Source organism: Strix uralensis, chromosome 1 (assembly GCF_047716275.1).
Source record: "Strix uralensis isolate ZFMK-TIS-50842 chromosome 1, bStrUra1, whole genome shotgun sequence".
NCBI classification, from domain to species: Eukaryota; Metazoa; Chordata; class Aves; order Strigiformes; family Strigidae; genus Strix; species Strix uralensis.
The window spans coordinates 127,414,389-127,696,440 of NC_133972.1; the positions used below are offsets into that span (position 1 = coordinate 127,414,389).

At 38.3% G+C, this 282,052-nt stretch overlaps 2 protein-coding genes and 1 non-coding gene across 4 annotated transcripts in view; 1 reads left to right on the forward strand and 2 right to left on the reverse strand.

Annotated features, from left to right (window-relative positions):
• The window catches only part of CCDC178 (coiled-coil domain containing 178), a 177,753-nt gene extending 111,218 nt beyond the window's left edge, over positions 1-66,535 (reverse strand). The window contains 17 exon segments of the mRNA XM_074859055.1: positions 7,593-7,752; positions 11,223-11,363; positions 13,968-13,972; positions 15,227-15,340; positions 22,813-22,875; positions 28,123-28,149; positions 28,152-28,308; positions 40,837-40,973; positions 41,096-41,191; positions 44,209-44,362; positions 53,857-53,999; positions 55,978-56,198; positions 59,050-59,250; positions 60,595-60,689; positions 62,387-62,421; positions 64,450-64,571; positions 66,463-66,535. Of these exon segments, the coding sequence (XP_074715156.1) occupies positions 7,593-7,752; positions 11,223-11,363; positions 13,968-13,972; positions 15,227-15,340; positions 22,813-22,875; positions 28,123-28,149; positions 28,152-28,308; positions 40,837-40,973; positions 41,096-41,191; positions 44,209-44,362; positions 53,857-53,999; positions 55,978-56,198; positions 59,050-59,250; positions 60,595-60,689; positions 62,387-62,421; positions 64,450-64,571; positions 66,463-66,520 (1,929 nt within the window). The 5' untranslated portion in view covers positions 66,521-66,535.
• TRNAG-CCC (transfer RNA glycine (anticodon CCC)) lies at positions 32,050-32,120 on the reverse strand. The gene has a single exon. It is a non-coding gene; the product is annotated as a tRNA-Gly (tRNA).
• A 33,294-nt stretch (positions 66,536-99,829) lies between the features above and the next one.
• Positions 99,830-239,331, forward strand: ASXL3 (ASXL transcriptional regulator 3). Of its 2 annotated transcripts, XM_074880396.1 has the most exons (13): positions 99,830-100,148; positions 124,114-124,196; positions 124,544-124,546; positions 165,149-165,257; positions 166,613-166,724; positions 176,289-176,410; positions 188,890-189,007; positions 189,908-190,027; positions 194,566-194,729; positions 220,094-220,190; positions 220,658-220,763; positions 225,816-227,769; positions 230,446-239,331. In XM_074880396.1, the coding sequence occupies exons 1-13, from the start codon at positions 100,095-100,097 to the stop codon at positions 234,121-234,123; spliced, it is 6,720 nt and encodes a 2,239-aa protein (XP_074736497.1). In that variant the 5' UTR covers positions 99,830-100,094; the 3' UTR covers positions 234,124-239,331. The 2 variants fall into 2 exon arrangements, with proteins under 2 accessions (XP_074736497.1, XP_074736486.1); XM_074880385.1 differs by lacking the exons at positions 99,830-100,148; positions 124,114-124,196; positions 124,544-124,546 and having other exon boundaries at positions 165,155-165,257.
• The last annotated feature ends 42,721 nt before the right edge of the window (positions 239,332-282,052 follow it).

Sequence of the window (282,052 nt, forward strand, 5' to 3'; positions counted from 1 at the left end):
ATCCTGGTTACATTTATAGTACACTAAGTTCTGTATACGCGCACATCTGTACTCCAATAGGCTGCATACTATCTACACGCGCTGTTCAGGCGCCTCTACAAGCACTTGTATTGGTTAGTTGTATTTGCGTACCTACAACCTGAAACTTACAAACTTCTCTACATTGTACCTTATTTTATTCAGACTTGTGTGCTTTTGCTGACCATAGTCATTCCTTCTTTTGCTGACCATAACTATCCCTTTGTTTGCTGACTTTATCTTGTCCTTGCACAGTCCTGTCTGCATTAGCTTCCTTCTAATGCAGCCCAGGCCCCTACACTAAAGTAACTCTAGTTACACCAAAATCTTAAGCTCCAAATCAGGAGAAAATTCATTATTTTAACTGTAGAGCTAGAAAAAGAAACAGGAGTTGGCAAAGAAGTCTCACAGCCTAGCTCCATCATGTTAAGTAATAAATGTTACCTTCTCAATACTGCACTATACATACACATCATGAAGGGCATACATCAGATTTCATATAACAAACGAGAATTTTATATTTGCCATAAATTACTACATTCGTGTAACATTAAAGACTATCTCATGGCTTCCTTGCATTGACACATTCTATCAGCACAAACCAGTCACCTGAATGTCCTTAGAATTAACTAAGCCCAGAAAGAAAGACTGTGTTCCAAAAGTCCTCTAAGAGTACATGCTGATCCTTCTTCATGCAAGCACGAGGAAAAAATCGCATATGTAATTGTTGAGCACAAAAAGTATTCAAAAGACCAGTATCTTGCCCTCAAACTGGATGGAGGCTTAACTACCACAGCACTAGTTCTAAGGCACCAGTTAAATTGAAGCACAAAAACGAACCATACCTAAATATAAAAATCTCAACATTTGCTTTCACTGCATCGGAGACATGGCATGCCTTGTGGGTTGCTTAACAACAGATACTGTATTTTATCAGCAGAGACATCTAGATTGCAGGACAACAAAACCAGTCCAACATTTTTTAACTGATAAGAGTTTGTATACTTAATGTTGTGTACTGTTTTTTCAGTTACTTCAACTGAAAATTTAAAAAGTAGTTTTATGAACTTATGGCCATATATTTACAAATGTTTACTTCATCTTAAGAAAATAAAGTAGCACAGACACTTAAGACATTAGAAACCAAATACCATCTAGCACCTATTACCATATTTTGAAATGTGTGTCATTAGGGGGAAAAAGAATACATAAGAAAAGACGTGAAAAGCATTCTAGGACTGGAAACTGTATCTTAGCAAAATGTAAAGCCCCATGTCTGAAATTTCTCACTTAATTCTTCAGGCCCCAAGCCTACACACATCCTCCTAATATTCCATGCAATTGCACTTTCAGGCATTAATTAGGATTTTTCGATATGCATGTTTCAGACTTGCACTAGATTTTAGATAATGTAAAAAAAAAATGTGGGAAACTTTTTTTTAATTCACGCATGTATAATAGAAAATGCAGAAAATAATTTCTTCCAAATTAGAACAGCACCCTTGGCAAAAATCAAAGTATTTTTGAAATAGTATGAATGAAGAAATTATCAACAAAACTGGTTTGCGATCTTAGAAAGAGCCTTTGTGTTTGTAGAAAGAATAATTAATAAATGTTTCAATTTAAAAAAAATTAATTTTAGACCATTACAATAGTTCTCATTGATGCTGTTTAAAATACAGCGAGGGTTAATTTGCTTTTAATTATTATGCATATGGTTTGTTTTTCAATGAAGAAAAATAAAGCTATCCTTTAAAATTTCTATTAACCTTCCACTTTTACATCCCTTTGATTTTCACTCAGAGTATTATTACTGTCATGGCACCCAACCTCTAGCTATGCATATTCCTCAGAAGGGAAGGTATATGACTTCCCTATGAGCCAATAAAATCAGTGGGATGGTTATTTGGGTAATATTGCCAGCACTTCCCACAGGACAGCATGTAAGTTGATACGCTAATACTACCCAGGAGCATGGAGTAAGATTCAAGTCTATCTTGTAACATGGGAGTCCCACATACCAGTGTAGCACACTGTTGGAAGCCACTGAGTCAACTAATTAAAGACAATTTTATAGCCAGACTATTTGTTATCCTTACCCCGCACACACACGAAATAGCCTAAAGGGAGCAACGGATCTCTAGCTTTTAAAAAAATCCTCTTTTGTCATATATCTTCAAATGTAACTCTTGTGTTTACATGGATATGCTGTAACAAAGCTTTTCAGTAACATTAATATTGATTAACAGTATTTTGTGAAAGTAAGAGATGGAAACTGCTCTGAAGGTATTAGCGCAGCAAGACTGAAAAGAATGACTAGAAGAAAGATAACCTAAACAGATGAATAATAAATGATAAAAGACACCCAGTGGATTTTACCTAATACCATGATGATAAACAGCCCTCCTGAATCTCACTTTGTTTTGTCTTATTTCTTAATTCAGCTTCCAGCAGTATATTATCATATTTCTATAACAATCCCTTCTGAAATATGCCATTTTGTAGATTATTTAATTAGTAATACTCTCAATATCTGATGAAACAACATATCATGACTAGTTGTTAGAACTGGACATGGATTTTCTGATATATCATTCCCCAGATGGAAAATGCTTTTCTGTAAAAAAGAATGTACTCATAGGTACATGCTGATTTATTTTAAAATGAAAAGCATTTAAGTTAAGGTAAAAACATTCTGATCAATCATTTGCAGACTAAATATTTTTTAATAATAACTAATTCAAAACTTATTTTAGTATCTATAAAATTTAAACTAATTTTTTTTTAAGTATATTCTCCCTCTTTTAAACTTTCTGCATTGTGATAAGGAGACAATATTGTTATTCCATTAAAGGAATTTCCAAATGCTCTTTTATATATCTGAGAAATTCTCATTCAGTTTTAGATGAAACATTGTTGACCTTGGTGCAATTTTAAGGTACGATGCTAAAGAAGTATTGATTTATTACTATATTCTTTTCCAGTATCATGCAACAGTAAAATAAATTCATAGAAAATCTAGAAACATCATTGGGAGGTAAGGGTCTTTTAGCAGAAGACTAATGTTAATCATAATAAAATTAGGCAGTCATGATATTGCTACTATTTCAAAGCAAAAAGAAAGTCAAAGTATCAGTATATCTGTTAATGCTTTGGGAAACAGCATTTAATGTATTTATCAAAAGCACAAGTCTATATACAGATGTCTGAATTTAAAGATTTATATACCTGCACTTCAGAAATATATTATCATATGTGCAATAGAAAATACTAATGAGGACAAATTTTCACATTTCAAGAAAGCTTTGGTCATTCAAAATGTCTTGCTCAAACTTCAAAAACCACAGTAATCGTTTTTACAGTTACTTTAATTGAAAGTACAATAATCACATTAGCAGCAGAAAATAAGAGCAAGCAGGCTTGTTTTGAGGTTAAGAAAACAAGGCACAACATAATCATTCTGAACGTGATCCAACACTCATTATGAATTGTTATGTCAAGAATTCTTATCTGTGTGTTTAATACAGCACATATCAGCACTGAGCCAAATGGCAATATGATAGTTTGGGGACTGTACTGTCTCTGTAGAACATAAGGTAATGAGATGCTATGAGAGTAGTTACAAATATCACAGTGATAAAATATGACTACAAGGTATAACTTCACCATTATACATGTAAATTTCCCCACATTCAGTAGCATACATGTTAGTAAAACAAAAGTCACACCTTGTATTTAGCTGTGACATTTGTTACATTCATGTGTCACAGTCTTATCACTTGGCAGCCTTTCTCCTGTGAGAAGACAGAATCAGAAGGTCTGCAAATCAGTGACTCGGCTCTCCAGCCAAATTACATGATGTGTGTTCCTGCAAGAACCAGGCACACAGATTGTTCAGCTTTGCATCCTGATCAGTCCTGATCATTAATAGATAGTTTCTATCCCTCAGTACACCACAAGAGTAGCCCCACAAAATTTCTTCCTCTGTCTGGATCTGTGCTGAAGCCACTAGTTTCTTATGCAGATTCTCCCATATCAGGACCATTCTTCAACTCTATTTGCCTTCATGATGCTGACAAGTGTCGCTAGTTTTCTCACCACATTTCTCACCTAGTTTCTAGCCAGTTTATCTCTTGATAAGAGATTGTTTAATCTCCTTTACAGATTTAACAGTCCCATCTAGCCTCCAGGAAAGAAGGACCTCTTACTTGAATAAAGATGTCACTCTCTATCCCCTTTCTGTCAAGACATTCAAACGTTTTTTTCTTGGCAAAAAGTTTTTCCTTCCTCTTGTTCTCACTTACTGGCTTTTACTTAGCCTTACAAAATCTACAAGTCACCACAAAAAGGACATTTTATTGGACCTTTTCATAGATCTCAGGCTGGGATTTTCAATCTCACTGGTCTTTCCATTTATTACTGCATCATTCTCTTCTGCATAAGATGTAACAGCTCATACCTGTCCATCTTAAAAATGAGATAATGAGGATGCTTGGTAATTCTAACCTCCAAACTATACTGCTAGCTGTGCACCTCTAACTTTTTGTGTTGACATGTACATCTGCATTTCTCCTTAAGTAGCTTGAACAATGAATTAACTTTCTATTTTCAGAGTCAAGAGTTTGTTTTCCTGCTTAAATCTGGCCCTGAATCAACCAAAGCATCTAACAGCACTTCTCCTAAACTAAAAGATACAACTTATGTTGAGTTGCTTGAGGTTTTGTTTTCACCTTAGCTATGAATATGTGTGACATTACCATATATATTCAGAGCCTATATAGGAAACTTCCCCTTCTAGTTTTTGTACTTCATAACACTTGGAACAAAGTATTCTGTTTTTTTCAATATCAAGACAGGCAGTTCTCATTCAGTATAATATCTCACTAGAATTTCTAGAAACCCTAGATCAGAACCTCTTGAACTACTTCCTTTACTCCAGAAGCTAGGGCATTGCTTTTTTTATAATTTTCTCCCCATGGGGAGTTAATCCTGTGAGGACTACTTTTTCAGCCACTCATCTCTTACCTTAAAGATATGCTTAGTCTATTCCTACTGATTTATATATCAGTTAGGGATTGAATGGGTAAGACCCCAGCTTCAGACTCAGAGAAGCAGACTGTGAAAACTGGTCTAACACATATGCTCCATTACTACTTCAGTAAACCAGCTTTCATCTCCAGACCCTGGGTGACAAAGCCTCACAATCATGATACCACATTACCTGAAGTCAGGACTTTTACAGACATTGTTCAATTCAAAAATCAGAATTGAAATGCTTTTTCATTCAACTCCGATTAAAGGAGAAAATTTATCTTTACTATCCAATACCAAAGAAAGCTTGACAATTTGACTTTTTACTGTCAAGAAAAATTTCTGAAAGCTGTCCAAGTGATCTTTTCCAGATAACCACACTGGTCATCCTAAAAGCTATGGTGCAACTTCCGTAAATCACAGATAGCTTCCTCAAAGAGCCTGCCTGTAAATCCTAGTTCCAGTGCCCCCAAAAACTTTCTCCACTCCCTGGTACTAGGCCTTCTGCCCATTTCTGATGGGTAACAAACTGAATATCCTGCTGAAATTTTTTGATTGTCCATAAGGTACTGAAGGGATATTTGGCTTTGCTGGTGTTACTACCACCAGTTTAGTCTTTCCTGACTAGTCAGAAAGAAAGATTAAACGAACTTGATGTGAGGAAGCAGAGAAAGAGAGACCTTTCTGATGTAACATAAACATTTAGGACATATTCTATTTTTCACTTCTTAATATTTTAAAAAATTTTCAAATGGATCAGTGGGGTTTGGGACTTTATAAACATGAATAAATGCTTTTTTCTGTATTTTCCAGAAAAACAATGAAGAATGACATAAAAATGACTAGCCAATAACAAAGTAAATATTCAAAGGGTGACAGTGCATACCTCCATTCCAGCTGTAGACCTAGATGGAGGAGAGTTGTCATCACAGAGACCAGCAGTGTGTTCCAGTAAAAACTAAAACAGGCTCTCAAGCATGCAGCATATTACTACTTACATTTAACCACCAAAAGCTTGGCATAATCTCATAACTCAAACATTAATTTAATAACGAAATACTGTTAAGAACTCTGTACTTCAGGCAATACCCATAACTCAATGTGTAAAGGAGATGGGAGAAGAGATGAGACAGGATGAAACAGGACACATTAGGAAAAACAAATCTTGGTGTCCTGGAGGAGATAAAAAAGGTACCTCACGAAATTAACCTTACAGTTATTTTTGAAGTTAAGGTGATGATGAGCAAGTCAACACAGTTGACAACAAGTATTTCTGACCTCAGAATTAATTTAACACAAGGAGACAAATATGGTATTTTGAAAGGACTAGTACCTTGTAAAAAGTAATAAAGTAGCAATCTCTGTTTTTTAAAAACCATGTTCTTATTGATGCTATTTCCCTTTCTTACATACCCTGATCAGTACAGATTTTGTGAAAACAAAAACATTAACACATTGGAAATAGGAAGTAAAAGTGAATACCAAAGAGAATACTAAAGTAATTGAGTAGCTTACTTTAGATAAAGTAATCTAAACTATTCTAAACTATTCTAAGATGAGAAAAGTATATGATGGGCATAAAAGTAAAGAACACAAGATCAAAAGTAAGTATTTTAACTATTTTTAATACAGCTACAATTGCAAATATCTTAATCTGGGAATGTCTCCCCAAAGGAGAAACTTTTTAATGTTATCATTTTCATGTAAATACAAAGAAAAATATACATGAGGAATTAGGCAATTATCCATTTTCTTAGGAAAAAAAGTTTAAATATGAAAATAATACAGAACAGAACTTAGAGAATTGTACTCGCATCTGATTTCTCTGAAGATTTTGTGGTTATTACCACTGTGTATTTTATATTTCTATTGCAGTTAGCTCTGATACCTCAGCTACATCTACACAGACTCTAGCTCCCATCTACCTGGAATCAACCACAGCATCTAAGATCCAGATGATGATGGTCTTGTTAAGGAGTATCTCCTAATAGTTCAGAAACAGCTTTATCCAAAAGACTGAAATTTGACTGCTGCACTATCAAGAAGATTGTATGCACTGAGCACTATCCTTGTACTTCAGTGATTAAAAAGGAATGGAAACTTATTGATGCTGATCTTAGTCAAAATTATCTGAGATGTATTTGTTACTGAGCACTTGGTGAAAAGGAGAAAAAGATTTTCAAGGTAGCAGAAGTGATGCCCTGTCTTTTCTTTTTCAGAGGCATCCACAAATCAAAGCAAAAGAAAACGGAAGAGAAAGTATACAACAGCCCTAAGCATTAATGAAAAATTAAAAGTGCCAAAGCAAATGAACAATTTTATAATTTTCCTAGAATTACTTCTTTATTCACAGAAATAAAGAAGTCTACTACAGAAAAATAGCAATTTATTTAATTGGAAATACTTGCATATGGACAAGAAGATACTACTTATTTCAAACTTTTGATAAAACTGGTATCCTTTTTAGACCTAAAAAGAGCCAGAACTAACCAAATAATTGTTTCGCTTCTCACATAAAGAAGACCAGCTCTGATAATACTCACTTCCGAATCTTTCAGGTTTTTCTTTCTATTCTGTAGTAATTCTCCATATGATTTTTCTTCCTGTTTCAACCTTTTCTCATATTCTGCTAGCTCATCTTGGAGATGACTAAATACCATCTGAACACTTTGCTGCTTAAACATCACACCACTTAAATTTTTCCTTTGAAATAAAAAAAAAATTCAATGAAGTAATCAAGTTATTCTGCTATACTGTTTTTTAGTCTTTACTTACATGTTTAATGTTCAATTTTATAATAGATAAAATAGTGTCTTCTTGCAAATAATGATACCCTTTAAAAAACCAAAGAGCTATATGATGGAGCTTATCAAGAATGTTTAGACCACTTAAAGACACTCTGCCTATCAGTCCATATCCAACGAGTCTATTGAGATACATTCACAATTTTAAAAAACAGCTTGCATTTTTAAAACAACTTTCTAAAGAATGGACTGGTTCACTCCCACACATAAAGTATCAAAAAATTATATTCTGAGACACAGAATGAGCCCATGACCAGTGCCACATTGGGTAACATTATTTATTGGGACTGGAAGTGGGTGCTTTACACTATTTGTCTAATATTTTGTTTCTGTCTCTGTCCATATGATATATGTAAAGTTAAGCAATTTTCAGAGGTTTTCACTTTGTAATAACATTCTATCCTCTCAGGGTCTGTATTTCTGTTACTTTTAGACAGAAGCATATTTTAAAAAAAGAAAAAAAAAGTATTTCTAACTGATTTTCTACAGATAACCTAAACTAGAGCCTTGTAGATAATGTAACAGTTGGCTGCATCATAAAGGCTGTATCACAATGTGCACACAAAAAAGGAAATTGAAGATAAAAGTTTATTTTTTCTAACTTTAAGGTTTTGTTGTGTAAACTCAATGTTATTTCAACACTAAAATAAAATATTTTTAAATTTTAAAACAAATGAAACAGTCTGATAAAGGGAAAAATCTGTCATGTAAAGATTATGCTGACCACTCAGGAGCCATTTATGCTGTCAAGCTAGGAACAGCTGGGACCAATAATAAGCTGTTATCCTTATTGATTAGTTAATACATGACAGAACAGATGTATTTAGGAGTTTTGGAATTTAGTTCTAAATTCTGGGGTCACAAGATCCTCCTCATGGTCTCTTCTGAGACTCTCTGCAGAACAAGCTCTTTGCAGAAAATAAAGCATTTAAGGCCTTAAGGCCTCCTCTGAATCAGTGTCTACAAAAACCTCTCTAAAGAGGCTAAGGGATCCATCAGAAATTACCTAGAGTTCCTTTTCACTGAAACACCCTTCCAGCCTTCCTAATCTCCAGTACACCCCCTTAACTTCCTTCCTGCCCTTATTTCCTTCTTGCTGGTGGTAGGCACACCATATGTGAACTGATGCATATAAATTGTGTGGGCTCAAATACAAGCAAGGATGCTGCTCACACTAACCTTAAGTTCACAGTATTTGTTCATCATTCTTCTAATTTAATTAGCACCAAACTCCACTGGGATAAAAAAAACTGAGTGAATATATTTCATGTTCATTCTTAACTTCAGATATGAAGATATGATTTTTGTCTTCCAAGAGTGTGAAAACAATTTTTCAAAAGTCATTGGCATAAGATTGTTTCTAGATGGGATATCTGCGGCATATAATTTTCCCTTGGTTAACAAGTTAGGCTAAGTTTTGCAGTAGACTTCAGTTTTGTAGTCAATTTTATTGTGGAAAAAGTATTTATTTCAAATTTCTTTTATTTTGTTAACATCATGTCAATGTTTCTATTTCACTCTAGTAGCTATTATTTAGTCTTTTCATTGCATTAATGGCAAGCAATAATAAGTCAAGGAGGTGTTATTCAGAGAAAAATGCTAGGAAGTACCTATAAAAGGACAACAGTGAAGACTGAAAGCAGAAGTAGGGACTCTAGAATTAGCCCCATGACATGCCAAAAAAAATGGAAATAATAGCCAAGAATAAATGTAAAATCAGTTAATCCTTTATTCTCAGCTTTTTTATCAAGTCAGGCAGGTATCAGCACTCTTAGAAAAAGAAGGAAGACCCTTTCAAATATATCAAATATAGATGACTATATTTGGTAGTGAACTATACGCATAATGCAAAATATAACAGGAAATGGCTAGAGCAGTCTTTCTTAAAATAGATTGATGAAATGCCAAGTGATATGTCAGATTATTGGAAACATTAACAGAAGAAGGTAGATTAGCCTGAAAGAAACTTTTTTTCTGAATATTGTCACCATTAATCTTCACTAATGAGAAGCAGCAAGCAATGAAAAAACACCAACAACCCAACTCTTCTCCTCTGAACCTCAAGCACAGAGAAGCTGAATGCTCTGACAACCAGAAGGCATGAGCATGCTGCCTGTTTTCAGCAAGTCACATGATAAAGAAATTCCCATGTGCTGTACCTTCTGTGTTCAGAGAATGACAAAAAGAAATACTAGCCGTTGGGATCCATAATTTGGAAGTCGGGTTGCGGGGGTGGGGGTTTGGACTTCTTTTGACTTTACAGTTCTTTCTATTAGATGGGATCTCTAAAAGCATGTTCTCAAGAAAAATGCAAAGTTTTCATTACTATCTATTTTAGATCTAGAAGTTGGACAATTTGCAAGAAAGTTCCTCTTTGAAACAGATGGACTTCTTAGCTATATAGAAACAATTAATTGCTGGAATGAACTTTCGGTGCCACTTTGTGTTGATATTATCCCTTTCTTCTCTGAGTCTGAATACAACATGTCACTGATATGAAACTACTGACTACTGGCTAAAGAGCTGTGGAAAACAAGAACAGACTTTCAGTCATCAAAAGATGCCTTGTGTTCTTGAAGTTCACTAAGTTCCACTGCACATTGGGTCCCTCTGAATCATTCTGTTTGAATCAAGAGTTGGAAAAAAACATATCCAGTCCTACATATTCAGCTAACACTTTTACATTGGAAAAAAATATTTTTTTCCTCAGTCAAGAATTTTATGGAATAACCTCTCAGAGATCTTTCAACACTGACAGTACATAAGTGAATGAGATCACAGAAATGATGCAAGGATCACTTTTTCACTATTTAGACATCCTGTACAATTCAACAATCCAAGCTGTTTTCTCTTTGACATTGCACAGCAGGTTCACCTTTATCCTTGAAGAGTAAGCCTGCTGTGCAATCAGCATATACAGCCCTCCAAGGCTTGCGTGGCCTAGAAGGCAGCCTGCATTATCAGTTGGATAGAGCCCTCTGAGACTATTTTCAGGACTCATAAGTCACAGTAAGTGTAGGTCCACACTTAAACTGGAGAAAACACAGAATGCGTGGAAACCTCCATTAATTAAGGATGCAACTGACCATGAATATTACTAGATTTCCAAAAGTAATTCTGATGCCTGAAATTCAATTTGTTAGGTAGACAATTTATCATTAATAACTCCTACAGTTGCTTTAAAACTACAAGCAGTGATCAGACAAAAATACTCTCAAATTATTGATAAAAAATGCATTATATTTCCTAGAAATAATACTGTAAAATAATAAAGCTACCTTTAGTAATAGCAATAAAGTAAAATTACTAAATTACTTTAGTAAAAGTAATAAATTATCTTTTAAAATTCATCTAATAGGTAGGTCTTACCGCAAATCAGTGAAAGATTTTTCTGTATTTTCCATCTGTATTTGCTTTGTGTTCCATAATTCATTTAATTTTTTAAGTTCATTTTTAAAATTTTCCATAGTGTGAGAGTTTTCAGCAATTTGACTGGAAACAAATATTTTCCTGAGAATTAAAACAGATACATAGCATGCAAATTAGGCAGGGCTAGATTTCCAAATACTATTTTAAGCACATAATTATGGGCAACAATTCATGAAATTGTACACTCAAAGAAAAAGAACTTTCAGAAGTGGAAGTTGAAGCACTTAGTGCAAATGGAAGAACAGCAGTTCTGTAAGAGCATGACTTTGCACATCCAGTTATAGTTCTCCAACTTGTTGCACAATTCTTCTATATATATCCACAAATTTTATTATGGCACTTGTATATTTGCAGTTGCCTATTTTGTATACAGATGTATGCATGTTTGTAGGCCACAGTCTTCATAAAGTACGTATCCTCTTTTATTTTTGCTCTCATACATAAAAGTTTTGCAAATAAGCACTGGCTTGCACAGCAAAAGCTTTATTAATGATAGTGAAAAGTAACAAGTTTCACATATGATCTAAGTCTGGGCCTATTTATTTCAGTGTATGCAGAGTCAGCATCTTAACTGGCAGCTTTTATTGCTAGATCATCCAAATACTTACAAAATATAATACTGTTCTAGACAGATATCTAAAAATGACTTTTAGGTCGGTATTTTTAGTTGCCATTTTTCCAGGGGTATATGGCTTACTCATTATCTCTGAAAACTGGCATTTTTAATTTGGTTGCCTAAATTGGGAGTTATCCTCTTTTAGATGTCAAGTTTTTCATAACATAGTTGTCCTGTACTCCAGACAGTGAAGGATTAAAGCACAGAGAATGATTCCTGAGCTCCTGCCTACTTTCCTCAGCTACAACTACACTACTCAAAGAGATATTGACGTTAAGCTGCTGAAAACCTTTAAATTAAAATGTGTTTTCACTAAACTTTCTGTTCTACGGAAGAAAGATTAAATTGCAGTGTCTTTTTCATACCAAAAGTGACTGACAGTCACAGGATCCAAAAAATGTAAAGATTCATGACACAAGCAAACTCTACTTTCAAGAACAACAGTATCTAGTAAACAAAGATGCAGCTTCCCCACAATGAACAAGGTAAACATCTGTAGCAGTTCAATAGTAATAAACAGGTGGGAGTCTTCTATTTGGATGATACTTCTAAAGTGGTCTTGCTGCATTAGATTTTGTAAGCCATACTAATGGGCTGTAAGCAGCTATGTAAATGGGTTAAATTAAGAGGGAGGAAAATACCTTTTGATTATCCTTATGTATACACATATACACATATACACATATGATATAAGTGCACACATGCATAAATATCAAATTTCAAGACCTCACAATTCAGTAGGCAAAGAATGAATCATGGTATTTAAATAAAGATCAGTATTTTTAAAATTTCTTCTTTAGATACCGCCCCTTTTTTCTGAAGCAGTAGCCTGATGCATAGTCTAATGATATTTTTCCTTATGAAAGAAGTGCTTCTTAGAGGTATACCTAAAAGGTAGCTGTGAAAAAATGAGGAATCAAAGCTTTTGTAACAGATGTTAGCACAGATATGAAGGTGTGCAAAGTACCGCAAGAACATGACATTTTTAAGGCGTCTGAACTTTGTAAAAGTATAATATATATCCGTATAGGATTAGATGGAAATTTCAGGTTTCTTACAGAAACACAGAATCATTAGAAAGAAAATGAAGATACAGTAATTAACGCAAATCCCTATGCAGCTGAACTGCCCACAGAGAGTCTCAAATTACTAGTTTTAGGCTCAGTACAGGAGAACTTGGAGAAATAGCCCATGATATACAGGATGTCCTGGCCTCAAACTTTACAAATAATGAAATCCGAGATGATTAAGATATCAGGGCCAGATATAAATATGTACACAAAGAAGCCATGACATGTTTTTTGCCAAAGAGTCAGGTTCACATATGAGCTGTGTTAGAACAAAAATGCCAATCGGTAAGAATTTTGTCTCTTTTGCTTCCTGCACTTTCTTCAGGACTTTTTAACCAAGACAGATAAAACCTGAAAATGTTGGCTTCCAAGCATATGGAATACTAGCCATTGAGTCAGTGCAATCTGGTACCTATTATAGAAGAGAGGGAATTTGCAATCAGGTTTTAGAACAAACAAACAAAAATAGTGAGATATTCTACATTGTGTGATCCAAATATCGATATACTGAATATCCGCTCCTTATGGCCTGCTGTAGTGGATAACAGTCCAGTATCCTGCCTAAGTCAAATGAGTCCCTTGGCACTTGGTCATTCAGCTGTCCAATACATGAACAGTATTTTTCATTCTTCTTAGTTGCTGACCAAGACTACTGGTGTATTATGGGGTAGAATTCATATGCTCTTATCTAGGTATCTAGCATTTAGACATTTAAATGTCGGCAGACCAAACTAAGCCACTTCAAATTCAAGTGAGGTGCAGAAGCCTCCAGGATGTGATTCATCTTGTCCTAACACAGGTAAACTATGAAGGATTGGGTGAACTGCTTGATCAGTTCGAAGTTGGAGACTCTATACTACTCCTGTACTAAGAATACTATGGAGTCATAGCCGTTTCTTCCATAACATCATTTAAGCTCCACACTGGACAAGCTTTAAAACAAGGCAATGTCTTAATCATGGGAGAGCACTACAATCTCTGAATATAACTTTACATAACTTTTCCTTAAAAATCATACAATATAATTAACAGAATCATATAGTGTGAGCCTGCACAGCTAGAAATATGAGTTCTTGTTAAAAATAAGACAGCCACTTTTACAAAGCCCTCCTTTTACAAAGCTTCGATTGCTATGATTGAGGAACTGTATCAGGCTCTAAGAACACAACATTTAAGATATCCAAGTATTGTTACCAGTTCAGAGCTCTACAGATCTCATAAAATTGGTTTTGTACATTGTTTTATTCCACTTACCCAGAACACTCCTCTAATACTCCTCCAGAACACCAACTCAAATATTGCTCAACTAATGGATACTGCTATTTACAGTTACTAGGAAAGGCAGCATTAAAAATAATAATAAAAAAGTATAGGAAATACATGCACAGAAGAACATTGTAGAATTACTGATTATCTGTATGCTGACTCATCAGTCATTTCCACATGTTCTAAGATCTATTGGTAAACCTGCAGTCTGGTAGAGCACAATCTTTAACAGAAAGAGATGTATAAACTCTGTCTTCCCTGTCAAATTTAGAAACCTGTGTGAATAAATGAATTTCCCAATGTTTAATTTAAGATTCTGTCATATATAGGAAGTTTCAGAGTTTTTCAATAGAAATTACTGGATTCATGAAAGCTACCCTGAACAACATGAAAGCTTCCCTTTTTTTTTTAAATCTGTATGACTCATCTTTGATGCTGTAATATCTAACTTAAGTTTACACAATATGCAAGTGAAATAATAACAAACAGAATCTTAGAAAGAAAATGCTTGTTTCTTCTAATGCTTATAACCATGTTTATATAAAGCACAGTTTTCAATAATGAAATTCAATAATTCCCTTTGGTGGATTATACAGTTTAGTAACTGATACAGCAGATATAAGCCATCATTTACAAAAAGATGCCATCTGCTGAGCAAACATGCAATCAGCAGGCACTTCCTATTATACTAGAATCTTTTTCGTCCTTTATTGATTTTCTCCATTGAATTTCTAAAGCCCCTCAAGCAATCTGAGCCAGTGTAGCAAATGAAGAAAGCAAAGGACTTCTCAATGACCCCAATATCAATTCTGCTTTGTACTTTACGCTGTCTCAAGGCTATGGACCTCATAGGTTAGTTCAAGCAAGAGATAGAAAATAGTACATACACTGTATGTATGTATATAGTTCCAAGGCAACTGCGTAGAAATGACAGCCTAACCTTTGGGATTAAACATACTTCAGAAAAGCCATACAAGCATTAAATTATTCACCTGTATATCATTTAATTGTTCTTGCATAATACTTCTTTTTTGTTCCAGCTGTTCTTCAGTTCGCTTCTGCTGTTTATCTACCTCTTGTAATCTCTGATCGAAACAGGAGAGCTTCTGGAGAGTTCATGCATAAACAGATGTGTTAGTATTCAAGCTATTGTCCTACCTTCTGTAGAAAGCAGAAAATATATTAGTCATTATACTTTAACAGTTACAATTCTTAAGCTTATTTTTGTTTTCCTTTCCATACCCATTTTTTTGTCATGTAGGTTTATATGCTCTATGCTTTGAATGAAAAAATGCACATTTAAAATACAAAATATCTCTTCTATTTCATATAGTGTTTATCATCTTACTGCAAAAAAAAAAAAAAAAAGCAGCATACTCTGCTCCCCATGCTTCTTTACTTTCTTTCTGCCAAGGAAGTTACAAATGAAGTTCTGAAATCAAAGTATATATTTGGAATATCTTGCATGGAATTTGCATAAAGGGCAAAATAAATGTTAATTACATATTATCACTAACTCATGAAAAATACAGCTAAGGACACCTAAAAAGAGGAGGAAGGAGAAAGAAAATAGAATATTGGGATATATAATTTTTATATTTTTCATTAATCCACTCTGTTATTAATTAGCACCTCAAGAAAAACATTTCTTATCTATTGTATTAATTTCATTTGCATCACCACTGTGAGCACCAAATATTAAATAACAGAAATTATTATTAATACATGTAATAAGTAAAATATTACATTACTAAATATGCTTATATAACTTGTGTAATAGTTATTAAAAGTTTAAAATTCCATTTAGACTATATAACAAAGACTATTAAAATAGGTATTAATATTTCTGTTCTGAAACAGTAATTTAAACCTTTGATCAATGAGAAAGTTCTTCCTTGAAATTACCAATATCTTTTGCATATCATTCACATACAAATCTGCTTGTGCAAACTCTGTTTCCAAGCTCTTAAAACAGAAGCAAATACACAGCTATAGACCATGATGTATAACTTATACCACACCTCTCTAGGTTTCCAGGAAACTAATGATGTGATCTTTGTCACATTGTTTCTACTTAGTTTTAGTCGGGGAAGGGCTAACAACATTAGTCACTGCCATTAATGCGTTGTTTTGAAAATACTATTAGCTATTAGAGGAATCTTTTTTTTTTTTTTTTTTTTTTAATTTTTCAGTTTGACTTATTAAACCTGCACCAAAAATAAACTATCATCACATAATCCATTAACTGAACTCAAACTATTCAACATCCTCCATTTCTCCTCCAAAAATGGTGAAGTATTGCTACATACAGACTATGTCAAGAGCCCTTCAAATACAGTAACACTAAAAAACTGGAGAAGACAATCTCTCATGACAAGCTATTTACTAGTAGTTGGATAATAGAACTATGAATCTACAGACTGATTCTCCAACACAAAAATTCTCACTGAGGCACCTTTTTATCTGGGCTTTGAGCAAAAATTAAAAATCCTGTTCTAAACTGAATAGGCTCAAAAGATGTTGATCATGCCTGATTGTGAGAATGTTCCATAACAAGTATATGGCTTATTGAAAACTCCTTGCCTTAATTCTGGATGTAAACCATGAATAGCTAGGCTTGATTCCTATTGATTTGGAAACAAAAATGAAGACATTTTTCTTTTTCTTTTTGGGCAGTAAGGTCCAGTGAAAATGCCCTCCTCTTTCAGACACTTAAGAAATAATTACTTCTTTCACACTGATTACTGTATGTTCAATTCTGGTCCCTAAGACACTATTTCCCTTGTCAAAAAAAGGGAAGCTTCAAATACCTCCCCGAGATTGTAAAACTGCTTATTACAATGAACAATGCATGCCCACCTATTCATACAATGTGGGGCAGCTTACATTTGGAAGGACTTGTTTGCAAGGATTTGCACATATTTCATGGTGGAATACAGAAAAAAGGCTTCGAATAGTACGCAAAGCTTAATTTAACTGTAATGATAGGACAGCCCCCATTTCAGTGTTGCTGATTTGTACAATTACCAGTGTGAAAGCCAAACTGTTTCACTCATGACAGAAGGCTGAAAACAATTGAAATTTTTCCCATGTTTCCAGTCATTTTCAGAGCCCTTTCCCAAAAGAAGAAAAGGAATAAGCACCTGCTCAAAAAAAAGACATACAAAAAGGATAAAGCAAAGGTATGGAAATACTCTTATTTAAAAAAAAAAAAAATAAATCTGTGAATAAATTACATTCCAAACAGTTCTGCAAAAGAAAGACTGAATGCTTCTGTTTGAGGGTTTTGCTTCAATATAATGTACAGTCATTACATCTTGCACTAAACTACGGTTCTGATTTTTAATATTTCCACATCATTTCAGAACAATAAGGTCTGTTTCTACAGATGCTTGTTGAGGTGGCAGGGGACATACAACTACCAGCATTACTTAAGGAAATGATCGTCTACCTAGTGAAGGTCTCAAGTTTGCAGGACTACTAGTCAACTGATCCATGTACTATCAGGTATTTTTCAAAAGCATCCATCATTGTAATACCTTGTTTTCAAACAGTAGTTTATGTAGATAACATATTGTCCACTTGGCCCTCTGTTCTCTATTACCACTGTTGTAGCACTCCATATAAGCAAAGCTTTCGGAGACCTAAAAGATCACCAGATCTAAAAGAGGAAAGTCTAATTTTGAAAGAAATGTTTCTCAGTCATACAAGTTTAGTTAATATTCCTGTTACTCTTTTGAGCAGGTTGGGACAAAAGGTTATTTTTTGAAAAATTTCCCAAGGTTTTAACATCAGGGAAGGTTAACACCACTAGTATACCCTGCAAATATGGGGAATAGGCTACTAGTTCATCACTGGACAACTGGAGGAAAATGGCTCTTTGGCCATACTTTCACAATGATAGAGGGCCCAACCAAAACATGTCATACTATAACAGTAGGAATGTTCTACCAGAAGCAAAAGAAATGTTTGGAAGAGAAGAGTGTACTTAATTAAGTCAATTAAAGTAGGTTGAGGATCTGTTTTTAATACAAAAATCTTCTGTTTCTTTTTCTTATTATTCAAACCAGACCTTTCATGAGAGGAAGGAAAAACATTTTTATCAGTATCATCCATAAAACAGGGAAGTGAAGAAGGCCCCCAGCATCCCATGACTTATACACTAGTTGCTCTCTTCAGCTTGTAAGTAAGTTTTCTGATGGGAAACATAATCACCATAGGTATGTTCCTAGATTAAAAAAAAAAAAAATAGAGAAAAAACAAAGAAGGAAGACTCTGCAGAATGAAAAGGAACAAAATATTTGCAAAATAAATTAACACCCTTCAAGTTTGGGAAATAGAAGATTCAGCATACATCCACTCCAGACTTCTCCCCTCCACCCAAAGAAATAAAGAACAAGAAAAATAGAGAAATATTATGTACCAGCACCTGTGTTCTTCAGAATGTACAGGTCTTACATACACTTAAGTTTCTAATATTAAAAATTCACCATCACTTGAACTCATATAACTTAATAATGAGTTATCTCTCATTATATCTCTCAGTTATGATATTGAGAGAGATACATTTACACACACACACATATGTCTATATATATTTAAAGTGGAACACAGCTGGCAACATTTTGAATTCCTTTCAGCTGTAGAAGCAGAGTGAAATAAGTCAAGAAGTTTATGGGAAAGAGGGCAAGAAATCACCATACATGTGACTTGCTCTTCTCAAAGTATTATACTAGGTGGTAAATAAGTCCTTTTTCTAGTTCTAAGTCATAGTCTACAAACATAGTTATCCTTACTAGGAGTGTTTCAAGTAGGAAATGCAGCATAATGTCTGAATTCCTATAGAATGGCACAATATTAGGTAAAGTTATGGATAATGTACCAGGTGACAACATGGTTGGTAGGTGGAATGGACAAGCTTCCCAGAAAACAAACATTTCTGGATCTCTGTTGCTTTATACTCAGATGGCATTAGGAGATACCCTTTGGCTATCTTAGAACAGAGTCTCGCCTAAACTGCTATACACTTTAACAGTCAATAATTAATGACAGATTTTGCACTTTCAACATCCTTTGACATCATCATCAAGTTTTGTCCTGTTAGTAAGAAAAAACCTCTTGACAGCAAGGATATGAAGATTGTCTATCCCAGAGAAATGAGGCTTTGGAAGAAAAATAGAAAAAATAGTTTTAGTTGAGACAGAACTTTAAAACCTTAAAAGCAGTACAAGATGCATCTCAAGAACCTCTTTATCCTGAAAAAAACATGAACTACAATGAAAAAAGCAGTTCTGAGCACAAAATCTACTTCCCATTAGGAAAGTGTTCATTTCTGTCTGTAAAAGTAAAGAAGTGGGCTAAAAATGCCACTGAGGATCTTTGCCAAGGATCAAGAGAAAGAAAGGAGCTTTTTTATTTCAATGAATAATTGAAAAGGATCAGTACTGAACACGAAAAAGGGAGGAAGATGTTTGGAAATACAAAATCAAACCTGTCATGCTGTGGCAGTTCCCTTCAGCTTTCTCTGCAGAAAAGCATCAACCACAAATGCATGTGACGGAGACCTTGTGCTCTACCTGGGTTAGAAGAGGAACATTCAACACTTTCTGCTAATGTCTGGGACAAACAGTAACTGCAAGATCTCTCTTAGGGGTTGTCTTTCTAGAAATGGGAGATGTAGATACTAGATTTGGCTACTGAGTTCTTGCACAGTTCAAAGTCACAGGATGGAAGAGAACAAGCTTTATAATAAAAGCAAAATGGAGACTGTTACTGTTCAGCAGCAAATAAAAAATGTTCACACTTATCTCTCAAAAAAATTAAAAAAGGAACAGAAATCTCAGGACTTCCAGTCATTACAATAAATCCAACATTTGATTCTAAAGAAAAAAAGCCTTTGACACCTCTCGGAGTAAATCTCTTCTATCTGACTATTGCAAGAGGAGCCAAAGGGGGTTTCTGAGTCAAGGACTTGCAGTTAAAGTCTGCAATGCCTCCCTCCAGTTTTGGATATGTTCTTTCGATCCCACGTGATGTTGGATCAGAATCTAACACCAGGACACTCCCAGCACGTGAGTATGCATCTCAGGATGAGCAGGAAGGAGCAATGAAGCCAAACAATCCTGTATCTCATAATGGTGAGAGTGGGAGTGTTAATAGTAGAGATATTTTTCCCAGAGGTATTGCATGTCTTCTTTATAGGAAGGAAGAGATGAGTCTCAATGGCACTCACCAACTGTGAAAAGGCTCTCAGGATGGGTTATACACTGGTGTGCTAATGATGCATCACAGGAGATCTTCTCCAGTTATTAGAGGGAATTTGTATGAGAAGGAAGTGATTAATTGTACTGTTTATCTAGTATCTAGTTTTATCTAAGAAAAAGGCAACACTTTTACTTCTTGCAAGGGACCTGGTTCAGCCAGTGTTGTCTCAAGGTTGGCGCATTATTACTGTATCCTGTCTCCTCACAGGATGTGCCCAACAACAGCAGCTGGAAATCTATTACTTGCCTTTATCTTGTGGGCAGGCACCACTAACAGTAAGGTCAGTACCAACAGGCAGTTCAGCAGCTGGTGATTTTGCCAGGTGTATTGGGTTTGAGTGGCAAGGTTTTGGTAGCAGGGGACTAAAGGGGTGGCTTCTGTGAGAAGCTACTAGAAGCTTCCCCTATGTCCAACAGAGCCAATGCCAGCCAGCTCCAAGACAGACCTGTCTCTGGCCAAGGCCAAACCCATCAGTAACAGTGGTAGTGCTTCTGTGACAACATATTTAAGAAGGGGGAAAACAAACCTGTGCAACTGCAGCTAAAGAGAGGAGTGAGAATATGAGAGGAACAACTCTGCAGACACCAAGGTCAGTGAAGAAAGAGGGGGAGAAGGTGCTCCAGGTGCCAGAGCAGAGATTCCCCTGCAGCCCCTGGTGCAGACCATGGTGAGGCAGGCTGTGCCCCTGCACCCAGGGAGGTTAACAGTGGAGCAGAACCCACCTGCAGCCCGTGGAGGACCCCACACCAGAGCAGGTGGATGTGCCCGAAGGAGGCTGTGACCCTGTGGGAAGCCCGTGCTGGAGCAGGCTCCTGGCAGGACCTGTGGACCCGTGGGGAACCCATGCTGGAACAGTCTATTCCTGAAGGACTGCACCCTGTAGAAAGGACCCACGCTGGAGCAGTTTGTGAAGAACTGCAGCCTATGGGAAGGACTCACGTTGGAGAAGTTCATGGAGGACTATCTCCCTGTGGGAGGGACCCCATGCTGGAGCAGGGGAAGAGTGTGAGGAGTCCTCCCCATGAGGAGGAAGGAGTGGCAGAGACAACATGTGATGAACTGAACACAACCCCCATGCCCTGTCCCCCTGCACCGCTGGGAGCGGAGGAGGTAGAAAAATGAGGAGTAAACTTAAGCCTGGGAAGAAGAGAAGGGTGAGGGGAAGGTGTTTTAAGATTTGGTTTTATTTCTCATTACCCCACTCTGATTTGATTGATAATAAATTAAACTAATTTCCCAAAGTTGAGTCTGTTTTGCCCATGATAGTAATTGGTGAATGATCTCTCCCTGTCCTTATCTCAACCCAGCAGCCTTTCGTTATATTTTCTCTCCCCTGTCCAGCTGAGGAGGGGAGTGATAGAGCGGCTTTGGTGGGCACCTGGCATCCAGCCAGGGTCAACCTACCATACCAGGCCTTCTGTATCATAAATGTTTCTGTGTTACTGGATTGAAACTTTGAAGGAAACATGGATTTTCTTGCATCACAGTGAATGAAGGAGTGATGTCTGGAAAGTTGCTGCTCAGACAGAAGCCAGAGCTTGCTTCTGAGAACCCCACTTTAAGGCCTCCTATCTGGTGACACTGAATGGAGACATTAAGGACTTCTTCAGAAAATAGTCCTGGAGATTCCACTCAGTGTCTTGCTTGAGGCTTTAAGACCTGGTAGTTACTACAACAGTTTGAATATGATTATTATCCATGCTCTTGCAGAAGACAGCTGATGGAATCCATCCGCAAAAGGATGGATACAGATGGAATACCCCTTTTGGTGATGACAAACATGGGATTTCAGTGAGAGAAGCTGAAGAAATATCAGCACTTGCCTGAGGATGGTTGAAAAGCATCACTGAAGTCCTGAAGAGCTACAGTTGACAATTAAAAATGGGACACCAAAATGTGTTGTGTAAATTTAGAAATTCACATCAGGAGAAAATAAATGGTGTTAGGGCCACCCTATTTTACATATGCATGTGGCAATATAAGGCATGCTGCGGGTGTGATTGCAGTTTCTACAGAAACTGAAGAAAAATATTCAAATTATATCACTGCATATACAGATTATTACTAAAAGTTTTTTATCTTTTAAAGCAAACTGGAAATTATTGTGAATAACTGGAATACAAATAAAGTGTTTCATGTTTTCATGAGTATTTAAATTTTCCTAGTTGTTAAACAGCAGGCATCATTACTTAGCAAAACCCATTAGCCTTCTATGTGAGTTGGTCACAAGGTACTCAAAGTTAATTCGTGGTAGGAAGTAAAAAGAAGGTAGAAGAATTTAGATTTGAAGTAAAATGGTTACTGTCATATTTGCCTGAGTCACTTTACAAACTCCTTCCTGATCTTGAATTTCTTTTTTAAGATTCCACTCTGAATTCTTAGGGGAAAAAAAAAGCCATATACAACATAAGAAAACAAGTTAATAGACAACAGCAATGAAAATTTAACACTAACATCACAGTAAAGATGAGCATAGCTTTTAAATTTTTTCTCAAGTATCATAAAACTATATTAAAAACAGAAATTCCAACAGAGTCTCAGGCACAAGAGGTAAATAAATATAGACCATACTATAAGAAAATATTTTCTAGATTTAGTGTAATTTATTTTTGGTAGCTTAAAATAATTAAATACATGAAGAAGCTGAGCTGGCTTACCTAAATGAATATTGAGCATCAAATGTTCAAAATTTTAAAATCTCAGTGCCTTCTGTATTTTATATGATGAGACTTTTTTTGTAATTTCTAGTAAAAAACCTGGACATCTTTTAGCCCTTTCTTATATGACTATCGTACTCATGTCTAGGATAACAGTTATACAGCACATTATTATAGTTTGCACCTTGAAAACCTCTAATGTATGCCAGATTAGCAGACCATCATAACTATACCTCATTACAATCTAAGTCAAACCCTAATTAGGGCTTTCTGTTTCTTTTTTAAGCAAATTTAGGAAATGGAAAACTCATTGTTTAAGAAAAACTAGGCACAGCATGCCCAACAGCAAAGTAAAAAATTGACTCATCAAGTCTATTATTGAAATATATCTATTCAAGATGTTTTATTCACCTCCATATCTGCACTTTGGAACTGCATATGCCATCAGCACTTGGACAGGGAGGTTCCTGCATAAAGAAATGTCTGCCAGATGCCATGTACATAAGAAAATACAAAAACTGGTGCCAAACATCCCCATGTATTCTCAGACCCCAAATCCCCCAAATTATTAGGAACTTCAAGGAAATAGAAGTGATGGAGATCAGTGTTCATGTGGAAAATACATCCTGTAATCAATGAGTAAAGGTCTTTTTTTTCCAGATGAAAATTTATACATTTGCTCCAAGGGGTAACTCCAAGCAACAACTTGTGCCCATGGACCTCCGCCCCCCTCACACCTCCTTGTCCACATATGCATATAGTGTGTTTGAATCCAAATCCTGAGACTATTAGACAAAGTGTGGCATCTGGCCTACTCTCCAAAATGCAGCAACATTTTGAATGACTAATGATAACACTTGGTGATTGCATGAATATAATTTCACTCTATTCAGTAGCCCAAGGATACAGTTTAACTGGTGGTTACAGACAGACACTTTTTTCAGACACACCAGGGGGTGGTTGCTCTCACAGAGTATCAGCAGAGACCAGGCAGTCAACTATAGATTGCACCTTTATTTATATGATCATATTCAAAATTCACAACCATTCAGCTGTTGATTAGGTACAGAGGTATCTTAGCTTCTGTGCACTCCATTCCCACTAATTTTTACCTAGCAAATGTCTCTTGCAACTGGTCACCTTCCCTGTGTATATCTTCATGTGTATATGTATGCTTCAAATTATTACAAACACAATGCTTTTGCAAATTTGTGGTAATCAAGACTAAATATGGCTATGTTAACTTAAAGCTGCCGACAGAATAGTCATTCTGCGAAGTGGTAGGAATGGAGGCATTAACAAGGGCACTGAAGCAATCTAGTGGCGCTGTAAAGAAATCTTATTTCTGAAGGCAGGACCACTAGTAATGGCTTCATGTAGAAATTAAGTTCTGCCAACAAGTAAACCAGAATGCCTACAGAATGAAATTCCATCTCTAACCATAAAGGTATAGTTTTGAGATACATTTCTGACTGACTACATGCCCGGGATGTTAACACTAACTATGACTTGACAAGAGAGCTGAAGGAACAACAAAATGCAAAAAGTAACATGGTAGTCAAATTAAAAAATGAATTTTTATAAAAATTAGAGGAGTTTATTAAAAACTTTATGAGGAACAGCTAAAAGAGTGAAATACTTGTAAGCCAGAGGGAGATTAATTACAGATATCATATTGGAGGCTCAAAGCACATGCAAGCCAAGTTTTGACAGATGCTTTGGAAATATCAGAAAGAAAATCAACGCCACTAAACAGAAGGGAAGCTATTAGCAGCAAGACAAAAAGTTGAAATTATGTCTAAAAAAAAGGAAAACAGAAAAGATCCTGGACTTTGTCTATTTAAATCTAAAAATACCATCAGGCAAGCTAAGTAAGAGTTTTTGGAAAAACCTGCAAGGGACATAAAGCAAGTTCTTATCCAAACACATCTGATAGGAAGCCTGCTAGAGACAATGTAAGGCCAACAGATGATCAGAAGCACTTAAAGACAGCCAGACGCCACATGGCCTGCCATTTACCTCCCCCCTCCCCGGTGAAATAGGGGAGGGACAAAAAAAGAAGAGAATTCATAGGTTGAATAAAAAGAAAGAATTTATTAAATATAACAAGATAACAACAGTAACAATAGTGAGTCCAAAAAGAAATGGGTAAAATGTAGCAGTGGCTTACCGAGCGCAACGACCGCCCCTGCCCCCCTCTCCAGCAACACACACCCGGACCGGACCGAAAATCTGCACCTGCCCAAGAGAGCCCACCCACCTATGTCCCTGGGCATGACATCACATGGTATGAAATACTCCAATGAAAGTTAACTTCATCCTGGTCAAAACCAGGACACAGACTTACCATGAAGCACTCAGAAAACAGAATATGATGGGGAAAAAAGCCCAAATCCAAATAAAACCTCTAAAGTCCTAATAAGCAAACTCATAATATGAATTACTCTGAAAATAATAATTAGATGACACATGGAATATTTGATGCATAGGAGAAGAATCAGCATGACTGGGAAGCAATGCCTCAAAATTAATCAGTTTTCTGAAGGATTTAGGTATGTAGAGGAGAGGTATCTGGGTGATGTAGTCTACTTGGACTCCTAAATGGTATTTGATAAAGTATTATATGAATAACTCCTTAATTAATTTCCCATGAGTTAAGAATAAAAGTCCTCACATGAATATATAATGTATTCAAAGACAGAAGACCTACAATAGAAAAAAATCACCAGTTTTCACAGTGGCAGATACAGTGAGGTCTTGCAAGTACCCACACTGGATCCTGTGGTTTCCAATGTATTCAGAAACAATATGGAAAATGAAGGATTTCATGAGATGATTTAGTAAAAGCCGCTGGACTTCTTATTTGCAGAGGACAAAATTCAATGAAGGTTAATGTATGTTTATACATTAGGGCAAAGTCCTTATTCAATGCTGGACTCTGGGCTGGCTAGTAATCAAACAGGAACATGATAGTGACGAATATAATGCTTCACTGCATTTAGAAGAATAAATGTAATGTTAAGAACTACCAAAAAAGGAATAGAGAACAAAACAGAAGTCATCTTTATACCACTATATATGCCCATGCTGTGTCTACATATTGAATACTCCATGCTCTTTCCCCTAATAATAGAATTGGAAAACAGAACTGGATGATGGACATGGGACAGTTTCTATTCATTAAAGTTAATAGATTAGGAGAGTTCAGCTTGAAAAAGAGAAAGAATATGATAAAACCCTATAAAGTCATGTCTGACATATAGGAAGCAAATATGGAATGACTGACCAATATATCTTTGAAAATAAGAACCAGGGCATTATATGAAGAGAGTATATGCTCAGCAGAAAATAAAGAAACAAAGTAATTTTTCACACAACATATGATGAAACTGTTGGAAGTCCTTATCACAGAATGCTGTGGATGTCAAAAATCCAAAATACGACTGTAAAAATACATCAATTCTAAATTAATTTTAATAGTTAAAGGAAAAATATAAATTAAGACACACACAAAAAAATATGATGTAGGATGGCAAATAAGCAGGGGCTTTGACTGAATCCCTTCTAAAATCCTAATTAATTAGACTAATATTTAGCATCCCTTAAATACTTAAACCATAAGAAGAATCCTAATAGAATGCTCTGATCATACAGTTGAACATCCATTTGTGTAAATATTTCAGCACACAACACTGAGATTGTAGAGAAAATGGTGCTTGGCAAATTTGTATACAAACAAGACAGAAAAGTCATACAAATTTAATACTAAAACATATGGTTATTAAACCAGCATAATATACCAAAAACATAGGACAAAACTACATGGTGCAAATTCAGATATTGTCAGGAATATAAATTTGAACCAAGAAAAGACAACCCAGCACTATGAAAGGCCTTAACAAACACGAAACTGACTCACTCCTATTCATTGTGAAAACAGCTCTGAAGTTCTCTAGCTCATGTTTTATTATTTTTTACCTTGGGTCTATAAACTTTTTAACGGACTCTGTTTTAAACCACATCCAATAATTCCTCTTTTCAGAAGCAGAGGCTGGTACTTGGACATACCTTTACCTCTGGCAAGCATGTAGGTGAAAAGGAAGGCAGGAAGCATGTCAAGTGCCTAACATACCGATGCATATTATAATCAGGAAAATACTATTAATGTTTTTCATTTTACTACTTACAAGTTAGGAAATCCTAAAATTATTACAGAAAATAAAACTGAAAGTCTTTCCTTACAGGCAATCTATACTTTACATACAGCAGAAGATCTCTAGTGAAGGATAGGTAAAACACCAATTATATCTCCCTGGTATAAAAAACCCTTAAAAATTCCCCATATTATTTTCTTACCACATTTTTGAATGCTGAATCCTACGCCCTGCAATAACAGTGATCCTAAAAGCTGTATGCAGATGTATAGTATTATTCCTTAAGAATTATGTAAAGTGACAAAACAAAAGTCTTGCAGGTCTTGTAAGCCTTCATAGTCATGGCAAGTCTTATATATAAGGATGAATTAAAATTTCAGTTCTAGATAACTAATGATATCCAAATGATAATTAAATAATTATTCTAATGTATTTAATTTGCAATGGTTACATTTAGCATCAAATAAAACTGTACTGATTTACAAATTCTTCTAATCATTTAGTTACATAAAGAATGAGATTGTTATTTGTTAGTATTCATTTTAAATCACCTAGGAATAACAAAATCTTTGTATAGTTGAGCATATTTAATGTGTCAACTTTACTTTTTGACCTGCCATTATCTATGACCTAGTAACCAATTTATTTTCTCTTCCAGAGACTGTTATTTGCTATTTTTTAAGTGTTTCAAAATACACAGTTTTAAATTATTATTTTTTTAATATTAGGTTGCTTGCCCAATAATTCTCTGATACAAAGATCATTATTTTCAATTCTTCCACTCTAAAAAATTAATTTAGTTAAAAATTATACCTTGTAAGACATTTCTTCTGTAGTTTTGGGTTTTTTTTAAGTCCTCATACTTTCTTTTTTTTTTCACTGTAGGACAATTCAGCATCACACAGATCTTCATTTAGTCTTTCTATTTGCTGTTCAATCTGACACACACTTTTGCAGAGAGTTTCAACTTCTGACTGATATGCCTTCTTTTTTCTTGAACTGTTGAAATAAAACAGACCATCTTACATTTCATTTTACGAAGTATATTAATTCAAATAAAAGTAAAACCCATTACTGAATAAGTAAAACTAAAAAATTTTACAATCAAAAGTGGTATTTTATCATCCTGCTATTTGATGCTGAATACACCAGGATCTTCCTCAAAACTTTAAAGTCTCTTTATTCATGAGTATAAACCCTGATAGTTCATTGATAGCATACAATTATATGTATCCATTTTTTTTTTTCCTACATATCTGTACTGTTAACCCATATCATAGAATCACAGAATGGCTGAGGTTGGAAGGAACTTCTGGAGGTCATCTGGTCCAACTACCCTGCTCAAGCATGGCCACCTAGAAACAGTTGCCCTGGACCATGCCCAGATGGCTTTAGAATGTCTTCAAGGATGGAGATTCACAACCTGCACTGACAACCTGTGCCAGTGGTCAGTCATCCTCACAGCGAAAAAGTGCTTTCTGACATTAATACAGAACCTCCTGTGGTTTGGTTTTTGCCCATTGCCTCTGGTCCTGTCACTAGGCACCACTGAAAAGAACCTGGCTCCACCCTCTTTGCACCTTCCCTTCAGGTATTTATATACATTATCAAGAGCCTTCTCTTATACAGGCTGAACAGTCCCAGATCTCTCAGCCTTTCCTCAGGTGAGAAATGCTCCAGTCCCTTCATCATCTTCATGGCCCTTTGTTGGACTCTCTCCAGTAGCCCATGTCTCTCTTATACTGGGGAACCCAGAACTGGACACAGTGTACCAGGTGTGGCTTCACCAGTGATGAGGGGAAGAATCCTCCCTCAACCTGCTGACCACAGTCCTCCTAATGCAGTCCAGGATGCCATTGGCCTTCTTTGTGGCAAAGGCACATTGCTGGCTCATGTTCAACCTGGTGTGACCAGAACCCAAGGGCCTTTTCTGTCAAGCTGTTTTCCAGTTGGGTTGCCCCTGGCATATATTGGTGCCTGGTGTTCCTCCCTAGCTGCAGGACTTTGAACTCCTCCTTGTTGAACTTCATGAGGTTCCTTTTGGCCCATTTTTCCAGTATGTTGAGGTCCCTCTGGATGACAGCATGGCCCTCCAGTGTATCAGTCACCTCACCCAGTTTGGTGTCATCAGCAAACTTTCTGAGGGTACACTCTGCCCCATCATCCAGATCATTAATGAAGATAAACACGACGGGACCCAATACTGAGCCCTGGGTTACACCGCTAGTTACTGGCCTCCAACTTGACTTTCTGTCACTGAGCACCACCGTCTGGCCTTGGCCATTCAGCCAGTTTTCAATCCACCTCACTGCTCATCCAGCCAATACATCAACAGCTTGTCTATAAGGATCTTAATGGGAGACAGTGTTGGAAGCCTTACTGAAGTCCAGGTAGACAATATCAACTGCTCTCCCCTTCTCTACCAGGCCACTCACTTCACCATAGAAGGTTACCAACCTGGTCAAGCACAATGTCCCTTTGGTGAGTCCATGCTGACTACTCCTGATGACTTTCTTGTCCTTGTGAAATGTGCCTGGAAAATGGCACAGGATTAGCTGATCCAACACCTTCTCAGGGACTGAGGCGAGGTTGACTGGCCTGTAGCTCCATGGGTCCTCCTTCTTGCCTTTCTTGAACATAGGAGCGACATTTGCTTTCCTCCAGTCCTCAGGCACTTCTCCCAGTTGCTCAACAATTATTGAGAGTGGCCTCAAAATGACACCTGCCAGCTCCCTCAGCACTCGTGGGTGCATACCATCAGGGCCCATGGACTTATGTATGTTCAGTTTGCTTAAGTATTCCCTTAAGTATTCTTTCACAAGGAGGAAGGGCTTGCTCCAGCCTTTCCCCCAGTCTCTGGGACCTGGGATTCCTGAAGGCTGGTTCTTGCTAGTAAAGACCGAAGCAAAGAAGGCACTCAGTACTTCAGCCTTTTCCATATTCTGTGTCATCAGGTTCTCTGCCTCATTCAGCAATGGGCCCACATTTTCCATAGTCTTTTGTGATCTATGCACTTATAGAACCCCTTCTTGTTGCCTTTGATATGTCTTGCCAGATTCAATTCCATTTGGGCTTTGGCTTTCCTAACTGCATCTTTGCATGCTCAGAGAATGTCTCTGTATTCCTTCCAGGTTACCTGTCCTTGCTTCCACCTTCTGTATGCTTCCTTTTTGTGTCTGAGTTTTGTTGGGAACTCCTTGTTCATCCATGCAAGCCTCCTGGCATTTTTGCCTGACTTCCTACTCATTTGAATGGACTGCTCTTGAGCTTGAAGGAGGTGATCCTTGAATATTAAACAGCTTTCTTGGGCCCCTCTTCCCAACTATAATACAAAGCTATCAATTTTGGATGCAAAGAAAGTGGCAAGAACAGCCCTTTTATCTGAAAGTGTTAAAATTGGTCACAGAGTCTCAGTTCATCTATCTTATAATAAATGGCCATGTCTAGGGTACTTCATAGCAGTGCAGTGGTACAGGTTAGTTACAGAGCTGATGAATTCAAAATCCTAAGTATGTTGCTATTTGCAGAATTCTTAGGTCACATAAAACAATTTTAGTTTGTTTGCATACAAACAAACTTTTGGTAGAAGGGAACTGTTTAACAGAAGTGAACTTAAAATACCAGTCGATTAGACTGTTGGATTACACAGCAAAAACCAAACCGAATCAAATACAAAAAACCCACAGGTAAACATTGATATTGTTTTGACTGACAGAATACAACCTCTGTATCATTAGAACTTAATATTCTTAAATTGAATGTTTCTTTGTGGAAGAATGGGATCACTGAAAAATAAACTGAAAAACCTAAATGGTATTGTAAGAATCTTCACAGGATATACAGCATTGTTTCTGATACTTAATTTGCAAACCCACAAAAGGCTGGCATTCGTCATACATTTCCTTAGCTGAATCAGTGGCCAGAATATTTCTCTCAAAGAGCTTCTTTAATACAGGGTGTCATTTGCTTAGTTAGGAAGGAAACATCATTTACCTTACAAAACCCAAAGATGTCTAACTGCACAAGGACTAAACTTCGTGGATTATTTCATGCACACACACACACACACACTCTCTGCACATCCCACTTTCAGAGTATGTGAACTGCTGATTCCTAGATATAGTCTTACAGTCAGCAGTATCTTCTATATAGTTCTTGAAAAACCTGTAAGACAGTGCAAGTCCACAAGCAACTTAATTTCCCTCCCCAAAATTCAAGTAACATAGAAGCACAAAGCAAGAGAACAGAAAACATTGCCTATATGCATCTCGATGAACTATACCTAACATATACCATGTATGTAGTATGTATTACAATTGCCCTTTATTAAGAGATTGCCATAGGTAGACTCAACTTACTGTGATTCCCAAGCAATTGACCAATCTGATGGAGACAGGAACTCAGTCCCAATAGAACTGAAACTGCAATATGATCTCTCCAAAATGCAATATATCACCTAGATTCTTCAGCAGTGTCACACACCTGTAAAACCCTGTGTTTAGAGTCATGACTGACTGATTTACATAAATTCACATACAAGCATTTTTCAAAGATATTGCAGAAGGTGTAATAGCCCTACCAAAAAACTGAGCTCTGCATGAAAAATGTGGGACTACTTTCACCAATCTCAGACTGTCAGTGGTGTAACCACAGATATATGGGGTAGCTCATGGTAGTCTGATTATTTAGAAATTATAAGACTGCAGCTGCTGTACAGAACAGCAGATGAGGATTGTTTCCTGCACCAGCCGGGAATCGAACCCGGGTCGCAAGAATGGGAATCTTGCATGATACCACTACACCACTGGTGCTTCCCTGCAACCTCTAAATAATCAAATCACCCTGAGCTTCTCCAGGGTTCAAAGTGCTTCATAGTCAGTTATCAGTTTAGACAGTCCTTAAATGCAAAGGATTGCTAGCCCTTTTTTCAGTTGCTGAGAAAAAAATTCTTGCACAGGCCTAAAGGTTCTTGTTCCTGTGAATTAAAACACTGGAGATGACCAAGATCTACTACAAGCATGTTAAGAAAAATATAGCCAAGAGTACACATGTGAATGGCCCAAACCTTCCCTAGATGATAATGCTCAAAGATGATAACAAGCAACAGCAACAAAGATTTTTTGGCTGAAGGGAGGCAATATGAAAGCAGATGTACTCTGGTACTTCCAAGTCTAAGACCATTTAGTTAGGAGCCATCTCATTAGACAGTATTAATAGTTCTATTCTTTAGACTTCCACGGGTCTGGCTCTACCACATACACAGATTATACCTTCCTGCACACCAGTGAGGTTAGCAGTGAGATAGATAGAGACCTATAATACCAATGTGAGTAGTAACCAGGGCTGTGACATAACCATGACTTATGAGAGTTATAACTCTAAGTGCATTACCAGTTACAAACAAACTGATGAAGGAGGTCAAGAAAATAATGTTATGAAGAATCACTGGCAAATGAGGAATTTGTGAAGGTACAGTATGTGATGCCTTGAGCCCAAAGACCAAATACTTAGCTGGGATCAGAAGCAATTACAATACTCCACCCAGCCAAGAGAGGTTCAGGGATATTCTGACTACTGGATGCAACTTCAGTTGTAAATCTGTCCCTGAACAAATAATTTCCATACACTTTTGGTAATGGTTTCTGGTTAGTTATTAGAGAGTTTTGGAATCCTATAGTCTCTGATAATACTGATTTGAACTATTCAGACCACCATCACATCACTTTCAAACCAGAAAGTTTTCTACAGATGGTCTTGTGACCTGATTCTGAAGTAGGTCTCATTAATTATTGCATCAGAGATAGATGACTTAATTTTACAAATTCCAGATGTAGAAGACTTACAAATCACATACTTCATGACACATGCAGTTCTCCTACTTAAGCACTTTTAATATTTCCATATGCCCCATAACATCCTCATATGAACAATACTTATAGTAGACTATGTAGGAAAAAGAATTATCTACTGGAAATGAATTACCTGAAGAAAGTAACACATATTCTAAAATACTGGCAAAAGGTCACTGGGCAACTAACTACTCACTTTCCCTAGGGAAGTTTTGAAACAGCGAACACCGAAAACCCTAAAAAAAAAAAATACATCTGATTGTTTCTTAAAATGGGTATAAGCATAGTTAATCTTCTTTTTGGGAAGGTAGAGAGTAACTGGCTTCACAAATTTCTTCCAAAATATCTATGATTATAAAAAGACTTAAATATCAACATACCAAAGCCAAAAGAGCAATTCATCTGAACAGTGCAGAGTAAGCAGATCTGTGCTGAAGCTGGGAAGCAATGAAAGGAACCAAACAATTACTGTTCCACTCTGATTTCCTATACCTTTTATGTGGAGCAAAATTGTTTTGATGCATACAAGGGTACCCAAGACTCTGGAGGTTAAAACACTTTAAGCATGGATGCAAGAGGAACATAAATATTCCAAGCAGAAAAGCAAGTGGACTACAACTGAAAGAAGAACTACAGTTCTCCAGTGCACGTATTCCATATTCCACTCTATGTACAGGTGTTGAAAATTTTATCACAGCTTCTGAGGCTTACTCAGAACTCCGTCCTCACTTGAGAAACATGGTAAGTTTTTGATTTTTCTTTCCCTAATCTTTCATACATTCAATAACTATGCATAGCACATGGACCAGAGATTTTTTGATCTAATAGTAGTATCTGTAAGATAGACTCAGCCATTACATATCAGGTCAAATGAACTGTTTTTCCTGAGCTTCTTTCATCCAAGATGCTTAACATACTATGAAGGAAAGGCAACACAGATGGGGGTGAATGTTCATATGGACAACAAATTCCAAAGTATTCCAATAATTGGAACTCTTTTCCCCACCCAAATACTTGTTTGCATAAACATTGCATTTTAGATCCTTCTAAGCTCAATCACAAGTTACCTGGAGATACGTCTTGGAATACTTTGGGAAAAAATTACTTCAGGATCATTTTGCCAAAGTCAACGTTATTTCTGGATGCCTCTGCACAGCACTCCATCAGTGTGTGTGAAGCTGTCCTCATCAATTCCATCACCATAATTTGAAGTACACTTCTGATTATAAAAAGCAAGCCTGCTTCAGTGGTCTCATAAAAGATGCTGAGAGAGTATGATATCCATTTTAGAAAATGTGGGAGGTAGAAATGTCTCTCATATCAAGCAAAAACACAGGAACTTTTTGAAATCGCTAATTCTCCGTAAGAAGAGGTAAGGATTTTACATTTATTGACAGGAAGATGTGTATATGCTGGATTGAGAAAACTTGTAAACCAACTGCGTGGTTCATGTAATAAGGTAATTTGAGGAAAAAAACCCACAGTATAAAGGGGATCAGCAAACACAGTATGGATGTCTTGTTTCCCCCTCTGATTAAGTGAAACAGTACTCAAGAAGATTCAGTAGTGAACAAATCAAAAATTGATTAAAAGGTGTCCTCATCATAGTCATGAGCACTAAGTTTAAGTTCCTCTATTAAAGAGGATCCTTCGTAACAGAAAACACTTTCCCTAATTTCTTCAGATCTGTGTGATGGAAAAGCAGAAAAGATGTTTCAGTGGGCTGGGCATGGGAAGAAATTACCACAATGTGAAAATAAAGGAGCTGGCTAGCAACCAAAACACCTTCAAATCTAGTAAGAAAATGAATATTATAACAACATAAAAATCTTTTACCTTTCTCTTTAGTATGTGTTGCTAAATACATATTAACAAAGAAAACAATTACTAAAATATAGTAAGATCAAACTAGTGAGGAACGGAATAGTGAGAAAAAACCAGCCAACAGATGCTCCTCAAGTTCAACACAAGTGTAAAAAAGAGAGCCACCGTCTTGATAACAGCAAGATATTTGTAACAAAACTTTCAGACAGGTGGCGATAGTGAGATGTTAATGACCAGTCCAATCCTACTTTGAGGATAATTCTGAGCATCAGTTCAGAATAGGTACAGAACCCCCTGGACAGGTTTACTGCGTCTGGCTCAGATGGAGTTAACTTTCTTTATAGCAGCCTGCATGGTGCTGTGTTTTGGATTAGTGGCTAAAACACTGTTGGTAACACACCAGTGTTTTGGCTACTGGTGAACAGTGCTTACACTTTCTCTTTTTTTCCACTCTGCCCCCCTAGTAAGTAGGCTGGGGGTGGACAAGAAGTTGGGAAGGGACACAGCAAGGACAGCTGACCTGAATTGGCCAGAGGGATAATTCATACCATTTAATATCATGTTCAGCAATAAAATGGGGGTAGGGGAAGAAGGAGGTGGGGTTTTTTGACTTCCAAGGTGGCCATTGCTCAGAATCTGGCTGGGTATTCACCTGCTTGTGGGAGGTGGCAAGTGACTACTTTTGCATCCCTTGGGTGTTGTGGTTTCCCTCCCCCACCCTATTAAACTGTCTTTATCTTGACCCATGAGTTTTTTTGATTTTATTCTCCCTATTCCCTTCCTCACTGTGCAGGGGGTGGGGGCCAGGGTCAACCCACCAGTCTTTTCTGAGACACAATATGGGGGCTCAAGAGGGATGCAAGATAATGATGTATTTGATCAGTGTGTTAATGGGTAGGTCTTGATAATGGCTGCTTTCAGCTTTTGCTGTCTGCTGTGTTTTTTTCCTTTGCCTGAATTATGTATGTTAAAAGCCTTGAGCCTAGTCTGGCATTCAGCCCACACACTGCTGTCATTCCAGTACGCTGGGAACCATCTCTTGAAGACAATCAGCAGTAACACCTTCCCTCTCCTTAGACAACATGCTGACCAAGTCCCCCAGGGATCACCATATAGATGCTAGTCTTAGTGTGGACCCCCACTCAGCACAGTACACAGCAGCCCAGAACTCCTGGGCTCAAGTGATCTGGCAGTCTCCAGCTCCTGAGTAGCTCAGGTTGTCTTTGGAGCAAGACATCTGGTCATAACTGTGGCAACTCAAGGCAAAAGGGTTACTTCAGCGAGACACAGACCTTGAAAATGGCAAAAAACACCCCCCAGCTTGATGCAACTTGTTAGCATCTTCAGTAAAAAATAGAGAACATACAATGCTAGATGTCTCAATTCCAGGGACAGGTTGCTTCACAGGAAAGGAGTTTGCTGATATATACCACCAATATTGTTGTTATCTGTCATTATATGAATGTGGTCACCAAGGATATGAGTTTCAGAGCACTGATGATCAAACTTTGTTCTTTGGTAGACAATGCTTTTGAGTTACCACCTAGCAGAGCTACACCCTGTTAGCATCCTCTTGGATGCCAAAGACATACACAGATGCTCCAATGATTTTGTATCTTCTGACAATCTCATTACAAGGTTAATTTTCACATTTTCTCAAGTGGCACATTGAAACTGATCAACCTATGGATTTCATCTGCAGAGTCTAACAGAATATATCATATATACTGTCATCTGTTCTGAGTTCACATGACTCCAACATGGCCCAAATAACCCCCAGAATTTGCACAGGATATAGATGGGACAACTGACGGTTTATCAGCTATTCAGAGAACGAAAAAGAACTAGGAGAATTTGGACAAAGTGAGGAATAAGTCTTCTTTGAAAGTCTTAGCTATTTATCCAGATACAGATGGTACCTGTTACCCTTTGCAACAACCTTGGTGAAGGCCTTGAAGGTGTGGGAATGCCACGTGACAGAACTGTATTGGAAGTGGTCCCAACAGATTGAAAACACATGCATTATTGCATTATACAAATATTTTTTAAAATACATTAAATTAGTAGTACTGAAGTTTGAGAGATGAGAACCACTCCTACTCAAGGAATCCACAGTGAAAACTAGAGTCACCATCTGAACTGTCAGCTGCACATGAAGGTCTGGAACAGAGTACCTTTTTTACAGCTGCTATATTCTGAACTAAAGAGGAAAATGTTTTCACTTTGTTCAGATTGGAAACTGGTTGTAGTAAGAAAGTAAGTTTCTCTTAGCTAAAGCAGATTCTCATGAACAACGGCTGAGAGAAGGGAGTGTACCAAACAGACATAAAAATCTTTGCATTGTATCCAGGATCCAACTGTTAATAATAATGTTTTTCTGTGTATGACTGAAGTAGTCAGTTTGAAACAGACAGAAGAGAAAATTTACGATGTTTAGCTGCACTTACAAAAATGCTACTCTTGTTAAAGTGTATGAGACAATGAAACATACAGGTTGCTTATCTTTTTCTTGTTGAAATGCTACCTCATCCTCTGAAAAGGAAGATAGGTAGTTGCAGGTGAAACATTATCTCTGCTAAACAAAATGGAAATGCTCAAGAAAACACTCTGAGAATAAAGATCACTTGGGAATAAGTAAAGGAATGTCACATTTCATCTGTTTATTTTTTGCATTATGAGATGATGCCCACCAAATGGTTAAGTCTTCAAAAGAAGACTGCATATCTCATGGTACGAACCATATGTTTACAGATCAGCGGAAGAGTCAGTTAAACTTCCATAAGGACAGAAGAAAAATTGTATCTAAAATCATTCCCCAGGCTTCAGAAAAGTCATGCAGAAGACATTATTATTTAGACAGTAAAGTAGCCTTAACTCAATTGAGGAACTGTTATCTTCTCTTCAAAAGCATTAAGACATTTGAGACTCTTCTCTAAGCTACTACTGCAAGAACACTTTCCCTTCTTATTTAATATGACAGCCATTATAGAAGACAGGTTTGAGGGTGTTTAATGAAATTGGCACTTCATAGTGGGAACATAATACTTATGATTAAATCTCCATATCATAGGGTTATTGGGTAACTGATCTAAAATAAGAATCGTTTTAAAGAAAGGTGAGAGAACAAAATTAAAACTGTTTAGACAAGCCAACAAATATTCTCAGTTGACCACTGTATTAGAAATCCTACCAAAATATAACTAGGACAGAAATACTTTAAAGAAAAATACTAACAGTTGGACACAAACTTAGAAGTTCAGTCAATAAGATGAACTGGAGCAGCTGAACTTTGGTTTTTAGCCACCTTGTATAGGAAACGAGACTATGTGGACTGCACATACCCCTAAAATCCCTGATGATCATGAGATGTATTTCTTGCAGGTACTGCATGTTCTAAATAGGAAAGAGACACAACTAAGCTTTTTAGGAAGAATGTTAGAAAACAATTCTCTACCTTCTTGCAGCCTAATAGGAGGTGGACAGTCACTCACTTTTTAGTCTTGTTGAAGTACATGTCAGGACTCAGTTAGTATACAATTAATAAAAACAAGCACTTTGATTCTTAGACTAACATGAGACAATGTGTTGATTTTAAGAATCCCATTCTGATGGAATATAGCAATTAAATACAGTACAGCAATTCTTCCCTGATACAAAAGACCACACAGAAATCATAATGTACTCAGAAAGGAAAATGAAAAATAAAGCACAATTATATTGAGAAAGTTTGTGAGAGGCTTCAAAAGGCTCAGAGTATCAGACTAATGATCTGACATGCAAAATATTTCCAATATAAAGCAAGAAATTAGTGGCAGATCAAAGAAAGTAAAGATTTCTGAGCAGAACCACACATCTTGCCTCTCTCATAACACTTAATGGCAAGCTCCCCAAGAGAACTATAGTTAGTTATAGCCTTTGTTTAAAACACTCCTTATTCAGTCGAGAACTCCAAAAAGATAAAAGGGGATTTTCAAATAAAAAGCCCTACAAACAGCATTCTTCCTTTGAGTTTGCACTCTGTAACACATAAGAGGAATGCATGCAACTTCTAATTTTTAGGAGGGATTAGCAATTGCTTTCTCCCTTAAGAACTAATGTGTTTCAAGCTAGGTCAGTGGTCTTGAAAGTAGATTTGAGAAAGTATAGGGGCTCTGTAAAATAGCATTCCAGGAAATCCTTCTAAGAGTTAACTTAAATTATCATAAGAAAGCAATGTACAGAAATCTGGGATTGTATCAGGCTAAGAATCCTGTTTTTCCACTAGAGTACAATTTAACACTTAATTCTTCTGAATTAATATTTTTCTTTTAAAAAAATACTTAAATTGAATTCTATATTCAGCCTCCCCTCTTTGTTTCCTGGGACTAGACTAAATAGCAGTCTGAAAAGATATCTCCCTTTCAAAGGATGTCTTCAGACCATCCTTTGAAGACATAAATAAACTAAGATCTTGGAATCCTTCATTACTCTGACTTGTCATAACCATTCTCTGGGTCTTGAATCTGAACTTTCATATCCATTTCTGGAACTCCTGAACATGTGGAAGAACAATAATCAGGACACACTCACAACAATACTAATTATATATGAAATAGATTTCTCTTGTGAACTTGTCCTGTGTTTCTAGGATCCCTGTTACATTTTAGTGTATAAGATGGTCTCAAGTGATAATGCTTCCCAAATCTGTTTTCTGAGAACTCCCCTCTCTCTCCTGATGTTCTGCATTTGCCTGCACATGTTCTTACAAATCTGAGTTTTCTCTTTCAGCCTATCAGTTAATACATCCACCGTGGGCAAGATCTCTCTCCATTGTCTTACATGTATGATGAAATAGAAGTTATAATCCATCAAAAAAGATGACGATTAAATCAAAAATAATAATTTTTCAAAGCTACAGCACTAATTCTAAAATGTTCTACTAATCCCAATAAGTAATTCCATCAACATCAGAACTAATGAAGCCTGGTTTCTTACCCATTTGTGTCCCATCATTGATTTAGTTTGGTATGTAATGTGTGAGCTCCAACTTGGAGCATTATTAAGGAGTATGCACATACCTCCTCCTCTTTTTCATCTTTATATCTCCTCCCTTTTCCCACATCTCTTGTATGGAATTTTTGGGGTCTAGTAAGGAATGTTTTCATGTTGACAAGACATCTGTATTCAACTCACGTCATCAATTTCTGCAAAACTTGTAAGAACCTAATTATTTTCAAGAACATTTCTTTTCAGTTGACTTTACTGAATCCAAACAATAAAATCCAAAGTTATTGGGGGGATAAAGAGGGTACCCTGTCAGATGCATAAAACCAGAATTCACCTAGTGTCCAAAGGAAGAAAGAACCAAAAATTGAGTTTATTTACTATTGTATTGTAAATGCCCTGAGAATATTATGTAAAATATAGTTTAAAGTATAGCTATTTGGAATCAATAAACTGAGGCACGACAAAAGATGTGTGCATAATGTCTTACAAGAATTTTAAAAAACCCCAGTATTTCAGATTCTATGTTTATAACAATCGTATATGAAAAAATACAAATAAAATTAATACAAGTTTTTACCAAAATGTTTTGGGGACTGAGGTTTCTGTTGACATACAGAGAATTTCAGAATCTTCCTCATTTTGTTTTATTTTAATTGTCAAAGTATGTGTTTTGTCTTTTGCAGAACTTAGTTATTTTCCTTTCAAGTGAAGGCCAAAAAAGATGATAAATTTCAGCCTGAAGTGATTTTTAATTATCAAAGTGTTATATTTACAGACAGACTAAAAATAAAAGCAAGGTTTGCTTTTATAGGCATACTTTCAGTGAAAAAATAATGCTTGCTTCCTACATTCATATTGCAGGCATTACCTATTTCCAAATTTTTGCAAAAACTCTTCATTTTCTCCCTCAAGTTCTTCATCTTCATGTTTCAAAATGTCCAATGCTTCATTAGTACTGAGAAGCTTTTGCTTTATATTCTGTAGATTACTTTCTCTGGTGGATTTCTAATGAACATTAAAACATTAAGACACCTTTAGCATAAGTTAAAATTATTTCAGGACAACACAGAAAATGCAAGTATGCAAGCATTTCTACTTCATTTCTATAAAAACAATAAAAAACTTACTAATTCTTCCACAGCTGTAATCACTTCAGAAGAAGCATCTGATATTTTTACGCTCTCATCTCCTTGGGCAGCTATTTTATTATTCAAATCTTCTATCTAGAAAATATTTTGTAAAGTAAATAACACAAATACCTCCTATATTTCTTTGTAATATATAAGCAATATATTTTAAAAATAAATTTAGAAGGAAGAGTCTGAAACAGTAACTAGAGATATTTCGTGCTATATTACTCTTATGCACATTATCATTGAGATGTATCCTAGCAGAATCTTTAGACTTCACAGTATCAGTAAGCACACACTCACAGCCTGCTAATTCATACATGACATATGTGGTATAATTAAGCAGAATATCTTAAACTCCTCTCAACCTCAAGCTTTTCCTTAGTATCTCAACATACCTATTGACTTAATACAGATTCATACAGAGAGTCAACGATCGATCAGTCATTGGAGCTTAAGGAAAAATGAGGATGTTAGGGAAGCAAGTATCTACAGGATAAGGAAAACATCTAAAGTGGCTTTAGATGGATAAAGGGATGCTTCTTCACATTGAGCCTTTGTTTCCTTTGCCTCTGTTTCTTCTGCAGAGGCTGAAACAACATAGCTACCCTGGCAGAACTTATTTAAACAATCTCCATAGAGATATGGGTCTAACTGGAATATGACTAGACAACAAATGTGTCCAAGCAGGATCAGAGCTGATAAGGATGTTAGCATAAGGGTAAAGAATACATGCAGGAAGATCAGGACAGAATTAGGAAGCAGGTACTCTAAATAGCATGTAATTTCCTACTGCTACTTCAAGAATCTGATGAAGAGCAGATTTACATAAGATACTTTGTGCCTATGTCCCAGCAGCCAAGGAGGGAAACAATACAGGCTTTGTCTTGTTATCTTGTCCAGAATGTCACTGCTCTGTTGTACTTCTCTAGGATTCTGCTCATTGTCCTTGTATGGCTGTACCTTCCCAACTAGTTGGGGACTGAAGGTCCTAACCTGAATGGTTAGGGATCATAAAACATGATCTATGAGAAAAAACTGCAGAGAAGCACCTTTACTAACCTAGAAAAAGGAGATAAAAAACCAAATTGTGAAGTCTTTCAATATTTAAAATATTCTACAAAATATAGTTCAGGGGAAGTGTGAGAAAGGCAAAGAAATTGGTTACATCTACAGGGAAAAAACCCCAATGGATTAAGTATGAATAAAATGTCCCAGTTTTTAAATTGCTGGTACACGAGAAAAACATGATTCAGAATTTTTTTTCCTTCAGAGTTTTTAGAGCAAACATTTTGACAGGAATGACCTGAAATACTGCCACGCTGTGCAGGTAATTAATGATGACAGAAGAATAATGGAGGAATAGTTAAGTATGAGATTAATTTTATAAGAAGGGTTTCTTCTAATCTTTGAAGAGCAAAGCCCATGTAGATACAGAAAATGGATTTAATGCATACAGATACCTTTTGTAATGCAAATCTGGGTAACATGGAAAAAAGAAAACTCAGAGTTGTCCTTACAGTGTCAAAAGTTGTAACACTCCCAGTAGGTCATACATAAAATTTGAAGACAGCATGAAATAAAACAAGGAAAAAAAGCAGGAAAAAAAATGCAGAAAAATACTAGTTCACATCACTAAATCTGTCTTCAAACTTGTTGAAGTACGTTATAATTGTCATGTTATAATTTGGGTCAAATTCAAACCCCACTGAAGTCACTGAAAATAATCCCAATATTTTCCCGATTCCCAAAACAACTCAATTGTCCCAGTAACTTTTCTATGATGATCAGAAGAATTACTTTGGGCTTTCTGAAAATCTGTTATTATTTGTAAAGATTTATTCAGTTAGTTGGTTTAGTTATGTTTTTGAACAAAGTTGACAATAATGGAAGAGTTTTATGCTAAACCTAACTCTGGCTCACCATTAGCATAAACTAATCAAACCAAAGGTGGTCACCAAACAGAGCAGTTCCATGTTCCACCTTACCCCTATTGCGCATTTCTCTCTTTCCCTTGTGCTGGTCTTAATACCCAGTAGTACCTACTCGAGTATATCAGGTCAGGCAAGCCCAGATAGAAAAAAATCCAGAAAGACAAAAAAAAAAAAATTTTTTACTACTACATATTGGCTCTATTTGAAAGTAGTGGTTTTCTAATTATCAGCTGGTAGCAATTGCTGGTGCCAATAACAGGAAGAAAACTGTAATATAGTTGGAAAAAAATGGCAAGAACGTGCCCATTGGTTGCTGTCTAATATGACTGTATCTTTACTTTTGCAGGGGGGGTGCTTTGTTTTTTTTTAAGTCCTGAGCATGCTTGCTAGATTCAGCTTCTCAGAAACACTCCACCTAGATTCTGGATTCCACTGGATCCTTAGCAGGACCTAGCTATCTAGATGCACAAACCACAACAGTACTGGACATGTACAGAAGAATTAATTTCATACTTTATTTATACATATATACATACACATATATACACATACATATAAAAAAATAATAAGTTCTGTTGTGGGCATCTAAATCCTGGTTTAGGCATTTTCTACTGGTTCCACATATGGAGCTGTCAATTAATTGTTAACTCCTAGTCAGGCAGTGTGAGGAACTCCGTTTAGCTTTTAAACTGCCAAGTACAAGATTTCAAAATGAATGCTAGACAAATATAGCAGAAAACAGGGGAATTTTAAGTAAAATAGGGTATCACTCTGCATACTGTAAGAGTGCATCACGAGCCATTTCAGGTCAAAAGATCTACTAATGAAAGAGGAGGTTTATGCTGTCCCACTAAATGCATACTTTCTTCCAGATAATTTAAGAAGATAAGCAATATTAAGCAGATATACATCCAACAACTAAAAATATCCAGGTCACTTAAAGGAATGTAAGATTATTATGATATTTTTAATAAATAAAGCTGAAAAATAATACTACAACAGAAGAATGAACATGAGAGTTCTACAGAATTTACCATGTTTTATTTTTGTCAGTATTTGTATTTTTACGTTTACAGAGGACCTTAACTCTTAAACATACAAAATATTCACACATTCATGTACTTTTCAATAAAAGATACTCATTTACTTGCTTGTTTATAAATATTCAAGACTCACTTTGCTGTTCCAACATTTTGCATCTTCCTGGATTTCTGCTTTTTGCTTCACTAACTCCTCAAGGTGTTTTTCATCCTTTATAATCTTCTCCTCTGTTTCTTTTAACTTCATACAGTATTCGGTCCAAATAAATTCAGAATGCTTTAACTCATTCCTAATAGAAATACACACAAAGTGAATCCATCTATTTGGAAATATTCCAAGGTAGTCCCTCTCCATAAAGGAAAATGTAAAGCAGATCTGAATTAGTAAAGATTTATTTTGATTCTCTACTACGTTTCTTGAACAGGTATGCATGAGAGAATTTCAAAATATCTACCCTGGCAGGTTCATGCAATTTCAGCCAGATATCAAAACTACTCATGCTACCAGTTCACTTGCACTTAAACAGCCTGCCAACATTACAGCTTCTAATTTGACCTCTGAACAGGTATTGGTGTAGTTAAACACAAGACTTTGTTTCATACCTCATACATTAATTAAACAGAACAGGAGTCAACTTCTTTCTCTGCTAGTGGCTGAATCTACTTCAGAGCCATTTTCACTTAATCAATCCACTGCCCTGTCATTTTGTGGACAAATGTCATTGGTGAAGAAAATTTTTTACTGACATCAATTCCTCATGTTAAAAGGAACTTGCAGACAGTATGCAAGGTCAAAGGAGGGGATAAGGACTTTACTTTCACTCTGAATAGCAGATTTATCAGCATTATGTGAAGGAAAACTGTCCATAATTACAGAAAGAAATAATAATAACTACAACAGTCATCAGGAAAACACTCCCACAAGACACTATTAGGCCTCATTATAGGCCGTGCATAGGCCTTTTGTTACAGCCGTGTATGAGAATGGATTTGGTGAAAGGCAGAAGAAATAGAGGAACATCAGGTTAAAATTTTATAATGATTGCTGGTGCTTGTCCATTATTTTTATTATTGTTTCACCAGGCTGAAAAGAGGAGTTTTCTCCATGCTCCCCAGAGAACTATCCTGGTCAATAACACATTCTGAAGCATGCCTTAAATGGCAAAATAAATCCACTACAGCAGAACTAAGACCAACAGTAGTTGAGTTTTAGAGACATCTATTGCATTATAAACCAAAAACCCCTGAATGAGTGTTGCATACTTAAATGCAGTAAGACAACAGAAAATAATGAAGAGATTTCATCCCTAATTCAAGAGCCACTCCTACAAGATTATTTGATAGACATTCTTCATTTGTTTCCAAGATTTCATCTAGTGATGGAGTAAAGACTTATCTTGCAAAGTCGCATTCGAAATGTCACAGAATATATATAATGTGAGCGTGAAACCTAACACTTCAAACACCTCTACTTTCTTAGTTCCCACTACCCATGAAAGAAACACATAAATGATACTTGGAATTATTCTAATGACAGACATGTAAGAGGCATAGACTGTAATTTTCTTCTCATATTACCTATCAGCTACAACTTTCTGAGTATAATCTCATGGAAAAATACAGTACTACCAGCCACAGCAAGTATATGTAAAAATAACAGACTGTGCTGTGTGATGTACCCCAGCCTCAGTACTTTGAGTTTCATGCAATCTTCATTTTCTCACTGATGGTACTGAACATAAAGAAAAGAGTATCAACTGCAGAACAGTCTTTCAAGTCTGTGCCATCACAAATCTGTCTTTCTCACACCTATCAATACCACATGTTATTCCAGTCCTTCTCAGATGGCAGCTGAAGGGTCTACTTCCTCTGTAATGTAAGTATGACTTTAATTACCAGTCTAGCAAATGGCTGAGGAAAAAAAAAAAAAAGATACAGTAGGCAAAAAAATTTAATTTCTTCACTGAGGGATAGAAAAAACAGTCTTCTACTCATTTAATTCACATTCACACAAACAAACAGGTTACAAGGTGCACAACAGTCTACATCACTGTCACGTGGTATGAATAGGAAATTACTTAACTAGATGAAACAGAAAACATACATGGTATATTTCTATCAGTATAGATGATGAATTTCCGGTATTATTTAACTATTGCCATTATCGCTGGGATTTTACTTACATTATAACTTTTTTCAAAAGAACAAAGAGTTCCTGTAAAGCAATTTTAATGCACCTCAGAACAAAGGCTTGTTACAGGAAAACGCCACACTTTCTTGCACATGAAATAATCTCAAGAGCCTTGATTTCCACCAAGACTACCAAAACAAAACAGGAAAACTGCTCACACTGCCCTACAACTGCAAGCTGACAGCTGTGACACAATGACAGAATTCTAAAGGAAACTGAACAAAATCCTGCATAAAAGGCTGTTAAAAAGTGAAGTAGTCAGAAGGCAAGATGAAAAATTCTAATCCTAATGAAAAAATGCAGAAGTAAGATTAAACAATCAATTTTCATTGAAAGAATAGGTCAACGGCATGGTATCTCAAAATCCCATCTCTGTTACCTTGATATATTTACAAATGATCTGAAAGGGCAAGGAGTAGTGAAATTAAAAGTCTGCATATAATGTGATTACAATAGGCAAGGCCAAAAAGAACTAAGAAACTTAAGAAAAATTTCAAGACAAACTAAGTAACTGGTGAACAAAACAGCACGTACCATTTAGGGTCCAAACTCAAAAGAAGTATAAGGTCAAAGAAATTAAGTACACCTAAAAATTCTAAATTAACTATATCAAATCAAGAAAGACATGTACGTATTTCCACAAACACTTGGAAAGTCTACTCAACATTTAGCACAGTTAAAGAAGCTAAGAAGGTGTAAGATTAAGAAATAGGATGAAAAACATTAGAATAAAAAATGAGAGTAAGACGTCCCTGTTAAAATAATTGACATGGCTTCATTTGGAATACTGCTTGCATTACCTTCCGACCCATTTCAGAAAAGTATTTCACAGAAGTGAAAAGGAGTCAGAAGACATCCTGGAAAGGTCATAAAATATAGAAGTCTTCTGAAAGCACATTGAAAGTAATGGAAGTTGCTTTGGAAAACAGGAAGAAGTAACAAAGTAAAAATCCAATTTCACAGAGGATATATGCTAGTGAAGAAGGATCACAATACACAGCAATATTTATTATTTCATACATCTTACGGTTTAGACTCCCAAGCTACAGCAATTTGCCTACAAGAGGACAATAACAAATTGCTGCTGACCACACTTTGTAAATATGAATCGATAAGGAATGAAGTTTAATAGTAAGTATATGCTGGAATAGTATAAAAAAATAATTAAAGTAAAATCATATACTTTTAACATCATTTATTCTGGTATTACATGATAAAATCACCTCCAGCAATGGATCACTATCATCATTGCTAACAATTCTTGCCAGCATCTACTAATTCAGACAAGTTGACAGAACACTAAATAGGCCAGTGAAACACTTAACTGATTTGCAAAGTATCTGAATACATAGTAATAAATCACACTACATTTTTGGTAATACTTCTTACTCAGGACCTGATCTTTACCATAATTAAAATCAAAATGAGTTTTGCAATGAACTTAACCAGTTACAGAATCAGGGTCCATGCTGTCTGATTTCTCTCAGCTGGAACCCACAAAGGAGCTAATGAGCATTTGATCAGATCATCTCTATATACAAATTTAGGCTAGAATTAAAATTCCAAACATTGTGAAGACACTGTGAAGCTTGCATTCACAGCTCATATCCATCAAAAGTAAATATTACCTCCTACTCTTTACACACCTTTTCCATCACTTAGATACATGCAGTGACTTTAATTGGAGAATCACATAGTAATTTCCAGAAGTCACTCCAGCTTTGACAAGTATTGGTATTACAGAATTCTGGTCTCAGGTTTTGTATAATAAAATACTTGGGGTTTAGCTGTATTTCTGACTACAATTTTAATTTTCATATACTAATATTTTCTCCAGATTGCAAACTAGGCTCTGAAATGAAAAAACTTCAGCTTTAGTTAACTAAATACAAACATGTTGACTGTGACACTTTTTAATCTTAGAGGCAGTAAAATATAATTACCATAAATACCTCTAATGTAGTGTCAAAATTATGCTGAACTCAATAAAAACAAGACCAAGAAATTCACTGTAAAGGTCAGAATCAAAAAAGAAAAAAGTCAGACATGCTGACAAAAGAAAAAAATCAGACACTTATTCCTCTAGTATTGCTAAGCTATCCATCTTATAGGAAAATACATTTTTTTTTACCCTACACCAACTCAGTGAGACAAGGACAGTTTGGATCTTATTACAAGTTCACAGACACTTTATGAGTGCAAGACTGGAACTTCTTGAGCAGTAACATCGCTTGAGTAAATGCATGTTATCCAGGATGCCTTCTGCTCCCATAGTAAAGTATAAACGTATTACAGGAAAAGCTATGATCCTTCTTTAATTCTGCAGTTTACTGCAAAGAGATCCACAGTGATATGGTATCTTAAAGAAACAGGATTATTGCATCTAAATAACCTTCCTTTCCTCAAGAATATGTCAATAAGGTTTCTGGTCTAGCTGACTGGCAGGCACAGATCTCCCTGGATAGCAGACATCAAAAGCACCAGCCATATTAGCCAAAGTAATGATTTCCTGAGGCTGATATCTACCCCAAAATACACTGTAAGACTGTTCTGTTTTGCAGAAGTCAGTGCTACTTTGTGCTTAAAAACATGTAAGATTCTGAGGCAGGCAGTAAGTACTCCTTCTGTGGGACTGAAAAAGGTGTTTCAAGTTCCTGAGCACTAATCAGTTTCTGAAATAAAGTTGCAGAGATGTTAGAATCTAAAGAAACTGTAAATGATACAACCAACCCCCATTATTTTAATCAGGTGCAGCTCTTCACCATGGCCTACTGAGCACCATAAACGGTAAGCAAAACAATCACACGCATTAATTCCAATTACTTCTTGAACAAAGAAATGAAAAGAAAATCTAAAGCCAACAGAAAACAGCTACAGCAGCTATGACCTCTTCTTTATGTCCCTCTGAGAGTGGGTCCCTTCACAGAGGGGACCAAAATATCTCACTCCCAAATTCTACTGTGTGCCTTGTTTTATTCTATCACATATTATTAAAGCAGTTTACATACAGCTTAAAAAGTATAACCATTCTTCCTATTTGGTACATCAAATAAAAAGGTCACTCGCAGTACCCTAAGCTCTCACAACTACTCAGTTATTTGAGGATTTGGTTTTGGCCTTCATGGCAGACAAGCCTATAAAAGACATTTCACTGAAAGAATGCAGGAATTACAATGGGCTTGTGTGTAAGTATACTGGTTTTGGCTTGGATACAGTTAACTTTCTTCATAGTAGCTGGTATGGTGTTATGTTTTGGATTTGTGCTGAAAACACTGTTGATAATGCAGAGATGTCTACATTATTCTTGAGCAGTGCTTACACAGCATCAAGGCCTTTTCTGCTTCTCCCACTGCCCCAACAGCGAGCAGGCTGGGCATGCACAAGAAGCTGGGAAGGGGACACAGCTGAGACAGCTGACCCCAACTGACCAAAGGGATATGACCATATGACATCACTCTCAGCAATAAAAGATGCAGGGAGGAAGGAGGTTGTTCATTCAGAGTTACGGCATTTGTCTTCCCAAGTAACTGTTACATGTGACGGAGTCCTACTTTCCTGAAGATGGCTAAATACCTGTCTGTCAATGGGAAATACTGAATTAATTCCTTATTTTGCTGTGCCTGCATGTGCAGCTTTTGTTTTAACTGTCAAACTGTCCTTACCTTTACCCTTCTGATTTTCCACCCCATCCTGCTTGGGGGGAGTGAGAGAGTAGCTGTGTGGGGCTCAGCTGCCTACTGGGGTTAAAACATGACAATTCATAACTGCTTACTTTCTGTCTTTTTAGAAAGTCTGGCAGTATGCTGCTGGCCTGTAAACATGCAAAATCCCAAAGTTTATTTGTGCTAGTAACAATTTCTAGACTTTGATATTTTCTCGACAAAGACGGGTTGACATGTGGCATAAGATTCTTAAAAACGTACAGATGAGAACCATCTTTGGTAAACAGTCTTTCACTGAGAAGTGGTGAATAACAGTCCTTACATATATTACATCTGTGCTGGTGTGAAGAGTAGCTCTTGCAGTTCACAGTCATATTTGGAAGCATAGAGAAAGACTGTCACAGCATTCTAGAATCACCCAGCTATCTAGCAGACACAGATGGCCCATCTCTTTGAGGGACCTACTGCTACTGCCACAAACTTCCTGAATTCCACTATTAGTCCAATAAACATAATCCTCTTCTACAAATGATCAGGGAGTATTTTGTGTTCACAATACTTCCTGTGAGCTGAATGGATCAGTGTATGGGAACAGACAGCCTGCAGTAAGAATCACAGAATCACAGAATTGTCTAGGTTGGAAAAGACCTTGAAGATCATCCAGTTCAACCATCAACCCAACATTAATAGTTCCCAACTACACCATATCCCTCAGCGCTAAGTCGACCCTGCTCTTAAACACCTCCAGGGATGGGGACTCCACCACTGCCCTGGGCAGCCCATTCCAACACCTAACAACCCGTTCTGTAAAGAAATGCTTCCTAATATCCAGTCTAAACCTTCCCTGGCGCAACTTGAGGCCATTACCTCTTGTTCTATCACTTATTACTTGGTTAAAGTGACTCATCCCCAGCTCTCTGCAACCTCCTTTCAGGTAGTTGTAGAGGGCGATGAGGTCTCCCCTCAGCCTCTTCTTCTCCAGACTAAACAACCCCAGTTCCCTCAGCCATTCCTCGTACGACATGTGCTCCAGACCCTTCACCAGCTTCGTTGCCCTTCTTTGGACACGCTTGAGTAATTCAATGTCCTTTTTGTAGTGAGGGGCCCAAAACTGAACACAGTAATTGAGGTGCGGCCTCACCAGTGCCGAGTACAGGGGTAAGATCACTTCCCTGTCCCTGCTGGCCACGCTATTTCTGACACAAGCCAGGATGCCATTGGCCTTCTTGGCCACCTGGGCACACTGCTGGCTCATGTTCAGCCAGCTGTCAATCAACACCCCCAGGTCCCTCTCTGACTGGCAGCTCTCCAGCCACTCCTCCCCAAGCCTGTAGCGCTGCTGGGGGTTGTTGCGGCCCAAGTGCAGCACCCAGCACTTGGCCTTATTGAAGCTCCTACAGTTGGCCTTAGCCCATCGTTCCAGCCTGTCCAGGTCTCTCTGCAGAGCCTCCCTACCCTCGAGCAGATCAATACTCCCACCCAACTTGGTGTCATCTGCAAACTTACTGAGGGTGCACTTGATCCCCTCGTCTAGATCATCAATGAAGATGTTAAACAGGAGTGGCCCCAAAACCGAGCCCTGGGGGACACCACTCGTGACCGGCCGCCAACCGGATTTAACTCCGTTCACCACAACTCTTTGGGCCCGGCCATCCAGCCAGGTTTTTACCCAGCAAAGTGTGTGCCCATCCAAGCCGCGAGCAGCCAGTTTCACCAGGAGAATGCTGTGGGAAACGGTGTCAAAGGCCTTATTAAAGTCAAGGTAGACAACATCCACAGCCTTTCCCTCATCTGATAAGTGGGTCGCCCTGTTGGAGAAGGAGATCAGGTTTGTCAAGCAGGATCTGCCTTTCATAGACCCAAGCTGACTGGGCCTGATCATCTGGTTGTCCAGCACATGTTGTGTGATGGTACTCAGGATGAGCTGCTCCATCAGCTTCCCAGGCACCGAAGTCAAGCTGACAGGCCTGTAATTTCCCGGATCATCCTTCCAACCCTTCTTATAGATGGGTGTCACATTGGTCAATTTCCAATCTGTCGGGACCTCCCCAGTCAGCCAGGACTGCTGGTAAATGATGGAAAGCGGCTTGGCGAGCACCCCAGCCAGCTCCTTCACACCCTCTGGTGTATCCCATCCGGTCCCATAGACTTGTGTGTGTCTATGTGATGCAGTAGGTCACTGACTATCTCCTCCTGGAATGTGCGGGGATCGTTCTCCCAGTCTCTGTCCTCTGGTTGAGGAGGCTGGATTCCCTCAATACAGCTACTCTTGCTATTAAAGACTGAGGCAAAGAAGGCATTAAGCACCCCAGCCTTTTCCTCATCACTCACAGTGATAAGGACTTCAAAAGAACCACAGTGTCTTAATTTTGAAGACAGAACAACTGCAGAAGAGATATGGCACTAACTTGAAATGATACGTGGATCTTTGCATAAGACACCCTTCTAAAGCCCTCATTTATTTAAAAATTAAGAAATTCTGTAACCAGAAACTCCTCTTCAGGTCTGTAGTTACTCCTTTACTGCTCTTAGGCAAACTCATAAAGTCTATTCTTCTTATGAGAATGATCCTTGAAAAGAAACAGGGAATAGGAGTTAGATGGAACAGTCCCTGGTAATGGTTTTGCTGGATGGGAAATTAACATCTACTGAAATGAGGTTACCAAGGACATGAGTTTGCACATACATCTCAACCATTAGCATTAGTCTTGCTGCCTTGAATGAAGCATCAGTGAGCAAGACAAGTTTTCAGCTGCTACTGTACATCAGGCACTTTCTAACATCAATTCCCTGGAATACCAAAACAGTGCACACTGTCTTAACTCAGGTAGTGCATAGCACAACTTGAATTATGGAAATGGCATGTAAATTCCTAGTGAACCTAGGTAGTTCTGAATGAATAGGCTGGACCAAATCTGATGACTTACTACAAAACATATATACACTCCATAATTACCATGCACAGTTTTTTAAATACTTGATATTTGAAGAACAGTTGCTGTCACATGGCTGCAGTATGGAAACATCTGCTACTGTCAGAAAGGTTATCTAAAAAATTTACTGATGTCTTTCAATTATGCCTGTAAGCTTTCCTCATCTCAAGTGAAAAAGAGCCACTGTGACTCTTGCTACTTTGCCAAATAAAACCTGGCAACTAGCCATAGGCATATGCAGCAAAGTCAAGTGCAACCTCCTACCAAACATGAAAATACTTGGTATTCTTGTTCTTTAGCATAGTTATTCTGGGTGCTGACTCTGTCTGTATGTTCAGCAACAGAAAGGAGAGATTACTTGCAAGTGACTGGCCATTAGCAGTGTCCTACTGTTACTATAGCTCTACTTGATAATTCAAGGGTTAATAACCTGACAAGAGGTTACAGCGAGGGAACTGCAACATAAGTCATTGTCATACAGAAGCTACCTTGCAATCCAATAAAGTTATAGTAATTTTGTTGGTTTGCTAAAAAAAAGAAAGACAAGTTATTTTGATAAGTTAAAAACTAAGTGGTGTTTGCTAGAATTGTTCTGGCTAATATGTTAATTAAGTTATCATTATAACATAACTATGGTACTATGGTAAGTGCTGATGTCCACTGCAAGTAATTTGTGCAGTGAATAAGAATGATAGCAAAATGTTCTGTCAAAGGGATTAAAAATTCATAAATAAGTAATATAAGGTAAAAATGGCATGCTTAAGGAGTTGATTCATGGAACTTTCCATTTGGGTATATTTCTGGACATCATCCCTTCCTTATTCTGCTAATGTAAGCTAAGACAAACAAGGTCAACACTTCTTTTATGTATAATTCTATTCATTTTGATTTTTAAAAAACCAGAATTTAAAATTATTTCTAAAAGCAAATTTTATATAGTTTGATTGTCACTATTAAAATTAACAGAACATTATAACACCATATTGAATAGCTCTTACTTGTATTGACTCAATAGCATCTCGGCATATTTAATTTTCTTATACATTGATTTTATCTTCTTTTCAGATTCTTCACCAATTCTTGTCACTGTCTTTTGGATTTCCATGAGTTCACAACTAACATCATTATATCTTTTTGATGTCTAAGAAAATAAAACAGGTTTTCTGAAAGATGCTATATAAAAATTATTTCAAGATTTGTCTGATTATTTGCAGTTTAAAAATTGAAGTTTAAAGTTGAACTAGTACTTTGTGATGTCGTACAGCTTAACAAATTCTGCATGGTCTGCAATAGATACAATCATAGTGATAGACAACAGAATGGGTCATAAAGTTGCATAACATAAAAACATGTTAGCAAGAGGGCTTTCACTCTGTTACAAAACTTTGAAGTTACTGAGAAAAGGTGGCTACTTCCATGGGAAGATAGTGACCTCTGGAGCAGAAAGAAAGAAATAATGTTGAAATAAGTCACTGAGGTTTCACTCAGTAATCTGACAAAATCATTACTTAAACATCCCCTGAAGGATGTGCAAACTCGGCAGTCACCTATGTAAAAGAAGGGCATGACACAACGCAGACAATGAACACAATTTTCAATGGTATAAATAGTACATTTATATTTAGTGTATACATAAATAGTATAGTTCCTAAGAACTCTCAAATAGGGATATGCATGTATATGGTCTCTGCTTTTTAAATTATTACAAATATAAACAAATAACATCATGACATAAAATCTTTATTATAATCCAACACTTCACAGTTCAAACAAGTTCTCTGGATATTAAAAGTTAGAGATTCAAAATGAAATACTTTTTTTAACTGCAAAGAAAATTAAGTATCAGCTGGATTTTTAAGGCCATGGGAGGAAAAAATACCCTAAGTAACAAACAGCATATAAATTAGAGCACAATAAATCATAAATAATTTATTTGACAATTAGAAATTTTGTGGAAATGAAATATAAAATAAGCTACAGTAACACCAAATCTATCTTCTTATGATATGTAGCGTCACTTTTTGGAAAGAAGAAAAAACCCGTGGAAAAAAAAGTATTTATTTAAAATAGTCTTTAGAGAAAAATATTTTAAGTCTACTTCCTGAGTTGTATTTTAGTACACGTCACTATTTTAACTGCATACAACATATTCTAAGACATTAATAAGAAAAAAAGATACAAAATAAAAACTAAAATAACCAACTTGAATTTTAATTAGCCAGTATTTTGAACATATCTCATAACACTGGTAGCAATGTGAGCTATTTCATAGGTCAGAACTAATTCATAATTCTCATATTATTTGTGTAATAGGCAATTAACTTTTTAATTTTAAAAGTATTTTGACATGTTTGTTGCATCCTCAAAATATGAGTTCAAAATAAAACAAATTAAAATAAACAATATTTATTAAGAATTATCTACAAACAAAATACTATCTTTAGACTGTTAGTACCTTGAAAAAGAGATTAATCTCTAGATTTTTATTTAAAAGTTACTATAGAAAATATATAGAAAAAAATCTGTAATTGAAGTAACACAGTATCCTTCCCCTTTTAGACATTAAACTACCTACAACTTCACTACACTTTGAGTATTCAGCCTGACATTATCCACATTAGGCATTTATCAACAAATAATAAATTATTATCAATATTATTATCAATAAATACTATCAGCAAATAAATTGGGGAAAATACACATCAGCAATTATTTGTAATTAAATCTTACAAACATTTTTTTGGCAGCTTCTAACATCTCCACATTCTGGAAGAAATGCTGATGTCTGTGAGAAATCTGAGAAGAATCTATGCAAATATCAGATATGTGCTTTCTACCTTCCCCATGAAAAATCCCACATGAAATCAACCTACAAAGGTATAATTACATTTCATATATGATTAAGAGACATTTATTAAAGGCCAACAGCGTTATCCTCCCTGGATTCTGTCTGCACAGAGTGCCTATAGGTAGCGGTATAGGCACACAATTCGCAGTCTTTGTGTACAAAATTTAAAACGGACTTTGGTACTTCCAAAAGACTGCTGTCATCTAAAAGGTTATGTACCTATGTAGTGGAACGGTTCTAAAACAAACATCTTCATATTGTTTGCATTTACCTTTTCATAAGCCAGTAAGACATCCTTCACAGCTTTGCCCTCTAGATTCAGCTTTTCTTCCAGCAGAGGGCTGTGTTTCTTCATGAAGTCTATATCCTCCTGAATCTTTCTGTTGACTGTTCCTATGTTAAGTATTTGGCTTTGTACTTGTTGCAGCTGACGGCTTTTACAATCAAAATGCCATTGTAGTTCCAAGGTATCTTGAGTACACATTTCATATTCTGTTAAAAAGATAATTAGCATAACAAAATGTGAGTATCTGAGTGACACCATGAATACCTAGTGAGATCAGGAAATATGTTGTCATAATACTAAGTGTAAGATTTGCAAAATTTGCTGTAAACTACTTTGAACGCCAAAAGAGGACATTGGTGACAAAAGACATCACCAAATATTGCATTAGCAGTGGAATTGTTTTTAAAATCATACTTAATAATCCTAGTAGGTAATACAAGCAAATCTTCAAAGTGAGGGGTGGTTTTGTTTTTATGAAGGAAATTAAATCATTTAGCCTTAAGGCATATCTAGAGCAGGCTACTGTAACACAAGAACAACTCTACTGAGCTTCCTAGTCTCCAGCAACAGACACATGTGGATGTAGAGGAAGACAGGGCAAGTATAAATCCCACATCCTCTTAATATGCCAACTATTTTCAGTTCAGGGATACTGCCTGAACTAAATGTGGCTTCAGGAAAGCTAAACTAAAGATAAAAACTCAAAGCTAACAAACAAAACATTTTCATGTTGCCACACAGAAATATGTCACTCTTAATTCAGTTTGCTGCATTTACTTTTCTGACTTCGGCATAAATTTCTGATGGGTCTTTACAAGAAAATATGTGACTAGACCAGTGGTTGCTGAATGACAACATATGTTTTACTTTGCTGAGGAAAAAAAAAGCTTATGATATGGTATCCTGCAGCAGCTGATGTTCTATATGAAAAAAGTATTGGTATGAAACTAAGGAAAGTAAAGTAAGATTATGAGATAAGAAAAAAATCAGTAAATATCTCAAGAGCAGTAAACTTTGCCATAAATTTGAGAGAAGCACATTTTACTGAGAAAAAAAGGCTCTCTAGCTCTGAGAAGTAGCTGTGGAATTATTCAATGCAATCCCTTAACAGCCGATAAATTTTGCTGTGTTAACAAGACATAAATCACAAATTTACAAAATTATTATTTCATTGCTACTAAAAGTTAAAGAGACATTGTATGAATAAGTGGCTTTTCTACATCATACTAAGTGATACCTAACATTATGATGAAGAAAATGTGTTTTACACTGGATTTTTGCTGTGTTTCAGAGAAGGTAATTTCTGGAGATATGTCACTGTAATTACCTGGATGAGCTACAGCACATAGATGCAGCAGGAGCTAGCAATAATGGAAATCAAGGGAAGTCTGAAGAAATAACAGGATTCAGTCTACTCTGAACAGGTCATGCAAACTCTTAATTAAGAATCTCTTGGGTTTGCAATACTTAGATTAGGGATAATTATAACATCCCTGAGGATCTTTTCCCTTTATCCTCAATTCGATTTTAGCATAATTTTTGTCTTATAGATAATATTATAAAAAGTTATAATCCTGAAAATTACAAATCTACTCTAAGGACACAACGTCATACTGATGTAGCCCACTGATAAATCAAGGGAGAAGACTTGGTTAGTTTTCACAGCCAAACTTCATGCTGGTTTATTTCCCTTTTTTTTTTTTTTAATACTTTATCATTGCATATATTAACAGAATTGAAAATGTGTTAATTATATTCCAGTATTCCAAACTTTTGATATTTATAGAAAATGCTGAACAGTAAAAGCAACAGGAATGTATAGCAACACACAAAAAACTATTTACAGATCCATCACTGTCATCAAAAAGTAAAAAGTAACATCTCTGCAGCTCAAATCCCGAACTACTGTGCTGAAGAACGAAGATTATATTATCAACCTTCTCTTCTTGCAGTTCTTTACTTCTGTAAAATTTACCTTTCAGTTGCCACAGGATTTTCTCCTGAATGCAGTTTCTAACCTATCAATGAATCTTAAGTCTGATTCTTTATTCAATCTCCTCTGTTTTCAGGGCATCATAAATTGTCCTTCAGAGGCAACCGCTTTTAAGGAAAACAACCTCTGCAAAATCTTCCAAGTCAAGTGCTAGCCATTGGCTAAAATAAACAAACATATATATTTCTCATATATTGTTAGGAATGTGCACTATTTGACATTTTGCCTTCCTGGGGAGGGAGGGGGAAGAGAGAAAAACACCCAAACATTTGCAACTAAATGACTCCTGGCTTGCCTCCATTATACGCTAATTTTCACTCACTGTTTACCCATCAGTGAACACAGTTATGGAAGACTGTTGCACTGTCACCACTCTGTATTGTGAGGTATTTGTCAAAGATTTTAGGATGATGTGCACCAGAATATGCACTAGAGTGTCAGCTGTGAACTTACTGTTACAAATTACACAACTTTCCTATAAATTTATGTTCAGATGGTACCTGCTTCTGACCATGTGTCAGAAGACAAACAGCAAACAGCTGTTAAGTAGCTGCCTTTTTTTTTCTTTTTTCTTTAATTCTATTTTGTAGATGTCAGTTCATCACAAAAGGTCATAGTAAATGTCCTTAGAATCTGGGATTTCAAGGAGACCTATCAATGGTTACGTTAAACAATTCTTACTAAATATGTAAGTACTTTATCTATCGCATTTTAAATCTTTCTCAAAACAAATTTAGTTTTTTTATTTGTCGTTGAATCTATGGTTTAACTCAAATTCATTATTTTATAATTCTGTCTCAGCTTCTCAATCCTTGACCCAAACTGAGTATTTATTACCATCTTAAGAGTGTCTTGTCTACTCATGCTATTTCTCACACAATGCTGAACATCCCACGGGACTTTACATATTTTTTTTCTGGATATATATTCAAGCATACCAAATTCAGAATAGTAAATATTGTTCTCTTATTACAATAAATACAACTATAATCGTATCATAATTCTTATTCTTGGCAATGAACTGACTGAAAAATAACAAATATTTTTAGTTTCAATACCAATACCTTTTTGCACAGCTGCGGGGAGCTCCTGAAGCCTCCAAAGTGACATACAATCAATTTTCATGCCAAGCTTTTTCCTTCGCTGTTTCTCCAACTCCAAAGCTTTTTCTGCCTCCTCACGATCAGCCTCCAGACGCTTAATTAGCTCAGTAACTTCCAATAGCAAAGCTTCTGTTTCCTGCTTCAAGGTTAATGTCTTGCCATCTTTAAAAATATATTAAAATATTTTTTTATGAAAGCTTAATGACATGCTCTTTATTTGAGCTTCATTCTCAGCACAAAGTTGGCCTTTTCACATGTATCACAGTAAGCACAACTGGTTACATTTCTGTCTTTAAAAATAAACTATAATTATTTCTTATGAAGGTTTAAACATACACTCTTTATTCCAGCTTCCTTCTTAACATAAAGCTAGCCTCTTCACATGTGTCAATGTAAGCACAACTGGTTACAAACAAAACTTTCATGTTCAATAGCATTTTCCTCCAGCTTATTTCCAATGAAGAGTGGAACAAAAATGTATTAATATAGATGCTACAAAATTTTCATCTTTGCTTTGTTGCTTGGGTAAGTAATAGTCCAAATAATAGTACAAGTTCCTAATTATCTCAATTTTTTTAAGAATACTTATTTCACTTTATTTTCCTAAGTATCAATTACTTCATTAAAGTCTTTGGAGATCTAAGAATATTCAGTGTAATATCTCAACAGCACTGTTTTACTCATGATACACACAAATCATCAATTCATTCTGTGAAATGTGGCTATCAAAAATGCCTGTTATTTGTTTTGATAAAAGATTCTTTGAAGTCATCATCCATTGTCTTGATCTATGAAAAAATGGGAATTATATAAGCTGCAGAGTCCAAGAAATTTCCATTTTGATTCCACAGTCAATAATTCCCTAAGTTATTTTGATTAAAAACTGCATGCATTGGAAAGAAGTACAACTTCTTAAAATCTGGAGTGAAATTTTGGGTTCACTGCTATCAACAGAAATTTTATCATACAATTTACTGCAGACGGGATCGCCTCAGGCTAGTAGCACAAAGGTTGCAGATTGGCTTAAAAGAAAATTGCACATAATCTCTTTAATATTTAAAACTTAATTCAAAAATATATAATCTGAGTAAACATGCAAACTGTAAAAAACAGAACTCTGTGTTGGGAGTACATTATGAATAACCTGTAACAGCAATGCAGTTATTTGTTTTACAGAAATTAAATGAAAAACCCCCTAGAATTTCCAACAACCAACATAACTAGTTTAGCTGGTTCAAATCCAAGATGGGTTAAAATGAATCTAAATACAGAAATGTAAATTATCTTCTTGCAAACATGATGATTTAATAGTGCTTAATATAACATTTAAAAAGTATGTATCTTTCAGCTTGACAGATGATACACACAGATTTCAAAGGATACTCACATCATTTACATAAGACATAGAGCAGGCAACAAATAACTATTATTACAAATGCAAAGCATATACTAAATGAGGATAAGTAACTCTCACCACTCAGACTGAGTATTATGAAATATTTTTACCTTCAGGAGATACACCAGCTTCTTTAAAATCCAACTTAGTGGATAATGATAACCAGTTATCTTCAATAGATTCAGCACTGACCTGTTTTGTTATCCTGTAGACAAAAGCCACTGCCAATAAAAAATTTTAGACTGAATTTAAATTAGCATTGTTAGGTAAATATTACTTTCACTAAGTCAAAATTTCCTTTCTTAAATACTACACATTTAAATGCTAGCTAGTTAAATGGAATAATGGCAAGTCATACAGAAGAATTATTAATTGTACAACTCCCATATAAATGCTTTTCCTGTATTTTTTTTAGAGATACAAGAAACAGATTTCTTTACATCTTGTACTTAAAAAGATCTTCAATTTTTGTCCTCATACCCAAGGATTTGCCAAAGAGAAACTGTTGTAGAAAAGCTGTTACTCTTTCCAAGTTCTGAATATACAGGAGCAATACATGTGATGCTTTCCAGACTATTCTAAGCAGCAAAAGCATTTAGTGCTTCTTAAACACTAGTGCTTCCTGTTAAGCAAAACAGCCAGGACAACAAGCTCAGTGTACGAGATACATTCTTCTCTTCAAACTCCTCTTTTAATCTTTGTAACTAGAACTACATCATAAAGTAGCCTGCATCATGAATAATACAATTTAAACTCACACATTCAGACTTACCTTGTGTACTTTCTCAGTACTTGGCTTTGTATTGTATTGTATGATATTGTACCCTAGGCTTAGGAAAAGTCTGAGTTCTTTAGTGTATTTCAAAATACATGCAGTCAATATGTAAAATGTAAAAAAACCTGCATGAGTTTTACATTTTAAAATTACATTTTAAATTTATAACCTTTAACAAATCTGTATACATTCTAGATATCTCCAGTGCAAACATATCTAGAAAAAACAATTCTTAACTTGTTATTTTTAATTTAGGAATTATGTTCTGTTTTGATTTTAATAAGCATCCTCTCTTGCCTTCTAACTTTGAAGACACATAGTTGCAGGCACTATAGTGTGATCCAAGGAAATCTGTCACTCAAACACACAAAAGTTTTTTGAACTAAGCATAAATAAGTAAACAGCAAACTACACTGAAAACACAGAAGTCACGCATTTAATAAGAATCTTAAGAGTATGAAGTATAGGAAATCCAGGAAAGAAAAAAATGGAAAAAAACTTGGGTTTTTTCCCATCTTATTACAGCATGTGATGTAGAAATGGCCATTTCATTTAAACTTTTCTCCTATTCCCTTTTTTAATTGCTTGTCTCCCTGTGTCTAGCCAAACTGAGAGTAAATTTGATCCTCTATGCAAATTCAGAAAATTGTACACAGTATTTAGAGAACTTCACAAAGATCAGAGTAAGTATGCAGAAACATTCAGAATGCTTCTACATCATGTTCCAACCCAAAACTTAAAACAGTAAGAGCTTAAAAGAAGCACCCTTACTCATACTTAGATACCTGAGATAATTGGTGGACTTGGCACAATTTGAGAAGTATCAACAACTGTAACCAACAAAAATTCATCACTTAGGTGCGTCCTGAGACCTGAAATCATCTTGAATCTTTGAAAATTAAACACTGAGTAGGAAAGATATGAGAAATTCTGCATAAATACTTCTGGTCTTCTGAACTAGATCCTGCAGACACTAAGAATGCTTATTTTAGATGCATTCTACATTACAGAAGCAACTCTACAGTTCACAGAGCAGACTCTATAGCCAGACTAACACCTCATCAAGTAATTACCTGACATAAAAACAAATGCATTATTTTCTATGACTTTGTGTATACGATTCTTACCATGGTATTTTCTCATCCTTAAACACATAGTTGTACTGCAAAAGCAAAACATAAACTCCATTATACATCTCAGATGTTATACACTTTTTCTGTTTCCTAACAAAAAGCATAATACACCACTTAATTTTGCATCATAAGAGGATCTAGTTAGTGTACATACAGATGAATGCTTTTTAACATTTTAAAATAATTGCAAAGTTTTTGAATTCCTAAAAACTGTGCATCTCCAAATGGTAATAAAACCTAGGTTTTGTACATACATGTTATATATTACTCAATTTTGGAGAATGCTTTTTGAAAATCCCTTTTCACTCTTAACCTCTGTATTTTTAAATCCCAAAACATCAGTAGAGATTCTGTCTGAACTTCACACGCCTTTTCTTCATTAGGGCTATGTTTACAACAGTAAATTAAACACTGCCAGGGAAGTTTTCTGGGCCCAGCAACTTGATCACTTACACCATTAAACTGTTACTAAATCTTACAACCTGTGGTAATGGAAATTACCACATTCATAAACCATTCCCAAACTGTTTCCAAGCACAGTTCAGAAACTGGAAAGGGTCAGGGACCATTCCTCAAGGGCAGTGTGCATAACGTCTATGCTGTTCTGGAGGGTAAGAATTTAACAGTATGGATATGAGGTTTTCCATGTAAACAGGACACAGTGCTAGTAACACTGAATTTACTAGCTGAGGTGTAAATAAATTCATATATAGACAAGTAAAATCCAAACTCCCTGTATTTGTAGTATAGTTATTTCAGTATATATGCCTAATTTTGACTTTTAAGAGCATTAATGAAATTCTTGTACTATAGCAACCCCACCTTTTCTCCTCTTAACTCGTAGTTATAATGATGCTACCATCTAGAGGCCTCAGACTATTTTGAATCTCTGTATATTAAGTAACAAAAACTTAAAAGAGATGTGGAAAATATGCACAAGACTTACAGAAACAATTTAACATTAAAGCGAATAAAAATCTCGACATGTCTGTGCTTATCCATCTAATTCATGTATACTGATGACAAAATTCTGACATTCAAATAATTTCACTGTTCTCACATTAATATAAATAAAGGTGAATGAGGCAATATCAAATTTTCTATCAAAATAATGTCTATACTGTAAATCAAGATATGACTGTAGTTCATGCACCTTGGATTCTTCTAGTATCTATGCTGCAATCGCAGATATCTCCCTGCAAAGTATTTAACACCGTTTATGGAATACTAATCTAAGATAGTTTTCCTGATGTGCTGCTATGACAACATTATTGTCGGTATTGAAGATAAATTATTTAAATATAACTTGTCTGTGCAAGCAGCAATCAGATCTTCTTACTACAGTGTAGACATATGCAAAATTTATTAACATTTGGAAAACACTTCTCCAGTAAAAGTGAATTATTTAAATGATACTAATCATATTCTCAAAGAAGTTATTAGAAAGATTTTACCATACTGCATTCTTTCTTCACCTACATACCCATTTCTTAGCTTCCTTTTATTCTTGTTTTTATTCACACAAAATCTATATAGGCTAGGAAGACATCATGTACTGCTAGAGAAAGAACCATAACATTTTCAAATTCATGTCTCTCAATACGAGCATAAAGAAACTTTTTAATTAAGGAATTGTTAAGCACTGTTTAGTAAAAAAACATTGCTTATTATAAATGACAGAAAATGGCACACAGCTCAATTTGACTATCTACTCAAGATTAGTATAAAAAACTATTTTGCAGACAATTTATATCATTGAAGCAACCTGACTCTGTGCAACTGAATCACATATGAATTTACTAATCTTTATGATATACTGATATGACATTACGATATTGTGATATATTGATTTTAATAAGGTGGTTTGATTTGCCAAAACTGTTAAGTAGATGAAAACCACATCATGACTAGCAAATTAACCGCCTGGGCACTATTTTGGAGAGTACATATGACATGAAGTTAAATTCTTATAAAAATCAACATAGTAATACTATTTAAAAATATACTTGTTCCTATAAAGATAAAAAGCACTTGGTCATTTTCAACCACAAATGTACCTGTTGGAAGAATTTGCCCATCTTTAACTCTTGAATGTGATGAAAAGCTTTGTTAATACAGGGTAACGGAGTATTTACAAAAGCACAGCTATGTTGTCTTGTGGTGATCCACTTGCTCTTGTCTGGCGAAAGAAAGAAAGAGAATACAGATAGCTACTAAACTTCATATGCGGGCTGATAACAGATTTTCTCATACCTAATTTTCTTCCTGTAATTTGGAACTTGGTAAGCTTTGGTCTTGAAACCGACTAAAAGAATATAACAGCTATATCAATTACTATGCACACTTCTTGTACAAAGTGTTATTCCTACTTTAATAGAATCTCAAATACAAGGAGAGAGAGATTCAGAAATGCTTGAAGAATATGAAGGAATAATTTCAGAGATGAGACATGATAAAGGGAGATAGGGTCAAAATGCAATTTGCTCTAACTAATTTTACATAATTAATCCCAAATGAATAGAGTTTGATGATTTTATGCTAGTCCTCAGCAAGGATTTTGTCCAAAGAGAAAAATTAGTATCAGAACCCAAAAAGGCAAAGGTGGGAGCTAGTATAGAAACACCCAGAGCAAAATAGAGAAGGACACGGGGCCTTAGAGGCAAGCTTAGACTACTCTTATGTATACAAAACTTAGTTCCAGCAAATGTTTGCTTCAACCTTATGAATGGATGAAGTTCCAGAACAGTAATTCCCCTGCTGGGAATTTAAAGCTACATGACGTAAATGAACTGTTTTACGAGAACATGCCAATTTCACAATTATGTTTTCTTTAAACTCTGTTAGCCTTATAACCACATAAATAAATGATACTGTGGCACACTATTGAACTATTAACTATTTAATTAACACACAGAATGGGAATCTGACTGCAGAGGTCACTAATGAAAGGTGTCAGGAACCAGAACAAGACACTGAAATTTACCAGTAGAGCTATTAAAAAGTCTAAGAAGCTGTCCTACAAACATGAAACATTAACCTAATTATGTTCAGGGGGACACAATGCTTTAATGTGCCTTGGAGATATACCAAAAATAACAGTAACAGTAATAGGGATTAAATCATATACAGTCTGTGGATTTGGGGCTTTTTTAAAAAAAGGATAATCTCAGTGTCTTAATTAAAGTGTCAGCCTAAAACATTAAACATCTGTATGTTACATAAGGCTCTTTTAACTTCACTTTATCATAAACAGCCTTACAGAATCAAAAAGATGGTTTGCAAAATTTTGTTTGAAAAGACAGCCCACTAAAATGGATATCAAAACCTATTTCATAGGTTCTTGATCTGCCTACTTCTAAAGCCAGAAACCTTCACAGGATGTCTACACAGCACAGTCCTAACAAAGCATATATAACTGTGTCTTTCTTGTACTCTGAAGCACAACACAGAAGTTCAGATTTTGAGATGAATATTATTTTAATTTCACTTAGTTACTTCTACTGTTATTATTCTTACACTTTACTAAATTAAGATTAATGTTGTTGTAAAAATTATGTTTATTTTCTTTACAACACTAATGCAACTAACAATACAGCCATTTTAAAAAATGTGAAAATTTTGAACAGCTTTAATAAAAAAAGATTACTCATTTACTGCTTTGGTCTTCCTTGATAAATGCAAACATTTTTACATGCAGGTCTTCTAATCCCTTTGTAAAAGCAAGCTAGAAATATAACTCAGTGAGAAAATGGAATTATTTACCATTTTCTTAAAATCTAAAAATTAAATTTAAATGACAAGGGAAATGCAGCCAATTTTGTTTTCAGATAAAAAACTGAACGATCATTAGAGGGTGGAGTGACACCAGTAAGTCAATGACTGACACTCAAAGTCTACAAACACATCATTTGTATGAAGCTTTCTCAAGCAGTGTGACAAATAAGAACCAAGGAGCACTAGTGTTATATAATATTACAAATACAAAATATAAAATAATTTCTTATGTCTGAAATTTAAGCCCTTCATGAAACTATTTGAAAACTGTATAATAGAAGACATATCTGACATACCTTGGGATGGCTCATTACTGTCCTTAGAAGAACAGGAAAATGACGGTGTTCCAAACATATTGCTGGTAGCACTTTTCAGTCTAATGATCAGAAAAATAATAACACATATACATATATACACATTTTAAAAACTCTTATTTTCATCAGCAAACAAAATGTGTTCCAGTAGTGATGTATTTACAGTATTTTTAAAGGTTAGCAAATCCATTTTCACTTTTCCTACTAAGGGAAAAGCAACAACTATATCACACAGTGGATCCTATTTAGGTAATGAAATTACAGTTAAAAAGCAAATAAAAACCAAGACAACCAAATTTCAACCTATGTGACCTGTTTTTTTAAATTATACAGGTTATTTTGGATCCCATCACAACAGTGGTAGCAACACTAACTGGAAAAATGTGAAAAACAAAATGGATAACCTGAGATGAATTTTAATTAACAAACTGTGAATGGAAGGGAGGTCCATAAGCCTGTAGTCTCAAACATTGTCATCTCAATGGACAGAAGACATGTAAGAGAGGAAAATAATCTACTTATTTGCATACAAATTCATAACTCAGATTTACTACAGTAATCAAAACCAACATTATTTATTTATAATTTATATAATTCAGAAAAATAATACTGGCTAAAAACTTAGATAGTTCAGCCTCAGGACATCAAGCTGAGGTAATTTACCAAACTATTTTATCACCCTTAAAATTCACACATTTGATAAAGAACTGTATTGCCATACACAGATCCAGGTGGATACCTCCTGGACTGTGCAACTGACATATTAGAAGCCCACAGTAAAATGTGGTTTCCAACTATTATCAACCTATGAAAAATTACTAGTAGAAAAGCAAAAAAAAACCCAACACCTATATTACAGTCTTCATCAATGTAAAATACCAGAAACAAACATCACATAGATGATAGATTTTAGCATTCCATATTCTTGTAAGTAGTACTATTAAAAAATAGAGATATGTTTATTCCAAACTCTCTGAAATGGAAAATAGTTGCCTAAGAGTCCAACTGGATGGATGGTCAAAGAAAACAAAGAACGAGACTGGAATATGCTCTTCACATTCTCCACGCCTCAGTTTATTGATCCAATAAACTCAAACTGAAGTCTGTTCCAAAGAAATGTTAGAAGAATGTAAGTGTACCAAGCTTGGCAGAAGAAATGCTGCATCCACGGCTGATCTTCTACACGAACTTCTATGCACTGCAATGCAGACAGCATTATTGTTCTGTTACTGCAACAAACTAATTGACTTAGAAACTCTGAACAATACCAGCAAACTCTTTCAAACTAAAGCTATGGAAAAGATTTCTGTTAATTAAATAAAGTTCATAATACATATAATGAAGTTTCAAGTCACATTTTCAACTATGCAACTCTCCTTGGGAAATGTGTGAAAAATGTATTATATGAGCCATTCTTGCATGTTGTTTGTACATCAATACCTTTTTTTTTTCAAGTTTGGTGGCTTTTTCAATTTTATGAAACAATTATTTCCAATGGTAGGATTCAGTGTTGTTCAAAGAAATATGCCGATTTGGCAAGCAGGAATTTTTAACTGTATCTGTGACAGGATGTCAGCTTCTTGGACTCTGCAAAGTGAAATTCTACTCTCCTAACAGGCTCATCTTGACAGTCAGACCAGATGGACCACATTAGCTCCAACAAGGAGTACAAAAGAATCTGAAACTCTTAGTAAGTCAAATATGTATTGACAGACAGAATAGCTCTAGAGAAAGGAGGAAAGATGAGAAAAATACTACATACGAAAGGATGAAATCCAGAAGAAAAGCTTAAGAAACAGTCTCCATTTGTTGTTGCTTATATAGCCAGTAATACATCCAGAACAAGGTATGAACAGACTATCATCTGATATGCGAGCATGTGTTAAGGAAAAGGTGAGAACATCACTTGCCTGATAAGGAATCATATACACAACACAACGATGCATTCCACTGTACATAACAATACACTGAAAAAAAAATACATTGGACAAATCTGCATTTGATTAGAGAAGCATCATTTTAATATGAGGCTTGGAAAAAAAATTAGTCATCATGTAGTTCATTTAGTACCTGTTGAAAATCTTAGCCTCAATATATATAAACTATTTATGTTCATAGCTGTAGCTACCAAAATACAAATAAAAAAAAAATTTATATTGTCCTATGCAGAAAAAATAAGCCAGATCCAGTGAATTATCACTCACAATTTTGTAATATATATCTCTGATCTTCAGGAAGTGTTATTCTGCACAAACTGTTTTACAAAATTCAAACCAACTTCCTCACCCTGACAAAGATAACTACTGCATTAGTCATATTACTACAGTATACCTTTTAAAGTCATTGTATGGTATTCCATAAAGAAGGGGAAAAAAAAGCATTGTAAATTTTTCATCAGGTACATTTATATATATATTTATAAAAATATATGTACATTATATATATATCATTAAATATGACTAAAGCTAAAGTAAACACACAACATTTTAATTACTATCTTGTACTTTACCATAACAGAAAGAATTTGTCAGCTGCTAAAAATAAATTTCTAACATCTCAAATAGAAGGATGAGGAACTAACAAAATTTCTGTTAAAAGCAAAATCCTCCATAAATTTTTTTCAATTAAAGAGATCAGAATCTAGATGAACTTCTATCCACCTAACATAAGCTAGTACTACTATTTCTCATCATAAATTCCATTCCCCAGGAAGAGTCTTGGGATATTCACAAATATGCTTCATAAAAAGCTTATTCTATAAGAACCTTTTTCTCAGCAACTCCCTCTTCACAAAAACTGTAATTCACTATTAAGTAAACTAAGGCAAATTGAGATTATCTACCTCATAATTACAATAGATATGGTCAAATCACAGAAGAATTTTTTAAAAAATGTTCTCATTGATACCTGCTTCACTGTGACTTTGCCATTTCTGTTGGAATCTTTCCTCCTTCCCCAAAATACAGTCAGCATAAATAAAAATTATAAACTAATTCATAGTTAAAAGGAGCTAACATTCCATGAATAGTCTTCATTTTCTTCTATCATTTCCTGACCTCCAAGTGTTAACTTTCTGCAAATACAGCATTTTACAATTTGGTTTTAGGGTCCTAGAATTTCTTGCACAATCTCTGCCTGTCTTCAAATGATGCAGTGAATCCTTTTAACCACTGAAATGCAGTCCAGATTTACTTCAGAATACACAGAAAAAGGATTAATGTCCCTGAAATTACTCCCCCAAACCACAATTAGTGCAGATATTTCAAAATGGTACACTGTGTTGTTTAAATAGCAGTTTGCAGCATTAAAATCTGTTCTAGTGATAGTCAGGTCTCACACTTGAAGACAAAGCTTCAACGTAGAATTTTATAGGCTGGCTCATATAAACCACCAACTCTAATAAAAAGATTAGAATTATTATTAAAAGCAACAAAAGACAGGAAAAATTCCTTAGGTTCCTTGTTGTATTTTGTTCCTTTCAGAGGAACACGATCCCAAGAACTAGCCTATTATACCAGCCACTTTAAGCTTTAAGAAGGGAATTAAGATCAAATAATGTACTCTCACAAACTTCTAATTCTATCCAAAACTAAAAATATTGTAGCTGAGATCTTACTACTATCATATAAATACCTGAAATAGTTCTGTATCAGAATAAATTTAATTTTTTCCCAGTATTCCACTATTTTTGTGGTTCATTCCAGCTAGATAGTCTGCAACTCAGAAAAACTTAATCCCTATTCTTTTTCCACAGACCTTAGTGCAAATATGAACTCCAAACAAACAAGCAAAACCACAGACAATTAAAAAGGATGAAAAACAAGGACACTGGAAATCTGTAATAGGTAAAGGAATTAAAACAGGCACTCTGTGTCATAGTCATGAATGATACACTTTGTCTTTCTACATATATCCTTGAGTTCCACCTTTCTGCCATGAATCAGAACAGAGGAATTATACTTCTACCAAGTAGTACTGAGAAAATTAATACGTTAAGATTAGAGCTGCTCACATTCTGCTACATGGGTTCACATAAAACATAACTATCTCTGACTAAAGGTGCTACCTAATCTACTATTTCAGTGTCCTTCCTCACATATACCAAGGCCAGAAACAAAACAATAGAATTACTATTCTCTTCCTTATTCCTGGGAGGTCAAAGAGACCTGACAGTAGGAACAATCTCCCTGCTCAAGCAATAAAACTAATTCAATTGTTAGAAATGAGCATCTGAAATTCTATTACCACAAGAATCATCCAAATATGTTTTAAAGATGATTACTACCAATGTTCATGCTACTAAGCATGTTAGTTATTTGATCTGTCCCCTTACACATAATTAAAATATCATGTACTATAGCACAATTTTTGCAAAGATTATTAAATCTTAAACCTACCATCTTCCATTCTGTTGTATATGTCTAAATGAAATACAGTGAATATTGGTTACCATAGTAACAACAGAACTGAAGAAATTTAGTTTTGGCATAATTGCTGCATATGTTCATACAAATCACATCTCTTATTCTGAGCATTAGAAATGAAGACACTTTTGAACTCAATTTTTTAAAAATAGAGTAATGAAGAAACAAAAAATTAGATCAAGTATTTATAGACATAACACAACATATTCTTGTTTAATTCACTCATTCACTTTTCTTTTACAATTAGAGTATATTTTCTTGCATTCCATTAAACCATTTAGTTAAGTACTGTTTAAGTTATCTTTTTACTTATTGATAATTAAGCCAGTTCTGTTGTTGTCATTAAACTCAAAATACTATTTTAGAATAATAAATACATTATTAGTCAAACATCCAGAAAGGGCTAAAGAAACTTCAGCATAAATAAACACTCCCAACAGCCTGTGACAAACTTATTTTGTTTTTTTCTCTTGCAATGAGGTTCACACTGAATAAGGATAAATTTATTTGTTTCTTCAGTTTCAAGAAATAGTAGAAAAGGAAAAAGCGCTCTAGGCATGCTGACACTCAGTCTTACAACAGCATAATTTTCTCAGCAGCATTAAAAAACACGCATTCAGCAGGAACAAATTAACTCAATTCAACCAGCCTGTGAATTAGCTACAAACTCCTCTCCATTTCCTTATCAGCTCCCAGAATGAATCTTTGACGTCGCAAAAAAATCCCAACCCCAAAACAAACCCACAACCCCACAGGCCAGATGAACAAGTAGAACAGTGGGATTTCTATGTTTTTTGCTTCAGCACTAGAATTCTTTCATCCTTTACCTTCTCTAGCTTTGGTTGCACAATAATTTAGTTCTGATTCGGTTGTTTCAGAGCTCCCTTATACGTAGCAAGTTCATTACCATCAGCACCTTTCACTTTAATATTCAGAAATACAAACAAAAATAATTTCAGAAAGAGTTTGGTAATGCAGAATAGATAAACAGACAAATCAGTTAAAAACAACACAGAGAGATCATCTCTACTTGAAAGCTTTAAGTCTTGGAAACAAAGTATTTTCTTAAGCTGGCACATACATTGCACAAAAATCTGTAATCCACCAATACACTACAACAAAGAAAGGCAAAGTAGAAGTCCAAGAATTTGTTTAGCACACAGTATCATGCTTCTAGCTTGAAGTACCAACAATATAATTTTTGGTTTACCTTATATCCTCAGACCTTCCTGGCATGAATAGGTCAAGGTCTTAATGAACTTGCCGAACTGATCAGCCCAAATTTTGAAGGATATAACAGGTTCTCAAAAAAAATGAAGATAAAACAGGAATAATGGATGAACAAAAGATCACAGTATTATTTGACATAGTTGCTATCTATTAAGTAATGGTCTCAATGTTGCAAAGAACAGAGAAAAAAAAAAACACTAAAAACATTTTACAGCACCCCCATAACCATTAGGATCAGTAAAGTCTGGTTTTCCATGGATTTTTGTGCAACATTCCCTCACAGAAGCCCAGCTCCTCTCAGTGTCACTGAGCCTGACCAACCCAGCCTCCTTTGGTATTCCCTTCTGGGCATGTACATAGGACTGGCTTGGAGCTTGGCTGGCTAACCAAGAGATGAGTGTACCAGTCAGCTTACTGCTACCCTACAGAATATGTAAAGGGCTAATTTATAACTCCTTTCTATTTGGGTCGTTCTTCCCGTTACTTAGCTGCCCATTTTCATGAAACCTGAAGAACTTAACATCTTTGAGACTCCTACCCATCTGTCAAATCTGGTTGGAATAGACAAAAGCTACTGGAGGACAGGCACTGGCAGACCATATATAGTGACAGGGTACACTTTGTTTTCTTAGATGTATCAAAAAAAACCTTGGAGGCTGCCTAAAGTCACTGCCTCCATTTATTTCATAATCTTTCCATCAAACTATCTTGTAGGGACCTTAAACTTCACTGTTTTAGAAGTAACACAGATATAGGAGACAGAGAAAAAGACAACATCTTGTATATGCTAAAAAATAAAGAACAACATAGAAAAAAAGACAAAAACAAGTGAAAGAACAAAGTGTCAGGGTGCTGGTAAAGAAATGGTAAAGAAAAGCAGGTGCGATAGGGCAGTCAAGGAATGAAAGGTGCTTGCAAGGCAAAGCTAGAAAACATTACACAGTAGGGAAAGGGAGTTACTAAAAAAATACAAAGGTGGCAAAGTAAACGGGAGCTAAAGGGAAGGAAAAAAAAAAAAAAAGAGACTGACAAAGCCTAGCTGCCAAAACTGGATTGGGACAATATAAGTAAAAATGACAGAGGATCTGTAAAAGAAAAAAATAAATTGATTATTTAATTAAGCACTTAGAAAGTTCCATGATAGAGCAGAAGGGGTCCAGCTAGGTAGAAACCTTCTCTTTAGTAATGACACAAGTGTAGTAGAATGTGAAAACAGATTCCATTTGCAAAATAATGCCTCCATGGATTGAAAAATCCAAGGCAGTTTCAACTAAATCTAAGGCGTTTCTGATAGATGCTTGTCAAATCTGTTTTAAAATCCTTTAGTGACAGTTTCTACCAGATGTCTAGGCAAGCTTAAATCAAACTTAACCATCCTTGCCATTAGTTAGCCATCCTAATGTATAATATAATCTCCTTGTTGTATCTGTATGGACACAGAAGATAATAGATTGCCTTCATCTTGTAAACAACTTCTTAAACATTTGAGAACTGCTATCTCTTTCTTTCTCTACAGTAAACAGACCAAATTCTTCTAATTTTTTGCACACACACACCCCTGCCCTAGAGATTATACTTTCCAACTGTTTTTCCATTCTCCTCCTCCAAGTTCTCCCCAGCTGGTCCAGGTCTTTCCAGACATACATCCTAAAGAGGCCACAGCCTTCCAGCTGATGCCTCACCAGTACTAAGAAGAATGGAAGTATTATGCAATGCTTTTGGTTTCATATCCTGATACAACCCTTGCTTCTGTCACAACAGCATGATACTGGTTTTCATGTTTAGCACTTCAACCCACAGCTCTTTTGCTATCCTACCTAGCACTTTCTTCTCCTCCGTATACATTATTGCTGCTTATGTATAGTACTTTGTACTTGTTCTTACTGATTTACATCCTACCCTCTGACTTCTCAAGACCATTTCAAATTTCAAATGATCCTATCCACCAGAGTGCTTGCAGCTTCTCTCAGCAAGACATGGTCTCCAAATTGAGAAAGTATGATGTAGTAAGCCCTTGCTGTCTGTATTATTCAGAGAGTACCTCCACTGGTCTACAGTGCCATGCATAAGACATGGTTTGTGCTTAACATGCCAATATTATGCTCTTTCAAAGAAAAAAAAATGGAGAAAGAAACACTTTAAAATGCTGATACATCTCTATTTGATTTTCCATTTTAAGCTGTATTTTATTACTTTGTGTTTCAGAGGGACTTGAAGTTAAATAGTAATTTTAGCCATTATGTATATTATATAAATAGTTTAGTTGCAAAGATTAGAGAAACAAAATTAGTTGAAAATTTGGCAGGATCATACAATCTATTTAAAATAAAAAAGGGAACACAACACACTACTAAATAACATGAAATTGCATCTGTGTGTTTTCTAGTTTGAAGAGAAGATCTTGCCAAATTCCAAATCGAGTGCTGAGTAACTATAAACACATTCTTTTTCAGTTGGACTAAGATGTATTTTGTGGCACTGCTCAGATCTTAGCAGCTAATTAATTCCTGATGCTATATAGAAGTCTTGTTTAAAAAGAAAATTAATAGAAAAATATTTTTAAATTATACAGTCTCAGACTGCTTTTTTATAAGGATTCAACATTAAAGGAAAGACTAACTTATACAATTCAATATAGCTCCACTGAGAGTACATTCTTGTAGCTGTCCTGCAATATAACCTCAGAAGGTGACATCTCTGAGACAAAGCTCTGCATAACAGGAAAATTTAAAAAAAAAAAAAAAAACAAGAACAATTAAAAAAAAGACTAAAAAGGTAATGATAATTAAGGAATCAACAATATCCTCAAGATGACTGGAGCTGCTGCTTGCCCAAGCTAATTCTTTCTCACCATCTACCTTCCAAAGTGAGACATCCTACGCCGTAAAACTTTTTATCTAGGAAATATGACTGTTACCTTTACTTGGTGATTGTGCTCCATGATTCAGTAATTCAACTTAAATTTTCAAACAAACCTAAAAACACACAGTAAAATGAATTTTTTTTTTAAAAAAATATGAGATTTATTACATATTTGAGCAAAAAGAATGCAAGAAATGGGGTTTTTTGCTAGATTTACTCTGTCTCAATATTTCTTCTTCACCACAGAATTGTTCTCAAATACATAATAGTTCACACCATGTACACAGGCATATAAACACCCATTTTTTGCTAGAGGGAGAGTTTTAATTTCTTATACATATGCACAGACTGTCATAATCCCCAGTGTCTTTACTCTCCTTATTGGGAGTGATCCACTATGTCAGTACAAAGCCCTTTTAGATGCATGTAGTTAGCCTAATATTAGGAGAATTACTATAATTCATTATCTAACTCATCACCATTCATGGCACAAGTTTTCTGTATAGACAAGTCCTTTGAAGTTAATAGGAAGAGCCTGAGTGATCCAGATTTTCTCAGTATTCACTGTTTAGTTGTTCCTCTTTTACACTCTGAAGGCAACTGATTCAGAAAACCAGAAATGTTCTGTAAATTCTCTAATGTCCAACTTTGAGATACAGAATTCAAAATTGGTTAAAATTTTGCTTACATACTAGATAAACTCAATGCTGTGACTATTACAAAGGTCGTAACAGTATACAAAATCAGGAAGCCCACAGAAAGTTGGAATGGATAAGTAGACTTCTGTATTAGGAGATTTTTATCACTTTACAAATAATGAACATTTTTAATCATTCAATTTCCATTCCTACTCCAAACTCTCTTTTAACATCAACTGTAATGCTCCAGTAGGCATCTTGTAAATATCAGGGAAAACAAATTTACTGTCATTTAGGTTTATTTCACAAGAACTTCTATAGGATCTTAAAATATGCTAGCAAATATATCGGGCCACTATTACAGTATTAACTTTTGATGTTAGTGTGGATATCTTCCAAATGATAATTTCATCCAAAACTGCATCAAGTACTGAAAGAGGAATAGGAAATTTCTCTGTCTCATGTCCAAATCGAAATAACAGTTCTAACATCAGCCTTGAAAAGAGGACACTTTCCCTCATTCTGTCTTCATGTCAACAGTTTCAGACCTACCTGTCCTGTTATGCAAGGTATCAAACCTGAAACAATCATCTAGAGTGCAGTTAACTGCTACCATGTCCTCTTTTTAACTCTTTATGAAAGGGCATACAAAAGGCCACCTATAATGCAGACCATCATATCTACATCTTAATACCAGATCTTAAGGTCAGATGAACTCTAATCTCACATAGACTGTATGGTCTGAAAAGATGAGAGCATTTACAAAAATTTAGAGCCCCTCAGTAGGGAAGAAGGCTTAAGAGACACATGTATCAATTTTGTAGATAATAGCAGCACTATCTTGCTAGAGATAGCCACACTGCAACTCCATGAGGAATAATCTTAAAGGACTGCAAATCAAACACCTCCAAAACCTTAGTAAATCTCTGAAATCCCAAAAGCAGATTCAAAAAGGATCTCTTGTGTTAGCAAACATATTCAATTTTCCAATCAGGGCAATTTGAAAGAACACGACCAGTCCCAAAATGATCACATACTGGATTTTCATTTGGGATCATGACCAACCCCTCAACTTCCAATATACATCTCAGTATGATCAATAGAGAAAACCACCTACAGTGCTTTATCATTATTTTTTTTTACATATTTCCTCAATATATTCATCTAGGCTCCTGTGAGGGAGCATAACCAAACTTTACAACCCTATGAGCTGTTAAAACAAGTCCACTAAACCTCCTCCATCATTAATTCCCCCTTTCCTCGCTAATTATTTTCACAAAGAAATAACAAGACAGAAATTAGAGGTCAATCATCATCATTGTAGTAACAGCTACCTCTTCTTTCCACAAGGTCTTCAAAATTTCTTCAAAGTCTATTCTACCTTGGCATGGTGTTATTATGGAGTGAAACTAAGAGATTCCATGCTTCAAAAAACAACCCAAGAGCTTTTGGAAGGAATGCTGGAATAACTCCCATATCAAGTCCTTCCATGTTTTCTAGCCTTATGCATTTTGCTTTTTATTTAAAGAGGCGGAAAAAATAGGAGACAGAATGATTACTACACCCTCTGAGGGGAGAAAAAAATGTAATTTTTAACCAGTCTCCTCTTCAGTAATTCCACATCACATTCTTGAGCCTATGCAAAATGTTATGTATCTGAAACTTGAAAAAGAAGGCTTATTAAAACTCTTTTATGCATCAGAAAGATTACTGCGTTCTTTGAGTCAGTTAAGAATAACTCAGCAACAAGAGGGCAGAGCCTGTTTAGGCTTATATTTGAAAAATCGGATCTCCCAAAGATGCTTTAGCTGCTGCATCAAGCATTGCAAGAAGGGGATTCATTCTGGAAGCCCCAAGAAGCCATTCTGACTGAACCTCTTGCCAGACATAGATGCCCGAATGCTTCTGCAACGGGGGACGTGCCCTCCACTTCAGCGCTTTCCCAGGCTTCAGTCGGACACCCCCGAAGGTGCAACCTCCTGAAGACAAAGGCGGGTACTTTGGCCGATTCTGCCGCCACAAGGTAGTCAAGGCGGAAGAACTGAACGAGCCCCCCGCCACCCCGGCCCACGGCAGGGAGCCCAGCCCAGCCCGGCCACCAGCGACGCTCCGAGCCGGCGAGGAAGGCGCCGGCGCCGCCACCGCGGGGCGAGGGCCCCGCACCTCCTCCGCGGCGGCGGAGCCCACCACCACCGCGGCTCCTCGCTGCCTCCCGCGCCGGCCCGCGGCCCAGTCAGCGGCACCGGCCCAGCCCCTCGCTTGGAGGACGATAAAGTACAGCCTAAGGGTATCTGTCCTGCACGCCCCGCATCGAGCCCGGAGCCCCGCCCCGAGCGGGGGGCGGCGCGGCCCTGGCGGAGCTGCTGCCCCCCCGCCCCTACACGCCCGCCGGCGGCACCCCAGCTGGCTGGCGGCCCCAGCCCCGCCTCCCGGTACTCACGGCTCCGGCTGGGCGCCCGCCGCTGCCGCCGGGCGGGGTGAGGAAAAGGGGGGGGGGTAGGCAGCCCGCCCGCCCGCCGCCAGCGCGTCCTGCCCGGCGTCCCTTAGTCCGTTTCCCTGGTAACGGCGGCAGCGCGCGCGCGGAGCCATGGCCGACCGCGCGGGTCTAACGGGCGGCGGCGACCTCGGCAGGGCCGGGCCAGGCCGGGCCGTTCCCGATTCTTATACCGCGGCGGGGCGGGGGGGGGGAAGCGGGACGGAGAGATCCGCCGCCCGCTGCCCAGGCGGGGCGGTGGGCCGGGGGGTGTGAGAGGCGCGGCGGGGAGCCGCCGCCCGAGGGATTGGGGGGGTCGGTGGCTCACCCCAGCCTCGCACCGCTCTCATTTCGCCAGGGAGAAACAGGCCGCGGGGGTGCAGGGCTGCCCGCACGCTCGCCGTCGTTCTTTCCGTGCAGGGAATTCGGTCTTTCGGTATTTAAAGATTTACACAGACCGTGCTGTGAATCATCTCGCTTTTACATGTTTCCGGTTAAAACTTTGCCGCTGAGGTTGATGGTGCAATGAAAATTTATAACGGTCAACGGTCCAAAATTTGGGAACTACCATCTTGAAGAACAAAGCCAATCCTTGCCTGTTTAATTCTTTCCTACATAAATTATCAGCTACTAATCAACCCAGCCCAGACTGGTCCCCATGGTTCCTACCAGTCCTGATTATTAAAATCCACTCCTGGAAATTCTTGCACAATGGTATAATGATGTGAAAAGCCATTTCACTCAAATTTAAGTAGAGACTAGGGCTCATAGAGGGCTCAAATGGGACTTAATTAAATCTAGGTTTTCCTCATTAGAAGTATATGCGCAACCTTCTATACTTCTTATTTTAAAGGTAGAAGATTAAACTTAAGTTAGAGAAATGGGGAGAGGGTGCCTCACTCATATTTACTCCTAGATTGCCTTTTGTCTTTTTCTTACAACACCTTGTACCATGTAAGGAAAAAAAAGTCAGAGACATTTAGGAGACAATCCAAAAATCACTTTCCCCTGCGTTCTGTGTCCTTCTCATCACTTCTTTATGTTAGTTTTTACATGCATTCTAGTATGTTCAGCCTAAATGTTTTTAATGAGAAAAAGAGGGGTGATGAAGTGTTTACCTTACCTCACCTTACTTCCTCAATATAATCTTAATGAAGACAAGATGTAAATAGTTTTTATTTTAGTAAAACTGGACGAGGTAAAACCAATATGCGTTTCCCTCAAAGGAAGTTAATGGTATCCTGGGCTGCATTAGGAGCAGTGTTGCCAGCAGGTTGAGGGAGATGATCCTTCCCCTCTGCTCAGCACTGGCAAGGCCACACCTGGAGTACTGAGTCCAGTTCTGGGCTCCCCAGTACAAGAAAGACATGGGCATACTGGGGAGAGGGCCATGAAGATGATGAAGGGACTGGAGCATCTCTCCCTTGAGGAAAGGCTGAGAGAGCTGGGACTGTCCAGCCTGGAGAAGAGAAGGTGCAGGGGGGATCTGCTCGATGTGTATAAAAACTTGAAGGAAGGGTGCAAAGAGGATGGAGTCAGGCTCTTGTCAGTGGAGCCCAGTGACAGGACCAAAGGCAATGAGCAACAACCAAAACACAGGGGGTTCCCTCTGAACATGAGGAAGTACTTCTTTGCTGTGAGGGCGACTAGCACAGGTTGCCTGTGGAGGTTGTGCGGTCTCATCCTTGGAGATATTCAAAAGCTGTTTGGAAGCAGTCCTGGGCAAACGGCTCTAGGTTGAGCAGGTGGCACCAGTTGACCTCCAGAGGTCCCTTCCAACCTCAACCATTCTGTGATTCTGTGATTCATGCAATGGGGGAAATTAATACCATGGACACTCTGTGGAATTCAAAACTACCCTTATCTCTCTAATGATGTTGCATTGAGATAGTTATCTCAAAATATCCTTTTACAAAGGATAAATACCCTTTTACAGAGAACAACAAAATACTCTTCATTACTCAAGGAAGCTGTGGGGCAGCAGTTATCAGGAGAAGAAATACCATGTTCGTAGATATTTTAAGGTTTTGAAATCACAATCTTAACCTTGAGATAATTATCTTTACCAAGACTGAAGAAAGAAGATAGGTAAAAGTGATAGATATTGCATTTTTACTTTTCCAGGTTAAATCCTGGGCTTCAGACCCCCAAGCTGTTGCACATATTTCTCATATTTTGATTTATCACTACTTCCTTGGCAATAGAGAGTTTCTGCCTTCTAGGCTTTTCCAAGGAAAAAGGAAACCACTCTTGAGCAATAAAAGGAGCTTTTTTGAGTCACAAATGTATGACAAGTTTCATCATTACTGTGTTTGATCTTTTGGAGTAGTTATTGATCTTGGTAACTATTGTGAAACAAGAACATGTTGTCTAATCTTTTGATTGCTATCATAAAAGTACTGTGGTCATCCTTAGTTGTAGCTTTCTTAAACAAATTCAGGAAAAAATCGTTTAGATAACTGCCAGCTATCTGATACATTTCAAAAATTTAGATGGTGTTACTAAAAGCTAGGTTTTCCAAAAAGTTGAGTGTCTTTGTAGTTAGCTGCATAATTCATAAATGGGAATAAAGCTTCAAGACTGTATTAATACATTCATTAATCTCATAGAAAGCATTGCCTGGTGTCTTTTTTTTCTTAGAATAACATGAAGATTATTCTTACAGTTAAACACTTTAAAAGGATTTAAAAGTTGCTTAAAAGAATCAGGACTAAGTACATAATGTTTTACTCATGTATATGTATATTAAACATTTTCAAGTTTTACAATTATGGAATTACAGGCATATACAAGATGGGCAAAAAACCATGGAGATCGTCAACTGCTAGTTAGTGTGATACCAACTATTTCCAGTGAACATCTCTTTACACCTCTTTTATAACTTTTCACCCTTATTAAAGACTAATTAGGACCTTAACAGAACAAGAAAAATCCTGAAAATGTACTATATAGCACCATTTTGTGATTTTTTCACAGATTTATTTTACAATCCAGAGAATGTAAAATGACACAATAGAAAATACTGCAAAAAGGCACCATACTCTAAAATATGGATTATTTTAACTTCTGTAGGCTTCTTCCACTGTCCAAAACTGCTTTTTTTTTCTTTGTTATTGTCAGTAAAATACATGCTAGATCCATCCATAAAGGAAGGGCAGATGGTCTGCATGGTGTGTGTTGCAGAATAGGAAATTTTGAAAATGTGGCACCAATTGTGCCATTTCTTCCTTCCTACATACACTGCACCAGGGCATACAGAATCTATAAGAAGCCAAGTTCTTAGTACTGAATGCTGAATTGTGATACTGAAATTCAGGGTCCACTTCTTTAATCTTCCCTTCTGCAACGTGAGAAATTTGTACATGAATGACAAAAAATTACAAAAGCAAACACAGCATTATGTATCTTCTCCACTAACGGAGAATGGTTGGACTAGATGATCTTCAAGGTCTTTTCCAACCTAGATGATTCTATGATTCTGTGAGCAAATATTGGAGAGATGTTAAGCCACATCAGAAGAGGCACAGGGCCAGCATCCATAGCAGTATTTCTATACCTAACTGGTACCGACAAACTTAACCCAATGCTTTCATTTAGAATGAGGTGCCTAAAATCATCTACAACGCAAAACCTCAGCACCTGAATTTACCTGGAACAACCTCCCTTCTCCTGTGCTACCTCTCTGGGATGCATCTCAAAAAATGGAATGGAGTTGCCCAGTCTGATTTGTGTAAGTGGCTGAAACTGCCTTGAACCAAAATGTTGGTAACATACATCAGCTTTTATTCCCTTCTTTCTTCCTTCCTTTTCATACTTCAGCACTAATAAATTGTTAGATGCCCAAGTTGTGTCTTTAATTACGTATGTGCAAAGTGTAACTGGCTATAGCTTAACACAAATTTTGGCAATGTGTAAGCAGCAAGATAGTCCTACTCACTCACACTGCAATGCTAATAAGAAGCTGATACCCCCCCCCCCCCCCCAATTGCTCGTTACGCATTACAAATGTTTCAGCTGATTCAAGGAGAAAATGTACTTATTTAGCAGCACACCATTTCCATGAAGTACATTTTCAGAACAAACCCAGACCCTAAGGTTGTCTTTTAAAGAGGTTTTACGTTTTCAGCCTTTTTGCAAAATTGTAATAAACCAGTATTGCCTTATGTGGGAAAATAGAATCTGTGTCCCAGATTCGCTTCATAACATCTGCTTTCTACAAATTAAGTTGTGCAAAATTAATTCTATTTATCATAATGAGTTGTCCATTATGCAGCTTTGAGAAACTCCTAGTGTGGTGGAGGAAAGTTTAAGTTCTTCCTGTATCACGCTTATAGCTCATCATGTAATATGTAGGGTGGGAGAAAATGAAGTGTACTGCAGGATGTATTACTGCTGCCCCATCCCCAGCTTTTGCAATTACATTTCAGGGCAAAGTGTGAATAACACCCCAAAGCAGCTGTACCATTGGGAAGAGCACTTAACAGCAAGAGTGTTTTATAACATGGAAGGACACAACAGACAGATTTTTTGAAGGATTTTTGATTGATTCTTATAGACTATTCTATGAAATGTATTTGTCAATTTTATAATAGTGTGATGTAATTATTCAAATTACATTAACTGAAAAAGACTAGTCAAATGCAATCAAAACAAGCCACTTCAGATTATTACACTAGCAATGGAGAAGAGCTTCATATGAAAACTGGAGGGACAGGATTTTCCAGCAAGTTATAAATCTCACATTTTTTATTATGGTCTCAAAAATGCTCTGTTTAGCCCTGCTTAAGCAGGTGGGTTGGACCAGATGACCTCCAGAGGTCCCTTCCAACCTCAACTATTTTGTGATTCTGTGTGAAATGCTGAAGTATTTGAGTCAGATTTGGTGAGGCATAGTTTTAATCCCTCATGGGATTGCAAATGTGAGTTAGAGCTCCTCAAGGTAGAAAGAAACACTAGATACGGGTTTCTGGAATCTGGGCGGGCTGCTTCATTACTGGGTTACTGAACAGAAGCAGTTTGGTGTATGTGGATGTCTATATGCTTTTCTTTTCTTTCAAGTGCCTGAAAATAAAAATTGTGTTACAGAACAAACAGTATGTTTAATTTAGCATAAAACTTTTCTTTTTCCTAGTGTGAAAAGCCACAAATTTGGTTCTTTATGACTCATTCCCACCACTTATATTTTTCACTTTGGCTGGGAAGGCAAATATTCATTTATTCATGCAACCCTCTTTAGAACAGACTGCAGCTATGACAATGCTAGAAAGCCAAATATTATTCTTAGAAATGGTGTCTTGGCTGCCCAGACTAATACCCTTGCACATGACGGTTATCCCGGCCTCTCACAAAACTAACTGCAGGTGCTGAAATGCAGGTTCTGTGACCAACAGGAACTTTTTTACAGGGTTAGCTTGTCTATGTATATAAATGCCATGTCTGTTCCATTCTCTAACTGTAACAGGAACTCTGCATGATATTCATATACCTCTTTCTATCTAACCAGTTTTTGTTGATTCCTGTAAGTCTAAAAGAAAACTGTCACAAAAAGAACAGAGTTTCTCACTTGAGTCGAGTTAGTTTGTATTGAACTGATAAAGATCATATCTGGTATCAAAATACATGGTACAGGGAGACAGCCATTCTCTTCCAACCATTATGAGGTGGGAGATGCAAATTCTTGTGACAAAGTTGTTAATAACTCAGAAGCTGCTGACGTGAATTTAAATAGAAAAGTTCCCCACTCAGATCAGAGCAGGAAAACAAGATGAGGCATGTGAAGATAATGCACACAAACTCATGCTACAGGCATAATATACACAAAGTAATTTAAAATAGACCGTAGCAACCAAGGCATTAATAATAGATATGGAAATGCATCACTGTGTGGAAGGACATAATACTATTTGCAAAACTATGGTTGACTTTATATTCATTTGAAAGTAAGTTATGGATTGGAAGATTCTGAACCTAAGACCTAAAAATGACATAAAAATCAATTTTAGGAATATAAGCAAAAACAAAACATTGATTTAAACCGGCTGAGGACTTGGATCTTTGTTTCTTCACAAGAAATATATCTGTGTATAAGAAATATTAAAATATGGATCTGTGTTTCTACATAATCCAGAAATATGTACATTAGTACGATTGTCAGCACTCCTAACTAGAAATTACCCATTAGCAAAACCACTACCAGTTGCTATTCCATTGATTCAGTGTCATTACTTCCCTTTTTAAAATTCTTACTTTGCAACAGTGTAGTATCATGAATCTTTATCCAAAAAGGCATACAAAGCCCACCGAAGACAAAGACAAACCTTTCACAGGCTTTAGTCGAAACTAGTGAGTGAATTAATGTATACACACCTCCACACATAAAAAGAACACATATCCTTTAAACAAATCTTTAACCTAGAAGATTTTATTACAATTAATGCAGAAAAATATACATATTCTTTCCAGGTTTTTTCCCTAAGATCCCTTCCTTACCTAAGCACTCCTAGAAGATGATACTGAAACTGGACAGGCTCCTGAATATATCTTAGATTGCCACTGTATTTATATACAATATAATAATAGCAGCAGCAGAAAGCTTGGTGGTGTAAACTTGAGATGCTTTTTCATTTTTTTAAAATAGAATTTACAACTTAACAATGAGAAAAACAGCCAATCTAAATACCTTCCAAAGTGTACTCCTGGCAACAAAAAGTGTTTAATAACTTGGAAGCTGTCTAAAAGCTGAAGTCTTGCCAATAATTTCATCTTATCTCTCACATATGGCAAGTGCTAATATTTTTTATTATTTATTATATAGGGTAAATGAGACTTCAGAAAAATACTTGAAGATAGATAAAAAGAATAATTGTTTTAATAACAGTCTTCAGTTTTTTCAGACTGCAACTGATATATTCAAATACACATCTCCCCTGTCTGAACTGTCACTCAAAACTTGTGTCACAGAAGGTCTAAGGTCATAAAATTCCATAGTTCTGACTGGCTTTCAAGAAGAAAACAGATTAAACATCTTACACTTTAGTGACTTGTGAGGAAGCAATTGTGTTTTCTAACTATCGGCATGTTTCCTAGATGATGCAAAGACTTAAATCATGTGTACTGACAACAGCCTAGGTACTCACAGCAGTGATGCTCTTATGCCCTTAATTATACTTTACAATTTGAACTCTTATTAAAATAGCTCTCATAGGAAAAATTTGAAGGAATCCAGTAATGGAAGAGATTTTTTTCTGACTTTCGGAAATCTCTACAATGAATGTAATGCATTTTTAATCTAGTGAATACTTCATATAAGTTTAAAATGCATGTAATCTGATAATGTTTGTTTTAGTTGGAGAAAGTGGCATTCTTATTTCACATCATTATCGCCATGGATATTACTGAACAATAAAATCATGTTTTTCTATTTGCAGTATATTTTCATGATACAGTATCTGGTGAGACTGCAAAGCTAAATAATATATATGTAATAGATTTTGAGAAGGCCTTCTAAAGGTTTTCGTTACACTGTGAAGAAATAGCGGCAGAATTTTCTTTGATTTATTTTGACTGTTATGCTCATGAATGCTCACTATCTAAATTGCCTAGAAGTATATGTAATAAGGGACCGAAAGAGAAAGGAAAAAATGGATTCCCTTTTCATATTGGTCTGTGCAAGCATGTAGACTACTACCTTTCTGTCTTACTTTTAAAACTTGCTAAACTTGTTAAAAACATTCAGAAGTAAGAACAGATGTTTATTTTAAAGGTGAAAATGAAGATGTGACCTTGCTAAGGAAGAGCTTATTACATTTTAAATAAATGTTTCATTTACTTACACTAATTAAAAATGCACTTACTAGTTTGCACCTAGTAGTTTGGATATACCACTCCATAGCTTTTAGTATCCCCATGTTTCAAACAGAATTCCTTTTCTGGATAAAAAGGTTCCACAGCAATATCCTGCTAGGACCTTTCATTTAAAAAATACCGCAACAGATACTGATTAAATAAAAACTGTTACAGATTGAGTAAATCAGAACTAACTGATACAATATTAGGAGTTTTTAGAAAGTGCTAATATTACTTGGAACTTGACAATGGAAATATTTTTCCAAAAGCGCTGTAGTCGTCTAGCTAGAATTTTAATTCCATTAAGAGTCACTGTTTTATCATCTAGATTTTTACCTACTTTGTTGGAGCACAAGTGAGAGCCCAGAGTCATCCTGAAGATTCAGTCTACAGGAAGCACAACAGTCTTGGAAAGAGGTGCTTGGCTGATGAAGGAGTTATCTGAAATAAAATGTGAAAGCAGATGCAGCTGGAATCTGAAATTTTTATTTCAAATAAAATGTAAATTAGAGGGGGGGAAATGACATTCTAAATCAGAATCTACAAATGCAGTGTTCATATTTCCAGCAACATGGTATTTAAAAATATGTATCAAATTGAAACCTTTTCCTTTATTAAAGTCAGTTATTTCCTGTTGATGATGTAGACCTACTTTGCTTTGTCACCAAAATGATATTTTCAAAAACCAAAAATATTCCATTCCAAATTTATCTTTTCATTTCTCTGAATAGCTCTTCTGTAATGACTTCACATTCTACAAAAAAAAAAAAAATCTACACAAAGTAATGCTCTGTTGGTTATGTGAGCATTCAGAAAGAAATACATTACCTATCACACGTTCATTTGTGGGTCTCACAATTTATTAGTAATATTTGTTCTGCTGTTTTTTTCTAAAAAAGGCTAGTGTTCCCATAATAACACTGTCCCTGGTAATGTTTAGAGCTGTTATATATATGGAAATAATCTAAAACATTCACTGGTACAGGAAGTTTATATATTTATATATTTGATGCATGGAGCACAGATATATTTCTGTACTGCCTATATTTCTGTTACGTTTAAATAATGAACATCCTCCCAAATCAGAGTCTCTTCTATGGCTTTCTACAAGAAAAAGTTCTGACCAGAGAGAAAAAGAAATATAAACAATTCCTACAACATAATAATTATGTTAAATAATTAAAATAAAATTGGTCAAAATTTCCTATTCTGCCACTCTGGATTTAATAATAGTTCTATTTACAAAATGGTATGTAATTATGACAGTCTACCTCTGATTCTTTTATATATGTTTATTCTGGGCTGAGTTTTTGATACTAATTATTGTCTTAATTCTGTGAATAACCACATAACTGTGACAAGATACATTTTAGCAACAGTCAAGGTTTTTAAATGTTCTAATATTATTAGGATATTCTTGTTAATCACTGAAAGTAATCCAGTGTTCATTTATGATGAAAGAAAATTAGTAGCAGGCAAAAACAATTAAAAATGCCAATCTTTATCTGCATCTGATCTGCATTTTTTATGATACCATTATGAAATAGCAATTTCATAATTAATACTTAATTTTCATGAGGAATTAGTTTAAATAAATTATCAATGGTGTCCTAAAGAAAATTGTCAATTTAAACAAAAGGGAGTCTGTTAATTAAGTTTATTACTCTCAATGAACCCAATAGTGATGTTTAATTATATTTTCAGTTACTCAGCTCGGAGAACATGACAAATCTGTTTCTTTCTAATGAAATTTTTAAAACAAGCTGTTTTCACAAAGTGAATAGCCATGTCACTTCTGATGGAACTCTGCTTTTGGATGATAATGAATCACAACATGCATGTAGGTTTATAAAATGTTACATGTGTTGACAAGCATTAGTTGTGTTTTTACTTGTTAATATTGCTGCCCTCACAAATTCTAAGGCTCATGGAATGTTATCCATGAGCTGTGTACTATGGAAGCATGAATTTCAACAAGATGTGTAAAATCAACATTCCCAGGTTATATAGTGGGGGCTAGAAAAAATCCTGACCTCATGAAGTCAATGGCAGAATTCCCACTGGTTTTCTTCCCTTGAGTCTAATTCCCCATTTTTAAATTTGCATTAATGTCAATTGGAAGCTCTCTGTGTTGTTCTTTGAAATATTTTCTCTCTTTCAACATGAATGACACTTTTTTAAGATTAAAGCACTTGTAAAATACAATCGTAAGAATTATTAAAACCACTAAAGAGGAAATAAGTTTATACCTTTGTGTAGTTCTTTTAACTGAGAAAATTAAAATCTGAGAAAATTATGATAAGTAAGGCTAGATGTTTGAATAAAGTTTGTCTAAGCTATCGAAGAATTATTTCCATGTATGTACAGTGCTGCCTACCACCAACTTGCTGAAATAAAGCACTTCATACATGTATCATCTGAATTCTCTAGAAGCTTAAACAGATTTAGATAATGATTCAGTACAAATTATCATTCATGGTCCCATGGACCAAGAATAAAGGGTAGAATTGCAGAATTCCTTCATTACTAACCAAATGTCTACTGTAAAGGTCTCATGGACAAAGTGAGTTCTAAACAGCTGTGTTATATTTTTAATATATTTGTCTGGAATGAATTGTCTGTCTTTAAATATATTCATTCTGTCCAATATACATGAATTACAACAACATTGTCAAGATGTATTGGAGGAGGACAAATCAGAAATGTAGGGAATAGACATATCCCAAACATGGTCATAATTATTCCATAAATTACTAGAATGCATGTTAACAGCTCTATGAATAGTATTGACTTTCATCCCTGAGTTACAAAAATGTAATTCATTAGATGAATTATTTATTTGGAAGAAGAACACATCAGTTTCCAAATAAAATGTCAGGGAACTATTTGAAGTATAAATATCATAGGTGCATAAATACAAACTGTTCTGCATCTCAACCTTTTTACATTTTTAATCAACAAATTATGGAACACACTAAGACTGTTAAAATATGGAAGAAATATACCGTGTGGATTATTGAACTCTGGAAAGCTATTGAAATCTGGCCTTTAGGATAAAAGGTCAAAACCTATAAATTCCAGATGGAATAATATTCTGAAAGCTGAAATCCCCAGCTGTAGAAGATAGAACGCTACTGCCAGTGTTCAAAGAATACTGAGAATTTGAATTTTAAAAGAATAACAATCTGGAAAGAAATGGAACAAAGGCAGCTAAAAGAGTCAATAGATGACATTATACATGTAATTTTTTTTTATGCCTCCCTTTTTGATTACAAAAAAATTATTTAATCTGGCGAGTGACCTCTTTTTCCCTCTCACTGCTGATGAAAAAACCCCACCTCTTTGCATAGTAGAGGTGCATATATTCATTTGGGGACAAAGCAAACATCATGAACAGTGTTGTGTACTTCTCCCTGGAATCACATAAAAATAATGTAGACCTATTCATTACCTCTAGACTTTGAAATCAGCTTGTGTGGTCTTAATATTGGAAAGCAGAGGTATAGGAGTTATGTAAGTAAGGCAAACCATGTTGGCTTCAGTTTCTGGTAATGAAAGCATGACTAAATCTATGGCTGAATTTCTCTTCGGTATCTCATATTTTAACCAGTAAAGAGTAACTTTTTGAAGAGTAATTTTCTTCAAGTTAAACCTGACCAACCTCACCTGAATTTAAACCTTTTTACTATATTTAACAATGTTTGGTTTAGTGGTTTTCAGTCACAATATTGCAACAGCTGAGAAGATCTGAGTTTAAGGGACCCTTTGAAACTGAAAAGAGGTATGACAATTTACCTCACTGTTCTCAGTCTTGAACTCATCAGAAAATTGAATTATTAGAAAAATCCAGCCATACAATTAATATTTTTATTTAAAAATAAATAAAGAGAATTCTCCTTAGAAAAGATATATAACCACTAGTACAATAATTTATTATGTTTGCATCTGTGCTGAAAACTCCTTTGTACAGAATTGCCAAATTCAGTCAGTTTTGCAGTCTGATAAAATTATTGGTGGTTCATATCTTTGTGATGTTCCAGTTGTGCAAAATATCCAGAAAGCTGCTGTCATTGGCCAGCTGATAATTTTATCCCACTCAGTCTGACAGAGTGGACTACTCACATGCCACATTTCATTATTTGGCTTTCCATAGATATCTATATGGATAAAAGGGTGAGGTAATAATTTTACACTGGGAAAACTGTATTTTTCAAACATCATACAACTGTCATTTACCTTAATATATATAGAAATATATATAAATTCTTTCATATGGTAGCCTGAGAGACCAAACCAAGATCAGGTTTCCACTTTATTTCATGATGTATACATAGCAAGAGATTTTCAGTCCCTGTTCTGACAAGCTTTCAATTTGAATAAGCAAGGAAGACAAATGGAGGAAGAAATGAAATATTAATATCTCTAGTTAGAGACAGAGAACTGTGCTACAGAAAAAGCAACTGACTTCCAGGGATTCAAAGAGGGAGCAGAGCCAGGATCTGAGTGCACAGTTTCTGCGATAGTACAGCATTTGTACATTATCCTCCTTCTATGCCTTGTGGGATTTCACATATGATTTTTTTTTAAACCAAAACTGGTTTGCAATCTTGACTACAGGGACCACAGTTTTTCTTGTTCAGACCAGAATAACCATCCTCCATTTATTTTGGAACTTGAAACTCTTGTTCCAGTCTCTTCCCCACAGAGGAAATGCCAAAAGAAAAAATGCTTTAATAACATATGGATAACCACAAAAGTAGAGCTAGAGTAATTTTAAGTGAAACTTGATCTTATGAAAGAAAATCTGTATATTCCAGCTAGCTTATTCACTCTTTTTAAAAGTATAACTACATTAAAGTAAGTAAATAATACCTTCCTATTTTTCAGAAGTAGAGGAGTATGAGGTACCTTGCTAAATTCAATTACAAGTAGACCGTTTTCTTTCAGTACATCACTAAGTGTCAACAGGAGTCCCATCGTACTCTGCTTATTACCTTTAAGGTAGAGTTTTAGAATGGGCAGCACAACAGGCAGGCTCCATGGGACTTTACACATTTCCAGGCAAGGAAAATCTTGGGGAAAAGCTTTGGGGTTTGTGACTTTGGATTAAGGCATTTCTGCCCAAGTCTTATTCAGGCATCTTACCCTCTTTTTGGCCTGTAAGCGCAAGAAATGTTTCTTCCGATCACCCCATGGATACATGAAATGAATCCTTCATGTAAAAAAACCCTGGTTTTTGAAAGACTTAATTAGAGGAACAGTGTTGTATACTTCTTAGTAACCTTAGAGTACGCCTGATTTGGAAAACTGAAAATTAAAAATTTTTCTTTGAAATTGCAAGGACACATTTAATTATAGGCTGAATGGACCTGGGGCTGGATACAGCTGGAGTACTGATCAGCTGAAAAATAGCAGTAATCTCTGTCAGGTGGTAGATTAAAAACACATCTTTGTATTTTTGTTAAAGGATTCTATTGCATAACAGCTAACGTATACTGCCATGCAGCATGCCATGTAAATGATATATAGGTTGTGAGCTGGCCCCTTGCTCAATGGCAATCTCCATCTAAGAATTTAGCCAGCATATGTAGGGTTTTGTTTAAGAAGGTTTTCCAGTATGCCTTTTGCTGCTGAGCTGTAATACTCCAATTTATCTACCTGAAATATCATTATATCTGGATTGGTATAAGTGATGTTTTCATTCCCACAATGCTTATTAATATACAACATTGTTGTATGCTCTGAAAAACTGCTTATAATTCACTCCTTGTACCAGTCACCCTGTTTTTTCTAAATAACCAATTTAGATCTTTTAAATCAAATAAAGAAAGGCAATTTCTCCTTCTTCTATAAAAAGTCTTATTTTTGGTTACTTCTCTCACATGTATGTAAATGGCTGGCCTTCATAAAGGCAGGGTGGATGCTCTGCATGCAGCACATTATTCTTTGCAACCATTTTCAGTAATTATGCATAACTATTTTCTTTCCTTTTTCATAAATTCTAGCAAGATGAATGCAGAAAATTATAAGATTATTTTAATCGTCCCTTAAATGCAAATTGAGTAGACCAACCTCGTCAGCTATAAAAGCAGTTGATCAGAAGTGATATTCTCCTGCTAATAATATGTGTTAGATTCTTTCATTTTCCAAAATAACTTCCTTAAGGTTTTCCCCCTCATAATTGTTGAGTATAACCTAAAAGCCAGCTATTTGAAGTGATTGATCTAAAAAGCTCACAGTCCACAAACCTTTATTATGAATTGCACACTTACTTATAATCATCTGCCTTGTAACCTTTACTTCCAGTCCCTGCCCTAATCTCGGGCTCTGAAAAGGAGTCATCTGCCATGCAAATCCTTAAATTTTCCCAATTAGCCTTCCAGTAACTTGTCATAATTTAGTGAAAGTGTTTCCAATCCATAAACTTCATGATGGCCATATAAAAGCCAGTGTAGTTATGTAGGTAACTTGCAGCACTGGCAGTGAACCTCCATAGGTGCTAATTCTTCTAGAAGAACATACAAAATCATCTGAATGTGTGTTTAATTAATTTTTAAATGGTTATTTAAAATTAACTTTCTTAAGCAAGGATTAACGTTATAAACTTACATTTTTAAAAGGATGCTTTAAAAAAGTATCTGGGGATTAGAGATAAAAAATGGCTAGAGCATAGAAAATGGATGGCCCACAGGAAGAGAATTGACCTAGTGTAGGCATAAGTTTATCTGAGATATATAGTAGAGGGTAGCTGAGGATGAAAACAGAATGACTGAAGAAATCAAGCACCAAATACTCTGACATTAAAATTAACATTGTTCTGCCTAGTATGTTTTTAATTAAGACTCCCAGTTTCTTGTGTGATATTCATAGAATTTTTAAACTTATTATTTAACAGTTTAAAAAGAGTATATAACTCAAATGTGCATAATCTTAAAAATATATATATATTGTTGTTGGGATGCTTACAGACCAATGATTGGTGTGGTTACCACACTACAATCACACTCCCAAAGATCAGTCCCTGCCCCAGATTACAACACATACATTTTTACTCATAATAAGAAAATACTGTCATTTTAATAGCATTTCTATTTTTTTTATAATTCTCAGATTTAAATAGCTCATGTAAGTCATTATGTAAAATGGCACTGATGCTGCAAGTATTGGCGTGAATGGGGCCTCTTGCAGAGCCAAGGCCTTAATCAGCAGAGTTGCTCCAAGCATGCGCAGATTTCTCTGCTGACTTCAGGAGAGAAGATGGTTATTGTTCCTGCAGAGTCAGCACAGCTCAGCTAGAGAAATGTAATATAACACACCTAAACCAGTTGTTTATTGACTTGTGCCGAAGTATCATATGTGGTGTAGTATAACTGATGGTTGCTTCCATAGTCATAAAGGAGCAGCAAAAGAGGAAAGCCACCACCATATCTGCAGCAAGAGCCTAAACACACAAAGAGATTCCCGGGACTGAATTTGCTTTTTCGCATCAGTGCGTCTGAGAAATGCCCTCTGCCGTTTATCACCAATACTGCATCGACCGTATTCTTTTTAAGAAGTCTGTGGTGTTAATAAACTAACATTTTATCTCTGTGCTATTTTGTTGTTGTTGTCTAAAAGTTTCTGATGCATGCAGATAGTTATCTGCAGCTAGCAGAAGGCTGACCAGACTATCTTGTTCATTTGTCTTGTGATGCAGAGAAGGTAAGGGAAAGCAATCTATTATGCGCAAACAATTCAAAATATTTCTAAGTTGCCCTTGGCAAGCAGGTGCAAGCAGGTGTGTACTTATCACAAAGATAGCTTATAAGTATGTAGTCCCTTTCTCCCAACGAGCTTGAGAGACAACATAAACTCTGACTCCCCTTTTCAGAGGATTCCAGGATTTTGCACTTACAAAGCCAAATTTGAATTGCAGATCCGTAGTACAACAATGATCTTTATTACTTTTCATGCTGTTGGACTGCGTGTTTTGTATCTGATTGTGCTACTATGGTGGGTTAAGAGATCCTCACCCTAGCAACATTTAACTCAGTGTGTGTAGCTCTGCAGGCATTAGTTTAGGAAATGATTTATGTGATTACATGGTATGTTACTCCTTAAATTTGTAATTAGTCCATTGAGAAGGTCTTCCAAGCTTTTTTCCAGGTTAGCTGTGAAGTCTCTTTCAAAATTCTCCTTAACATTCTGGTTCTTCATCAGCTTTAAGGTAACTTGATGATGACCTTTTACATATATTCCCAGAAAAAAATGCACATTGTAAGAAGTTAAATGGTACTAACTCTTACAGCTTTCATTTTTGGCTGAGAACAGACAAGAAAGTGATTATAGCAGCAGATGTCACACAACGTAAATGCTCTGTTTGGTCATTTTATGATGTTGGCTATCACAGAAAGGTAGATGGATAGCTCGAGTAACTGCCCAAAGGGACTGTGATGCAGTTATTCATGGAGAAAAAGATGTTAGGGGTAGGCTCTAATGGCACTTGTCTTAATTCTGGTAAGTGATTTCAGTATTAAGCCTCAGTCCTTCATATCGAGTTCTGGCCACCAGTACTTATCCTGTAATTGTTGGTTTGTTGTGACAACTTGGGACTTACCATAAGCATGTTGTATAAATTTTGCTTGAAATTCCTCTGGGACACCTTCACATTCCTATAACTTCCCTATAACTTGAGGTGACATTTCATTACATATCTATCTTGCAGGTGAAGTTCATTCTGTAGGCTTAAACACAGTATTAGAATAGCATCCATGCATTTGGAATTCCCGAATCACCTTCTAGACAGAAAGATATGAAATTTTTGTGAAATCGGACACTACAAGCAAACAGCTTTAAATTTTTCTCCTGTAATTGCAGCAAACATATTTATAATCCATGCAGCAACTTCCATATAATCAACTAGATAAGCATCTAAAAAAGAGCAGATGAGATAAACTATCAGCTGCTGTGGTTTTGACTAAACTGTGTCATATAAAAATGAAAGTAATCTTGCTAGCCATCTGCAGACAGTTCCTGCTCCTCTGAGTCTTTCTGTTGTTAACAGAACTGCCAGGAGGTGTGATCTGTATGCAGTTGGAGTGTAATGCCTCAGAGGCAGGTTCCCTACTCTTCTGTAGTATATGCACAAAGAAATGTTTTCTTTCCAACACTTTTATGGCATCTTGTAAACTGTTCATGTTCAGACACAATGATCTTCTCATAGAAATTGTCCCCATGGATATGGGGAAAAGTGGCTCTATATTCGTAGCATGAAAAAGTGATGGCCAGCATGGCTGAGGCAAGTGCTGCCTGAAGGTAGTTTGACTGGAAGGTGACTGCTTAGTAAGCTCTACACGCTGGGGGTACCACTGCTCATCTGTTGGGAGAGCAAAGTGGACCTCAGGTTAGCTGCAATCAGGTTTATTAGATCAGCTGCAATGCCATAAAAAAGACCTGAGTGTTTATCTGGCTGCCGGAGGACTAGGAGGGAGTAAAGGAAATAGCCCTACGTTTATAGCATTTGGCCATTCCTGGTCTGAGACAAAAGTAATGACAATTGTGGTGAACACTGAAGCCAACAGTATAAACCCTGGCTATTCACAGTCAAAGCTTTCATTGTCTGAAAATTTGCTATGGTGTGAGATGTCTCGGGTAAATTCTAGATTTTACAATGTATTGTTCTTAATAGTTCTGCAAGCATCGCACAGTCAGGAATAGACAATGTACACCTTCATTTGAGACCTGGAAAAAATGGTTTTAATTTTTTTTTTTTTTTCTGGGAAGGGTGAACTCTTCTATATGTTCTATGACCGTTTGCAATCCCAATAGAGAGATGACGTGCTCAAGAAAAGACTACTCTGTGCATCTGATTTAATATTTAGCAAAATTCAGCTTCAGTCCTCCTGTATTGACATGTTGAAGTACAGCCTGTAGGGTTTTTTTCCATCAGATTCAGGAGTCTTTCCAAATACAGTAGCATCATCCAGATAATACTAGATTCTGAGCTTGTTATTAAGAATTATTAACATATTTGAAAAGCTCTGGATGTTGATTCAGGTCCATATGGCGTATGACTAAAAGAGAAAAGTTCCATTAAGTGTAATAAATGCTGTGAAACTCAAGCTGTCTCGATACTTGGCAATATGCATTCTTTAAACCAAGAGTAGAAAACATACTCTGCAACTATGACATCAGTATCTGCAAATGGTTAACTGTCAATCACAATGGCTTTGTCTGGCTTCCCTAAGTCCACACAGAAACAAGTATTCTGGTTTGCTTTTTTGTCACCACTGTGCTGAAACTAATTCAGAAAATGCAGTGTCTCCATTAGTATCATTCTGGGCTATTTTTTTAATTATCTTGTAACTCAGCATCTCTCATTCAATTGTAGAGAATATAATTTCCATTGTAAAAGTGGCACATTAGATTGAATTGTCATGCTGTGAATAAATCCTTCTACACACATATGGCATTTCCATGTAATAGCTGATACTGTTTCTTTTGTAAGAGCTGAAACTGGAATTTGTATTGCAGCAGTGTTTCACTGTATTGAAGCAATGCACATATCTATATATTTGCATATGTAGTGCAGTTCTCAGATTTATGCTTAACAGGAATATTGCTATACACAACAAAAAATTCAGCAGTCATTTTTCTATGCAGGAAACAAAACAATGTTCTTCAGGTAGCTCACTAGGTAATGTCAAGTGTCAAACTTCTACAGCTTTGCAGGTGAATGCATTCACTGAGTACTAAAGCTGAGAAACCAGTATCCAATGTTATTTTAGTAGCATATGACCATTCTGACACAAGAAAAAGTAACTGGACACAAATGCATCCATAATGAATAACTGCTTCCATCCGTGGTCAAAACAGTAACATCCGGCACTGTTAGTCACAGAAGTATTGCTTAGGTAGAAATTCATGGCATATTTTAATATAACATCTTTCTGCAGTATTTGCAGGTTATCCAATCTGGTTTACAATGTGCTGTGGAGACAGCAGTAGTATATTTACACACACACATACATATACACACATACACGTTACACATGCTGAGCTTTTAGCCATAGTTTCAGTGGCTGCAGTTTGAATGCAGTTCACCATTTCTCAATTTTCCTATTGCAAATTCAGTTAGAGAAGCAACAGTTATGATCTCTCATAGTGTCAAGTCCAATTCATGCAGTAAATACAATCTATAATCAATAGAAATGCTTTATTTCATAAGATGAACTTGACCTTTTTTTGCTGTGCTTCTAGACTTACACATGATTTTTAACTCCCTTAAAGCAGCAGTGTACTGTTCTATTGAGTCACTTGGTTTCTGTGTATGCTGGCAATCTTTATTGGATTCGGCTACAACATTGCAGAAAAAAATGTATTTCGTTTCAGGAAAAAAAAATTAATCATGAAAGCATAGAGAATGCACACCAGCTCTCTGCTCTGATACAACAAACAGCAGAAGTGGTTTTCTTTCTCCAGCAAAGTCAGTGCTGTTAACTCTAAGTATATGATTTCCAACCATTTACATGTGAACAACAGAAGGAACTTAGGAACACCTGGACCTTGTAGGAATGATGCAAATGAATTAAATGACAGCACAGACACTCATTTCTTCACCAGCTGAATAGAAAGGATGTAATACTAAAAAGATTATTCCAGGTCTCCATAGAAATACCAAATGAAAGTCTGATCCTGACTGCAATAGGCAATAGTAGAAACCAACCAAAAAATTCCACAAAGTCAGATTAGCTTTAGAGGCTTCCTGAATTTCTTTTACCTGACAAATGTCCTCCTCTGTCCAACACCAATGCTGCAACACCAGAGCTCTCCAGAGTAATGGAAGTTGAGTTCATGTTATGTACGTGAAGCAACTGGATCAGCAACTGGATCATCATCTACCTGTGAACAGATGGGGAACGAATGCAGAGCATTTCTTTCAGTCTTGAAACAGCCAATTATGATGGAAGCGACTGATAAATCTGCCTCTGCTTTTCTGTTTTGTTGTAGTTTCAATACTGAAAACAATGAGGGTATTTCAGAGGCAGTTTTAATGAAGTACTTAATTACTACAGGTTTTAGCATGGGGTATGAGATGTGAATGAAGCCTATAGGTGTAGAAAGTTACTAAAGATGAGGAAATGCAAAAGGAAGAAAAAGGAAGGATACAGACATAAAAGGCAGAAAACAAATCAAAGAAACAAAACATAGACAAAGAAGTGATCCTAATAACAAGGATTTCCTTTCTTACTGTTACTAAGATGACAAAGAAGGTATTCAGTAAATAACAAAGGAATATGTAGCTGTTTTGACAACTGGATGACTAAAAATTTTTATACAACCTAACTCTGTCAAACCTGAAACATTCCAGTTGCAACAACATTTTAAATTCTCAGGAACATTCTTGAGGCATACCCAAATCCCCTGCTCAGTGCTATATGGTCTGGAATCAAAAGTTAATTTAGAAGCAGCTGTTTTAATAGAATTTTGTTTCATTAATGTTTTTATTTTAAGTGGGAATGAATTATGAAATCTGGAAAGGTGTCATGGTGAAGAACTATCTTCCATGTATCATTTCCAATTAGACCATAAGGATGAGGAGCAAGAGCAGGATGCTGAACAGTGTGCACTATCTGAGCGTTCTTCAAGAGTGTTTTGGGAACGCTATCAGGCTGCCACTTCTGCTTCCTTCAGGGCTGCCCCAGTCCTTTTCTAGATAAAACAGCTTGAGCATTATGATAACTGGTAACTTCTTTTCCCCCCTAGTAAACCGTACATTTGTTGGAAAATGAGGTTTAATGTTACCAAAGACAAGAAGGGAAGACAGAACAGGGGTGTTCCTGGGAGAGGGATGAAGGGGGGAGCAGGGACTGAACAGATGGATAAACAAAAGGCTGAATAATTTCTAACTCGTTTCAGTCTGAACAACAAATGCCAAATATATTTCGATAGTATTCCAAATGTACTTTAATAGCTGGGGGAGACAAGGAAGCAGGGGAGAAAACCTGCATCACAACATCGTGCAACTCAGGAAGATGCACCAAGTCCTTTGCTTCGCATTTCGTGGGTATCTTACTCCTAGGTCATCCAAGAAAAGAAAACGTCCTTCGGCAGTTTTACGAGCACGGTACATCAGCTCCTTTGTTACACTGGAACAAGAAGATGTTCTTTCCTGTTCCGATAAGGGAGTTAAAACGCTACCGCGGGATCTCTCCGAGCTGGCACCTCTCCGGCCAGGGCTGGGTTTGCCAGATTTCGGCACGCGGGTGGAAGCGAAGCGAGGAAGGCACAGGCGGGAACGGCCGCGGCGACAGGCGCGACAGCCGCCCCCCGACACTCCCCTCAGCGCGGCCCGCCGCAGCTGGCCCGCCGCCGGCCCGGCCCGGCCCGGCCCCGCCGAGGCCGCGGGCTGCCCCAGCCGTAAGTAAGCGCCAGCGAGGAGGTCGCACGGCGGGGGAGGGCCGGGCCCTATTTTCGGCCGGGTTTACCGAACGCGCTTTCGGCGTGAAACGGGGAGAGCAGCCGCCCGCGGGCGACGAGGGGAAGCGAAGGGGCCCCAATCGCAACCGCGGCGCCAACAGTCACAACCGCTGCCGCCCCGGCAGCGCCCTCAGCGCCGCGTCCCCGGGGACGGGCCCCGCCCGCCGCCGTCCCGCGCTGCACCACGGGAGTTGTAGTCCGGCCCCGCCAGCCGCCCGCCGGCCGGCCGCCCCCCCCGCCCCCCGCCGCCGCCCCCAGCCCGGGGGGGAGCGCGGCGCCGCGGCCGGCTCTCGCGAGGCTTGGGGGCGGGAGCGCTCTCGGGCGGCCTCCTCGCGAGGGCGGCCGCCGTGGGGATGTTTGGTGCGGGCGCCATTCCCCCGCGTGACGTCATAGTGCATTGTTGTGAGCGTAGCGGAGCATCCCTCAAGCTGTCAGCTGTGCCGCCGCCGCTGCCGCCGCTGCGGGGAGCCGAGCCGGCCCGGCCCCCTCTCCCCTCCTCCTTCTCCTCCTCCTTCTCCTCCTCCTCCTCCTCCCCCTCCTCCTCCCCCGCCCCTCCCGCCCCGGGGGCTCCAGAGCTCGGTGTCACCGTATCATTGTCCGTGCGGAACCCCTCCGGGCCCCCCCGCCCCCCCCGGTCCGCCCTCCCCCCGCCCCCCCCCAGAACCACCTCAATGAGATGCAAACATGAAAGACAAGAGGAAGAAGAAGGACCGCACCTGGGCCGAGGCTGCCCGCCTGGTAGGTGCCGCGGCAGCATTGTGTGTGTGTGTGCGCGCGCGCGTGTGTGTGTGTGTGTGTGTGTGTGCGCGTGTGTGTGTGCGCGCGTGTGTGTGCGCGCGCGCCGCGCGCGTCCCGCCGCCGCCAGCCCCGCGCGCTGCCCGCCGCTTTGTTGCCGGCGGTTGGGGCCGTTGGGGCGAGCGTGCGTGTGAGGGGCCGGGGGGGAGGGAGAGAAAACGAGTGTGTGTGTGAGAGACTGAGGGAGAGCGTGTGTGAGGGACTCTGTGGGAGAGGGAGAATGGGGGGGGGAGAGTGTGTGTGTGAGTGTGAGGGAGCGTGAAGGAGTGCGGGTGTGAGGGAGTGCCTGTGAGTGAGTGCCTGTGCGGGAGTGTGTGTGAGCGAGTGTGCGAGTGAGAGGGAGGGTGCGAGCGTGTGAGAGGGTCGGAGGGAGGGAGTGTGCGAAGGGGCTGGTGCGTGTGCGAGTTAGTGTGTGAAGGGAGAGGCCGGGGTGCCCCAGCGTGAGGGGAGCTCGGGCGTGCCTCTGTGTGTGTGAGGGGGGGTGCTGGGGAGGGGGTGCCTCCCCCCCGTCGGGGCCGGGGCAGCCCGCTCCCAGCGTGGGTGAGCCCGGGCTGGCGGTACAGGCAGCCCTCTGCTCTCCTCCCGTCCCCGCCTGGAGAGGAGAAATAGCTACATCCCTTCCTCGGTGTATGTGTGAGGAAATGCCTATTCTTTTCTTCTTTTGCGTGTGTGTGTGTGTGTAAATACCCAGGGATTGTTTCTATCTCCGTAAGTTCATGCATCAGCTATCCCAAGAAAATTCCTCCTTTTAATTCTGGAGAAAAGTGAAATACACGGGAATTGCCTTTTCATCCCTTTAGTGTGGACGGGAGAACGGGTGAGGGGCGAGGACGTTGGAGATAACTCTGTCCTGGGATTTCCCTTCACCCTCTCTACCTCCCCCACCAAGCAGGGAGAATCCAGGGCAATCAAACCCACTTCTGGAAAGCCTCTGTGGCTCTGGAGACCTAGTCCATTCCCACTTCATTAAAAAACTGTCTCCCTTACCCTACTGTATCTGTTTTCATGATCCCGTATTTATTGTTTGCTAAGTGTAATAGAGCACATTGTTTATGTTGTTCTTCAGTTCTGGAGTATGTACAGGTTCTCTCCTTTCTAGGAATTTTACAACAAATAGTTAAGCACAATACAGCATGTATGGTTGTACACATTTGTATGTGTGTCTTCTGCAAAGTTGGATCTCGTTCGGCTTCAGTTGGGTGTGTAGAAAGATGATAAAGCTAGAAAGATAGGCTGCTGGTTATATTGCTTTTCATATCTACATCAACTTTATCTTTTATCCATCTCCGATACAGGCTTAATTGCTTAAGTAACATGCCTGTGCTAATGGTGCATCTGTTTCTAGTAATGGGTATTCATATCTTATTACTATTATTTGTTTAGTTGTGAAGCACATTTCTTGTAAAAATGTTTTTACCTTGTATGAATTCCTACATGGGAAGTTCAAGCCTGCCTCTCCTGCGTAAATAATTACAAGGTATTAGACAGACACTACCTATAGATGTCTCTGTAAGCTGTACCGAGCTGTTCTCATATGCTTGGTCAGTGCTAAATTCTGATACGGCTCATTGTACATCCTACAAGATTTTGTAATAATGCGGCTTTAGTGAAGACGTTCTGATACAGTGTCACTACTGTCCTCTCTTATTTCTCACGATTGTAACAAGTTGAACTGCAGTAAAGCACTCGCCTTTGCCAAAATAATTTTATCAGTGGGTGTTGCTAGAATACTTGTTTCTCCATGCATTAAACTGGCAGCATGTATTCAAAAGTCTATAAAATACATCAAATGCTATTGTAACTTTACTCTTTCAAGTTGCTGCTGCAGTTGCCACTGTAAGCTGTATTTTGTTTGACAAATGTGCATAAAGGAATTTTATTGTGTATTGAGTAAAATTGCTATTCCCATGTGGCCCTATATACAGAAAAGTTTAAAGCCTCTGGAGAACAAAGGCTGATCCAGTGCTGAGGAGAAGGGCTAAGACTTATTTTCATGATGTCGTATCACCTCATGCTCCCCCAGAAGGGTCATGATTTGCTAAAACTGAGTAAAAATGATACAACGCTGTATAAAAGTGGTGGAGATACACGAGGTCCATGGTGTGGTTTTGTCCAGCCTCCTGGGGTTGCCAAGTTATGGAGGACTTTTCCCAAGTCTGTTACGTGAATGATAGTGCTGCTCAGACCAACTACAGCCTTGCACGGGGCTTCACTTGTATAGTGACATATGTCTGCAAATCACAAAGATTGAAGCCAAAATTGCCACTCCTTACAGCATTTTATGTTAGGACCCTGATGGTTCATTATGACTTCGTTTTCTTGGGATACATCAATAATGTATTACTGCAAGGTTTGATTAAATCAATTTCTTTCCAACGACAAGTAAACAATGAAGTGATTGATACCTACTCACAAAAAACGACTCATGAGTTACCTAGATCAATACGTTGTAAAATTGTATGCTGCTGAATTATTTTTAGGAACAAGAGGTGGAATTAATATGTACAGCAAATGTATGGATATTTACGTGTTAAATTTTCTACAAAAGCCCTTACATTACAGCAATATTGGGCTTTCAAAGTGAAGTGCTGAGAAGTATGAAATGACAGAGGTAACGTTGCTGGCATTGCTTTTTCACTCTGTTGTGCACGTCCATATGTTACAATCTAGAATTTAAATGACATACTTGCATGCTAGTTTCCCAGGTACTTTAAGTTCACTCACTAGAGCTGCTGATTTTTCATTTTATTTTCTTTGTTTCATGGGAGGTGCCATACCTAATTTTCTATACCCCTTTCAAACTCCGTGCTAAAATCTATTTTTCTTTTATGTTTCAGTCGTACATACATAGCTATTATTAGCACCAGCCGGTAGCTTCCCAAACACAAATGTTTCTATACTTATAACATGCCTATGAAGTTAAGTATTTTGACCTCTGCTTTACCCATGCAGAGCTGAGGCATGGAAAGATTAAGTACCTTACTCAAAGCTGTGCAGGAAATCTGTGGGAGAGGCAGTTACGGTACCGACAGCGTCTCCGTAGTAGTTCTGTTTCATAGTCATAAAATCATCTTCCTTCTGTGGCCACACTTTTGCCTCATTCACTCTCTATTACTACTTCTCTCACAGTAATTATGAGAGAAATGGATATGGTCACGTCTCTATATTCAATCTATATTGAAACTCATAATGCACCATGTAATAGTTATGGATAAAAAAGAGTACAAAAACTGGACTCGAGCCTGAAATCATTACACAGCTCTCCATTTCCCACATTCACAATGAAAGAAGAAGTACTTTAGAAAAATATATTACATGACAGTCTTAAAATACATTGTAATGTGTAAGTCTAAGTGGTGAGGCTCCAAACTGACAGTTAGCATTGCATTTAGTGTTTTTTGGTATGTGATTAAAGGGTCTTTGAAAACTTAAGTTCCTGCAATGCAGTGTTTTTTCAAGATGTTCCCTTAATTTTTAAAAGATAAGGAGGAAAGGACTCCCATTATATTCAGCTCTCTCTGTAAGTACCACGTATGTGATACAGGCACTGAAACAGGAGCCACTGGCATGTCCTGGAATTGGAATTGGAACTCGCATTTTGTGGACAAAGTCTCCTGCTGAGAGTTGAATCTTTCTGTCTGCGACACACTGCTTTTTTCCTCATGCAAGTCTGCTTATCTTAGGGCAAGGCAGAGCCCAGCTTACAAGCATTCCTGAGAAATGAACGCATGTGCAGGATCAGTGGAATGGTGGCATACCACTAACAGTTCATGTTACAGAACCCATTTTGTAGAACATGCATTTTTATGGACAAAATTGCAACCTGTCTTTACAACCTGCCACAGGGCATATCTTTGATGTAGACCCGATATGTCAACTCACTTTGTACTGCGCTTTTGCAGCAGACTACGGCAATGCTTACGTACGACCTGGGCATTATCTCCATACCAGTTTTCTGCTTTTTGTGTCTGATAGACTAAGATAGAACACTTAAGACTGAGAACAAATGAAAATCTTAAAAGGAAGGAGGAGAAATGTCCTGTTTTTCCTCTGTCTTTCAGTTGATCCCCATTTGCTGAAACTATAGTGTTGTTTTCTGGTCATACATGGAACTCATAAAAAATGAATAGAAAAGTTAAACACTTGAGTAGTTTAAGCAATTTGTAGTGATTCCTTTCAGTTGAAAAAACTTGTATCCGTTTAGTTTCATCTGTTCTTAAACTCACAAGGACTCTCAAGCAGTTGCTGAAAGTCATGAAATAGTGAATTCTGCTTCTTAATGATTTCATGCCATAAGATATTACATAAAAAATACTGAAATGAAAAATACTGAGAACAAAACACGTCCAAGGATACTCTGCCACACAAGAACTGATAACAGTTTTAAGTAGGTAGCAGTGATCCAACTTTTATCATTTGACTGCTAGACACGATCCTTTGTTATTTGTGATATAGAAGGGTGAAAGAGGCCTGAACAAAATGAGTGGAAGTTGCTCGCTTCAGGAATGCAGAGCTCAGTGTATGTATGAAGCATAGATCATCTGCCTATGAAGGGTGATGGTTTATGGTGGTATTTTAAAAACGTTTTTTATGAGTAGCTTGCCCTTATTATTGCCCTCTTTTTTTTCCCCTACAAGTGGTGTTTTGAAACACAGTTCAGTTAAGCCTCTACCACTAGTTGACAATAAACCAGAAGAAAATCCCAAGAATGAGAACAGTAGTGCTTGTTCGGTCATTTGTGTGTTGGATCTCCTCTCCAGTATTTTTGCTCTTTCTTCTCCAATTTTTGTTCTGAAAGAAAGGTTTTCTTGTGTTACTGAAGACTGTGTGCTTTATGGTGCTATGGAAAGTCCTCATGGTTCAGGTGACCTGTGCGTATTGGGTGAGTAATACTCATACCTTAATTCTTGTATTTCTTGCACTGATCTCCTGACAGGATCTGGCTCTTAATTAAGAGTTGTTCTCTTGCTTCTGTAAACTTTAAGAAAATTATACTAATTAATTAAGGAAACCGATGCTGAAAAAAAGTCATGAAAAGCAACAAAAGCCCATTGGCATTGTTAGCTTGCACGTTACCGTTTAATGTGACTGGCTGTCCAAAAGCTGATTGTTGCTTCATCTGGTCTGCTAAGATAGTGTAGTTGAAACAGATCATGTAGTGGTATGGAAGTATTTTTGCATTACATCTTCATATTTGAAGACCACAAATGAAACAAAAAATCAGAAGAGTTAACTTCTCTGTAGCTAGACCATTGATGATAATCCCTTTGACTTTTATCTTGAGTCTTTTGTTACTATAAATAACATTTTAAAGCATTGTGTGAAAGGAGCTTTGGGTATGTTTAAAAATGGGAGATTTGACATAACTTTGTTTTATGGTATTAAGGATTTCTTTGTTGTTGGCTTAACAGAGACCTACTATTATTTCCATATTTGTTCTGAGTTAATTCTTTTTCAGACATGCAGAAACGTGGCTTGGGAAGTTCTGATGGCCTTTCCCTTTGATCCACAGTCAATGCTGCTTTGAAGAGCTATATTTTATTTTGGTTTGCTCTAGGGTTTCCTCCGGTTTGTTTTATTCAAAGTGATTTTTGCACTTGTTAGACAAGGTTGAACCTGCACTTATTTTTTTTTTTTTTTCCTTCTGTGGTTGTCTTTTAAGTGTCAGTATTTTATTTTGTTAGCATGAAATACAGAAATTAGTGTGCTTTAATATTTTTTTTTATTTTAAAAGGTGATCTACAAATAAAATATAAATTTAATCTATTTCAGCTCACCTTTTGCATTTTTCTAGGGCAGACTGAAAGCTTCTAACTCTTATCTTGAGACAGCCCTTTAACCCTCGGCATCACAGACCTTTAGGAAGGCAGGAACCCAACCCAGGAATGGGACCCGTTCTCAGTAATGTCACCTTACTTCTATCAAAGCAGGGTAACATAGGAGAAAACCCTTACAGGAACCTAAATGTGAACATTCCTCAACGATGTGAAGGCATTCTCAGTGCCGTAAGGTATATGTTTTAATGCTCACTGTTATAGTAAATGCTACCAGTGACACCTGGCTTACCTTTCTCTGTAGAAGAACCAGTATTTTCCTGTCATACTGCATGTTTTGGTTGAAATAACTGATCTGTTTTTAATTCTTCCGGCAGATAAGTTTCTCACAAATGAGATTTGGTCAGTTGCGTGTGGAACTGGTAGAATCCCAGTGAAATATTTTCCACTAACCACACCCAAGGCCCTACCCACCCTTCACAGCTAGGGTGCTTTCGATTTGCTAGCCCAGTTCACCAATTCCCTGCATCAAATCGTGTCACTGCAGCATCCTAGTTTGGACCAGGGTGCATGCTGTCTGCAAGGTGAAAAGCCAAACTCGCTGTACTTCCTGCTGGAGCCTTTCTTTCTTCTTTATACTGTGACCAGTGGATTACAGTCACTTGACGAGTCATTTGCTAAACTTGACCTCTTGGCTTTGGAGTAAAAGGGTTTTTTTAAATGTAAGCTTCAAAATGTTTTCCCTTTTCCTGGGTATGATGATGATAATCTTGGCATTCCCTGTAAATAGCAATAACTAAATAGTGGCCTCCTTTTCTGCTGGACTGGGAGAAGACCTGGGAGAAGATGTGATTAGTGGAAATGATTTCTTTACGATTCCATGGGTTCTGGTTAAAACTGACCAGATCCTCCTTTTGAGGAACTTACAGACTGAAGGAATCAAATGTCTTAGCCTTCACTCTGGAACAGTCAGCTTTCTATGCAAAGGTAGACAACAACCTGGAATAGAGCCAGCTCTGAGCAGCACATCCCAGTTCAGCCCATTTGCTCATCCTGTTAGTTCAGGTAGCAAATCTCCATGCTGCTCAAGGACAACAGATTGGCTGTAGGTGGCCCATTTAATCTCTTACCAACTTTGAGTGACAGTCACCCTCCCCAAAGAAACCCATATCGTTGATTTACTGGCCCTGTGAGGCTGCTCTGTCTTTGCAAAGTCTCGCTGCAGTTACTTTCGTGGGAGGAGGTGTACCTGCTGGGAGTGTAAAAAGGGTAGAGAGGTGCCTTCTTACCTGCAGCTAATCTTGGTTTGAAGGGATGACCTATGTCTTCCTGAATATCGTACCTTAAGCAGACCACTACCTAAATATATCCAGTTATGACTGTAGTACTTTAGCACAGATGTCATGATTATCAGGAGACATCTGGCAGTGCGTACCTTCCTCCTAGAGCCTTTTTGGTGTCAGTGCACTGATTGGGCTTGTGGACTGCACTTGGTGTTGGAGAGATCTAGAGCAGCACTATTCACTTTGGTCTAAGCAAGCTCTGGTGTTTTTGACATTGGAACAGGAAGCTAGGGGGATCTGGTGTATTCACCCTTGGAATGTTAAGAGTTCAGCTCTCATTAATGGCTTGAGCTCAGCAGGACAAAGTCTGTGTGGACCCTGGCATGTATCTTTCCTCAATACTGGAGGACCTTTTAGATGAGGTTTTTAACATACGGGATCCAGCTGTTACATTGCAGGTTCTGAGTCTGATGTGGCATCCTGTACTTCAGGTGTCTGAGGAGACTGTAGTGTAGCATTGAGTTTAGTTGCTGACAACCTTTGCCAAGATCAACAATCACAGTTCAGTCTGTTGTTCTGGAATCACCAGGGGCATTCACAGACCCATTAAGAGGCTTGGGCTGTAGTGCTCTGTAGAAGACATTCCAGGTCATGTCCTAGATTATTATTCATGGTTTTGGAGCATCAGAAAGTAATTTCTTTAGATGGCACACATTACATACTCTGTTTTAAAACTTGTTGTCCTGTATACATAGATTGGTCTAGCTGAGCCTGTAACGATGAGTGTCTCCTCACTGCTTTTAGAGGTTCAACTCTAGAGATCATTATCCTGTGGGTGACAGTCGCATCCTACAGCGCATAGTCTGATTTACAGATAACAACATTTTCTAAACATCTACAACTTCAAAAGTGTTCCTTGACAGACAAACGTCTTGAGCTAGTAGATTATTTAGTTTGGAGAACTTAATGTCGAATCTATTTTTCTTGTTGTGATCTTGATTAAGTATAGACAGGATTTAGTGAAGCAATCATTCTAGTCAGGGTTTATATTGCTTTATCCTGGTTAGCTTCCTGTATAACTTGGTGTCTAGAGAGGAAGAAGAGCCTTAACCAAAGTATACGTCAACCATTTGAAGGTCAAAGTTTTACTCCATTTCAGCTGATTCTTAGCAGCCTGGAGAACCTGCCTAACTGTGCTCTAGTTGGTGAGATGTCTTGTGAAATATCTACAGAGTCTAGTAAGTCACAATCTTCATGTCCCATATGATTTGTTCTAGCCTTTGCAGCTTGAACTTTCTTTATATAAGATGAGGCTCTACCACTATCATCGTATTGCCAAAGTACTTCATCCTTCATTAAGTGATAACTTTCTGTTTTGATTATTTTTCTTTTGGTTCTGTCAGTTTAACTGAACAAATTCCACATCCAGATGTTTCAGTACATCTATTGATGTCGATTTTTGGATAAATGTTAACCCTTTTTATGCCTCAGAATTCTCAGTTACCCCCCAGCTGCTGGGATATCTATTGGCATTGCTATATCAGAGAAGCATGTGACATTCCATGTCACTACGTCTATATACCAACAAGGGTAATGGCAGAAAATAGGCCCTTATTGGCCATAGCCAGCTGTCATTCTTCTGGACCAAGATTCTGGCACCTATCTCAAAATTATGACACTGTCTGATCACACTAGTTTCCTTCATGTCATTTGGCATTGCTGTCATTTAGAAATTCTACACAGGTAAGACCAATTAGAACCTCTTTGGAATTTGGGGTTTAGAGCAGGAAAAGCATCTTAATTAGAACATTACTTTGATAATTATAGAACCGATAATCATAGAAGATGAAGTTGGAAAAAGACCTCAAGGTTCTTGTCTGTTTAGACTTTAAAGTAAGTCACACACCCCAAAGTAGTTTTAGTTTTGTGAAATCAATAAAATCACTTGGTAACTTTCGTTACCCATAGGAACCTTTGCCAGAAGCTGGTCTTTTTGTGGAATTTCACATCCTACTTACAAAAATGGGAGAACTAAGAGAATAAAATGATTAGGAAAAGTTGTCCAATGGGCATGATTTAGAATTCAAACGCATCATTACCTCTTTTTTTCTGACAGTGACTAGACAGAAAACATCAATTTTCTTGTGCAGATTGAGAATTCTGTATCCATTTAATGGTGCTCATTCACATTCTCTGCTTTTTTGAGGCTTTTTTGGACTTAGTCTCTGGATTTTTTCAGCAGTTTGATGTAGAAATGCTGCAGCAAGTTTGTACTTAGAGCAGTAGTGCTTAATGCATTATAATCCACTTCATAATTTGTTTCATTCATAATGCAAGTTTTTGGGACATCTTGCAAGCACTCATCTTCTATTAAAAAAAAAGTAGAATAACTTAGTGGGGCTCACTGTCTAGCTGTCGAATTAACTCAGTAAATCACTGTTGAAGACATTTTCAAGTAAGTTACTACTGAAGATACATTAATACCTTTTTGTTACTGGTTTCAAGATGACCCATGACTCCACAAGTGTGTACCTTCCTGAAGATGTCAGGGACTACCAAGCATTTTCTTGGGTTGTTATTGTACTGAGGTGTCTGGGTTTGAAATTTTTTTTTTTTTTGACCAAGAAGAAGAAAAATCTGTGTAGCCAATTTTGCTACATTGGCAATCCTTGTCAAACAGGTTGTTTGTCTTCCTTTTTGTTCTGTTTGCAGGGTGCTGTGCTGTCAAGTTGTGTTGCATTATTAAACATCTCCTGTCGGTTAAGCACATGTCAGCAGAATGGCTGGACAGTTCAGCAAGTGCTTGGGTCCATCAGGCCAGATTGTGGAAAAGGGAAAGCAGTACTGTAGAGCCTGAGCTGTCTTTTATAAGGCTACTAATCTTTAAAAAGAATGGTGGAGATTCTTGTGATGATTTACTTCATCCTGCCCAGTACATCTGAGTAGCTGGAGACTTTGAATATAGATCACAGTACAACAGTGGCCTCCTGGGTAATAGCTGAAGTGCTTTTTGCCAGGTATCCCAGTAGGAAATATTCGATGGGAGGACAGAATAAGGATTGCATGTTTTGATGTGCTTCCTTGAATTCCTGACTTAGCAGCCTGAATCTTTTATATATATATATATCTTTATATATATATATATATATGTATACACCATGTCAAGTATTGGGTTCCAGCCCTGTGAGACTGACTAGGAGAATCATAGAAACAAGTCTACGTGCCTGGGACATTTTGTCTGCCCATAACGAGCCCCAGCATCCTTTGGGTAGACAGCAATAGCAAGAAATGGACGTTGCTCCCAGCTCTTGGGTTGGTCCAGTTGTGGTGGTGTTTCATCTTGCAATACAAGTTCTTCATGCTGAAATCCTGTTCCTCCAGTCAGTGTTCAGGGATCAGCTGACTCACTGCCAATTTCCCCTATCGCTTTTGGAACAAGAGCTACCCATCTGAGCAGAACTTGTCAATGATAGCCAATGCTATGTCTTTGTCTTGGGCTGATGCTCCTTGTTGTTAGAGTATTCACTAACAGACTTTTACTGATTTCTAGAGCATGGGATCAGCCCCCAAAGAGCAGATACTGAAAGAAAATGGGATTACTGCTTTAAGCTAGATTGAACATTGCAGTTACCTTATGAGGGATCTTTCCTGCTCTTTGTGATACAGTGTTCCAGTGATGGTGAGCCCCACTAAGTGTTTGTGATACTAAAACATGCTCTTTTTTAGAGTTGTAGAAGCACTTAAGAACTAGAGGGCCGTGGCTTCACAAGGTAAATTTGGAGATTTTTATCAGTCTGGCTGTGCAAGTTACTGCATGCTGTATACGTGCACTGCTGATGAGTGTTGCATTTACTAAGTACCTCCACAGGAACTTCTCAGTACCTGTGCTGTGATCAGCCCTGCACAGTAAATGTTTGATGTTCATTGTAATGATTGTGGATTGTTAATTTAGCCTCCAGGCCCACAGCAGCAGTGGCACTTGAGGAGGAGACTGCAGAACTCTTATATGGCTGTCTGGGGAGTTTTCCAGGGAAAGAGATCATAAATGTGGGAGAAGTGAACAGATGCTTGACTGGCTGAAGGGTGCAGGATACAGTGCAAGAGATAAGCAATAAGAAGAGTGGGCAGAGTGAAAGGCCTTGAGGAGAAAGTCAGTGTCTGAGCAATCATTTGAGCTACTATGTTTCATGGATTCCAAAAAGGTAGTCTTTCAACTGGTCTGTGAACTACAGATTGAAAACTTCAATAGAAGATGGGAAACTAGAAAAAATTTTGGGGTAATAGAGTCAAAGCAGTTGATCAAGAATGTTTTGTTTGGATTTTGGAAGTTAGATCGGAAAAACATTGTCTTATTATCTTTTAATCTGTTTAGAAAAAACAGCCAACCAACCAAAAAAAAGCTAAAATACCTTAATCTGGCAAATTAGTTTGGCCTAAATGGGATTTTTTTTTCTTTTTCTTCAGGGACCTGTTAGAATTTTTTTTAGACTAACGTCTAATGAAATAATTGTTGTGTTGCAAAAGAGAACACTTCTGTCTCCATTAATTTGTAGGGTTACCTACTTTGCATGGAGATAGACTGTTTGACACATTATCAAAACATTCTGATCTTACTATAATTCTCGAAATCTTTAACACTTCCATTAAATTAAAAAACAGCAAAAAAAGAGAAAATCTCAGTCTGTGTAGTCAATTTTAACTATCCTTAATGAGGACAGACACAGTTTCATACTGTAATTTTCATGCACTAACTCATTATATTAGTGTCTGAGCTGTAGGAGAATGTTTCAAGCTCTTTAAAGTTAGTGTTAAAGTAAAATAATGCTCCTGTCTTCATTCTGAGCCAGATCTACAAAAGTGGCTGCCTAGATAACTGAACTTGGTAGATAGGCATAGTGATTGGGAAATAATTTTGAAAGAGCTGCAAAGAGAATTAGAGGTTTAAAAAAATTAAAGAATCACTGCACCTGTTTGTTGTTATCAGCATTCCTAGAGCTGTTATGGCAAGAAGCTTCATGTGTTAGTTAAAGTGTTGTTAAATGTTGGAGTTAATTTTATAGAAAAATATGCGTATGGAGTAGGAGGGAAGGGATCTGGGGAAAGCATTCTGAGGACTAATGTTCTGAAAAAAATGAGGTTTTAAGTGCTACATACATACATAATAATAGGTATGAAGCTTATTACTTTTAGTACTTGCATACATTTTCTGGGATTAGTAGAAGAGAATGAAACTGGGTTATGTCTGTTGGCATGGCATGTGGTGAAGAGAGTGTGTGCCTGGGTGATACTGATGTAATCCTGGGAAGAAAAATGGTAGTGCTGCATTGGGAAGCAGTGAAGAACAAGATGGAGATGTTCTTGTAGCAATGAAAAGCAGAATAGTAAAGGTACCAGAGGGAGGGAAATAAATCTATGACTGACAATGAAAGAAAAGAAAAAAAAGTTTGGATTCTGGGATAAAATTGCATTTTATTTGTTTATTTATTTTGCTATCATTTCACTTAGATAACCAGCTAACAACAGTATTCCTTTGGCTGAAATTGTAAGTAATCCCTTTGAAATAATTGAAAAGACCTATTTGTCTTCTGAAATATTCTTTCATCCCTTTGGTAGTAAGATCTCCTGTTGGAATTTTCAGAATTGTTTTTGGATTATCTTGCTCAGGTTATTTCTAGAGCAGCAAAAAAATATACATCTCCTAGAATCTCCCATGTCCATGAGTCTGTTTGACATGATGCTTGAATATGAGACTGTGGTAGTTTCCTTGTGATCCTGGACACCTTGGTTTATTTTTGTTTTAACCTCAGAGGACATAGCATGTAAATCTCCTAAGTATAATTTTATGTCTTTGGATGAGATTGTCCGGTACAGGTAAAGGACAGTTGCATTCCTGGATTTGAACTGTAAGGCTAATCTCATTACTAATTCTCATTGTTCCAAAGGCACAGTATGAGTTCGGTAGTTACACTGCAAGCCCAAGTTGAGGCAGTGTAACTTATCCGTAAAGCAGTTTTCATTTTTCTGTTCACTTATTGCTACCTACTTTTGGAGGGAAACGGAAGATATAGCTAAAACATGTATTATTATCAACCTCTGAAACGTTAAATCTAAAATGATGTGCCCAAACCCCATAGACATTGAATTTATTTGCCAGTAGCATTTCCTAGGAGCTGACAATTTTTACTGCTGTATTTGCTGAGGACATGTGACTTCAGGAAAACTCACATCCTCATGTGTATGTATGTCGGTGCTCATAGAAAAAGAATAAATCCCACGACTGAATATACTGTATACCATCCATGTTTTACTGTCTCTTGGTTTGCTTTTCTTGGGTTGCAGTTACCGTCCTGATGGGTAACAGCTGAATCTGTTCAATGTATAGTGAGGGGTCTTAGGATAAGAAATATGCTGTGATACTAAGGACCCTTAAAAATAGAAGTTTGTCTTGCACAGAAAGCCTAGCTTATTGGGAAGTCTCTGTATTTATATTCCTTTATAAAATCCTGTGTGATTTTTCTCTGTTGAGCAATTACTTTGTTGTGATTCTGGAGTTCAGTGATGGTAGCTGCATGATGTGTATGGCTGATGGCCGTTTCTCACTGTAACCTGGTCAGTGCTTGTCCAGCTTGACTTGGAGGGGTCAGCCAGTCTTGTAGCTTGGAGTAATGCCTTTAAGCAGGGTCAGGAGTTTGGAACCTCCACAACAATTGCAGGTTATTCTGAACATTTTCAGGTTCTCCCCTGCCCCCCCGTGAGGGAAGACATGTTCTGTATTTTGCTTTGAGATCTGATTACAAACTTTGTTTAACAATCAGCCTTTTGTCTCCTTACGAACTCCAGTTTTGAAGTCACAGTTCACCTTTCTTCTTTATAGGCTGGAGGTCCTATTGAATTTGTTTACCTATGCCAAGGGATTGCTCCTATTGGTTTAAATCTCTAAGGGAAATCAGCTGGTAGACAGTTGTACTGATGAGGACCCATTGATTTTTCTCTCCTATCCACTTACCATCAATAAGAAGTGTCCTTAGCTTTCATGATACTTCCTCCCTGCCATAATGTTGCCCTGTTACCTAGTTGGTTTCACTGTCAGGGCTGGTCTTAGTTGCTGATCGCATTATATGTGGATATGATTAACAGCCTGATAAAAGTGTTTAAGTCAGTACTTGAGAAACCTAGATAAAGATAATGCTTTGTGGTGAGAGCTTTTTAATAATGTGTTCTATTTGATGTAAACCAATGGTAAAGGATTGCTGTTTTTAACAGTAAAAACTTCTATATCAAGGATTAAAGTTTACCTAGCTTGGCATGATTTAGCAGTATCCAGAAAAGGAGAATTTAAGAAAATACAGACAATCCATGTTCCATTTTTGAGGAAAAATAATTCTTCCCTCTTTAGTGGAACTTTTGCTTATGTTTTTTTTCACCACAGTATTGTCTGAAGTATTTTCTTTCATAAGAAGGAGTGGGGAGCATATAAACAAAATATTCTGTGTGTATTTCTCTGAAGTGATAGGCTTTTGAATGATTATTAACTTAAATTTAGGATGGCCAGATTATTTTACAAGGTCTCTGGGAAGAAGTTAGCATGTAACTTTTCTCAAAACATGAGGAAAGCTGCTCCTTCTATCCTGGTTTTGTTTATGTAGTTACATATGAATACAAACACAGATGCAGAGCCATCATATATTCTTTCTGATCTGCCTGTATTGTGACAAATGTTTCTTCGAAATAGTTGTTAAACAGTGTTTTTTTCAAACCTTTAAACAGATGCTACCAAATATCACTATAAACCACCAGTATGGACTTCACTTCTGCAGTAAATGGTGTATTTAACAGGACAAGTGTGGGCGGACTTAGGTGATGAGAGGGGGGAAAGGACTATATGGAAAGACTGGTAGGAAGGACTGAACAAATAAATGACACAAAATGGATATGAGTTAGTGAACTGCAAAATATTCTCCTATTTTTGAAAATCATAAATGAGTAATTGTCAACTGTGCCATCTGTAAGTAATGTGGGCTTCAAAACTTGTGGCAATTAAAACTGCCTAGCATCCCACTCCAACCCTGTATTTTATTCTGTGTAAAAGTCAGTACTGAAGACTAATCTCTTATGACATTAATCGTCTCATGAGGAGAGACGGAATAAATCACAGTAGCCCTTCCTCTCTTCACTCATGAAGATAAATGCCATAACATGATGGGTGATCTTTGTTATGACACTAACCATTATATATTTAACAGAGATAGCAAAATCCCACTGACAGCTAACAAAAGAATTCTCTCTTTACACATTCTATGAGAAGGCTGTATTTCTTTAGTTCAAAACCATGACTTATCATATCTGTTTTCAGAGCAATTTATGCAGGAGATCTGGATTGTGCCAGTGAAGTCTGTTCTGTACACAATGATGTCATGATTCAGACTAACAAAAACTGATGTGAAATAATTGTGCAAGCTTTGGAAGGAAAAAACTGCGTAATACCCAAGAACTCTTAAGACTCTACTCTTTTGTATTGGTTGTTCTGACAAGAAAGAATAACTCTCCTATTTAAAACAAACAAACAAGCAAGCAGCACCCCCACCGGCCTCACACCACTCCCCCAAAAAAACCCCAACTAACCAAAAAAAACCAACACCCCAAACAGACAAAACCAAAGCTTTAATCATTTTTCCTTCTGTGGAGATTTTGGTTTTCCATTTTGCCTTCAGTACCTGGTGGTTTTAAGGAACTGAAAGTGGCTTTCTGTTGTGTCTGTGATTGCAAGGGACTTTTAATTTTTCCAGCTTTATCACTTGCTGTACACCTCTTGGGAATTTCTTTCCAGGTTCCATGCATTAGATACATTTTTTGTAATTTTCTGCATCTCTGCTTGCTTATTAATTTGAAGGGAGTGATGCTGTGTATCATCCCGTGAGTGAGGAACAGAGCAAACAACTGAGTTGTGAAGTTTATGGACTTCCTTTGTGAGGTTAAGAGGATCAATGTGACCTATACCGGCTTTTCACCTGAGCATCAAAATGTGCTGTAAATTTCATGAGGTGGTATCATGCCATCTATCTGACAATTAAAATGGAATTATAATTTTTAAAGTTTTATTTTTATGCTTGCTGTCATTAACCATATTTTAGTAACATGGGTAGAAGTGCCTTTCGGTTGGTTAAATATATTCATGGTACATCAATTGAGTCGATGTCAGTTACAGCATGAAACTTGTCTTACCCTTTTAGTGGGTGAGTTTTACCTGGGTGAAATGCTTAAAATGCCCAGAACTAATATGTAAGAATATTTAGGTAGAGTGCATAATTAAAAATATTTTATTTGTATTCAGCTATCCTTTTTTCTTTTTCTCTTCCCCCTCCTGTTTTTTTTTGTTGTTTTTTTTTTTAATTTTTTTGCCTTCTGGAAGTCTTAGGTCTGTGTCTTTGGGACACTGTCTAACAAGATAAGCTCTGATAGTAAAGCAACGGCAAGAAAACCGGCATAACTGTCACCTCCTGTTAAATTTGGTACATTCAGAGAGTAGCCAGTAGGAATTTTATTTCTCACATTAAAAGTAACCCTTACACATTACATTTGCCTGAGGAAATTACACGATGAAGGCTTTTAAAACAGACATATACTCATTCTATCTGTTGATTTTTCTGGGAAGTTTTACTCTTTTTTTTAAATTTTACTATGCTGAAACATACAGCACACCTTTCAGTGTCTCAGAAAAAAATAATCTGTTTCAGCTTTCAGTAGAGAAAACAGCATACATAGAAGCAAATATGTTTGGGGTTTGGTGCTTCTTAGTATTTTTTTTCTTCTTCCCTTAGTAATGATGAATGTATTCACACTGGTGGTAGTTCTTTCCTCTGTTATCAGTAATATAAGGGCAGCTGACAGGGCACTCATATCCATTCCACTCCATTAGTTCCAGTCACCTAAGCATGGCCTCTCTTCATTTTATACAGGGGTAGGTGCCAAAGGGGAATTTTTATCCCTGCTGGAATTAGAGGCATTTCAGGATCATGGCCTGTGTGAACACTGAATGAGTGCAATTTCAGTAATGTTTTTGGGTGGCAGAGCTGTGTTTTGCTCCTGGCCCCTTTTCTGGAATAATGATTCGTAGTTGTAAACAGCTTTGACCCATCTTTTTCAGCTGGGTGCACTGAAATAGAAATTCAAACTTCTACTCTAAACTTAAATAGTCAGAGAATATGGTCTACAAGCTATGGGAAGTTCACATTTGTCTTGTCAGCACCTAAGAGCTACATCATGCTGCTAGCTAGCTATTCAGTACTGACTACCTACGCAGCACTTGTGTACCTGTGTGGGGGCTTTGGGGAACCCATGGCAATGAACTGCATCTGTAAGGATCTGCTAATGTTTGGGGAGGTAGAGGACATAGGAGTGTACTGGGGTAAGGACAAGGAAAGAAAGGTATTTCAGTTGGGATGCGGAAAGGTGGGAGATAAAGAAGTTAGGGGTATTGCAACACCTCAAAAGATGAGAGTATCACTTTGAGAGTAGAGAAAGGCTGGGCAGCGTGAGAGGCAACGGGATATTGTGATACAAAGCAAGAAGGGGCATGGCTTGCATGGCTAAGCAGAAGTCTGGAGGTTGGACTGCACTGTCAGAACTGAGCAGTCATTCTGAGAATCAGGATGCTCCATCGCTTGAACTGAAGTCATCACTAGTAATCCTGCTGCTAATAATGGAACCCATGCCGGGGTAGCAAGTTTGACATCCTGCTCACTAGGGTATGTATCTTTGATCTTGATCTTACAGAAATCTGATGGGATTTGGTGTGCTCACTGGCTTCATCCTGTTACAGTCACTGAGGTGTTTATGGATCTGTGCTGACAGAGCCTTTAAGTGAAAGTTCCTGGTTGCTCGGACAGGCTGATTGCTTTAGTAAAGAGAGAAATACATAGCTTTCCTTTTGTTTCAGTATGTCAGACCGGATCAATAAGTTATTATAAGCCAGTTGTTTAGGGTTGAAAACTTTACCCTACGTTTTCTGGTGTGATGTATGAGGCCACTAGCAATGGCAAGATGTCGTTGCTGCTAGAGCTTGTGCCTTTTAAAGGAATAACACAATTGTATGTTTAATTTTAGCTGAATTGTAATCCAATTTCTTTTGAGTTCAAAATGTCAATTGTACAGTTTATCTGGAATTTCCAAAACACTGTTGCTGTCTTTCTATAAGTTTAAAATATGACATTATAAATAAATTCTGAAAAGAACAATAAAAAGGGTCCAGACATCTCAGAACAGGCCTCAAACCAGCCAGTCAAAGCAATGGAATGAACAAACAATCATTCCACTCTTTCTTGCTCTTTCATTCAGTATTTTAGGAGATGATAGTGCCTTACGTATCTGGCAGGTTAGCAAAGCTAGGTGGATCAGACTGACCTGCAAACAAATTCTATAGTAGAAATTCTCTTGCAGGAAACACTCTCCCAGTTGTTCCCTCTAGTTCATGCTAAAGGAACTGTAAAGTGCTTTTGTCTAAAAGAGGGCTAGGGAAAACCGTTTTTGGGGTATACTTTAAACCTCTACAGGTCAGTAGCATTACCTCTGAACCTAAAAAAAGTGTGGACTAGCAACCATGCACATAACTGATGTTAAAACTTAATGTATTTCAGCAGGTTTAGGTATTTTTATGTGTTGCTTTCTTGTTCATGTTACATCTTTGTTCCGTTCCTTGCTTGGTTTTACTTTTCTTTCTTATCTGTACTGATGCACGGATTACAGAGACAGATTCATACTATGGAGCATACCATGAAAGACACATCTTATGTCTGCACCTTCTTCTACTCAGATTTTATAACTTAGTTATTGTAACTGCAGCTGCTCAAAGACAAAAGTCCTACCAGGAGAATTATTACTCCCATTTCAGCTTCTTTTAATATTTTAGTACTTGGAAACTACTCTTTACCTTTCCCTTAATCACCACCAGCAAGAACTCCATGAATATCTGTTTGAGAGCTTATGTTAAAATAGGCTGTAGTGCATCTTCCCTTCTTATTCTCATCGCTCTTTCCTCTTTTTCATGTATCATGTACCCTATCACCTCTTGATCTTGCTGCTTTCTCTTCTTCATCCATCTCTATGCACGTCCTTTCTTCCCCCACTCTGTACCCTACCCTACCCTACCCTCCTCTCCTAACCGTTTACCCATCTTTCTTCACACAAAGGGCTTTGAACTTTTACCAGGCTGCTGATAATTCCCCAATGACTAAAGCCATTAATCAAAAATGAATACAAAAGATTTGAGTGGGGCATTTCCCACAATAGAAGTCACTCCTCCTGTTAACCTCACACAAGCAGCTGGAAAAGACAATGCTGGATTTTTTCCAGGATGCTGTTCTTGTACCCTGTTTGGGACTACATCTTTCAATTCATTAATTTAGTAATGGGTGGCTAGAAAATATCATATATTTTCTGCTTAGGACAAGGAAAGTTATTTTTCTGTTCTTTTATTCACCCTGCTGTCTTTGGACAGTAAAGATTGCCTATTGTGCAGTTCAGCCTGATTTGTATTTTAGCTGTTGAGTGGGAGCACTGGCAATAACTGTACTATTCCTCTTTCTCCTCCCAAATTATTTAAATAATGTTCTAAAGAGAATTGCTTCAGTTTGTGAGTAGTGGCTCAGCCTATAGTGTGACCCAGTGGACGTGATATAATGATCCTGATTTTTGTCAGCTAGCTGACCTTCAGATCCCTGCAAGCAGCTTCCAGAAGTGGAAGAGGCTCTGTCCAGTTCCAGCTAACTGTACTCTTGACCACATGGTCAGCATCAACAAGCCCACTAGACTGATCTGCATGCTGCTTTTTGACCACAGCACAGTATCAGACCACACTTGGTTCTTGGTTAGAAGAATCATTTTCTGTCAGCATAATATAACTGATAGCTGCAGGAGTAGTTGCTGCTTTTCTGGCAAAGCTTCCCACTTTCTGCAGGAATGTTTATGGGTGGCAAGAAGGCTGACTTTCTAGATTGCCTTTCGTCATTCTGTCCCTCTGCTTGTGTTCCCTCTAGTGGCTGAAATGCAAACGATTGAACGGATCTGACTCATGTAGTCACAAGCAGCTGTGTATATAAATTAAACTAATAATTCCATCAATTACACAGAGGTTCTCTTCTGATTTTGTAGGTAAGCTGAGCATTCAGGATTTCTCTCTCATGCAAAGCTCTAGAGTCTTCTTGTTAACATTTCACTGGAACGTGTTTTTCCCCACCGTGGCAACTGATTTTTTTGAGCAGTTGTCAATGCATAGAAGATCGTAGATGCCATGGTGAGAAAAGAAATTTGATTTCTTCATCTCCTATATAACTGACACGGTTTTGCCACAATGAAACTGGGAATGTATGTGTTTGTGGCATCTGTGTAATTATTTAGTATCTCTGAATTTGTGGGTTGATATGTGTAGGTGATACAAACATAAGAATTTGTCAGACTGCTACCATTTGCTGAGAGGTTTGATTTCCACTGTGCTTGGTAGGATCTGAGTCGTCTTCTCTTTGAGTCATTAACCAGGGTTTGAATGAACACCAAGAATGTGTTCAGTGCAATGACTACTTCTGTTCTTTTCCAGATTGTCCTGATGGATATCAAATAACTTGTCCCAGTTATTTAGCGGCTGTCCCTTTTTAAGGCTGTGGTTGAATGGCAGGAATAAATAGAGCATATTTGATCCTCTGTGATAGAGGTTGCAGTCAGTGCAAACCATTCTTCTGCCATTGTCCTTCTTAACAAAATACATCGAAAGAGTCATATTCTTCATGACAGTACTTTGGCATGTTTTAATTTCAGCATTATTAGTCACTGCCCATATAACGATACGAGTGTTGGTGGATGGAGTGGGAGGAAGGAGAAAGATATTTAAAACAGATAAAGGCTTCCTCCCCTGATGTCTGTTACTTTATGCTACTGCTTTTTAGTATTTTAGTTGCCTTAAGGCACAGTTAGTAATTCACTTTGAATTTCTAATATTATTTTTAAAAGTCTTAGAAATGCAAGAGGGACTGTGGGCTTTTAGCAGTGTTTATGGTGAGATACAGAGGCAAGAGACACTAGTACAATTATCAGTTCACTATATTCGTTAGCTCACAGACTCTTAAATAATACTCTGATGCTCTTTTCCATAACTGGGGGAAGAAAATTAGATTATCATTAAAATGTTTTAACAAGTAATTATTTTTATTTTCTTACTGTGATAAATGTCTAGGTTAAAACACGGGGGGGGGGGGGGGGGGGGGGGGCGGGTGTGTGACAACATGGTGGGAGGGGCAGAAAAAACCATCCTTACTAAGGTTCTCTGCTAAATTAATCTTCGTTCTGATAAAGAAAACTTAATCAGGTACACAATAACAGGATTTTCAACTTGAGCAGTGTTAGAATTGGTGAATAAATGCTTTTCAGTTAGGGTATGAACAGTTCTTTAAATAACAGGCTTTAAAGGGTTTAAAGGGTTAGATGAACAGAATTAAATTCATGGGGTGTATGAACTGCAGCCCACGCTACATGTCCGGCGTAAAACAAGTCCGCACAATGGGCAATTGTTTGCTCCAGCACTTTCAGCCTGTCTAACATACTCTGCATTTCAGTTTGTCATTATACCCTGAATGTGTTCACTTCATACTGTGCTATTTGAAATCTGCCTTGTGGGTTTGATTAAACTTTCTGTAGTGGTGTTATGCATCCTGCTTGTTGGTTTCATTGTTGTTTGGTGAAGATGATCTTACGTATCCCTATGTCTGGCCATTGTTTCCACAACCAGTTCAGTGCAGCTTCCTCAGCACAAACTGCTCTCCCTTCTCCCATTGTCCAGAACAGGGTGATTTCTGATGTTTGCGTAGCTTTATTGTTTCCTTCCCATTATTGTCAAACTCACGTGGTAATACTTGGCACTTTTACTGACTTTATAGAGTAGGATGTGATGTCGTAGAGAAGGGGACAGGGCTACCCAAATTTTCTCAATTACAGGGAGGAGCTGCCCAGGTGTGCTGAGGGGCCTGTACTCAGGAAGAGAAACAGGGAATCCTCCACAGTGAGTAACCCCACTTTCAAGTGCACACAGTTTCCTTCATAGCCGTGTCCAGTACAGTGTAGTTTCCTCTTCTGTCCTTCCCAGTTTGCCCTCTGGAATGTTCCCAGTTCATTTCTCTTCTTTTCCCTTTATTTTGGTGTATTCTCATTTTACGTTGTTCTTTTTCTTTGTCTTCTTTCCGAAGGTTAAAGTTTCCATTTTTGTCTCTTCACACCATTAATCTTTTCTCATCCTAGTCTTAATCTTGATGCGCATTGTCATTTTTCCAATGTGTCATTGTGGTTCTGTCACTAATACATTGTTATCATTTTTCTTCCCTTGCTGTGCAATGGCCCTTTTCCCAGCCCTGTGCAGTCTCTTCCGTCCTTACTCATTGCCGTACTCTTTCCTACCCACTCTTCTTTCTCCTTTCAAATCACCTTTCGGTTTTCCTTTCCTGACGGGTCCCTTTTGAATCTTGCATATTGATGTACATGAGATAAGCTCAGTTCACCTCCCAGACCTTTCTAGTGCAGCCCTCACTTCTGCGTTTTCCTTTGTGGAACTGAAAGATAAAGGATACAAAGCTCATCTGTAATAAAGAACCGAAGAATTTGGTAAACTGTGTTTTGGCTGCGAAAGGGGAGAACAGGCAGTAAATCAGAACTGTAAAATGACAGGAGAGGGCTGAGGTGGTCAAGCTGTAGTGAATAGGGATGCTTTGGCTTTAGATGAGCTGCTTGAATTACAGCCCTGGCTAGCACCCTTCAGGTTGATGACTTGCATGATATGATGTGGTGGAATCTCTAGTTCCTAGTGGGCAGGTAGTAGCTACTTTGACAATTGCCATCATTTGGTAACTACTAAAGAGAAGCTCAGGATTGGAGGAATTTGGAGACCAAACGGATTTCTTACTTACCCAGGGTAGAAATGCAAGTTCTGTCTGAGATATGTTGGCAAGATGCTCTGGGAAGCTGGGTTGCTGTGGCCTGTGCTGCACCTTTTACTGCTGATTGAAAGGTTTCATTTTCCAGGGCTGTCAGTCTGGCACTTTACATAAGCAAAAGAGTGGCTGTTTGTTTAACAGCTTAAAACTGATGGGGACAAAAAGGAAGTGGAAAACCAGAAAAATCTGTACAAGATGGTTGTATCTGGAAAGAGGAGTGGGTTACTTGGGCTCAATTGGAAAAGGCAAAGGAGTGGAAAACTGAGCTGAACTGGAAAAATATACTGCACTCTGTCATGTAGCATTTTGTGTGCTGTGACTGTTCTGACTACTTCATTTTTCATCGTTTTTAGAAACAAAAAGCATTTTAAAATTTGAAACCTATCTGTGTCAATTCTCATAGTAGCTCCTGCTCTACAAATGGAAGGTTTTAGCCAATTTTGTTCCTGAGGTCATGACAAAACCTAAGTGTAGAATATTCAGATGACCTCAAATAGTTCTAAAGTAATAAAAATCAAAAAAGGAAGACTAGCTGTCTCTTTTTGTTTGATTTTGTTTTTTTTTTTTCCCCCTCCTGTCTGAAAGGAACTCTGTTGCTGTGTCATAAAATTAGTTGCATATTTCAACTCTTTTATTTGGAACCTGGTAAGAATTTTTCCCAGGCAGATGTAGCAGATGATTCACAAAGCAGCAAGTAAATCTTATTCTTGCTGCAGTTCCCTGGATTGTATCTGGCCTTCCAACAGACAGAGGACTCCAGTCTCAACGCTACCGTTCCCTGCCTTTCACAAATTAGTACATTAAAAACTGCATGATCGCATAACCTTTCAGATTCACAGGACAGCTGTGTCTTGTCACTTACACATTTATTATTTCTTTTCAGGCATTGGAAAAGTACCCCAACTCACCAATGACTGCAAAACAAATACTGGAAGTCATTCAGAAAGAAGGGTTAAAAGAAACAAGGTCAGTGTTTATATGTTCTGTATTTTTGCCATCTCTTTGAAAACCATCTAGGAAGGGTAGATAATCTTTACAAAACATAAAGTGCTGGTTAATGTGTGAATTGATTTCCAGTACCGATGTGGGAAATATAGCTGATGGGTTTTGTTTGTTTGTTCAAGGCTTTTAAAATGGTTAGTGACTGACTTAGCTTTGTACCTTCCAAAAGGAGTCTGGGGGCCAGCTCCAGTCCAATGGCCTTTCTTTAGAAAGACAGTGTCATCTGCTCAGACAGCCCGCTGCTACATCTCATTTTTGCTTAAGGGCCAAAGCTTGACAACTGGGTTGCCTCTACTACCATGTGCATGGAGAAAGTGTGAGATGGAACTAGACGCACTCCTTCTCTCACTTGGGTTTGTGGTCTGATACTTAAATCATGTTATGACATGGTAGTGTTGCCTGTGGTAACAGGGGTTGTGCCAATAAAGAATCGGGAATGGAAGGAGAGGGTGGTTTAAACACTGGGAGCTGGTCTGTATGGCTGCAGAGGTTGGATACTGAGTCGCTTAATAACAGCATACTCTGGTTATAGATTTCAATGTTAAGCTGTTAGGGGTTATCCTGAGCCTGTAGAAATCAGCGGTTGTCTTCCATTGACACGTAGTTGAGATAGGCATGAAGCTCCTTATTCCTCAAAGGTGACTGACTACTTGGTAGGTCTTCTAGTGACCTGCAGATGGAAACTTGGCCAGAAAATAAGCTAAGGAAAAACTGGTTGATTGGTCGGGGTCCCCTACAAGATGCAGTTTTGTCTTCTCCAAATGTTAGTGTGTCGTGGTTTGAGCCCAGAGGGCACTGAGCACCACACAGCCGCTTGCTTACTCCTTCTCCCTCTAGGATGGGGAGGAGAAAATAAAGAAAAAGGCTTGGGGATCTAGACAAGGACAGAGAGGGATGACTCACCAGTTATGGTCATAGACAAAAGGCAGACTCAAGTGGGGAAGAGAAGGAACATCAATTTAATTTTGAACACCACCAACACTTAATTCACCAATCAGAGTAGGACAGTGAGAAATACACCACATCTTAAAAAGACCTTCCTCCACCCCTCCTTTCTTCCCAGACTCAGCTTTGCTCCTGATTTCTATACCTCCTCCCCCCAGCAATGCAGGGTGATGGAGGATGGGGGTTGTGGTCAGTTCATCACCCGTTGTTTCTGCTGCTCCTTCCTCTTCAGACGGAGGACTCCTCACACTCTTCCCCTCCTCCAGTGTGGGGTCTCTCTCATGGGAGACAGTCCTCCACAAACTTCTCTGACATGAGTCCTTCCCACAGGGCTGCACCTCTTCCCAAACTGCTCCAGCGTGGTCCCTCCCACAGACTGCAGCTCTTCACGAACTGCTCCACCGTGGGTCCCTTCCACGGGCTGCAGTCTTCCCAGCAACAGACTACTCCAGAGCGGGCTTCCTTCAGAGTCCCAGCCTTCTTCAGATGCAGCCACCTGCTCTGGTGTGGTGACCTCCATGGGCTGCAGGGAGACAGCCTGCCCTCTCACCACAGGCTGCAGGGGAGTCTCTGTTCCAGCACACCTCCTCCCCGCCTCCTTTCTTCAACTGACCTCAGTGTTTACATAGATACTTCCCTCACAACCCCTCCTCCTCTCAGGGTCCCCTTCTTAAATACATTATCACAGAGGTGCAGCCACCATCTCTAATTGTCTTGGCCTTGGCCAGAGGCAGGTCCAGCTTGGAGCTGGGGGACCCTCTGTAGCCCCCTCTGTAGCACCCTCCCCTTCTACCAAAATGCCGCCACACACAAACCCAACACATAGTAAAAATTTTCTATTCTAATAAATTGTTTTAGTACTTGCTGCTGTGTCAAAGCAAAGGGAGATACCTGCTTTTATTTTAATTATGTTCTTTTAGTATGGAACCTAACATTTAGGATGGAGAACTTCAAAGCCCATGTAGAGGAGTAGTAATACATTGTGTCCGTTAACTTCTGAATGTATTCTGGTGAACCAGAAGTAACTATGGGGCATATTTTACTGAATTCACTGTTCCTAAGAAACAGAACACTGTGATCATTTGCACTGCATAACCATGCACTGCTTTGCTGGTAACCTCATAACATGCTTGTAACAGCTGTACTTTGGTAAAATTGCAAAAGATGGTATGCAAGAAGAAGTTGAATTTGCCACCTTTTACAGATATAAAATGCTTTACTTACTGTCAAGAAATTGCTTCAAGTATATTTGGCAGTGATGCCAAAGAAACAAGGAAATGAAAACTTTTGAAAATGAATGTCCAAACGTGTGTGTTATGCTGCAAGGATTTGCATAGAACAACAGCAAAAAAGCAAGAAACCCCACCTTTGAAAATCTGTTTTTATTAAGATACTGTTTCTCACAGCAGTGATTAGATTGCTTGCTGCTTCTTACACCTTTGAGGCAATTGCATGGGAGAGGCTCCCATGCCTCACAATAACATTTCTTTGTAATTTTAAAAACTCTTTTTCCTGTGAACAGTTCATGAATAAAATTTTGTGTGCAAAACCTTTGAGAGTGAGTGAAGGCAGCATTTTTATGATTTAACATTAGAAAATGTGGAAGCCCTTTTTAATTGCTGCAGAATGAATAATAAGAGAAGGATTCCTTTAAAGAGGTTCAAAGCTAGATCTTTCATTTCTTCAGTTACTAAGAAACTGAGAATTGCAGGGAAATAGGAAGGAAATTCAGATTCATTCTAATTTTTATTCATGGTATAGTATGTGCCGGTATAAGTGAATCTGTAGTCGACTGCAGGATGCCATATGTGGTCATGAGTATCTAGATAACTGAGAAGGATAAAATTCAATGTTCTTTTACACCTTAATTGAAACATTGCACTGCACTAGAGGCTAGGTATTCCTAAATTGATTAGCCTAAAAATTCTAAACTCTGCAGTTGTAAAATCAAAAATGTTGATTCTGTATTTATTTATTTTTTTAAAGCATTTGGATTCTTATGTAAAAGTTGTGCTTCTGCTGTATTTTAATATTGATTAGGCACAAACCTGCGAACTTATCTGAGTGCCTAACTCTTAATAGGAGCCATTAAGGTATTTGACTTCATGCACGTATTTGTTGATTGGGTCTCAGTGTGTAAGTATTGTTTTGTTTTCACGTTCTTGAATTTAGAGTCTCCCATTTACTTGATCCAGCTCTGCAATTTCTGTCAGTACCGTTCTGCCGGTATGGTACCTTTACTCTTACTAAAGATAATCTTTCCTGGTCTCTGCTGCAGCCAGCTAGGATGAGCAAGAGATGTAAATTTATGATATGCAGTCACCGGATCATAAGCAGTAGAATGACACTAGCATATTTTATTCTGTATTGATTTGTATATTCTTCAAGTCTGAGCTTGTACCAGCAATATGTTACTACTTTAATACACTTTACTTATTCCTTTATATTGCTTATCATTGTTGGCAGAACCTTGGCAATCCTAAATAAAGTTCTTCAAAAATTTTCCTCTACTGTTCCATTTATAGATGAACAAGATTAATTGGCTTAGTCATTTTTCAAATATATTGCAGCATTAATTAACCTAAAGCTTTTTGCTGTGGTAGTAAATCTGAATGAATAACATATGATTTTCAGCAATCTCATTGTCATTATGTGTAATCTTTAAAAAGACACTGTCAGACTATTGAGCCTCTTCTCTTCTTTGTTTGCAGTAAAGACATCAAGTTGCACATTTATTTTTTTATTACTTAATTAAATACAATAGAAGGAAAATTCCGAAGTTACAAAGCAGATATATGTTAGAAATTAAAATAATAACTTACTGACATGTCCTGTGAGAGGTTACACACCTACCCGGTTTCCTATATCTTGGGGGATGTACAGCTCAATTTTATTTTTAAATATCTTTCCTGTTATGATAGTTGGTTGTAAAATGATCAGCAGGCAGTTTTTCTGCTACCTATAAGGAGTAAAAACTTTCAGGGAAAACCTTTTTGGGATGTAGAAAATATATAGTTTTCTTCCAGGGGTGGGGAAGGAGGAGGGAGAAGTACTTATTTTACATTCATGCCTGCTCTGATAGTGAACAGTGTCAGGCCAACAGTCCCGGATACTAAAATCTCTTTAGAAAGGAGACAACAGCTCACTCCAGTGCACAGTGCTCTGGATTTTCCTTCCTAGCATCCACTGTCCCGTTCTTTTGAAAAAAATTCTCTGTCCTATTGTAAATTTCTAGACTTGCAACCTGCTGGTTATGCATCCTAGCATGAGATTTTGCTGATTTTGCTAGTGTGACATAGGCTACTAGTCAGAATATGATCCACTCTAGCTTCAGTGCTCCTTTTCCACTGTGCTGCTGCCTTGCTAGTTACTCTCCATCTTATATTTCTGCTGTTACTTATTTCTGTTAAGGTCTAGAATTCCCCTTGCTGAATTGTGTTCAGGTCTTCTGCAGACCGTTTCTCAAACTTATTAAGATTGCTTTAACATGTAGTGTTGTCTTGCAGCATGCATGTAGCCCTTCCAAGTTTAGTGTCATCTGCTTATTAGAACTTGTTTCCTTTTGCAACATTATATTTCTCTTTTCTTATAAAAGTCCCATGAGAAACAGTGTCCAAAGACTCATTAAGTTGGGCTATATGGTACCTACTGCTGCTTTTCTAACTACAGGGTCTGCTACTATGTCATAAAGAATATTGTGATAGATTTGAAGTAACTTGTTCTTGACAGGTCATGTATTACTCAACTTCTTATCTGCTACATACTTCCAAATAATTTTTATTCCATATTTTGGGGGAATTGAAATTCAGTTGCTGCATATCTACTTCCTTGCCCCTGCCTTTTTTTTGTTTTTTTTAAAGCTAGTCACTAGACGTTTTCCAGTCTTTTGGAATCACTACTGTCCTCTACAAATTCTCAAAATTTACTATTGATAATTCTGAGACTAGTCCAGTCAGCTCTAAATACCTTATGGTGAATTTCAACAGATTTAACTGATTTGAGAACATCTAATTTATTTAATTATCATCTAATAATTTTCCCGTGTTTGTTTCTGCTGTTAGTTTTAGTAGCTGTCTAATCATAGACACCTTTCTAATTAGGTGTCAACAAAGAAAAGGCACTAGCACTCCTGTGCTTTTGTTGTAAGTGCTTAGTGCCACCCCTTCAGGGAAGAGCAAGCCAGTTTCCTATCTGTTGGTGTGCTTACAGAAATGTCTTTGTTCATGGTGCATGGGTGAGTTTGCCAAAGTTTAATTTCCTGAAGCCCAATTTCTTCTTTTTGTGTTCTCCCTTATTTTCCTAAAAATGAAGAATCATTCCCGTCATGAACTCTCAATGTTTTCAGCTGCTTCTTCCCCACTGGTTCAAGCCAGACCTAGTACTGCCTTCCTTCCTAACTGCTTTTTACATCTTCTGTTCAAGCATTTTTGTTCCTAACAGTCCCAGGAATTTGCCAAATGCTTCTCTTTCTCTGTGTCTATCTTTTCCCCAGAGGTGCCTGTGTGGTCATAATGGGGATATTTAAATAGGTCGTGTTTTAAAAGTTTTTGCTGATTCTCACAGAAAAAACGCTTCTCTCTCTAATTCTCCTGGTTTCTTGCTATATTAAACTCTGACGCTCATACCATCCTTGGTTTTGCCCTCTTTTGTCATTACCCAGAAATTGCCTGTAGGACCACCAGGAATAACATACCTATTCCCTTCTGTTTGGGGCACTGCACCTTCATGAAGGATAGGACCAATTGAAGACTGCTTAAAATTATCAGGGAGATAAAAATAAGACAGAAGTTGGTATGAATTAGGTGTTTTGATTAAGGAAGAGAAGATTGAGTTTAGACATTGTAAGTCTTCCAATACATAAAAGATAGGAAAAAAGTAAGGGAATAAGTTACCCTACATGTCTGATATGGACAGAAAGAAATAAGGCCTTTAAATTGTAGCAAGAAAAGATTCCAATTAGTTACTACGAAGATTTTTTTTTTTCTAACAGGTATAAGTGATTTTTGTCATGAACTGTGCGGGAGATGTGAGAGATCCCTAGATCTCTCTAAAAAAAAAAATTTAGATACATGTCTGTCAGGAATTACGTAGATTTGGTCGATCCTGCCTTGAACTAGGGGAATGAACTAGCATATCACTTGATCCATATTTTTCTATGATTTTTTTTTAGATTAGTTTGCAGTACTTGGGCCATACATATTGTTTGAGTCCTAGGGGAGAATATCCAGCCAAATTCTTATAAATGTTTGATGCTAATAATCCTAGATTATGTTTTGGCTTTTTGTAGTTCCCTTTCTCCTTTGCTTGGTGAGGCTGGGAAATTGACTTGCCTGGTTAAGATTAAAGTCAAAGATCCTCAGTAGAAGTTAAAAGCCAATAAACTTTCAAACTGGGACAAGCAGTGTTTAATTTTTTGGAGTGCAACTTTAGCCCACAGCTATGCTAGCTATTTACTTTCCTCCATTAGACTCAGGACTGTGAACCCTGGAATGGCATAATTTCATTTTTCCTGTTCAGCTAGAGTAACTGACCTGTGTATTGTCAAGCAACTTTGATTATTCTGTTCAAATAATTCACAGAAGAGGTTAAAAAAAAAATCCCTTCATCTCATTCTGTTTTTCATTTATCCAGTAGGAATCTTAAGCTTCTTTCTCTTGATGTTTCTTCGTTGATCTTCATTTCAACTATGAGAATCACGGCATCAGTCCTAACTCCACCTCCTTTTTTTCTGCATATTTTGTCTTTTGCTATGCAAGATTAAGCTATCTATTGATTTATTGTTGTGACAGTAGTCTTTCAGAAGACTAGGAGGAGATGCTTGCCACTGGCACTAGCAGTAGTGCTGTTTCTTCTGCACTCCACAGTGTTGATAATATCTATCATGAATGATATCATAACATATTAAGTCTTGTGAGCCTAGGAAAGCAGCAAAGTATGACCCTAATAAATCTCAAGACACTTTTACTAGATTTACACTCTGTGTGCAGAAATACTAAACTAGTGGGTTAGCTAGAGTGAAACCCACTTTGAACTGCTGAGTGGAGTCATCAATGGCATAAAACACATGATCTGTGCAGAATCTGTCTTTAGCTCTGAAGTGAGATGGTACTCCTGAAAATATTACCGTCACTTCTGAATCCTTTGATCTTTTTGACAGTGTCTCTTTAAGCCTTTGCATACTTCATCCTTAGAGCTATTGACTTAAAAATAAAACCTGTTCTGAATGCTACTGTTTCTGTAAATAGGCTAAATGAGCTGGCAACTGTCTTCTGTTGTTTATCATTTTCAGGTTCTTTTTTTATTGTGTATGCATGTAGACAGAGAAATTTTTACTTCCTTTCTCTGTAATTCCAAGATGTCATTGTGATTCATAATTACTAAGTCATAGTTTTTATCTTCCACTTAGGGGGAGAAAAAAAAAGGCAAATGCCCTCCAATAACCAAAAGCTCTTAAAAATTTCACTGAAAGAACCACATTTTTTGTCTTAGGGCTCTGACTGTTAATGGAAAAGCACAGACAGTTAAGAGGCTTCTGTGGTTGCATATGTCTGATAGAATTTATTTGGGAGCCTCTTCAGCTGAAGGAGTGCAATGTTTTGTCTTCAAGGTAGTTATTCCCTGTAATGGACTGAAAGGAAGCCTTGATGGGAAGAGAGAGAGAAAGCTATTCACATTCTTTTGTCTGGCATTATTAGGTTGATTTCTGTGTTTCTACAGATGTGGCTTTTGGCTGTAGAGCAGTGAAAGAAACAAACTTTCGGCACAACCTGTCTTTCTGCATGAATTCACTTCAGACACCTCTTTGAAACACTGTTCTTCCCAGTGTAACAACAAACTGCCTAATTTGGTAGGCAGTTGTGATAGCAGCAATTAATCAGCTGAAAATCTCAGGCTTGTTCCTTCTTGCCTAGGCATTCCCAGCATTGTTATGCCACAGTGCCTTCTAACCTGGTAAAAACTGATGGGTTTCCTACGTTACTGCATTCCGGCACTGGAACTGTAACTTCTATATCACACCCATGTCACATCTGTGATAACTATTTCAGTTTTTGATAGTGCTGTAGCCCTAAAACAACTATGGTATTAACTAGAGCCTAAGAGCAAGGTTGTTAATTCTTGATTACATGTTGCTGCATTGTGATTACCCTACCGTTAGTTTAAACCTAGCATGCTTATGTCTGTACAATGGTAATCCTGTCTTTGTATTGATTTGGAAAACTGGTTTTGGGTGCTAATGAAACAGATGTAAAATAACAAAACCTCAAGTGTTTTCCCTCAGCTAACTGCAAAGACAACAGAATTTTTATTTATTAGTGCTTCTTCCATTGTGTATACCTATAAAAGATATATTTCAATATAAGGCATTTAACTACCTTGAATGTATTTTTCTTTTTCCCTGAACCACCATTATCTTCATTTTTGCTCCATGTTTCAGTTTTTAGAAATTATCTAGGGGTTTTTTTGGGTTTTGTTTTGTTTTAATGCTGCTCCTCTTCCTTTCACAGGACAATGGAGTCCCTGTCTAGGGACTTCAAGAAACAGTCCAGTAAAATCAGTCTGCACGTCAGCATTCTTTATAAAACTACCTATTTGTTTGGTTTTGGTTGTTTGGTGGTTGGTTTTTGGGTTTTTTTTTTTTGCATGATGCATGTAGTAACAGGTGCCCCAGCTGTTACAGGCAGGCTAAAAATCATTCTTGTGTCACAGATGCAAATTCCTGTGTTAGTTTTATTAAGGTGTGGATTTAATTTTGGACATGTTAGAGATGATAAATGGAACAATGTAAATAGTAAGAATCTTTTGAGTATGATACAGAATACTTTGGAGGATATTGTTCTTACTGTTAAGAATATTAATTGAGCATATGTAAAAAGAGAGTGGAGACAGAAGCAAAGTAGTATTTTTCCAAGCTAAATGAAGAGCTAAGACTATAGCCTGGTCCTCTGCTCCTCCACTCCTCATATCCTGTCCATTAAATTGGTGTTGCTAGTGCAGTAGCTCTACTAGTTTCCTTCTACATGCAGTCCCTTGTCCCAAGAGATTCTGCTACATGAATCTTCCCTCTTTCTCAAACTGGGTCACCAATCCCATGGTCTCCAATTACCCTAATCTGCTGTCATCCTATTTCCCTTCCCATATATGAGGACTCAAACTCCATTCATTTGGCCATTTTATATGCCTGAAATTTTCTTAAGTAATACATTATGAACATCCCAGATTTCAGTATTTATTTCATATTGTGGCTCAGGACCAACCAAGCTTTCTTCTTTAGTTTGGTTCCAGAGCCAGTTATGAGGAAATAAAAACACAATTCCATCATTTTATCATGTCTGGGACCTTCAACAGATGATTTACAACAGTTTAGAAAAGTTCGTATGGCTTCCCCTTTTGTACTTTGCCCCTGATTTGTCATCATGTTGAAGTCTGTTCCTGTATGCTCAGGTGAACTGAGATTTCAGAACAGTTGATTCTTTTTTAAAAGATTATTATATTACTGTTACTTTTCCATATACATTTTTGCTCATATAGTGTTCAGTACTTCAGTTTTCCATTTGGTACAATAGTTCTCTGTGTCTCAGTGCTAAAACATATATTTTAACCACCTTTCCACCTTTCATGGAAGTAATAGGAAATAGTGATGCTTGATTTTTTTTTTTTATTTTTTAAAAGATCTGCCATAAAGTTGTTTGCTTTAAATCTATTAGCAGCTCTGCAAAATGTGTCTGCAAAGATTAGGAAAACAGGAATCCAGTCTGTGTGACACACTTGCTTCCTTGGTACTATTAAAATATTTTTATTTTACTTGTGCAGTTGCTTAGGTTTCTTCTATGCCTGCCCGAGCCTAACCTGTATTTTCTCAAAAAACATAAGATATTGTAGTGTATAAAGCTTTTTTATTTGTTTGATGCTTTACTGGTAAGGGAGAGTGGCCCATATGATCATTAGGTATTCAAGTTATAATAATTCAGTGGAAATAGGAAAATTTTAAAAGTTAATTTGTTTAGCTGTAATAGGAAAAATTATGATTGTTTAATTTTGTGATGTGATAAATATGTTTCAACTTCTAAAGGTCTGTATCATTGAATGCATGCCCAAGTTCCCTTTATCACAGACAAATTTGCTGAAATTAAGACCCCCATAATATGTTAATGCCGTATTAAAGATATTCCTTTTTTAATGCAAGAGGAAATCCAAAAACTTAAATGTAACAAATGATGGATAGCAGTGCAGATGCTGATGATCTTATGAAATTACTAGTTATTTTCTGCAGTAATGACACCACTTCCTATTAAAGGACATTTTATTTTGAAGTAGGAGATGGACATCAGCTGTGACTAAATAAATTTGTCAACAGATTCAGTGTTGGCTTTTTTTGCATAGGGTAATAATTTCTTTATCAATATATTTTGATGTTTAATGTAAGAATTTAAGTTGTGTTTTCTTTTTCTTACGTTCAGTGTAGACTACTATTGAAAGAGACTGAAAAGTAATAGTGTAGTTCAGGCTGATGAGAAGAGAAACCTCTTGCATTATAAATTGGTGTTAAATTATGCATACTATTATCTTGAAGTGTATATTGTATGGTAACTGTGTTCCCAAATTTCTTCTAGAAAGTGTGACTTCTCTTTTAGCAATATTTAAGTAAGTATGCTACAGATCTTTTTTCTTTAATGTTTCTCTATTTCAAAGAGTAATTTATGTAAAAGTTTGTGTGTCTTTTTCAGAAAGAGAAATTAAATAAGGATATCCAGGAGCTCTAAACACTTTCAAAACAATCAGATACTCACAGAAGTTCTGTTAGGAAAGTTTCACCAGGTCTTTAATCCCAGCAGTGCAAGTTTTTTGGTTTGTTTGTTTGTTTGGGGTGGTTTTTTGTTTGTTTTGGTGGTTGGGTTTTTTTTGTGTGTGTATAGTATGTTTCTTACAGTGTAGTGCTTTAAGCCTGATTTCGTTTTTTAAATTATGAAAAAGACGAGACCTTCCACAGTCTACAGAATGTTTTCCAGTTCTTTTATCCACAGTCTGCCTGCAGTTCTATAAACTGAACCATGACTGTGTGGAAGGTAGGTAGATGTATATGTTCTTCGATTTTACTGCCTTTATCGGCTTGCTTTGCTAGCATCTTTTTAAGAGGAGCAAGGACATAAAAGAGCTTTAGTAATAGATGTCCATTGTTGTCCAGAGCCAAAACTTTCAAAAACATCTTTGGGAAACTGAGATTAGAAAGAATGTGTTCTCTTTATGTCATTGTTCTGAAATGGTGATCTGTCACATATTGACATTAAAGTACATGGGTAATAAACTAGTATTTTAAAATAAAAGTCAGAAATCAGAGTTGCAAGGGAGTTTAATATCAGTGTATGCTAGTGAGGGGCAAAATGGGAGAACTATTGCTGAGTGGTCAGCAACCTTGTTCAGCTCTCCTGTGCTTAGAAAAGGCAAGAATAATCTACTATATTTCCTTTAGGAAGTGTTTGAGCAAATGCAATTCAACGCATAAGCCTGTCAGGAGCAGCCATATATATCAAACTTTCAAACACAGAATGATATGGAGACTTTAGCTAGAAGGAGTCACCTTTTGAATGAACACTCTGGTAAAATATTCTTAGGAAAAGAGTTTAATCTGTTGAGGACTTAAAACCTGCAGTGAAAATTGAAGTCTGGCTGGGAACTTGAAGACATGCCTAGTTTAATGGATTTATGAGCTTTTGTTGCAACATCCAAGTAACTTAAGAAGCTGCTTTTTCTTGCAGGTGTAAAATGAATTATTCTAGGTTTCAACTTGCTAGTTACTGATTGAGATTTATTTGTTGGGGTTGGATTTTTTTGGCACTTCTGTTTTATTCTCTGTAGTTCTCTTTTGCATTGAAAAGTTAGTATTTGAATCTATTATTTATTACAGCTTTGAATTTCATTTATCCCACAGCTGACTTTTGTCTTTATTTCTAAGCACTCTGTCTTAAGGGACATACATAACATCCCACAAAATGGTATAATCTTTTTTACGCTATTTCTAGTATTCCATAGCAACTGGCAAAAAAAAAAAAAAAAAGCCTAAACTGAACACTATAACACAGGCAATTCATTACAGATTTTCTGCTTAGTATTCAGTAAATTGTCCTTATTTTCATCATTAGCATATTTTTCACAGAGCAGAAGCATAGCCATTTCTGGCAGACTGAGTTAAATGTCTTTTACTTGAAAGTGTAAGAAGAAAACATTGTCAGGCTTTCTATGAAAGCATCATTTTCTAGTAATAATTTATTTTCTGCAACAGTTTGCTGTGGATGTCTTTATGTTTGTATAAAGATATGGGTATATGTTTCAGTCTACCTGTAATTAAACCATTTCTTAACTGAATGGGAAAAAATAGAGAAAGAATTATTTTATCTTTTTTTCTTCTTCATATTGCATGAGCTGAAAAATTTACTAGTTCTCTTATAGTTATGCACTGGCATATTTCCATTAAAATTTTGGAGTATGTTTTCATAGAATCAAGACCAAAAAAGCCTCAGAATTTCACTGTCTGAGGACTATGAAAAAGATTAAGTATAACTGTTCAGAAAATTTGTTTCATATGTGAATTTCTTTTCTAAGGCTAGCTGATAGGAATTCCATTTTATTTATTTGGAGTCTCATAGGTAGTCATCTTAATTACTGTGAAATTAAACCACGTGCATGCTCTTCATTTCAAAACAGAATTTTAAAAATGACTAAATATCTTTTGCCTGCTTATGTACTATCATGTGAAGGAAAAATATGTTTTATGCAAGATCTGATTTTCTTTCAGCAGTATAGAAAGCTCCCATCTCCTCCTTGTAATCCCAATAAACTCTGCATTTGTCAGTGAGGCTGTTTTATGATAGCTGTACACTAGAACCAATAATTGTGTGGCTGGCAAATATTTACACTATCAAATGAGAACTGAGAAAGCATATTTATAAAATTAAAGTATATATAAAAGAACTTAAATACTCTATGTATGAAACTGTTTATGTGCTTGAGTGTGTAAATACACCTACAGACACAAATTCACCTTTGTACACATACACATGCACTTATATGCATACAAAGTTATAAATCACAAAATTATACTCAAATACATCCTTTGCTCAGTTATTCTAATAGCAAAGACTATGGGAAAGAGCTCCCAAAATTCCGAAGAACTGTTTTGCTGTTTACTCTCAATAGCTAAAAGACAGAACAAATTGATTTTTTTTCCCCCTCATTTCTTTTTGTTTTCATTTTATTTGTAATATGAGAAAAGGAAAATGGGATCTAGTACCTCTTTTGCTGGAAGGTAGTACTTATTAAAGAAAAAACAAGCAAAAATAGCTGAGTCACCCTATTTAGGATCTTATAGCATCCATAGCCTCTTATATGTTTCAGTAGGATTGCTTAAGATATGTTTATCTGCTATTTTTTTCCTAAACAAGCTTCACTTGCATGCTTTTATATTTAATTTACAAATAAAATAAAACAAGCACAGGATCTAGACAATTATTATTCTGTCTTGCAAATGACCGCCATTACTTGTTATTCTTCCTTTCTTTTTCTTATGTTACCAATACAGCTGGAGTTTTATAGGCTGCTAAATACTTTAGGTAGCCATTATTGCATATGGAATCCTTGTGTCAAAAATAACACGTCCCCTATAGTCATCACAAAGGAAAAAAACTATGACCTATGAAGGACAGCAAGGAGTTTTTTGAGAAGAAATCTTTAAGAATATATGGCAAGCAGGAAGCTGTTGTTTTGGTTTTGTTTTTTTTTTAAAGACTCCTTGTTTTCAGTCAGGGAATCTTTTCTTGGACAGTGAAAATTAGGCAGTTGCAAACTGTATGTATACTCTTAACTGTTGGTCCCCTTCATCCAAAACCAACACCACTAAACAAATCCAACCATTAACACTTCTCTGTTTGTAGTAATAGCTTAAGGATACTAATGTAAGCAATTGTATCAAAATACCATTCAGTCAGATGATGTACTGGACTGTATAACTAAAGTAGTAGTGATACAAGATTATTTGTGCCCAGGTTTACAATCCAGGAATTCATGACATGATTGGTACTGTCAATTGATTTAATATTATACTTACCATTTAATTATTTTTAAAAAACATTTAGTCACAGTGATTGGGCTAACAGAAGACAATTTCTGGTTAAGACTGAATTTTGTTTGTGATGCCACATTATGTTATGTTTCTTTGGCTCTTTCCTTTTATGTGTGTGTGTCTCAGCCCCTACATTCAAAGTGACTTTATTCATGACATCAGCAGAATCAAGCTTCCTTTCAGATGGAATGATGTGCCTATCAAGAATATCCAGTCTAAAACTTTTACTTTAGTTATCAATGCTTTGTTTTTACAAATTATTTGACAGTTACTATTGTTATAATTTTAAAACATTGTCTGTGACATTTTGAAATTAGATTGACTTTTAGCTATAAGTTAAATAGAAACTTAAGTCAGTTCCAGACTTAATGAGCTGTTGTAAGTCAAAAAATAATAAGGAGATCTACTAATAGTATGAATTGCAACAGCTGGATTAAGTTAAAACACAAAAATACAAGTATCTGTTCAATCCTTTGAGGGAAGGAAAGAAACTTTTGCTATGCTGTTTTGCCAAGTCAAACTCCCTTATGTACAGCAAGTATAACTTAAAACACTTCACATCCACCCAAATATTTTAATTTGACCCAATACAATAAATCACATGTTGCTATATTTTTAAAGGTACAGGATGTACTGTGACTGCCTGTTCTGTGTTTAATTTCAGGCCTTTCCTACAGGTAAGAGCTCTTAACAGAAATATTTTAAGGGCACAATTGACACGTATTAGTCATCAAAGTTGTAGTAGTTAGATTTATTTTAATGTCAGGTGTGAAAGTATCATCTTGCTTACAGAAATATTTTTGTAGGAATAAATATTGCTAGAAAACGGTAATTTACTTTTGGATCTAATCTTCATTTGTTTGTGATTACTCCCAGCTTCCTTATTTGTTATATCAATTTGATTTTTCTGCCTGTACTGGTGGTTGAATAAAACATTCTCAAGTGTTGAATTACTCTTCAAATACGAGAATATTGAGAGAAATCTTTTGTAAGGGAAGGAATTTTTCTTTTTATTCATTCTTTCTTTCATGATACCATAGGGTTTTGAAATATTTTTGTCACTTGAGTGTGAACTGAAGATTGTTCACACTCAATTGTGAAAAATTGTGTGAACAATCTTCAGTTCACACTCAGTTGTGAGAAATAGGTAGTTCTCATATGTTCTGACTTCCTTGTTCTCTTTTTGGGTTGGATACAATGTTTTGGATGCTAAAAATAAACATGATGCTTTTGCATAATTATCCCAGAATTTGACATTTAGTTTCAAAATTCTAAATTTCTTCAGTTAGAAGTCGTGCCCTAGTTGAAAATCGGGGAGAAGAAACAAAGTAAAAAAACCTGGAGATTTCTCGGAATTTTTGTGAGTGAGAAGGAATAAGATATGATACACTTTCTTTTGAGTAGAAATGGATGAAAACAAAATGAAATTTAGTGATTTCAGTTGCTCTTGTTTCATAAAAAGGTTTATTATTATTTTCTGCTTTAAAAGAAGTATGATTCTTTTATAAGAATAGGATATTATAGGGTGAGAAAGAGGGGATGGCAAGAAAGAATGAGAGAAGAGAATGAGGAGAGCAAGAAATAGAAGAACAAGAAAGAAGAGGAAGAGAGAGGGAAAGAAAGGAAGATGGAGAAGTAGAGAGAGAAGGGAGAGAGGAAAGAGAAATGAAAGAAATAAAAGAGAGACAGAAAAGAAAAGGTGTACATGACAAGGTGCTGGCAGTGGGGGGGCTGCAGGGGTGGCCTCTGCGAGGAGAGGCCGGGGGTGTCCCAGGCTGGACACAGCCGGTTCCAGCTGGCTCCAGCGGACCCATCGCAGGGCACCGCTGAGCCCAGCAGCCAAGATGGTGGTGCCTCTGTGGTAACATATCTAAGAAAGGGCAAAACCAGCACTCAGACAGAAGAGGAAGGTAAAAAAGAGAGTGTGAAACAGTAGTGTGAACACCAAGGTCAGAGAAGGAGGGGAGGAGGTGCTCCAAGTGCCAGAGCAGAGATTCCCCTGCCCCCTGGAGCAGATATCTGCACTGCAGCCTGTGGAGGACCCCATACTGGAACATTTGGATATTTCCTGAAGGAGCTATTGCCCATGGAGAGCCCAGGCTGGAGCAGACAAAAAGTGTGAGGAGGAAGTGGTGGCAGAAAGGAGCTGTTATGGACTGATTGTAACCCCCCCATCCCTCAGGGCCCCTCAGTGCAGGGGAGGTAGAGAAATCAGGAGTGAAGGAGGAAAGTTGAGCCTGGAAGTGGGGAGTTGTTGTTTTAATTTTTTTTGTCTTTGTTTCTCTCTACACAAATCTGTTTTAATTTGCGATAAATTAATTTTACTCAAGTCGGGGCTGATTTGCCTCTTACGGTAACTGGTAAGCAATCTTCCTGTCTTTATCTCAAACCATGAGCTTTTTCATGCCCTTTTCACCCTGTTTCCTGTTGAGGAGGGGGAGTGACTGGCTGGGTGGGCATTTGGATGCTGGCCAAGGTTAACCCACCCCAAGAGGAAAGAGAAAGCAGGGGAGAAGAGAGAGAGGAAGAAAAGAGGTAAGAGAAGAGAAAGAAAAGGAGAAGAAAAGAGAAGAAGAAAGATAAAAGAAGAAAAGAGAGGAGTGAAAAAGAAGAGAGAAAAAGGAAGAAAAGCAAGAAAGGAGAGATAAAAGAGGAAAGAATGAAAAGAGAAGAGAGGAAAGAAAAAGAAAAGATAAATATAGGGAAAGAAAGGAGAAGACTGAAAAGTGTCAGAAAAAAGCAGAAAGGAAAGAACGGAACGTGAGAGTAGGGAGAGGAGAAGGAGAGAAGAACAGAGTGAAGGAGAGAAGATAAAAAGGAATGAAGAGAGAAAAAGGGGAAAGAAAAAGACATGAAAGGCAGGAGAGAGAAGAGGAGAAGAAAAGAGAAAAAGAGGAAGATAAAAGAGAGAAAAGGAAAAAAAAAAGGAAAAGACAGAAGAAATGGAGACAAAGGAAAATGAGAGCAAGGAGAGTCCAAGCAAGTCCACTGTGGTTGAGAAATCCATAACTGAATGCTGTTAGCAGTGAAATCAAAATTTTTAACTGCCTGGAAAAGCTTGTATGTGGTACTGGTACATGGTAACTAAGACCCTGGAAATTACTTTCCATCAAGTAAAAACTGTAAAATCCTCATATTAAAATAACTCAGCTTTGGTGGTTTTAGCATTGCCATTCAATGAATAGATACATTCTTTCCAGGTAAAAATTTCCACAGAAATTGTAATAAGCATTAAAAACTGTCTTACTGATTTGGAAAATTGATTACTTAGGCACATGGATGGTATGGCTGAAATGGCACAATGTAACAAACTCCAGCAGGCCAGCATGTTGGCATGTGTCAATTTTTAAGAATGGGCAAAATTACTGAAACAATTTAATTAGGATAACTCAATAAGATTTTTGCTAGTGAGGGTAAAGGAAAGGAACTTAAAAGTGATTTCTTTTTAGCATAGCGATTGGCTTTAATGCTGTGCTTTTCTATCAGGGAGAAATATTATTTAATAATCTCATGTTACAGTCTAGTAGCTCAACATTGAGTAACATATTCAAGATTTAAAGATTTCTGAAGTGAAAGATCCATAATTCTCATAAAATATAAACAATCGTCTTAAACTGTACAGAAGTTAATAAACTTTGCTCAGCAGTACTTGTTGATTATTTCTTTTTAATGCTTAAATATTGCCACAATTTAAGCTTCTTCTCTATAATATGCTTACCTTTTAAAATTTAATTCTCATAGGTCACAGAATCACAGAATTGTCTAGGTTGGAAAAGGTCTTGAAGATCATCTAGTCCAACCATTAACCAAACACTGTCAGTTCTCAACTACACCATATCCCTCAGCGTTATGTCGACCCAACTCTTAAACACCTCCAGGGATGGGGACTCCACCACCTCCCTGGGAAGCCCATTCCAATGCCTAACAAACCTTCTGTAAAGAAATACTTCCTAATATCCAGTCTAAACCTTCCCTGGCACAACTTGAGGCCGTTACCTCTTGTTCTATCACTTATTACTTTAGTTGAAGAGACTCATCCCCATCTCTCTGCAACCTCCTTTCAGGTAGTTGTAGAGGGCGATGAGGTCTCCCCTCAGCCTCCTCTTCTCCAGACTAAACAACCCCAGTTCCCTCAGCCGCTCCTCGTACGACATGTGCTCCAGACCCTTCACCAGCTTCGTTGCCCTTCTTTGGACACGCTCGTGTAATTCAATGTCCTTTTTGTAGTGAGGGGCCCAAAACTGAACACAGTAATCGAGGTGTGGCCTCACCAGTGCCGAGTACCGGGGTAAGATCACTTCCCTGTCCCTGCTGGCCACGTTATTTCTGATACAAGCCAGGATGCCATTGGCCTTCTTGGCCACCTGGGCACACTGCTGGCTCATGTTCAGCCGGCTGTCAGTCAACACCCCCAGGTCCCTCTCTGACTGGCAGCTCTCCAGCCACTCCTCCCCAAGCCTGTAGCGCTGCTGGGGGTTGTTGCGGCCCAAGTGCAGCACCCAGCACTTGGCCTTATTGAAGCTCCTACAGTTGGCCTTAGCCCATCGCTCCAGCCTGTCCAGGTCTCTCTGCAGAGCCTCCCTACCCTCGAGCAGATCAACACTCCCACCCAACTTGGTGTCATCTCCAGATTTACTGAGGGTGCACTCAATCCCCTCATCTAGATCATCAATAAAGATGTTAAACAAGAGTGGCCCCAAAACCGAGCCCTGGGGGACACCACTCGTGACCGGCCGCCAACCGGATTTAACTCCATTAACCACAACTCTTTGGGCCCGGCCATCCAGCCAGTTTTTTACCCAGCAAAGTGTATGCCCATCCAAGCCATGAGCATGCAGTTTCTCCAGGAGAATGCTGTGGGAAACGGTGTCAAAGGCCTTACTAAAGTCAAGGTAGACAACATCCACAGCCTTTCCCTCATCTGATAAGTGGGTTGCCCTGTTGGAGAAGGAGATCAGGTTTGTCAAGCAGGATCTGCCTTTCATAGACCCATGCTGACTGGGCCTGATCATCTGGTTGTCCAGCACATGTTGTATGATGGTACTCAGGGTGAGCTGCTCCATCAGCTTCCCGGGCACCGACGTCAAGCTGACAGGCCTGTAATTTCCCAGATCATCCTTCCGACCCTTCTTATAGATGGGTGTCACACTGGCCAATTTCCAGTCTGTTGGGACCTCCCCAGTCAGCCAGGACTGCTGGTAAATGATGGAAAGCGGCTTGGCGAGCACCCCAGCCAGCTCCTTCAGCACCCTCGGGTGTATCCCATCCGGTCCCATAGACTTGTGTGTGTCTATGTGATGCAGTAGGTCACTGACTATCTCCTCCTGGTTTGTGGGGGAGTCGTTCTCCCAGTCTCTGTCTTCTAGCTGAGGAGGCTGGATTCCCTCAATACAACTAGTCTTGTTATTAAAGACTGAGGCGAAGAAGGCATTAAGGACCTCAGCCTTTTCCTCATCACTTGTTACCATGTTTCCTCCTGCGTCTAGCAGGGGATGGAGACTCTCCCTGGTCTTTCTTTTGCTGTTGACGTACTTATAGAAACATTTCTTGTTATCCTTGATTGCTGAAGCCAGATTTATTTCCAGCTGGGCTTTAGGCCTCCTGATTTCTGCCCTGCATAGCATCACAGCATCTTTGTAATCACTGTGAGTGGCTAGCCCCTTATTCCAAAGGCCATAAACTCTCCTTTTCTCCCTGAGTTGCAGCCAAAGCTCCCTGTTTAGCCAGGGTGGTCTTCTCTGTCTCCGGCTTCTCTTACAGCACCTGGGGACTGCCTGCTCCTGAGCCATTAAGACTTCCTTCTTAAAGAGTGTCCAGCCTTCCTGGACCCCTATACCCTTCAGGACCATCTCCCAAGGGATCCTGTCAAGCAGGTGCCCGAACAAGACAAAGTCAGCCCTTTGGAAGTCCAGGATGTCAGTTCTGCTACCCCCTCTCTTGGCCTCTCTAACAATAGAGAACTCTATTATTTCATGATCGCTGTGCCCTAGTCGTCCTTCAGCCGCCACATCATCCACCAGTCCTTCTCTGTTCACAAAGAGGAGATCCAGCAGGGCACCTTCTCTGGTTGGTTCACTCACCAGCTGTGTCAGGAAGTTATCTTCCACACATTCCAGGAATCTCCGGGACTGGTCCCGCTCTGTTGTGTTTATTTCCAGCAGATGTCTGGGAAGTTAAAGTCTCCCACAAGAACAAGGGCAAGCAATCGTGAGATTTCACCTAAATGCCTATAGAATATTTAATCCACCTCTCTATCCTGGGTGGGTGGCCTAAAGTAGACTCTTACTACAACATCTGCCCTGTTGGCCTTCCCCCTGATTCTAACACAAAGACACTCCACCCTGTCTTCACTACACTTGTACTCAAAGCAATCATAACATTCCCTAACATACAGTGCTACCCCACCGCCTCTCCTACCTTGTCTATCCCTCCTAAAGAGCTTGTAGCCATCAACAGGCGCACTCCAGTCATGGGAGACATCCCACCATGTTTCTGTGAGAGCCACTACATCATAATTTTCCTGTTTCATCATGGCTTCAAGCTCCTCCTGTTTGTTACCCATGCTGTGTGCATTGGTATACATGCACTTCAATTGGGCTGATGTTTTGCCCCCTTCCCCCTTCAAATCTAGTTTAAAGCTCTGTCAATGAGCCCAGCTAACTCCTGCCCCAAGATCCTTTTCACCCTCTGGGACAGGTGCTTCCCATCCAATGCCAAAAGGTCTGGCGTCCTGTATACCAACCCATGATTGAAAAATCCAAAGCCCAGACGGTAACACCAGTCTTGGAGCCACAAGTTCATCTGTTGAGTTCTCCAGTATTCTTCATCCATCCCCCCAACTGAAGGGATGGAGGAGAACACAATTTGTGCCCCTGACCCCTTAATCGGTGTCCCCAAGGACCTGAAATCTCTTTTCATTGCTTTAGGCCTTCTCCTGGTAATGTCATCGCTACCTACCTGAAAAACCAAGAGAGGGTAGTAGTCCTTGGGTCTCACTAGAGCGGGAAGTTTTGCCGTGAGTCCTTTACCTGGGCCCCAGGAAGGCACCAGATTTCCCTATGAAGCAGGTCCGGTCTGCATACTGGGCCTTCGACCCCCCTCAGAATGGAGTCACCCACTACAATGACTCTTCTGGGGTTCTTTTTAGAACTGGTTTTAATACCTGGTCCAGAACGACCCGGCCTTGGTGGACCTTGGTCTTCCTCCTTGTTTGTCTCATTTTCTTCCTCCTTCTCTTCTTCATTCAAAAGTTCCAGGTCCCCAAATCTATTGTGAAGGGACACCATGGACGGTGAGGGAGATCGGGAGAGGATTTTCCTGCCTCCTTGAGCAGGGACCTGTTTCCAGCCTCCCCCATCTCTTAGGTCCCCTCCTTCTGCCTGGTAGCAAGAGGATGAGGGATTGCCTGCATTGTTTGGAGCCTCCATTTGCTCCTGTTGCTTCACAGGTGCCAAGGTGCTACTCCACCAATCAATCTCCCTTTCACACTCCAATACTTCTTAATCTTGTGACCTCTTTGAATTCCTCCACCAGGCTGAGCAGGTCATCCAGCTGATCGCAGGGCACACAGGTGCTGTCAGTGCTGCCCTCCGACAGGATTGACGGGCCCAGGCACTCCCTGCAGCCCAGGACCTGGACCGCTGCATGTTTGCGTGGCAGCTCCGTCTGGGTTGCCACATTCTTTCTGGTGGTGGTTTTGATGCGAGTGGAGGCCATGGTTCAGTCTACTCGTGGAGGACGATAAGATGACAACTAGCTCAGATGTGTTTTCCCTCTTGTGTTTTCGTTACTGGGGAAAAGTGGAAGATGTCTATACATGAGCACCCATTCTAATGTTATAAATTTAGTTGCAATTGGTTTTAATGGCAACGACTGGAAAACTGCATTGAAATCACGTGAGAGATCAGGGACATGACATTAGGCTCGAATGGAAGAATGTGGGGGGGGGGTGGGGCTCCTTCAAGCTTGGTAATTCTGCTTTCCCTCAGCAGGGTGGTACCTCCGCCTCTCCCCTCCTCTGTGTCTTCTCAAGCCAGATGTAAGCAACTCAAGGGGTTACAGTTCAGGCGAACCAGCTGCATCTGGCACGTAGGTTTGGGAGCGGCTGAAGGGAGCATGTTGCGTTTCTGACAAAAGGTGAAATACAGGCCTTGCTCTGAGGAGTCTGAAATGGGAACCAGTTGTGTCAGTCTGAGGCCATCCTTCTCCAGTTACTGTAAACCAATATTGCAGCCGAAAGAATAATCCCGCACTCTCCAAGCTGCCTTTCCTGTTCTGGGCTACCCACCTCCCTGGGTGCTGGCACAAGCATTCATGTGGCTGTTTGGGGAAATAATCAAGATTTAAAGAGAAAAATAAAAAAGGAGGGGGGGCAGGGACAACATGTCATGGAGGCAGGAACACGTGGTCTGCCTTAGAGGGAAGCTGCTCAAGCAGCTGCTTTGAGTGGCAGAGCTGGCTGAAAGTGACATGAGTATTAATCTTTGTGCAAACCTTGTTTGTGAAAGCAAAAACTTCTCCATTGCCTTATATTTTGTTACACAGATGCACTATGGCTGGCATAAGTGCAAGGTGGTGTTGTGTCACTTGACACAGCTGCAGTAACAAAAGCCCCTGCTGTGCTTGATAAGAAAAGCTGGGGATTCTTCCAGTCAATCAGGGGAGGAGTGTGGCTGGAAGGTGTGACTACATCAGGATTACATTCCTGGTATAGCATAAAAATGGAGTAATCCTACTCAGGCTTCTTTACTAGACCCTGGCCCACAGTGGTTTTCTGACAGCACTTTGTTCTGCCTTCTTTTCCCTTTTTCACTGTGCAGCAGAGTTAATGAAGCCACTATCAGATGCTGCATGGGCTTCTGCTGTGGGTAGTGCAGCAGCTCAGAAGTCCTGTTGTTTTGCAGTATATTTTGTCACTCTGTTGCACATCTCCAGCAGAAGCAGCTAATCTGAGACTGAGCAGTTGCAGTGGTTTCCAGAGTTCCTCAGGAAGCTTCAGGGAAAATCTTCTGGGAGCTCCTGTCTCTGGGAACTTTGGTGGCTTGCTTCTGCAGGTCAGGGCCAGCCTAGGGAGGCATTTGCCTCTGTCAGCTCTTACAGACAGCTTTTTTTGGCCACTTGCTGGCTGTGGACTACCTATGTATTATTACATCTTCAGCTGATTGTTGATTGAGCATCTGTTTGAAGCTACTCCTGTATGTAGCTGTGTAACTGGTGGGCAAGAGTGCAGCTCCCAAAGCCCAGGAAACAGAAGGAACTAAGAGACCTAGCAGTTATCACAGCGGTTAGTACTAGGGGCACAATGGGGTGCAGAAAATTACCTCAGGACAATGTGGGACTGCTTAGAATTGTGCAGTGATGGTACTAATGCGCTGTAGGGCATGGTCACCAGCAACTGTTCCTGGCACATCAGAGGCCTTGGCCCAGAGAGAACTCCAGGTGTTGGGCTGCACTCCTGGGTCTAGGACTTGCACTGGGGAGAGCTGTGGCCTCCACTCATGGGAAGTGCACTCTGGTCAAGGGACTGAAATACCAGGTGAAGGAGCTCTGAGAGGAGATGAGTGGACTGCACAGCATGAGAGGGGACAAAGAGGAGATCAACAGGATCTTTGCAGAGGCAAGAACCCAAGCTCTGCAATGTGAAGTAGAGGCAGCTAGAGAATCTATTCAAACAAGCTGTGGCTAGAGACTCCTAAGATTGGGAAGTTGGGAATTTATGCCTTCTGACAGTAGAAGGCAGATTCTCTGCCTGCAGAGAAGGATAGGTGTAGTGCACTGGAAGGAGGTGAGCAAGATTGTCAGGGGAGACATGAGAGCCAGCTGAGGCTCAGCCAAAGTGTACATAAAGAAGGAAAGGGGGGTGACAGTTATTTGAGACCACAGGCTCAGCCTGTGTATGTGCTATAGCTGGAGGTGTACTTCTTGTTGGGTAGTTGAATCACAGATGTTGCAGATGGAATATTTGAGGCTTGTCCAGCCCTCAGACTTCACCCCTTGCTGTTCATCAATGTGACCACCATGATACTACTGGGGTGAGCCCAAGTATGTAAAAAAAAAGTCCTGGGGGCAAGTGTGAAGAGCACAGATGGTCAGCTGCTGTTTTCCTGAATCCTGCCAGTGAGGTGGAAATGCACAGGTGGCAGAGGGCATATCCCTCAAGTCAAAGTGTAGCTGCATGGCTGGTGTCACAGGCAAAGCCATGGTACCCTCTTTGAGGAATAAGGGCTGCTGAACAGGGAGAGGATCCATGAGATGGAGTGTGGCAAGAGCATCTTTGCTGACAGTCTCGGTAATCTTTTCTGGAGGACTTTGAAGGGAGGGTTACTGCAATTTGAAGAGAAGTAAAGGCATGGGGAACATTGAGGAAGTGTCTGGGGAACGACATGGTTGGAGAAACCTGTCACTTTCCTTATGCAGGCAGTGTGACTGGGATGTCCATTTCAAGTGTCTGTACACAAATGCACAGAGCATGGGAAATAAGCAGCAGGAATTGCAAGTCTGTGCGCACTTGCAGAGCTCCTTATGGTTGGTTACAAAGATGTGGTGGGATAGTTCACATAATGGAGTGCTGCCATGAATAGATGGATGGATACAGGCTGACAAAGAGGGGCAGTGCATGCAAAGGGGCAGGAGTGCACAGTGCTTTGCCTTGGAATAGGTACTGAGCCTATCGAGCATTTAAGAGAGAGATCAGAGGGCAGAACAACATGAGTAATGTTGTAGTAGGCATCTGTTGCAGACCATCTGGCCAAGAAATAGACTGAGGCATTTAAGTAGGGGGCCTTGCAATTACTGCAGGCCATAGTAGTCGTGGGGGATGGAAGGAAGCCAGGACATTCCTGAAAATCAATTTGATGCAGGTGATTGATGAACCAACTAGGGGACATGCTGTCCTGGATGTGTTACACATGAACAAGGAAGAACTGATTGAAGGTGTGAAGGTTGATGACTGTCTTGGCAGCGGTTGATCATCAGGCTGTGGACAAAAGGGCCCGGGAAAGCTGTTTTATCTTCCTTGGTGAATGAGAATGGCCTATTCCAATGCACAGAAAGTCAAACAAGTGTAGCAGAAAGCCAATATGAATGAGCAAGGGCAAATAGTGCCTGACCAGCCCCTCTTTGCCTTTTATGATCAGATGTCTGGCTCAGTGCATGAGAGCAGACCAGTGGATGTTGTTTACATTGACTTTAGCAAGACCTTTGGCGTCATTTCCCGTAGTATCTTCACAGTCAAACTGGTGAGATAGGAACTCAGTAAGTGGACAGTAAGGTGGATGGAAATTTGCCTGGACTGCAGGGTTAAAGTGTTTTGATAAAAGATGTTAACTCCAGTTGGTGACCCGTTGCTAAGTGGTGTTGCTCAGGCATTGATACTGAGGTTGTTAATGTTGAATGTTGCTATTAAACACCTGAACACCGGGACAGAGTGCGTATTCAGCAAGTTTGGAGATGATCCTCAACTAGAGGGAGCAGTTGGTGCACTGGAAGACTGGACTGGTGTTCAGAGGGATCAAGACAGCAGAGAATTGTCCTAATAGCAACCTCATGGAATTCAACAAAAGCAAGAGAAAACTCCTTTATCTGGAGACATAGTAACCCATGCAGCAGTACAGGTTGGGAGCTAACGGGCTAGAAATCAGCTTTCCAGAAAATTACCTGGGAGTCTTGATGGTTAACAAGCCAGTTGTTAGTCCAGCAATGTGCCCTTGCAGCAAAGAAGGCCAAGCCCATATTGGGCTATGTTGGCAGGAGCGTGGCCAGTGGGTCAAGTGAACTGATCCTTCCCCTCTGTTCAGCACTTGTGAGACCACATCTGGAGTACCATGTCCAGTTTTGGGCCCCCTAGTATGGGAAAGAGATGGGTATACCAGAGCAAGTCCACTGGAGGTTCATCAAGATGGCTGGAGGCTGGAGCATATGATGTATGAGGAGAGGCTGAGAGACCTGGGCTTGTTCACACAGGAGAAGAGAAGGCTCAGGGCGATCCCATGGCAGCCCACAGCTCACTAATGGGAGTGTGTAGGGAAAACAGAGCCAGGCTCTTCTTGGAGGTTTCACAGTGACAGCATGAGAAGCAAAGAATGAGAGACAAGAGACACAAATTGGTACATGGAAAATTCTGATTTGATACTAAGAAAAATATTTTCCCAGTGAGAGCAGTTAAGCGCAGGAGGAGGTTGTCCAGAGAGGCTGTGGTCTCCATTCTTGGAGATTGCACAAAAGTTGACTGGACAAAGCCCAGATCCAAGTGGCCCTGCTTTGAGCAGGAGGTTGGACTAGATGACTTCTGGAAGTTCCTTCCAATGTAGATTAGTCTACAATTATATGAGTGTGTGAACCTTGGTGGAGCTGAATGTTCTTAAAAATAGCTGTAACTTTTTTTGGGGGTGGGGGTGGTGCATTTTTTATTTTGCATTTGACTAACCAGTTATATCTCAGTAACACACACAAGATATTCTTAAAGTAGTACAGAGAAGGTTGTGGAGACTGGCCAATTAAAAAGCCAAATTAAACAAGAGAACTTGGGATAACTTCATAGAGGTCCCTTGTGTAGGATGATTAAATTTTAGAGGCCAAAAGGCATTTGGTGATAACTATGTCTTGTTCAGCATAGTCACTTTACTTTCCACCTTAATTTTTTTTTTTGAGGTATAAGCTTCACCCAACTTGAAGCCAAGAATATTTGGAAGGGTGGGGTGGTTTTTTTCATTTTATACATTGCACATTTTGTGGCAGTGTTTTTCTTGGGTTTAGTACATTTATGATTGTAGCACAGTCATTACTTCATTTTTCTAAACATATGTATTTAAAACCCACAAGGGCCTGTGAAATCTGATACTAAAATAAGACATCATGTATATCAAAACCATGGTTTCTTTAAGAAAGCCATTTTTTAACCTCTACTCCAGAGTTCCTTTCATGTGGCAGGAATTCTTTTTTTTCCTTTCTTTATAATTTTGTCCTTCATGGTGATCATTGGCATTAGAGTAGAAAATGAAAAATGTACTACTACGTTTTAATGAAATGAGTTAAAACTATTAAAAGGAAATATTTTATTAAAAGAGAAAACAAAAAAATGTATATTCTTGAATAGGAAGTAGCTGTCAGAGAGAACTGTATTTGACCAGTATAAGAATTTGTTACACAAAGAAATCAAGTAGTTTCTTTCAAGTGATGTTGAATGAGGAAGGTGTTCTCAGTCCAGAGGATACCTTATCTGTCGTGACCATCTCTGATGCATGCTGATTTCTTGTTCTTTTGGGATAATTTTCTTTCTGAAACATTTTTCTTCTAGGATGATTTCAAAATGTACTCTTTAATCTTTGCCTGTGTCTTTCAAAAACACATTCAGAATGCTCTTTTCTTAGCATTGCTTTTTTCTTTTTAGTATGTGTACTACATCTAATGAAATGGTAAGGATTCAAAGTACAGATGCATTTACTATATATCCTTTCTTTGAGATTTTTCTTCAGAAAGAAGAAAAACCTGGGGTTTCCCAGGTGTTAGGGAGTACAGAAAAGTGTAAACATTCTCTATAAAACTTGTATTCTCATTTCCTTTCTGGTTGAGGAATGCTTGTTGCCATATGTGAATATCATTTAAAGAGGTGTCATGGTGTTTCAAGCATACTTTTCAGAACACTCAAGATATTCAGGGAGACCTACTCAGACACATGGCTGACAAAGGGCGAGACTAATCACCAAAAATAATGGGTAGGGATATTTAAATTTCAGGAAAGCATGTTTGTATCTTTCTGTCTGCAGTGTATAATGGCATTGGCATGATATGTTTGTGTGCTTTTTATTTTTCCTTCTCAAATTTACTGCTATACTGCTACCATTTTGTTTTCAAATACATTATAAACCTAGAGTAAATTTGTATCTCCATTGGAGATGTTTTCTCCAAAAACATTTTTTTCGAAGAAAAAATATTTTCAGGGAGAAATCCATGGCAATAACTCTGTAAAATTCTATTCAGGAACACTTCCAAATTTTACACAAGTTCTGGAACTTTTATATGTAAAGGCTTTTTTGTGAGAGAAAATTATTTAAGAGAAAAAAAAAAAGAAAAAGCCTCACTGGCTTAAGAAGTACTGAGATTTGTGATGAACTTTCGCTCCCAGGGCTTTTCATTTTATTGTTTTAGATGAGTCATAGTAAAGTTCTGGTTTCACCACAGATGAACTCCATTTGTTTTTTTCTCTGGAACATGACTGTGGCTATTGTCACCAGGTTTGACACCGTCAGACGTTTTCCCAGGCTGCCAGCACCAGGACATACAATACATTTTGCTCTAGATACCAGAAAGATTCATTATCAGTGTTGCAGGGTACCAGAACTTCATATAACCTGGCCTCAGAGTGCTCTAAAGATAAGGGTGGAAATGCTGAACTTGATTGAAATGTCTATCAGAGGGCAGATCTGATGTGTTTTCAGTAGTCTTTACCTCTGAGGAAAAAAAGAAAGATCAGATATACCACAGAGCTGCAATACAGCCAAGAGGTGAAAAAACAAAAGGCTGTGCCATCATTTGCAAAAGTGAGCCAAATTCTCAGCTACTGAGAAGGAGTTGGAATAAAAATTTACGGGTAGTCACGCATGAGAGCTTTGCTTTACCCAGAAACCTAAGTATCATCTTAGTTTGTGTGGTCGGTTATTCACTTGTGATTGACTGTGGGTGAATGCAACCAGTCTGGCAAACTCTTAAACAGAGAAACAAACCAACCTTTTCTTACCAGCATCCCCTGTCTTTTTGTCATGTTCACCTTCAGCTGACAGTTTCATCACTTGTCCACCTTGGTTTTCACATGGTGAGGTATGGCTAGAGGTTTATTACGTTTGTGTTCTTTATTGTGTGTTCTGATGTCACGTAATCACTGCACACAATGGCTGTATGGAGATGTTCAAAAGGCCCAGAGGGAGATTAGTTCATGTAGGAGGATCCAAGAAGTGGTAAAAATAGGTCTTAAGGGTAGTGACATAATCTCCAGTATTGTTTATTATGTATATCCTTTCCCAGAAAACTTGAATAATCTTTGTGTGTCTCTCTGGGTGGCTGCTTGCCACTCTTTCAAGGAGAGACAGCGTTGTTTAATGCTTCAGGGGCGGTCTGATAAAAGATGACACCTGTTAGTTCTGTGAAAGCAGTTTCACTTCCAACTCCTTCCCTGATTCCAGGTTTGTTGAATTCAAAATGTAAAACCAGACTAGATGAGTTTGTAAATGAGATTTCCTGCTAAGGAATGGAAAAAATACCCTTTCATGATACCTGGTTTGAATTTAGTATTCATGTTGAATTCCTCTCCAGTATTGCTCCAGATTATTTCACATTTGGAGGACAATGAAAAGATTCGGTTTCTTGGTGATATGTCAGACACGTTAGTCAACTGTGATTCCAGCTGCTTGTGACTCCCTCCCGAGCTACAAAGGGCAAGGTTCCTGTTCATTGCTGTGTTCTTCTGCTTTAGATATTTGGGATTCACTACCTTGGTTAACTTCAGTGAAAGCTGATGGGTTCTGCTAGCTTGTGAGACACACACAAGGTATCTCTGACGGATATGTTATGTTTTAGCATGTCTGTACTGGCCCTTGGTTTTTCCATCATACTAACAATATTCTTGCCTCTATCTTCATCTGGTTTAGAAAAACAAGAAATTTATATAACGGTTGAATATGAAACAATGTCAGTTGCTGGGTCTTTTTCCCTAGCATCCTCTGGGATTTGTTGTGCAGTCTGAGAGACTACTGTCAAATCAGCTGCACTAGGCTGTTTTGTTGCCTGATAGCTGTGACCCTTCTGGCTTACTTGCTCTGCTCAAGATAGTAGCTGTGTTTGTGATATTTGAAGGCTGAAAGTCAGGTGTCACGTGTGAAGCATAAGTAGAACCAGAGATGCAAAAATTTTCTTTAGGGTGCTAGCCAAATTAGAACAAAACCAATGTTAATTTTGGCTAACATGGATAAAATTGGTTAAAAATAAACTTTAAAAATATATAATTGCTTTTAATCCTTTAAAATACATTTAAAGATCCAAATAGAAGAGCTTATATTAGAAATAAACCTTAAGTATAGTTTATTCAAACTGTAAATAGTATCCTACCTGTATGCACTTCATTCCTGGAAAAATTTAGCAAAACTGTTTTAAGGCTTAAGACTTTATTTATTATGACTTTATTTACTAAGTGGTTAAGACTTCAGAGCATACTTTTGACATCACACCAACTGTAGGTATCAACAGTATTTTCTGTAGTTCTCATTAGTAGTCCCTTCAAAATTAAGAAGCTGATTAGAAGTTCGAAAAGTAAAATGCTTTTTTCTTATTCCAATTTATGAATAGAAACTTTGTGTCAGAGGCTGGGATGTACCAGCTCTACAGTTTCATTAGTCTTTTTATAAAAATAATAGATGGTTCCCTAGCTACCTACTACCCACATACTAAAAGATAATGTGTTTATTGTTTAATAAATTATGTTAGATATGTAATATTTTGAAGTCTCCCTTTTTTCCTTTTATATCCAACACATCTAGTGTATTTTCATTCAGCATTTAAAAGCCTATCTTTTAATCAAATTCCAGTTTCTTTCCAAAAATGACTTAACAGAATTAAGTACATTTGTAATGATTTAGTAAATAAGATGTCATTGCTATTTTAACATCAGAAAATACAACTCATTTTTGTAAGTTAAGTTAGATAATTGCTGAATGCATTTATAGTCTCTCGATTAGGAAAAAGTAGTATTACATTAAAGCTCTATTTATTTGCTGATTGGGGTATTTTAATCATTTCAAGCAATGAATGAATTAACCTTGCAATAGGAAAATAAATGGAAAAAATTCAAAAGCAAGTTTTAGATTTATTGTTCAAATCAAGTTTTCTATTTGATAATTTAAATTGGTTTAGTTTGGATTAACATGTTTAGTCCATGATTTTACTGTCTATTGAAAGAAGGATGACTCTGAATGAAATTTTACGTGGAACATATAGTGTGCATTTAACGTTGGATGAGAAAGAAAATTTACTTCTTGTGGTCTTCCTGTGTGTACTGGGTTTGTGTGGCAAGGTTTTGGTAGCGTTTCTGTGAGGAGCTGCTAGAAGTTTCCCTCATGTCCAGTAGAGCTAATACCAGTCGGCTTCAAGACAGATGCTCCACTGGCCAAGGCTGAGCCCATCAGCCACAGTGGTAGTGCCTCTGTGAGAAGACATTTAAGAAAGAGAAAAAATACCCTGCAGAACTGCAGCTGAAGAGAGGAGTGAGAATATGTGAGAGGAACAACTCTGCAGACACCAAGGTCAGTGAGGAAGGAGGGGGAGAAGGTGCTTCAGGTGCCAGAGCAGAGATTCACCTGCAGCCTGGGGTAAAGACCATGGTGAGGCAGGCTGTGCCCCTGCACCCATGGAGGTTAATGGTGGAGCAGATCTCTACCTGCAGCCCATGGAGGACCCCACACTGGAGCAGGTGGGTGTGCTTGAAGGAGGCTGTGACCCTGTGGGAAGCCCGTGCTGGAGCAGGTTTGCTGGCAGGACTTGTGACCCCGTGGGGGACCCACACTGTAACAGTCTGTCCCTGAAGGACTACAGCCTGTGGGAGGGACCCCACACTGGAGCAGGGGAAGAGTGTGAGGAGTCCTCCCCCTGAGGAGAAAGGAGCAGCAGCAGAGACAATGTGTGATGAACTGACCAAAACTTCCATTCCCTGTCTCCCTGCACCACTCGGGTAGAGGAGGCAAAGAATTCAGGAGTAAAGTTAAACCTGGGAAAAAGGGAGGGGTGCAAGGAAGGTGTTTTAAGCTCACATTATCATAGAATGATTTGGGTTGGAAGGGACCTTAAAGAACATCTAGTTCCAACCCTCCTGCCAGGAGCAAGGACACCTTCCACTAAATCAGGTTGCTCAAAGCCCCATCCAGCCTGGCCTTGAACACTTCCAGGTAGGGGGCAGCCACAACTTTTCTGGGCAAACTGTTGCAGTGTCTCACCACCCTCACAGTAAAGAATTTCTTTCTTGTATCTAATCTAAATCTGACCCCTTTCAGTTTAAAAATGTTACCCCTCATCCTATCACTACACTCCCTGTTAAAGAGCCCCTCCCCATCTTTCCTGTAGGCCCCCTTCAAGTACTGGAAGGCCACTATAAGGTCTCCCCAGAACCTCCTCTTCTCTAGACTGAGCAACCCCATCTCTTTCAGCCTGTCTTTACAGGGGAGGTGCTCCAGCCCCCTGATCATCTTCTTAGCCCTCCTCTGGACCTGCTCGAGCAGGCCCATGTCCTTCTTACATTGGAAGCCCCAGAGCTGGCCACAGTACTCCAGGTGGGGTCTCACGAGAGCAGAGGGGGAAAATCCCCTCCCTTGACCTGCTGGCCACACTTCTCTTGATGCAGCCCAGGACATGGTTGGCTTTCTGGGCTGCAAGAGCACATTGCTGGCTCACAGTCAGTTTTCCGTCCACCAATACTCCCAAGTCCTTCTCCGCAGGGCTGCTCTCAATCCATTCATCACCCAGCTTGTATCTGTGCTTGGGATTGCCTCGACCCATGTGCAGGACCTTGCCCTTGGCCTTGTTGAACTTCATGAGGTTCACATGGTCCCACCTCTCAAGCCTGTCCAGGTCCCTCTGGATGGCATCCCTTCCCTCCAGCGTGTCGACTGCACCACACAGCTTGGTGTCATCAGCAAACTTGCTGAGGGTGCACTCAATTCTACTATCTGTGTCACCAGCAAAGATGTTAAACAGCACTGGTCCCAATACCAACCCCTGAGGAATGACACTCCTCACTGCTCTCCACTTGGACATTGAGTCATTGATCACAACTCTGAGTGCAACCATTCAGCCAATTCCTTATCTACCGAGTGGTCCATCCATCAAATTCATGTTTCTCCAATTTAGAGACAAGGATGTCATGTGGGACAGTGTCAAAAGCTTTGCACAAGTCTAGGTAGGTGACGTCAGTTGCTCCTCATCCACCAGCTCTGTAACCCTGTCCTAGACGACCACCAGATTTGTCAGGCACAATTTGCCCTTTGTGAAGCCATGTTGGCTGTCCCCAATCACCTCCTTATTTTCCATCTGCCTTGGCATAGTTTCCAGGAGGATCTGCTCCATGATCTTGCTGGGCACAGAGGTAAGACTGACTGGCCTACAGTTCCCTGGGTCTTCCTCTTTTCTCTTTTTTTAAAAATGGGGATTATGTTTCCCCTTTTCCAGTCAGTGGGAACTTCACCGGACTGCCACAACTTCTCAAATATGATGGATAGTGGCTTAGCTACTTCATCTGCCAGTTCCTTCAGGACCCATGGCTGCATCTCATCAGGTGCCATGAACTTGTGCACCTTCAGGTTCCTTAGATGGTCTCAAACCTGATCTTCTCCTGCAGTGGATGGTTCTTCATTCTCCCAGTCCCTGACTTCGCCTTCTGCATCTTGGGCAGTGTGGCTGGAGCCCTCGGCAGTGAAGACTGAGGCAAAAATATCACTGAGTACCTCAGCCTTCTCCATGTCCTGGGTAACCAGGTCACCCATTTCCTCCCAGAGAGGGCCCACATTCTCCCTAGTCTTCCTTATATCACCAACGTATCTATAGAAGCTTTTCTTGTTGCCTTTGACGTCCCTGGCCATATTTAATTCTGTCAGGGCTTTGGCCTTCCTAACCTGATCCCTGGCTGATTGGACAGTTTGTACTCCTCCCAGGCTACCTGCCCTTGTTTCCACCCTCAGTAGGCTTCCATTTTATGTCTGAGCTTATCCAGGAGCTCCTTGTTCATCCATGCATGCCTCCTGGCATTCTTACCTGACTTCCTCTTTGTTGGGATTCATCGCTCCTGAGCTTGGAGGAGATTATCCTTGAATATTAACCAGCTTTCTTGGACCCCTCTTGCCTCCAGGACTTTATCCTGTGGTACTCTACCAACCAGATCTCTGAAGAGGCTGAAGTCTGCTCTCCTGAAGTCCAGGGTAGCGAGGTTGCTGTGCACCCTCCTCACTGCCCTAAGGATCTTGAACTCCACCATTTCATGGTCACTGCAGCCAAGGCTGCCCTTGAGCTTCACATTCCTTGTTGTTGGTGAGAACAAGGTCCAGCATAGTAACTTTTCTCATTGGCTCCTCTATCACTTGGAGAAGGAAGTTATCTACGCATTCCAGGAAACTCCTGGCTTGCTTATGCCTGCTGTGTTGTCCCTCTATCAGATATCAGGGTGGTTGAAGTCCCCCATAAGGATCAGGGCTTGTGAACGTGAGGCTGCTCCTATCTGTCTATAAAGGGCCTCATCCGATCGGTCTTCCTGGTCAGGTGGCTTGTAGCAAACCTCCCCTATAACATCTCCTGTCCCTGCCCTCCCTTTAATCCTGACCCCTGAGCTCTCTGTCAGCTCCTCATCCATCCCCAGGCAGAGCTCCATGCACTCCAGATGGTCACTGACACAGAGGGTGACACCCCCTCCTCATCTCCCCTGCCTGTCCTTCCTAAAGAGGCTGTATCCTTCCATTCCAACCCTCCAGTCATAGGAGTCATCCCACCATGTCTCCGTGATGCCAATAAGATCGTAGCCCTGCAGGTGTGCACGTATCTAACTCCTCTGTTTATTGCCCATGCTATGTGTGTTTGCACAGAGGCATTTAAGTTGGGCCCTGATGAAGGTGACTTATGGCTGGAGTGGCTGGAATTCCTTTGTGCTGCTCCTCAGGTGCTCTCCTGCTGACCTGTGACCCCTCTCCAGGCTCTGGGCATCTATTGCTGGCACTGGCATCAAGCTGGTAGGAGTGGGATGGATTGAAGTTCCTCTTCACCGGCAACTTTAGTTTAAAGCCCTCTTCACCAGCTTGGCAAGCCTTTCTGTCATTATCCCACTCTGATTTTATTGGTAATAAATTAACTGATTTCCCCAAGAAGAGTCTGTTTTGCCCATGACAGTAATTGGTGAGTGGTGTCCTTATCTCAACCCACGAGACTTTCGTTATATTTTCTCTCCCCTGTCCAGCAAAGGAGGAGAGTGATAGAGTGGGTTTGGTGGGCACCTGGCATTCAACCAGGGTCAACCCATCACACTATGTAGGGATCTACAAAATAACCAGGTGTGGTGGTTTAGCCCCTGCCGGGGTCTGAGACCACACGGCCGCTACCCCTCCCCCACAAAGGGAGTGAAATACAAAGCCCCAAGACTGAAATAAGGAAAGGTTTAATACAATAATGCAATAGCAACACAACAAACAACAACAATAACAATAACAGTAATAGTGATAGCAATGAACAGAGCAAAATAGCTACCAAAACAGCAGTGAGAGGAGCAGATGTACAAAACCACACATGCACCGTGCTCCGGCACCAGGAGATGTGACCTGCCAGGATGTGACCTCCGCACCCGGCTAGAGCTCCCCCCCCACTGCTGGGGAAACTTAACCCTATCCTGGTTAAACCAGGACACCAGGGAAGACAGTGGAGACTTCACCATCATGTGATTCAATTTGTTCAGCCTAACTTGAAGCCTTTATTACTGAAAAGCTTGTAGATGGTTGGCAGGAAATCTTGCACTCTACAGCATTGTTTGCAGCCATTTATTGTACTTTGTAGTTCCCTCTGTGCCAGGGAAAGGATCCTGTGCCTGTACCATGTAAATATGGTAAAATGTCTGGGTGTTCTTCAGTCTTCTGTTCAGTGGACCTCTCCTGGTTTTTCCTCCTGAGCCTGGGATGGAACAGCTTGCCTCAGCCCCAGCGCTAAGGGCTGCTGCAGTGCTGCCAGCTCAGTCAAGCATGGCTGTGGGGGAAGGGCAGCTCTAGAGTGGTCAGTAGCAGTTTGCCTGTCTTCTTGATACATAGGACAGCTATCTTCTTGCCTTGGTGTTGCTGCTTAGGTCCTGGTGGTTTTGTGTGTCACTCAAGCTAGGATGCAGCTACAATCTGGTGAGTCAAGTTCGGACATTTTGCTGGCACATAATAGGCAGACCACAGGCACATGGCTCCTTGAAGATTGTGTGTTCTTTGGCTTCATCACACTGGGCATCCAGTACTGCATGCATTGCTCCATGAAACACTCAGCAAGCAGTGCACATCTAGACATCTAGTCAATTCTCCAGCATTTCTGGCTGCTGCATGTGTTGGAAAAAATATACTTAGGATATATGGTTAACCTCAGGTTTAAACAACATTTTGATTTATTAAAGAGATAAAGAATCCTAGAATACAGTGCTGGACGCATACTCAAGAGATCATTCAATACACGCACTAAGACTGGGACACATTCTGGTATATTTACTGGTGTGTGTTTGATCTTCTGATGAGGGTCATTTTACAGACTTTGCTGCTCTGTTCTAGTGTTGATTAAAACATCAACAGCTGCATTCACACTTTTAGACTATCTGTGAACTTTCATTTTCTTACCCCAGTGGCCATGAAGAACATTAATCTCCATTGACTTCAACAGCATTTTACATTTCTATGAAAAATTACAATTACAGCTTGTTTTACTTTTCTGTTTTTTGGATCACACAGGTGTGTTTTCTACAGTCTTCCCTCATAAGTTCTATTGACTTTGTCTGTTATCACTCTTGTGTACTCTGAAACTGGTGTAACTTAACATGCATTATAAACATATTTTATTCTGTGTGATTTCATATCAGCTCTAGAAATTAGTTCTGAAGCCTTTTGGTTTTACTTTGTTTCCAGAAGTCAGTAACAATTGTTCCTCCCTTGTGACTGTTTATGGATCTGTATAAAATGAGCAGATGATTTCAAACAAATAAATATTGATCACATTTACGATAGCTAAGTGCTCCTCTTACAGCAGTCGTTCGATTTGGGAGCAGATCAGGAACCCTTGTAATTCTGGGAGGGGGCTGTGCTGGGTGCAGCTGAGCAGCTGACATGCTGCCTGCTGCAGGACCCAGGGTGCCTTGTCTGCATAGTGTCAGGATACTTTCACTGTCTGCCACACTACATTGTCTGGAGAGGTTGGCTTTAGTCAATTTATTTTCCATATTTAAAACATTTTTTTTTTTTGCAAGCCCATCATCTTTTTCTCTTAACAAGCAGTCTAGCAAAGACCATTCGAATGACAAGTATAGCCATAGAAGTTTTCAGGGTTTCTCTGAGAAAACCGTGTGTTTGAGAAGTTTACAGTATAAAAATAAGTAGTGTTTTTACTGTTTTTTTTACAGATTTTTTTAGGGTTTTGGGGAGGGTGGCAGGGGAGAAGGTAACTGAAATCTGTACTTCCCCTACATGTTTTTGCGGTTTTGTGCGTAGAAACGGTGTAGTCCCGCATTTCAATTTAGGTAACAACGGCTGCATGACCAGTAGAGGGAGCCCATAATCACAGAATATTGGAGATACTTTTGACTAGGGGAGTTGGGGTGAGAAGCTTTTTTTGATAATGTACAGGAATTTTGTAATTATATTTGGAAGGGTGCACTGAATACTACCAACTTAAAGTGATTCTGGGAAAGAGCACTTATGAAACATTGAAATGCCTGATGTCTTTTAAATGATCAAATTGTATTAACAACTTTTATATTGGAAGGCTAATTAGTAATTTTTTTCTCTTTCCTATGTTGCTGGTTGTTGTAACTTCATATGATCTTTACAGAAAGTAAGTAACTTTCCATTTTTTAAATCTATTTGAAAGTGCATGGGTGTGGGTATACTGCTTGTATGTATGTATAGATGTATATGTATATAAAATAAACATACGAGCTGAAAATTATCAATCTTAAAGACATATTGCTACAGAGGATGACTCCCATGTATGAATGACTTTTAGAATGCCACAACTGTTTAAAGCAATCTTACCCAAAAGATGATAAATAGTATGGAAGTTCTGCATCTCAATGTAAATGGTAGACATATTCCTCGCATGTAGGCTATGGCAACGAAACTTGTAGCATATTGGTTTAAAATATGTTATGGCTCTAAAAATTCACAGATATCAAGTTACAAAGTAGAATATTATTGTATCCAATTTGATTTAACTGAATCAAAGTTGAACTGATTTGGAGTGTTTCAAGAACTTAGGTCAAACTGTGCCATTTTTGACATTCAAAAATTGACTTGATCTTATATTTGGCAGTCCTTGGCTGCTGCATTAATACATGCCAGCAGTTCTGAGCAGAACGAATATGTCCTCAGGCTGTAGGAGAATTTAGAAAGCATGCGATAAGTAGTATGGATCCCTCAGAAACTGCTCTATGATTCAGACATCAGTCTGCATCATAGGATCTTTGATTCCTGGCTTTTCTAACCGCAGTCCCATGCGTTGTGATGGCATGTACTGCATTTCCAGCATCCCTTGTGGGTAACGTTTGGGAATTTTAATATAGTGTTTTAAGGATGCCTGTGCTGACAGAAGAATAGGCAAGTCATTGGTTAACATGGGTCAAAATAGCAGTGATAAAGGGACACCATGGAATTTCAGTTTGAGCTGCTAGCTTGAAATAAATCCCACCCCACAATGTCCAGATTATTATTTCATTTGCAACTTAAGTATGTGTGGTTTGTTTTGTGCTCATTATAGACATATCCAAGTCCAGTTTTCAAGAAGGGTGGATATGGCCCTTTGGTTACATGCCAAATTATTTAGGAATTGCAGATATCTGTATGAAACAAGCATAACAGTAGTTAAAGTACTTTTTGGCTCAGTAGCTGATACAGATTTCTTTCTAAGTCAGAGAGTAGTTTCTATTGTCCACTTGCCAGTTGGCTAGACTTTGAAGATTAAGATATCTGCTGTGAGCACAGTAGTGGTCATGAGATATTGCCAGATCCTCTATTTTGGGTTCATTCATCTTGTATCATTTTAATTGGTTAATGATATCTAAAAATAAGTGTGGAGTCCAGAATATCTGCGTCAGAATAGAAGGATACAAATCATGCATACATGCACACACAGTTTTGTTTCTTGTTGATATATTGAATTTGTCTTCCACTGCAGAGTCAGCAAGTTCTTTCGATCTTGCAGAGTAAGTCTTAATCTGTGATAATGTTTCACTAAAAAGATCCAAGACTGTGAGAGTCGGAATTGCTTCACGTTATGTATGTTAACATATGGAAGAAATTATGTAACTAGAACTGCTCTATTAAACGCTTTGTGTCTTTGCTTGTCAAACATTAATACAATAAGGAAAATGGGTAAAGAGAAGTATCCTACTTATTCCAAATCTCTTTTAAGTAATTTTTAAACTCAATGAAATCTCTTAATGTTTTCCGTGCTACTGTTAGCAGTATTGTTATAATTCTACCATATTTAGTTTTGTATTCTGTTATAGTATTGTATCAAAACCAGATGTGGAATTAGTTTTATTTTCAGGGGAAAAAAAGAAACAACAAAAACTTGTCAGAATTTTCATATTGCATGACTATGTTTAGAAGACTCATAAAATAGATATCTGTTAAATATCTGATGTGGTTATCAACAAGCAGCATTTTTACCCATACTTTCTGATTTTAGATGTAGTAATGTGATACATTAGGTGACTAATAGTAAATTAATTATATTGGACAGGACTTCCTGCCCTGAGGGCACTTTATAGTTTAATTTTTACCGGAAGAGCAATTAAACACTCTCCATCTTGCCATTAAATTAATACATGTACAGTAAGGATGAATTTTGTTGTTAACAGAGCAATGGAAATCAACAGAAAGCATCATCATAGGAAATATGACAATTTCAGTCCAGTTTTATTTATAAAAAAAAAAATCAGTCATGCAGTTTTCAACAGATTGGATGTTGTGTTATAATATTGCACAATAAAGAACAGTAGTTTCTGATGGACTTTTGAAGCCCTGTTCCTGGTTTATAGTTGAGTATATAATTAATCCTGAAATACTTAGCAACACACTTAATTTAATGCACAGGCATTGTTCCACTTAACCAAGTGGAATATATTTATGTGGCTAAAGATAAGCGTGCGTGCAGGCTAGGGACCCCAGGGAAGAAGCACAGTTTCAGATTCAGTCCCTGAGTACACCGTGTACGTTAGTCAGTAAATGGGGACAAAGATGTGGTAGTACATCTCTAAATCTTGTATTTTAATTTTCAAATTAAAATGAAATAAAACAATTTATGACTACCTTCTTCCCCACCATTTCTTAGATCAACTTTTCAGAATAGTGTAGTGTAGCTGGGGTAGAAACATCTGCTTGCTTTTTCTGATGTAAACATGCATATATTACAAAGACATCTCTGTACAAGTACTCTTTTTTTCTTAATGTGTTGTGTTTCTTTTTAAATAGTCCCTTAACAGGCATTCCACAGTGGTATTATAATTACTACATTGAGTAGGTCAATCTCTTAATCTCTAAAGCAACTCTCAATTAGAAAAGATAGTGCTTCATAGAAGGTACAAACGTGCTTGTATTTATGTATAGTGATGCATACTGACCATGTTAAGCCAGAAGGCTTAACTATATATCACTTTTAATTTTAAATGTGTTCTTCCTGGGCTCTTTATTATTCTTTTGTTGCCTTTCATCCTATGGGATGCAGCTGCCCTTGAACTTGGTACTGTTTTGATCATTCATGTGCAGCAGCCACATTGTCTGTAACATTTTAGAAATGAGGCTTCATGGTGTTATTTGCAAAGTAATTTCACATAAATATTTGGACTTTGGTTCTCTTAGAATGTGGAGCTGGTTGGTGTATGAAGAAAAGCATAATTATAATTCACAGACTTTTTGCCTTGAGCCTAGAGGACAGATGCATATGATTAAGTTTGAAACTGGCCTGTTATTGTAATGTAGATGTTTTCAGGGTTGAGAGAATTAAAAAAAAAAAAAAAAAGCCAGGCAAGCATGAGTTTTAAAAAAAATAGACCGAGGGAATAGTTTTACAAGAGGCACTCAATCTTGGACTGCACAATTTTATTTTTCAGTGGAACCTCTCCATTAGCATGCCTGAATGCAATGCTTCATACTAACACTCGTGTAGGTGATGGAACATTCTTCAAAATCCCTGGGAAGTCAGGACTCTACGCTCTCAAAGTAAGTTTAAATTTTGTATATGGAAAGTACATAGCGCTATTAATCCATTTTATGAATGTCTCAATAGATATAAAGGTAAACAGATTAGATTCTTTGGAGAGGAAATGACCTGATAGTCCTAACTGCTTTCAGATGTCTTTTAAAAGGATTTATAATGAAAGTAAACATTGAATGTTTTATCCTAGAAAGCATATACATGTTCTTGAATTTGGCATATGGTATAAAAAACATGTAGCTTAGCTAAAATGCTGCTTTTTCAGAGTTGTTCACAGAAAGGCCTTTGTTTTATGAGCAGTGAGCTCAAGAGGATCACTGAGTTCTCATTAAGTAATTGTATTAATATTTGATTTTTGAGCAGGGCAAAATTATTTGCAAGACTAATATAAATCAGCCTTTAATTTACAGGTTGCATCATTGCTTTTCAGAAGGAATATAATTATAGTGATAGTTTTGCCTTTATGCTATTTCTATTCCTTTTCCTCTTTATTTTTCTTTTTTGGTATGTATATGATGGTTTCTGTGGGTGGAAATTTTTTTCATGCTGTACATGATCAAACTTAGAGGGGATTCACAATAGGAGTGGAGGAATGTGAGGCAGAGGTGAGAAACAAGAAAGTGAGATTATATGTTTGGCAGTCTAAATGTAGTCAATTAAAATTTTGGGCTGGAGGGAAGGATCTTTTGCAATTTATGACAGACTTATTTGATGTAAGGGTTTAAAAATATAAAACTATATAGATTTGCCTTGCTCCTGATAAGTAAAAATTCTGCATCTGCGATTGAATTAATAGTTTTCAGAAGCTCTATTTCCTAATTTACTAAAAAAAATTTCCTAATTTACTAAAACAAATGCTGTTGTTTTTCTTTAAATCGGGAGATATTCTTGGCAGAAATCCAAGTATTCACAATCACTCCCATGCTTGTGAGCTCCAGGTTGCTTCAGCTATTTGAATTCAGGAAACAGGCAAAGGCAGAAAAGAAACACTAAAGGATTTGTGTTTTGCTGCAGCGTTGTGGACACCCAACTGGAAAACTAGGATTTCTAACAACCAAACAAGTCTGTTTCTGTTAAAAAAAAAAAGGTGGAAGATCTTGCATTTTATTTGAGTTTTTTTAAAAAGAGTATGTTACGACTTCACAAAATAGCTTTTTGGCTTTTTCTTTGCAAGTTGTTTCATGAAGGTCTGTTTTTATGTCTTTCTGTGAAGTAACTCACAAGCATATTTTATTTTATTCTGTTTTTTGAAATGTAAGCATGAGAGTACACTGCAGTAATCTATTTTCGGAGATGCAGCCGGATCATGATTGATTTTTTTCTTGTTAATTTTAGTTTTCTTTTTCCTTTTTAACTGTAGAAAGAAGAATCAACATGCCCTACTGATGGAACATTGGATTTAGGATGTGAATCTGAGTTAGATGGCACTGAAATGGCTGAGACAAACAATAATAATGGAGAAGAAAATGGTGGTAGGTGTTTTAATTTTTATATTAGAGGGCATATTTTGGGAAAAGTATTGCTTAAGGTTTTCATGGTGTGATTTCTAAACAGTATAAGTAGTGCTTTGTACTCAGTGGAACTATTTTTGTCCTTATAAAGAAATCAGGACCACCAAGTACCTGTATTTGACTTAGATCTGTAAAACACCATGAGTAGTGCTGTTTGGTGTATTTTGAGTAGGTCATTTTTTGGCTTACAATTTTTTTGTTCTAGGCCCCACAACTAAAGAGTATTTTGCCTTACTGGGCTTCAGACTTGCAATTGTCAGATAGACATCTCACTGATTTCAGTGTGGGTGTGTGGGGTTGGTCCCTCAGTAGAGTTCTGGGCACAGGACAAAGGTTTGTATTTTTTTTGTTTCAGGCAGAGGTTTTCCTGGGTGCCATGTTGACATAAAGACATGTTGAAGTACCAAGTCCTATGCATTTTTTTTTCTCAGAAATAATGACAAACTGAAATATTGCAAGAACTTGAAAATGGCGACCTTAGAAATATTTTTTCTTTTTGAGAGGTAATAATTGCTCATAAAGAAAATGCAGTTCTTCAGTCACCTAAAATTACTTGCAAGTAATAGAAATTAATATTCTTCTTTTTAAAACTACACTCATGTAATGCTTATAAAGTGAATGCTTTATACAAAAATTGAGCTTCCCAGGACCTCTGAAATAAACCTTTCCTCGATCAGTTCTTCTCTTCTGCTGCCTTCTTACAGCCTTTCCCCCTGCTGGACTTTGGCCTACTGTTCTGGCTCACTTCATATATGGTGAGAGGGTGTCCTGTTTACAACTAGGGCATGAAAAGGCTCAGCTCATGTTGTTCTGCTACAGACTTCGTTTTTGATCTTGAGCAACTTACTTAGCTTCCATGCTGCACCTGTACAGGACTGATACTGCTATTTCAGTACTGCTTACTAGCAGCATTGAAAAAATCACAAAACGCTCAGTGATAGGAATAACAGAACTACCTAAAACAGGTTGTTGTGGATCTAGTGGTGAAGTTTTGAAGCTCAGTGGAAATCCAAAAGTCAAGAATTATTAAATGGCTCTGTTTTTTCATTTTCTTTGATTATGTGTATAAGTTAACAGACTCTGCATGTGCAGTGATTTTATGCTTATGTAGTATATACTGCATGTAAAAGTGAATGTACATATTTGTAGTTCTTCAACAATTCCTGTTGGATACTCAGACAATTTGTTGATGTACACTTTAAGTCGCAGGAAGAATACAATGGTTAAAACCAGTGTAAATACAGATAAGAAAGAAAAAGTTGATGTTACTTGTTATAAACAAATAAAAATCATGGCAAAAACCTGGCAATTATTTGGGAGTAGGTAGGATGTAAATAAGGATGCCAGAATGCCCGAAGTAGAAAATTGCTGGGTTTTGACTGGGAGGAGGTTGCATACTATTTTCAGAGTTTACAGTAATAAAAATAATTCTGGCACTTGTGGTGACATAAAAGAGCAGCTGCTAAAATTAAACATTTTAAAATATTTGGGGTAGAGCAGTAAATTACACCTAGATTGTTTTTAAAGCTGAGAACTTTTCCTCATGTTTCATCTTTAATAGATCTTGGAAAACTGCAATACATTTAACTTTTTGAAAACAAGACATTTACATTTTTTTGATGTCATGCAGTGGATATATTTAAAAAGAACAAATGGGATGGCAATAGTGTGTCTATATTGCATATAGAAAGGCTGGTGCTGGATGGGATCAATAAGAAATTGAAGACAGCATATCTTGTACCAGTCAGCTGATGCAGAACATAATTTTGTTAAACATGTTTGATAATAGCTTTTCTTGAGACTGTAAGTTTTGTTGTTAAAGGTGTCTATTGATATGTATGTAGAATTCTAGAAGTGAATTCGTTTATAGTACAGAACGCTTGGCTTAAAAACAGGACCATGCCTGAGAAATGCAGCCAGTTTTAAGTGGATTGAAAATTGCAAATTATTAGATCTGCAAAGGTGTAGGACTTACCATCCACAGGAGGTATTTTTGCTGTTCCCTTGAGGATATGATTGACCACTCGTCATTCAATATCTTTGTCAATACTTTCTGAAAAGTGTAAAATCCTTCTTCATTAAATTTATTGATAATAAATAAAAATGCTGAGACCTCTCTTGATTGCCTTGTAAATGATTGCAGTTGAATAGCGTGATTTTTTTTAGACATTAAAGTGCAGAAAAAAGGCCACATTTCCGCAGTGGAAACATATTCAATAAATCAGTAAATCTGAAATGCATTTAAGGATCACAATAGAAAATGAATTGAACATGAATGAGATGCTTTTGGTAATTAGTCCAATGCAATTCTGGTAGTACTGATTAAAGAATATAGGCACAGTGTTTCCTTTGGGTATAGCACTAGTTAAACGATTACTAGTGTATTGCATTCATTATAACTGTAAGAAAGAATTAAGAAAAACAGGAAGGGATTTAGAAAAGATACATAAGAACTCCTGAGTGAACAAATACCTCATTTGCTCTGGGAAATTTAATAGGGACAGTCTAGTTAGTTTACCAAAGATGAGGTGGTGACTTGATCGGTTCGTAAATATTTGAGAAAAAGTATTTCTATAGAAAATATTTAGTTTAGCAGACCAAATCTAACAAGGTGTTTATCAATTAAACTTTTCACACTAAAGCTGGGATTTTTTTTTCTTTCCAGTAAACTATTCTTTGGCATAAAAATCACATTTGATTCAGTACAAAAAAAGCTTTATGAAATTTTCTGACTTGTGTTTTAGAAAAGGTTGATAGATATATTGTCTCCTTTCAGACTTAGGATATATGATACATATGATGAGGATAGACATTGTTTGCACATTGTATTCTTAATTGCCCAATTGATTGCATTTTTATTTGCTCTTGTTTCCACTGTGGTAGAGTCCAGAAACCCCAGTTCTGACAGAGTGATCAGAAACTGTTTAGCAAGAATTTAAGAAGTGCTGCTTTAAAGTTAGCTGGAAGCAGAGGATGAAACCCTAAGCAACAGCCTCAGTCCATTTGTGGGCTTTTAGATGATGTCTTCAGCTTTTGGAGTAAAAAGTAGCAGCTGACACCCAAACAGAGAAGAATCACATTATTCCCCAGCAGGCACATTTTTTCCCAGTATATTGCAGGCTGCTGAACAATTTTATTAGCAAAATAATATAAAAATTCCTCACAGTTATAAACACATGACTTGGCGAAAGCTTTTACTCCACATTAGTATTGCTAAACTGGCAACTGAAATTGTCACACCTCTGGATTTTTCAGATGCTGTGGAGAAATCTTTCTTTTCCCACCTTCTCCAAAGGGATATGTTAAAGAAACTCTTTACACTACAGTTGATTTGGTTTGGAATGGGATTTCTATAGAAGCTCTCTAGCAGTTTCATATCTTTTTATAAATTCTATTTCCCTCAAATACAGGGGTAACATGTAAAAGATGCAGTCAGTAACAGAATTAAAACCCCAATTACTGATGCCTGGGAAAACAATGACTATAATATCCTTTTGCCCATCAATAAGATGTTCTGTTCTCAAAAAGCGTTTGTCCCTAGGGTTTCTGAAGCCAGGGCTAATCCATCAGCCACGGAGCGCAGTTGATTAAAAATTGTCTTCACACAAGCCAGTGGAATGCACAATGATGTAACTGTGGAGGAGGTAGCAATTCATACCGTAGCGTGACTACCCTCCCCAACTCAGCCCAAACATAAGTTCTGATGTTTGCCCAAATATGAGCAACACATGTCTCCTCTTGAGACACTTTGGTTTTCAGCACTTCCTAAAACTGTAAGTTCTTCAATTGTGAACATGAAACGGCAGTACAATTTCTTAGGCAGTGTTCTTAGAGATAGTAAACGAAATGACGGATGATAGAGGATCAAATTCGTGCTGAATCCTGAAATTCTGTCTTTGTAGCTACTGTGCTCTTGAACACCTTATGCTTTTTGGACTAGGAAGCCACTAGGATAATTCATGTAGCGAGGAATGAATACTCACTGTTGTTTGAAACCTGAGTCCACATTTAGATATTCAGTTCCTTTCGGGGAATGGGATTTCTGACAATTCAGGGAAACCTGTTATCCTTGGCATTTTGTCTCTTGGGAATAATATTGGATGATTCTGCTGAATATGTCCATTGCATATGACAACATCTGGATGTGGAATAGGCTCTTCTAAAAGCAGAAGGGTAGTAACAGAATAGCAGCTCGAACATACAGAGTTTTGGTTGACATATCAGAAAGAGACGGTTTTTCACTTTTTTTTTTGTTTTGGTGGGGTTTTTTTTCATCTCCCTGCAAGTAGCTATAAAATAAAACTATTGTACCCATGATCAAGTTTAACTTCTGTTTGTTTCATTGCCACTGGAGGGGAGTCATAAGAATGAGAGAAGGTACTGTGGAGCTTGAGGGAGAGGTCTTTCTCATCTGCTTTTTTTGCTGTACAGTAATGAGGCCTAAGAAATTGGTGGCTTAGTGATGACAGGCTGTGTATTTTTAGTGGAAAATGTTGACTTCCTTTGGAATAAGGATTCACAGTTTTCAAAGCTTTGTGAAATGTTTGGGCTCAAAAGCATGCCGAGAATATAATGTGATTCAGTGCAAGCTATCAAGCTGATGTGGTATATGATGTCTTGTTCCAAAAAATACTATTCAATATTATTTATCATTTCACAGTGCTAGTATTGTTTTTTAAAAAGAGTATTACAGTCACAGTAGTGCCCTTGATATATGCATCTGTTTTTGCTTGCTTTGGCGAACTTGTACAATTAACTAACTCCCAAACTGGTTTTCATTTTCAAGAGCTGATGGCAACAGTTGAGTTCTGAATTGTTCAGATTTTGCAAGTTGGGCTCTAGAGATCAGAGATGGAAGTGAATTACTTGATACATCTGTGTTGGCAAAGCATGACCATTTATGTCAATACAAGTATAGATCTGTGTCACCCAAAGAAAATATTGAATTTTATGGATATTTTAGAGAGAGATTTTGTGTATATGTTTTCCTAAGGGAGTTCTCTGTGAAGTTTCATATCTCAGGAGTGTGTGCATACATTTTATACTTGAGGTAGACTCTAGTCTTTAGCATATGGTAGCAATATTAATTTGTGTTTTATAATGTGGCCATTAGTAAACAATCCTTCTCATCTGCTGTGGTTTCTGTAACAAAGAAGGAAGTGAACTGCTGTCGATTTAACTGGTTTGATTTTAAATCAGTATGGTCTGTCTGAAATCAGAATTAATTGTGCTGTTTATTTTGGGAAAATAAGTCCCTTAAACCACTCCAGGAATTTTTCTGTCCATCTTAGTTTCATAAATCTGTTTATAATTTTTCCAGTAACTTTCAGTGGCAGTGAGACAAAATAATTTTAAGTTGTATTCCTATTAAAATTGTTTCTTTGAAGAAACATGTCTTCTAAAATGTTTTATGTAGGTGTCATATTTCTTGGGTAGGGAAGGTAAAAGGTAATAAAAAAATCACAGAGATAGCCTATAAAATTTGAAATTAAAAGATAGCATTGCTGATTTATATAAATGATAGCCTTTCATAATAATTACCAAAACTGGTCTTGGGAAAATGGAAGAGAGGAAGTTATTTTAAATGGAGGTTGTCAAAAACATTTTTAACACGCTCTTTTTGCTAAGTAATTCTAATTCTATCATTCATGTTAACACTCTCTGAACACGCGCTAAGGAGGTCTTATCTTCAGAAACCCAGCTGCTCTTCCAGCTCATAACCTAACAGTTTATGGCTTAATAGTTGCTTTTTGCTTTATTCCTTCACTCAGTCCTGGCCCTTGAAGAAGCCGATTTAAAGAATGGAGCCTAATTATTCTCCACTAAATGGAAATGCCTCCTGTAGGCTTAAAACTGCTCTTGTTCGCTTTTTCTACTGTTGCAATAATGGTGAATCCTCTTTATATGCTACCCAAATATTTTTCCTTCATCTGTCGCATTCTTTCAGGATTCTTTTTTTCCTCCCCAGCATCCAGTTTATTTTTAGCATTCTTTTCTGATAAAGCTTTTCGAGCGAACATGGATCTGATAATATTCATGCATCTTCAATGCTTATGGACAAAGTAGTTGCAGCTTTACAAAGTTGTATGTATGTACAAAGACCACTGGCTCTTCTTGGGTTTGTTTTTCTTTTACTGTGTTCTTTGGTTTCCATAGAAGAAATGCCTGTTCTGTTCTTAAGGCATTGGTTTTTTCACTAGAATCATCAATGTTCATTTCAAACATATCTTTCTGTCGTATTTTCCCCTTTTTTTACTTCTGACCCATTCAGTGAAAAGCAGTTGAACTTTAGCCATATAAATGAACAAATAAATAAGTACAATTTTCTGTGGTCACCGACATTGTAGTATAGTGAGATTTTGGCACAGATTGATTTAAATCACTAAGGAGCAGAACATGTTTTAAAGAATAAGCTTATTCATTGTCTCATATTTGTATTTAATTTCCTACAGAAAAGTCAATTCATATTGTTTTGTAAACAATATCTTGATTATCCTCTAAATAAAGCCTGTATACCAAGTTTAGTATTCTTTTTTACTAATAAAGTAAAAAGACTGTATAAGTAATTAAGCAATTATATAAATTAGCATAATGTATTTGGATTTGTAATGTTTCTGTCTTCTACTTTTGGAAAATAGACAATGACATCTCTTATTTACTAGATGCTTAGGTTTAAAGCCATGATTTGGATCAAGCTGGTTTTAAATGGAAATGGAAATTTAATTAAAACGTGGAAAACGATATTTAAAGTAGCTTCTTACTATTTTAAGCTACTAGATATATGAAGGAAAATATTTATAATGTACAAAATATATTTTCGAAAGGAAGTATCATTTGTTGATAATAAACGGAGTTGACTTTCTCCAGTCAACGTCATTTTAAATTTTTTAAGCAGCAGATTTCAGCCTCACATATCTATTTCTTTAATCATAGACTACAGGAAAAAGTTTGTTTTCCAAAGCTCTGAAGAAGCTAGATTTGGGTTGCACTAAACTGAACCAGCCTAAAGGGAGGTATTCCTTCTGTACCTGCAGAAGAGATTACAGCGCTGGAAAACTATTTATTGTTTCAGTGGATTTTGGTTCCAGTTGCTTCACCCGTTAGAACAATCCCTGTTCCTTGGTTTAACTTTGTTGTCAAAGCTTTAAAGAAACAGAAGCAAAAGAAACCAATCCACTGATAATATTTTTATGTAAAATTGAATTAATGATACAAATAAGAAGTATGGCCTCTAATAGACCCAGTCTCAATTTCAGTGTTTATTTTTAATGAAAAGTGAGTGAAAGCACAAAATATAGATCTATCTATATTTTTATTCCTGTGCTGTATCGTGCCTTTGACATTAACAGCTGTAGTGTTGAGCATCATCAGTTAGTGTTTCTAAACCTGTCCAGGATGAACTTTATCACCAAAATAGATAGGGGAGAGTCTTGGATGATGTCCTAGATCAGAGCAATGAAAACCAGAATTTCCCATGTGAACAAGAAGGTAATAGTAGTTGCAGTCATCCTGGAGAACAGGAATAGGTTTTTCATGACAGGTCTTATTGGATTCTCTCTTAGGAAGGGACAGTTAAGTATATAACAATTTCCATTCTTTAGACATTTTAAAATTTGTTGTTTTCCTCTCCTTAACTCTTGGGTTTGTATGCTCACACTATTTCTTATCTTTTCTTCAGTTCTTTGACTCTCAGACTTTGCCAGAAAACTAAAAAAATTCTCTTTGAAAGAAAAGACAAAAGCTGGGTAATTCAAAATGTCAGGTTTTCATTTTGGTGTAGGTGTTCTTTGTCTCAGGAGCTTAGCTATTGCAGTGATTTAGATTATATAAACCAGCTATTGTTTGTTCTCTGCTGACACTTTGCTGCTCCTTTAAGTTGTCTTTTTTCATAGTAAGCTTCGCTCATCATGTCGAGAAGATTGATCCAAACCAGGTGATGCTGTAAACTCAGAACCTGTTTTATGTTGCAGCTTCTTTGTATATTTTGACAAATCCTTCAGGTATAAGGGAAAAAAGTGACAAATACCAGTTATAAATCTTGTGACAAAATAGGATTTGTCTTATCTGCTAATGAAAATTTTTAATCTATTATGAAAATTATCTTGACGTAATACAAATGTCATAAAACTGTATTCTCTGTGAGGTAAGTATCAATTATTTTTTATTTCAGTGTGAAAACAAATGTTTAATGTCACATGCATCTTACAGTGGCCATTAATTATTGATAACTAAATTGTGTCTATTCTCTCCATTTTTCTTACAAACACAAAAAATCATTACAATATTTCTTCTGTGAAACTCTGCTAAAGGCAAGGGAGTTAGAATGCTACTTCAGGTGTGTGCTCATCCCACTGACGGATGGAGGAGAAAACCATAGGCAAACAGAAACGTCAGGCTAAAATTATCTCTTGCATGTGTCTGTGCAGCTGCTTTGAGTGTCTTCAAACTATTCTGGTAGGTGTGCAAAGTATGGGAAACCTTGGAAAACCGTATGCAGCTGCAGAGCATTATAAAGAAGGTATGTCAACATGCAAACCAGCTCTGAGCAGCACTGGAAGACAGACTTGAATTGAGGCAGCAGAGGAGAATGGAAAAAAAGCTGCTTGGTTTCTGGATCCACACTAATGCTGTTTTAGCTGGGCTGTCTTAGGATACTAGTGAGAGTAATAGTAGTGCAAGGCATTAAGAGCGGAAAGGTTTTTACAGCCCTTTTAGTCAAGCTTGCTGATTACCAAGACTAATAGGATCCTCAAGCTATTTTCACAGCTTTCCTATCTGTTTAATAAAGCTGTGGTTTTTTTAAATCATTAGTCATATTTCCTTTTATTTTTAACCAGGAGACTTTTTCTGTGTCTCACACAACATGTATTCAAGAAGCTGTTTAATGCAAGTACTGTGGTATTTGTTCATTAAAACATGTATTATTTAGAAGGCTGACAAGTAGCAGTGTGTATTACCTGAGAGACCAGAATTCCTCTTTGCAGGATATTCCAGTCTACCCGTTAAACAGGAAAGTGTGTGTTCTTAGCTTTACCAAGAAGTACTTATAAAATAGATGAGTCTGGCTCCTAAGAAGCCATTACAATCTGGCATGAAGTTACATATTTATAAATATTTCTAGAACACAGGGTCATCAGTGTCTCTTGTATAAATACACGTTTAGACACATAATAATCCATTAAAATTGTCTTGGTGAAGAAGATAATTTTTGTCTAGCTTCAGTGTGAAATACAGAAGTCAAACTATTTCAGTTACCTTTCAGGACCTGAAAGGTAAAATATGCAAGGCCTCCAGAGCTGCATAGAAAGGGTATGATGAGGTACAAATATTTGTGAAGCAATGCATTTATTTAGAATATGGCTGGATTTACAGCTCATCTGGACCTCAAAATTAGTTGAATTTCTTATAGTGAGCTTTTTGTTTTCCAGGCACTTGCCTTTCTGCTTTCTGTTCTCAGGACTTTCCAAGATACAGGGAAGATAACCCCCATAACAGTATTCTGATTTTTTTTTTCTTTTTATAAAGTTTGCCCAAAGCAGACATCTGAAGAAATGTCTTCCAATCGTGATTCGAGCCTTACTAATGCACCAGTGCAAAGCAAGCTAGTATCTTCCTTCCAGCAGCACACAAAGAAAGCACTTAAGCAGGTAAGCTTGTATTGACTGATAATCAATTGACTTCCCTTTAGCATGTATGTCAGTCTTATATGAATAAGATCTCAGCAGAATTTCAAGATGTTTCTGAGGATTTTTCGTGCTTTGTTTAGTGGTGTATTGCTGGGGTTTTTTTCTTCTCTTTTTACCAATGGTGCAGTCCTGCTATTTATTGTGAGTTTGATGGTTTTTAAGTGCTTTTCAAGTAAGCAGAATTGTTGATATTATCGCATCCCTGCTTTTCCTATGTAAGCATTTGTGTTGGAAATTTTATGTGAGGCTTAAAGTAAAAAAAAAAAAAAATTTTGAAAGAAGTTTTGCAGATAGGTGACAATCTGGGTATACTTGCTGTTCAGTTTTTCTTTATGGTCTGTTAAGTAATTTTTCTTTCATACAGTATTTGACACTACAGTGTATAGAAGTGGGGTGTTTTTTGTTTTTTGAATAACTTATGATTTGAATGATTTAGATTGCATGATAAGTAGTAAAGTTTGGCAAAAGTAGCTGATTATTGAAAGTCAGATATTAACTGAAAGCATAACAATGTAAAAATTATTTTTCAACAGTGCCAAATTAGTTCAGCTTACAGCCACGCAAATGAAAAAGAAAAGCTAAAAAATCATAATTCAAAAAAAATTATCATTTCCTCTCAATTTTGATTATGTAAATATGTTTTAGTCTTAAAAAAACTATTTAAAAATGAAATATAACATTTCTAAAGTGTTAGCATAATCAGATTATGTTGTTTTAATTTTTCTCATAACTGCTCTCTTAGTTATGGTTAACGGAGGTCTAGTATTTCATGGGGTAGTTTATTGCTGAGTTGTTGATTTAGGCTTAAGTTAAGCAATCCCTGTCCACATCTCCTCAAAACACTTAAGTATTTGTGCTTAGCTTTTTCATGCGGTTCGACTTTAAATCCACCAAAATTAATAGACCTCTATCATTCACATAAGGTTATCTTGTACTTAGAGGCTTTGAGGACTGGAAAGGATTGTTAGATTGGGTTCTCACATCTGTTTGGTCAGGAAAATTGAGCAGTGGGCACAAAGCATCTCACTAACTGTGTGGATAGTTTTGAAAAACACTTCTTGGAAACTCTTCTACACAGATCTTTTGCAATATATGAACTTTCTTAGGGATGGAGAGAGCGGGCAAAGGGAAAGGAGGGGGAAAAAAGAGCAAAGCCACAAATGTTTGAACTTGTATAACTGTTTAAACTCTACCGTTTGTCACTTTGCAGATGTATAGCATTGAGAATAATTTTTAAAAGGGCAAACTAATCAGAATAGCTTAATTAATATAAAAAGTCATAACATGGATGGAAATCTTTGAAAACGTTCCCTAAGGCAGTAGGCTTAGAACAACATCAGAAAATTAAGTAATCGATAAAAAGAAATTAGTTTTAGTTAAGTTGATGGTAATTAGATCCTGTACTTCAGAGTATGAGAGTATTATTACAGCTATCAGTAAAATGTTTTCTCTATGTACAGTATTAGACAAACGGACATTTGTATTCTGGAATAGTAGAGGATTTTTGCTTTGTTTTCTCTATAAAGTTTCAGGTGTTGGCTACTGCCATATACATGCTGCAGATTTGATTTAATTTGATACTGTAGCAGAGGTGAATAAACTTTAACAGTGATTTTATTTATAAAATTGCTGTTGAAAATGTATTCTTTCACTTTCCAATCTTTCTGTTGCTTTTATGGATACATAATACCTAAAATTTGTACAAAGAAGAACCTGTAGTACCTTTGAATACACAAGAAACTTTAGACAGTTGTATGTAGCGCGCCTCCAACTGATATTAACGTACTGGTTCCATGCTAAAGTAACGGAAGATGAGCCATCATCATGCTCTCAGCAAGTGCCTGTACTATATAAACATACATATACTGTATATATGTCATAATGTGGTCTTCCCTAGCTATTGTTTTTTTTCTATTACTGAACAGTCTTCACAGAATGAAAACCTACAAGATAGTATTTCAAACAGTTTCCTATTCAATCTATTTTAAAACAGTGGATTCTTCACATTAACTTGATCTTGTGTGTATGTGTTTTGTAATCCATTAAAATTAAAGGAAGAGGCAAATTGATAATGTGCAGTACTGCTTGAAGATCTGAGCTAGAATTAGAAGATTTTCTCCACTGTTTATCTATTTATTAACCACTCTAGTCATATGTAATTCTCTTGAAAGTATTATATGCTGGATTTACATATGATTTGATTTTTAATGAATTCTAGAGGTATATTCCTGGGTTTAGATTGCAAAGAGCAATCTCACATTTCCTTGTAACAGCCTGCATTTTAGGACGTTCTTGTGAATCAAATTAGTCACAACACTGCATTTCTTGAGTTATGCTAGAAGCTTGGAGGAAAGGGCAATTTTTCAGCCCTGGTTCTTGATCTTAATTTCTCTCAGGTAGCAGTGGATCTGGGGTACTTTGCAGGGGCTAAGGAGGTTTGCAGTTGCTGTGGACTCTCACAAGGTCTGTGTCACAGTTCAGACCTTATCTCCTCACCTTTCAAAGGCTGGGCTGCCATTTTGTTCTGGAAGCTTTCTAGCTTCACTCCCTTCCGTAGTGTCCTCATTGGGAGAAAGGTTTTGAGTGTTTTACCGCTGTGTTTCATGCTTCTCTTTCATTTTTGAGGGAGTTTCAGTTTTGCGTTTGTATAGTATCTGAGTGTAATGTCCAACAAAATAGTTCCCCTTCCTGAGGGTTTAGACAGGAGTCTGTGGTGTAGAGCTGCCTTTTATGCTTGGCTTTCTGATGGCAGATTTTATAGATTTGTTTCCCTTTTGCTGTTAGAAGTGCTCGGGTGTGTGTGCCCAGCTGTTGCTCATCTAGTACCTTTGAAACGAAGGTTTATGGCACGCTGTCACACGCTGATTTCCTATCAGTACTGATCAGTTCCATACTGATTTACCTCATTTTCACACTCAAGAGTTTTGGCATGCAGACCCATATAAAGACCTCTTCCTGGGAAAGTACTGAACTACATCTGCATCTGCTAGCAGTGGTACATGGTCACACTACTGTGTGAATTATTCTTGCTCTGGACAAGGCTAACTCAAGTACGGACATCAAGTCATGGCACAGTATCTACCATGCTCCTCTCTGGTTCAGTTTCTGTTCCATTGACTTGAGGTGATACTTTTCTGGGAAGTCTTCGCTATGTACAGATTTGTCTGTATCTGTCAAGATGTTCTTGGAACATTTCTCGGAAGAAACAATCATACCTGCAAACTGGCCTCACGTAGGTAACACTGAGCATGTGTGAATATCCAGGACTTTGAGGTGGTATTAGTGTCTGTTGGACTCTGATAGCCAAGTATAAGAGCACCTTGTCCATCAGTGTACCAGTTGTTTCCTGGGGCAGTACCAAGAGAGGATAAAGAACTTCAAGATGCACTATAATGATGTCTGGGATGATAGTAGACCTCCCAGACATTGAAGAAAATCCTGCCTCACTTTTGGCACTTTGGAATCAGCACCAAGAAGGGTACCCATAAATTTTCTGTTGGGAGAAGAGAAGGATACTCCATTCAGACTCAGGATCTGAATACAGACCCGGACATGTCTGAGACTGTGCTGGGCATCCAGATCTCTTTGTAGAGACAGAAACTCCAGAGACAGCAGCCAAGTGGGTTTGGGAGGAGAGAAGCTCAGGAAATAAGGGAATCTACACAAGGTATGTTACTACCGTGGTTTGTTTTGTTTTTCTTAACTTTGGGCTTTGTCTGCATGCTCGGTGGCTGGGTTCATGTATGTGCCACTATTTTATTCATAAAGTGAGTAGATGCGTTTTTTTATGGAGAAGGAAGGCACCCATCCCTACAATTTGTTCTTACAGTAGAAGTGGAAATTCCACACCCATTTTTTTCCAGTGGATGCTGTCAGGCCCCAAGCAGTAAGAGAGCTATGGGGAAGTTATGGTTTGGCTTATGTGTTGCTTCTGAATTACAGGATGTTAGACCTGTACAGCTCCAAATAACATTTCAGGCTGACTTTTCTAGCACAACTGTAATAATTATTAGAAACCAAGCTACAACCTGAAGCAATAAGAGACTAAATTTCAGAGCAGAATGGTGAACAGTGTAATTTAGCCCTGATTTACCCAAATTCACAGTACTAGTTTATCAAGATTTCTTTGTTTGTTTGTTTGTTTTTTAAGGACACTGGTGTCCAGGTGCCTAGGTTGGCACTGAAGGTAGAATCCTGATCTCCCTTGATGCTGGTGTGGATTTGCTTTCCTGTCTTCAGCTCAGGCACACTGCTTATCTTGCTTTGAGAGAAGAACAAGAGCAAACTCACCAGTATTGCTCCCTCCACACTCATTCTGTTAGGACTTCTTTCCTTGACTACAGCCAGATGCAGGTTATCTTGAAGCATTTTGCTGTCCATAGGAAGTAATCCAGTATGAGTCTGTCTGTGGTGTCTATCCTTTGACTCATTTGAGCAACTACTCACTCACACATTCTGATATAAGCCTGATATATTTGCCTGCCCTCCTCTCCCCCAAAGAAGCAGATGACAGAGGAGATCTTTATGATTATGTCCTTATCACTTAGAATTTGAGCACAGGGTGTCTTCCTGAAAGGCTCTGAAAATCCACTGTCAACTGAGAGGTATTTTTTGTACTGAATTCCTTGGTATAGTTTGCTGCAGTTTCTTAGTGTCTCTGTTAACCATTTTCCTATGTTTCTTTTCAGATGCTACAAATTTACCAAGGCCACAGCTGGAGAATTCTGGCTCCCTAGCTGAAGCATTTGATCAGATGTCTGGCAACATAAGTGATGATTCTTGACAAATTTTCCTGTCAACAAATGGAAAACAAGGAAAACGTGTTGCTTTTTGACTTCTAGAGAGACATGGGAAGGGACAGTGGAATTTACAAAATGCATTCAGGAAAATGGAAGTTCGAAGATGATAAACTAAACTGATTTTCTGATTGCCAAGACAAGTCTAGGGAAGAGGACAGAGAAACTATGGCAGGGAGACTGCATAATGGGGAAAAGAAGCTGGAAGAGCAAGAGTTCCAGCAGGAGCTCTTCAGGGAGTACATGCATTGCCCGAAGGCAGGCTGCACGGTATGTCCCTCTAAAGGTCCCTATGCATGGGCAGCATGTACCAGCTGCTCAACACAGTGCTTTGGTAAGATGCAAGACAGTGTTTATGAGACTTTCTTCTGGGTCATCCCTATGGTCCTCAACCCTTACCTGTGATGGAAAGAAAGGGACGGGAATCCACACAATCTCTCTATTTTTTTTGTACCTCTTTTTAATAACTAGCTCCCAGTTGCTGGGGCATTCTGCTTGTTTGTTTTTCCTCTGGGGTTGTTTGCATAGCATGCTTTTTGCAGCACTCCTGCATGTTTTGTGTTTTAATAAATGTGTTTTCCAGAATTTCTTACTCTGAGAAATGACTAAGAAGAGTTTTAAAGCAACATTAGAACAGTACCGTGTTGCAGTGTAGTTGCCTCTCTGCCTCACTGTGTCCCTCACTTAAAATATGTCCTGACATGAACATTACCTTTGGCTAAATCTACCACTGCTACGTAGTGGAATCTCCTTCCCAAATATAGGTCAAAAGCGCTCTCTTTGTTCTGTTCTGTAGATGCAGTCCCAGGTCTGAGACAAGCAAGCTGATGATAGTGGCTGAGTTCTAAGCATTGCACTTGTCTGATCATGTTTTTCTTGAAGTAACCTGGGGAACTGTCTAAGCTGAATTGGTCATTGCTACTGCGTTAATGACAAATATCATCACTGGAGATGAGAGTCCCAGTCAAGCTTTTCCAGGGATGTTACATGATTTTTCCGTATAGTGACAGTGGGTGTCTAAGTGAGTATCTTCTTCTGGGCCATATGAAAAGAACAGCTTTTGATTTGAATAGTTTGTAACATGAAATTGTACCCAGGTGAAAATGAAGCATGCCTTGATTTTGAAGTGCATCCTAGAAATGGTTGGCCTTTTCAGGGAAAGACAGGACTTGCAACAGCTCACAACTCTTCAGAGCTCTAGGAAGTCTCCTACAAAATGCTGACAAGCAATCATCTACAAATGCTGTTCCAGGAGCTGTTGGGTAGGTCCCCAGAAGGTTGTGTGCTCAGGGTGTGTGGGCATGTAGCAGAACCCAGGCTCAAACAGGATGTCTGGCAGAAAGTAACTGCTTACATTGGTGCAATATGAATTGGTGCACGTGTTTCTCCAAGAGGTAATATGACAGGATTTTTTATCTGGAGAATGGTAGTCTAGCCCTGAAGCCCCCACTGTATGCGTTGGATCCTGTGCAGAGTATGTTTGCAAATTTGACCTAATGGAAAATGTTGATTACTGTTGTAAAATTTTGTGTTGTCATTGCTATCTTTATTTTAGTTTTTAAACTGCTTTCTACAGTTTCCTTACCTGTATGTGCTTTGTTGTTCCAAGAAACTGATTTCCCCATAAAGCACTTTTCAGCTGATAGCTGATGTTTAATACTACACAAACAACTTTAAAAAACCTCTTTGGAAAAAAGTGTCACTGAGTCAATGCATATGCCATCGTCATTCCCATTCACATGCAAGTCAGAACAGACACTGAACACGTCACATGGTTTTTTGTCCTTCTCCTGTTTCTGTGGTTGGGAAGGCAACAAAAATGTTTACTTTGCAGTCTGTCATGATCTGCAGCAACCGTAGCTATGAATGCATTATTGTAATCCTATAGAAGATAATGCTGGCTTGCAGGTGTGCAGACACACACATAAATACACACATATGAATGTTCAAGCACTTTAGTTCAATGTTGGTTAATATACAGATAAATGTTCAGTTGTTAATGTATATTGTAGTTGTACAGAAAAACCCTTACCACTACTGGGACCTAAAGAACAAATATGCAGCAAGAAATTATTTTTGTTCCAAATACAGATGTAAGTGTCACAGGGAAAGAGGATGACATGGGACAAGGATAGATACTTATTCGAGAAGTTATTAGCAGAGTCTGAAAATAAACCCTAGGTCTCCAAACTTCCAGACTGGTGTTCGACCACTATTCTTCATCTCCAAATGATCAGTGTGTACATTTGCCACCAGTACTGTTATGTTTGGTGTACGAGTCTAGTTGGAAGTAAAATAATTTGCTCTATGCTTTGGAAATGGCACTTTATACTTTGTAGCTGTTTCCATAAGACGTCTTTATTATTGTTTTAATCTTACATTTGCATGCTTATAACTGAGTGCTTTTAATGTATGTTTAATAAAAAAAGTAGTGGCATCCTGAAAATAATAATGTATTTATTCTTCGTGATCTGTGGTGCTTACTGTTTTATTTTAACTGCTCTGTGTATCCATGAAACAGGTTGCCACTGAGAAATTTTAATTTAATAGAGACATGGAAATTAAAGGCTGTCTTAATTTTACTAAAAAAATGAGGGTGAGAAAGAGGACAAAGACTGAATTTTATGGTGGTGTTAAGCAATAAACTGTAAATCTGTTTCATCTTTGCCAATTTGGGATCCATGACCATGACCATGATGTAGAGTTGTTATTTATTTTATGCAATAGACTTTTCTCAGTGTATCATAGCTTGTGTTTTCCACATGGCAGAACGGAAGAATTCCATAGCTTTACATTTCTGATCCATAATGTGTGAAATTTCAAAGGTTATGTTTCATGATACGAGTTTCAGAATGTAGACTTGACATTTATGGAACAAATAGAAATGTGGGACAATGTTGCTTAATGCAACCGAGTGTTACATATCTTTGTTGTTAATAACTTAATTTTTAACATTCTCAGCATGTCATGCATTTAAGCTCAAATGAAAGTGGTTTTCTGCATTAATGGTTTATCTGTATGCTGCATTTTTTCATTCTGAGTTGAAAAGATGTGGGAAAGAAAAATAATAAAAAACTATCCTGAGCAGCAGTAAAATCATAGAGCTTGACATTTTGCTTCTGGTGCTCTTTTGGGGATGTATTTTTCCCCTCTCTCCAGTTACCTTTTAGTTTATATTGTTTCCTTTCACTCCTACTTCAGAGATGACTTTATTAGTTTTTACTGCAGAGAATCAACCATTTTGTCACATGGGTGAAGAAGTCTTTCCTGTGTTAAGGTCAACTAAATATGAAATTATTATTCTTAAGAACAGATAATGGCATTCATGAAACTTCCAATACACTGCTATACTCCAGTAGGGGCATAAACTCCCTGAAAAAGAGAAGGAGACTTGCTCTTGTCACCTCTTTATAAAAAAACTGCTTGGAATTAGAAGATCACTGTTAATTGCATGGTGTTTTTCTTTTGACATCTATCTTCAGAGTTTGTGTTTTCTTAATACTCATGTTTTTATGTTATTTTGAGTTCTTTGGATGAAAATGGATTGAGAGGTTACTTAAAGATTTTGGCAATAAAAATAATTTCATTACACAAATTAATTATGCCAAGCCCTGTATAATGACCATGGCAGTGTTATTCAACAGATGGTCACAGGTTCATTTTTATGAATGGGAATATTGGGAATGCTCCATACTCGTTATGTGCAAGAGATTCACAGATGTCCTTTGCAAATCTGCTTGTGAAAGGCTGGATGTAAGTACTATATTTTGGTGGTGATATTAAGAGAGCTTTTAATGTTTAACTTATATACCATATGAACTTTCATTTTCTTTCCTTTTCTATTTATGTGCTGTAAAGATAGGATGGTAGTAATGTTTTACAGAATACTTCAACAGTGATCAGTTCTAGGAATTCACAACTTGCAGCTTTTTTAACTCAAGCATTTAGCACAAAAGACTGAATACATCTGAAATGTAAGCATAGAGTCTCATTAAAGAAAAATATACTTTATGTAAGCTATCATATGTGCTGTATGTGTTTCTCTCTTACTTTCCATAGTAAAAATGACACCTTATCATTTGGTAGAATCATCGTCTCTTTCTTGCAGATCTATAGGAAGCCCAGCTAGGAGGTTATATATCTCTAAATATGGATGAGATGCAAAAGGCTGTGTCAGTAAAAGATGCCAATGTAGTTTGCGTTAGTTACTGTTTCTGTATCTACAGTGAGATCTGGAACCATTTTTTTTTTAAATATGTTATAAAATTTCTCATTTTTTTCAGTGCTAGTTACAAATTTGACTCATCTGCTTTGTGATTATTCCCTTCACTAGAAGAGCCAAAACTAGAGATTTATTTGGTCGTGGTGACTAGGAAAGCACTAAATTAGCTTGGTACACTAAAAGCTCAATATAGCAAAGCATTTGGTGTATGTTTCACTTTGAGTAATCCCATTGACTTCCCAGCTAAGTTGAATTAATCTTGGGATACAAGATTCTTGTCTTAGCCTACGGTAGTCTTGTATCCTAAAATTAATATCCCTCAGGCTAAGTGTAGAGAAGTTATATATTCGTCCTCAGCAGAGACTGCACAGATTGTCCTTGTTTTATACTTAACTCCTGTTTGGCTTTATTAGTAACTAGGCATCAGTCAGCAATTTCTCCTTCTGCTGGGTTGCTCCTAGTGTTGTCTTGCAAAGACTTGTCTATGCAAAATTTCAGACCCTGCAGCCTTAAATTCAAAGGAGAATTTAACACAAAATTGTTGTGATTACCTGGGAATAATGCGTCCCACTAAACAAGATGACTGAGCAAAATCTCAGCCACCTCTTTACCCTACAGGTCAAATGTTAGATTATTTACTTGATACTTTTGTACCCTCCTCCCCTGCTTCATATCTTTCCTTTAACAAATGAGAAGATAGAGAGGCACAGGGAAGATTATTCATTTATTCTCTGGGCACAGTGTAATTCATGGGCACTTTTTGTTAAAAGTTAGACATAGAATTTGATGTCTGCATGGTTTTAATTTTTTTTCCATTCTACAACCTGTCTCTCAGGTGTCCACATGTGAAGCTTTAGTGTCAGCTTGAGTCATCCCATACAGACTGATTTCCAAATTTAACTATGGGCCCTGCGTGGGGTTCGGTTCCTTGTGTTGTGAAACTGGAGGAGATGGGAGAGGGACTGACAGTGAAACAATGAATGTTAGGGAAAAAGAAACCTGAAAAGCAAATGTGTGTCAAAGAGAAATGGTGTCTTTAAAGTTTGTGCTTGATCGTCACATTTTGAGGTGCTTAGCCTGTAGCTCAGAAGTGGGCTGTGCCCCAAAGTAAGTAGTTCTGGTAGCAATGTTTGCAGGCTCCCAGCTGTGTTCACCCCTCTTGTGGCTCTGAGTGTCTGGAGAGTGCTGGGATGAGCCATGCTATCTTGCATTAGTGCTCTGTGAGCATGGGGTGGCCTGTGCTTCCTGGAAGTGCCAGATAAGTTGCATAAATTTGTGCTTAAGGTCCACAAGTGGCTTTCCTGTAACACAAAAGAAGGTAAGTGGTGCGCCTGATGCAGATTGGGTACTGCTGCCCTCACTCCAGCAGCGCATGTGTCACCTAAGGTGTATGAACGCTGACTACCTGTCATTGATAGAGGATACACTGCTGCTTACTTTCTCTCATTCGTGGGAGCTCAGTCTAAAGCATTGAAAATCAACTGTGAGGCTTTATAAAGAATCTGCCTTTGTCACAGTAGCTGTATAAATCATTAAAATGGTATTTCTGTATGGGTGCTGACAACAAGGCTGTGGTCCCTGGTAGAGGTGGAAATTGTCTTGAAAGGTCAGAAGGGAGGAGAACATGGGACATCGTTTGGGTTCTTACTCATTTGTCTAGGGAGGATGACACTGAGGATGGATATTTCTTCTCTTTGCTCTTCATCAGGCAAATCAAGCTGTGGGGCACAACAGTGCAAAGTTTGGGTTGTGCTTATATAGGTATGCTGTTAGTGCAGAAGTTTAGTGTCTTTTCAGTTAATTTTTAGTGGACTATATGTTACTGTCTCAGTGGTATTACTATTAAATAAGGATCACCTGGTTTGACAGTTTGTCAGGACTGTGCACTGAGGGTAATTTTTTGAATTTTGTGGAATTTTTGAGAAACTTTAACATTTTTGAATTTTCTGTCCACAAGTCTGGCTGTTCTTGCTCAATACCGGTATGAATTTTCTGTCTCAAAATGTGTGAAGTATAGGATGGTCTTCATGGCTTTCTGCTTGCTTCTTTGGTTCAGTGCAGATCTGACCAGGTTCCTCTCTTTGCTTGCTTTCAAGTGTTCTAATTTGCTTTTTATTGTACAGTGCTGATGTGTCTTTTAAGAAGTGTACTATAAAAGGGGTTAATCGAAGAAATAGCTTTTGTGTGGCTTGGTGTATTTTATGTTGTGTAGTGTGTTATTTAGGGGAATAGAGTGATATTGATTTTTTTTTCCAGAGATTTTTTTTTTATTTAGCTATGTGAACATTTGTGAAAGATATTACAGATTAATTGAAGTTACAGACTTAAACCTTGTAAGGCATCAGTCATTCATGCTCATAAACCTACAGGGATAATTTGTATCAAATATGTTCCTCATTGGTACAGTATTACTTTAATAAATCCCCCCCCAGGATCATAACACAAATCACAGTTATAAAGAGAGTGCACAGTGAGATTGGAGAAAAATAGACAGGAGGATAGGAGAGATCTGTATTAAGCCCAGCCCATTCTGCTTAATTCCAGAATTTTAATGCTCACAAATGTATTAATTGGCAAGTAGTAATATTTGTATGTTTTAAGATCTTTTGAATCAGATATCATTTTCCATATAAAACAGTCTGACAGGTATTTGCTATTTCTAATCTTTAAATGTTTTGTATTACATTATCAACCCTGTATTTGATCCATTTACGAAACACAAAGCACTCCCATTTGTAGAGATTTATTCTTGTATCATTTTTCCCCAGATTTGCCAGAACACCATCATGTTCGTGTTCTGAAGGTTAATGGCCAAAGTCAAGCAGACAGAAGCCAAGTGCTGCAAGGTTTCCAAGATTAGGACTGATTCCCTTCACAAAAATAAATGATTCCTGCCATGTTCAGTGATTTTGTGCAGCACTACTCACGGCTGAGTGAGTGCATCAATACTGTAGTCCTTACATGCTGTACATACTGATGACACTCTGTGTTAACTTGATTGACTGAGCAGTATACTGGAGAGGATGCACCTGCAAGAGATGTGCAGACATATATATTTTTATTCTGGTTTTGAAACATTTATTTTACATTTTTTTTACTAGGAAGTCTTAGTTTCACATTCCATGGGTTATTATGTTGTACTGTTAAGGTAGAGCAAACAGTTACGTGCTTCTTTGTTGTCAAAACTGTATTGGAAAATGATCTAAGGTGCATCTTCTTTCTCTTTATAACCAAAAACCTGATTTTATATTTTAAAGGAAGATGACATAAAGGGGACGAGGGTAAAGACAGGCAAGTCAGTAGCTATATAAATTATGCTTATTTTAAGAGATTTCAGTTTAATGGCAGAGAAATGTCTCATGTAATTCACTTATAAGCATTAGTTTTTATTACATTTTTATGTTTTGTTATCGCTTTTGTAGGCTTTAAGACAACAGCAGAAAAGAAGAAATGGAGTCTCAATGATGGTAAACAAGACTGTTCCTCGCGTTGTTTTGACACCATTAAAGGTGTCTGATGAGCAGTCGGATTCACCTTCAGGTAAATAGCTAAAGGACCGTTTGCAAGATCAGCTCTAGTCACAGAGCCTTCCTCTGTATCAGCTGAACTGATATTTCCACCTGGTGGCTTCATTTAACGTCTTTATTTCCTTATCAAATCTGGTGTCTCAAGGATGGAGATTTTCCTTTAATAGAGAACTGAAGACACACAGTAAAATGACAATTGGTAATAGCAGCAGCTTTAAAGGAATGCAAAGTAACATTTTGTTTGGCTCTGGAACTCTAATGGAGGACCACATGCTGGTATTCAATGCCATAAAAAGGGGAGGGAGGGGAAAAAAAAGGCAAGCTTCTCTGTGAATGTGAATTTGTGTCTCACTTCTGCATTGCAATACTCGGATCCTTTTGTTAGCTTTTTCTTCTTCTGGTACTATGCTTATCACTGCAGCATAACCTTGACCTTTAGTTCTGGTGGTTAAGTTTAATTTTAAGAAATTTCTATGTCTATGTTTAACACAAATTGACAATTGTATTTCCAGGCATATCTCTTCTACAAATGTTTCTTCACAAAGAAATGATCTTTTTTTGCCTTTAGATTGTTTTACAACCCCATAACTTGAGGTTAAAATATTTTTAAAGGTATCTCTTGGGCATTATAGGAAAACGTTATTTTTATTAGATCAGTGAACATTTTTATTGACTGCAGTGTTCAGTAAACTTTAGTTTTCAGCACTTAATTGATTTATTGAGCTTTTACTTCCATTTCCTCTGATGATGAGGAATCGTATTGTGACCAGAAAGGTGTATTGCCTTTCAGCAAGTAGATGTCAGTTGTTTTTAAATCCTATTTTCGTTTTGTTTACAGTGTAGGGGGTGGTGGGGGGATTGTTGGTGCAAGTGCATCAGTATCATGTTTGGGGGGTTTTATTTTTTTCCTAAGGATCTGAATCTAAAAATGGTGAAGCAGATGGTTCTGATAAAGAGATGAAACATGGGCAAAAGTCTCCAACTGGAAAACAAACAAGCCAGCACTTAAAGAGGTTAAAAAAATCTGGTTTAGGTGAGTAGGAGTAAAATAAATATCTTACTTGTTATTGTAATACTGCTATTTTTGTAAACTCTATGATCTCTTTAAAAGTTTTATTTTTCTGGTTTATCTGTCCCTTTTTCAAACTCAGCAGCTGACCCTTTCTCAAGAAGGCATCTTTCTTTCTGGCTACCTGAAAAATCCATGGACATTTTTTCCCCCCAGAATGCTTTTCTGTAGTTGCTTTTTAAAGTTTGACAGACCTAAGCAACGGCAGGCAGAGAGGTCATTTAGCAATTAGCTTCTGAATGCTGCATTATGACTTTTTGGGGAATGGGGGGGAGGTGTAACAAATATTCTTTCTTCCTGGTAAATTTGCTGGCAGTCTACTATGCATTCATTCCCAAAGATAATAGCATATTTGCTTACATACCTGTCCTATTAGACGTTAACCCTCCTTTCTTCATTTGCATTATTCCATGTCATATAGAGATTTGGCACATCATTTTTGGTTGATTCTCTTTCTTTGGTTGATTTGTTTCTTCAACTGGATCCTTAATTATTTTGAAGCTGCATCTCTTGAGGTGGTAGATACAGTTTCTGGTTTTATTTTCTGTGTTTTTTAGCAAGATTCATGGATGATGATCTGTAATTAATGAAGAATTTTCTCTGAAGAGATGCTAAGAGTAAATTCTCAGTAGCTCCATGTGATAGGCAGATTTTCCTGCTCTGCATGAAATATAATTGGAAATATTCCCTAAGGAGCAGAAAATGTAGTGTTCACTAAGACTCTTGTCTTGGCTAAAGTAAAGTAGAATAATTACATAACTGTTTCTTTACCTTTACAGAGGACTTTTTGCATTTAGCAGACTGCTGAATCATTTACAGAAGTATTTTGCAATGTGACCATACTGGAAAAGTTAGCAAACAAGGTTTTTGTGATGGTTGGATCATCCTAAGAATTATTAAATGCCTGTCTTTGTGGTGATAAGATTATTCTTCTTTTTTAATGATCCGGCCTAGTCCTATTGTTATATATAACGATTCTGTAAAATAGCTTGAAGGTAATTTACTTCCTAAATATCATAGGTTGGTTGTTCAATATGCTATTGCTAGTTCTGGCAAACTGTTACCTGCAAGCCTTATTGTATCATGGCCTCCCATGAAAGTGTACTTTGGTTTCATGTGATCTTTCTGCAGATTATTCGTCAGTTTCAGATGGATGGCTAGTTGTCTATGTTGATCAAAATGCATTATTCAAAACCAAAAATACTCCTTCAGTATTACAACTTTTGCTATGCAGATACATTCAATTTTAGATTATTTCCTGTAACTTTTCTCTACATTTAAGACTGAGATACATAATTTGATGTACACGTCCCTCCCCATCCCCAGATATTTCATCAACTGTTGGCCGATGATACCAAATGTAGAGGGAACTCATTAGATTTTTTGTGGATTTCAGAAAAAATCCTCTGGCCTTTTGGGATACCACACTTGAAATGCAGGGTACTTTGTGTAAGGTTTAAGGGTTTCTATTCTTGTACCTGCTGAAATGTTTCTCTAATGACATAATATTTCTTGGGATACTAATAGAAAGTTGTTGAGCACCTTTGAAAATAGGTCCGGTGTCCTATATAGTGCAAGATTCAGTTCCAGACATTGTTTGATTGTCTGAAACTCTGCTGATCTGCCCAACATTGACTGCATGTTTTGTTTGGTAGACTTTCTGAGCTCCCATTAAATATGACGACTTTTTCCCCTTTTAGTTAACTGATTCTGATGACTATGTGATTTCTATCCTTTTCCTATTTTGATTTTTATAGTTTGATGTAGAACCATGGTGCTCCTATCCTTTTCATAGTTAATTCTCTATGTTGGAGACTAATCTCTTCTTTTCCAAAGCTGTAAGCTTGAGTTTCTCTCTCATCTTCCCGGTTCTATTTCTGACCAGGGCAGTGATCCCCCAACCTCTGGTAGCAGCTATATAAGGATTCAAAATATACTTCTCTGTGCAAAACAATATAAAAAATGTTGGCGTATGTTTTGTCATAAACTCCTCTCAGAGTTATGATTAGCTATGTAGTGGTGTCATACTCTTCTCATACTCCACAAAGGTACTACTTTCCAAGCTACTCCCAGATACTTTGCTAAATCTGATTACAAACTTGAGACCTTCAGTAAAGGTCCTAAATTAGCCATAGGAAGGGTGCAGAAGAGAGAATATGTTGTTCTTCTGAACAGATTTTGGTTTTTTAAAGTATGTCTATGGTGGGCATCCACAGTGAGCTGCTGGCCTGTCGTCCTGGGAATAATATATATGTTTCTTCCACAAGCTCATAAAACCTCCGTAGTAGCCTGTAAGTGGTAGCAGGTCAAAAACCTGGTACCAAAAGCCTGACACAGGCACACAGAATTAGGTTTGGCTTTCTGATACTATCTTGGGCTTTTCACACTAGTAAAATATCTGCCACTGAAGGATGTTACTGACTTTGCAGTCATATGTCTTCTTTTAGTTTGGATCATCTCTATGGGTGTGTCTTTCCGTAGGATATGAAGCATTAGCTGGGGAAATGTTACTCCAATTTGGAGTCACTTAGAAGATGGGGATGTGTATTCTTATTGATTAAAGAAAAGAGTGTACATACAGGCATTAAAATTGGATCCATCATACTACTTGTGTTATGCTTGGGGACTGTGTTCTTTTTGCATTTATATTTAGTGGGTGGAACAGATGGTGAGGACAGTTTATTGTCATGCATTCATGAAAATGAGCCCTATTTCTATACAATTGTCCTTTAAAACAGGGCATTCATTGGTTTGTAATGGAGTCTTTGCTGTACTGAAATGCAGTATGTCGGAAATATGTGTTGGAAAAGGTTATCTTGTGCTGAGTGCAAAGTAATCCTTGTCTCATTCAGTTAGTATTGTCTGCTGGAAAGTAAAAGGAAAGTGCAAGAATGTTTGTGGGAGGCTATGGCTGAAGGGGAGCTTTTAGAACTTACAGATCTGCTGCATTTTCTTTCATTGTTATGTTTTGTGGGTGATGTTATAGCCTTTCAGGGGAGACCTCTATAGGCCTTCCAAGAAATCTAAACCATAATTGCATTATTTTTATTAATGTTACTGTTAAGTAGTTTGTAGCATTTGAGAACTTCCTTATAATCAGTATGCCTAAATTCCTCCATTTGTAAAATATATTTATTCTTCTTAACATGTCAGTTGTAATCCTTGCTGAGAGGTTCAATGTGAATGCCAAATGCCATCATTGCTCATAGCAGTGAAATATTCTTTTCAATTGCTTTTTTAGAGATTCTGCTAGAGTTTGTGTATGATTTAGTTAAGACCCCTTTTGTAGCATCTTTGAAATATTTGAAGATACAACAGACCAAAACTTGGAGGAGTTCCCTGGCAGGGGTTAGAAGCTTTTGAGTTTTTCCAGCCACCAGGAGTCCCTACTTCTTCCATGTTAAGACTGAGAGGAAGAAAGGATTGTAGCACTATTATATACCCTGAAGCAGGTAGTAGTAATTGCTCTTTAAGGAGCTGAAAAAAATAATCTTTTAAATATCCTAGAAACAATAACAAAATGAGACCAGACTACCTCCAGTGGTCATCTAATTCATTCATCCCTCATAGGGAAAAATCAGTTATATACCTGTCATTCCTGAGAGGTATTTGTCTAACATTTGTCTAAAGATTTCCACTGATGGAGGCTGTAATGCCTCCCTATGGATCTAATCCAGTGTCTCCTTGTCCTTGGTGGTTGAAAGCTCTCTTTTCCCAGTATCTTAACAGTATCTTAACAGAAATATTCTGTGCAAGAGTTTAAGCTTGTACATTTGCTGTGGACGGTAAGAAGACATTGTTCTTTACCCTGTGCATCAGCCATTTAAGTATTTCTTCTTCCCTCTGCTGAGTCTCTATCTAACTCATTCCCGGGTTTGTATTTTTCCTCACAGACCCTGTTTTCTAAACCTCCGATAATTCCTGCTGTTGCCTTCTGTGTGTTGATCATTTTAGATCATAGGTTCTAATGAAAATTCTGAAAAATGCATGTTTTCAGATACTAATTTAACACATTAAATATTCTTATCTCTATGATCACTGTCTCTTCACACAGAGTTTTTAGCAGGTGCTATGGGACAAGTTACGTAGGTCAGAGTGCACTGCAGATGCGGAGCATGGCGCGAGAGAAGCTTTCAGTAATGATTGATTCACATCAACCTCGTCAAGCAGCCTTTTGCTTGGAAATAGATGCTTATGTTGATGACATGACAGGAAAATTTTCTGCTGCTGCTGAGTTGAGTTGGTCTCCTGAGCTGGAAGTAAGAATATGTCAGCTGTGATGTTGACTGGAACATGGATCCTGTAAGAACTCAAGAGACAAATACAGGGAATAGAAAAGAAGCTGTTAAGACACCTAGAAGCGGCTGTGTTGCCCTTCTCAGAGTACCGTTTCTCTGGAGCTTGCTGTATTATACAATAAAAGCTAAAAACTTAAAAAGAAGGATTGTTCTTACTCTCTTCCTTTATTTATGTTTAAAGTTATTTCTGTTTATTTACTCCAGGACATTTGAAATGGACCAAAGCTGAGGATATTGACATAGAAACACCAGGATCTATTCTAGTGAACACTAACCTGAGGGCTTTAATAAATAAACACACCTTTGCTTCTTTACCTCAGCATTTTCAACAATACCTCCTGCTTTTGCTTCCAGAAGTAGACAGGCAGGTAAGTAGCATCATGAAATATTTCTTTCTTTAATGAGACTTTTTACAGTGTGTTTGCATAGGCTGATTTGATTGACTAGGAATTGTTCCAGGAAAGAATAAGAAGAAAATTTCCATACTTTCTTAGGTGAAACTGTTAGATGTAGAATGACTGTAAAGTTTATCTAAGTGTCAACCAGCTCCTGCTTCCTTTCTTTCTGAAAACTGCAGCTCCCTGATTTGTCTAAATGGAAACGGGCCAACACATCTTATGAACTTGCCAAATCTCTTAATTAGCTTTCTACCTATGGTGTTGAAGATAAACTTCTCATCTTCAAGACTTTATGTTGAGTCTCTTTTCATCTGTGATCTTCCTGGGCACTCTGCCAGCACTGTCCAGGTCAATATTAGTTCTGTCAGTTTCTTCTCCTCCTCACCTTTTACTCATGCCCACATATGTATCTGCTCAGCTCCAGTGCACTGAATCCATTCATTCACACCCTTTGTACGGAAGTTCTTGTTCAGAGCTCACAGCTGTAGGCTCATACGGGTTGTTAATTGGTTCCGTTGAGAAGAATGATTTGTGGAGTAACAGGGTGGAAATAAAAGTTCAATTCCATGTTGTTTTCTACAGTGTTTGGTCCTTCCTTGTTGGTCCATTTGTTGGTTGGATTTCAGGCTTCTTGGAGCAAGAAAAAAATCTTTCCAGCATGTCTAGCAGTTAAAATAGCAAAGAGGGCCCAAAACAATTTCATTTACACACTTGTCTCACTTCTGGATTTAAACAGCCTTACCAATTTCAATGGGGAATACTCATGTACTTAATTCAGACATATTAACTTTCCCAAATAGGTTATTATATTTTCTGCAGATGGTCAGTATCCCTCTTTTTATGTAATAACTAGAGAATGCAGGTCACTTAAATGACTCATTAAAACCTGCATCTTAAATCAGTATGTTAAATGCCATGGTTTCATTTCTTAAGCTGTTTGTAGTTAGTGTCTTCCACAGTAATACAGGGGAAGGCAGTGCAATATGAGACAGAAAGAGAAAGAAAAATTGTATTGATGTACATTTACTCAGCCTCTTGTCAAATTAGATGTGTATGTTGTGGACTAACATTATGCACTTTGATAATGGAATATTTTAAAAAGCACATTAAGACCAGAGCCATTGGAGAAACAATGTAAATGTATTTATTCTTAAGCTCCCACAAGGCAGTCAAAGTCAGTATTGACAAAGTTTAAGAGAACCTTTTTCTCTGCTGTAAAACAGATTTTAACTTTGTGCCCAGCAAATATTTTCCTGATAGTTTTGATTTTTTTTCTCTTTCCAGTTAATTTACCAGAAGAGATTTTAAAAAAAAACCTGCTAGGTAGAATCATGTTTTCTCTCCAACTATCAAAGATCCCAGTGTTCATGAATTACATTTCAAGTACAGGGGCCTTATTTAGAAGTTTCTTGCTTTAAAATTTATTTTTAAAAATGGAGCCTTTATTACTGACAAACCATTTACCTTCTTATCAGGATTCTTAGAGCACAGCTTTTGGCAAGAAAATCAAGAGAGTATTTGTTGAATTTAATCACACCTCACTAATTAAAAGCAGTGCATTTCTTTTTAATTTTTATTTGAGAAAGTGTTCACATAATACATACTTTGCAGGTGTTATTTCAAAGGCCCAACGCTATATAATTGGACACTGTTACTTCGCAAGTGAACTAGTCACAAAAAAGCAGTTGTCATGAGACCTTTACAGGAGTCCTTCTGTCGTCTTCTCACAGCATTCTGTAGGTTTGTGGAGCATACCATGTTTTAACACGCATTTGGAAGGCAGGAGTCTCCATTCATCTCTGGAAGATTAATGGAAATGTTTGTCCTTTCAGTGTGATAGTTTGAGGATTGTCTTCTGGTGGGGAGTGAGCCCCAGATTCTCACTTTGCAGAGGTCTTAGTAGAGAAAGAATTGCATCCCTTTTCTTGATATCCGAGAATATGTCCTTTTCTATGCCTAAAGAGTAGCATCTTAGATATGGACTGATGAAAGCAATTGAACTGATACTCTTTTCCTTCCTGTGGCAAGTGGAAAATGGCAGTGTAGTGCTCAAGGATCAAGTGAGAGGGAGAGAGAATTCCAGCCAGGGAGCTCTGATGAGAGTCTGGTGTTGGTCACTCCAACTGGACAAGGCAAGGCTATTCAGTCTTCCTCTTTTATTTCTGCTGTCTAAATCAAGTGGGGCGTCAGGCAAACAAAAGGGGTGTAAAACTATTCTTTGAGTTAGCTGCCTGTCTCTGAAGGTTCAGTTTTGTTGGTTTATATTGTCCTTTTCTTGTTTTGCCTGACAATTGCTACTCGTGCTCTTCTGGCTCTGAAGTGTTTCCTCCCTGTGTGCTGCTCCTCTGCAGTTTGCTGCTGTCTTCCCCAGAGAAAGCTGCATTTTTGTGTTGTCGTGTGGGTATAGTATGTGAAGTACTGTAATGAATGGCACTATAAAAATGTAATAGAGTTATGCTATTTGTGTATATATAGTGATCTGTGAAATAAATTACTAATGAAGTGCAGTCTCATTTAGGCTTTATTACTGCTCCACATAGAAAAACCCTATGATGAATGATCCTTTGTCATTTCTGTCATAAACACCATTTTTCTGGGCGGTATAACTCCTCCTCCTTAAATCGTACTGAGTTGAAACTTGTCATGCATGTGTCAGTTTGAATAAGCGTTTTTAGAAACCATTAGTTAAGGGAGTTGAGGTTTTCTTATAATTTGCATGCAAGTGTTTATTATAAATAAATTACTTCTCTCTCAACCCTGGTTAGTCTAATATGTTTTTAAAAAGTTCAGGGCCAAGTCAGGAGCTTCTTGGGGTGTGTTTTCTGATTTTTCTGTTGTTTTCAAGTTTGGTGGTTGCTATCAGGGAGCCATGGGAGCCCATGGAACACAAGGCCTTAGGATAGATGTCCCAGAATGGAAGAAGTTGAGAATAACTCCACTAATGTTGGTGCTGTCATTTTTCCTACTCCAGCTAGACTTTTGACAGAGTGGAAGTGTGGGATCATTGCAGGCTTTTTTCCTTAGGAAAAAATAAATTTTACCATCAGTTATTCACACTTGAAATTGATTTCAGCTTGTATATTAGTTTAAATTTTATTTTGATAGCAGTGAGGCCTGTGTAAATTTCTGTATTCAAAATGCCTATAAAAGAAATTGGAACAAGTTGTCATTTATGGTAGATATGTTTTATCAAGGATTTTATTGCTTTCATTTGGGTTTAGAGTGAAATAGTATGTGGACATTGTTCAAAGAAGCAGCTGTGACCCAGACTTGTCTGTTTAGCAGACTGCTCCAAAATGTTTCATCACTGGATACTTCGAAACTCATCTGAAATTTGAACATCCACATTTTTAGATCTTTGTTAATCTATATGGTCTCAAAGGCTCAGAAACATTAAAGCTCATCTGATACAGAAGCTTGTTGGGTGATCCCCCAGGAGACCTAGATGACTGAGCTGACAATAAAGAAAACATGTAGGTATAGAAACTATATGGAAAGCATCTGCACAAAAGATTTCAGTTGTCACAAATCCCAGCAAAGTATTTTTCTTTTCAGCTTTAATTAGAACATTCTACAGCTGAAGAACAATGCAATTTTCATCAAAGAAATACCTGCTTCTAATATTAATACATCAAGCTGATAATTACACATAACAGAAGCCTTCCTGACCACCTCTCAGCAAATATTCATCTTCAAAGCAGGAAGTTTCTCTCTGTATCTAGATTGCTATACTTCATCATTGCCTCTTTAAATATTAATTAAACAACGTATGTTGTACAAGGACGAGTAACAGGTCTGTATGACAGGTTGCTGAAAAGGAATGGCAGCTGGCAGTATCTTGTCTACACCGGCTTTCCTTGTTGCTGCTACTGGGGAGTCAAATTCCTCCTATTAACACTAGGGTGTGGGCAAAAGAATTGGAAATACACCCATGTGGTAAGCTTCCATGAAGAGAAGTGCTGTCTCGTCTGAATAGTAGTAGAAATCTGAAGTGATTTTACACATCCTTAGAGAGCTAAAAAAAATATTCTGTCCTGAATGCTCGTAAAAAATGTGTCTTTCCAGACTCTACAAATGCTTAACAACTTTCTGATCTTTGAGAATTTAACTCCCTGTCCTGTATTTTCTCTTAGGGTAATATTAGGTTCTTCTGAGCATCTTGTGGTTTGCATCTGCCCTGCCCTTTCACATAGGATGCGAATTTCCTCCTGCAAAAACATCCACAAAGGATCTCAAAGCCTCCTCAGATTTGCGTGTTGTTGCAGTGCCATTTTATCTGACCAAACCTACTCATGAAGAGCATCTAAAGCAATAGAGGATATCATAGTAAAAATTATATCTTGTCTTAGCTTTACTTGTTTTATGAAGGAAATTTAGCAATATTTTATTTTCTGAATCAATCTAGATTATAGATAGTCAAGGTAGTTACTTAAATTTAAAATCATAAACTTAAATATTCTTAAGGAAATACTTAAGCCATGCAGTACTGCAGAAGTGCCTGTGAATATTTCAGGTTTATAGTAAGCCAGCGTACTAGAAAGAAAAACATGACGTACAAATCAAAAGATTCTATAATGGGTCAAAACCCACCTTAAACTCTTTCTTTTAATTTCTAAATCAATGAATCTGAAAATAATAGCTGTCTCATGGGTCAGTGCCAGTATTGTTCTTATGTAATAACATTACAGCATCCTGTCATTTTAAGGTCAGTGCAGGTTCTGTGTTTCTGTCTTGGCCTACTCAATTTAGGTTGATGCTGGCACTTCCAGGTTGATTATATCAGCTTGCAAAGATTCCTTCTCACCTTGCATTGAAAAAAAGCACAGGTTGATGTCAGTGATTTTCTGTTTAAAATAGAAGTAATTTGGGGGAGGTTATCTACAGAATTCCATTTCAAAACCTCTTTGCTTTCATGTAGTATGAATCAGCTTAATATCTGTTCCTACCATTTGAGCAATGATAACAAAAGGTAACCATTGTTTTTGATGTGCACAAATTACTCTTACTCCCAAGCACATCAGTTTTGAGTTCTGCAGTGGAGAGTGGGTAATGAATAATACACGAAATTCTTATGCTTGTAAAAGACAAGGAGAGAGGTCTGGCATGTGCCATTCTGACACTTAAAGAATAAAGAATAAAATAAATACTATTTAGTATTTATCTTACTGTATATTAGTTTTATATTAAAAGAGAGTAAGCGAAGCTTTATTTCCACAGTTCCTTCCTTGTAGCAGTGTAACCATCTTCCTGTTTGCTTTCTTAACTTCATCAGTACTTGAGAATTATATTTGCTGTTGGACTTTTCCAGCATTTTCTTTATAAGACATCAAACTGCAAAAATTAGTCCTGTGTGTATTATTTGCTCCCACGTTTGTTTTACATTTCTCTCCATGGAATTATTCTGTAGTAGTACCTAAATGGTTACCTTACCTTACTTAGCTGCCTTTTCTGATAATACTGCAACCTTTTAGATGTCCTTTTCAATTCTGTATCATCAGTAGCTTTCAAATATTTATTGTTATGTTCCTGTAAATGTTTTGAGTTTTACACTAAAATAGTTTTAGGGTTATGACAAAAGCACTTAGTTCAGAGAACATTTGCAATAGAAGGTTAAATGTAACATATGTCTTCTGTACCTAAGCATATTTAAAAAGCTGTTAAATTGGCACCCCTGTGTGTGTAGTAATTGAAGGTCATTTTATGTCCCATTTCTCCCTTTAACTGACATTTTTTCTTTGGTTTTATTGGTTAATGTGGATAGCATGGTTTTGTTGGAATGTGCTTTATTTGTACAGCTTTATTAGGGTAGTTTTAATATAGGTATCTTATAGACTAGATGGATGAAGAAATTCCAAAGCATTTAAGCTACCTTTTCAATAAGATTCTGGGTCTCTGATTCCTGAGCTTGGCTAGCCAGGGGTGTTCAGAGAGGTTACTAACCCAGCTGGCCCCTCTGTCCTTGTGCTGCAAGTTAATACCTTTTTTACCAAATGCAGCTGTATGAATGGTGTGTCTGCACATTTCACAGTCATGTATTAACAACAAACATCAGTTTGACTTTACATGAGTGAAGGCTGAAGGATTTTACTTCAAAATCCCTGTTGGCTTTAGCTACAGGAATATTCTTTTAGCTTCCCTAGTGCAGTCCACTAAGGCTCACTGCAATTGCATTGCAGTCTGGCTGCTCTGATTGATGTGGTAATGGAATTCTTGTTTGCAGTAATCCTTACAGGTCAATATCGGTACTTCTACATGTGTGGATAGGAGGCTTTACATTTTTGATTAAGTGTCACGTTTTTGTATTTCTGCAGGCTTGGTCACTGTATTTCAGAAGTGTGAATCAGTGTTTTCCACCATGCTGCATCCATGTTGTGGAAGTTCTTGTTTCATTTCTAAAGCCCTAGCTTGTCACACCTAAAGCATGTCTCACCTTTATGAACAAGTTTTGCAGAGGTGTTAGCAGAACTATTGCAATTGCTTTTGTCTGTAGCAAAGCTCAACTCAGAACATCTAGTAGGACGCAGCAATGGTGCTGTGCCCACTGAAAGCTGAAAATACAAGAGCCACAACTCTCTGCATCATCCTTTTCCATAAGTCCTTCTGACATGTGAGGGACCCTGTGCTCATGGCTGTTCTGATGTAAGCTAGTGAAGCTTTTGTACCCCTCTCCTTCCCTCCAGACAAATTTTATAAAATACAGTGCACCATTTTAGTGCTTAAAAAAACAGGACCTTGTATGCAATAACAGTTCTGTTTACATTTGACAGAATTATTAGTACTTTAAAAAGAGAAAATAATTGATAAAACACCTCTCTTCTAGTGGGAAGGTACTTGCACAAGTGCCTTTTTAAATGACTGTGCTAGGAGCTGCGTTATGAGAGTATAACTTATATGTGAATGTCAGTGGTAACATATATGATCACAGGGGACCAGCATGCTTCAAATTATGTAGCTATTAAGGATGCATTGCACTACTGCAGTGTGTAGTGTTTCAACTGTTCCTTCCTTGCGAAGTGCTAATAATTAAGTGATATGAGTTGGTCTGCAGTGCCTCCAGTGTTGCCACTGTAGGGCTGCACTGGAATTAAATGGAGAACAGAATATTCCTTACAGTTCTGAATCTGAAGACAGCCAAGGACTTGAAACAGGATGTTGGATGCAGGTGCAGTGGAAAGAAGAGCAAGCAGAAGTGATCCATCCATGCTTCTGCCACAATCTCCCCCTCTCTCCCCATCTCTCCCCCTCTACTCCTCTCCCTTCTCCCCCCCCACCCCCGCCCTCTTCCTCTTCCCCCCTCCTCTCTCCCTACCCCCCCTTCCCCTCACTCCACCCCTCTCCCCCTACCTTTCTTAGTATATTTGTTTTGCTTAAATAAAAAAGGGAAAAAGAGGTTGAGGGGTTTTTTCCTAAGTATTTCATAGGATTGCTATTCTTTGTCTTTGAATTATTTAAACTCAAATTTCCTTTAGCTTGTTCTCTCTTGTCTTAAGGACATACAGCCATTTTTTTGCATAGAAAGGCAATGTTTTCTAATGCCTAGAGAAAAGGGATTGGATGCAGGGTTTTCATTTATGACACTCATCAAAAATGACTGACTAATTTTAGATGTTCATGTGTAACATCCCCCCAGTTTCTGCTTCCCAGGGTCAAAGGCATATTCTTTTATTTTTATCAAAAGCTAGATGAATAGACCCTGGCTATTTATATCTTTTCCTGCACCTTCCCCAACATATGAGCATTGCTGGATCATTTAATATTTTACTTTCTCAAAGTCTCCAAGCATCTTTTTTTAAACAAGTTTCATACATGCTGCCTTGATCACGATCTAATATATGGTTTTCTATTTTACCTTTTTTTTTTCCCCAGGCTTATTTGCCTCTTCTAATACCTTTATAAATAGTTACTGTTTGTTGCATGTCTTGACATGCTTGGGATTGGTACTTGTATGATGTATGTAATAGAAAAATAAATCTTAATTGTAATTTCTGTAATTTGAATGCAGTTAGAAGGTACTGTAGGCTGCGTATTCTGGTTTTCCTTATATTTTGCTTGGTTTTTGCTTCATTTTAAAACATGCTTTATCTTTTCATTTTGCCAGATTTATTAGTGTCCTTAAATTCATTTAATTTCTTGCATCTGAGCTCAACCAGATTGGATTCTATTGTCTTTTTTGACACTACAGTGTATTGGAATGAATATAGCTATCCCACTTGTCTTCTTGATTTAGACAAGGTCTAAATTAACAAGTCACATTTCATTTTGAAAACATATGTTTGTAATTCTTCAGTCTTACTCGGCATATTTCCCACTTTACTGAAGATGGAAAAAGTCTTTGTCTCTTTCTTTAAAAGACTCCTCTTCCTTTTCTCTTCTTGTCTGAAGCAATTATTCCTATAGCAGTAGATACTCTCTTTTTCATCCTTTGATGTTTTACTTCTAAGTTTAGTCTGGTTGTTTTTTAAAGGACTAAAGTAATATTCAGAATTGCTTTCACCATCTGCCTTCAGAATCTGTCTTTTTGTATTATATTTGAGGACAAACTGTTTATGTTACGTCGATGATCAGCTGAGAATGACAAGAGTTTTTCTTATAAGGACTGATAACTTCATAATCAGGACTGAATAAAACTTAGCCATATTCTGGGTCAGGTTATACTCTGCTGCAAAAAGGTGGGGCCGTGGAAGAGAGATTATACAGAGTGAACGTTAGCACTCAGGTTGTGTTAAATCAGAACTGCCGTGAGAGACATAGTATGAGCTGGTATCTTTCCATGTCACCTACCTAAAACATGAAGTCGGGGTGGCTGAGTTTGTTGTTCTGGGAGCAGCTCTTAAGTCAATCCATGTATTGCTGTCTACTGTATTCCTTTGTGTTGGATGTATCTGTATTGTGTACTTTGTGTACTTCTCCGTTTTACTTACAACTGTTTTGTGGTCACAACAGCAAAAAGGTCCTGGTAATTGCATCTTGTCAGAAGCAATTTTCTGATACTCCTGTTTAGCTACTTTAAACTCAGAACCTCTTCCATTGTTGGCTTTAAGTACATGGAAACTGTTTTAAGAAAGGATAGATTTTTCTTCAAAGTCATAGCACTGTATGTAAATGTGTGCATGTATTTTTGTGTTTGAGATGAGCCTCTAAGTGTTCCTTATCTTCAGGCAAAGAAACAGTTGCTATCCTTTTGCCTCTGTTTTTTGGCAAGCCCTGTCTGTTTTTTCAAATGTTCTGTAGCTTCCAACTGCGTTACTTCTTCCACATTCCTACCATCTGTGTCCTCAAGACCTGAAATCATCAACATTTTGTATTACACTTGGTAATTACCAAGTCCTTTACTATTCATTCCCCTCCTTTTTTTTGCTTCTCTCCAGTATTATACTGTGCCTTTTTCTGCATGTTTCTCCTCCCTTTTTTTTATGTATATCAAAACCATTGACAAAAATTTGCTTCTTTTGAGAAAAGACAGTAGAGAAGACAAGGGGAGTGGTTGCCCTCAAGGGGAGTGGTGTAAGTGTATGGAGCTCTTCTACAGGGTGGATTACAGTCTGGTTCAGATCTTAGGGGTCAGGGTCAGAGGAGAGTCGAGTGGCATGGACCCCACTGTGTTGGGAGTTTGCTAGACCGTCCAATCTAACTCAGCACTGGTAAGGCCACACCTAGAGTACTTTGTCCAGTTCTGGGCTCCCCAGTAGAGAGAGATGGAGCTACTGCAGACTACAGTGAAGGGCCACTGAGAGGATTAAGGGACTGGAGCATCTCTTTTATGAGGAAAGGCCTTTGAGAGCTGGAACTTAGCCTAGAGAAGAGAAGGATCAGGGGAATCTTACCAAAGTGTACAAAAACCTGAAGGAAGGGTGTGACAGAACCAGAGTCAGTGGGCACAAACCAAAAGACAGGAGATTCCATATGAACATGAGGTAAAACTTTTTTTAGTGAGGGCACAGGTTGCATTGGGAGGTTGTAGATTCTCCATCCTTGGAGATACTCAAAAGCCATCTGGACGTGGTCTTGGGCAACTGGCTCTACATGACCCTGCTTGAGCAAGGGGCTTGGACAAGATGACCACTTCCAGAGGTCCCTTCTAACCTCAACTATTCTTTGATAGGGTGAGGAAGTGGATAAACTCTTCTTTTAAATAACTTGAGGAAGTCTGAATCACAGACCTGGTTCTTAGGGGACTTTAACCTTCCTGTTATCGCTAGAAGGGCAACACAATGGAATGCATACAGGGAGATTTCTGGAGGGTGTCAGGGTACTTCTTGACTCTGGTAATGGAGTCGGCAGCTGGGGGTGATGCACGGTTGAATCTGCTGTTTGAAGCATAGAATAGCTGGTTAGGGGTGTAATAATAAATGACTGTGCTAGCCATAGCTATAGTGATTGTGAAGTGGAGTTCAAGATCCTGAGGGGAGTGAAGAATAAGTAGTAGTAGACTGAACAAAGAAAATTTGGGGCTGTTGCTGGATGGCTGTGTATGATTTACTGACTATGAACACATACGCAGCTGACATAATGCCTTCTTTGCCTCCATTTTCACCAACAAGATCTCCCAGGCCTCTGAACTTCATAAAAGCGTTCAAAGAGGAGAACTGCCAACAGTAGATAAGAGCCAAGTCAAGATTACTTGCGAGAACTTGACCCATAGAAATCCATGGGACACAACAGACTGTATCTAAGGGTGCTGAGAAAGCTGGGTAATGTCTTTGCAAGGCAACTCTCTATTATCTTTGAAAGGCCGTGGAGATCAGGGAAGGTCCGTGGAGATCAGGGAAGGTCCCCAATGACTGGAAAAAGGAAATGTTGTACCCATCTTCAAAAAAGGCTAAAAGAGCCCTGGGGTCTTGGTAGGCAGCAAGTCAAATAAGAGCCAGCATTGCACCCTGGCAGTAAAGAAGGCTGGCAGCATCCTGAGCTGAATGAGCAGGACCACAGCCAGAAGGTCAAGAGAAGTGATCATTGGTACCCTTTCTTTCAAGAAAGACATTGACATATTGGAGCAAGTCGAGTGGAGAGCTACCAAGATGGTTAAGGGACTGTAACACATGAGAGTTGGATTTTTTCACGCAGGACAAGAGGAGGCTGCAAGGGGATCTAATGGGAGGTTGTAGAAAAAACAGAGCTCTTCTTGGAGGCACACAGTAATAGCGTTAGAGGTGATGGAAACAAGCTGAAATGTGGGAAATTCTAATTTCATTATCAGGAAACATATTTTCACAGCAAGGGTGGTTAAGCACTGGAAGAGATTGTCCAGAGAGGCTGTGGAAGATTTCTTTTCGGAGATACACTGAACTTAAGTGGGCAAGGTCCTAAACAAGCTGCTTTAAGTGGAATGGCTTTGAAAATTTCATGACCTCTGGAAGTCGTGCCCAACCCACATGATTCTATGTATGATTCTGTAGGTGATATCTACTGCTTTCTCCTCAGACCTATCAGAGAAAGCATGTGGATTGATATGATTTCTTCTTCAGAGGTCCATCCTGGTTGGTGCTCATTTTTTTGCAATCTTCTGGGCTCATTGTTTATTTCCCTTTTTTTTCCCCAGGATTTGAAATCTACATTCTGTATGTGTGAAAATTGGAGAAGTACAAACACAGCATACGTTCAGTAATGGTCTAATTCTTTATTGTGATTTAAGATGATTTGTTAGTATTCTTGTTTTCCTTTGTCAGTATATCTCATTTTTTGCCTGGCCCCTGATTTTTGTCCCCATCTGAAGTGTATTATTGTAGTTTAATAATACGGCCAGGTTAGTACGCTCAATCTGGTTCTTTCTGGTCTTGGAGATTAATGAAAAGCTTGTGCTTTAGGTTCCTGTCTTTTTTTTCCCCTACACTGACATAATTTGCAAGGGTGTACTTTGCCCTAGCACCATTTCTGTAAAGAATTTACAGAACTCTTTATTTCTTGAACCAAACTTGTGCAGCTACTAATCCAATAATTTTTTGAAGTCCAGTGTTTTTATTTTGCTGTCACTGTGTGGCAGCTTGCATTCAAGGTGTTTCTGTTTCGCTGTTCTCAACTTTCCTGTTGGGGCCCCTCACACAGGTTCTTTTTTTCAGGCCCTGGTAGTGCCACTAGTTTGTCCCCATATAGTTCCTTTTTCTGGATCTCCACATTCTGCTTCCCTGCCAATTCTGAGGGAAATACGAATTATCTATTACACCTGCAGGTGCTTCCTGTGGACTCTTGAGTTCTGTCTGTGGCCGTTTCCCTTACCATTTGAGGTTTACCCAGAAGTTCAGAGGTAATCCAGTATTGGAGGAGTTCTATGGTAAGGCAGTCTAGGCTAGACATTGAAGCTTAATGGTGGCAGTGGGGCTCTAGTGTAGGAAAGCATACACCATTTTGCACTGAAATAATGATGTGGGTTATTCCATTTCTAGTTTCTAAATCAGATTTGAAAAGAAGATACAGTCGTGATTATGGACAGCTCAGCAGAAACATCTATTCAGTCAACCTTTAAGCAACGACAACAGGGAAGCTGCACTAAAGAAAATACCCTTTCATGAAATAAATAGTATTAAGTCATCATCTTGAATATTAAGCATGGCCAGTTCACTTCAGAAGCTGTGGAAAGAATCCAGAGAAGGGCACCAAAATTTACATGAACCATAAAAAAACGTTCTAAAGAAAATTACTGAATTTAATCTACCAGAGCCAAATTAAATGTGAAGAGTGGCAACTTTAATAAGTGCTGTATTTCATACAATAGGCAACTAACCCATGGAAGTCTTTTGCATACGAGAAGTTAGCATTGATTTCTGGCAGTTAAGTGATATAAATAGAGTTTAACTGATATAAATAGGAGGTGGTGGATGCATACATACAAGTAATAGCCATAAGTAGACTGAAATATTTATGGAAAATAAAAATTCCCTTTTTCAGTCTTATGCCAGCTGAGCTAAATAGAAATCTTCTATTTGACAGCTTTTCTAGTAATTGGCTATTATATGATCTTTCACAAGCTTTCTCTATATGATCTATTCCTTGCAATTATCAAGGGCTAGTTCAACCTCAGATTTGATCTGATATTGTTACCATATGGTACCACTCACATATTACTGACTGATGAAAAACTTTGCTTAACATTGAGTTGTGTAGCAGAAACACTATCATCAGAAATGCAGCCATTGTTTAACAGAACTTAAAGATTTTTTGTGACAGTTACAGCTGCTTTTCCTTTTCTTACCCAAGAACATTCACATTCATTCTCTCTTATAGACTTGCCAACTGTTAGAGCATCCTTTTAGTTTGGTCCCATTTATCACAATCACTTTGAATGGTAGTTGTATAAGTGGAAAAATAACTTTTAGATAGGTAATGGCATACTTGAACAGTCAGCGGTATTCTGTAGGAAATGGAGAAACTTCATCAATGATTCTCATACTGGAAATACATGCAAATTCACTTAAAAGTATTTTTCAGATGGATAAAAGTTAAGTTTTTTAATTGCCAACTATTACTTCACAGGGAGAGCTCTAGCTGTGGAGAACTCCTTGACATAATTGGTTCTCAGATCATTAGCCAAATTAATGAACAGGAGAATCATTGTTTTGCAGTATTATATAGAATTTAGTCTTACATAACTGCAAGCAGATCTTGTTAGTTTCTGAAGAATCTGCTAGTCAGAAATTAAACAGTCCAGAAACTGACAAGAGCACATATAGTAATAAGTTCTGCTCCCCTTTTTAGTGCCTTGTCCATTTTGCAATGGTAATATTTTTTTCTAGAAAACATTGGTATGGACGAAGCATGTGGCTTTATAATACTACTCTCTGCAGCCATTTTTAATTTCCCAATGATAATTTCTGACTATTGGGCTTAATGAGAAGTCTGTTCTATAGGGATGCCACACTCAGCCTCAAGAACAGAAAGTATCTAACTTGGCTTTTAATATGCTTCAAGCTATCAACTGCTCCTTCCAGTCATCATGAAGCATAATTCTGGTGGCTGATATGACAGGATTGTGTTTGAGAAAGATGGTTCCAGAAACTGAGAGAGTGTGTCTGCAATACAAGCAGAGCCAGAAGACAATGCAATGCTCCGTGCTATGACATCCATTTAAGATATTTTAGAATTAATTGCAATTTAAGGCTAAAATCGCATGCAGGCAAAGCTAAGCCATCATCTTATGAAATCACAGTGTTTCTGAAGGTCATTCTGTCCAAATGAGTGGTTGTTTCAGATATGAATCATGAGCTGTGATCAGTTACACTAGATTGCATCAAGTGACTCCACTGGAAGGGCATTAAGAGGCTAGAAGCCTTGAAGACAAAATGCAAGGACTGACTTGGCCAGAAGAGAAATGCCTGCAAAAGTGTTTTTAGTTTTCTTTTAATGGTAATGTAATAGATTGCAATTTGAAAACTGTGAAGCACTCATTTATTTTTAAACTTCTTTAGCATCTTTTATATCTTGACGTAGAAAATATGCAAAGAAAAGACAATTTATCTAGGCTTCTCTATACTAAGGCAGAATCAACAATGTCTGTTATTCTTGATAGATATTGTCTAAAAGGTTTTTTGGCTGTTCACTGATGGGGAATTCACAGCCTCTCCAAATGAGTTTAGTGCTTTATTGTTTTCACTGTTAGAAAGTTTTCTCCTCAGTGTCTAATCTGAATCTCTCTCCCTGCAATTCTGACTATTATTCTTTGTTCAGTTTGGCACCTACGTGGAGAGCATGGAGATTACTGTGTTCATTTTGCAATAGCCTTCAAACATGAAGGCAGTAACCCATTCCCCATCTCCCTCTTTCTTTTTTTTTTGAGAAGCAGCCCTTATTAATATAGTCTTTGTAGATCTAGGAGCTTAAATCTGTGCTCAGACTCATTTGTGTCCTTTGGACTTTGTACCAGTTCTGAGTTGCAACAATCAAAATTGAGTGTATTACTCCAGCTCAAGTGATAAGTAACACCAAGGAGAGCAGAACTGATTTCTGTGTTTCTACACAGTACTCCCATTTATAACTTCCAGCATTGTGCTCACCTTCTTTGCAATTCTATAGGAAGGTTGACTTATATTCAGTTTGTGATCAGCCCATGTGCTTCTACAGAAGCACTGCATAGCCACTTAGTTTCTTCATTTTGTATTTCTCTAGTTATGTATTACTACAGGAGTCTGAAACTTCTGCATTTGCCACTATTGCAATGCCCTACTTATCCCTATTGTTTCCAAAGTAATTCTCAAATCCATCAAGAGAATTCTGAATTTTAGTTGTAGGTTTCAGTGTACTCGGTCCCTGTCTGACTGATGTTATTTGCAAATTCCTTCAATTTTTTTTTCTCATGCCCCTGAAATACAGCCTCCTAGTTGATAATAAATAAACAATAGTTCCCTGAGTAGATTTCTGAGTAGTTCTGTAGCAATTTATACAATTTATATATCCTAGCTTTGCTTAAGAAAATGTCATGTGACACAGCATTGTTAAAATCAAGATATAAAACTTGTGCTGTTTCTCTTCTATCACAAGGCTTTTTATGCTGTCAGAAAGAAAATAGACTGACTCGACGTGACCTATTCTTGACAAATTCATGTTGGCTATTGCTCAGCTCCTTGTTAGCTTCTAGGCAGTTGTATAGTGTGATATCTTGTGCTTTAATCATTGCAGATCTCTTCAGAGCTTGAAGATGGGGAGCAAGCAAGGTATTTAAACATAGGCTTCTTGTGTCGATTGAGATGTGCTGTGGTATGTAGTGTAGTACCCAACTTCTTCAAAAGGTTATAGGTTCCATCTAGGTTCCGGGTTGTATCTGCTCAGGATGTATCCATATGAATATCGTAGGACACCCTAGGGCATCTCAAAACAGAATCGGTTGTCTGTGTGTAGGCCATAGAGTTCTTCCGAAGCTGGCTTAATCTGTAAGTCTTTAGCTGTGCTTATCTCCTTTAGACACAGGTGATACATATGTGCTGTAACATATAGCTAGCACGTATAATTTTGTAGTTGTCCTCAAGTCTGTCTTTTAACAGTTCTGAAATAGTTTCATAAGTGGACATTTAACAGGCTAGTCCATCAAGCCCAGATTTGAATGCATTTAAGTAATATTTATTCGGCTCCTTGCTTGTTCAAGGGTGAGATCTTACCCTTTTGCCTTTTGTTGCTGGTGTTAATTGTATTAAGCACCTCAATGCAGCAGATTTGTGGTGAAGAAAATTGCAAAAAAGGCAGTATGAACATTAGCTTTGCCTCCATATCCCTCTAGTTTTTCCTCTGTGTTGCACAGTGGACTTTTTCTTTCATCATCTTCTTGCCCCTAATGTACTTTCTTAGTACATTCTCTGGAATTATTTCTTCCGGAGTTTGATGTGTCCCTTGCCAACTGTGTCTAATTTCGGCCCATTATACCATGTTCTGCTGTGGTATTCTTGCTTAGTAAGTTGACCTCATTTCCATTCCCTGCATGCTGTGAGATCAACAGTGAGGTCCAAACTAAGACAATGTGGTTTCATTGTACAGTCCCCATTATTCCTTTGCAGGAGGCTTTGCGCTCCCTGTGGTCAGTATTGTTTATTTAAAGAACTGTGAGGTTTCTTTAACTCCTTTTTCACTAGCACCATGTTCTTGGGGATTCTCCCAACTAATTCTGCATTTATGAAAGTATGCCTACTTGAAACACATTTTTTTTTATTGCGTTGCCATTTCTTCTTTCTTTTTTTCCCAAACAAGCTTTACTCTTTTATATTACCATCAGTCATAGGAGTTATCAGATGTCCATTTTGCCCATTAAGTCAAAATGTTGATTGTCAACTAAATCTTCCACGTCCTCCTACGTACCATTTGTAGTTCTTGCATTAGTGTTTAACCATCAAAGACTGAGAGAAATGTACCACTGTCATCACATTGGCCCCTTCTTTAACCCGTCCTTTTATAAATAAGCTTGTTTTGGCAGTGGTCCACAGAACAGTATTTTATTTGATTTGATTTGCCCATACTGTTGGGCCACGTATATAAATACAGCATTAAAATTTTGGAGAAATTAGCAAGTCTGTCTTTACAGGATGTCCCTTTCCTCTGTGAGGGCTCTTTTCCATCTTTGCTTACCTATTGCCATATTTCTAAACCTTCTTAGGCCATCACTCCGTGGGTAAAGAAGCCAAAGCTGTTCTGCCTATAGCACCTATTGCTGGCTGTATTCTTAGATTGAAGGTAGATGGACATCAAATTTTAATAACCAGTGAAATGGGTAGATTTTGCAGGCATCATACCTACCAAGACCTTCATGAGGTTCATCAGATACTCTCTGTTGCCCTCATTCGCCCCTTGGAATCCCCTTTGGAGGTGGTGAGTCTCTTGGACACCAGGAGCACTGGCTTTTCTTAATCTGTTTTGGAGATTTGTTCCTCTCTTTTTCCAGAACAGGCTCTAATTTTGGGATTACCTTGCTCTGTATATAAAGATCATATGAAGGTTTGGAGGGTTTAGCATAGAGAGAGCTTCTTGTTCTCTGATGGTATGCTTTGGGTGCATTGTGCTGTTGTATCTGAATTTCAAACTCGCCAAACAGTCACACATATAAACTAGGTACCCATGCCCGAGACTGCCTATTTAAAGTTTACATGTGCCCGTTTTAAACATGCTGTTTCAAGGGGAATAAGAATGTAGTCTTTGGTGTCCAGTGTAGCAGATGTGGGTTTATAGCTATTGTGTCAGTGCTCAGGAGCATGCTGTGACTGCTTATACGTGGAACATTTTGTCCAAATGTATCTGCAGAGCTTATATCTAGTTCTGCTCTGTGCGACAAAGGGTGTCTTTTTTAAGTTCTCCATAGTTAATGACAAGGTAGATGGCCTTTAGAAACACATTGCCTTGTCTTTTATGCTGTGCTTTATAAGCATTAACAGTAATTAATTTGGTCAGTGATTTTGTTGTTACACTTGTCTGTTGTTGCAGTGTGTTGCCCCTTTGTAGCTTTCCTGTATCCAGTTTCTGAGCTGTTTGACACAGAGGATAGGATTCACCCCCAAATGGAGACATCTAAATTCTATGTGTGCAAGTGTGCTAAGTGTCTAAACTCCCATTACAGGTAATGCAGATTGAGTCAATACATGAACAAAGAGCCTGAGGAGCTATTTGTCTCACTGTAAAGTAGATGCCGACTTGCTGGTCAGCTGAATAGTCCTCTAGGCTCCGTTCACTTCATCAGCTAGACCTCTGTTGACTGTAATAGGCAATCGGAAACCTAGGCCAGGTCTAGATGTTTACATAGATTGTTTTAATCTTAAACTGAATTCCAGCCAGGAATGCCACCACCCTCCATTACTTTTTAAGTTACATTTGTATAGAGCTGCAGAGTTTAGGCTTGTATGCCTTTGTCACTAACACTATAGAAGTCATTACTAGCAAATACTAATCTTTGTCATCAAAGGATAGTTTGATGTCTGAGTTTGGATATTGTGTTTGTTATGACTGCTAGCAGTCAGTCCTATTCACCCCCTCAAAAAATCCCAAAAGCACTTTTAAGTAGTAGCCTAAAGCCACTGATAACAGGTGGCAAGCATCCAGTTTTGGTGGTGTACACAGATATTTGATACCTGGGACTTGCTTGTGTATTGGTGTTGTAGTTTAACCCCAGCCAGCAACTAAGCCCCACACAGCTGCTCGCTCACTTCCCCCCAGTGGGATGGGGGAGAGAATTGGAAGCATAAAAGTGAGAAAACTCATGGGTTGAGATAAAGACAGTTTAACAGGTAAAGCAAAAGTCGCACACACAAGCAAATCAAAACAAGGAATTCATTCACCACTTCCCATCATCAGGCAGGTGTTCAGCCATCTCCAGGAAAGCAGGGCTCCATCATGCATAACGGTTACTTGGGAAGACAAATGGCATCACTCCGAATGTCCCCCATTTCATTCTTCTTCCCCCAGATTTTTACTGCTGAGCATGACATCTCATGTCATGCATGGGATATCCCTTTGGTCAGTTGGGGTCAGCTGTCCCAGCTGTGTCCCCTCCCAACTTCTTGTGCACCCCCAGACTATTCACTGGTGGGGCGGTGTGAGAAGCAGGAAAGGCCTGACTCTGTGTAAGCACTGCTCAGCAATAAGGAAAACATTCCTGTGTTATCAACACTGTTTTCAGCACAAATAAAAAACATAGCCCCATACCAGCTACTATGGAGAAAATTAGATGCATCTGAACCAAAACCAGCACAATTGAACCAAACTTATTTTTGCATTCTGTCTTAGACACACTGCTTCACAAGTCTTGAAAAAGTCTCAGGCCTATTAATATAGTTGATAGCTATAAATAGTTATAGTTATTGCTTACATCTGTATTTGGGTGGCTAAAGTAGTCTGAGTAGGTAGCCTATTTTAAAAAGTGAGGACTTTAAAAAAGAAGGCAGTTCACTCCTGTTACAACATGAACCACCAAGCTTGGTGTTAAGCACCTTGAGATCTGGTTTTTGCTGACAAAGACACTGTGGCATGAAGGAACAATTAATGCATCAGCCTTCATGATTACCAGTAGGAAGTGTTGGAAATTTATGGGATCAACAAACATGAATTTGGACATGGTTGGCCTACGCAATATAATGGATGTCTAAGAAAAGCATAAAAATTAGTCACCAAAATGTGTGTTCGAAAGTATTCACCTGGTTCACAGTAGTCCGCATTCAGAGAATGTGCAATTAGTACAATCTCATGCATGTTGAGACATGCATTGTGTTTTTGCAATCTCTTCCAAAGCTTACTATCACGTTTTACTAGATTTGATAGCAATTTTTAATCCTTTGGGGATTTTGTGGAGCAAGAGAGCATCTGGTATGCTACAAACATATCTATTGATGTTCTCTTTGGATTTCGGTTGCGAGGGTCTGTTTCATGCTTGACTGGCTTAGGCAGCAAATGTAGAGGCCCTAATCAGGAGTTTCATCTTCTTTATGCTTTTCTTCCTTTACTGTTAGTGGAAGCAGAGAAGCTCTTCCAGAGTGATGATGCAGAGTACCTAAACTAAGTGTTTATTTCTGTGTACTTGGACTAAAACAGTTCTGTTTCTTGGAGAGAGCTCCCCTTAGTATTACACATTTCGTGGCAGAAATACAGATACTGGTCTTCCCTGTCACCTATGAACTTTTGCTCTATGATCGTCAAGAATAAAACGAGCCAGGCCTGGCATGTTGTCTAGCCAGCTCTCCAACGTGTTTGCCTTCAGAAAGTCAGTCACTAAGGTTGCTGCATCTTCAGATGCTACATTTGCTCTGTACATTCATCACAGGTCAGTTTGATACTGTGACCAGTACTGGAACATTTGTTCCATGTTACAAAACGGCAGTGGTGTCTCTTCACATACATAAATAAAATGTAATTTTTTCTGTATGTGATATAAATGCTGCTAAATTTTTCATTTTTAATATTTTCGAAGCTTTAATGCAAAAGTGTCAAAATGTATTTTCTCATACCTTCCATCTTTTGCACATAATTCCTTTTACATACCTCCGGGAAAGTCTCTGAATTCTAGGACTGTTCTTACTCCAAGATAAAATATAAAAGCACAAAAGAGGGTTAGTAGGAATTCGTAGAAAGTGTATAATTACTTGAGTGGTACTGAACCCTTAATTTGGATGAATCTTCACTTCTCTTGCTGATTTTGTGTTTTTGCATAGTGAGGTATTATGATCAAATGGTGTGACATTCTCACAAGCTTTTATGTAGGAAATACGTTATACTACACAGGAACTATGTATCATTAGTAGTTTTATAAATACGTTAGGAGAATTTTGAATCATTTGAAAGACAGAGAGAAATAATAGATTTGCTAATTCCCTTTCTGTAAACATGCTAGCCAAGATCAGATAACCTACCAGTACACACCTGTGCGATACTTGCTGTTTCCCTACTAAACCACCAGTGTGCATCTTCAGGTTGAGCTACAAAAATAATCCCTGCCTTATTCTCAGAAGAGAATTTTCAGTGGAACTTGGAGGAAAATAATTTAAGTAGTTGTTCATAGAAAGTTGACTCAGTTCCTTTTGATAAAAATGATTAACATTTGCTTTTTAATGCAAACAGATGTCAGGGTTTAGCAGATATGTTTTGGGGTTGCATGTGGGTTTTTTTGCTTTCAATAAAAAGAGAAACTTTTAAAAGCCATTGTGAATTCTTCACAGAAGTATTAATTAGAAAACATAATTCTACCATTGTGCTTAATCAGAAAAACAGAAATTTAAAGCTCAACAGAATAAAACATAAACTTTCCAAGAAATGTTTGTTGTTCCAGCTCATTAACACACTGTCTCTGTTGGACAGCATTTTTTAAATACCATAAAAATTAACAATGTATTTAAGAACTGCTTTATTGGCATGTTTCTTCAAATTCTAATTTAGACCTAGTGGTTAATTGAGCTGTCTCTATCATCAGAGCATAGAGAAGTAAATATACCCTTTGGCTTCAAAATTTTCAATTTCCACTTTAACTTTTGGACTTAGGTGAAAATGTGTTCTCTGGGTGAGGTAAGAAAAGATTTCAGTAGAGGCTGTTAGCTAATACCGTAGGAGGAAGAATTCGTAGTCCTTCCAAGTTTAACAGAGCAGAAAAAATGTCATTTCACATGACTAGGGTATTGAGAAAAGGACTAAAACATCTTTGTTAGCGGTGTTGTTTCGACTCCTTCAAAACAAATAGATGTAAAATTGCCCATTTTGTGTCTGTTCAAACTTGTTCAAACTTTTTTCCCTGTATAGAAATCTTTAAATGAATCGGAAATAGCTAAATGATTGAACTTCTTGTTAGTTTAGTTTGGATTGTTTTCCTCATCTGGTAGTGGATCTGCTTTCTGCTTAGTAATTTTTTCTTCTTACAACATTTTGAAAATTTCTGTCTCATTGACTTTAGCTCTTTGGCCATTATGAGTTCCTTTAGCTTTTTTGTCCTCATCCTTTTCTCTCTGAGCTTTAACTGACTGAATAAATTCTTCCTGTTGTATTCCCAGCACAGGTTTTCTTTGATCTCAAAATTCTTAGCAAGAAATTCACTGGGGCTGGCCAACTCTTTATTTCCTGCATTTTTTCCATGGGTATCTCTTACCCTAAGTTATGTGTACCAAGTCTAGATAATGATGACTACTTTCATGCATCTCTCCGTAGTGCTTTAGCCTGAAATTATTCTTTCGTATCATGTTAAAATATATCACGGGAAGCTTCTCCTCTAATTAATTATTGTGTTTCTACCTTCTGTGTCATTATATGCTCTTCTGTCTAGATTTCGGCTCTTCCAGCTACTTAAATCTTCCATGAGTTGTGTGGCCCCATGAACACAGGTCTCAGGAAAGGTCCTTCTCTTTGTCAGTTCATCAAAGGCAGTGACTATCATGAAGTCAGCAGTGGCTTCTTCTTGAGTTTGTTCTTACTCTTCTTAACCTAAGCATCTTTAACATCATATTTTCGATCTTGTGAACATAATTCCCTAATACTTGTAAGCTGTTACGGTTAATATTTAAAGTGGTCAGTGCAGCATGCATCTGTTTTCCAGTGCAGTTCACAAATGATCTGTTGTTCCATTGCTAGTTGACCTATACTAATATTTCTTCTTAGGTAACCCACTGTAATCTTCTCATTCTTCCTTTCTGCTATTCTTCTAGTTGCTTTTTCTACTCCTCCTTTTTTCTTCCACAGGTTGGCATTTTTCCACCACTACTTGGCATTTTTTTCTGGTCCACAAGAATTAATGAACTTTACCTATGACCTTGCTAACATTTGCTTTCTGTTCTGAAGTTCCAGCCTGTGCTTTTCTCTCAGGTGGACTAGTTAACATTTGAATTTGGTCGAACCTCTTTCTAGCATTTAGCTTGGGGTTTGCAGTTTCTTTTTCACACCTTACAAGAAATTGTGCACCCAAAAACTTGGCACTTTTTCCCAAGTATATTAGCCAATAACAGAAAAGATGCAGCAACTCTTCCTACAAAGCTTTCTTTTCTCCTGTCTTTACAACAACAGGGTTACAATGAAACTAATACTGTTCTTCTTGTATTCACATGGTAATATAGCTTGGCAGTCTTCAGAATGCTCTTGATTTATGCAGCCTAGTGAAATAGCTCAATCACACTTGGCTACAGTTTCATGCTGAAAAGTGGCATTCTCTTTCCGCCTCTTGTGGTACATTCCAACTTTGCAGGAGATGTAATGATCGTATGACCTTAGGATAAGTTGGATCATCTTGCTGATCTACCGGAAAATTATTGTCTGCAAATTATTACTTTCCTATGAGATTTGTTGATCTGCCTAGTGATACGGCTACACTGTTTGCCATCAGCTAAGCAGTGGAGTTTCAGGAGGACCGTGTCTTTCAGAGTCTGCCTGCAGTTAAATGAGGTTAAATATGATAATAATAATTCCATGTCTGTATTACTCTTTCCTGCAAAACACTGTCAGGCTTAGGGAGAAAATCTTGAATTTACTGAAATTTGGAGTAGAACCTACATTGACATGAGTGGATGTTACTATTTCATCTCTTTTTATGTTGAAACTGAAGGTAGCTTCAGCACCTTTCTTTCAGGAACAAAAAATTGTTTATTTAATAACTTGTGATTCTCTTTATTGTAACTTCTCATCTTACCTTTTTAGGAAATTGTGTAAGTGTTGTTTTGTTGTGTAAGGTTTGTTCAGTTGCAAGACGCACTGGTATGTAAAATGTCACTTTATATTAATATTAATATATTCATTCTGGAATTTAAATATTTCTGGAAAAGTTCATTTGTGCAGGAAGAAGAAAATGTGTCATACCAGTTTGATTTATACAGTCAGTACATGTTCTTTATGCCCTTTCTCGTCTCACTGATTTTATTTTCTTGCTGCTTCTGCTGTATGTTTCACTGTTCCTTTCCAGTTTTTCTCCAGTTTCAGCATTAGTCATAGCCTATCTGTAATTAATATGCATGTGTTCCACAACCCCCATCATGAGAAGCGTAGAGGCATTATATATCCACCCTACTTGAATGCAAATCCTATGACTTGTTGGCAAAACAATGCAGGAAATCACAGACAGCAATACTGTAGGTTCATATCCTGCTGAGGGACCCTGGTACCATGCACATACTGTTTTCTTGCTGTAATCAAATGCCTTTAGCATTGCCTGTTTTTCAGAGTCCATGCTTATCACTCTATTTCTGTTTTTACTACTTCACATCTTTCTGGTTTACTCCTATGAGATTACTGTGGGACAGGATGTCAGCTAGGCAATGAGTAAATTAGCAAAGACTGATCTGAAAGTAGGGCCAGTATTATCAGTGAAATATAGAGCTCAGCGAGGGAGGTACAGCTGAATATAATTTAATGTTACTGACACGTCTGCTTCTTTCTGGCTCCAGAAACAAGCACTGAGAATTAGGGGATACTGCGTAGCTAAAACATGTGTTAATATGCTGGAAAATGTGCTGGTTTTTACTGCTACATCACAAATGGTGTTGTCAAACATTATCTCCTAGTTACCTTAAAGGATGTAAAATAGTGAGAGTGCTTGTTCTAGCAACGTTACCTCTTCTGCTGTTTACTCCCTTTCTCTTTATTTGCTAGTTTGTTTTTATTATCTGTTTATTTATTATGCTAGAGGTCATATCCACTGCTAATCTCTTTGATATAATTACTTTTTTCAGTTATTAGAATTCCTTCAATAGTCAGACATATCCTCACAACCTGAAAATAAGCATTGTTTTATGGTAAAAGAAAGCTCAATAGTTCAATTGCTTTTAAAAGTTATTGTAGAAATTACTGTCATTAAGACTTTTAATGGTGTTTTATCATTTAATGTTTGACATATGTAGAAACTAAAAATAATTATAATGTTCTTCCACAGTTTTCACTGTCGATGCCTATGAAATTACGTGTATAGCTGGTTTTAGTTTTAGTGCTGAGTTTACACCAGTTATTTTGTTAAGGTTACCTGTCATCCACTCTTCTGCCAGTACAGCATATTAGGTAACATGAGTGTTAGGTTTATTTAGAAACAGCAAAGTTACTGTCTTCATTACATTTAATTAATTTGTTTTGTACCATATTCCAGGCAGATGCACAATAATGATCTTGATTTTTGATTGTGTACGATAGCTCTAGACATAGGCTCAAGATAGAGGGCTGTGATTAAAACACATCAATCAGTTATAAACTGAGTTATCATCAGTAATACTGATGACTGAAGAGAACACACTGGTGCTGGATTAGCCCACTTGCACTTACAGTAACGACTATAATGAAAATGCTGTTTTAGTAGTAGTAGGTAATTTTCTTTGTTATTCCCACTCCCTATCCCTTCCCATTCCCCTTAATTGGAACTCTGCTTTTATGTAATCTTAGCTGACACTATTTCTGACACTATCTTCTGCTACCATCGGCTTATTTTCTAGATGGGAAGTGATGGAGTTTTGCGCCTCAGTAGTTCTGCTCTAAATAATGAATTCTTCGCATATGCAGCACAAGGGTGGAAACAGCGATTGGCAGAAGGTAACTCTCTACTTGTTCTCAGATCTACCAAAGGTTAATTGTTTTTATGAAGAATGTCTCTGTTTCTACGTTTGAAAAATACTTTTAGAATAGAAAGTGTAATACACCAGTAATTCAGCAAAAGAAAAATTGCTGATTCCATTTTGAATTTAGTGTACATTTTTACAGCTTGCTGTGGCAGCTTATTTTGACAGTTTAAAAAAACCCCCAAGCATTCTCATCACTGCCAGCCTTGGAAACATAAATGCATGCAACTAAATCCCACCAATATACTTTTGAAATACTGATGTTATATGGTAAATTAAATCTTTCTATGTCACACTCACTTTTGTTTTTCATTATTTTCATTTGGAATTGTTGAATGACTGTAACAGAAATCACTGTATGTCATCTCTGTAATTTATAATTACCCCTAGTAAGTTAATCCATGACAACTTTTATTGAATATGTTAGTATTTGTTTTTTAGGAGAATTCACACCAGAAATGCAGTTGCGCATCAGACAAGAGATTGAGAAGGAAAAGAAAACAGAACCTTGGAAAGAAAAATTCTTTGAAAGGTTTTATGGTGAAAAGTAAGTATTGAAGCAAATAAAAGCATTTTTATTATTTTCTTTTAGGAGGAAATGAAAATATAATTCTCTGCTTCACATGGCACGGTCATATGCTGTAAAACTTAATAAAGCAGTTATCAAAGGCAGTTATTCCCCAGTATAAGAAGTTGTGGGTAGAATTATAGTGGTGTGTCTGTACTTGCATTACAATTGCATTTTTAAAGGTTCATAACTCATCCGTAAAAATTCATTCCAAGGAGAGCTTAAGACACAAGGCCCAAGCATGCGAGTATTTTCTAATTATCTTTTAAAAAATAGCGTTGGGGTAATTCTTTCCTCCTGCAAAATATAAATACAGCTTCTATAGACTAGAAGACCAGCAGAGATATTTCTCTAGTGTGTTTTTATTTATTTTTTCTAAGCTAGTTGCAAAGTTTCTAAAATCAAATAATGTTTTTTTATTGTTTGACTGAGATGGCCCTTTGCTGGAGTAGAATATACGACATAAAAGAAATACTGGCTAGAGACAAATGAAAGTGACAATGACTAGTCTAATTTTAGAAGTGAGATGCAAAGAATAAATACCCTTAACTGACTAAAATGAATTAGATAGTATCGTTCCAGGTGCACAGTTGTCCAAGTCAGCACAATTTTATCGATGATACAGATGTGGCATCCTGTAGCAGCTGAAGATTCAGTTCTTGTATCCAGGGATTTTTTTTAAATAAAAATTTAAGGAAATTCACATCTTCTTAAAATTCAGAAATCTTCCTTTCAAAAATTGCTTTAAAAAGTTAAACCATCAATACTTAGAATTACATCTCTGTTTTTAAAAATATTAAGTATTAAAAATATTATAAACATTCTTTAAAAGTTACTGATTTTTTTTTATTGTTTTCAGGTATGTTTTAATGGAATTTATGCATAATACTTAGCAGCGAAAAATGTTCCATGGGAACCATCATCACATGAGATGCCTTTGTTTTGTTATTACATGGTTTTTTTACTTAGAAAATCCAGGGCACAGGGACCCCTTCATATAAGTGATTACCTTAAAGATTAAGGCATTAACTAAAGTATTTCTGCAGTAACAATGCTACTTCTCACAATCCACTGCCTTGGACCACTGGGAAATGTAGTGAAAACAAGGCAGCAAATGGACAGATCCGTTTTAATACTTTATTTTGCACATCCTGTCTACATGCTTTCTCCCAGTGTGAATACTATTTCTGCACCACTTTATCTTTACATATAATGGAAATTTAGGGTCTTAATATGGCAGACTTTCTTATTGTCAAGTGCTTCATTTCTTACTTAACAGCTTTAAGACCTCAATATAGTCCAGGTGTTGATCCCTTTAGTATCAAAAAATATTAATTAGGTTTTTAGATAAGGAACATAATGACTTTTCATTATGCATGTCAAGAGAAGAGTTGGTTTCCAACCTTTCATGAAGGAAGGGGCTTTGTAAGGTATTGGCATAGAGCCTTCCGCAAGAAGTAGAAGTTTAGTACCAGCAAAACATGAGCAGCTCACTCTAGCTGAAGCGTATTTCTCAGTTGCAAATGACTGTCACATGCACAGAGAATGCTACTCATAATTTTACAGAGCCAGCAGTCCTGCCGTGCTAGCTGAATGCTGGACGCTGTAATGGTTGGCAGATAATTACTCAGTCTGCAGTGATACATGTCATTTGGGTTGATAGGTTCCTGACATCAACATTGTTATGCAAAATGTCATATTGCACATAATTTCCATTTTGACTACAGTATTAAATCTGGTCCCCCCTGCCCTTTCCCCAGCTTGCGTTGTTTCACTGGCATTCTTCTTCCTGGCTATTACATAGGTAGATTCTACCTCTTTGCTGCTTGGCCAGATTTAAGTACTTTTTCTCATTATTTACTGACTTGAATGGTAGTTTTTGCTGTAGTTTCCGCCTTGTCTAAGTTCTCTCACCTTTTTTCTCTTTGGTTTTTAAACTTGCTTTGAATATGATTGGGCTTTGTCTCTTTTCAGCTATGTTGATTCAACTGAAGTAGCAGATTTTGAAAGCTTCCTGAGCTACTTCTCATGTGCACTGTCTGCAAAATGGATCTCTCTTGCACTCTAACTTGCGTACTTTACAGTCAATGTGGTATTTTTGTTCTGACTTCAGCTAATTTGATCTTTTGATATTCCATAAGTAAATTCAAGTTTCACCTTATACAGATGCAGAATCTTTGTAAACATTTTTGCACGCTCCCCAGTTCATGGCATTCAAAGGCTTTAGAGTGCTTCTTCCATGTTGGCTCTGCACATTATGTTTCTTGTGTTTGCTCTTATCTGTACGCAGGCTGTTTATCACAGGACTGTCGGTTGTAGTTTACTTCCATCCATTTATGCTCTCTCCACTTCCTCATAGTTGTTCGTTTTTCCTTTCTCTGACTTTCTTTAAAAAACAAAAACTTCATTCTGCAGTCATTTATCTAGGATCAGCTGATGCATGTTGCCAGAAATCCACGTTCTTCTGACTTCTTGCCCCAGGATTATGAGGGTTATACTCTATTGTTCAATATATTGTTTCTTTTTCCACTTTTGAGAGAGTTACGTGTCAGGATAGAACTGCCAGCTCACTAAATCAAAGCTTTAATTTTGGGTAGACCTCCCCTAAATTTTATTGCTGATTTAATCCTTCATTATTTTTTTTATTTATTTTCCCCAGTACTACTTATGACAGCAGTAGAATATCAGCATCCATATATCCTTGAGTAACTGTTTGGGGTTTTTTATTTGACTACTGCCCTTATTTACCAGTTGAGTCCTGTCCTTAGCACTGTCACTGATGGCTGTTTACTGCTGTCCTCATATTTTTGTGCTGTTTTGCAAACTTTGGGTGTCTTTTTCTCTAAGGAAGAAGACAGATCAGCTGTTTATCTTGCAATCTGAGATTGCCTTAAACATGCTGATCTTGAGCCTTCTCCTTTGAAAGCCTTTTTCTTCACTGCGGCATCTTCTTCAAGATAGCAGTATTTCCAGTACTGCATAAAAACTATTAAAATTCAGTACGTGTTCTGCTGGCCTTAATTCTGCATTATCTTCTTTTTCTTACACTTCCTCCTCTTCAATATGTTACTAGAAAGTGTGTATTTGTGTAGTGTCCATGTGACAGTTGCAATCACCTTTATCCCATCCTTCATTCCTTTGCTGATTGTCATTCCATAAAGATAACTTATCAGGCAATATCTTTTCATGATGTAAGTCAGCTAGAGGAAACAGACCACTGATTCAGTTTTCAGTAATGCAGTAGATTTGTTTCCCCTCCTCATTTTCCTGAGATAACTTTTTCTCATTTACACAAGGAATTTTAGAGGAAGTTACACACCTAAACCTATGTAAACTAAACTTTACTCACCTAAAGTTATAACCTAAACTTAGACTATATAGGGAACCTTTAGTCTATATAGAAGAAACACGCATCTTCTGAAAGGCGTTCAATGTGGGAGATGTAAATTTGCTGTTCTGAATTGCTCTCTAGAGGATCCTTCCTCAGCATATTGATGGCATAGGGAGACTTTGTGCATATTAAGTGACTAGTAGTAGGCAATAATTACCCAGAGAGTGCTTTTTAAGGTACCAATTCCAGGCTGTGGGGTTGTTTTTTGCATTTACAGCTATCACTGTAATGCATCTATTCAGTATTTTTAAAATGCGCAACACAAATTTTGGGGTTTTTATGTTTATTCTGTACTTTCATATACATGGGTCTATGTGATTTCTGTATCCTCTGCTGCAAATTGACAAGTTATCTTGCTTTGATAATTTCTGAATATCTTTTATGCTCACTTATTTCCATATTATTCTTTGTTTTCTGATTAAAATGAGAACAGAGATCAAACTTCTATTAATTAGATTACAAGGTTCTTAAGACCTTTTAAGACCTTTTAAGGTCTCCAACCAAGCTTTTGTGTATTTTCTACTATTACGGAATTACTGAGGCACAAAGTGTGGTTGAAAAATCTTACGAAAGAGGATGAACACTTGTACTCCCATTGTCCTTATAAGGAAATGAGGATGTCAGAGTGCATACTTTCTTTTTAAATTACCATTTTTTTTGGCCGTTTGCTTTGGTTTGTTGTGGGGTTTTTTAATTCTGTTGAAGTAATAAAACTTTTTTTTAAACAAATATTTTCAGGACCAAAGGTAAGAAAATCTTCAGAGGAGAAGTATACGTAGGAATGGCTCCTTTACACTTCATCCCTAAGAATGAATGCATAGATTATAAATATGTGTCTTTTTAACTCCTTAAGAATGTTAAACTTCTTTTTAATTATAGTGAAATTGAATGAATACTATACACATAGATCTGTTTATTTAGAAATAGTTTTTATATTAACTGAAGTATTTAGTTTGCTGAAAGAACGGAGCAAAAACACAAGCTTTCAACAGAGATCTTCATAATTGACTCAAGTTGTAAAATGAGGCTGAAGTGGAGTTATTTTGATTTTCATCATAGATTTGAAATGACCATCAAATTACAAAACAAACTCATACTTTGCCTTATTAGTTTCAGGTGCAGCTTTTACTTTAAAGTGCAGCATTTAAGCCATATTGCTGGCTGTGTTGACCCTAAGTGCAGGAGGAAAAAAGGGATTTCCTTTAGAACTGTTACTGATGGAAGACCATATATTTGTGCATTTCTTCTGCAATGCATGCTGTATTAGTATGGCAGTGTTGTGCTGGTATTTAAAAAAAAAAGGAAAAAAAACCACACTTAAGGAGTATGACTAGTGGTGAATCTGTGTAGCTTGCCTTTTTGTTTCATTGAAGTGCCAAGTAGTTAAATAATGAATAATAGATTACTTATTTTTAAAATATTTTAAGTTTTTTAACACTGGTAAGAAAATCTGGGTAGTTAGGTTTCCAAAATTTATAAAACCATATATAAATTAGTAGGCCACCACTTAACAAAACCAGTATTTTAAACTGGAAAATATGTCCTTATTGTAAATGAAAGAGGTAGACAAGAAAGACAATCCTATTCCTTTATCATATCTGTGATGAAAAGACCTTCTTAATTTGTATGTTTTTATTTAGATTGGGACTGTCAAGAGGGGAATCAATGAAACTCACTACAGTGCAGAACAATGATGAAGATGAAAGCAATTCTTTGTGTGGATCTTCTGGCACACCTGGTCCTTCTAAGCAAGCAACCTTTGAGGACCAAGAAGAGAAAGGCACTAAAATTCCTCCTTTACCAGAGAGAGATTATTGTCCATCTCTTTGTAGCATGGAACAGGCTCCTGTCAAGGATCTAACGGCAGACTCAGAGGATATACTGATACCTGAAGAATCAATCATTCAGGAGGAGATTGCTGAAGAGGTTGAGACAAGTATTTGTGAATGCCAAGAGGAGAACCATAAAACAGAACATGAGTTTTCCGAGGAGTCAGTAAGTCCAGCTGGCACAAATGAAGAAACAGAGGCAGTACAGCTTGCAGACAGCACTGAGTCCTGTGTCATGATGAATGATGTAACTGATACTGTATCTCACATTGAAATTAAGGTGGAGTTGAAGTCAGAATGCCCTCAGGAGGAGATGTCAGTTGTGATAGATCAGCTGGAGGATTGCGTATCACCAGCACGATCAGCTTCATCCACAAACTCTGTCAGTGATACAGCAGAGAAGGATTCTGAGTCTGCAAAAGAGCTAATTGCACCAGAAATGCAAAATGCTGCTCTGGAAGGCAACTTGTTCACTGGTGGAGGCATTGCAGTGGATATGGAGCTTCAGAGTGACCCTGAGGAACAGTTGTCTGAGAATGCTTGTATTTCTGAAACTTCTTTTTCCTCTGGAAGTCCAGAAGGACCGTGTGTTTGTATTGCCTCTCCTGGAGGAGACACTCAGTCGACTTCAGAGGAACCCTGTACTCCAGCATCTCTTGAAACAGCTTGCTCATCTGAAGTGTCCAGTACTGAAAACATTGAAGGTGATATTCAGCAAAAGGCCAGTGATGAAAACTTGCACACACCTTTAATGTCAGAAGTCTCTCCAATGTCCACCTCACCTGTAACCTCAGAAGCATCTCTGATGTCAAATTTACCTTTAACATCAGAGGCATCACCAGCTTCTAATTTACCTTTAACATCAGAAACATCTCCAATGTCTGATTTGCCTTTAACATCAGAAACATCTTCAGTATCTTCTGTTCTTCTAACTTCTGAAACATCCGTGGCAAATAGTTTGCCTCTTCCATCAGAGACATCTCCAGTTTCTAATTCCCCAAGCAATGAAAGACTTATTCTTCAGCAAAGGAAATCACCATGTTTGTTGGAAGACTCCCTTCCCACTTTGAAAGAAGAAAGCTCTGCCATTCCTAAGGTGGTTCAAGAAGAGAATCTTGTTGTTCAGCCAAAGCAACTTCAGAGTGCCCCTGAAAATATGAAAGTTGGTCCACTAACAATTATACCTGATACTTCAGTATTGGAAGAGCCCCAAAGCAAAAATCTCAGTCATCAGCCATGTAAGTCACATTCTGAAATTGAGAAATCCTACATTGCATCCATTCCAGAACACTCTCCTCCAGAGGTGATCAAAATTAAAAATCACAGTATTCAGCAAAGATGTGACAAGAAAGGTACACTCTTGCCATCAGAGGTAGCTGTCTTATCAGAAGGATCGGTTGGCAAAAATATCGAATTGCTTCCATCAAAGCCACATGATAAACTATATACCTCATCTCTAGAGAAAGCTACATTCTCTGAAGTGTGCAGAAGTAAATCTCACAAGCTAACAGGCAGCACCCAAAGCCGTCTAGAGAGTCCACATTCTTCCAAGTCACTAGAATCCACAAAATCACCTGAAGTGAGGAATGAAAGTAGAGACCCGGAGATCCCAAAGAGGAAAACAGCAGAACAGCACAGTTTTGGAATCTGCAAAGAGAAGAGAGCTAGAATAGATGATGATCAGCCTAACCGTAGTGCTTCATCAACGAGTCCATCTGATAAAGATCAGCCACACAGAGAAGAACCCCGAGTTCCACCCCTTAAGGTAAAGTAATGAATGAACAGGCTGACTTGGAAACTAAAGGTTTATTATCTCCCTCCTACTGACTGCATGCAGTCACAGTGCATGGTATATTTTTTGTGGAGGTGTGAAGGGTGTTAGTACTGATGGTTTCGCTTTACTATTACATTCCTACAGTGCCAAATTACTTCTGATATAAATATATCTACAGTTGTTCAGTCAGGGTCTTTGCTGCAAAATTGCTTTTGTGTGAAGGAAAGTTTTCCAAGATCTATGGCTTAATATAATTCAAGAGCTTCCCCATCATTTACACAGTGCTACTTGTATTTCTAATTGCCCAACTGTATTGTCCACTTGTTCTCCTGCGGATGACTTCTCCAGCAAGCATGAATACTAAATGTTACCACAACCAATACTAAAACAACCAGTGCCTTAATCCAGCAAGAGAACCTAGAGTCAGAATAGTTGGAGATCCCTTTGCAAGCCCAGGGCTTGGGGTAGGATGAAGTATAAGATTTCCCTGTGGAATTAATTGGAAACAGAGACCTGGCTATCAGGGGGAAGGGTCTAACTGATATATGTGTAGATATCTTTGTTAATGGCAAAGCAGAAGGTAAAAAAGATACACCAACTAAGCAAACACTTTTATGTGTATCATTCTGCTATGTAAGAAAGTAAATTCCAGTTCAAAGCTTTTTTTTATTTTTTAAGAGAGAATCTATAGATTTAGTTATATATAGGCTCAGCATTTTGACCCTTTTAATTTTGTACATGATGACATCAGCCAAGTTTTAGATCCAATTTGCTGAACTTAAGCCATTGACTTTGCAATACTAGTTCCTGATTATTCAGAAATGCCCTTTTCTGCATGTATTTTTAACTGCTGCAATCACTGAACATTGTTAATATGGCCAGGAGGGCAAATAGGCTAACTGTTTTAATCACTAGTGCGGCAGCGTATTTCAGCTAATTTATTTTTATGAGCAGTGATGCAATTGGAAGTTAGCCTATTCTGAGTTTAGTGATATTCTTTCATATTTGGAAGGTCTTTATCTAGCCTAATAAATTCTAATCACTCTCTAAGCACAAAGGAAAATAGATCACTAGGGAATAAAAAAAGGTCATGACTATAATAATAAAAATAATCAAGCACTTAGAGCTTTAGCAGTTCTGGTGATGCAAAGTGGAAACTGAAAAAAGTTGCTACTGAAACAGGAAAATGTTTTGAAGTATTGTGAGTTTGTTGTATTCTTTAAAATATGTCCATGTAAATGTTAAAGCCTCACAATATTAGGCATGAGTATTTATTTATAAGCCAAAAATTTAACTGCTAGGAAAAGTGAAGTATTCCAGCCCTCCAGACCAGCATAATATGGTTATGTAAATGGTTATATATTACGATATCATCTTAATATTGATTTCCACTGGTCTCTTATGGAAAATCAAATACTGTCAGTCTTGCACAGTTTTAAGAGTTGAATCTCCCTGAAGCCTCCAGACAGCGTTTGAGGACACTGAAAAATTGGCAAGCATTTCAAAAAATAATTTTGGACAATCAATTCTAGTATGTTTTTCTGTGTAACAGATATTGGGCTCTTGGGTCATCTCACCAAAAACCCTCTATCCTTTGTAATTAAAAGAGGAAAAAGAACCCCAGTTCCCCTGAATCGTTCTGCTATATGGCTCTCACTTCCCATCATACCTTACACTACTTCTTCTATAAATACTACCTAGTTTTCTTCTCAGTTCTGTTCAGAAGAGAAGTCACAGCATTAGCCACTAAGTCCTATTACTGTGGACAGCCGGTAAACATATGTCCCAATTTTTTTTTGCCAACCTTTGGGTATTCTGAGAGAGTATATGAATTATGAAGTGGTCCCAGGACTCTCAATCTTTAATTCTGGAAACAGATGTGCCTAATTGGAAACATACTAATAATACCAGTGATTTTACAGGTTATTATTTTACTTCAAGTTTTAGGTATTTAAAACTTCAATATTTGCATTTTTAGTATTTGTAGGTTTGAGGATTTCATGTTTGAAATGCAGTAGTGTGGGAGGTATCCCAGGAATGTACTAAAGCAAGTGTCTTAAAATTGTGAGTGAGGAAGAGAAAGGAATATCCTTTGGTGATTCAATTCTTTTATACTACTACTCTAAACTGCTCTGTGGTGTAACATGAAAAAGAGGCTCAGTGGAGACACTGCTACCTCCTATCTAACAGCAAGATTTGTTGTCTGGTATATAAGTGAAAGACAGGCTGTTCCTAACGTCTTAGTCTTTGGAAACCAAGAAGCAAAAGCACTACGTGATCATTATTTTTTCACACATTTGCAGCAAATGCTTAGTCGTAGGCTCTTTTCCACTATCATTGCACTAGGCTGTGGATCTTCTCTGTTAGATACACTGCATATAAAAAAGGTCTGACAAATTCTATCAGATAAGCATCATATTGTCATACTGTTCAATCTTTCTTCCTGTCAGAAGGATCAATGTGAGTAGGCTAATGCAGGTGTTAGGTATTCATGTTGGAGATGATAAAATACTGAAGTGTAAATATCATTCATTTTTAGCATTTTTCTGTCCAGCTGCACTGAACAGTAATTCCCTTCATTACCTTTCTCTGACCCTTTAAGAGACAGCTGGTGATTTTAGCAAGTCAATGATCTCATTAAAATTATTGTTTTTTTTCTTCCTTTAGATTCAGCTTTCAAAAATTGGACCACCTTTTATCATCAAGAGCCAACCTGTTTCTAAACCAGAACCTCGAGTTTCCCCAAGTACATCGGTCAGCAGTGGGAGAAACACTGGGGCTAGAACTCTGGCAGATATCAAAGCAAGAGCTCAGCAAGCAAGAGCCCAAAGAGAAGCTGCAGCTGCAGCAGCCGTGGCAGCAGCTGCGAGCATAGTCTCTGGAGCAATGGGGACCCCATGCGAAGGTGGGAAGACAAGAACACTGGCACACATCAAGGAGCAAACAAAGGCCAAGCTGTTTGCAAAGCATCAAGCCAGAGCTCATTTACTCCAGACTAATAAAGAATCAAAGTCACAGTTCAGCTCAAAGGAAAGTACCTCTTCTCTGGAGATACCAACTTCTACTGACACAAAGATTGAAGGTTCTACTGGTGTCATTATAGTTAATCCTAACTGCAGGTCCCCTAGCAACAAGTCTGCTCATCACCGTGAGACTACCACTTTATTGCAGCAGTCACTTAACACAGCTACATTACCAGAAACTGCTACTGAGATATCTGTGCACAGTTCTGATGAAAATATACCTATGCCACAATTGTGTGAGAAAATTATTTCATCTACCTCTACTGAAAGTAACAGTGTGCCAGTGCTTTATAATAAAAGTTCAGTCTCTGTGTCTGTTTGCAGCACTGCTATGTCTGGAGCAATTAAAGAACTTTCTTTTGCAAGTTCGGTTGATAAATCCTCTGTTTTAATGTCTGTTGACAGTGCAAACACGGCAGTTTCAGCTTGTAATATAAATTTGCTGAAAACCATCCAAGGGGCTGATACTCCATGCATAACCGTTGGACCAAAATGTATTGATAACAGTAATGTACCAGTCTCCATAGACAATACGGTCTTATCAAATGCCATCGATGACAAAAGGTTGCCGATACCAAGTAGCAATGCGAATAACGCAGTCTCCAGTCATTATGCCACTGTGCCAGCTTCATCTATTGCAAATAACTTGCCAAATCATCTCTCTGGTAGTTCCGTACTAATTCCCCCAGTGGGGACTACCAACAGATTTTCTTCTGATAAGATAGCCATAACTGGGTGTAACGAGCAAAGCACTGTCTCCATTCACACTACCGTTAGGTCAGCTTTAAGTTGCAGCGAGGCCCTTGCAGTAGCAGATTCTGTTGCAAGGCCACCCATTTCAATGTTTACTGGTAACATGGTGACAATAAGCTCTTACGATAATGCTACTAAATTAAATGCTGATCTCTTAGAAAAAAGCTCTGGAGCACGAAACCGAATGGATCTCTCTGGTAAATCTCAGCCCGTGAGCTTTACACAAACTGCCATGAATAGGTCTATACCTTGCAAAGTCATTGTTGACCACACTACAAATCTGAATTCCAGTCTGTCACTTTCTTCTTCTATTGAAAATACAGAGAACAGCATTGACCTGCAGAGCAGACCTGTAAGGACAGAAGCTGCCTTACAAAGTATAGCCTGTCCTCAGGTGTCTGTCATAAGCAGGCCTGAAGTGGTCTCTAATGAAAGCCTTGAGCACAGTTCCAGCTTTATCACCATTACAGCAAAGCAAGACAGCAAGAACTTGCAGGCAGGTTGTTCAAGTCTTCGAGAAGTGCCTCTTGCTCCTCAAGATAAATTAATTGAGGTGGTTACTCCCAGCCAAGGTTTTGCTGAGCAATTAAGAGGTCCTTCAGCATTCAAAAGTGAAGCAGATGCTGCCTGTGCCAATCAGTATAACACTAACAATAGAATTTGTTGGCATGATGAAGAGGCAATGAGTACAGACCAGCCAGTGGTCAGCCACCTTAACTCTGGTAAGCATAAGGAATACGCAGAGCAAAACTGCTTAAAAAATGTCAAAACCGAACCTTCCAGTTACACGCAAATGTCAGAACTGCAATCCAGGAGTCTTTTGACAAGCATTGCTGTTCCCGTTAAATCGGAAACTAATGAGTCTGACAAGTGCTTCAGGATGGACACCGAGGATTTTACAGGACCTGAAATGCCTGCCCAGACCGCAGAAATAGCCACGAGTGCGCAGCCGCCACAGACCTCCAAGACATCCATTGCGGACTCCATGGAAGACTCCCTGTCCCTGACAACAGAAACCCTAAAGAGAGTTACCAGTGCCGGGGGCTCTAGCTGTCGCTTGTCGTCAGTGGAGGCCAACAATCCTTTAGTGACACAGTTACTGCAAGGCAATCTGCCTTTAGAGAAAGTGCTGCCGCAGCCCAGATCAGGAGCCAAACTAGAAATTAACAGGCTTCCTTTGCCTTTGCAAACTACCTCAGTATGTAAAACAGCAGTGTCCGAGAGAAATATTGTTGAACATCCTTCCAACTCTCCTAATCCAGATGGTAAAGGATTTACAGCAGGCAGCATAGCCCCGCTACAAATCAGAAAGCGTGAAAACCATCCAAAAAAGAGGATGGCCAGGACTGTAGGGGAACATGCTCAAATTAAATGTGAGCCTGGGAAGGTGTCAATGGACACAGATGTTAAAGTAGCTCCTTGTGTAATTAGTTCCAGCATGAATCAGCTAGGGCATGGTCAGCCATTTAAGCAGGAGTGGCTGAACAAACATGCCATTCAGAGCCGAATCGCTCACAGCCCAGAGATCAAGCAGCAGAAGAGGCCGTTGCCTTCATGCAGTTTCCAGCAGAGCTTATTTCACATTGATAAAAATGGCAGCTTTCATGCAGAAGCTAGTACCTCACATAGACAGCATTTTTACCAAATGTCCATGGCTGCAAGAGGCCCCATTCCTACGGCAGCTTTGTTGCAAACTACTTCAAAAGGCCCACCTGGCTGCAACGCATTTGCTTTTAGCAGACACCTGGAACAGAAGGGCTTGGGAGATGTGAATATTTCTACAGCAGCTCACCAGCTGAGGCTAGGAAGTGTGTTTTCCCCTAATATTCAAATTAAGGAAGGTGATGACATTGCCAGTGCCTCTCAAACTCTGCAGAGTAAAACATTAGTGCATCCCCCTCCTCCCCCTCCGCCCCTGCCACCTCCTCCCCCTCCTCACCCAAATGCAGAAGTCCCCTCTGATCAAAAACAACCGACAGTTACTATGGAAACCACTAAAAGACTTAGTTGGCCTCAGCCAGCAAGCATCTGTAGCAATATAAAATCTGAACCTATTTCTTTTGAGGAAGGTTTAAGCAGCAGCTGCGAACTGGGCATGAAACAAGCTTCCTATGATCAGAACGAAGTGAAAGAACAGTTAAAAGCGTTTGCATTAAAAAATGCAGATTTCTCTTCCTATTTACTTTCTGAGCCACAGAAGCCTTTTACCCAACTTGCTGCTCAGAAAATACAGACGCAGCACCCGCAGCAGCAGCAGCAGCAGCAGCAGCTCTGTGGAAATTATCCAACAATACACTTCGGTAGCACAAGCTTCAAAAGGGCAGCATCTGCAATTGAGAAATCGATTGGGATTTTAGGAAGTGGCTCAAACACTGCCACAGGCCTGTCTAACCAGAACGCGCAGATCCCGGTTCAGAAATTTGCTGACAGTAGCAATGCCGATGAACTGGAACTGAAATGCTCTTGCAGGCTGAAAGCCATGATCGTGTGCAAAGGCTGCGGAGCCTTCTGTCATGATGACTGCATAGGGCCTTCCAAACTGTGTGTAGCTTGTCTGGTTGTACGGTAGGAACTGAATCAAAGATGCAGTATCCCTTATCAGCATGGGAGAGCAGGACAAAGGAACGGAGAAATTGGAACAGTTTAGGTCACTAATGGTTTGCAATTAGTCAATTGATTTTTTTTTTAATTTTTTTTTTTCTTCCACATGGTGCTTTCAGAATTTAGTTATTCCTGCCTGAGTGCCGTTTTCTGGGAAGAAGAGGAAACCTGTAAAAGTAGTTTAAAAAAAAAAAAAAGATATCCTTGTTACTGAAGCTTCTATGAGCTCTCTTGCTGTGCTAAAAAAAAAAAAGGCATTAATGCATGTCATTCGTAGCTTCTATTTATTTGCACAAAGTGCAGCTTTTTTTTTTTTCTCCACTTTTTGATAGTTGATACAAGCTGCAGGTTAAAGATCAGTGGAAGAATAACTCTGCAAGAAGTGGAGTAACTATGCGGAATGAGTAACACACTGAACAGTGTCTGTTTTGAGTGGGATGGTGGCAAGGTGCGGTGTATTGGCCATCGTAGCTTCTTAGTCGGTTTGCAGTTTTTCTGCTGATAGGATTGTTTTCTTCAATTGACTTTCACTATCTAGGGCTAAAATATAGTCACTTCACCTAGCAAAAAAAAAAAAAAAAAGGAATTTAGATTGTTAGAGGAGTTTCCTTACATGCCTGTCAGGGACTATGGAACTCAAATCTTACTCATCATCTCTTCTTGTTGATTCCTTGAGAAAGATTTGTATATGCGATGGGTTAGTGGGACCAACACTGGAATTACATTGGCTTCAACAGAGTCTGGAGAAAGTAACTTCTCTGCTAGGGATTAGAAACCTGTTTTCTCCTTCTGTTTCCCACTCAAATATTCTTTATTTTTATTTGTGTCTCTAATCAGTCCATTTGGTTTGTCAGTCCCAAATATATATATATAAGGTCAGACTTACGTAATAGGTTCTGGATGTTTTAGCCCTTCCATGGCCTAAAAATGATGCATTCTTATGCTAAATGAATAAGGAATGATTCTAATTGGTATCGGTTGAATATTAGATTATCAGTTGTTTTTCTTCTTATGTGAGTTACTCTATTTAAATAACATCTCAGAATTTTGCCATTTAAAGTAATCCTTAGAATTACTTACAACACTGACTTTTTTTTTTTTTTTCTCAAAGGAATTCAGACCCCGTACTCTATCTTTTAGAAATTTGGAAGCAAAAAGGCATTTTTAAAAGGGATACTGCATCTTTAAAGTAACCTTCAGTATTTATCCAGTACTGTATTTACATTCAGGACTATAGCTGCATTCCAGATGCGCTAGCAACCATAACAGCAGAGAAGAAAAACGATAATTTTGAGGCCCTATTCACCTAAAAGGAAAATATTGTAAAGGGATAAAGCACGTGCAGTTGCTGGGGAGATGAAAATACCTTGGGTTTTTTTACTCCCACTTCAAGAACACAAAATGTGGAGTGCAAGTCATCCATCTGCCAATATGTGGTTGGGTCTGCCCAAATGTCAGCATCAGAGAGAAGTTATTTTTACCATTACAGTAGAACCTCACTAATCCAAAGACCTTACAGTCTGCTCAAGAAAACTGATTTTCCTTCCACAGTTTTCAGAGAGCAGTGTAGTAAGAATGCGTGAGATGTAATACTGCTTGTATTTCGTGATGCATTTACTGTTGCATTCTGAAATATTAATGTGAATGATAGAACTACATTTAGGAAATAAAAAGTGTACTACGTTTTACACTATCGTTTTTTATACGATCTTTGTTTGTGTACCTATTCATAAGCTGTAACCGGTCTCCCTAACATGGGTGCATATTAGTGAGGTTGTACTGAATGGAGGAACCACATTTATTTTCTTGTGGGACCATTTTCACAAACATGATAAATGCCATTTATTGTCTTAAAGTGAGTTGGAATATTTACAACATACATTCCTTTCACAGGAAGCTCTATGGTGCACCTTGATGTTCTCTTTTATTGTAATTAGCAACATATCAATATTATTTTTGACACTGTGTGGTACAAAGGCCATTTATAATTACACTAACAAATTTGTTGCTGATACAATAATGTATTTTTTCTATACAAAAGTGCTCCTTAATATGACATATGAGTTAAGAAATGGCTTCTCAGCACTTTCAGGTCTTCTGGTAGGAAAATAAGCCAGCCAAGCAAAAACCTAAAAGTAACCACATGAAGATTAGCATCCAGTCCTACGCCAGCTGCTGGCAAAACAGCGACTGGAAAATACTCATGAATAAGCATGAGTGTAGTCAGTCAATACATATCAAATTCATGTTTGAGGAGCCTTTGTATCGGAATTGTATTGCATTGTATTTATCCTTGGTAGAGGTAGGATACTTCTATTTAAAATAAAGAGAGCAACCAGTTTTAGACTTCTAATAACCTACGTTTATATAAGCCTGCTGGAATCCTTATTTCTAGCTCAGGTTTTCCTGTCCACAGCACATAAGTCAATATTTGTTTGTACTTGCATCTTGAAATACTTCTTGTATTTACTGACATGATACAGAAATAATTTCCAGCCACAAAATAGTTTTAATTTGTTCAAAGAATAAGAGTGTGACTAATGTGGTAGGTAACTCATTCATGTCATATTGTCATTTTTGTATCAGGATTGCAACTTGCATGTGTGAGGTCATGATAAAATATTTTAAATGGCATTAGACTGGATGGTGCTATGTTATATTACACAACCGACCAAACTCTTCCATAGTGCAGTTCCACTCTTTTCATTCTTGAGTCATTGGAGTTGCACCAGGAATAAATTTGACCAATTAGTTAGCAACAGTCGTGAAGTGTTGTTACAGATTACAGTTTTAGGGTATTAAAATACTCAGAAGCAACTGCGGTGATACAGGAGCCTGACTGAATCCTAGTGTGACTGAAAACCTTACTTGGATTCTGGTATCACACAAATGTTTGGGGGAGAGTGACCCGTGGTCTTCAATAAGAACACAATCACATTTAGAGGTTAATTTTGAATGACTTCTTTTTTTGTTTAATTGTCCAGGTTTCAGGCCCAATGTCATTGTGTTTTCTAATGACCATGCAGTTTGCACCGTGGGGTGTTAATAGTTTATGCACTGAAAAGTGGTGAAAGAATTGCTTAAGAACACACTGCGCTGTGTTTGCGTGTACGTACGTATGTGTCCCAATGTCCAGCATGTATAATTTACCTTTTTTTTTTTTTTAAAACCTCCAAAATTGTTCCCCCACTCCTACCCCCAGAGCAGCACTTTTGGGTGAGAGGGAGAAACAGTCTTTTTTTTCTTTCCTCCCTCTGTATTGTTTTAATTGCATACCTGTGAGATATGCAGATAATGTTAGGGCATTTGCAGTGTGTGTGTTTGTGTGTTTCTGTTCTGAACTAATTTTCCAAGCAGAAACTCCCTTTGAAATAATGTTAAAAAAAAAAAAAACTTAAGAAATGGTGAACTGGATGCTCCCTGTTTGCATTTTATTTATCTACTGAGGTCTAGTACATGAAATAGCATTTAAAAGACAAAAATAAAGGTTGAGCCATAAAGCAAAAGGTATATTCTCTGTACTATAGACTTTCTTCTTGAGGGTGGTGCATGTTGTCAGGGTAAGCTACAGAACGTGCAGATGGTTTTTCAGGGCCCTGCAATTCCGTGCACAGTTTTTAAGCTGGTGCATATGGTGCTTTAAAATGCAATTTCTGAAGTAAAATTACCTTATGCTGCACCCCCTTCCCCTTATAAACACACGCACAATTTCAGAATCATTATTGTAGCCTCTGGTTTAGCAGTTTCTCCAAGGTGTGGTGAAGTACCAGGATAAACACTCAAGATGAGCTGAGAAGTGTCACCAAAAGGGATCATTTTAGCTGACACACATGAACGGCCCTGCTCTGAACACTGAATGACTTCTGCAGTCACCTGGCAGCAGCACAGCGGTTTGTCCTCTGTGGCTCTGCAGAACACTGGGGGGGAAGCAACAAAATATTCAGTGGATTTATCATGGACCTGTGTAGCTAAATGTTTCTGAATCTATGAAATCCTGTTGTCTTCGGTCATCATGCTTTGTCACTGTAAAACCAACGAAAAGAAAAAAAAAGCATTTTTTAGTCTAATTTAAGGAGCTGCTTCTTTTATAGCACATAATATTTCGCTTTGTACTATATTTGATAGTTAAAAGAATAATTTAGTCCGTAGAATAACTTTGTTGTATTTGTACTGTTCATGAATGTTACAAGAAAAGTGCTTTACTTTGTTGCCATAATTCTCTTGTACTGCTGTAAAATATTTTTTCTGCTTTACGGAAACTTAACTCGATTCACATTTTCAGTACAGGGTTTTTTGTGTGTATGTATTTTTTTGTCAGTATTCTGAATGTTTACATCTGTTTGACATTAGCCATTCTATGCCTTTATAGGGCAGTATTACTCCTGCAGTATAACAGCAATGTGAAATCCACTCATACCTAACATGCATGAGAAATACAGATTTATTGGGGAGATCCCTAATGTGCATAGACATTTTTCCTGTCTGCATTCAGTGAAGTAAATACCCCCCTTCAGTCCTCTACCAAAGAAAATATTATTCCCACAGGACAAGCTCAGAAAGTGGTTCTCTGAATCTTCAGAAGGGGGTGTAGTTGGTTTCAGCGGGATTGCTACAGTTTAATGCAGTTACGCTTTGCTTTGTTACCCCACCAGACATGACTGGGTGAAACAAGCATTTTAGCAATTTTTGTTTCAAGACAGTGTTTTGTTTAGAATTCAGGGATCATGCTTTCTTTAATGGTGCTGTTTGTTTTATTTTTTTTTTTAAGAAAACAACCTTTTGTTGCCTACAGAAATGACCATTCACAAAACCATAAATTAAATAAAATAATTTGTCTTCATAACTTTTCTCTTCTCCCTTTCCTTTTCCCCTTCCCTGTTCCCTGAAAATAACAACTTGGGCTTCAATATTAAAATATTCTGGAAAAAAAATAAAGAGATAAAATAATAGTTGTTATTTCTTTATTTATTTTATGTTCAGTGCCTTAGGCAGGAGATCCTGCTTGTGCACATCCATTGTATATACAGGTCAGTGAAATAGAAATGAGAGAAAAATCAGTCCTTTGTAAAGGATTTTTCAAATACAGTGATGTAATACATAGTTGGAATGACTTCTGATGTAACTCAAGTATTAATCATCTTATACCAGTAAAATAAAACTAGGTGTTGTATATTAAGTTGTTGTAAGTAGAATAGTTTGTGGATGCAAGTGATTATATTGCTTTGGATAGTTAATGTCGGGTGTATTTTTAGTACTTTGCCTCCATCTGCAACCCTGTCCAGAACGTGCTTAGTAATGACAGCAGCAACCCAGGCATGCACCTCTGTTATTTCTCATCCCCACAGCAGAAGAAATTAAATGTCCGTGGTACATGGAAGGCAACCAGTCCAAGCTATATTCCTCAAACCAGTTATCTTTTGAAGTCTGGAAGGCCTTCCTGAAATGGAAATTCATTATATTCCAAATGGAAAGCCATTATATTAAACATTTTTTAAAAGTTTTCATCATGTTTCCCTGCAAAGAGAGCTTTGAGTACTGGTGGTTAGGGTGCAAGTGTTAGAGAGTGGTCAACAAATAGCTTTTTCACAGACCTGCTCAGAAATACCAGAACAGCGCATCTAAACATCATCTTTTGTCCAGCCTCCTGCCATTTCAGATGTGATACTCTGAGGGTCCTGTTAGCAGTGAATGGCAGCCCTTTCTGCCAAAACCTGACCAAATCCAGAAAGAGGACAGTACCAACCTATGTAGCTGATAATCCGATGACCTTTTTTTCATATCCAGTACCCCACCTGGCAAACTCCCTTAGCTAGTGCTCTCATGCAGATTATTTAACTTATTTATTTCGTTCTGCTTAAATATTTGGTTTAGCATGGGGCTATGCCAAATCAGGGACCAGCTCTGCTTCTGACAACAGCTTTTTTTTCTTCACAATTTTTCATCTAAGCAATGTAATGGAAATCAATTTGTTAAATCTGTACTAGCTGAATATTCGCTTTTGTCCTTTTCCCTCTTCTTACTTTTTAAAACCTGTAAAATAGTTCTGCACATTTTTATTCGATCTTAAGTATTTAGCTTTTCTGTGGTGTTTGTTTAAGGACCTTGTAAGTATGAGTAAGTTAAGCCTTGTGATTGCTTTTAAGTCCGTGTGCTCTCCTGAGGTCAGCCCAGGCTTACCCTGTCAGTTCACCAGCAGATGGCATCAGGAGAAAACATGCTGCTGTGGTCTCCGGTTTTGCAGTCCCTCAGCAAAAGCACATAGCACGGAGAAAACCAAGCACGAATACACAGGTTTTCTGGGTTTTTCTTCCTTCAGTGTGGCGCTTTAGTTGCAGTGAAAACAAGCCCTCCTCCCCCCCCCCCAGTCCTGGAACTTAGCTTTCAATAGAAATGATGCCCTGAAGCTCGCATCACCCTTTCCTGCACTTGGCACCATCTGAGCTGTGCAGTCTGTGGAATTGAAGTACTGATACACTGGAAAAAATTCTTCCCCAGGCCAGAGCCAGGGCATATTTTTCTTCCTGCTGTTTCCTTTGCCACTTGTGGATGAAGAGAGACAGCAGCACAGCTCTTTGTACCGAGGCACTTCACAAATAAATATGAAGGCATTATCACTGCTGGGGACGCAGAGGGTGTGCTGTTATCAAGCCTGGCCTTTGTTGGATGACATGGCTTACAGCCGAAGGACCACCAGACAGCAATACCTTTGAGCACCACCATGGAGACAGCTTTCCATGATAAGGAAGGTAGACAGTCACGGGCACTGATACCTGCTCACAGAGTACATCATCAGTATGGCTGGTTTTTATGGAAACTCAGCTAGACATAGAAGTAATTCAGATAATTCAGAAACCTGGACACTGGTAGTCTACAAATACCTGGCAGATGCTGATGAAAGGAATTTGTTATATCTCAGTTAAATGACAGTCGTACAGTACCGAAAGTTCATGCTTCCAGCCTCCAAGGTGGCTATTGACTCACCAGCAGTGATGAAATCAACAGTTTTCACATATCGATGTAGGAAAAATACCTGGATTGTACTTTCTGGAACCTGATGACACCTTGGATAAATGTGAATTTGTATACAGGTCACCTTTCTAAAGCCCTTCTCTTCTGTGTCCTTTGTCCTGGTTTCGTAGAGCTTAGTTCAGCCTTCAGAGTCTTATCTCCAGGCCTTTCCAACAAAAAGCTGAGAGCTTTCTTCCAATATCGTTGAGCATCCTCATGCATGTACCACCAGGGCAGAGAACAGTTTAAGAACCAACATAGAAAAAACACATCTGAAAATAAGCTGAATATATTGGAAAATTCACTTCTATTAATAAGAAGTAATGCTATATTGAGTAAATAAATGACTGTTGATATTAATATAAAGGAGGAGATAACCTGAAAAAAAAAATATTGGGTCTTGCTGTAAAGAGTCTTATTTGCTTCTGATTCATTCCCAACTGCTCAGATCCATCCTGCAAATCACTTTTTCATGCCCCCTGATTGTGAACTCTCAGCCCAACATCCATTGTGCAGAATCTTTGTGACTGCTGTGTGCATTTCTGGCTTTTAAAGGAGCAAATTCTGGGCTATGGTGGAGAGACTTGTATGCAGTGCTTCATCCTTCACTCACTCACTTATGTATTGTGCAGCATGGTATGGAGTCTTCGGGGAAAAGAATAACATTAGCTGTGAAAATACAATAATCCTAACATATGTTCCTTGACTTCCTTTAGGTTGTTGAGTGGAAAAGTCCAAGCCTCAGATTTTTTAATGTGTGAGTGGGAGCTGACCCATAGCAGCCAGAATAGACCACGGTCCTGGGTTCCATCCAGAAGTGAGCATTTACAGCTCAACAAGTCCAAATAAATGATCTCAGAGTATTAGAAAAACAGAGTCTTTGTTCTGTTTTCCTAAAATAGGAATTTCAGAGCCTTACTTTAGCTTCCTGATTCTAAAAATCTTTGCTTGCATTGCCAGGCAAGTCTTAGGTTCTTCGCCGTGTAGGACACTTCAAAAATTAATCTAGAAATACATTCAATGTCACCTATTTCTGTTAAGTAAGCTACCTAGAACAGAATTAATCCAGGTGGGGAAAACCTGCATTTGTCTTTTCAGTTCCTTTAAAATTAAATGAAAGGGCAGTGAACACAGCCATGCTGTTCAAGGGACTTTGTAGAGTATTACTGGACTTGAGGAACAGACTCCTTCATTCTGCATCTTTGAAATTTTCAGAGGAATAATATCAAGATCTTTATGAAGTGTGTAGGTGACAGTAAAGAGGAATGATATGTACACCAGTGCCAATGATACTTGAATATTTAATAAAAAAGGATTTATAGAGACTTAGGCAGAAAATGAAATAACGCTTGGGAGGAATAGAAAGAAATACATGTGAGGTGTCAGTCACAAGGGGTTCTTCTCTCTGGAATATGATGATTTTGATGTGGTTAAAAAAAAAAAAAAAGATTAAGGACTACTGAAGGAGAGTAAGACATTAGGAAAGTGGGCTATGAAGTGCGCTTAAATCAGGATTAAATATTAGGGTATTTCTGGTGCTGTGAAAAGAAGACTGATTTTATTCATATATTATAGAATCTGAAAAATAAGATTGCCAGAAATGGGAAGGCCAACTTGTCCCTGCTGTCCCCCAGCAAGCTCAGACTGCTGCTGAGGGTAGTATGCCTTGCCTACCCCACAGGGCCTCCGGTCACCCACACTGCTTGTGTCAGTGCTTCTCTGTGCTTACAGTTACGAGAGCTTATCCTCATGTTTCACCCAAATCTTCCTTGCTGCTGTCTAAGCCCATTCAGTCTTATCTGCGCTTCACAGACACTGAAAATAACTTTTTCCTTTCCTCTTTCCAGCAGTCTATTAGATAGTTAGGCTGTTAATTTGTCTCTCTTGGTTTTCCATTGTTTAAGCTAAACAATCCTAATATTCAGCCTTTCTTTATAGGTCATGTTTTCCAACGTCTTATCATTTTCATTGATCTTCTGTGGACTCTTTCCAGTTAGCTCAAATTCTTTTTGCCATTCTGTTCCTGAGAGTGACTACATTATCTCAGCTGAGGCTGAGCAGAAGGGTAGGACTGGTTTGCATGCCTTAGAGGCTAAAACTGTGCTTCTGTGCCTCAGAACAGTGTTTGTTTTGTCCATGGCCTGTTTGACTCAGGTTCAGGTTGGTCCCAGTAACCCCTGCATCCTTCCCAGTAAAATTGCTTCTAGGTGCTTCTTCCCTGTCCTGTATTTGAATAATTAATTATTTCTAAGTGTAGAATATTCTATTTATCAGCACTTAGTGCTACCCTGAGCTTTTAAATCGTAACATGAACATGATCATCTTTAGAATTCTAGTCTTATCTGTCAACAAGCTATCAGTATTTCCCAGGTAAGCATCATCTATAAATTCAGAAAAACAGGACTACAGAGTCACAGGATAATTCCTGTTGGAAGGGCCCTCAGTAGGTCATCGAGCCCAGCCTCCTGCTGAGAAGTCACTGTCCCATCACCCATCTCATTAACTAAAATGCTGGAAGGAGCTGAAGACATGCCAGAACTGATGCTGCTATGGTTGCTGCTACAACTGTGTGAAAACAGTTTTCCACCCACTTTTGACTAACTGGGTAACAGTTTTGTCTAGACCATATTTTTCTGGTTTATTTATGAAAATGTCATGGAAGTAGTGCTAAAAGCATTACTGAAATCAAGATGTGAGATCTACTGCTCCTCAGTCCACAGTGCCTGTTACTGTCATGGAAGGAATTTAGACTCTGTTGACCCAGCTTCTTCTTGACAAATTCATGTTGACCATAGCTGATTTACTATTTACTTCTGAGAGTGCTTATAAACCATTAACTTGTGCTAACATTTTTCCAGAGAGTGAAATGAAGCTGCTGATACTAATTCCCTTCACTCCTCTTTTGAAATCTAGCTGGTTATTATGTTCATCCTTCCCCAGTCTTCCTTGCCTCACCCATTTTCATGAGCTCTGGAAGGTAACTCCTGGTGGCCCTGTGACTGAATCAGCCCACTTCAAGTGCTATCCAATGAAGGCTATTATGCCCACATAATTTTAAAACATATAGCTGATACAAGTGCTCTCTAACCTATTCAAGGCTGAGATAATACCCTTTTGTCTCTGGTACCAGTTGTGTTAATTGTCTGATTATAGTTGACTCTTCTAGGGATGACTTTCCCTCTCCATTATGTAGCTGACCAGCTGGCACCTTGGTGTTCCTCTTATTACTGATGTATTTCAAGAGCGATTTTTTGTTGTTGTTTTTAATGTCCTTTGCTGGTCAAACCTAATTTTGTGCTTGGCCTTTCTGATTTCACCCTCATATGCTTGTACTATAGGTTACCACTTTCTGTGTACTACCTTTCCTTGAAGAAAGAAGTGCTCATGAAGAGGCAGCATTCTTACAAGTCATTCTCTGGCTATACTTATCACTTCTCTGCAGCAAAATTGACTTGCTTCTTCAAAACTTTGGTTGAACTGAAAAAGAAACACAAGGAAATTCTGGACAATCCAAGCCCATAAAGTAATATTAAACTAAATATTAAAATACCTACCAAGCATTATTAAGAAGTTCTAAAAATTAAAAGATCAAATGGATTTCAAGATCTTCAAGATCAATAATATACAACATACAAGAGACGAACTATGACTTTAAGATCATAAAGACAAATCATGAAGAAAACAGGACTTTGACACAGCATATGTTTTTATCAAGCTAAAGCTAGTCATGAAACAGAGGGATCTGTTCTGAATATCAGAAAATGAACTGAAATACTAAATCTAGTAAAACAATAAAGTAATAATGAGCATAATGTCTGTACAGTCTACAAACTGGAAAGCCTAATAGAGGAAATCCCTTTGAGACACTGTACAAAAATAATTTCAAAGGACTAATTTACCTGTCATAACCAGTGAATTAAAATTAGTTGCACTTGCTTACTTTGCTACACATTTTGCAGAATTTAATATTTTTTGACTGATTTTCTGTGGCTATACAGCTTGTAGTTATTTGCGCCAGTCTTAGAAAGTGTAAATGGGTACCAGTTCACAATTACAGGATTTTAGAACAATTTAATGTTTGTTTTACCTGCGCAAAGATCTCTGTCAGTTGTCAAGGAGCAAGAAACTATTTCCTCTAACGTTAGTATATGGCTTTGGGCCACCTCATGCAGAAGCATTACAAGTGCATGAAGTAAAAACTCTTGTCTGGGGACAGTCATATTCAAAACACGTACACAGAAAAGAAAGAAACTCACTGGCATTATTTATGTTTTGATTTTCTTGCTTAGAATAGATTGAGATTGGTTTGGAACTGACATGCATATGCAGAAGGACCCCAGATTTGAACATCCAACCAAAGTGCAGCAAAACCCACACTGCGGCTGCTGCTATCAGCCCGGTGCAGTAATGCCCCCTGTCACTTCGCCAAGAAGCGGCTGTTGCGGAAAATAAATAAATTCTCTATCATTCTACCAAGCAGGACAGGTCTCAGCTTTGGCAGATGCAGGACTGTAAAAGAAATAAATGCTAATCAGACATTTAGAAAAGTAAACACTCCTTATTTGTGCCTCAAAAAGAATCTTTCTGCTGCTTAATACAAAATGTTATTAAAGAGTATGGAGTTTATACTCATGGATTTTCTTGTACTGAAGATCGATGGTATAGAGAAGTAGGTTTATTATTGCTTAAATAATAAGGTTTTATGAATAAAGTACTTGGGTTTACACAATAAAATGTTCTTATATTTTTCAATTATTAATATTCAGTTGTCTGCCTGCTTACACCCTCAAAGTTATTAACATACTTTATACTCATCCTCCCACTAAAACGTGCATGAATTCAGTGTTCACACTGAAGTAGCTGGTACTACAACTGTGTCATAAAGCACAGGCACATAAACTGTCCCAAAGTACGTGGGTGCTGTTAATCACCATTACTTCTTAATTACATATGCATTTGGGTATGTTATGCATATAAATTACATCCTAGTTACAGAGCATATCTGCCAAAGTCCTCTTCTTTTGCTGAAAAGTATTACCCTCGTAGATAGGAGGACCATGCCCCAGATTTCTTGCCGTCCAGCAGGTCATACTGGCTCTGTCTAAGCTGCTGAGTTACCTGTGACCAAGAATGCTTGTGAGCTCCCAGGGCAATGGGCAGAGCCAGCCCTGGGACTTTCCCAGAATGGTGCTTCTTGGTGCAGCCCAGAACCTCAGCAGAGGATATTCCTACAGTCTATTAGTAGGCATGATCATGTTTAAATGCTGGCAAAGGTCCGGGACACTTCTTAATTTACAATCATAGGTGTAGCCAAGGTGTCCATCATGATGTATAGGATTTATTTCCTGTACATGAGTTGCATAGGTGATGTCTAAAGGCAAAACCGTACAAGGAGTTTGAGATGTATCACTTTTACAGACATACCTCGGTCATCAGTTAATTTGATGGATTCTGGGCATACCAGACTCACTGCATGTGCACTATAGACACATTTTTAGCCTGAAAATTTCAGGCAGTAATATGGTAACCCTAAGATCGGGGCTGAGTCTGTGCAAATAATTTTCTTGGCCTTTTGATCTTAAGGATGTACACTTCCTTCTGTCATTTGCTACTGTGCTTTGTTGAAAAGCTGTAAGTGTAAGATTAACATAGTTGCAGATTTTGTTCATGATCTCCTTATTGTTGTGTTTCCCAGTAGTTTTTCTCATTCAGCAGCTTAGCACACTTACGTTCTCAGGCAGGAAATACAGATGTGTCTTGCTTATACTGTTGGCTTCAGCATTACACATCTATCACCTGAACTTTGTTCAAGTATAATTTTGTTCCTTTGCTCTCTCTAAACATGCTGTGTTAGTCAACTGTACTAACTGAAAGCCAGAATTTACTTCACAGAAGGTAGAAAGCAAAATGGAGAGCTCTAATAGAGAAAATAATTCCTTTGTCCAATATTTACAAGACATTTTGAAATTTTCATTGTCTTCTGCAAAATCTCAATATTGGATTTTTCCCCAGGTAAGAACATTCATAGTGTAAACACTTACTTTTTCATTCTCTCTCCTCTGCCTCACAAATGTAACCTTTCTCCAGTTCCTCTTCTAACCCTCTGATTGTATCTCCTCCATATCTACTTTCCTTCTCATTTTACTGCTCTGACTTATTCAGTGGTACTGTGTCTCCTGCATCTGCTGCCTTTGCTCTAATTCTCTTGGTTCCTCAGATTTTAATTGTTCAACACTTGTTGGCTGCTGACATTTTGAAGGAACCAGGGAGTGTTTGGTCTTTGAGACAAGTCCTCACTTTCCGATCATGTTCATCTCCAAAGGATAATGGAGACCCAGTTTGATGTGTTTAAGATAAAGGGTGATTCTTTCATACATCCACAAATCCAAGGATCTGCTTGGGAGAATCTCATGGGATACAGCCTTGGAGAAAAGAAGGGTCCACGACAGCTGGCTGATTTTCAAGGATGACTTACCCTGAGCTCAAGAATGGTCCATCCCTACAAATAGGAAATCAAGCAAAGCCAGCAGGGCATCTGCATGCATGAACAAGGAGCTCCTCTGTTTTGTGAATAGGAACAGGGTCTTTTCCTTTTTTTCTAATTTCATCTTCCTAACATAAGGACTATCCTTTTCTCTTATGTTTATTTTGCACTTTTCACTGTATTCTGGTCTCTGAATAGAACTCCTCAGTATATGACAGTACATAAAAACCACATACCAGCTTTGTTTGATTGCTGTTTCTGCAATTTTATGTCCTCAAAGCTGTGATATGGAAAAATACATAGAAAAATTGGGGAAAAAAATTTCCTTCTAACACTAAACTAAAACTTTATTACAATAAAGAAAATAGTATTATTCTTGCAGTTTTTAGTTATTAATTATTGTTATTTATAAGTAGTAATAGTACTATGTATTATTATTGTCTTCTCCTTCTGTTTTTCAATATTTAGTTTTTGAATATCCTTATTCTGCTTGCTTCTCAATTACAAACTGGGAAAAAACCCAAAATTCTTTATGCAGTCTCACAAGTCCCAACATAATACTTCTTATTCTTGGCTTATGTGAGCTGTGTGAAAGTACGGTCCCACCACTTTCTGCTAAAAGAACATTCAGTGAAGAACGAAAAAGGAAGCTTCAGTTGATGGACATCCTGTTCATACCATCTCTGGCTTTCCTCAGGACTCTGTTATTCAAGTTATATATGGCAATGGAATTACTGTCCTGGGTATTAACAGATATATCAGTCTTGGTGACCAAGATTTACATCTAAATTGCTGGTTTCAGTGCTGCTGAATAGATACCCTGTCCACATCCCAATTCCATATTAGAGTCATGCTTCAGCCTCATCTGTGATTTTTTTTTTTTTTTAATTGAAAGGAAATCCTGGCTTGCAAAAGAGTCAAAACTACCACCTTGACTTCCAAAAATGCCTGATGAGGACATCTGATGAGCAGGATTCCAAGGTGTGCTTAGTGTACTTAAGAGGTAACTATGGGTAGAGCCTAGGTGGTATTTCTGGTAAAAATCATCAGTTTGAACACAGTATATACTATATCCAAGAGAAGTAAGCCTGAATAATGCTTGTAAAAAATGTGTTTGCATAGGATTTCATTGGTAAAGTGAAAATCAATCCACAGTTCAGAGATCTGTAGATTCTAATAAAACTTGCTCTAAAGTAACAAAAAGGCACAGAACTTTAAGACTGAATTAATTTAACTTAAATTTTCTTTAGTCATGTAGCTGTAATTGCTAATAAATCTATATCTGTCTCTCCTGAAACACAGTGCTGAATGAGGCAAGCGTTCTCAGTAATTTCTTCCTCTTTCTGATGCCTTCTCACTGCTTTGGGAGAGGTGACTGGACTCAAGGAAGCTATTTAAGTGGAGGTGCAGATATACAAAGAAACTTTTGTTTGGCTAGTCACCTAAGGAATCACTCTAGTCCACGCTAAGGAATCTAACTTTGGCTTCTCAAGTATATTAAGAAATTGGAGTTAGGATTTCAGGATAAAAATAACTTCTTGAAATCAGTAGTTACTCTGATGGAGTTCTGACCTTGTCAAGAAATATCCAAAAGGTGAGAGGTGTTCTATTAGACTATTAGATTTTATGCATTCTTTTTCATGATATTAATGAACTATACATACTTAATATAGCTACTTTTATAGAAAAAAAGAATAGACAGGTTATTCTGGGAAGAAAATGCTAATTCTTTACATTTTGTTTGAAATATTTGCCTGGCTACATTTCCCCATTATTTAACTTTAAATGCATATTGCACTTTGATACATAATTAACCCTATTTTTAATTTATCCTTTCTGAGAATCATATCAAACTTTCAAAACTGTAACTTGACTTTCAGGAAACAATGGTTTCACCACTGTTTGTGTATCTACACTGTCTATGAAAAGAAATTGATATTTTCTCCATGAAAACAGAGTAACAGGATCTCAAATTAACACAGCAAATATTGGTCCAAGGTGAAATTCGCAAACAAAAAGGATGAATTAAAAATGTATTACCCTTCCATGTGTAATCATCAATAGACTTTAATAGACTGAGTTTAACAAATTAGTGTACCTTTTGTCGGCAATAGGCAACCCTGTTAAGATTTAAATTGGAATGTCAAGACTGTGTTACCTCTGTCTTTGGCTTTTGTGAATCTGCTACTAAAATTCACCAACTCAGGTGTCCGTAACCAATGAATAACATTGAAAACTTGGTAAGAAATTGCCAAATAACTGTAGAATGATTTAAAAACTAGAAAATCTGAAGATAAAAGACCCTGAAAGTTCATAGTATTGAAATAATGAAGGTAAAGAAGTAACTTGAACATGGATTATTAATAACTCACTGTATTTGTTGAAGGTGTAACAAAATCTATTGGCTAGCAGGTAAAGTAAGCAATTTAAAATATATGTTTTTAACAATGACAGGAAACTGATAAATGGTAAAGAGGTCCTGAAGCATCAAGAGTTGTGGCGGATTCTCCATCAACCATTGTAAATTTGTATGTCAAACTTGACAGGATGTTTCACTAGATCTTTTCTGTTTCAACAATTGCAACTGAAAAGACACAGGTGTCATGGGCAAAACAGTCTCAACTGGGGAAATTTCACTTGGTTTGATCTACTGCCAATCAACACCATTATCTGATTCAGGTATTGGGCGGGGAGGAGGAGCATAAATGAGAAAACAAACACTTAAGTAACCCGTTCCTCTTTCCTAGGCTCATCTTAAGGCAAACATCTCTGCTCTCCTCTTATTAGTATCACCTTGCCTTGTTTTTGCTGTGGATTATGCTCAGTTCCTCTGTATTCATTCCATGAGCCCATGGGCAGGTCCTGTGCCTAATGGTTTCTTTCTGCTGCTCCTTGCTTATTTTGACCCTGCTCCAGTGAGGCCCACCCACAACCAAGGTCCCTCAGGAGTGCCCCTACCCTCACATGGGTCACCCTGGGCTGCAGTCCCTTGAAGTTGTCCCCACTCTAACACAGGTCACCTCTATGCCTCAAAATGTGTCTTTCCCTGTGGCTCCTCCATGTATCTGCCCAAGAGTATCTTCCCATGTGTTCCCTGCCCTTTGCAGCTGATGCTTTTTCTGAAATGCATTTGAGCAGAAGCACCACGTGCTCCTTCAACATTGGAGTTTTGGCAGGCAATGGGTTGCTCACACCAGTTTCAGAGCTGGCTGGATGTAGCAGTTACCTGCTCAGGGCAACTCATGACCTTCTCCCATGCAGCCCCCAGCTACCCAAATTCTGCCAGTTATGCTCATTAGAACAGGTATTAGATTAGTTTTTATTTTTCATATGTCAGTGTAGCTCAGGACCACAGGTTTTGTAAGCAAACCATTGTCCTACCTGTGCCTAAAGCAAGGCAGAGCAGGTGCCATTTTCAGGGTTCCCAAACCTCCTGTGTTATGTGACTTATTCTGTAAAATGTTTCGTGGTACCACAGAAAAAAGTCATGTTCAGAAGCACCATGTTCTGATCTTATGAGAACTATTTTCAGCTACTTTCTCAGTGTGTTCTATAATGACAAGAAAGCATACCCCATTATGTTGAAAAAAAAAAAGGATGTAAAAATGTGTATTTTCTCTGAAACTAAAGGCAACCTTTCTATTTGACTTCAATCATTCCCTGTTTGGCCTGATCTCAGTAATTCAGAAGCACTTCGCTCCGTCTTCACTGTTAAAGTCATCCGCTTAAGAAAATGTCTCATTTCAGAAAGGCAGTTATGCCAGCATATAACTATACACACATGTATTTAAGTTGATCCTTTTTTATCAGAAAGGCCCTTCTAAGTGCTTAAATATAAAGGAGACATTACACTCTCTAAGTTTCTGAAATAAGCTCTTTTTTGAAACTCAAATGTTGCTACCCTTTTGCAATCAGCACTCCTGCTGAGTACCATTAGGTGTCAAGATTTGACCTTGAAACGTAATCTTTTATTGGATATTAACAAACAGAACTACGAGAGCACTCAATACAGGAGAATGAAACCTATGAGTGACATTTGTTACTGATGATGTGGGGACCTGATAGATGATTTAATTTGAGAGTGCAAATTCAATTCCTGACCCACATGTCACTACACAGAAGGTTTATGTAATTATCATTAGTGTGTTGTTATTTATCCATGTATAGATCCTGCTGACTTTTTATTACTTGCTGCTAATGTTGTCATTAAAAATGCATGCCAATTAACATAATCTTAAAAGGACACATGAAAAAATATCTAATTTTGCTTTAAATTTCAATTACTTATTTGATTTACTGAGCATTTGCAAAATAACAGTCTGGGTAGACAATGGATAGGAAAATAGTAACCGAATCCAGTAATTCTCTTACCTCTGGAGGTAAAGGTGGCAAGCTTCTCATTTTGTGCTAGGCAAATCATGTGCTGTCACCACTCTTCAGCCAGTCAGTTCTTTTTATTTAAAAAAAACCCCAAACCCTAGCACAGATGGCATATCTTGATCCAGCATTACAGTTTCAGGCCCTTCATGAATCACTTGAGTAGGTAAAACAGCATCTGTCAATTTTATTATATTGGATTTATTGAAACCAGGAAATTAGTAGCATGTAAGTATGTATTCATCTCTACTTGGCACTTTATTGCAGTACTCAGTTATCCAAGATGACAAATTCAGATGTGTTTACTAAAACCTTTAGATACATTTTTTTTCCTGCTTCACTTGGCTGAGGAGGCTTAATAATAATAATTTTATGAGCCTCTGTTTCTTATGATGGTAAAGGCCTTGACATTTCTTTCTAGATCAGCTTTTTGGAGCCTTAGACAGAGCACAGGTTTCATGTAAGCTTCAAGATGAAAATGGGAAGTGTGGAGTGATCTTAGCAGGGAGCTGACTACCACCAGTTTTAGCACTAGAAAATGTTTGCTCTACCCATGAGAAACCCATTCCCTGGAACTGCTGCCATCTCTCCTGTTCTGCCAGGAGGGCTCAGTCCCAAGGGACTCCCAGATGTCGGAGAGAATTAAGGACCAAATGTCAGAAATGTTGAAATGAACCTGTGGCTGGTGATTGGGACCCTCAGGCAAGACAGTATGTTGCTTAAGTCTAAGTTTCTTGCTGAAGGACCATATCTATACACAGCTCTTTCAGTAACAGTATTCACTTGCACTTAACATATATAGCACCTTTTGTTAGTGCTATCTTCTATTATTTGCCTTCGTTTCTGAGCAGATAAGAAATCAGACCAAGCAAGGTTGCAGGTTTTTTTCCAAAATGCACGCTCATGATTCATTAACAAAAATATAAATGAAATTTAACAGTAAATATTTTTATACTCTTTTGATTTTCGTGATTTTGTATACTTACAAACAATTAGTTTGTAGCAAGTTTGCAGTTATTGATTTGAACAGAATAAAACAGTGAACTATTCTAATGCTGAGACGTGCACCTTGTAAAAGGTACTCTGTCAGATCCAGCAAACAGCGCTCTACCAAAGTCGCATCTTCTATCTGGCTGGTTAGATCTTGTAAAGGCTATTTTTGATGTTGCCATCTGGTGAAATACAAGTCACATTACAGCTTTGATTGCTGTTCCATTTCTTTGGTAGTTAAACCACATTGTGTATTGTAAATGAAGAGAGGCTTGGAAGTTGGATCTTGCATTCATAAACTCTTCAGTCTTTGGTCTTTTGTTTCTTTTAATGGTCCATTCCAGCACTGGAGAACCTTCCAGCACCTCCATTTTCTTCCTGGTTTCAGTAGTGAAGCTGTCCCAGAACTCAAGCCATAGCAATCTCTGTACTGATGGGGAGCAAGACCCTGAAACATGACCTCAGCCTTATGGAACTGAAGTGAAACATACTGATGGAGGTCACTTGAGCAATGGGGGAAAGAAATGCTGCCACAGTGACTATTTTTTGTTTGCTTGTATGCATGCTAAGCCCTTGAATGACTTTATAGAGAAGATTTGTCATGTATTTCAGTGCAAAAAGGCATGCAGTGTTGGAAATTGGCTTTTGCAAATGTCACTGGAAAAGGAACATTCTGCTCATTAAGTGGATTCATAACAAGTTTATCCTCTAAGTGGAAGCTTCTGTACTGTTCTGTTTTCCTGCTTTCTCCCTTTATATCTCTTTTTTTCTTTTTCTTCTTTTTTTTTTTTTTTTAATATGTATTCTGCTGGCAAGACTTAGTAACAGATCAAGTGATGTTTACTAGCACTAGACTCATAATGTTTGCTGAAGCACAGTGACATTAGCCAAAGGTGTATAATATACTGTAGTACACTATCTGATACTAGAAGTTTTAGGTTTTTTGATAGAAGCACACTCAGGGTTTTGAATCATTATTCTCCTCTGTACAAGGAAGGCTAAGACAAAGATGGTGATGAGATAGAAAATGCTCCATTACTGTCATAGCAGAATACCAAAAGATGGTGGTCTGTGGCTGGCGAGTTCACACTGAGGAGTTCAGGGCAAAAGGGAACCTGTCTGTCAGCCAGGATTTACGGGCAGGATGCTGAGAAGTTGAATCAGGAGAGAGAACTGAAATAAGGTGAGGACTGTCAAAAGTTCAATAATTTTTAACATTCCTTTTATATTATTTCTGATGATGGGAATCAAATGATTTCAAAAAATCATATTGATTACAATTTAAATGGGCATATTTATCTCGGAATGCAAACCATTTATCAGAAGTGGAACAATGATACGTATATATTGTGATCAATCAAATGCTAATTATAACTGTAGTAGCTTCCTGTTTCAGAGGTCAAATACTAGAAAAAACTGTAGCTTGTATGAAATACATTCACTGATAGAGAAGTCTGGGAGTTTCAGTGGTTCATCTTGTGCTTTGTTTTAATTCACAGCTTTAAATAAAGATCAGAAACAGCAGCTTCATAAGAGAGCTCTATGGGAGTAGGTTTATGTGTTAATTTACAAAATTATCCATGAATAATTTAGAACAAACATTAGATTTAGAGAAGTGGAGCTTTATCTCTTAATAATAAAATTAAAGAAAAATTAAGAAACAGGTAAGTTTATTTCTTGAACCAACGAACCAATTTTCATTTGATGGATTAGTCCTATTTAATCAGAACAGTGAGCAGCTGGATAAATCCTGAATAGAGGAATATTAGGTCATTTGTTAGCCCTTCAGCCAATTACAGCTGCAGCTGCTCTATGGTATCTTTTTCTTCTCATCATTTAGCTTCATTTTTTTTCCTTGAAAACATTAGATGATGAGACCTCAATAGATAAAAATGTAGGGCACAGCATCAGGGTGCTGGTGGATAAAATATGGTCCCTCTCATCACCAGCGGAGAGTGTCAGTGAAACTTGTTTGTGGAACTGGAGAGCTGCAGGACCAGGGTCTAGTCCTGACTTGATAAGAAGACAGCTGAAGTGTCTTTTTCTCCTCTGTTGAAGGAACTCCTTTTCTTTTTTTTTTTTTTTTTTTTTTTTTGTAAAACGAACTACTTAGTTCTTTGATTTTTTTTTTTTAATTGTTTTCATTCAGGCTGTCATTATAATGGTAATGTTTGTGCTGAGCAGTTTGCTTTTGTTTTTTTATGGGTTTTTCTTTGTTAAAAAGCAAGCAAAGCCAGGTGAGAAAATAGCTGCAAAATCTTGTCAGGGGTTTTGTGCTGGTACCGAAAGAGAGGCAGAAATCTCTAGAGGAGTTTGTGAATATTATCCTGATTTTTTAATGACTTTTTTTGTTCCCCAGGACTAGAAAAAAAGCTATTCTTCCTACAGCTCTTAGTGACTGTCCTGTGATTCACGATGTGTTTCAGTACCAGATAGATTTCACTGACACCCTGTAGAAAGGATTTAATTTTATCTATTTTACTGTCTCTAGAGCTTGAGATTTTTGTCCCCTCCCTCCCCTTCTCACAGTTAATTGATAGTAGCTTAGTTAAAAGACAATTATGTTGTATCTTTTTACCTCTATGTGTAACTAAACTTTGGCTGTTTATTCTGCCACATCCCTCCTTGGGCCACCTTGTGATTACAGAGGCTGCGGAGCTCACTGCCAAGGCAGCAGAGTAGGGATGAAGTGTTGGGAGGGCCAGGACAGCCAACTCTAGGCTGTCAGTGTAACAGGAGAGGATATAAACTCATGGAAAAACATCTTTTGGGTGTTTTGTTCAGCCCTGGTTACTGAGACAAGAACATCAAAGCCTTGCAAAGGGTGAGCCATGAATCACTGAACAGCACAGGCACTGAAAAAAGTTCTGTGGATGTTCAGAAATGCATGTGTGTGTTTGAGGAGCATCAGGGTGTAATAGTTAACTCAGGACTGCACTACTCAGCCACATTTTTCCTTTGTGTGTTGGGGGAATTGCTATGCCCCAGTTGACCATAAGTAAAGAAGGGATTGCATACCTCTCTCTTTCTCTCCCCAGCGTGATCAAATGACAAAGGCAGCAGATAGTGGCAGGCACCTGGGGAGGAAAGAGAGAGGATGGTACAAGTGGTCCTCAGAGTGAGGGTGAGTGGGGTCTTCCTAGGTCTTCAGAGGTTTGAACCAGAACCTGGTACTGGCCCAAACTGAGAAGCGTTCCTATGGATAATGTGCATGAAAACAAGCATGTGCAGCATGAGAAGCCAAATATAACATGAAGTTGTACAAATCTATGATTTGAGACTTGCTGCTCCAGCTGGGTGCACTTAAATCTATTGACCCCAATGGGATTCATCCCAGGGTACTGACAGAGCTGACCAATGCCATCTCAAGACCTCTCTCCATTTTCAATGGTCTTGGGATTCTGGAGAGATCCCAGTTGACTGGAAGCTGGCAAATGTCCCAGTTTTCATGACGGTAAGAAGGAAGACCCTGGTAATTACAGGCCTGTCAGTCTCACTTCAGTGCCTGGTAGAATTATGGAGAAGGTTATTCTGGGAGTTACTGAAAAACACTTGAGAGACAATGCAGTCATTGGTCATAGCCAGCATGGGTTCACGAGGAGAAAGTCCTGCTTGACCAACTTGATTTCCTTTTATGACAAGGTCACCCATCTAATTGACCAGGAGAAGCCAGTAGATGTAGTGAGTTTGGATTTTAGCAAAGTTTTTGATACTGTCTCTGTGGTGGTTTGACCTTGGCTAAATGCCAGGTACCCACCAAGTCGCTCTATCACTTCCCCCCCTTTCCCCTTTTTTTCTCAACAGGGCAAAGAGGGGAAAGAAAATAAGATAGGAAAACAAAACAACCCTTGTGGGTAAAACAAAAGCAGTTTAATATAAGCAAAGCGAAGCAAAGGTCCGCGCACGGAAGCAAAAAAAAGAAAACAGATTTATTCTCTACTTCCCATTAACAGGCGATGTCGGGCCTTCTCAGGAAGCAGGGCTCCAATACACGTAGTGGTTGCCTCGGAGGACCAAGGGTGACCCCACCCCCTTCCTCCTTTCTCCCAGCTTTATACTGAGCAGACGTCATAGGGTATGGAATATCCCTTTGGTCAGTTCGGGTCAGCTGTCCTGGTTGTGTCCCCTCCCAAGATCTTGCTCACCTCGTCCCACTGTGGGGGGGGGAAATGTCAGAAAGAGCCTTGGTGCTGTGTAAGCACTACTCAGCAGTAGCCACAACACCAGTGTGCTATCAACACCCTGCCAGCTCCCAACATAAAACACAGCACCATGAGGGCTGCTACAGGGGAAAACCAATTCTGGCTCAGCCAGACCCGGTACAGTCTCTCACAGTATCCTTCAGGATACTATCTGTGACGACAAGTCCATAACACACTGAGTGAGCAACTGGCTGATGGGTTGGGCTTAAAGGGTTATAGTAAATGGGGTTACATCAGGCTGGCAGCCAGCCACCAGTGGGGTTCCCCAGGGCTCAATTTTAGGGCCAGTGCTCTTTAATGTTTTTGTAAATGATCTGGACACAGGACTCCAATGTACATTAAGTAATTTTGCCAATGATACTAAGCTAAGAGGGGCTGTGGACTCTCTTGAGGGCAATCACCAACGATATGAAATTTAACAAGAGCAAGTGCCAAATACTCCACCTGGGACGAGGTAATCCTGGTTATATGTACAAACTGGGGGGGATGAGAGGCTGGAGAGCAGCCCCGTGGAAAGAGATCTGGAGGTTTGGGTTGATGGCAAGCTGAATATGAGTCAACAGTGTGCCCTGGCAGCCAAAAGGGCCAACCATGTCCTGGAGTGCATCGAGCACAGCATAGCCAGCTGTTTGAGGGAGGTGACTGTCCCACTCTGCACCTCCTTGGTGCAGCCCCACCTTGAGTACCTTGTGCAGTTTCGGGCACCTCAGTATAAGAAGGTCATCAAACTATTGGACCGTGTCCAGAGGAGGGCAACCAAGCTGGTGAAAGGACTCAAGGACAAGATGTCAAGGAGTGGCTGATGTCACTTGGTTTGTTCAGCTTGGTGAAGAGAAGGCTGAGGGGTGACCTCATCACAGTCTACAACTTCCTCAAGGGGGGCAGCAGGCAGGGAGGTGCTGATCTCCTCTCTCTGGTGACCAGTGGTAGGAATGAAGCTGTGTCAGGGGAAGTTCAGGTTGGATATTAGGAAAAAGTTCTTCACTGAGAGGGTGGTCAGTCACTGGAACAGGCTCCCCAGGGAAGTGGTCACAGCACCAAGCCTGTCAGAGTTCAAGGAGCATCTGGACGATGCTCTTAGTCATATGGTTTAGTTTTAGGCAGTTCTGCAAGGAGCAGGAAATTGGACTTGATGATCCTTATGGGTCCCTTCCAACTTGAGATATTCTGATTCAATGAAATATTTAGACCATGTTGTGTAAGCTAAGTTTTGTTTTCTAATCAGTTGTGCAAGGTAGGTGGGAGTCTGTTTCTTCAGTGTGCTGTAGAGGAAAGAGAGAGGTATTTTGGTACTCAGAGCATCCCTTTGTCCCAGTCACTGCCCTTTCTTGGACTTCTAGCTGCAGCTACAGCTCCTCCTCCTGGGAAGCCCCAGCCTGGTTAGCCATGTTTTGTACCTTCTCTCACTGTCCCTCCTGTGGCTTGCAGGGAGCTACTGGTGCTAGTGCAAGAATGGGCTTTGTAGCAGCCAGCAGCAGCTGGAGTTTATGGGATATTTAGCTGGCAAATTATACCTTTCATTTTATTGACTAGTTCTGTCTAGTAGGCCAGCATTGTGTTACAGTCCATCTCCCAGGTTACTCCACATGGTAGTAATAGTATGTGCTCTATCTTGTGCATGTTAATTTTAAATTAAGTTTACACAGTGCATGAATGTGAATCAATTGAAGCTTGACATTGCTATTTCAGGGTAGAAATAGCTAGTCAATATGAGCTGATAATATTGGTTGGGCTGTTTGCATGTCTGTTATGCAAACTGTACTGGTAATGAATATCAATATACAAGAGTCTGCTGAAATGTTTTAGAGTCAAAAGCACGGAGAGTTCGCTGAACATGGAAGGCAGTCTCCCATGCTGGAAAGCAGCTGCCAATATTTTGGTACAATAGATTCATCTGTAATCTAAAGTATATATAAAAAATGAAATGTGAAATACTCTGTCTTAAAGGGAAAACATGAACATATGTTTCACAGTACACTTCTGACATGTGGTGTCTCACACTCCAAAGCGACATTTTTTTTTTTTTTTAACATCGGATGCAAAGCTGGTGTTACAGCTATGGAGTTTCCAGGCAGAAGCAGAGGCATGGTGGAGTCTCTCTTCTAACTGTACTCTACTGTCTTGCACTGCTACCTCCTCTGACTTCGATGGACCTTCTTCTGCCCTGTCCTCAGTGGTCTGAGATCCCACGCAGTTGCTTTGGTTCTTGCCTTTAAAACTTGTTCTAATCAGGTATGTGTTCCAAGGAGACAATTAGGATTGAATAACAATTAGGAATGGATAATATGTCATTATTGTAAATCAGGATTACTAAGCATTCACATAATCTTAATTACAATATTTGTAAAAGAAGAGACAAAATCTATGTCTGGTAATGGAAAATCAAGACTAATCATAAGCCAACTGTTAGCTTTTAACATGGCCCCTGCAGCAGTCAGTTGTGGGGTACAGCTGGGCAGTCTTGGGAGCAGACTGGGGATGGAGCTGTGACTCTGGAAGCTGTCATATGGTTCTGTGCTCCCTGAGACATGACGGAGAAGGATTAGTCAGTGTTTCCTTACTAGCAGCAGATTGACTGTGCTGACTGGTCCGTAGGGGATGACTGCAGCACAGGCACTAAGTCTATTGTTTGTAACAAATAAAACCCTCTGTTTTGCTTCTTTTATTCCCACAGTCTGAGTATGTCTACACATGCCTCGAGCAGACATGAACTTACTTCACTGACGCTATAGCCTTACTGGAGGCTACATAACCATGTTAACATGTTGCCAGCCTACAGCAACAAAAACATTTGATTCTCAGCAAGGCGGACTAGCTTGGGCCCAGCTTTATGCAAGCATGGCTGTCTAGTTTTCATTCCGAGGTTGCTTGCTTCTAGCTAACTTCTAGTGTGGGCAGAATAAGAGAATGACAGTACAGAAAATGCCATGTAGATGTAACCGAGTTCTTCATGGTTCTTAAAAACATGATGTTTCTTTAATACTTCAATTTGAGAGTGAGTGATTAAGTTAAAAGGAAGCAAACTGATGAATCAACACTCCCTGTTTAGAATGAGATTCCTCCTAGAAAAGCTGCTTGGTTTACACTTTAGGGTTCCTCATATGAAATCAGTCATCCACATGCAGTCATTGTTTCTGAATCTAAGATGGCATTTTATGATCTTGAGACAAACTTCCCATTGCTTGTAAACAGAGAGGCTAATACAGTTCCAAGCACAGGGATTTTTTTGTCTTGGTAACAACATGGGAAAGAATAATAATGAAGCGCTATATACGCACTAAGCTACATAATAGCTGTAGCTCAGTTTACACTGGAAAATAAGAACTACCTGCTCGGGAACAAAAAACTTTTGCCTCCATCCACAAGGGGATGGAACCTTGCCCCTGTGAAGCATAGCTGGGGGTGCTGACATAAGGGCTACCAGGCTTTATTTTTGTGTCTCATTAAATAAATGAAGTTAGAAATGCAGAATGGTGGTATGACTATCTAAATTCATAGACACGAACACTAATATTGTTCCACACTGCCTACCTTGGTTATTAATCCGCTCTGGAAGATTAAGGAACAGACATTGTGATTTTTATTCAATGTGCTATGATGAACCTGAAGAATATTGAAGAAATTTTGAATTCTCCCTTGGCACTACTTCATCTAACTGAATCCCAATGATTTTATATTTAAAATCTGAACTCCACTTTCTTTTCTACTTTCAATCTGTCTCACGAATACCATTCATTTGACACTATGAGTTTCTGGAAAGATCATATTGTAGAATTATATATATATAGAATATATATATCAGGCTTATCAACATATGGGAGGGGGAGCTTTTTATCTTTCTTGAAGAAAAAGGAATTGCTCTTTCTAAAGTTGGATAGTTTTCTCAAGCTTAGGAATAAGTTTACTGTTTGTCGAGTGAGGTCGTATTCCAGTTAGTGGCAGACTGTTACAGTGATTAGTTACCCTATACCAAATGCATTCCTTTGTTTACCACAGCCAAACTCTTTTTATCTGAATGTAAAAACAATTTCATCTGAAGTGGCTGCACTTGAAAGGCATTGGCTGCTTCAGCAAAATACTTCCTATGGGCTTGATGTTGGTGGTCCATATTACCTTCAGGATCATCTCATTAGATAGACCACAATGATTACAGTAGTCTGGAGTATTTTCTCTTTCTAAGAGGTAGCACTCTGAATACTTTAGGTGACATTTCATTAGAGAACAGTGTTAAGTTTTGAGCCACAACTTTCTTAAAACACCAAAACTATAAGGAAGTTACTAGTAACATTTTTCTAACATTTCTCCTTCTCCTTCTCCTTCTCCTTCTCCTTCTCCTTCTCCTTCTCCTTCTCCTTCTCCTTCTCCTTCTCCTTCTCCTTCTCCTTCTCCTTCTCCTTCTCTTTCCTCTCCTTCTCTTTCCTTTTATGACCTGAGTTCGCAGGTGACAATTTGGAAGACTATTTTGTGTGTTTCAAGTCATTCTGCATTTATTGTGCAGTGTGATGTCGCCCAAGAATCTAACAAGACAGAAAAAAGGTGACTGATGGCCTTAGGTGTAAAAAAAAAAAAAAAAAAAAGGCAATTAATATGTTAAATTCAGTCCTGTATGCATCCATTCCTTCACTGGACCAACAGAAAGGAATATTCTACAAAGCACCTAACTTACTTGGATGGCAATCTCTTTGGGAAAGGGATCATAATAAGTCATGCGATCTTATTATGTATAAATTGTATAAATTCACAGTTATGAGGAGTTGTTATTTCTGATTATTGGGTTTAAAAAAGAGGCATACCAATGTATACCAATTAGTGCTCCTCTACTTTGCAGGAGATTCAGAGTTGCAATTATATAACGAATAGATTAGAGAGGAAACCTGCATTCCCACAAATCCTGCTGCTTAAATATTCAAGGAAGATGAACTACATTCTCCGAACTGGTAGTTTCCCAAGAGTCAGTACTGGGAGCTCTGAATAGAAGAAACAGTCTTGGATTTTGCATGATATGTGTTTAACTCAACTGTGTCATGTTTATCTCTTGCAGATTGCATTGAAGGCACTTACTGTTCACGTATGTGTTGCTTTTTCCTCCATTATGTATGCAATGTGTGCGTGAGCAGGGTTTTGGAGAACAGGTGGAAATGACACAGCCATGTGTTGCAAGTATATTCATAGAATTACGGAGCCAAGAGGGAGGACTGCAAGAGTCTAATCCGATTTATATCATACTGTTCTGTACATGCATAAAAGAGTTTGAAGGGAAACATCCCATTTCATTTAAAATATTTATTTCCTTAGCTATGGTAATCAGTAGTCCCCAGTATTGAGGACCTTATTTCTCCTAAGCTAATAAACTTTGTTGAAGCAGGAAGGTGGGGGTGGGGGTGGGTGGGGTGGGTGTTGAATTTTTAAAAATACCCAACCCATCAATGACTGGATTCCTTTCCAGGCCCATCCATCTGTCCTTGCCCACTTTTTCTTTGTAGTTTGTGCAATTACAAGTCTTTCCTTCAAATTTCTTGCCATTTTTTTTTCATTTTCTTCAGCTGTCTTGTAACAGGCCCCTTACATTTTACTTACTGTCACATTTTCTTTTACCCTCTGAGCTGACAATCCAGTCTCTGTTCCTCCAGTGATTTGGCTTCTGCTTCTAATTTTCAGCTGTAATTCTGTTTCCTCTCCCTCTGTTCTTTGTGTCCAACCTCTATTTCCCCCCCCCCCCCCGCCCCAGCCTTAGTTTTGTACATCAAAGGAGGAAAAAATTGCCTTCTATAACTGTGCTTCTTTAAATAATCCACAGCTTTGGTCATTTTCATGTGGCTCCCTCTTTCAGTGATGTAGGTTATTCACTGTTTTCTTGCAGTAATTTCTAATTCCTATTCTTGTAATGACTTTTCTTGCATTTTGAGATAAACATTTTAGGATCCAGCCCTGCAGATGATCCTGAAGGTAATATGGACCACCAACATCAAGCCCGTAGGAAGTATTTTGTTGAAGCAGCCAACGCCTTTCAAGTGCAGCCACTTCAGATGAAATTGTTTTTACATGCAGAAAAAAAAAGAGCTTTAGTTAACTGCCTCACTAGTGAATTCTTCCTCTAGCAAGTCTGGGAGGGCAGACTGCCCCATCTGCCTTGTTATCTCTCTTTCTCGCCTGCTTTCCGTATTCCCAACATATTTCTGCTTTTCAGCAGTACCTGGTTTTTCCTCACTTGCTAAGATGGAGACCACCTTGGTTCTCAGAGTTCAGTAAGGAAACCTCATCCCAGAGCTCTCCTTCAGCTCCCGTTCTCATGGGTGTTGTGTGATCAGTATTTTGAAAGAAATTACTTCACTTTTCTTGATTTTTAAAATTTTCTTTCTTTGTGCTCAGACAGGAAAGACAGGCCTATTCAGCACTATGGGTTGATAAACTTCCATTGCTCTGACTTGCTACAGGTTGTGGAGAGCTTAAAACAGATTCAAAATTTCCTCTAGAAGATACTCAAAACAAACAGTAATGTGTGTCACTTTCTTTGTGTCTGTTCTTTTTTGCCTCCTAAGCAAGACAGAACATGAGTCTTCTCGGACAGTTGTTACTCCCCTAGAAGGAATTAAGAAAATTTCCTGCACACTGGATATATTTGTGGAAAAGTATCCTGAAACCTTTCTGGTACGAGTCAACTGGGGCCAGCCACTAGAAGGCAACGTGATCCCACAAACAGCCAAAGGCAATATTCCCTCGGAGCTACTTAAGCTGAAACCTGCACTTCTGCTCAATAAAATCACTTTTGTCACTTGTATGTGTAATTAGTAGGGGATCTATTAAAAATACAGTGTTTGACTTGTGCAGTGATTGCAGTGACATGCCATTTGAAAAGCAGAGCACGAGAATAGGCAGTGGTCACTGATGGCACGCAGGTGTTTCAGTCTTGTGCTTTAACAGCATTTACTGTATTTATAATCAGCTATGTTTGCAAAGCAGGCTGATGGCAATTTATTGGAAAATAGCTAAATGCAAATAATAGTGTCTTGATGATCATTACTAGTTTCTTAGACCTGAAGCTCTGTATGACTGTGTGAAGCTGTGCCACCTTGGTTTTGTGAACTATTAGTAGTAAATAACTTGTCCCTGTCAGGAATTTAATGCTCCCAAAGCATAGTTAATGTATCCCCATGTCTGGGTGGATATACAGCTATCAAATAGATGCAGTCGTCTTGTTTCACCTTTTCTTTTTCATTTCTCTTGTAGCTGAGAGACCCAACAGATGGACCTTTCTGTGTTTGTATGTTAAAGCTGTAGTATAAGAGCTGCTGTTACAAACTTTCTGCCTTTTAATTTTCAAGAAAACATGTATATGGAGGAAATCTTGCTTTATGGATCAAAAGAACAGAGCCCAATCAGCATGGCGCTTTGCTCTCGGAATGCTGCCCCAAACTAGGTCCCATACAGCTTTTAAATGGACCATCTTGATCTTTTGTCACCTGTTTTTCGAGGGGTGTTTATTTAGTTTGCTTTTTTCCCTAGCGTTCACCTGGAATTCCACTCTCTTTGCTGTAATCACTTTGTCTCTTTCAGTGGCTTTTGTCTTACCAGTGAATAACAAGGACCTTTGCATTTACTCCTTTTTACTCCCTTGTGCTTCAGGTGCAGCCTCTTACAGGCACCTGCCACTGGCTAGAGGCTGGAAGAAGTGCCACAGTGTTGCTCAGAGCACATCTTGTTCAACAGCATGAAGAGAAGGGGAAAAAAAAAAAAGCCCCGAGGGGAAGTAACCTGGCAGCAGGTAAGTAACTCCTTCTCCCCACTATTCCTCCTGATTTGGTAAGTTTGTGGATCCAGGCAACTGTATTTACTGCAGAATCTAATAAGATACCAAGATTTAATTAAACCTGATGGAAAGGGCAATGATAAAATAATCATTTATGGCCTTGAGAGTACAAGCTCACCTGCTACACATCAGGATACATAGTTTTCTTTGCTGGCTATACCTAAAAAAATCGGGCTTTTTGCACAGCTTCACTCCTTGGAGAATAAAAACCCCTGTCCTGTACCAAGTCTTTCCTCAGAAACAACTCAGAATTGTTCTGTACTATATCAAAGTGCTCTACAAGGGACAGGCACTGGGCTATCGTGCTATGGTCATATTTTCTCATTACCATTGTGTCTGTATGTCTGGGGAGCTGTGTGTGTTTGTGTGTGTGTGTGACGAGAATCATCCATAAACCAGAAATCTAATTAGGGACATTTTCACATCTCCTAGCTCAGTAAAATACTCCTAAGAGAAGGGCAGGGCAAACCTCTGCAGCCGAAGGACAAATCAATACTGATAGACTCCTACTAATCCCCAAAGCCACTGTGCGGAGGGGAGGCAGGGTTACCTGTGCATCCGCTGCCTGGCTGGGAGCCGGGTCAGGATTTTGCTCAGGCAGGTGCAGAACCTGTTGTTTATTTAACAAGGTTGGCGGCAGCTGCTGCTACCGCTTTGGAGCAATTAAAGAATATGTTGTTCGGTAGGAGGTTGCCAGGTGCTGGCTGTCCTATATGCTATGACAAGCAGGGCAAAATTTCATGTAAACACCTGCCAGCATCCCAGGCAAACCCATACTAACGGGCTATTATGTACCTGCCATTAAGCCATTTGTGGGTTTAGCTGACAGCAACGTGTGTGCGCCAGCTATCACAGCAAGGGCTTGAAGAGATAAGATATGCCAGTGTTTCCTTACCTCCAGCAGATGCGAGGACAGGATGTTTGAGAAACACCAACAACCACATCAGACTTTGCCCTCTCAAACACACAGGGCCCAGTCTGTAAGTGGGGTGAACTGGTGCTGCGTTGCTGACAGCAGGAGAAAGGTACAATGCATGTGGAGGAGCTGTAACATGCACCAGGCCTGCCCACCACAACCTAATGTTTCAGCATAAAGCTGTTTTTCCCCTGGGAACCTGGGTTTTGGGTGAGCTTTCTTGCCTCCACATACATGACAGGCAGGCTTGTGGGTTAGCCACTTAACTGATTTGCAAGTGCAGCTATGATCTCCGATCTGTTAACTGAGATTGGTACACTTAGTGTCATTAGTCACAAACTTCCCCCTGGAAAGAACAGATGCAACTACTGAAAAAATGAGATCTCTGAAATGTTTAAAAGCCTATCTTACAATGATTAATACACTTCTGAGAATGCATATGATGAATACTGCTTCAGTGTATGAGACACCCAGATATTCTGCTGCAGTCATCCTCTGAGAGTGTAACTCAGGGGAAGAGGCCAAAAAAGAGTTACAGGCTGGTCCTTCTCGGAGGTGACTCAGCCAGAGATCAGTAGCCATCTCTCAGAGATCCTCTACACAATGTCTGTGGCTAGTAGCCCTCAAGGGACCATCGACCAGCCAGATATGGCTGGATCATAACAGTGATGTGGGTCCTGCCCTCCGGCCCACAGGCAGAAGGGATGGGCACCAGCAGTGCCAAGCACCGGGTCTGGGGGGAAGACCTCGCCCTGGGAGGCTTTTCCATCTGGGGACAGGGTCCTGCAGCTTACAGAATTACAACAACTAGTACAATTGTAACATAAGGAGGGGAAACCTATATGTAGAAGGCTTTTCAATTAATTGTCGTACATTAGACCATAAGAGTTTATTTTTCCCGTGTGCTTAAGCACATAAATGGTGGTCTGATTTATAAAGTTTGAGACAGTCAGCGGATTGCTGTCCTGAATTGTGTTTTGTTTTGAAAGGAAAAGCAGAAATCTTTCTCAGAATGTGGTTGTGGCAACAGTTGCTTAGATCGCTGACCTTACTGAATTAATGACTTCAACAACAGCAACAGTGCTGCAGCACAGCAACCTACCCCCCTTCCTGCAAACTCCATCCAACCACTTCTGTTTGCAACTCTGTACTCTCTGTGACCACTTCTCATGTTTAGGCAGGTGGACCATGTGTGCACGCCTGCTAGTACGGGTAGTTGTGCACTTTGGAGTGTCCAACTGAATGATAGAAATTCACAAATATAAAAGATAAAGTTAGAGATTCCTTTTGTTTTGCAACAAGACAATCCCGATACTATTAGTAGATGGGTCTCCCAGGAGTAACTTAGCCACGTTCCTTCATGAGGAAGGGAATGACTCTTATCCAGACTCACTTTCTGTGTACTGTGTATCTTTGCAACAACAATTATTATATGTGCATTTTTCTTCCTTATTGAAGGGAAAACCTGCAGTCTCTTGCCCCCTGCAGTTTTTAGTGAATACTGTACATAAATGATTTATTTCTTTCTTTAGAGAGAGCTTTGCTCTGCACGGCATCTGTCATCTTGGGATTTCCCCCTCCCCCTCTTACAGAAATGTAGCTGGAAGCTGTTTGACTCAATCTGAGAACAACTCAAAGTTGGTTGTATTAATTCCATCAAGCTTCATCTACTCTTTAACATTCTCTTTCATCTGGTGAGGACCTTCATTAATATGCACTATTTGTGATTAAGGTAGCACTTACAGGACCATCACAGGATAATGTGCAGATTACTACACTTCAGAAATACTGCCATGTCATCCATGAAATTCAGATTTCTAGAGTTAAAAAAAAAAGTTAATAAAAAAGGATTTTTGAATCACTTTTTTATTTTTAATCAAGAAAAGTCATGCTAATAATTTCTCTCTAACGCATGATCTCTTCAATTATGGCAGGGACATGGGCAATGAGACAAGATTTCAATGGAAAAATGGGACAACACATAAATTAAGATGGTTCAAAAAAGCTAACCTATAGAAGTCAATAACTCAGTGGGATACTAGGGTCCATTGCTAGTAGCAATTCTTAAGGGGTTACACTAGGTACCACACAGTAGTAACTGTTAGGAAATGTTGTGACTTGTATTTTTTTTTTTTAGTCTTTAAACAAAGTTCAAAGTAGCATTCTGAAATAGAGCCATCCAGTGAACTTCTGTGTAAAGGCCAAGCAAATGCAGTTGCTGGCATGAGATAAAAGACAAAAATAAAATGGGTAACAGGATAGAGAAACTGGAAGTAGATGATGTATCAAAGCAAAGAATAACAGAGGTCGATGAGGAAGAAGATTAAAGTAGAATAGGAAAAGTAATCAGAGGAGGTCTCAAGTGAAAGCTGTCAGAGGGTAAACTACATGTTGCTGAGAAGGAAGTCTTTGAATCATTAAATACACATAGTGTAGTCATGCCTTTTCCGATGGTCAAAACTGCACCCACTGAAGTGAGTACAAAGATTTCAACAGATGCAAAACTGAGCCTACAAAGAGCCTCAGCAGCATCACCACTGGAAATGGCAAGTGTCGCCTGCTGGGGCTTTGCTGATCACAAAGAGTTAGAAGACTGTTGCCAACACAAAGCACCGGCAGCTCAGCCGTGCGTGGCTCATGGGAACCCCCTTTTTCAGACATGCCATTGCCAGAGGTCCTGTAGCCAACCACAGGGTGCTGGGACTCCAGTGGGGAGATGCAGAGGTATATAGGGCAGCTCATCACAAGCATGCAAAATGCTTTGCTGTATGATCATGTCTCTGTGTCTTGCAGAGAGAGAAACATCAAAAAGAATGGAAAGATAGGAGGCTTATCAGCACATCAAAGTGGAAGGTGCTGCTAATATGCCTGCATTGAGGTTGAAAGCATGATCACTTGTTTAGTGAGCAGAAAACAGAGAACCTAACTTCATTTCAGCCTGAAGTAATAGTATTTATCTCAGTTCTTTAGCAATGTAGTTCTATGCCATGTGGAGACCAGAGCAAAGAATCAGGGCTGGGAATTGGGAACACATTTGTGAGAACAGAGTTTTCAGGAAAGTGGTGGCATGAATTGCAGTTGAACCAAGAAACCAAGGAATAAGGAGCTTCATAGGAGGAGGAAAGCCCTTGTATACAGGATGTTATTTTTTCTGCCCACTGTGCCTGTAAAAGGATAACTTTGGCTTTACAGAATGGCCCATCCTCTCTGCTGGAGAGTGGATGGCTGCAAGGGTGGAAGGAAGCAATAGTTCAGAACTCCCAAGGAAGTTGAGACTTAGCCCTTTACCTGTTCAGCAGGAGTGTTAAAACATGTTGGGTGTATGCACAAGTTACAGAATACTGACCTGGAGAAGAAAGGAGAACAAACCAAAAATGACTAAGAGGATGAGATTATCTGTAAGCAACAGAAAAAAGTGGGGTTCAACAGGGACTTTGCAGGTCCCTGCTAAACTACAGTTTAAATGCCTTCTCCTGCATGTGGATGGGCTCATGGAGCCTGACCCCTCTCACTGCTGCTGGTGAGAGAAGGGCTGGAGATGTACTTCGTGCTGTGTGTGCGTGCACAACGATGCGTTGAGCTGGAAACCATTTACAGGGGCCTCTGTGGCTGAGGGGTTAGGAGAAAGGAGGGGAAGCGAAGCAGATATGACATGAGAAGTAGAAAAAGCAAGATGTTGAAAGTTAGGGAAGAACAAAAGGTGAGGTGGGAGCCATGGCTGAAGTTTCTCTTCTAAGACCATATGGGCCACTTGGATCTGTGAATTACTTTCCCTGCCCTTAACCCCAAATGTCAGTGTTTGTGCAAAGTATTATTTATGGAGCAATTCCATAATTTTTATAAAGATAGTGATTTGCATATCACATTTGCATTCTGTTACTTATTTGCACAACAATCCCACTTAGTTTCTCCTCCTGAACTTAAAAAAATCAGATACGTTATAGCTATAGGCAAATACAGAATGCTTAGTAACTACTAGCTTCTCTAAAAACACCATTTAATCATGGGACCATGTACTGTTTTTTCTTGGCAGGAACATTAGCAAATGCTTGCAGGATGTGCAGAAATAGTAGAAGGCATCAGGAAAGTTTTCGGCGTGGAAACTAGGTACTGTTTTTTAGGGTCTTCAAAAAGAGTGTGTTGGCAGTGGATAATGGTTGGTGTGAGAAAGAGGAGCATTGCAATGATATCATTAGGCCCTCTGCTTCAGAAGCTACTGGCTGGGGGCAGTGAGGGGGCAGAGAAGGAAGCAGGTTTAAGGAATTGCTTTCTACAGGAGAGGGGGGCTTCAGTCCTGAAGGGGAAACAGGGAGTGGAGTAGGGTAATGAAGAATTATTTCTGCTTCTGAAGATGATGACCAGACCAAAGAGAGGAAATGAATACACTGTCACAGATTTCTGTGTGGGGACGGAGTGCACTACTGGCCTAAGGGGTGGAAGGGCCTCCAAGGAGCTCTAGATAGCATGTAGGACTTGATCAAGAATTGTGTATTCTTGGTGGTAGAAGAATTGTATATCCTGAATTTATTCAAATTGATTTTTGTTTGAATCTTGCAGTGTGGCTGAAAACAGTATCCACTCTAGGGGTTGCAGTCTGCCTCAGAAAAGGGCAGGTTGTTGAATGGAGGAAACATGGTTATCTCAGGTGGGACTGGGCAGCTCCTCCATGAATCATGCCATTTCCCACTTGGAACTGGGGCACATGATAGCAAAGGATGTTCTGATGAAAAATGTAAAGACACACTTTCACTCTTTTATTTCTTTCCCTCCCATCAAACTTCTCTTCCCCTGTCTTCTTTGCCAGTTACTCTCTCATCTATTTCACCCTCTCTATTGTCCCTGTTGCAGGTCTCACACACGAAGCCTGAGCTTCTTCAGTATAGTAAGAAGGGATTGAAGTAACAAGGGGTTTGAAGAAGTGGAATACAAACCAGAGAAAAAATTCTTCAATTGAAGAGGAGTGCCATATTGGTTGACTTGTGTAGTGCTCTTGTTCAATGAAATTAACTGCACAATCCCATACTTAATTCTTTTTTCTTGCAGTTACATCACTTAGCATATAACACAGATAAAGCAAAGAGGCAGTGGTTGGTATTTTGCCTTCAGCAGCTGGCAGTGCAATGTGTTAAGCCATCAAATTCTCTATGTGCTGCAGATCATTTCTCCCTTTGCAAAAAAAGTGCCCACCATTAAGGCACTAGCAAAGAAAAATGAACCAGAAGTTTAAGGGAAAGAGGCAGTGCTTCAAATGTACATTTTATGCTGCTAAAGAGATCCACAGTACTGTGACAAAAATCCTATTAAATGGAACACTTTCTATTTAAATCTTCCCATGACATGTTTCTGGTATTCCGGTACCAGGGAGGCACATAAATATCAGGCTTAAAGGCTGCTCTTCTTTCCTTCCTTGAGTGGCTCTGCGGACTCAGGCTCTCACTTTCAGTTCAGGATCTCAGGCTGAGAGCCAAACTTCTGGGCTGAACAACTCCTTATGTCTGTCTGCCGCTGAGCCCCTTGCATTCCTTACCCAGCGAGACATTAGCACCTTAGCGCTCAGGTGAGAAAACTCAAGACCTCACATGGGAAACTGCAATGCCCTAACTCTTCCCCCGAGCCTCTGAGGGCTATCAGCTTTGCTGTGTCCCTCATAGGATGAACTCCAGCATGGTGTTATTAGTGTGTGCCTTGCCTGTCCTTCTCTGTTGGCCTCTGGAAGTGTTAACCAGGCCAGCACTGAGTGGTGAGTGAGAACTCAAACTAGAGGTTTTTGGTTGCTGCATTTGCAGTCACTCTTTGGGCATTCGAGGCATGCTGTGACTTCTGACCTGCACGGACAAGAGTTTCTCACCACGCAGGGCAGAAAATGGTGGTGAGTTACAATTCAAGTCTGTGTTCACTCATCATTAGCATCTGACATTATCTGAAATACCACACTTAGCTTTCTTTCAAGGGCTGATCCCAGCATCTTGAATATACTTGATGCTGGCTTACATTAAATGCTTGTTTTTAAATGCCTTTAATAATCCCAAGTGCAGTGTATACAGAGCAGAGTACAGGAGTTGGTTCAGAGGAGCAGAGAAACAGATGCTTAACTGAATCTTAATACATCATCATCCCAAGCTCCCCAAATATTGATGATGTTAGAAACAAGAGTATAAGAAAAAGAAGGAATGTAAATGATAAACTAAAGTCTAGGAGTCTTACTTTATCCACTGAGTTACATGTTATATCATTCCTCCTTTTTTTACATTCTGTATAGGAAAGGCAGCCTTTTTTCTCCCAGTTCAAGTGCTTTGGTGCAATCATAATTTCCACCATGTGAACAACTATAGCACTATTTTCGTATTTACTTAGTTTGTAAAGCATGTAGAAAACTCATCAGATTTGGGATTCCTCCTAGAAACAACTAGCAGTAGCCAGTAGAACAACCAGAGTTGTTGTTTTAGTTAGGAATATTTTTCATTTTTGCATGTTGGCTTTGGTTTTTCATGTCTTGTACTTGGATATTGAACTTTTCTTTTTGTCATGGCTTGATCAGTTTGTTTAGCCTCAGTTTTCTTGCTTTGTTCCAGCACATTAGCAATACTGAAAAAGGGACTAACTTTCAGGTAACTATTCAGTGTCTATCTATCTAAAGTGATTTTACTTCCTTCTTGCAGTTTACAGTGGACATCACAGTTACTGGCAATACTGGTACAATTCCTGAAGGTCTCAGAAAGGACACAAAGACCTGAATCATTAGGTCCAAGGTGTCTGATATCCCGTATCAGTTCTTGGTCACATTGGGCGATGCAGAAGTCTGAATTAATGTTCATCTCTTCTGTGGGTGAACAGGACTCTAGTATCCTTCCTAGGGATTGCTACATGAGAAGTAAACTCAGCTAGACCTCCCCAAAACCCACAATCCCAAATAAACTAAGAGAAATAATATATTTTTAAAGGGAAGGGCATGTTAAGATATGGTATCTGTCAGGTAACTGAGCCCATACTTTGTTGCAAATATTTTCAAATAGTTTTCCTGGCCAATATTGCTGTTTATCAAAGCTCTCTTTTGTTTAAACAAGGGCTTGCTGCCTCACAGCCTGTCTGCTTCGTCCTGCGGTGCAGCCATTATGCTGAATTTATGACACAACAGTAATTACTGTGCCAAAACCAACCAACTGCTGTTTAGAAAATAAACCCCCCAAAATCCAAGAAACAAAATGACTGGATTGTGCCTAACAATGCAGAATTAGATGGTAGAGGACAGGGAAGCTTTATTCGAGCACTAATGTTCACCAAACTAGCAGGGACACTGGAAATGAATGGCAGAGTAAGTAGCACGTTGAATAAATGTCTCTTCCAAGTTTGGTCCATTGTAAGAGCCCTTCTCAGGGTACAGTGTTGCCACAGTATAAGGCACACAGAGAGCCAAATGCTCACTTAGAGTGAACAAAAGCCTGTCTCCCGCTGTTGCTTAATGTTGTAACTTTTATTAGCAGCAAGTGACAGCAGTTTAGCCTCCCTTCCTTTTCCTAGATGATTACATTCTTAAGCCGATTGACTGTGTTGACTAAAGGCAGCTGTTGATCCACACTTTTTCCTCTTACGCACACAATGGCATATGAAGAAAAGAAACGCCAGATTTTGTGTGTTCAGGATAAGCTTAAGATTTTGATTGCCTGAACAGAGGTGAAAAATGGGTTGCTGTGTCAGGAGCCTGAGATCCCTAAGGGCACAGTTTCCACAGGCCTAGCAAAAGCAGGTGGGGCTGCTCTGAGTTTGGGAGCCCGGAACTGAGCCTCCCTCCTTTTCCTTCCCTCTTGCCCCAGACACGGGGGAAAGGATGGGGAAGGGGAGCACAGTAATTGTATTTGGTTGGATTTGGGCCACTAGGTCACTAACTTTATAAAGGGAAAACCCCACCAAGAAAAGGGAGGATTAGTGAATCATATATAAGTGCAACCTGCAGTTTTTATATGGAGTTAAATGTAGATGTGTAAATGGAATTTGTTTCCTTTTTTTTTTTTTTTTTTTTAAGTGGTCGTTAGTACCTAGATTTGTTTCCATCCCCAAGTCCAGGCAGTTGCTTTGCTCCATGCTCAGAAGACCTTCAGGACACCCAAAGTGGCAGCTGTCCTCTTTGCTATGGCTTAGGGATGCAATGCCAGTGCATGGGAATGCAGATGGTGTCGAACAGTCAATTCACTGGACTTGAAATTCATCCCTGGAACTTGTAAAAGAACTACTATAGGGGATGACACTGGGAAAGGATTCCTCATAACTGCAAAATAGCTGAAAAGCTGGTTCTTGGAGAGGTACTCCCTTTTAAGTAACTTATCTCTGTGAATTGGCACAAAATTTTACCCAGGAGGAAAGATGACAGTGGAAGTGGTGTTGCAGCTATAATTACCCAATTAAGCTTTTTTCAAGGAAAAACATGTCTTAGATATCACCTTATCTGGTGTAAATTAATGGAAAGAAACAGTCTCTTTCTGCAAAGATTTAGCAGACAAATATCCTGGCTCAGCCTCTGATGGTTGCAGTGAACAGTAAATACATCAGTTAAAGGTCTCAGGAGAGGTTGATCTAACAAGAAGGCTCCTGCCACTGTCTTATCTCAGGTGAGAGGCAATTTGCTGTTGAAAGGAACATCCAAGAGCAAGTCCTCATTTGCAAAAAGAAAATACAAGTGAAGAATGTGGTTTTTTTCTCATGCACAAACCAGTGAGGCAACATGGCTGCAGCGAAAAGGATCTAACCACAAAATTCAGGATCTGCACTTTCCTCCCTGAAAAAACTGTGGGGTATCTGCTTAGGACCTTCTCCAGCTCATACAAAAACACACACTGAAAAATTATTCCAGGTGAAATCCAGCTGAGTGCAACCAAAATACAATCACAGCTTTTAAAGGGATGGTCATGTGAGGAAAAATACTTTGACATCTCAAACTGGAGTTTTCAAAAATAGTTATAGTAAAAGGTACTTATCTTACTGGGCAACTGTGCCATCTGTTTTACTGCTTTGGAAGCTGCAATAGGAAAAAGTTCCTTTTATTGCGCTCCTTCTTCCTAGAAAGACCAAACAACAAATGAGAAATGCTGGCATCCCTACTATCTTTTGCTCCTCTATCTCTACATATACCTAAGCTCCTGTTCATATTTGTGTGACATAAGGTGATTTATGCAGCTGAGGTATTGGCCAGACATACTGCTTGTACACTGCTGGAAAAGCTGCTTGATTCTGCCTTGTGCAGTGTGAAAATGGATTTATGCACAGTGGAAGAACTTAACAGGGATGACAATTTGATAACTGACATTGTTACGGTAATTTAATAAGAGGAGAAAACCTAAACTAGATCTCAAAAGCTTGAGTAGACATAGATAATAGCTCACTGGTAAACCATATCCTGAGGAATGAAAGTTCTGCCAGTGTGCTGTCAAATAGGGAAGTTCTATTCAGTAAAGAAACAAGACACATTAGGGAAGCAGATGGCTTTCAAGGTGGTAAGAGAAGTATGAGTGTGGGTCTGAGTTGGAATAAAATGGTTGAAAGGGTCAGAGTCCAATCAAGTTAGCACTGAGGAATGGAAGGATGCTTTATTTTCATGAACATGCCAAAAAGTTTCTTGTTTTAGAAATATTTTGGGAAATTCTGCACCCATTGATGCAGTAAATGTATAGTAAAATATGGTATTTTCATTTCAACCCACCAGTGCCTGATTATAGTTCATACAAATCTGTTTTCTGTATTTGTTCATATGGGTATTTTTGCCCCAACAAAGGACAGATGATATAAAGTAAGAAGGTCTGTAAGTCAAAAATCCCCTGGTGATGACAATCATACAAAAGGGTTTAAAGCTCAGTTCTACTGCTTCTCTTCACAGCACCTTCAATCCATCCCTAGTGTATTCAGAATAGTCCATCAACTCTTACATTACCTCAATTAAAAGAAATTCAAGCTTACCTACAGCAGCCCATGTAGAATACATCTGTTAAAGTTGCTTCTCAGTGATAAGCTACCGCTTTCCAAAAACCTAGGCTAAACCAGCAGCTATACTTTTGAAGCAGGGATGGTGTCTTTGACATGATTGCTCTGCTCTCTTAACTAGGACAAACCAGAAATGAATTACAGCTTCAACTGAAGATAAAACCCAAAAGGAAGTGGCTTGTCTTGACTCCAGGGCACAGGAGCTGAGTACACAGTACTCATCCGTCCCACACCAATCTGGGGTGCACCTGCCCCTTGCAGACACTGTTGTGTTTAAACACCACCTCCCTTTCCTCCTCACCCATTTCCTAGCTGCCTGTGTGAAAGCACATGCATCAGTAATCACTTCAATGTGAAACAAAAATCCTAATGTAGACAGAAACATCTATTTCATGGTTCAGAAAGAGCTGCATCTATTTATTTTGATTATCTCTACCAGTAGGTGTCATGATACAGCAACCTGTGAAAATTCTTGGTGTAGTAGGAGATAAAGCGGTTAAAGAAACACTAATAATTATGGAATTTTATTTAAATTATTGGATGTCAGTGGTTAAAAGGGTGGTTAATTCTGCTAGATGCTACCACCCAGACATAAGTCTCCTTCTTTTGTGTGCACTGAAAATGAAAACCTCTGTCATTGCCCAAAAATTTTCTTTTTGATGCCTGTGTAATATACCTGTTTCCCTTGTACCAGGAATGGTACCTACCCTTCAGTGGGACACACTAATACTGGGGTGGGTAAGTGACTGAGGAGTTACATCCTCTGAAGAAATTCATGATAACCTCTCCTTTGAAGAAAGAGATTCAAAATGAATGCCACATATATTTGCTACATCTAAGAGCAGTCCGCTTACACGTTTTTGTAACACATCAAAGCACACTCACAGCCATGTCAATTTTTGTGATGATCCTGGTTTTATCCCTCTGGGGGAAAAAAAAAAAAAAAGCTGTATATTCTGAGAAATTAATTAAAAGTAATGGTCAGATAGTCAATCAGGTGCCTGGACTAGCTAGGATCATCCCCGTTCAGTAATGTTGCTGTTCCCCACTGAAGTTGCAGTTCTAAATGTAAAAACATCATAGCAAAGTACGACTATAACTGCCTGTCACACTTTTTACCCACTCTTCCCTCCTGCTAGGAAGATGATGAAACATAAAAATACTTTAAATAAGCATGAAAGAATGTCATATTAATAAGCACATTCCAGAGTGGGGTAAATGACCAGAGAGTGGGAGAAATGCTTTAGCATAGGCAAAGCTGCATTCACAGATACGAGCTGCTGCAAATTACATGTGTACGACACGTGCTTTATTTCACCTTCCCCACACCAAGCCTGCAGAGCAGCAGTCACTCTCAGCTTTCACGGACATCCTTGCAAGCTGAGGGTACAAATGCCAGATAGGATGTTTAGTTTTCAAGCCTTTGCCTGTACAGACATGTTGCAGTTTAAGAAGAATAAAGTAGCGGTGGTTTTAAGTTTGATCTGATTGCTGGCCTGACAACTTCTCCTGAATGTCTCCTGCTCTGAATGAAAGCATTTGTTAAAATGTTTGAGTTTGGGTTTTTTTTCTTTTTTGTGTTTATCTTAGCCCTTTAAAGATTGTGGTTGCAAAAAAACACCCCACCACGTTACATGAAAGGAGCTGTTACTGTTCAATTAGGGAAGAAAAAACAGAGTGTAGTATCTTATTAGAAATGTATAAATCCTCTTTTGTCTACCCTTGCTTCATGGTCTCAGCAACGGCCTTGCTTGAAGCTCCAGGGATCATGTAAATCCATTCTAGGTATTTTTAATGATTTTTGCAACACATATTTTGAAGCTACTCCTGTGTTTTAAGGCAATTGTCCTTACAACTGAATTTCTAGATTCTTAAAGGGTTAATATGAGAAAATAAATGGAGTCTCATTAAATGGATTCCTCAGGACAGATGGAAGCAAAAATATTTAAGAATATGCATTTCCTTTTAGTGAAAACCCCAACCCTACAAATTCAGTAAAGAAGCCAAGTGGAAGTGTAAGAAAAAATAGATAGCATGGGGTTAAGAAGGCACCATGGAAGTGTACAGGGCTAATCACGAGGACCCCATGAGTGACCTCTAGTCAGGCAAGACTTGACGAGCTCTTTAGCTCAGCCTCACCAACTACCCACACAGAAATCTTGCTGTACCTCTGACTTGGAGAGGCTGATCACCCAAGTCTTACTTGAGTGTTGGATGTAACACTCAAGTGCTGCAATAAGCACTGCCATCTGCAGAACAGAATCAAAACTGCTTAATTGTTAATAAAACTTCTTTAGTTTGACAAGTGTGGGTTTTACACAGTACACCTCCACCATGTCATACTGTCATTCTTGAAGGAAATGAGACAAGATCACTACATTATTTTGGTATCTCAAAATACTTTGGGGAAAAGTCCAGTCTCTGTTGAACTGCTACCATAAATACACTTACCTTAAATACACCTCGGGAAAAGAGAAGGCAGTGACACAGGAGCCAGTCTTGGCAATACTTACCTTAAATCCTATTCCTAATTATCCAAGTGCATCTCAAACAGAAAGTAACTACCTTCTTCTGGGGACCTTTCCAGAGACTGCTTTTCAAAACTGCTGCTGCTCAGCAGCTTGCAAAAGCACAGGTCTGGTTGCTTGGTGCCAGACTGGGCCAGTTTTTCACTTGTCTCTACTTCATCCTCAGTTTCAAAGCAATATTCTCATATAAAACAACAGCGAAATATTCACAAGGAAAAGCTACTACAATGTATCTGCTTGTCATGAATAATGACCACTTCAGGGCAGTTTACCATTTATTAGTGTTCACGCTGAGTCTACTACTTGGTAACTAAATTTTACAAGTGAACATTAGCAAATTAGCTAGCAGGTTTCAGTGGATGAACACAGAGTCTCTGGCACCCAAACCAAATGCTTACACTTTTTTTGAATTGGAGGAGAATCAGTCAGTAATGAAAGAGCTTTATACCTTCATCTTAGAGCTGTCAGCTTTCTAGAAAGCAACATATAGTCAGAGTGTTTGGTACAGGCTTCCCAGATCAGCTGTGATTACTGGAAGAACTATTATAATGAGAGACATGTAATCAACTCTGAACTTCAGCCAGGTAAATGATGTCATTGTTTTAGCTGAGTATCTTTCTTACTGTTTTAGTTGCACTTACAACTGAAATTGCACCTCATCATAAGGCACCCTGTTCATGAGGTCTGCCAAACGCTGAACTGGGTAAAGCTATGACTTAGGTCAGTGCTTCTCATTTTTAGAGAGATTTTGTAAATTCTTAGCTTGAGAGCTGCTCTCTGTTCAACAAGTGCCATCCCTTTTCCCACTCAAGAGTATCCCCAGTAGCTGTTATTCACACCCTGGGACAGGATCTGCAATGTTTGAACTGTAGGTAAGTCACTATATTTCACTAATATAAATTTAGTGAAAAAAATGTTGACAAGTAGAGTAAAATGTGCCCACTCAAAATGTGTTGAGTTGAGTCTCAACTCAAGTAACTTAAGACAAACAGATCTGAATCTGTAGAGTCCTTTCGGGGCTTGGTGCTCATAAGAGTAACTAATGCCTACAGATTTTTTCCATTGTATTGTGTCATTCACACTATATTACCATAACAATGACATCCTCTTACTGGTGGGAAGCAATAGAAGGCTAATAAAAAAATCAGTATCCCTGTTAGTATTCCCATTCTCTCCTACAGAAGAAAAGAAGAAAGTGGTCTTTTATAGTGACTAGGAAGGGCAGATGGCCCTTTTTAAGCAGAGAAGATTAATTTTCACTTCTTCACATCATAAAAATGTACCATCTAGCATGATGTACAGAGTGACAGCTAATAACCACATTTGCCTCTCAATTTCTTTACAGTAGAATTCTCTTTCAAGTTCTAAAACATCGATCTGAAGTCCCAGTGACAGTGGTACAAGAAACTGCCACTGGAGGGTTTTCTGAACTACTACTGAAAGATCCCCAAACTGCCCACAGTACCTGAGCTATAGCATTTCACAGAGATTTTCCACAAACCCTTCAGCCCAAAAATACTGGGAAGGCAATGACCAGCCAAAAGGCCATTGCCTTTTCTATAGCTTTCCTATAGCAGAGAGCTTTTTTATAGCATCATACAGTCATCACAGCCTACTCCTATGCACAATGTAGTAACAGGTTGTTGTGGTTTGAACTCAGGCAGTAGCAAATCACCATGTGGCCAGGTGATTGATCAGGACCCAGTCCTTCAGCTGTGCTCCCTCTCAGCCCAAGGAAAGTTAACTCTATCCTGGATGAAACCAGGACAGTCTCCACCCCTTATTCCATACCATTGACATCATGGTCAGGTTCCAAATACATTCTAAGGAATCACCACCCTTTTCCCAGGTCTCACAGATATCATTCCCTCAGTCTGTGGGCCATCCTTCCAAAATGTCTACTGGATTCATTTAGTCCATAACTTTGGGTTCCATCTGTCATGGCAGTCTTTAAGGCTGGAGGAATGAGGTGTAGTCAGCTCAGTCCGTGAAGCAGAAGGCTTTGGATGTGGCAGGAGGATGTTGTGAGGCACCAATTGCAATAACAGGGTTATTTGACAGTTCAATTCATTGGCTTTTTTCACCCAAAATCAAATCTCCTTGAGGCACGCATCGGACTTCTCCGTCCTCCTTCATTACCCACCAAGTGCGCCCAGGTCCTTGGGCAAAAGTGATCCCACGCATGGGTTTACCTTTATCTGATGCAGGAGTAACCCAGACAGTCTTTCCCAGCATATTTTTAATGGACACTACGGGGGCTTTATCCCCATCCACAGTATGTAGGAGGTTTGATTGAGCAGCGCCAGCTTGCTTGGCAGATCCTCTGGTATTGACTAACCAGGTGGCTTTCACTAAATGCACATCCCAGTGTTTGAAAGTTCCACCACCCATTGCTCTCAGTGTAGTTTTTAGCAATCCATTGTATCGCTCAATTTTCCCAGAGGCTGGTGCATGGCAGGGAATGTGATATATCCGCTCAATACCATGTTCTTTGGCCCAGGCATCCATGAGGTTGTTTCAGAAATGTGTCCCATTATCTGACTCAATTCTTTCTGGTGTGCCATGTCGCCATAAGACTTTCTTCTCAAGGCCTAAAATGGTGTTCTGGGCAGTGGCATGGGGCACGGCATAAATTTCCAACCATCCGGTGGCTGCTTCCACCATTGTAAGCACATAGTGTTTGCCATGACGAGTTTGTGGGAGCGTGATATAATCGATCTGCCAGGAATCCCCATATTTATATTTTAACCATCGTCCTCCATACCAAATGGGCTTTAACTGTCTGGCTTGCTTGATCGTAGCATGTCTCACATTCATGAATTACCTGTGCAATAACATCCATGGTTAAATCCACCCCTCGGTCACGAGCCTATCTGTATGTTCCACCTCTTCCCGGATGGCCTGAGGAATCATGGGCCCAGCGAGCCATAAATTGTTCACCCTTATGTTGCCAGACCAGATCTACTTGAGCCACCTTAATCTTAGCAGCCTGATCTGCCTGTTGGTTGTTCTGATGTTCTTCAGTGGCCCGGCTCTTGGGTACATGACCATCTACATGGCGTACTTTCACAACCAGATTCTCTACCTGAGCACCAATATCTTGCCATAATTCAGCAGCCCAGACGGGTTTGCCTCTGCGCTGCCAGTTGCTCCATTTCCACTGCTGTAACCACCCCACAGCGCATTTGCCACCATCTATGAGTCAGTATAGAGGTAAAGCACTGGCCACTTTTCTCACTCAGCGATATTCAAGGCCAGCTGTATGGCTTTCACCTCTGTGAACTGACTTGATTCACCTTCACCTTCAGCAGCTTCAGCAACCAGTCATGTGGGGCTCCATACAGCTGCCTTCCACCTTTGATGTTCTCCACAATGCGACAGGAGCCGTCGGTAAGCAGGGCATATTGCTTCTCGTTATCCAGTAGTTTATTATATGGTGGGGCCTCTTCAGCACGTGTTACCTCTTCCTCTGCCACCATTCCAAAATTTTTGCCTTCTGGCCAATTCATAATCACTTCCAGTATTCCTGGGCAGCTGGAGCTCCCCATTTGAGCCCATTGTGTGATTAATGCAACACATTTACTCCACGTGGCATCGGCTCCATGGTGTGTAGAGG

Bases quoted from the DNA above. Each gene is read 5' to 3' on its own strand.
- ASXL3 (XM_074880396.1), top strand. From the start codon at position 100,095: ATGAAAGACAAGAGGAAGAAGAAGGACCGCACCTGGGCCGAGGCTGCC. The intron at 176,411-188,889 runs GTAAGCTTGTAT...TCGCTTTTGTAG, and splicing joins CAAAGAAAGCACTTAAGCAG to GCTTTAAGACAACAGCAGAA. The intron at 227,770-230,445 runs GTAAAGTAATGA...TTCTTCCTTTAG, and splicing joins CCCGAGTTCCACCCCTTAAG to ATTCAGCTTTCAAAAATTGG.